The sequence below is a fragment of the Mesocricetus auratus genome, unplaced genomic scaffold (genome assembly GCF_017639785.1).
Source record: "Mesocricetus auratus isolate SY011 unplaced genomic scaffold, BCM_Maur_2.0 Super-Scaffold_100676, whole genome shotgun sequence".
Taxonomy (NCBI): Eukaryota; Metazoa; Chordata; class Mammalia; order Rodentia; family Cricetidae; genus Mesocricetus; species Mesocricetus auratus.
In genome coordinates this window covers 186300748-186575139 of record NW_024429266.1, presented here as the reverse complement: position 1 = coordinate 186575139, position 274392 = coordinate 186300748, and the positions used below count along the sequence as shown (strand labels likewise).

Sequence of the window (274392 nt, the reverse complement as noted above, 5' to 3'; positions counted from 1 at the left end):
CTGGGAATTAGAAATGTGTCACCATATTCTCATTCTGTCTTTCCCCTTCAGTAATATTGTTTTGAGACAGGATCTCACATAACTCAGGTTGGCTTCAAACTCACCAGTTAGCTGAAATGACCTTTAACTTTAGACCCTTTGGAAGACTGGGGTTATGGATATGTGCTCCCACATTTGCCTTCAGTGATGTCTTGCTGACTTGTATTCCTTTCTTGAAATCCTGACACCGACGGCTGACGCTGAGGTCTGTGCACACCAGCTCTTAGTGAGGGTGCACATAGACCAAGTGTCCGGGCTTCAAGCTGCTCACCCGGGTTCTCAGGTTCTCACTGCCCTTGCAGCTGGCCATGTTTCTCCTACTCCCATGTACTGTCTTCCCAGGTTCTGCTCTGAGAATCAAGGGACCCCAGAAAAGTCCATCCTGTCTAGCTCTCTATGGTCCCTATAACCTTAATTAGTCCACCCAACCTGTGCTGTAGGCACATTATAGCAAGCCTTAAATGCCTGCTCCCAGTTGGCCTGGTTCCCTCCCAGCTGGGGTCTGCCCACTTGCTTTTTCTCTTCATCTAGTCTGGGATTCCTGGCTGTGCTCCCTGGCTTTAATATTTGCTTCTGCACTCTCTGGTTTGGCAACTCACCACATTCCCCTTGTGGCTTTTGGGACCCCTGGATTTTGTTGGTGAGGCTTCCAAGTAGCTTTTACAATACCTCTATCATTTGGTACTTCCTGTAAGGTTAGTGGATAATTAAGGTTGCTTTCCCTAAGACCTTAGACTGTTCCTCTTTAACTTTATAATTCAATGCTGAACTTGGTTCTCCATTAAATTTCTCAGTCTGGGTTTGAATATCTCTATGATCTGCTTTAATAAGTTTTTCTAAGGCCTGAATCTTAGCACTCATATCAAACCAACTTTTTTGAGATGAAACAAGAATTACCAAGATGACAACAAAGATTATCAAAATAATAGCTAACAGTATGTCAATCCCGGTTAAGCTGGTTGTCACTTCATTTACTTTTTCCATCTATGTTCAATATTATAAAGCTGTGTGTAACAGTAGTTTAAGGAGTGGTAACATTTAACCTATGTAAAAACTGTCACAGACTTGGATTTTCAATGATTCAAGTACTATGGTCTCAATAACGGTTTGGTCAATGTTAAGATAGATTCCCACATTTTTTTTTTTTGAGACAGGGTTTCTCTGTATTGTTTTGGAGGCTGTCCTGGAACTCACTCTGTAGACCAGGCTGGCCTCGAACTCACAGCGATCCACCTACCTCTCCCTCCCAAGTGCTGGGATTAAAGGCGTGCGCCACCAACGCCCGGCTTGTACCCACAATTCTTTAATCACCGCTTTCCATCAATTCACGGCAGGATAGCTGGCCACAGTAGCAAGTCCACAGTGGTTGTTCCTGTCTTTGGCTATGTGAAGAAGCTTCCCATACCCCATGCAGGGATTGAGCTGACAGCAATTCCAGACCTTGTTACCTGGTAGGAAAGAGCCAGTATGCACCCAGGAGGTCACTGATGACGGACAGCTGTTGTTGGGGATTTTTGGTGAAGGATGGCCACTTCTGGGTGGGACTTGGTCCTGCGTGACCTGGAACTCCTTAGAAGTACCAGGTCTTGCTGCCTTCCCCAGTCCTTAGAACTTTACACCTGCAGGTGACTCCTCAGCATCACTGGGTTGGACTTCTCACCAAGTAGAGAAAGCTCCACCCCGAGGCTGTAGAGAGTATCTGGTGATTTCTTGTAGATAAAGCAGGGGGTTGGGGTGGAATACGAGGGCCTTCTGTCCCTGAGAAAGGTCTGTAGGTGAACAGCAGAGTCACTGCTGCAAAATTACTTTGCTCTTTACAGAAAGAGATAACGGGGTGGAGAGATGGCTCAATGGCCAACAGCAATTGCTGCCTGTGGTAATATTTTATTTATGATTTAACTAATAAAGCTTGCCTGAAGATCAGAGCGCAAAGCTAGCCACACTAGTTAGCCATAGAGGCCAGGCAGTGGTGGTACACACCTTAAATGCCAGCAGCCACACTAGTTAGTTATAGAGGCTTGGTAGTGGTGGTGGTACACACCTCTAATCTCGGTACTTGGGAGACAGATCTGTTATTTCAAGGCTACCCTGAGCTACATGAAATTGAGAAACAGAGCTCACACAAGTGTGATCCCAGTATTTTGAGTGCCATGCCTTTAATCCCAGCACTAGAGAGGAATATAAGGTGGGAGGAGACAGGGGCTGAGGGAATTGTGAGGTTTAGTGGAGTCTGAGGAGCAGTGCAGTCTGGAGATACAGTCTAGGACAGGATCGATCACCCTTTTGTTCTGGGCATTGGTAGAGCTGAGAACTCTCTAATGACTGGCCACTTCACTTTTCTGATCTTTAGCTTTAACCCCAATATCTGTCTCTGAGCTTTTATTATGAATACCGACTAGAATTTGGGATACAGCTGCTCTTGCAGAGAACCTGCACTCAGTTCCCAGCCCCTACATGGTGGCTCACAGCAATCTGTAACTCTAGCTTCAGGAGGTCAAGACACCCTCTATTAGCACCCATGGGCACTGCACGCAGGGACACACATATACACATAAGATAAAAATAGTAGAGACAATCTTTTAAAAGATAATAAAAATGGATGCAAGAAAATTAAATTCCAAGGAGCTATTATTCCAAGATTATATTGAATATAATCTTTTTTGTTTGTCGGTTCATTTATTTGAAATAGAATCTTGAAATATAGCCTACCTGGACTAATTCTCCTACCTGGATTCCAGTGTGCTAAGCACATAGTACCATGCTTTGCTACATGTAATCCTTTCAACTGTTCAAGTTTTAAAGAATAATATATGTGTATGTATTCTGCCTTCATGTATGACTATGCATCAAGTGCACGCAGTGTCCACAGAGGCCAGAAGGCATCAGATACCCTGGAATTGGAATTACAGATAGTTGTGAGCCACCATGTGGGTACTGAGAATCAAACCACATCATCTGGAAGAGCAGCCAGTGCTGTTAACCACTGAGTCATCTCTCCACCTTCCTTTGCTTTAAAAGAAAAAAAAGAAGCCGGGCGTTGGTGGCGCACGCCTTTAATCCCAGCACTCGGGAGGCAGAGGCAGGCGGATCTCTGTGAGTTCGAGGCCAGCCTGGTCTACAGCGCGAGTTCCAGGACAGTCTCCAAAGCTACAGAGAAACCCTGTCTCGAAAAAACCAAAAAAAAAAAAAAAAAGATTCTTACTCCATTGCCCATGCTGGTCTCATTCTCTTGAGTGCTAGAATTACAAAAAACAATCATCAGGCCAGGCTCAGCCTTATTGCTTTGTAACCTACAATTATAAACGGAGTTTTTAAATGTCTGAAGAGAAGTTTCATGCATGGAAAAGAAGCCTTCAAGAACTTTGTCTATTGACTTATTTTAAAGAACTTGTTTTGTTGGGCTCAACTTGCACATGTGTTACTTTCTGTATCAAGCTAGTGTTTTTATATTAAGTCTTCTTCACTCGCTCTTTCTTTTTTTTTTAAAGACTTATTATGTATCCAGCATTCTGTCTGCATCTATGCCTGCAGGCCAGAAGAGGGCACCAGATCTCATTACAGATGGTTGTGAGCCACGAGGTTGTTGCTGAGAATTGAATTCAGGACCTCTGGAAGAGCAGCCAGTGCTCTTAACCAATGAACCATCTCTCCAGCCCCCACTTGCTCTTTCATCAATGTTTAGTTATCTCACAAGTTCTCTCAGTATTTAATACCATGTACAAACTTAATTAAATTAGCTTAGACTATTAAAAATAATGAAGCAGCTGGGCATGGTGGGTCAGGTCTGTCTGCAAGTCCAGCACTTGGGAAGCTGATGAGTTCTGAGCCAGCCTGGACTACAATGTGAACTTCTATGTCAAAAATCAAAACCAGCAAAAATTTAAGAAAAGAAAGAAAAATAGCTGGACGGGAGTGGTGCACACCTTTAGTCACAGTACTCAGGAGGCAGAGTCAGGCGGATCTCTGTGAGTCCGAGACCAGCCTGGTCTACAAGAGCTAGTTCCAGGACAACCTCCAAAGCCACAGACAAACCCTGTCTCAAAAAACCAAAAAAAAAAAAATCAATTATACATATATATGTGTGTGTGTGTGTGTATATATATATATATATATCTGACTTTAAAATCTAACAAAATCTTAGACACTCTGCATTTAATACTAAATTTATTTAATACTAATCAATTTTTGAAATAATTTTATGAAAATGCTATTACTAAGTATGCCAATTAATTTGCAAATTTAGAGCAAATAGACAAATTTTTATATAATATAACCTACCAAAAGCAAAGAGAGGGAAAAGGAGCATTTATATAGCTTATGGAGAGTGAATAAGAAGTTACAGTGTCTACCCCAAAAGAAAGCACCAGAAACAAGTGATTTTTCTAGCGAGTTCTACCACGCATTCAAGAAACATATGAATCCATTGGGAGAATAGCTCATTGGTAAAGCACTCACCTAGCCTATGTGAGACTCTGAGTTCATTGCTAAGAACACACACATACATACACATACACACACACAGTGAGGAAGGGAAGAAACGTCAGACACATATTTATAATAATCCAAATTATTATAAATCCTTCAAGTAAACAAAAGGGAAGAACACCAGCAGACTTTACCAGGCTAGGAATCTCTGATACTGAAACAGAAAGGTGAAAACTAGGTGTTGGGATACATGATTACAATCTCAGCACTGAGCAGGCTGAGGAAGAGGAATCTTAAGGTCAAATCCCATCTGGGCAAAATAGCACAATTAAGGCCAGCACAGGCTACATAACAAGCCCCTGTCTGAAACAAAAAGGAGAAAAATGATAAAGTAGGGGAAAGCCAGCTGCTGTTGATGTGATTCAATAAAATATGCAGATGAAGAACCAAGTCCAACAATGAGTTAAGAAAAAAAAAGAATCACAACCTCATTCCAGCTCTTCCTAGGACACACAACTGATCTCATCTTGTTAAATTAAAAGGGGTAAATGTACCCGAGTGTTGCTGGTATATGTCTTTAATTCCAGCACTCCAGAGGCAGAGGCAGATGGATCTCTGAGTTCAGCTGGTCATCTCTGAGGCCAGTCTGGTCTGCAGAGTGAGTTTTAGGACAGCCAGGGGGTACACAGAAAAACCCTGTCTCAGAAAAAAAAGGGGGGAATGTTATAGTACTCTCAAGGGACACAGAAAAACTGAAAAAATGTAAACATCCACTAATGATTTAAACAAAACAAAAACAGAGGCCTCTCTAAGTACGATTACAAGGAAAGTTTGTTGACCTAATAAAACCTACTGTGGGTGGAGAAACATCCAGGATATCCTATAGAAAATCAGGAATAAGATATGAGGAATGTGATTTCCCGGTAGCTGAATGCCCTTCTAGAGGTGCGAGCCAGAACAGTCAGTCAAGGGAACCTAAGTCTAAGAACTAGAAAGAGAGAAACATTGTTTAGCAAGACTTGAACCATGAAAGTGCAAGAGTAATTATAGAAAAGGTTTTATGGATCTGTGGTTGTTCAGAGATTCACCATTCTGACTCAAGTCTTAGTTTTAGTAAATTAGAAACTTTTTTTCTTAAAAAAAGACTGGTCAGGACCAAACCAGAGAGAGTTCTGGTTAGATCAGGCCCTGGCTATTGTTAGCCAAAAGGCTATATAGACAAAACCGACAAAGTTATAATCTGGGGGTTATATTCTGTCTGGGTTTGGGCAAGGCTTGATTTTGTAATGTTCAGCGGGTACTCAGCCATCCGAGCAAGCAGGCCTTTCATACAAAAGCAGAATTTAGCAGTCAGCCTGTCTAATTTTTTAGACACTTTTTTTCCCAGACTGGGTTTCTCTGTATTGTTTTGGAGGCTGTCCTGGAACTCGCTCTGTAGACCAGGCTGACCTTGAACTCACAGAGATCTGACTGCCTCTGCCTCCTGAGTGCTGGGATTAAAGGTGTGTGCCACCATCAAGGAATAGCCCAACTGTTGAGGAACGTTTGTTTACACTGCATGAGGATGAATCAACTGTGATTGATTTAATAAAGAGGTGAGTGGCAAGTATCTAGGCAGGAGAAAGATGTGGGACTTCTGGGGAGGGAGAGGAAGAGGATGAGGAAGGATGGGTGGGGCTGCCAAGGAAAATAAACAGAAGGAGAAATCTTGGAGGAGAAAAGGAGAAGGGGCAAGAGAGAAAAAGGAGAGGAGGATGGCAGGGACCAGCCACCCTGCCACCCTGCTAGCTACGGAGTAAGAGTGAAAGTAACATATACAGAAGTAGAAAAAAGAAAAAGCCCAGAGGCAAAAGGTAATCTGGATAATTTAAGAAAAGCTGGCAAGAAACCAGCCAAGAAAAGGATGGGCATTAATAAGTAATAATAGGTCTCTCAGTGTGATTTATTTGGGAGCTGGATGGTGGATCCCCCAAAAGAGTAAAAAAGAAAAAAAAAGTAAAAAGCAACCAACTATACTTTTCCTTGTTACCAATTCAGAAAAGAAACGTACATAAGAGATGTAAAGTTTATAAGGTTGAGATATGTCAATGCTTAAGTTGTTTATCTAAAAAAAAGTTTTAAGGTATAAAAAGATATTTTTAGGATGGTAATACAAGTTATGATAGAAAATGGGTTAACTATAAAACTTTGGACTCACAAAGATAAGATAGATAGTACAGTACTTTCTCCAAATTTGCCAAATACAAATGGACTAAAAATTGTGAATGTAATTTCTTTCTTTTTTTTTTTTTCGAGACAGGGTTTCTCTGTATTGTTTTGGAGGCTGTCCTGGAACTAGCTTTGTAGACCAGGCTGGCCTCGAACTCACAGAGATCCGCCTGCTTCTGCCTCCCGAGTGCTGGGATTAAAGGCATGTGCCACCACCGCCCGGCTCATGAATGTAATTCTTATCTGATATATTTTTTCATTGTATATAGCTTTAAAACTTTTCCTTTTTATTTAGATAAAGAGGGGGAAATGTTGTGGGCTATTTGTACACTGTGTGAAGATGGATTGCTGTGATTGGTGTAATAAAGATCTGAATGGCCAATAGCTAGGCGGGAGAGGATAGGCAGGACTTCTGGAAGTGATATGATAAAGAAAGCTGAAGAAGTCAGACATATGGGACAAAGGAAAGGTAACTGATAGAATGTAGATTAATAGAAACAGGTTAATTAAGTTATAAGAACTAGTTAGGAAAAAAGCCCAAGCTAAGGCCAAGCTTTCATAATTAATAAAAGTCTCTGTGTTAAGGGCTGATGGTCCCAATAAGAAAGCTTACTACATCTGATTGCACCAGGATAAGACTCATCTTGGGCCAGCTGACAGGGTACATTCAAGGTAGGAACAACTTCCTCGTGGCTTACAAAAGCTAAAAACACCTGTTTTTACAAGCCTAGCACAGTAAATTTATTCTCTAAACATAATGTTCACCATCACAAAGGCAACACAGTCATTAGGTTATACAGGGATATAAAGATCAATGTGGGAATTTGAACTCTTTTTCTCTGTTTGAGAACAAATTCCTCTGAAGTGTAATCAGAAAGAAGAGAAAGAAGCCTGGTAAGAATAAAATGAAATAACAATCATAAGAAATTCAAACCCTTCACAGAAAAAAAAAGTCCCTGTTTTCCTCACAATAAAACACTGGTATCAATATACTTACACAGTTTGCTAAGTGTTTATTTTCAGTGGTAAACAAACAATATGTCATGACTCCTTTGCTCACAATTTTGTAAAAAAAAAAACTCTGTACTTTTGGAAGCAGAAGGAAGAGCTGCTCAAGGGGTCAGAGATAATCAGTAGTCTAAGTGCTTGTTGTGTAATCATGACAACTGGCATTCAGATCCAGCACCCACTGGGAATCCACACATCTGTAACTCCAGCACCAGCTTAATTCTTCCTACTGTTTTCTAGGGATGGTTCAGGGCTTGTGTAATTGCTAGGACTGTCAACAAGGTAGTGATGTATCTTTTTCTCAATGAATCCTGTTGATAATGCTGAATTTTTATTGACTCTCTTATGGCAACTTACTGATGGTTGGTGAGCTGGTACCTGTTGTGCAACAGTTTCCTCCGAGATTGAAACATTCCATCCTGATGGGAAGCTCCTTAAACTGAAGGCAGACAACTGGAAGAGCTCAAGTCCCTGAAACTGAGCAGATTCACTAGGCCCCTCCCACCAGAGTAAGCAACAAAAGCCAAGAGTCCCTCTCAGATGGAAGGAGGCTGAGCAGCCAGGAAGACTCAGAAGAGTGACCTCGGACCAGCTACCTGGAAGAAGCAGAAACCAGTTAGCTGCTTGGAATAGGTTTACATCAACTGAGTAGCTTGGAAAGGACCCTCTCCAGCCTCTTGAGATGCCTGCATGCTGTGCAATGTCTCTAGGTTCCCAGCTTTTGTGAGCTGTCACCTGTGCTGAGGGTGGGCTATGATGATGCACCTGACTTTGTTTGAGTCATTTCTGCTCCTTTAAGTAGCCCCTTCCCCACATTACTGTAAGTAACCCCTATAAAACCCATTAGTTCACCAAGTTGGGCTTCGGTGGTGTCTGTCCTGGATTCCCTATCTTTGGAGAGTAGACAGTGTGTTTTTCATTTTCTCATGAAAAGTTTTGTCACACAACAGTACCTACTCAGATTTTTTGTTTTTGTTTTTGTTTTGTTTTCTAGAGGGTTTCTCTGTGTAGCTTTGGAGCCTATCCTGGCATTCACTCTGTAGACCAGGCTGGCCTGGAACTTACAAGAGATCCACCTGCCTCTGCCTCCCGAGGGCTGGGATTAAAAGCGTGCGCCACCAACGCCCAGCTCTACTCGTTTTTTTTTTTTTCACATTCTTTTTTTTTTTTCCAGTTTAAATTTAGATAAGAAACAAGGTTGCTTCACAAGTCAGTTCCAGGTCCCTCTCTCTTTCCCTCCCCTCCTCCCGTGCCCTCCCCCCAGCCCCCCCCATTATCCCCTCATTCCCCCAGGGAGGGTGAGGCCCTCCATGGGGGTGTCCATAGTCTGTCATTTCATATAGGGCAGGGCCTAGACCCTTCCCCGAGAGTTCAGGGTGAGAGTGCACCTCACATTGTTCTATGGGAGTCCAAAGTCCGTGTGTATACTTGGGATGGGTACTGATCTGCTGCCCAAGGCTCAATAGATTCCCTAGGCCTCCTCACTGACACCCAGATTCAGGGGGTCTTGATCAGTCCCATGCTGGATTCCCAGGCTGATGCCTGGGATTCAAGAGTTAACCTTTGTCTGGTCAGCTGTTTCTGGGGGTTAAACCAGCCCAGTCTTAATCCCTTTGATCATCAGTCCTCCCTCTCTGTTACTGGCTTTCTTGAGTTCAGCTCAGTACTTAACCGAGGGAGTCTGCCTCTTCTTCGATCAGCCACTAAATGAAGTTTCTGTTTCCCAGACTCTCTGGCCATAGGATTGTAGGCTGGCACTCCCCAGATCTATGTCTAAAATCCACATATGAGAGAGTGCATGCCATGTTTCTCTTTTTGTGACTGGGTTACCTCACTCAGGATGGTTTCTTCTAGTGTCATCCATTTGCCTGCGAATCTCATGATTCCATTATTTTTTTCTGCTGAATAGTACTCCATTGTGTAGATGTACCACATTTTCTCTATCCACTCTTCGGTTGAGGGACATCTAGTTTGCTTCCAAGTTCTGGCTATTAGTTTTTTTTTTTTTTTTTTTTTTTGGTTTTTCGAGACAGGGTTTCTCTGTGGCTTTGGAGGCTGTCCTGGAACTCTGTAGAACCAGGCTGGCCTCGAACTCACAGAGATCCTCCTGCCTCTGCCTCCCGAGTGCTGGGATTAAAGGCGTGCGCCACCAACACCCGGCTGGCTATTAGTTTTATAACTGCAAATTTCTATTTATTCTTTGTAATAGTAAGCCATTTTGAAGGGTAATTATATTTTGTTTTTTATTTGACCATGATGGGCAATTTCCTAAAAGACAAATGTACTAATCAAGATGAGCTAGGTTATGCTGAGGCAATCTAGATAACCCTTTGCTCTGGAGAGTTGTGTGATTTGTTCACAACCCTTCAACCGTCTTCCAACTACAGGACCCACTTGAGGCTGAGCAGGGCCGCCACCCTCCAAAGAACGTTGACTTACGTTCTTTCAGGTTACATCACAACCAGCTATGGAACCTTGAAAACTGTGGCTAGGGCAACCTCCGACTCAGGTATCACTCGTGAGGCTTGCCTCCGCTGTGTTAGCTGCGTGGTTAAGGCCTGGTGTCTTAACGGTGATTAGGACAATCCGTCCGATTTAGAAATTCTGAATCTTTAGCTGGTTACTGTGCTGTGGCGGGACCCTTTTAAGGAAGAAGTCCTAGAACCCCACGGGGTTTCCCACAGTGGACCCTGGTGAACTGCCAACATTTGATTATTCACCAATCGGTTGCCGACGTTGCCAGCTCAATTGACTTTATACTCCGACTGACTTACCCTGACATCCAAAGTCAACTCTGTTTATAAAGAAAAGCAATTCTGAGCTCTTCATCCTGTGGCCTGATAGGTTTCCGATCTTGAACCAACTTGCGGATTATACACTTACTGAATAAGTGATTCTCCGGACATCAGAGTCGCATCCAGCAAAGACAATTCAAGCAGTGATTCCATGTGGAAACCTGAACGGTGTGGAATGGAGATGAAGCCTGAAGCTTCCGGACAAGGTCGGAAAAGGAAAAACCAGGATGAGTTGGGGAGGGAGATGGTGCCTGAAGCTTTGGAACAAGGCAAAAAACCGAGATACCAGGATGAAGGTGGAACGAATTTGGAGTTTGAAGAGCCCAGAAAGGCTCAGAAGAGGGTATCTCAGGAACAGCGAGATCTAGAGCTTCTGAGTGAACAACCAAGCAAAGAGCAGATACAGGAACGTGGGGAAGAGAGTTCAAGACAACTAAAGCCCCTAGAGTGGGCCAAAGGTCCACAGGAGCAGGTTGTAACTGGGAAAAAGTCTGCTGATGGTGGCAAGGGTCGCAAGCGGCCCTATTGCGTCATGGAAGAATATGATCAACCCCACCAAAGGAAAAAGTACCAAAAGTTACAGCAGGTCTTTCAACCCAGTGATCATGTGAACTCTGACCCACACAGCACTCACACAACCCATATGGATACCTTGAGGGTCAAAGGTTGTGTGGAAGGGCACAGTCGTGGATCCGGAACAACTCAGCGTGATCCAAAACAATCTACTGTTGCTGCTGCAACAGAATGTCTCTCACCAGACAAGAGAGAAAAGCCGTGTTCTGAGAAATCTTCTGAAACGCAGAAGAAAGATGAAGTAAACCTTGAAGGAAGAAAGGGGCACCACTTGGAGCCTGACTTACTAGGAGCACAGACTCCATTTTCCCTGCATAGTGGCGGCAGTAGGTTACTCCCCAACAAGATGCCAGAATTCACAGCAAAGAAAATGCATGTTGCAGACCAGGAAAAGGGCAGAGGAATGGAGGAAGTCCTTGATGTTACAGAGGACATGGAAAAAGAAATCAAGAACGCACTAGGTCCAGGGCCCCAAGAGGAAATCTTGAGTAGAGCATTCAAATTGCAAATTACTAGAGGAGATATCCAGACACTAGGGAATGGTCAATGGCTCAATGATGAGATTATCAATTTTTATATGAATCTTCTGGTTAAGAGAAATGAAAATCAAGGCTACCCAGCTCTTCACGTGTTTAGCACTTTTTTTTACCCCAAACTAAACCATGGCGGCTATAGTTCTGTTAAAAGATGGACTCGAGGAATGAATCTTTTTGAAAAAGAAATTGTTCTAGTGCCTATTCACCAGAAGGTACATTGGAGCCTGATAGTAATCGACCTAAGAAAGCAGAGTATCGTATACTTCGATTCAATGGGACAGACAGGGCAGAATATTTGTGAGACCATCTTCCAATATTTACAAAACGAAAGCAAAACTCGAAGGAACATAGAGCTAGACCCTTCTGAGTGGAAGCAATACAGTGTGACATCAGAAGAGATTCCTCAACAGCTGAATGGGAGTGACTGTGGAATGTTTACTTGTAAATATGCAGATTACATTTCTAAAGACCAGCCTGTAACCTTTTCTCAGCAACACATGCCCATCTTTAGGAAGAGGATGGTGTGGGAAATTCTGCATAGTCACTTACTGTAACAACATCCACCTGGTTGCTATGGCAACCCTGCGCTTTTTCCATCAATGTTTCTATATACCTCAAGCAAGATGGTTGAAAATATTTAAAACAGATACTGAGCTATCTGACATAGATAAAGCTCACTCTTCAATGTAGTCCTAACTTGGGGAGTCCTGCCCAATGCCATCTATAGGATGCAAGTAACTACTACAAGCTTAGAAACTGCTGTTCAACCCACACAAGAACACATCTTCAAAAATATTGTTTTAATGCTAGATTTAGTTTATGAATTTAGTTGTGAATCTTCTTGTCCCACCCCAATGACTGTTTATGTTTTCATTAACTTGTTTGCCAACCTTGGCAGTTGTGATTTTTCAATAATCTGTAATTATCAATTCTATTCCTTGTTTGAACTGTTTCTTCTTGAAAAGAATGCCTGTCACAGTGTCATTCCCTGCAGAAGACCAGGAGGGGCATCAGCAGGAAGAGGAAAGAAGTGTTGACAAGCATCTCTAACGCTGGAGTTGTATTTGTTTAATTGAAGCTGTGTGTGTGTGTGTGTGTGTGTGTGTGTGTGTGTGTATGTGTGTTATGTATTTCTAAAGCTTGAAAATAGTACAAGACAGGAAAGTGAATTACACGGACTGATGCTTTTATGACTCATCATACTCTATGGGACTTGCTGAGGATGTAGAACTGTGGCCAAGCTACTGATTACCTGTTGGGACTGTTAAGAAAAGCATCGTGGTTATTTAAAGACACATTCTTTCCCTGAATTAAGGAGACCTTTTTTTGTTTTGGAAGTTGATTAACTGTAATGGTCAATATCCATTTTTATCCCAGTCTCATTGAATCTAAACCTCAGCTTTGCTAGGGCTATACTGAATTATTTGAAAAGTTTTATTCAATTTAAAGTTAAATTTTTTTACTTAATTCATTAGAGTAATATTGCTATATCCCATTGTAGAAGTGGAGATTTCATATTTAGGATTGATATTGCTAATTATACAATAATCCAATTTACATGTGATAAACTTGTATTTACTTTTTATGTTCATTATCTTACAGTTGTGTTTATGCAATTTTTATTTAATAAAGTTTAAAGTTATTCAGAACACATTTTGCAAGATCTTGTGTTCCCCGTTCCTTTTATGGTGTAGTAATTAAACCTGACTGTATGATGAAACCTGGGAAGCAGGTGCCCAGGGAATGACCTACCAGCTTAAGTCATCTATACACTGTGCACATGAGTGACGGCTATTCTGTTCTAGGCCTCACAATGAAGCTAGAATATACCAGAGAGGATCTGCTTCCTTATCTTGGGTTGTAGAGGGAGCTTGGTTGAGTAGAGTCCAGCTTGAGCCCTGTAGAGTTGCAGGGATGGGCAAACTTAATGTAATATACATAGGGACATTTATCATTGAAGCCACTCTTCATTATTGTAAACGGAAACTCAGGTCCACTGCTCACCTCTCTACCAAAAACTAAGAGACTGACATTGGTAAAAAGGAAATGGTGTCTTTATAGTTTTGACCAGATTTACAGAGAGAATATTTCTCAGTTCTGTCCAGATCTACATCTACACATCTCACCCTTTCTATACAAGTAGCTTGATGATGTATAGAAAAGACAGCATGGAGTTTGGGAAACGGCTCAGTTGGCAAAGTACTTATCTTACAAGCCTGAGGCTCTGCATTTACACCAAGGGGCCAATTAGGATAAAGCATGATGTGTGACTATGAGACGTCAAAGCCCCGATCCTTTGTAGCAGAGTGGATTTTATCTTATGTCTTTCTCTCTGGGCAACTCCTTCCTCGGGAGTGTATCTTTTCCTAATCACCTCCTTCCTTGGGAGTGTATCTTTTCCTAAGCACCTCCTTCCTTGGGAGTGTATCTTTTCCTAATCAACTGTCCTTGCTTCTTCTGCAAGCATGTGTCTCTCCTCAATTCCTTGAGGACTGAGGATCCTGGAAATCCTTTAGAAGGTCTTTCTGAACTCTGAAACATTCAGTACCAGCACTGTCTATTTTCAGGTGCTTAATGTGAATGTTCTTCAAGAAAGCAATCCACTAGCTGGAGAGATGGCGGAAAAACTAAAGCTCAGGGGTAGATGGGAGAGCTTACACTCTTACTGTGTGTAAAGCCTTGTGTTCAATCTTCAGCACCTCGTCAAAAAAAAAATAAGAGCTTGAAAGGGAAACATATACATATTTGAAAGAAGCTTTTTCAATGCCCAACAGGTAGTTAATAAAAACTACAAACTAGCCGGGCGGTGGTAGCGCACGCCTTTAATCCCAGCACTCAGGAGGCAGAGGCAGGCGGATCTCTGTGAGTTCGAGGCTGGGCTGGTCCCACAGCCTCCAAAACAATACAGAGAAACCCTGTCTTGCAAAAACAAAACAAACAAAAAAACAAAACAAAAAAACCCCTACAAACTAAAATAATTAAGTCTAACACAAGGAAAAGTGCTGCAACACATCAACAAACAGACCATCTAATAATATATAAGCACTTAATAACAAAAAAGGGAAGGAAGGCTACAAATAAAAAGAGGACTGAATGCCAGGCGGTGGTGGCTCACACCTTTAATCCCAGCCCTTGAGAAGCAGAGTCAGATGTACCTCTGTGAGTTCAGTATGGCTGATTATGGTAAAATATTTAGAAACAGTCAGTTATTAAGAAAACATCAATATAAATATGTGTGTATATACCAAATACAGCATGCATTCCAGAGAGATTTGAGCTAAGTTTAAAACAATGAGGGCATTAAAAAGAGAAAGGCAAATTTCATGATACTCAGATAGAGAACAGCTTCTGATGCAAAAAATATACCAGGAAATTACAAAAAATGAGAATGATATGTTTGGTGCTATTTAGGAATTTAAAATTTATGTGCATCAAAAGACAAGCACTAAAAAGCAAACAATATCGAAATTTATAGCAATTGTAATACAAAAATCTCTATCAGGTAGTGAGGACATAGAGCCCATGCAAATCAATGAAATTCTAAGACCTCCCCCCAAGAAAATTAATAAAAATGTACAACTCACAAGTAATGTACAAATGCTCAATAAGCATGGGAAAAATGGAAATACACAAAACAAAGCAATGCTTTTCAACCTATACACAGGTAAAGGTTCTCAAACCAAAAAAGTCTGTAGATCTATTTTATTTTCTGTGTATTAATGTTTTGGCTGCATGTATGTTTGTGTACCACATGTGTGACGACTGCTCTCAGAAGTCAGAAGGCAGTATTGGATTCCTTGGAAGTGGAATTATGGTTAGCAGCTATCTGGTCCCCAGGTTCCGGGAACCAAACCTGCGTTCTGTTGCATGAGCCACAAGTGGTCTTAACTGCTGAGCCTACTAACTCTCTCCAACCACCCCTACCCCCAAGTAAACCAATTTTAGGGAATACTCTTGAAAATGTTCAGCTAAGGGCTGGGGATATAGCTCAGTGGTGGATGCTTGACTAGCACACCTGAAGTCCTGGGTTTGATCCTTAGCACACATAAATAAGCCAGGCAGGTTGTACATTCTTACATTTTCATCCCTGGGGAAGCAGAGGCAGGAAGGTCACAAAGTTCAAGGTCGTCCTCAGCCACACAGTAAGTTTGAGGCCAACCTGGGGTACATGTGTCTGCTCTTCTCTGAGTTTTCATCAGCAGCGACAAAACTTCTGTGGGGCCACAGATACGACATCAGAGGTGCCAGGAATCATGAAGGAAAGCATGGGGGATAGTTTATAGAAAGCACGAAGGGTACAACTGTGTTCTGACATCATAAAATGATTTGAGGAGGTTATTCCTCATAGCCTGTGTTGCTAAATGCCATTAACAGTCTATTAGAGACCTCATTTAATACCCTGGGTATACCCCATGCCAAATGGCAGAGAAAGAACAGCTGGATTGGTGGACTGAAGGACACTTGTTCATAACACACATGCTTCTGAGCCAAAGAGCTGTCAGTGTTTTCCAATAATCAAGAAACATCTGGAAACTCGCTGACGTCTCTAATTTCAGGATAAGTCCCAGAGAGCCCCCTCCATGAAATCAAAGATCGCAATGTTATTAATAGTGAGGTCTGTGCAAAACAGCACTGAGCTCTGACAGCTAAAGAAACCCACAGATGGGTACCATTGTTGGGTCACAAAGCTGTAGCTTAGAAATGCTGGTGGATGTGGGAACGGGTAGCAAATGACCAGATTCAGTCAGAAGACAAAGCTTCCAAGCTGTTGCACTGCAGATGGCTCGGTTCCTTCACACCACATCTCTTCATGTTCCCTGAGTGTGCCGTGTGACATAGCTTGCCTACAGTAAAGGTAATGGAGTCTTTATAAGAGCAGAATGGGCCTGCCAGGGTAGCTGTGATGTTACAGTTATGACTTACATGTTTCAGGAGACTTGGCAGGAGCCTCCCACTAAAGACCCTCTGCAATGGAATCAGTTCTACATCCTTCCAGAATATCCCACCATGGATTTTATAAGGGCCATCTAGTGATCTGGGCAGTGATCATTACTGGGTCTGGAAAACCAGCAGAATACTGGCCATCATCAGGCTAAAGGCTTCCTATGCAACCGTGAGGACTTGAGTTTGGATCCTTAGCATTTACGTGAGAAGCCAGGTGTGGCAGCAATGCTTGTGATCCCAGGACTGGGAGGCAGAGACAAGAGGACCTTGGGGACTTGGTAGTCAGTCATCCTAGCCAGTCAGGTTCAATGAGAGACCTTGTCTCAAAAAATAAGAGAGTCCTTAATCCCAGCACTCAGAAGGCAGAAGCAGGCAGATCTCTGTAAGGCCCAGAGCAAACTGGTCTATATAGTGAGCTCCAGGCCAGCTAGGGCAACACAGAGAGGCCCTATCCCCAGTCTCAGAAAAAGAAAAAGTTGGGGGTGGGGTCTGGCCGCAGAGTCTTAGAACAACAAATGAAGGTTAGTGGTTCTGTTGATGTAATGACAAGCTTAAACACTATAAAATATAAAGGGAAGAGTGTTAAAAGAGGCCTGACACTTACGTCTGACCTTCCTTTACACATGTGTGCATGTGTGTGTGCGCGCACGTGCACACACATGTACATGTATGTATATATGCATGCACAAAGACATAGACTCTAGTACTTTGTGCCCTGTGAAGTATGCCAAAGCAACACAAAATTATATTCAGTGTACACTCTCCACTCCTGTCTACGATCAAGACACAGCAGGGAATCCTAGACTGTACAAATTGAACGACAGTATGATATCTAAAGTATAAAGCAAAGTAAGGCAGGGCCTGGAGAGATGGCTCGGATTGTTGCAGAGGATCGAGGTTCAGTTCCTAGCACCCACATGGCTCTCGCTACTGTCTAACTCTAGTTCCAGAAGATCTGCCGCCACCTCTGCATGCCTATTGTATGCAAACATACTCAGGCCTATGCACATGAAACAAAATTAAATGAATCTTTCAAAAACAAAAAGCAAGATGAAAGCTCCAAAGGGATGCAATTATGTCTCCTAGAAGAGCTGGTTTAAAGCAGGACGTGGTGGCCTCTGCCTCTAATCCAGCATTCAGGAGACCCAGACAGAAGGAGCACATGTCCTAGATCATCTGCTGCTACACACTGAGTTTGTGTCTGTGAGACCCTGTCTCAAAAACAAACAAGCAAACCAGGGCTGGAGAGGTGATCTACCAGTTAAGAGCACTGGCTGCTCTTCCAGAGGACCCAGGTTCCATTCCCAGCACCCGCACGGCGGCTCACAACTGTCCTAACTCCTATCCCAGAGGCTCTGATGTCTGCTTCTGAACTCCATATGCACAAACACACACAGGGGAAATACTCATAAATGTTAAAAATACAAATAAAAAATCTTCAAAAGAAAGAAATGGGTTGGAAAGAAGGCTCAGCAATATTCCCTCTTAACTGCATATTTTTGTGCAGTTTTGCTGTTTATAATTAAATTGTAGATATCTATTACTTTGCAAATGAGGAACAAATCTTACAAAAATGACTTCATAAATGACTATGTATTTCTACCTTGTGGTTGGAGAAACAACTTGGCTAAAATACAATGTCTCCCTAAAGAAGACACAAATATGCTTTGAGATAAAGTAAAGTGAATACAATCTTCTTCTTGCGTATACAGAGGAATGAATTCTCTTTGCAGAGCTCCATTGAGGACAAGCCATGCACACTCTATAGATTCCTTGGGAATAAACTGAGGTCTGCAGCCGACACTGGTTACAGAGACATGCCTTAAATGCTATGTTTACTATAGCTCGCACACTAACTGGAGGATCCTGCCAAAACTATTGTGTGACAGGTTTCCTTGAGATTTGTCCTGCTTTAAAACCTGCCTGTTCTTCTCCCACTCAACAGCAAAGTCATTACTGGATTCACAGTTCGCATGTGCTGATACTCGAGCAGCAGCAACCGGAAACCAATACACGTGGAGCACTGGGAATGGCTTTTAAAGGCCCTACAAAGACAACAGAATCTGCACACTCAGCTCCGCCTCAGTGAGAGTTTACGTCACTGTGTGACATTTGGAACGGCACTGCTGTAGGATCTTTGAAACCAAAATGTCAAACTGACATGAGACGGGAAAGACAAGGGACGAACTGTGCGATGACCTGGGCTGATGTAGTTAGTGTATTTTAGAGTTTGACCACTCGGACCTGCAAGGCTGACTGAGATGACTGCTTAACCTTTTCTGCTTTACTCAGATTGCATGTGCATATCCTTTCCCTTGTACGATTTGCAATTCCCATCATGCATTTGACACCATGGCACATCAGCATCCCCAGCCCCTATCAGTGCAGAAAGGAACGAAACTCTAATTTTGGAAAATCCTAACCCATTCCTGGATTTTCCCACCTCTTTCTTCACTTCAACTCAAATAATGCACTCCCCGCCACAGCCACCTTTGATTAAAGTTTTTCTATAAGATGATCTAGCCCAAATTCCAAGATGTAGCTCATTGGAGAAACTTGAATCACCTCTGGAGTGAATACCTTTGTCCTGTAACAACCTTTCTCCTTACTTTGTCTTGTCTCTGAATTCTTTCTTTTGTGGAAACAGGACATACTGGGAAGAGGTCTCTAGCCCGTCTCTATCTGTGAGGTCTTCCCAGCCTACCCCACACACAAGACTACCACTTATGGCAATTCCTTGAAAGTACAAGAGCTAAAATGAAACAGTGAAAATGGCAAATTACAAAGGATGCACCTAGCCTGTTTGGCTCTGAAATGTGTATTTTTAGTAATGGATTAGTGGTAAACAGATGACTGTCTTCATATCAAAGCTGTGTTGGTTCATAAGTGATTTTCCCTAGGCAAATGGAGTTGAAACAGAGTTAGTCTTCAGCAAGAAAGGGAAATCCCTCAGTTTGGTTGCTTCGACAATGGGTATACATACGCACTTTCATCCCTACCTAAGGAAATAAACAAATGCTTACCTACTCCCAGGGACACTTCTTCAGAGAGTACCCCCTACCTCTTTAGGGCTCCCCACTCAGTTTGTGTCTAAGACGCTCAGAGCACATCACCTTCTCTGTCTTAGTGTTGCAAGCAGGCCCTGTTTCTAACCAATTATTCTTGTGTGATTTTACTATCTGGTGACGCTGCCATCAGGACATACTCCTGGGGCTATCCAAGCAATCTCCCGAGTACCACTTAGTTTTTGTTTGCATTCTGGTTACAAAGTTATATATCCTGAGTAAGTGGGCTCCTGCCAACTCTAAACTTTCTAATTACAGCATGTTATTCAATTTGATGGTTCTTCGCTAATAGAAAAAACCCCAATTATAACACTAGAGACTTTTCAAACCAACTTTTCTTGTTTGCTTTGGAACACAGCCTACCTATGTATCTGTCTGACTTGCTGTGTAGTTGGGATTAGCTTTGAACCTGCTGTGATCCTCCTGCCTCTGCTTCCAGGGTGCCAACATTACAGGACTTACACCATTATGCTGCTTTTGAAGAAAACTTGTTGTTAAACTAATTTGGTGGTTGAGAGCCACTTTTTCCCTCCAGTATAATAGGGAAAAATTTAAAACAATAAATATACCTTCCATAAAGAAAGACCAGTGTCCAGGTGGTGGTGGCAGCACACAACTTTGACCCTAGCATTCAGGGAGCAGAGGCAGGGTTCCAGGACAGACTTGCAAGACAACCTTGTCTTGAAAGAGAAAGAAAAGAAGGGGGGGAGGGAAGGAGGGGGGAGGGAAGGAGGGAGTGAGGAAGGAAGGGAGGCAAGTGTTATATGATGAAATGCATTGCTTGTTTTGTTTTACTGAGATAAGGTCTCTCTACAGCCCTGGCTGGGCTGGGACTTGCTATGCAACCTACAATTCACAGAGTTCTGTCTGCTTGATTCTCCTCCTGATGCTGGCACTAAGGCACATGCCATCAGGCCCAGCATAAAACATCCTGATTTTTATTTGGGTGATAATCCAAATGGTTTATGTCAAATTCAAATATATTATTAAAATAATTGAAAATACAAGACTTGTTAAGTGGTTTAAAAATAAAATATTAATATTAGTTACTAAAATGTTATAGAAGTTTTTTGAAAAAGATCTATTTATTTATTTTTATTATATATACGTGTATGCCTGTAGGCCAGAAGAGGGCACCAGGTCTCATTAGGGATGGTTGTGAGCTGCCATGTGGTTGGTGGGAATTGAACTCAGGACCTCTGGAAGAACAGCCAGTGCTGTTAACTGTTTAGCCATCTCTCCAGCCCTGGAAATTTTTAATACAAATGACTACCAGTTTTTAGATTAAAAAAAAACCACTATTGAAGGAAGCAATGCTTTAGTCATATAATTTTCTTTTGTCTCTCTCTCTCTCTCTCTCTCTCTCTCTCTCTCTTTCTCTCAACAGGGTCTCTTAATATAGTCCTGGCTGTCCTGGAACCTGCTATGTAGACCAGGTTGGCCTCAAACTCACAGAGATCCCTTTGCCTATGTCTCCCAAGTTCTTGAGTTAAAGGTGTGTACTACTATGACTGGCTATGAAATGTTTTTAATGGACCAGTCAGGACTGAAACACCAATATTGGACACTATGAAAAAAGGAGCATTGTTCTAGTTAGTATTAACTGTCAACTTGGCATAGCCTGGAATGACCTCAAAAGAGAAAGAGAAAGAGAGAGAGAGAGAGAGAGAGAGAGAGAGAGAGAGAGAGAGAGAGAGAGAGAGAGAGATTGTGACCTAGACATATACGCCAAATAAGCCCTTTTTTTTTTCCAGAAACTGAGTTTGCTCAGAGTGCTTTATCACGACAGAAAGGAAAGTAGAACAAGTATTTGTAAGAAGATGAATGAGGCAAAAGGGAACTAGGCTATTAAGTTTCTTTCCAAGGTTCCTTTTTTAAAGAATAGAAACTATTTACCTTTTATTTGTAGTTAGTCTTCCATTTAAATTACTTTATATAGCATATATTTAAACACATTTAATAAACAGTATCAAAGTTCAAAAACAAGTTTGCAAATACATCTGTTTTTCTTCATCTGGGACTGGATCCAGGACCTCACATATGCAGAGCAAGCAACTCTACCAACCCACAAAACAGCCACCCACCAGTAAGAACTAAAAACCCTTTCAGTCACAAGAATGGAAAGATAAAAATAAAACATTTACTCTAATGGAATACAAAGCACGCATTTCAAAACAGTACACGTTTGTGACCAGCTGCTTTTAACTGCTAATTTCCTTTCTTCTCTTTTTTGATAACACAATTCTTTATTGATTCTTTAGGAATTTCACATCATGCTCCCCAATCCCACTCACCTCCCTGTCTTCCAAATTTGCCCCTCACCACTGCAGTTTCCATCTACCAAAAAAGGAAGCCCCCCCAAATTAATTAGAAAAAAAACAAAGCAAGCAAACTGATCCTTCCTCTCACCAACACCTCGTCATTCATCCTAGTGGTATTGGGAGCTGTGGCGTGTCATACATTATACCCCTAGTCCAGTCAACCCTACACACAAATGTTCATTGCAATGAGTTCAAGGCCTCTGGCACACCATCATTGCTGGTCCCTGAAACTCCTCTTGGATATTCTGCTGTTGCCTCAGTCGTGGAGATCCTGCGGATGGTTTCAAAGGACCTGTCCCTTCATTCATGCAGCAGGTCATAGAAGGGATAGATGTTAGGCTGGGAAACTCAAGGCCAGGATATGGTCCTGGGTGGTTTAGCTAGTAATTTTCAAAGTAAAAAATTTTGCTCAACAAATTTAACTGTATAACCTGAACCCTGCTAACCTCTCATAGCCAGGGCATAGAGCACCCCTTACTTGATTGAATTCCAAAAGCCCACTCTAACACCATCTGTGGTGGAAACTTTAGGGGATTTTACAACTCATCTATGTAGTTCTTTCGTTTTTGTACCTATGCTTGTCTTCCTATGCCCCAAATAGAATCAATTCTGCAAAACCTTCAGTAAATAGTAAAGTGTGAACAAGCGGCAGTCACAATCATTACAGCCGACATCTGTATTTATTAGCAGCTATCCAGAAACCCCAAAGTACAATGTATTGAGGTGTAACTAAAACAACATAAAGTTAACTTCCCTGGGGGAGGCATCCTTCATTCTATAGCCCAAGCTGACCTTGAACTTGGACTTCACCACAGGCCACAGTGAACCGATCCTGAGGGTGTGCATAGTAGGGGAGCTGACCACCCCCTCAGCTAAGGCTACCATTGAGGCTGCATCGAGGTCAACTGTGGTTGACCCACCACAGTAGCATCTACTCCATCTGGGGCTCACTGGAGCAGGTGAAGGGACTGGTCCTGTGGAACGATACCTACAAGATCTCCAAGACTCATGGCAGCCACAGGATAGCCCAGAGGAGTTCCAGTGAGGATCCAGAAACCAGAGGCCTTGAACCAGACTAGTGACTCACTGCAATAGATGTGTGCAGTAAAACTGATGGGACAAAGAGGTATCCTATGTCACTTACTGAAGCCTCCATTGCCACCAGGATGAATGAAGAGCTGTTGGAAGGGCAAGAAAGAAAGAGAAGTGAAGATTTTTGTTGCGGTGGTTTTGCTTTTCTTTTTCTTTTATTTGTTTTCTTGCTTACTTTGTTTTGTTTCTTTGGGGGAGGCTTGGCAGAGATGAAGGAGGGCTATAGGGAGACTGGGAGGTGAGTAGAATTGGGGTACATGATGTGAATAAAGAGGTTAAAAAATAAAATAAATGTATTATGAAGGCCAGGCATAGTGGCTCGTGTCTTTAGTTTCAGCATTCAAGAGGCAGAGGCAGGTGGATCCCTGTAAGGTCAAGGCCAGCCTGGTCTACATAACAAGTTCCAGGACAACTAGGGCTACATATAGACCTTGTCTAAAAATAACTAATTAATTAATTAATTAATAAAAATTAGCTAAGTAATTTACTTGATGAATCTTTTTTCTTTTCTTTTTTTTTTTTTCTTTTTCTTTTTTTTTTTTTTTTTTGGTGTTTTTCGAGACAGGGTTTCTCTGTATTGTTTTGGAGGCTGTCCTGGAACTCACTTGGTAGACCAGGCTGGCCTCAAACTCACAGAGATCCGCCTGCCTCTGCCTCCCAAGTGCTGGGATTAAAGGCATGTGCCACCAACGCTTAGCTGACTTGATGAATCTTGATGAATGTAATTATTATTTAAGTAAGTTATCATTAGTGTCATAGGTAGAAATTGTTTTTGATGTAAAATATCGACTCACTATTTGGGCTCCCAAGGCAATAAAAATTCAGCATATCTACCTTCATTTGTGTCTGTCTCCCTTACTCTCTAGATATGTCATCACATGTATTACAACTCAGCATTAGCTATGCTAATTACTGAAGAAGTGTCTGTTTAAAAACCAAGGCTAGCTAACCTATCTCCAACAGTTCAGAGAGAAGAGAGACTGAGGCAGCTTATCACAGCTTTCATGATGTCCTATTCTGGATCCCCAAAGGATACCTAAATGTCTCCAGACATTGTTTCAAATCTGTGGCTATCTTGGATTCCAGGAATAACAGCATCTCAAAGAGAAACTGTCCCCTCAGCAGTGGGGACAGCAATGTGGGAGCAGAGCTCAGATATGGTCAGTCAGACCACAGAGATAAGGGCCAAGCAGATCACACACTGACCAAAACTGCTCCCTTAACACTTCCTCTGTATAAATCTGAAGTTCATTTCCATGCCCGAGGATGGACTTGTGGTCGCTGAACCCCTTTATCTGTACCTCCCAACACACCCACATTCCTTAACCCTTCCCTGCCTGTCATCACTACATGTCTCTGTAATTAGTGCGGTGTGGCAGACAGCTGAGCCTAGTCTGTTGGGATTCTCAGAGCTCTTGCCCTAAAACTCCAGTGACATCACCATAGTGGTTTTGATTGAATTCCTCTAGCAACTAATAATGCTGAGCTTGTCTTTTTTGTGCTTATTCGCATCACCTCTGAAGAACCCTTGCTTTGTATGTGAAGAAATCCATTGTGAGTTCTGCCTCCTCACTGTGACACGGAAAACTCAAATGCCCACTCTCTTGTAGCTAGAACAGTCTCTTGTAAGTGTGTCTCCCAGACTCTGCCAATCAGACAGATGAATGTGGTTGTTTCTAGCAGAAGCTGCTTAGTGTTGCAATGGCAGAAAGGTCAAATCTTGGCTCACAATTCCAGTGTTCGGGGATGCAACAGCAGATTCCTTTTTCCTTTCTTCTTTCTTTCTTTCTTTCCTTCCGTCCTTCCTTCTTTCTTTCTTTTTCTTTTTAAACAGGATTTCTCTGTGCATCCCTGGCTGTCCTGGAAATTGCTCTGTCGACCAGGCTGTCCTCCAACTAAGAGATCCATCAGTCTTTGCTACTCGAGTCCTGCGATTAAAAGTGTGGGTCACCACACCCGGATAACAGTAGTTTCTTAATGAAAATAGTATAAAGTCATACAGAACCAGCCTCAAGCCAAATTATACAGCACTATCCATAATAATTATTATTGTCAGGGCCTCCATCTGTCTCCTAAGGGCTGGGATTAAAGGCTTGTATCATCATTCCTGGCAGCAATTCTTTAGGCTGCTCAGTATCTACTTAATAAGATCCTTTTGTGTGCTGTCATTATTTTGAAAGAAAGGATAGGTTTATTCTGTCTAGCTCAAGACTGAAATTCTAGAATATATGTCAAGTGCTTTAGAATAATACTTAATGGGAAAGTGAGAATTGCAGAGGACCCATATCAGGTAGCTCAATCCCACCTCCTGAGTGCTGAGATTAAGCATGTGTGCCACCACCACCTGGTCTCAGTTGGTTTGTATTTTGTGACAGGGTTCTTATGTATAACAGGCTGGCCTCAAAATGGCATTGATAAGTGTTGTAAAACTATCTAAAACTTGTTATAAAATAGTATTCCAATACTTCTGGTGCTGGAGTGAGTGAACAGCTAGTTAACCAATTAAAATTTAATGATAACATTATGAAACCTGTCAATAATACTGCTTTTCTTTCTGAACATCATTCTAACTTCAAAACACCAGACTGACAACCTATCACAATTCATGCTTCAACACTGGTCAATATTTTCTCAACAATTACAGAAACAACCTTGTCAGTTTAAACACAATAACCAATAGGTAATGTTTGTTGCCAATGATAGCATGAGCTTTCAGAAAATTTATTTTGAAAACATTTTTGTTAGCTATGAGATGAGTCTGACATCTTACCAAGTAACACTTAATAGGTGGCAGAGTCAATGAATGGAATTTAAAATTTTTATTGAATGAAACATGGCAGAGTACGGAAGGCCTGCACAACTATCATATCTACAACTCCAGTTCCAAGGGACCCAATGCCCTCTTCTGATATTCCAGGAATTACATATACACGGTGCATAAATATGCATGAAGACAAAACACCTATAAGAATAATACACACACAAAGTTTTTAAAAGACCAATACGAATTTGAGAATGTTAAAATTGTATATACCCTCTAGAATGTAAAAAAGCCATTCATGCGCAAAATCAACTAATGCACCATAGCCCAACACAGCCTGAAAGCTTGCTGATAGGGTTTTCTAATTGACTTTAAGAAACTATCACTCTCAAATAAAAATGCTCTAAAACTGAATTTCCCTCTTGATGTTTTTTAAAGTTTTGTTTTATTATTTTAAATTATATATGTGTAACAGAGGTCAGGGGTATTGGGACGCCTCAAGAGCTGGGGTGAGTGTTGGGAGCTACCAGACACAGGGACTGGGCATTTATCTCCAGTTCTCCTTCATTGCTGAAGTTTGTTTTTGGTTTTGTTTTGTTTTTTTTGTTTTTTTTTTTTTTTTGAGGCAGCGATGAGACATCTCTGTGTAGCCCAGACTTTCCTGGAACTCACCCTGGAGACCAGGCTTGCCTGGAACACCAAGATCTGCTTTCCTCTGCCTCCTGAATGCTGGGATTAAGCATGTGTGCCACCACAACCTGGTCTCGGTTTGTATTTTGTGACAGGGTTCTTTTGTATATCAGGCTGTCCTCAAAATGGCATTGATAAGTGTTCTAAAACTTGTTATAAAATAGTATTAGTTAAATGTCAGATTATAATTTCCTGTTTTAATGACTTATTTTATTTTTTGTGCATTGGTGTTTTGCCAGCATGTAGATCTGTGTGAGGTGTCAGAAGCCCTTGAACTGGAGTCACAGACAGTTGTGAGCTGCCATGTGGGTATTGGGAATTTAATGAGTCCCGATCCTTTGAAAGAACAGTCATTACTCCAGTCCCAATTTATAATTTCTTATACTAACGCAATTTAAAATCGCTAAAAGTCTTATTATCGCACAGACTTGGTGGTAGGACAAGAAGTAGTGATTGCCTTCAGGAAAGTGAGAGGGACAGACGATATTTTTTCCTTTTTAAATTCAAAACAGCTTTAAAACTTAGTCTTAATTATTTTGTGTGCCTTTCATGTATGTGTACATGACTCTCCGGTGGAGGTAGATGACAGCTTGTTGGAGTCAGTCCTTTATTTCCACCATGTGCATTCCAAGATCAAACTTGAAAGAGGCTTGTTGCAAGCACCTTTACCCGACTGTCTCGCCAGACACACTTTTCCCTTTTTTACTTTCTGAGGTATATTGCCGACGAAGGAAAAGAACCAAATCCCCGTGAGATCTGGTGCCGTAGATTCTCTAGATGTCTTGAGGGCATCATCCACAGCCCAATGCTCTTTTGAAATACGACCCTTCCATCATCTATCACACCGCTTTAAAAATAAGGTAAAGGAAGATCATTTTCAACTTTTCCCGTCAGAGTCACCCTTGCCTCCCCACAAGCTTCAGGGCTCCCATGTTTCTCCGCTTCCTCACTACCTCACTGCAACATCGAATCACGCCTTTCATTCTCTCCCATCCTAGGGTCTGCACCTTCCACCTCCCATGGAAGGACCTCAACAGTGAACACCTGAGCTTCTGCGAGATTCTGGTGGTCGGCTCCGCCTCCCGCTCTAGTTTAAGTTCCTCCCTCACGCTATGGCTCCACCCCTGGCCCCGCCTCCCTCCGTCAATCCCCGCCCCTTTGCTTTATGCACAGGCTCCACACTTGGGCTCCTCCTTCGGCGCTCCTAAGCTCCGCCCTCAGCCTAATTACTCCAGACCTGGGCTCCGCCTTCTGCGCGCCTAAGGCCTCGCCCTCATCCAGTAGCCCCACACCCGGGCTCCACCTCCCGCGCGCCAAGCCCCGCCCTCATCCAGTAGCCCCACACCCGGGCTCCACCTCCCGCGCGCCAAGCCCCGCCCTCAGCCTGTTGTTCCACACCCAGGCTCCGCTTCCTTCGTTTGTGCGCAAGCTCCTCCCCTCGCGCTCACGGGTCACACCATCGCAGGCGACCGGTGGGGTGCTTCACAGGCGGGGTACCACAGGGTAGAGGCGGGAAGCCGGTGGCTCCGGGCGACGGCGATAACCCGGCACAAAGACAGAGTCGCATTTCGGAGCGTCCACACGCAACGCGGCTCCTCTCACACGGAGCCGGGAGCCCTTGGGAGGGGAGGCTTTGGAGAGGCCGTGGGCGCGAGCGGACCGGCGACGGAGCCCCCCGCAGCCTCGGGAAGGGACTCGGAGACGCCCAGACTTTAGAGTCGCCCCTCCCCCTCCGGGGACCGTTACCCGTCACCGCCTGAGGCGGCTCTGGGACTGTCGCTCGAGTGGCGCTGGGCATGGTTTGCCGAGGGCTCGTCGGCTGGTGGCCGTGACAGGTAGTGCTCTGGGCCGTCGGGTTGTCTGTGGGCCACACAGTACGTCACTCTTCAGGAGCGACTGTGCCAGGGCCGTGGGCGGGAACTAAGGTCCACAGGCGGTGCCAGCAACGTGCCAAAAGCACCAGGCATCAAGGCGAAGCCACCAGGCTGCAGCTGCCTTGTTTCAGGCAACCCAGTTTTGTTCTAAACCGCAATGGGCTTTCTTTTTGTCGGGGCCACGCAAAGAGCATAAAGGCAGCCATCCGCTCAAGGATGTAGGTAAAAGTAGCTCTCAAATGCTAAGGGTGGTGTGAATTATACTTAGTCCCCGTCTCCACAGGTTCGTGAAGGTAAAATAAAATGCCTTGGAGGTGACAAGAGTTAAGCAAGACTTTTTACTCAGCGTTGCCTCCCACGTTATAACTGTACGTGCCCGTACAATCCTGTTAACACTTTACTGTCTGCATTCTTTTTCATTCGTTCACCAATTTCATTTCATCCTGCCCAGGTTCTCTGCTCACTTCCCAGCGTTGCAGTTGGATCATTGTAGCTCCGGGATCTGCTGTAGATGCCACTCTCTCCAGTTCTCAATAGGTGACTACTAATCCTTAGAGGGTGTGCTGCCCGAAGCCTGTCAGGCAAGCATACTAAAAGATACATTTCTTGGGTATCTAGGTAACTTAGCCAGGAAAACTCATTCTCTATTTTTCAAGACACTCCCACCTGAGCCTTAAAGTCTAATGGAATTGTAACTTATAAATATATCTTAAAGGGCACCGCCCCCTGGAAAAAAAGCTCCATTGCATATGGAAATCAATAGCCTAAAGGTAATTAAAATAAATTTAGTAATTTTATGCAAAAAGGTTCTAGTGTGTGTGTGTGTGTGTGTGAGTGTGTGTGAGTGTGAGTGTGTATGTGCCAGTGTGTGTGTGTGTGCAGGTTTTCATCATTGCTCAAGGAGTTTTTGAGCATTTCAGATTTTCTAATTTTTGTTTTCTTTTGAGGTCTGGGGGTGTCTTAATGTATTGCCAAACTCAAAGGCACAAATAATTCTCCTGCCTCAAGTATCCCATATGCTGGAATTAGACGATTGTGGAGTCATGTCATCTACCTATATTTTGATGAGACTTTATATTTAGAGTTTGACACTGACATGGGATAAGAATATATGTGAGGACATGAATTTAGAAGTCTGGAGAGTGGAGTGTTATGGATTGAATTAGGTTCCTTTCAAACTCATGTTAGCCTGCTATGGTGGCATATATCTGTAATCCCAGCACTTGGGTGGTAGAGGTAGGAAAATCATAAATTCAAGTTCAATCTTGGTTACACACACACACACACACTATATATATATATATATACATATATATGAGATATTTCTTTAATGATATACAAATAGCAGTAAGATCATGGAAAGTTGATCACATAGTCATTAAGAAAATGCAAGTCAAAATTTTAATATGATACCACATCAACCTTACAAGGATGACCGAAAGAGAAAAGTTTTGGCAAGGGTGGGGTTGGTTCCCTCATACACTGCTGTTAGAAATGCAAAATGATTTTACAAGTGGTTTTACATAGCCCCTTTGTAAAAGTCTGGTGGTGGTGGTGGTGGTGGTGGTGGTGGTGGTGGTGGTGGTGGTGGTGCACACCTTTAATCCCACCACTGGGGAGGCAGAGGCAGGTGGGGATCTCTGTGAGTTCTAGGCCAGCATGGTCTACAAAAGGAGTTCCCAGAAAGGCTCTAAAGCAACACAGAGAAACCCTGTCGCAAAAAACCAAAAACCAAACCAAACCAAAAATCCAACAACAAACAAAAAAACCCCACAAACAAACAAACAAACAAAAAGCCCCTTCATAATACTATGGAATAGCCCTTTGAAAATTCAGTTCTCACATGACACAGAAATTCTACTTCTAGGTATATAGGATAAAAACATATGTCCACTCCAAATTTGGTACATGAGTTATTCTAGGGAAATATGTCAGTGGTAGAGCATTTTCCCAGCACAGATGAGTCCATGGGTTCAAGTTCCAGCACCAGAAAGAAAAAGATTAAAACAAATTGTATGAGCCAGGCAGAGGTGGGCACACTCCTTTAGTTCCAGAATTTGGAAGTCGAGGCAGGTAGATCTCTGTGAAGTTCGAGGCCAGCCTGGTCTACAGAGGTAGTTCTAGGACAGCCAGAGAAACCCTATCTGGAAAAAAAATACGAGCAAGCAAGCAAACAAAGAAACCAAAGTGATATGGGCTAGAGAGATGACTAAGTGTTTAAGAGTAATCACTTCTCTTCCAAAGGTCCTGAGTTCAGTGCCCAGCACCCACAGGGCAGCTCACAACTGTTTGATGCCCTCTTCTGGTGTGCAGATAAATGAGATAAATGTACACACAGACAAAACAACCATATACATAAATAAATCTTTAAAAAACAAATTTATACATAAATATTGTAATAGAATTATTCATTCTTGATAAAGAGAAATTTCGAGCAAAAAAACCCCCTAGAGTTTAGTTCCTACAAATTGCCCTTATGAATTCAGTGGTGTATGGACAGCTTTTTTTGTTTGCTTGCTTGCTTATTTCTTCTCACTAATTAAAAACTTGGAGCTAGCAGGAATGGAGATGTGGCTATTTTGGCTGTATTCCAGATACAAGTCAAATTTAAATCAGTTCTATATATCTCCTATTCAAAGACCCAGAATAAAAGAGCAATTATCACTAGGTTTTGATTTCCTCATAGTAGAAAGCAAACACACAGGGACCAAGTCACAAAAACTCAGGTGGTCTCTCCACTCTGTGCCAGGACCCAAGCCAAGGACCCTATGCTTGCTAAACAAGCAGTCTGCCACTGAGCTGTTTTTCCAACCCCCAGAAATTCATGGGAGGCCTCTGGCTAAGTGTGCTATATATCCTAGATACTTACATTCCATTAACTAAAGGACGTCGTGTGATCAAGAAGATTATGTGGATGTTCTATGGAGTAGAGAGACTACAAAGGAAAGGATAAAGGCATGCTCTGTACCTTTCACAAAACTTCCTAAAATTTACTCACACTTCTGATGCATATGTATTGTGGTAAAAACTTAGTATGTGGGCCAGCAAGGTAGCCTAGCCCATAAAGGTCCTTGTCACCAAGCCTAATGATCTGAGTTTGATTCTCAGAACCCACGATGGAAGCAGAGAATGAATTTCTTCAAGTTGTTTTCTGACCTCCACATACACACTTTGGTGCATATGTACACACACACACACATACACACAATTGTAAAACTTTAATATGTGGTCACTTCCTGCCTGAAGACAAATTGGAAATACAGCTTTTATTCTAGGTAGCCAGTTATTCAGTTAAAATGAAGAAAGTCTAGCTCTGTGTGGTGGCATGTGTCTTGTTTTTTCTGTTGTTATGAAACACCTGTCATGGCCTGGAGATATAGCTCAGTTGTAGAGTGTTTGCATAGCATGCTCAAAGTCCTAGATTTCATGCTCAGCATAGCAATAAAATAAACAAATAAATGAAAGATCACATATACCAGTTCACATATATAGTTCTAGCAATTGGGAGGCAGATAAAGAAAAATTTGCCAGGAGTTTGATTCCAGCCTGAGCTACACAGTAAATTTAGGCCAGCCTGGTCTGTAGGAGGATGGCCTCAAAGTTTAGATTCTCCTGTTGCTGGCCTCTCATGTACCATGATTACAAATGTACATATGTGGCTAGTATCACCTCATTTTAACTAATTATGTCAGTAATAACACTACAGATGCTCCTCCATTTATAATGGGATAAACAACTCCATAGGCCCATTTAAATTGAAAGTACCCCAGGCAGGCAAAAGTGTAGATGGAGCACATGCAGACCCATGCAGTCAAACACTCACACATAAAAAATTAAAATCCAAAAAGAAAAAAAAAAAGAAAATGGGGGGCGGGTGCTGGAGAGATAGATGGCTTAGTGGTTAAGGAAAATGTCACCAGTCATGGCAGTAGGAAAAAAAAAAGCTTGTCTGCTGACAAAAGAAGTCATGTAATGCAAGTTCAAATCACTGGGTATAACTGGAGGTATCCAAATATAGCTCCATCAAAGGCCCATTTCTGGGTCCATACTTAGAGGATATGGGGATACCACTGGGAGAACTAGGAGCTACCACTGAACTGGCCTCTGGCTTGAACTTAGTGAAAACCTTCCCCTGGCTTCCTTGATAAGCCTTTCTTTTGAGGTCCTGATGAGTAATATTCTTCTCTCCGATTTTTTTTTTTTTTTTGGTTTTTATGAGACAGGGTTTCTCTGTATTGTTTTGGAGGCTGTCGGTCAAGCCTGGCCTGGAACTCACAGAGATCCACCTGCCTCTGCCTCCCGAGTGCTGGGATTAAAGGCGTGCACCACCACTGCCCGGCCCTCTCTCAGATTTTAATACCCCCAAATCCCTAACATGACATACTCATACCCATAGCCATGCCACCCAGACATCACCCATAAATCATTGTTTCTGCCATGTCCACGCAGCCGTCTTTTTCTTGGCATTAGGAAAGCTTATGCTATGTAGAGGCCACTTTCAGAATAGGAAAGGCATTTCCAGAACTTGTTCTTAGCACAGACACCTTTGGGAAGAGCATAGAAAACATTCCTCCTTTCTCCTTACAGCTGTTTCCTGAAGCCTTTACAAATCAATTCAGCACGAAGGGAAAACAAGTTAACCAAGGAAGCTGCTTTAAAAATGTGACATCAAGCCTGGTTCAGTGGTTCTTGCCTGTAATACCAGCACTTGGGAAGCTGAGGCAGGAGGACGGCTGTGAGTCTGAGACCAGCTTGAGCTACAAGTGAGACTGTTTCAAAAAACAAAAAAAATGAAGACAAAAACAAAAAAAAAGAAAGAAAAGGAATAACTGTGATGTCATGGTGTCAGTGGCTCTTGAATCACTCTCGTTTCCTCAACAAACTTAATTCCTTAGAATAACCATGTGGCGATGTGACTAGCAGATGCCACAGAAATTGCCACTGTCTGGCATCCAGGGAGAGGGTTTGGCATGATTTCCTTCATGACTGTACATGCTTTTCTTCTTACTATCTTGGCCTTGCCTACGCACTGAAAGTGTTCAATGGCAGGCAGATACGCTCTCTGCGCTTCTATTCTCACCCTGTCCAATCCCTCATTTAATGTCACTGTCTTCTCCATACATTAATAAAGTCAGAGTGCTGACATAGGCAAGCTTCATCTATAGAGTATGCTTTCTTTAGCCTAAGGAAAAGCCTCCCAGATGGTAAAGGATAGAAGTTTTAGCCTGAATATTGTCAAATAATCTCAGTAACATTGATATTTCTTCTGCTGCCTATTGCAGCTCTCTTATAAAGGTGGTCACAACAATTATTTTCTTTGTTATTATTAGCTCAGTTCTGTTCTTGTAGACAACAGATTTGTATTGTGCTTAAATGTCTTTTGGTAAATGCCTGTCTACATGATCACTGGCCATTGTAAGCTCTGTATCGGGCCTGGCCACCTCATCCACAGTCACAGTGCCGGCTGAGGCTCTTCTTTAAGGAAGGACATTAGGAAGACATATCCTCTGCTTTCTTCTCCCTTGTGGAACTTCATGAAAGGCTTGGATCTTCTTTCTACTTGGCTGAATAAAGAGCTGGAGGGTTTCTCTGAGTCCTAATAGGATGAGATCGGTGTCCTTGGGCCGTCACACGGCTCCAGGTCCTTTGGCTGCTTTTAGAGATGTGTCTGTACCTTTCTTGCCCTGAGTTGGCTTCTGAAACCCCAAAAACACTGGAAGGTGAAGGACCTTTTAGGGAACCCATTCTTCTCTTCTGGTCTGGCTGCTTTTGTTCTTTCTCTCTCTCCTATCTCTTTTACATAGCAGCAGAGGCTGTCTTTGGATGCTTCACCTGTTGCTGCTGCTTCCTGAGTGACAGAATTACAGGTGGACACCACCATGCCTGGTTTCTATGGATCAAACCCAGGGTTTTGTTCATGCTCAACAAGCATTCTACCAACTGAGCTATATCCCAACCTCCATTTTGCTTTCTTTTTGAGGGTCCAGTTTTTCAAACTGGCCAAACTACATGCTTGAGTGAAGACAGAACACATTGGTAAATGTCACTGTACAATTTCTTCTTTCTTCCTATCTTTCTTTTTTCCTTTCTTTTTCCTTTCTTTCTTTCTTTCTTTCTTTCTTCTCTCTCTCTTCCTTCCTTTCTTCCTTCCTTCCTTTCTTTTTATTTTCTTTTTTGTATAATACGAATGACTGTTTGCTTGCTTTGGTGAGAGATCAAGTAGTCCAGAAAGGAGGCTGGGACTTTTGAAGTTGGTGGGATACTCTTCTTGGTTTTTAGTCCAAGAAGTGCAATCTATTGGAAGTTTCAACTGCCCAGTGTTCAGAAATATAAGAAAAAGTACTTCCTTAGGTTCTGGCTGGTAACCCAGATGGGCAAATATCTGGGAAAGATGAGTTGGAAGAGCTAGGCTAGCCCTCTGGCTGAGGGTAAAGACTGCCAGTGTTTGGGTTTGGGGCAATGCTCTCGCCCACCTCAAACCCCATGATTGATTGTACTAAGCTTTTGCTTTTTCCATTTGAGATAATCTTCCACTCCTTGCCAAGACAAAAACAAAAAGCAGATTCATAGCTAGATGTATGTTGTTTCTTTGAATAAATCTTGAAACAGGACCATTGGGTAGAGTTCTGATCATTTATGTTGGGACCTGAACAGCACCCATGGGTACTTGAACACTGAAGGGCATCTTCTCTCTGCGCATTCAGGAGTAGCTGCATCAAGGTTTGGTACATGGAATGATTCTGGGAGGACAAATGACTGTTAAGACACCACTGAAATGACCATTGGCTTGGACTAAGTGAAAAGTATCATTTGATTTCCTTATCAGTAGAGAGACCTTTCCCGTTACTGCTTCATTAGTGACATTTTTCTTGCTGGTGTCAGTGCCTGGGAGAGAGCTCTAATGGTAACATGTGTTCCCTCCTTTCCTGGGGGACCAGTTCTGTCTCAGATAGTCTTCATAATTTCTGAAATCACTGCATTGCTTTTGTAAGCCTTTTCTGGTAAAATGCCCAGAGGTGGGAAAGCTTTGCATCTGCCCAGCTGATGCTGGGCTCCAAGCAGCATTGTTATTGCTACAGCTGGGGACAGATATGCACTTGGTATGTGTCTCCATTGAATCCTCTTTGTATGTTACAGTAATATTCACTGGCTTGGACTCAGGAGGCTGTTTCATTTGAATGTCTGCATCTTTAGGATGATTGGAGTCAGTATTGCTCAGGGCTAAAAAGCCTTCCATGTGCGCTGATAGACATTATAGTCCATTAGGGTTAAGATAGAGCCCATGCTTCTCCCACCCTGGCCATGTTTCTTTACCTACCCAATGCATGGGTTGTCAAAATCCACATTTATCTTATTTCCCAACCTATCAGAGGGGAGTCATTCATTTGGAAGTAAGACGTATGTGAGGCATTCTTTCTAGGGTCACATCTAACTGAACCCTTTCCCACAAATGAAGTTATTTATTCTATAAATATCCTACAGTGCCTTTTGGTTAGAAACTATGCAAGCAGCAAAAATATATTTTGCGAATGCATTTTCTAGTTCTGAGTTGGAGGAAGTAGGAGGCCAAAGAATGCTTGGAGGTACATACTGCTAAGTTAGACACAGCCATCCGATGGGATGAGGAGTGTCATTCGATCTTGTGTAATGCTCTAGACAGGTATCTCAGGAAAGTAACATTGGTCTTTGGAAGCTGGTCTAATGTTCTTTGGGTTGCAGTAATTTTCTCTTAATCATATATACTCACATATCACAGACTTGATGAAAATATTCTTTCTATAATAGTTTTCAGGTTTATAGTCTAGGTGTACTTGGATCTTAGATTTTAGTTTCTCCTTTAGCTCTCTGCAGGAACTCAAATTGGTCAGCAACCTGAAGAGTTCTGTTGTGAGGCGACATGTTTTTTTCTTTTTAAAATTCAGACAGCAGAACATATCCACAATAAGTTTGGACAGCTGTCATTCTCACAAATATCTGGTAGGGAAAGTACAAAGAGCTGTCTCAACATAGAGGAAGGCAGTGTGGGTAAGTTGTGCAGGGGAGTTCTGGGAGACCAGCAACAGGCCCATTCACAGCAGGCCTCTTAAGTGTCTTCTGACCTGAATTTCTCCGTTGCTGGACTGTCATTGGGTGGCTGGGCTTCAGGATGAACTGGCACTGCATCTCTTGGGCGGCTCTTTCATGAAGAAAGACTTGTAGGAGTTGGAAAGGGTTTCAAAGTCCTTTGATTACCCACCCCCACCCCAAGACAGGGCTTCTCTGCATAGCCTTGGCTATACTGGAACTCACTCTGTAGACCAGGCTGGCCTCAAACTCACAGAGATCCTCCTGCCTCTGCCTCCTGAGTTCTGGAATTTAAGGTGTGCACCACCACTGCCAGGCTGAGTCCTTTAATTCTTGTGGCAGGAATTCAGTGTCTTGAAATGATTTGTTTAGATTCCATAGGATCGTTGTTCCCCATAAGTGGGTATGGTGCTGCAATTTCCAGAATTGATCCATAACTGGTTGTCTTCTTCAGAACTAGTCAGCCTTCAGAGTGCTAAGTGTTAGGATGGTGGAGCAATCCAAGCCCAGACTCAAGTTCGGCTTCCCTAGCATTGACAAGGGCATGATGCTAACTTCATTTCCTGTGTCTGAATTCATTACTGTTATAGTTTTGTAATTAACCCACTTATGAGATGGTTGGTGAATATTTTGAGGTGAATGCACTTTCGGTTGTTCTTCTCTGTCTGGATAGGTTAAGACTGTAGATACCACAAACTAAAATTATTAGGGATTTCCTGGGGGCAGCAGAACTGTGGTTGAGAAACAAGGAAGGCTAAGAAAGCCATTTGTCCTCTTATTCTGGAGAGCTAAAAGTGGCTTAAAGTTTACAGTGCCACCCTACACCTCCAAGCCAAGGATGTCATGACATTGGTGTAGCCTTTTCCCACTTTATCCATATAGCTTGCTGCCTAACTGTCAGCCATTTTTTTCTTAAAGGTGTTGTGGTATTTGACTTTGGCCACAACAAACAGGTCACTGAATGGGAAAGATACCATCCCTGCCTTTTACAGGCCACTGATGAGTTCTACATAGCTATCCTACTAGAACACAGAAAATAGCCAGCCAACTCTGATAGAACTTTCTTTGGTTTTTCCTACTTGTCTGTTTTTGCAGGATTTTTCTAGATTAGAGGGCATTCCTCCTGTTTTCAGCAAAGATTTTCATTTTCTTCCTCAGTTGCTAGTGACCACATCAGACCAGTATACCTGTCCCTGATAACTTTGGTGCTGACTCTACCAACACCATCTTGGGGGGCCTACAGGGATGGGGAAAGGTGATTCTTAATCCATGTCTTCACTTGGGACTGAGGAACCTGACTAGGGTTCCAGTGGCAGTTGGAAATGACAGGGAGGCTCAGGGATCACTCCTAAACAGATTAAGATGTAGATACCACAAACTACAGTTATTAAGAGTTATCTGGGCTGAGGAGAGCATGTGTGGTAGAAAGCCCTGTGTGGTTCCCATGCTCAATGACTGCTGAAGGTTCACGGCAACCAGCACGTGTGGAGAAAGGGTGCACATTGGCCTGTGACTAGGGTGGTGGGAGGCATGAGTTACCCAATCTGTGCCCACTTTATGGGCACCGGTACCTCTCAGGATCCAAAACATTGCTTCCATGAAGAAAATCTTGCATTAAAGGTTGAGGTTATGTGGCTAAGCCCACAGACCAGTAGCTAGAAGCCCAACATTTCAGAACATATTTGGACAACATTGATATCCTTGATTTGTTTTTGATATCCTTGATTCTTATCTTTGTTGCACCTGCAGAGACATGAAGGAGACCTTGCAATGCATTGCATACACCCATGGACACACTCAGTGAACCAGCTCTGACCTTCTCTCCAGAGGCTCCCTCTGCCCCTTCCACGCTGCAGTCCAGGCTAGGCTTTCAACCTTCCTGGGAGAGTGACCAGCTGTGACATTCCGGTTGCGGCCTCTCAGGCTTTCCTGCTACACCTAGTGTCTGATCACCTCTTCTTTTACCCACAAAGGGAGCATCACTGAGCGGGGCCCAGTCCTCACGTCCGTCATCTTTTCTGTTCTCTTCCCTCTGTCCATGCTGATGCGATCTGTACTCAGATCCTCCTAGTTTTTGCCTCCATCCCTGGGTGGCTTCTTAACTGGCTGCCCGAGATTCTCAAAGCATCCCTCCCATCATGCGATTTCCAGGCTTAAATGCTTCCTGGCCCCGTGGTGCCTTCTTGACGAGATCTGAGCTCTGCAGTAGATCTGCAGGACTTCTGAGACTCAGTGACTGTGTTCCCTGATCCTGTCCACTGTGCTCCCTGCTCTGCCTCTGAGCTGTGGCTAGACTGCTCCTCCTGGGCCATGGTTCCTTGTACCTGTCCCAGCCAGGTTAGATGGCCACTGTTTGCCCACCCAGGGCTCTGCAGACCTCTGTCTATCCGGGGTGTTCTTCCTGCTTGTGTCTGCGTGTGCCTCTGAAGCTGGTATCTGTATATCCTTGTGGGTGTTCTGTGCTGTGTGCAGAGCAGTTCTTAGGTGCACTGGGGCTGCAGGAAGGAAGGAAGATTCGGTGGCTGCAGTAAGCATGGGCTGGTGTGTTCAGCATGGTTGGCCACTCTCCTGGCCACTGTTCTTGGTCTCCGCTTTTTTTTTTTAAACCCTGTGCCTGAGTTTATTGTTTCTGCTCAAGGTACAAGTGGCCCCCAGACTTCCAGAAGGAAAATCTGAGTGATCTACAGTTCTGCCTTATAGGCTGCCACCACCAACTATTGATGTTTTCTTCTTATTATGCCTTTTCCTTTCTTCTTTACTTCATGGTCCAGTTTCACCTTGGAAAATTTCCAAGTCTGGCCTTGTGATATGATGTAGGCCACACTGAAGTAGGACTGTGCAAAAATGCAAAGCTAGGCTGGGTATGGCCCAGTGATAGGAGGCTTGACTGAAGTGCTTGTCAAGGCCTTGGGTTCTATTCCTGATATCACAAGTTGATAACAGCAGCAACAAAAAAGCAGTTCTGATCATTTCCCAGCCCTGCTTCAACTCTTCAATTTAAGGATAGAATCCATCTTGTTAGACTTGCACCCTTGGCTGGCTGTTTACGCTTGTGGCCTGCCACCAGCCTGAATTTGACCTCCTCTGGCCTTAAGACTCACATAGCTTGGCCCCAGGCACTGACCCCTGCTAGTTTCAGGCTCGGGCTAGCTTTTCTTTCCCTGTCTTCACCCAGGGCTTGTACTTGAACTTCATGGCTGCTTTCAAGCCTTACCTTCCTGACCAGCTCCAGGAGCACTGAAAGCTCCTCTGTGGTACTGAATTCACTTATCCAGCCCTGTGTGGCAAGTGGCATTTCTGTGGGTTTGAGGCAACAGTGAGCCCTACAGGAAACTTCCTGCTCCCAGAGCTTCTAGGAGCTCTTTCTTCCTTTTTTGATGAGATGGGCCTCAAGGGTAAGAGTCCCTCAGTGCCTGCGCTGGTTGCCTTCTCAGTTGACCTGAGAACCTCCAGAACACACCTGGTTTAAGTTTGGGCCTGTGTAGAGGCCTGGACCTATCCAATGATGATGTGAGCCCTTCAACACTGAAGGCTGCTCCCAATGCCCCAGCCTGTGCTTGGGCAGGGCTAGCAGGCAGGGCTCTTGCTGGCATGGCTGAGTCCTCACAGAAGGCATTACAGATTCCAAGTGCTTCTCTCACCCTGTGCTGGGTATGAGTCTGCTGCTGAACCTCTCTGCACCCCTGACACCCCAGTGGCAGGGCAACAGTGTGACCAACTCCAAGCTCTGGATCCTGGAGTTTTCTGCTTCCTGGATTGCCAGTGAGTCCTGGACAGGGTAGGTCCCCAATCCCAGAAACACTGCCTTTTACCCTCTCCTCTAGTTTTTTTTTAAACCTGTTCCTCTTTAGGGTTTAATTTAGCTTCATTGGTCCCTTCTAGCCTCCCCTTGCCTGTCCTGCTTTCTTTCTACCTCAAGTTTCCTTTTTGTGTGTCTCTGAGATCTCAGGCTCTTCCATGTCCCTTATTTCCTGCCTCTCATCCTGGTGGCCTGTCTTCCCAGCCCTGTTCCTCCTTTCCTGCCCTCCACCCTCTAGTTTTGGGGGTGACCACAGAAAGCTAAGGGGCCTCTGATGTCTGACCCACACTTTCTGGGACACTAGCAGGCTGGCCCTGCTCTGTCCTCTTCAGTGGCTGGTATCCTGAGTAATCAGAACCATCTGTAAAGACCAGAGAAGCCTGTGAAGGAGGCAGGCATGCCCAAAGAATGCTCTGATGTTCTTTAGTGTAATCATTAAACTGAAGACTTTATTAACCAAATATATGCTTCCTCAGAAAGCTCTGTGTGAAAGCAAACCTTTATTGTCTTCCTTTCTACAGTAGGGAAGGGTAAACAAAAGTGAAGTAGTTTGTCCCAGGTAGTAAATGGGGTGAGCACTAGGGCTGTCTCTCTACTCTACCCTTTGGGCAATTACTCTCAGACCATATACTCTTCAATCCACAGTAAAACAAGCACCTGTCGTGCACATTGGCCAGTCAAGCCCAGCTGCCAGTCAAGCCCAGCTGCCAGTCAAGCCCAGCTGCACTGGCCCTTATGTCGAAGTCCTGGACATCTACCAGATCTGACAAATTCCCGTAGAAGAAGTATGGCTTCAAGGGACCATTTGAACAGAGATTCCCTAATATATTTTGGTCTTCATCAAAGGTAGGCCCTGAGCCTTTTCTTCCTGCCTTCACTCAGTGCCCTGGGATGGTGGAAAGACGGGGCCTGGTGTCCTAGCTGTGGAGGAGGCAAGCAGAGGGAGATAGGGGCACACACAAGAGTCCTGCGGGTGGGAACCAAGCCCTGGAATGAGGCCAAGGCTGGAGAGCTAGGTGATAGAAGGAGGTCCTTTGCTCTTGGTCATTTCCTTCCACTCTCCCTCATATGCTGTCCTCTCCCTTCTCTCCACACTGGGGAAGAAGCTAGCACCTTCTCTATATGCTAGGCTAGGCTCTTGCAGAGAGCCACACCCCTAGCTGAGAAGCTCTGGTGGGGCCTGCGGCATCCAGGCCCGAGCAAGACCTGGGATGAAGGAGTGCTGGGATCAGCAAGAGAAGTGGCACAGAGTATGTCACCTGAGCCTTGGGTTTCTGGCACAGAGTGTGTCACCTGAGCCTTGGGTTTCTGGCCAGGTGCTAGTCCTCAGTTGGCCCTCCAGGGTCTATCTTGAAGTGTTGAGCCCAATAGACCCTAGAGAAGAAGAGTGTAGCAGTGGGTGGTGTCTGTCACTGCTGCCAGGCAGACCACCTAAAAGAGAATGCCCATGTCCATCTTAAACAATCCCACCCATGAACTTGGCCTGCTCTGCTCTCCTCACCTCACTCCTGGGGAGGTGTTGGGTAGCTAGAGCTGGCCCACAGGTTGCCCTTCTCAGAGACCATGAGACAAAGAACTGCCTCACATCTTCCTTCCAGGGCCTAGAACACACAGAAGGAGTACAGAGGGGAGGCCAGGCCAACAGGCAATAAGGGCAGGAAGTCTTTCAGGCATGTGACTGAACTTAACCAAGGAACATTGGCCATGTCTGACACCAGGCTTGGGAGCCCATGTGGACCCCTCCTCCTACTCCTTTTCACTTCTGCTGACCCAGGAACCACTTTTTGTCTTAAGCACTTACTTATTTTTTAGTGCTACACCTGGCTCTATTCATTTTTTTTGTCTGTTCTTATGTGCTTGTTCATTTTACAGTACTGGGAATGGGACCCATGGCCTCCTCCATGCTCCTGACACTCCCACTACTCAGCTGCAGCCTTCTGCCTCCCACTCACAAGTTGTCACCCTCATCTGCTCCCAGGCCACTCAGGGATGTAAAACCTTATTGTCCCAGCATGGGCATGTTCACACAAGCCTTATGGAGCAATCCTGAAAACTGTAGGCCACGGTGGAATGCCCAGCCCTGGTCTCACCTACAACTTGGTCCAGGGGCTGGCTCTCCCAAGAGGCTAGTGCTGGGATAGAGACCTGGGGGCCAACCCGAGATGCTTTAGTTCACCCTCTGCCTATACGCAGAACAGCAGTGAGGCCTGACTGTGGAAGTGGGCAGGGTCTGTTAGGCAGAGAAAAGAAAGGTCATCTCCTGTGTGAATAGGGAAGGCAGAAGGGAGCAGGGAAGTTATGGGGAAAGGTGAGTGGAAGGGAACAATTGCAAGCATAACTTGAGGTGAGCTGGATCTTCAGAGGTCATGGTCTATAAAATTAGAGTTTAACCAGCATGGGGATGGGAGATAGGAACCTTTTCTTGGTGTGTGTGTGTGTGTGTGTGTGGTATGCATGCTGGGCCTTGCACATGCTAACACATACTACTCTTGAGCTGTACACAGCCTATTGATCTTTCTATCATGGTTGTTATTATAATGAAAAGCACCAACTTTCCCTAACCACAAGCCATAAGCTCCTAGAGCAGTGAGTTTCAGCTGCCTGTTCTGAGCTCTGCCTTCTGGATGCTAAGGGCCAGGCTTCTTTGAGCACCATTGCCTTAGGGATTGAGCTGAAATCAGAGGATGGAATATCAGAGGTCAGGGCACCCTAGTAGCCATCCCCTGGTCTGCCCTCATGTGGGAGGGGCTCAAAGGCAGAGAAATGGAGTGAGGAACATTTGCTAACAGCGAGAGTCTGTGTTAGTCATGGGCAGTCCCCTGCCCCCTTGGCCTGCTCCCCCCCCCACTATCTGCTGTGAGCTTGGCCACACACACAGGGAGGAAACCTGTCCAGGCAAGAAACTGTGCTAGTTGGCCCTCCAGGGTCTATCTTGAAGTGTTGAGCCCAATAGACCCTAGAGGAGAAGAGTGTAGCAGTGGGTGGTGTCTGGGGTGAAGAGTCCTGAACATTAGAAGATCCACAGCTTCAGAAATACCGCTCCCCCTGCTGAGCTGGCCCATCTAGCACTTGCCTCCACCTGCTGGGTTGAGGTAGCATTAGACTTGGAGCCCTCAGACGTGGTCAGGACACAGGAAGCAGAAAGGGTAAGTTCCTGAGGAGCTCAATTGAACTGGGGAAGTAAGTAAGAACATCTTGTCTGGAGCTTAGTAATGAGCCCTGGAGAGGACTGGGGAGAAGCAGGGTCCACCAGCAAGGCTGGAGGCTCAGACCATGCCTGGTAGCCAAGTGGCTCTGTGGCTGGTTTGGACTAGAGTTGTACAGTCAGACCTGTGCTTTGAAGATGATGCTCAGAGTAGTTAGGATGAAGCCGAGGAAGGGAAGATGGTGCTGAGGAAATGGAGCAACTGACTGAGTCAGAGATTTGAAAAGAGCAATGGTGTCTTAACCCAGTATTGCCGAGAGAGGCCCACCTAAGAGCCATTTCTGGAGGAGCATCAGCAGAGATCAGCCACACGCTGTCTAGAGGACGGGACATGGAGGACTTCCCAGCATGCTGTCTGCCAGTCCTCTAGTCTGCTTTCTGTCCTTATGCTTCTGATAAATTTATTAAGATGGAAACTACTAATACAGGTGTACATGCCTACAGATCAACAAGAACAAAGCCTTAGGTTATGAAATTCTATGTCTTAGAGACAAAAATTGAAGATCACATTGCTAGGGGAGTTAGCATCTATTATGGTTTGAATCTTCACTTTTTTTCCCTGCAGGCTCATGTTTTGAATGCCTGGTCCCCAACTTGTGGCAGTACTTCTTTTTTTTTTTTTCTTCGAGACAGTGTTTCTCTGTATTGTTTTGGAGGTTGTCCTGGAACTTGTTCTGTAGACCAGGCGTGGCAGTACTTTAAAGACTGTGCAGACTAAGCAGTGGCACCTGGCTGGCAGAAATAGAGCACTAGCAGTTGGCCTTTGAAGGTTATATGCACCCTGGCTCTAGCTTACACTGTCTGCTTTCTGATCAGCCAGGATGTGAACAAGTCTCTCCAGTGCCCCATGTCTTCTCACACTGAGAACTCTGAAGCCATGAGCCAACATAAGCTTTCCCTATCTTTAGTTATGTTGGATCACAATGATGCAAAATAGCTGGTACAAAAGCTTGGTACCAGTGAGGCCAGGCTGGTTCAGTGATAAGCCTGATTAGGTGGTTCATAGGCCTTTGGAACCCACTTGTGGAAGTAATGCTGCTAGAGAAGTCCCCGTGTGCTCTAAGTGGACTTTAATGGGTCTGGTAAGAGTGTAAACAGCCAGAATGCCTATGAAAGTGCAGACAGTGAACTGCTCATTGCTTTTAGATGGGGACCAAGTTGTACTGGGATTTGTGTGAGGCATTTGTGTTACATTCTGGAAAAGAATATCTATGGTCTACTGGCATTTGAGTGAATCTGAATTTTAAAAAGCAGTAGACAGATTTACTTGGCAGAGGAAATGCCAAGACAGTATAACATTAGGCTGTGGCATCATCATTTCTGCCTTTTAGCAAGGTTTATAGTGAGAACTAAAAACAAAGAGTGAGACAAAAATATTTGAAACGTGTATGGTCAAGGACAGGTGTGTGAATACAGCTGTAGTTGCAGACAAATGTAGCAAAAGGGCTATATTTTTTAATAATTTTTTGTCACACTGTGAGTCTGTTTTCAATTTTTTATTTTAAGACCTTTATTCTGTGTGCGTGCGTGTGTGCGTGCGTGCGTGTGTGTGTGTGTGTGTGTGTGCGTGCGTGCGTGTGTGTGTGTGTGTGTGTGTGTGTGTGTGTGTGTGTGTGATAGCTACCAAGGTTCAGGCACAGGGAAATGCCATCACTCATATCACTCAGGTCCCTGGGTCCCTCCTCCACCTCAGCTTCATGTTCAGCACCTGCCCCATGTCATCTATTACCACTACTTCCAAGTGTCTAAGCTGTTCTCCTCTGGAATAGTGTCTGCCTGTCCTGTCACTCTGAAGCCGAAGAGCCCGATTTAATGCCCACCAACTTCAAAGGATGGCTCTGCTCCCTGAGTCCCTAAACTCTTGCCATTTCCTCCTACTTGACAATGATGGCATTGTGGTATCTCCCACAAAGTCTGTTCTTGGGTTGCTGCAGACAAAGATGTTGTATGGCAGTCTCAGGCAAACTAATGTCCTACCTAGGAGTTTCTGTACTTCCTGGGGAAGGAACAAGAGAGGAACAGAACCCAGCAAGTCTGGAGAGAACCTACCAGGATTCCCTGGTTCATTTGAGAACCAGGAAGAGCTTTGGGTAGGTGGTCGTATCTTCAGTGCTAGTATCCAGTGCTCACTGAGAGTGGACACCACTCAAATTATGTCCATTGGTCACCTTCCCAAAAGCCTATGTTTTCCTCCATTCACAGCTGAAGCACCTGCTCCAGGAGTATAGTCTGATGAGAGCTTCATCTGGCAACCCTGTCCCTGGTTTTGATCATCACATTTTTGTCTCCCCTGTAGGAAATCATTAACAGAGGCTTGTAGGAAAGGTCTCTGCGTGTTGCACACATCTTTGAGGTGTTAACCAAGTGACTTGGAGGTCAACACCCTATCTGTTGACAGAAGGAGCTGATGACAGAAAGAAAGAGTCAGAGAAGAAACAAGTGTGGTTATCAGGGTCTTAGAACCCCTGCAGGGACAACCCCTGGAAGTACCCCAAATCCTGAGCAGAGTACTCATGACTTACCTCCAGGAGCAAACTGACTGATCTGCAATGTCAGACCCCCAGCAAACCCGGGTGTCTTGCATTTTTCAAAGGAACTGAAATGGCTGTCTGAGCTGGAAGAGCTGAGGAGAAGGAGGTACCCAAGAGCCCCAGTAGACTCAGCCAGGAACTTCACCAGACACTGGCAGTCAACACTGGAGGTCCCTGCGCTGCCACCCTAACCTTCACCTGGAGCTGCTGGTTATACTGGGGACTTAAAGACAAATGGCATGCAGGCCATCAACCCTGACTGCTGTGCATGATTGTGTGTGTATTGTCTAGCCAGGCCTACATGCATGGCCCTGAGATAGCTTCCAAGAAAGACCGCACCACTCTCACCAGATCTGGAATTTAGGTGTGGAGGTGACAGTTATTGAAAAGTAGCTTGCTTCTGCCTATGGTGATTATGGCTGGGACATGGTTTTAGATGAATACAGGAAGAGCAGAGGGTGACCATGCTGAAGCTGGGAAGTAACATTAAGAGAGGTTCTGGGTATCAGTAACCAGGTGTGTAGCAAAGGTCTTGCAAGTTAAATACTATGAAAGTCAAGTGATTTCTAAGTCCTGCCCAATGCTTGACTGTGTCTGTCCTGACTCAGTCTTAGCTGTTATAGGTGACTTTCTAGGAGCTAGTCCCAGACTGTCTCATATCTTCCCCATGGTTTGCTGTGCTCTCTGAGGTGAGCCATGGGTTCCCTGGTATTTGGAGGGAATTTGGGTTCAGCAGTTCTGGCTACAGTGCCAGGGTTTCTAGCTGCCTGAGCTTGACAAGCTCTGTCGCCCATGAAGCACAGCCCTTCAGCCATTTTCTCTACACAGCACCTGACTTCCAAAACCTATTGTTGTTTCAACAGGAGATGGAATCTATAAAATACTTGGTGCAAACTCCATCACTGTGATCTGATCTCCATCCCTCACTCCCCTCCCTCTGGAGCACCTGGGTCTGATTCTCTCTTGCTCCTTCATGGCTCTTCCACATAATGTAGTCAGTCTGGAGCAGAAATGGAAGATCCAGCTGGGGTGTTTGTGTGTGCCCAGCTCTCACAGAGCTGTCCTGGGAATGCAGAAATGAGCAGGGTGATGTTTCAGCCTGGAGATAAGGAGCAAGGGCTCTGGAGTCAGACCACACTATAACTCAGTGTGCAGTCTTAGGGCAAGTCACTTAATTGCACTGTATTTCAGTTTTCCTGTCTGTAAAATAGGTATAAAGTTAATCAACCTCATGGATGAACAATGCATTCCAGTGCTGAGCACAACCAGTTGAAATATGTGTTGGCACTAACTCTGACTCCAACTGAGGAGCCAGGCAGGAGCTGCGCAGTATGCTTGGGTAGTCCACACAACAATTGACGTCTCTCCCCAGATAGGAGACATCAGAGGGAGGAGGAAAGAATAGATAGCCATTGGGGGATGGGAAATATTTATTGATGTTATTTCTTTTATTTTTTGGCACTGGGGGTGGTTCCCAGGGCTTGGCACAGGCTGGACAAGTGTTCCTCCCATGAGCAACAGTTCCAGTAGTTTTTAGATGAACAGATGGGAGAAGTCTGACTTATTCTAGTTGGGGAAGACAAGCAAGCCTCCCCAATCCCTTTAATCCATATTCTTGACCACTCCAACTCTTGCTCCCACCGTCTGCATCAGAAAAAAATGTAATGAACTCCAGCTGAGCTTCATACTGGTGTATGACTTTAGTATGCATAGAGATCTGCTCCCAAGGAGAGTAGAGAAAACCAAGGTGCCTGCACTAAGTCTCCAAGACAGTGGTGTGGGCTTGCCTTTGAAGAGATGAGTCTGTGTTTGCTGTCCCCAAGCATCCCCAGCTTTCTACTCCCTTCCCTTCCTATTCTGATTGGGTTGGGGTTCCAGAAGTATTGTGGCCTGCCAGCCCTGGGCACCTCATACAGGCTACTGGAGGGTAGTGTGGAGGCAGCCTCTTAGCTGTGGGAAAATGGCAGACACAACAACCCTTTCCTATCAGCACAAGAGGTGAGTTGATAATGATGTTGGGTTACTAGACCTCAGAGGCCTACTATCCAAAGAGTTGCCATAGAAGAAAGCAGTTCTATCTGCTCTGCTGGTGCAGTGCTACCTGGGCCAGTGGGATGGGGAGCTGCTTCTGCTGTCCCACCTGCTTCTTCCCACAAACCTGACTCTAGCCTTCCTGACTCACCGATGCCCATAACCTCCTGCATTTGGCATTAGCACTCATGGTCCCATGATTAGTAATGTCCTTTCTATTTCCATTGGCCACCTATGGCTAATTTTCTAAGATATCACTAGTGGTTACCTCCTTCTGTGCCATGGTTTAGTCATGCCTGCCTTTGAACCCACGCCATGAGAGCTCACATTACACAGACCTGACTAGGACATCTCCATGGTCTTGACAGTGTCACTGATGGGGTCTCACTTTCTTGCCAGTGCTGATCTCAAACTTCTAGGCTCCTGTGAACCTGCCTCAACTTTCAAGAAATTAAGACTCCAGCAAACCTGGTGGTCCTTTTTAAAGATGAAGAAAGTGAAGCCTGGAGAGCTCAGCTAAATTGCTTTGATAATGTATTTTCTTTTTACTTACTTTGTGCATATTTAATTCTGAGGTGTGTTGGATACTTGATGGGGGAAGTCCTTCTGTGTATATGTTTGTCTTATTGGTTGATAAATAAAGCACTGTTGACCAATAGGGAAGCAAGATAGGTGGGACTAGGAGTTGAGGAGGATTCTGGGAAATGTAGTCAAGAGTAAAGAATTGCTGTGTGATCCTGGGAAGAGAGGATGAGTCAGCATGGCATCCTCAGAAAGATAAGTCCTTATAGAAAAAAATACATGTGTGTGTATGTGTGTGTAATCATTGGTTAATACTTAACTAGCCTATGAGAAGCCCTGGACATTGGCCGACAGCATTGTAACTAATAGAGTCTCTGTGTGTTATTTGGGGTTGACACAGCTCTGGGACCAGGCTGGCAGGAAGAATCTCATTACAGATACTAAAGACATGCCAGTGAGTAAGATGGACAATAATCCCTGGAGCTTCCATTGGACTGAGGAAGGAGGAAGAGGTGATCTGTCAGTTGTGGGAAGTGGGATAGAGATGGAAGATATCAAGGTTGCTCTGGAAGATGCTGCCAAGGCCCAGCATTGGTGCCAATAATGATCAGGCAGAATCATGCTGGAATGGTGAGGGGACAGCCCTTCATGTCGAGAACTGTGGGTCTTAGAGGCAAGAAGTGGATGGAGATGTCTTCAAAATAAAGAGGAGAGGCCGGGCAGTGGTGGCGCACGCCTTTAATCCCAGCACTCGGGAGGCAGAGGCAGGCGGATCTCTGTGAGTTCGAGGCCGCGCTGGACCGACAGCCTCCAAAACAATACAGAGAAACCCTGTCTCGTAAAACCAAAAAAAAAAAAAAAAAAAAAAAAAAGAGGAGGCCCTGAGTGAAAGAGGATGGTAGCCCCAAAGAAGCTTTGCAGTTTGGTTTTTGTTTACTTGCTAAGAACGGGGAGGGGCCTTCCTACACAGCTGGAGCCCAGGCGGTAGAAGTAACCCAAGCCCTGCTACCCCCTCCCCAAGGATGTCTGCTGTAACATTTACATTTTTGCTATGTGAGCCCATGTCATCTCACCAATTGTCAGTAAAGTCTTCTACAAACACAATGGCTTGTGTGTGTATGTCTTTGTACGGGAATGGCAGAATTGTGCACTTGTCAACAGATCACAGGCACCAGCAGCTGGCATGTGCTGGAGCAGGTACACAAAGGGACAAGTGCACACTAGATGGGGGCACATGAGTAAGGCCCACTGAACTGGGAGCAGCACCAGAAGTCCTGTGCAGACATGTTACAGTGTCACTGATTGGGTACAGTATACGGCCAGCATTCCTCAAACACTACAGAGTACCTGTCAGTTAAGGGGACTGCAAAGTTCCAGTTAGCATCACTGTGCTAGCCAAGAACAAGTACACTAGAAACTACCCAGGCTCTGCAAATCTTTTATCGTCTTTCCAGCAGGGGGCTCTTTGTTCATATTCTGTGAGTGCTGTGCTTTTAAAAGCACAGCCTGCTCACTTAATGGACAGAAATGGATTCAGGAATCATTGTATTTGAAGAGCGGTCTGAGGAAAGGGTAATGGATTCAGGCAGGGCCTGAGGCAGGGTGTGAACACTTGCTTAGTATCCCAGGAGCTTGAATTTAGCTTTTGGCACAAGAATAAAATGGCTTACTGATAAGCAAGCTGCCCAGGACCAGCTTATGAGTAGAAATCAGAATGGCATGGCTGATAACCCCTTTTGCCTACGGTCATGCCCAGCAGGAGTACTCCCTGGACACTAGAACACTGCTCTCTAGGACTTTCCATCCTGTGTAGGGGCCCTTCCTCCATGGGAAAGCACCAGTGCCTGCGGCTGGCATATATGTTAATAGAAGGAATTGGACAACATTAAAAGAGTGTGCTTCACGTCCTTTGTCAATATGGGGCTCCAGTTCTCCCATACAAGTATGAAGAAATCCAATTTCTGCACATTTATTAGCAGTAATCGCCTTTTAAAAATTATTTGACAATTTCACCCATGTATACAATAAATCTTGATCATAGCCCACCCAAACTCCCACTCCCAACTTCCCAAGAACTGTCCAATACTTCCCTTCTGCCCCTCCCATCTTCAATCCTTCTTTTTCTCCAGAGGTACCATTGCATCATGCTAAAGAGTCGGAGTACTCGTTAATTTTCCACAACACTGTCGAGCACCGAATTGCCATCAACCACTGTTCTGTGCTAAACTGAACTAGTTTGGGGTTCAGAGAGGGCTGCTGCGGAAGCCCCACTTGTACCTGCTGCACTCTCTCCCTTTGCTCCCCGTCCTGAGCAGGGAGGCAGGAGGCCTTGCCTGGATGACAGGGCCTGCCTTCCAGGGAGCACCATCCTCCCTGGTCCAGACTCAGGAAGGAGACCCAGATTCTCATTGGAGTCAGGAGTTGAGTCATTACTGAGAGGAGAGTTGAGGCTGAGAAGAGAAGCCGTGGCCAGCCCTGTGCTGAGACATGGTGCATTGACAGAGGAGGAGAGAAGCAGGAGTGTGGTGTGCTCTCAGTAGTAAAGGAAATGTTCTGGGGTTGGGGAGGCCAGCTACTACTCACCAGGAGATGAGGATGGAGAAGTGACCGCTTATGACAGAGACTCCTGCCCCTTTTTCAAATAACAGGAATAAGCTGTTGTAGAATATTATTTTTAACTGGGCAAAGGTGTGTTACATTTGTTTATGCTGCGTGTATCTATGCTAGGAGGTATATTATGTAAAGATGTGCTGCATTTTTTAAAAATCTTGCCTGACTAAGGCACCTGATTGGTCTAATAAAGAGCTGCATGGCCAATAGCTAAGCAGAGAAAGGTTGGTGGGGCTAGCAGCCAGAGTGAATAGGTAGGAAGAGAAATCCAGGCTCAAGAGGAGTAAAAGGAGAAGAAAGAGAGCCACATGCCTGAGGCAAGAAGCCAGGCAGCCGCCAGCCAGACACAAGAAGCAGTGAAAGTAGGGTATGTAGAAGGGATGAAAAGTAAAAAGCCCCAGGGCAAAATGTAGATAAAGAGGAACAGGTTAACTTAAAAGAGCTAGCCAGCACCGAGCCTAAGCTAGGCCCAGCATTTATTAACTGAGAAGAAGTTTCTGTGTCATGATTTGGGAGCTGGCTGGTGGCCTAAAAGAAAAGGCCTGTGACACTAGACTCCTCTGTTTTCATCTAGTCACTCGGTCACTTGGGATAAAAACACATTCCCCAGCTTTCATTGTAGCTGAATGCGGCTGTTGGGCCAGTAAAGGTGGCCGTAAAGGTGGCAGAAGCAGCCACAGAACATACAGGGGTGACTTGGAAGGGAGAGGGTGTGGTCTTCATTCTTTCTAAGGAGTTGACTGGGATGTTATGCAATGACTGGTTTTAATTTTTTATATTTATTTGTGTTTGTGCATAAATACACCCAGTCTATGGTATGTGTGGAAGCCAGAGAACTTTGTGGGAATGGGTTCTCTCCATCTATGTGGGTTCTGGGGATCAAAGTCAAGTCATCAGGCTCAGTGTCAGTCCTTACTCTCTGATCTCTTCAGTATGTGGCTGGATTTTGTGTAGCTATTTTGGACTAAGGCAAAGCTAGGAATGGAGGCTCCCCATGGTTAAAGCAAAAAGATAAAAAGATCTTGGATCCTTGATATCATGGACTCTTATCACAGCTCTGGCTGGAGTTCACATGAGAGAGAAATGAGTTATTTCAATCATTTATAGTTTAGGTTATTTTTTTATAATTAGAAACCGAACAGTTCTAATCTGGTAACAAATCTGAAGACACAAAAACTGTAATTAACAGTAATGCTTTGTCGTTGGGTGATGCAGGGTCTTGGGTAGCCCAGGGCAACCTCGTCCTTCCTCACCATCCTCCTGAGTGCTGGTATCAGGCACATGCTACCACGCTTGGTTCTTCTGACTTGGAGGCACTCTTCAGTTACAAAGCACTCCCAGGCCTACTTTCTGGCTTGATGTCCACAGCTGCATTAAGCACTGCAGGCATTCTTTTCATAGGTGAAGACACAGGGACTCCGAGAAGTCAGTAACTAACACCCGGTGAGCAAGCTGAAGTTCCCTCCTTGCGCTGACCTCACTCCACAGCCAGCGTTCGTGCGTGCAGGCGGGCAGGCAGGTCATGAAGGGTTAGGGTCTGCCTGCAGCTGGGTGTGAGAGTGGAGAGCTCGCCCCCAGAGAGCCCAGACGCAAGGGGTAGATCAGTGACAGACTGGCTAACATTCGACCCTGGGCTCCTACCCTAAGACTTGGAAAAATAACGAATAAAGGTTCTCTGTTACTTCTGTTTGTTTGGGTTTTTTTTGGTTTGTTTTGTGTGTGTGTGTGTGTTTGTCACAGCAGTCACTTTGTGGGTAAAGTAAGTCTGCTGTGGGCACAGGAGTCTGTGGAGAGTAAGGGAAGTGAACAGCGGACAATGATTGGAGGGAAATGTGTTTGCCAGCTGGCCGGCTCACAAGCCCATTTTAGAAGTAATCAGGAATCATCAGACGCTTAGCCTGAGTCTGCTGAGTGTCTTGTGACCCTGTAAATGTTTTCTTGGTATCAAAGGGATCTGCTTCTCTTTGCAGTCCTCCTTCCACAGAGGACAAGATGGGACCTTGGAAGTCTGGCTCGATCCTCTCTTTCCTCTTCAATGACTCCTTTGCTGACTTCTAACCAATTCCTTTCTCGAAATCCAGCCCGAATCCTGATAGGGTCCCCACAGCTGGTGTATGCCAGCTCTTAGGTGAAGGTGCAGAGACAGAGTCCTGCCTTCAAGCGGCTCACCCGGGGTCTCACTGTCCTAACAGCCAGCAGCGGTGAGATTTCAGTAAGTCAGAATGTGGAAGCCAGCCATGAGCCTCTGACTCCCACATGCTTTCTCCCCAGGTTCTGCTCTAAGAAACTGAAGAACTCCAGAAAACCCCATTCTGTCCCGTTCTCCATGGCCCCCTGACTTTGACTCTCCCACCCCAGCTTGGCTCTGGAGTCACATTAAAGCAAGCCTCGAATGCCTGTTCAAAGCCAGCCCGGGCCCCTCCCAGCTGGGATCTGCCCACTTGCTCTTTCTCTTCATCGCCCTGGTCTGGGATTCCTGGCTGTGCTCCCTGGCTTTGATATTCACGTCTGCACTCTCTGGTTTGGCAACTCACCACACTCCCCTTGTGGCTTTTGAGGCCTCTGGGTTTTGTTGGTGAGCCTTCTGCTGTGTCCCTCCTTTGGTTTTATGTCCTTCCTTGGCCTTGCATGAGGAACATTCCCTCTGGTTTGGGCTGGATCAGTTGGAAGTGGTTTTGAGGTACCTTGTGGTAAAGGAGCAAGGAAGATACCCCCCTCGCCGCTCCCCCCCAGCCAGTCCTGCCTGTGGCACAAGGCATGTCACTATTTGCAGCAGAATTCCAGCAGGGCAGCAGCCTAATGCTCAAAACACCAGGCTACTCGAATCCCACAAACCATTTCTGCCCACACAGGAAGTTTCTGATTCTGTTCCAGTTCCTAGGGACTTGGCCATGAAGAAAACCAAAGCCTGGTGCACGAGGAGCCTGCATTCTAGCGGAGGAGTCATGGAGAAGAGAAACAAAATCAAGACAGACCTCTCCTTGATTTCCCTTGCTGAGAGCATAGCCATCCCCCAACTAGTCTTGAGTCTGCCCCTAACCTTGAGAGCATGGCCGCATGCGCGGCCCCACCCCCATCAGTGGAAGTTTAAGACAACGCTGTTGTCCTAAGGCTTTCTTATAAAGGAGCCCTGCTGCTATATGGGAAGGGGTAGGGGCAGGTTGTTGGTAAGAGATATGTATGTACTGGAGGGAATTGGGGGAACACTGGCCTGGTTAAGGAAGCTTATTTAGGACTTGTTAACTAGAATGGTGGACAAGATCTCAGGCACAGGACTCACCCGTGAGGTGAAACGGGGTGGAAACTGATTAACAGTTTCCAGGGCTACAGAGCATGGATCCGGTCAGTTGATACACTGTTCAGGAACTTTCTGGGAATACAGAGTTGTTACTCTAAGTCTTTGGTCCAAACCTGTGGGTGATTCCTATGCATAATGAAGGTTGAGAAGCAACTGGGAAACAGGGCTGAACTGTTTGACTAAATGCAGGTGTTTTCTCATACTTTTTTTGAGACAGGTGTACCCCCAAACTAGCTTCAAATTATAAATCCTCCTGCTTCAGCCTTCTGAGTACTGGGATTATAGGTGTGTACAGTTGGCTATTCACACCAAGTCTAGGATGACTTTCCCTGCTGCAAGCAGACTCCCTGTCTAAGATCCTGAACACCTCTGGCTACCAGGCTGCACCCCTAGACTACTCAAGCCAGGACCTCAGGCTAGACCTGACCCCTCAAAGCATGTGAGCAGCCATTTCCCTCCTCTTCCCAATCCTGCCTTTCCCAGAGGAGCTCTAACAGCTAGGCTCTGCCCCTGAGAATCGATTCCTAACTCCCCCCACCCATCTCCCCTACCCTCAGCTAGGCAGGAGAGTAGCCCAGACTCCACCCTACAGGAAAAAGAAATCCCATTAAGCTTGCCCCAAGATCGGGCTAACCTCCAATCTCAGGCTACCCTGGAAAGCGCCACCCTTCTTCCCCAAGAAACTGTATATAAGCCCTGTCTTCTGTTGAGTTCTCTGCTGCTTCTAGCAGAGACAGCCACCCTTCTGGGTTTCCCCTCCCAATAAGTCTCTTGTATGAGGTTTGTTGTGCTGTGTGACTTTGTGGTATTCCTTGGCTCTCTGACTGATCAGAGAAATAAAAACCAGATTGATTAGAGAAACAGGGAAGAAGTGAGCAGTGACCTTCTCTATCTCGCCTCCTAGGATCCAAAAAGGACCCACAAATCTTTCTAAGCCCCCCCCCCCACTGATGGGAGACGTCATTCTGTAAATCTGTCTCTCTTATTGGTTGTTGAATAAAGCACTGTTGACCAATAGGAAAGCAAGATAGGTGGGACTAGGAGTCGAGGAGGATTCTGGGAAACAGAGGCGTGTGAGTCACAATGTCGGAAACAAGAGAAGCAACATGTGGACCCTACCTCCAGTAAGGGAAGACCACATGGAAGAACTGAGATTAGCAATTATGGGTTAAATACCTAAGTCAGAGCTAGCCAGTAAGAAACAAAGCAAATGGCCAACAGCTTATTTGGGGGCTCAGACAGCTCGGCAGGGCCCAGGCGACTGGCAGGAAGACTAAACGTTACGCTCCACTACTTCCTGTGTCTCTCTGTAAGTCCTGAGTCCTCCAAAACCTCTATGACTAATTCTGGCCTGCTCAGGAGTGTCAGAGTGCCATCAAAGTATCCCACAACAGATACCTTCCCATCCAAGCTGTAACATATGTGCCACTATGACTGACTACTTAGAGCATTTTTAACTGTTCCAACAAAGGGACATCATTCTATATTTTTTTCCTTCTTTTATTTGGTGTTGGGGAAGAAACCCAGGACCCAGCACAAGGTAAGTGCTCTACCACTGAATTACTTCCCCATCTCCAAGCTTCCATTTGTATTAGTTTACAAACTGCTGAATGTTTGTCAATTATTTTATTGTCTGGGGGGGACTTTTATGAAATAGAGAACACTAGAAGATATTTCTGCGTTGACTTATTCTTTTCGGTTTGTTTGAGTTAGGATCTGACAGTGCATGCTCCGTCTGACCTGGAAGTTGCTGTGTAGCAGAGCTGGCTGTGAGTTTGTGCTTCTCCCGCCTCAGCCTGTACCCAGGAAAAAGAGGTAAGTTTTCAGGAAAGCCCAGCTTTGAGATGTTCGGTGTCTGAGTCGTGTTTCTGTGCTCACTAGAGTTTTTATGCTCCTCCTTCATATGCTTTTTGATTAGTGCTGGGTTAGCACATGCCTTCCCCCAGCCTTTAATATCATTTACAAACTTGAGTAATTAAATTGACTTAGACAGCTTAAAATATAATTAAGCGTTTCAAACACTTGATGTTTCTAACACCCGCCTAAGGCAGACTTATAAATGTTACAAAAATTTTAGAACTAAGTGTTTAATGCTAAGAGTGTTAACTGGTGTCCACAAAACAGCTTCTGTCTATAGCTCTTAGCATACTCATCCATGCATTCTGACTATCACACCTGCTCTGTTTTAGTACTCAACACCACCATGCTTTTGTACTTTCCCAACACCTTAAAAGGCAGATTTTTGAATTCTACCCTTCAGCTGGGCAGTGGTGGCACACATCTTTAGTCCCGGCCCTTGGGAGGCAGAGACAGGCAGATCTCTGTGAGTTTGAGGCCAGCCTGGTCTACAGAGTGAGTTTCAGGACAGTCAGGGCTACACAGAAACCCTGTCTCAAAAAAAAATCTACCTTTCAAATTGGTTAATGGTGGGTGCAGGGGATCGGGGACAAGGCCAGAGACAGCATGAATACGGAAAGGAAGCTACCAGAGGTGGGGGACAATGGGGTGGGGAGATGGGAGGGATGGGAGAAGAAAAAGGCAAATTTTGTTTGCTCTTTCGAGACAGGCTATCCCTGACTGTACTGGAACCTACTATGGAGACCACAATGGCCTTGAACTCAGAGTCCCACTGGTGTCTGCCTCTTGAGTGCTGGAGTTAAAGGAAATATGTCACCACACTTTAACAAATTTTGTTTGAAAACTTCCCAATGAAACCTAATTCTTTGTAAACTAATAGCAAACAACTTAGTTTTTAAAATCTTGGATTAAGATGAAAATTAACTGCTTTAGAATTTACATGTTGTTCTGATTTTTCAGATTAAGCAGAAGCCAAGAGTTCTTTAAAAAAAAAAAAAGGGTGGATGGACTAGGAAGACAGCTCAGTTGGTCAAGTGTTTGCATTGCAAGCACAGGAACCTGAGCTCAGCGCCCCAAACCCACGTTAACAGCTGGGCATAGTAGCATGCATCTACAATCCTAGCTCTGAGAGGCCAGAGACAAGTTGATCCCTGGAACTCACTGGCCAGTCAGACTTGGTGAATCCATGAGGCCCAGGTTCAGTGAGACACCCTGTCTGAAAAGCTAAGGAGAAGAACCTCTGGGCTCCTCATGCACATATGAAAGCATGTACAAGTGCACACAAACACACATACACCTCTCTGTGTCTGTCTCTCTTACACACACACACACACACACACACACACACACACAATGGTTAGTATTAAAGCTTAAGTCAATTTCACCACCATTTTTCTTTTAAAGCAAAGAAAATTAAAACTGTCCTTTAGGTTGCGTTTTTTATAATCACACTGTCCTAAAGCCCATGACAAGAGTGGGGATAAAATTTAATGTCTAATCATCTTTATATGTTATGTAATGAATCAGCCTCACAGGTGGGCAATTATGACTAAATTGAAGGATTAAGTGCCCAGTGCTAGAGAACACACCTAACCCATATGAAGACCTGGGTGGGACTCTCAGCTCGCCGCCCACCCCCCAGAAAAAGTTGGGGCTTGAATACAGTTACAGATTAGAGCTGTGAGCCCCAGAGTTGGTGCTGTCTTGCTATGGCTAAGTGGGGAGGCGGGTTTGTTGGAGACGGGGCACCGAGTTGGAAGATTTGGGTTCTGGTGTAGATGCTCCTTTAATAGTCATTTCCCCCAGGCTGGCAGGTATCCACGAAGCTGGCTTTGCTCCCGACTTGTAATCAGGTACATCTTTCATCATCGCTGGATGTCCCTTAAACCTCACCATGCGATGCAAGTACAGCAAACGCTCAGTGTAACTATTAACCAAAACTTGGCTGCGGTGGTTGCTACGATTTGGCTTTGGAATGTCCTCCAAAGCCAGAATGTTAAAGGCTTAGTCCCCTGAGTGGTACTGCTGGGAGGGGGTGGAGACTTAAGGAGGGGGTGCCTACTAGGAGGTTTTTAGGGATTGTTTTTTTTTCTTTTCCTTTTTTAAAATTTAAGTTAGAAACAAGCTTCTTCACATGTCAATCCCAGCTCTTCCTCCCTCCCCTTCTCCAGTACCCCCCAGGCCTCCCAGTCCCCCATCCAATCTCCACTCTGATCCCTAGGGAGGGTGAGGCCCTCCATGAAGGATCTCCAGAGTCTGTCATTTTATCCAGGGCAGGGCCTAGGTCTTCCCCCAAGAGTCCAGGCTGAGAGAGCATCCCTCATTGTGGGATGGGCAGCCAAAGTCCATTTGTACGCCAGGGATAAATACTACCCAAGGCTCCATAGATTGCCTGGGCCTCCTCACTGACACTCACATTCAGGGGATCTGGATCAGTCTTAGGGATTATTAATTTTGTTGTTTTGTTTTGCTTCCTTGAGGCATGCCCAGTCACCATGACTGATGTGGTACTGGTCCAGGCTGGCCTTGAACCCAGGGCAATCCTCTTGCTTCAGTCTTCCAAATGCTGAGCTCCCAGGAGCTCACTGTTGCAACCAGCTTTTCAATGAGCACATTGTTTTTCCATTTTGACTTTTTCTTCCTTCTGCCTTTGCTGGGGATAGAACCCAGCCCACTACAGTATGCTTTTCACATGCCCAGATACTGGCCTCCAATAGCTTGACCACTTAGAGACATGGGGCTTCCTCAGAGAACAGTTGATTCAATATAGGAATATAAGAAAAATCAAAGTAAATCTGCTAGGTGAGGCCAGAAGCATGTTAGTCTCTAACAATGTTGACAGTAGCATCAAAAGAAAAACAGACTTGGAAAAAAACACACAAAACCGAGCTAAGCAAATAGCAAAAACAAAATAAAACAAAAAACAAAAAAATAAGCCAAGTTCTGACGATAACAGTTTCAAAAAGAAATCACAGATGAAAACCCTGAGTCTGTAATGACATGGATATGTTTTCTAGTAAAAGGGTGCATGTGTGTGTGTGTGTGTGTGTGTGTGTGTGTTCTCCAAGTGCTCATTATCCAAACACCAAACCCAGCTCTCCACTGGTATGAAAACACTTATTTGCATGCTAGGCAAACTGCCCAGTGGTTGAGCTTAAGGTTTGAAGTTGTTGTTGGTGTGCCCTTGAAGGGAATGGTGGGTTTCTGGACTCTTTCTGGTTTTATGTCCTAGCCATAAGGTGGCCAGGCTCTGCTCTGTGGTAAGAGCCATCAGAATGTACTGCATCCACCTGGGCCCTGAAGCAATGGACTGACACCCCCCCCAAAATGTGCATTCACGTAAACCTTTGTCTCTATGTCCTTATTTGTGCTTGTGTGTATGCGTGCGTGAGTGTGTGTGTGTGTGTGTGTGTGTGTGTGTGTGTGTGTAAAACAGCACCTGACCAACATGTGTTCATACATCATTTGAACAGTGAGCATTTGGGGGGAACTCACAGAGCATTTGGGGGGACTCAGACATGTGTGTATTGTTTGCTATAGCATATATACATTGTCATCACAGACTCTGCTTTTTCATAAGTGATGTCTTTTTGATATTCTGATGGTCAAAGCTTGCATTTTCCCCCTTGTATCTGTTTTTCTTTTAATACTACTGTCAAACTGGGCATGGTGGCTCATGCCTTTAATCTCAGCACTTGGGAGGCAGAGGCAGGCAGATCTTTGAGTTTGAAGCCAGCCCTACCTGCCAAGAAAGTTCCAGGACAGTCAGAGCTACACAGAGGAACCCTGTCTCAAAAAACAAAAAGCAAAACAAAAATACTACATTAACATCACTGGAGACTAACATGCTCTGGCCTCAGCTCCCACGTTTGCTTTGATTTTTCTTGCACTCTTGTATGGAGTCAGCTGCTCTCTGTGGAGGCTCTCAGTGGACCAGGCTGACAGAGACCAGCATCGTCAGTGCACTTGAAGAGCGAATCACATTATCCACTGAGACTTGAAGGCAGAGTGGCTGTTGTTTTTTTTTTTTTTTTTTTTTTTTTTTGGTTTTTTTCAAGACAGGGTTTCTCTGTATTGTTTTGGAGGCTGTCCTGGAACTGGCTGGGTAGACCAGGCTGGCCTCAAACTCACAGAGATCTGCCTGCCTCTGCCTCCCGAGTGCTGGGATTAAAGGCGTGCGCCACGAACGCCGGCAGCATGGCTGTTTATTGTCTCCCCTAGTGAGAACTAGAAAATGAGTTCACACTGATGTGTCCAATTGAATTCCAGCTCCACTAAGTCCGTCAAAAAATATCCTAGAGTAAGAGGTTTCCATTTAGCCCACCCTCTTCCTTTTGAGGGAAGCAATGGGAGTCATTCTCAGGGCCTTGAGCATGCTAGGCAAGCATCCTATCATTGAGTGATAGATACCCCCACTCCTCTCCACTTTGAACTCCCAATGTCTTCTACTTTTATTCCCTTCTTTGTTAAAATGCCAGATCTTCTTCCTCCCCGCCTTCCTTTTATCTTCCATAGTGTATATGCATAACTAGAGAACCACTTGAAATTTAACTCTACAGTAATAAACTACCTGGTAATTTTCTGTCATTTCATTTCTTGGTTCTTTGTGACAGAGTCTCATATAGTCCAGGTTGGCCTCAAACTTGCTATGTTTCCTCCTGCCTCTGCCTCCCAAGGTTGGCCTGGGCTACTTGTGTGAGAACTGGTCAAGGAAGGAAGAATGGATGGAAGAAAGGAAGGATTGATGGAAGGAAGGATGAAGGAAGAATGGAAGGATGAAAGAAGGAAGGATGGATGGAAGGAAGGATGAAGGGTAGGAAAAGGAAGGAAGGAAGGAAGGAAGGAAGGAGGGCAGGCCGAGGATATTTGTGTTTTCCTGTCCTAGGGCATCTGTGTGACTTAAAGTATAGGGAGATGTTTGCTGCTACTCTTTTAGCGGATGCCTGCTGCCGTTAGAACTGATGAGGAGGAACCAGAATCTCACACTAGGAAGTGATATATCAAGAATCCAGGGATCTAGGCATGACGTTCTAAAATAGAATAAGAAGTAACATATCAAATCTTAAACATGCAGAGAATCAAGGCCTGGGGGAGGTGACCCAGTGGATAAAGTGCTTGCTTGTAAACATAAGGACCAGAGTTCAGATCACCAGACCCACATCAAAACAGAATGAAAAACTGGGCATGGCACTGTGTGTCTGTAATCCCAGGAGCAGAAAGACTCAAGACATATGAATCCCTGGGGCTTGCAGGGCAGTTAGTCTAGCCAAATTAGCAAGCTTCATGTTCAGTATCTCGAAAAATAAATTGGGGGGGGGGCTTGTTGCCAAGTCTGAGTTCGATCCCTGAGATCTACATAACAGAAAGAGAGAGACCTGACTCCCACAAGGTGTCCTCTGACCTCCATAGGAGCACTATAATAGTCATGGGTAATACACCCATAGACAGACAGACACACACATTCACATACACACACACCACATACACACATGAATAGAATAAAGTTGAGAGAAATTGAGAAACATACCCTCTGGTCTCCACACACATGCACACACTCATGCACACTAACACGAATGTGGACACACAGAGACATACAAAAGATGCAAAAAATAAATCCATCCAGACTTAAGGGGAAATGTACCAAGTGGGAAGATTCCTCTCCACCTACTCGCTAGCATGACAGCAGAGGAAGTGACTAGGAATGAGCTAACGGAGGTGTGGGGAAAAGACCAAAGAAGCCATCTGTGGTGGCTAATCATCACTGTCAGTTTGACTGGGTTCAGGATCACCTAGGAAATGGTGAGGGGCGTCTTTCAGTGTGTCTAAGGAAATTCCAGAGAAGGTCACCTGAGAGGAGAAGACAGCTCAGAAGGTGGGTGGCATCCCTCTATAGACTGAGGGCTCCGAGGGAGGAAATGCAGACAAAGAGGCCAGCACTATCGGGCAAGCCGTGGCCTCCTTGAGAGACGTGTCTAGGACCACTCCATCGCTGTAGGGCATTAGCCTTTCCACCTGGACTTCAAACCGGGAACTCTGCAGGGAGTTTCTAGGCCTCCACTTGTGGTACTGGACCAACTGAGATGTCCAGATTCTTGAATGGAGCTGCTAGCTGGTTCTCAGTCTCTCCAGCATGCCGGCAGCCATCGTTGGATTACCCAGTCCCTATGGTATAAGCCATGGGTCCCCTTTTTTTGGTTTTTACGAGACAGGGTTTCTCTGTATTGTTTCAGAGGCTATCGGTCCAGCCCATGCTCGAACTCACAGAGATCCGCCTGCCTCTGCCTCCCGAGTGCTGGGATTAAAGGCGTGTGCCACCACCGCCCGGCTCATGGGTTCCCTTTTAATATATATTGTGTGTATATATGTGCTTATACACATATGTGCTGAGCCTCTAGAGAAGCCTAGCTGATAGCATCTGATGGCCAAAATGGGTAGATGCCAGACAGACTTGTTCAAGATAGGTCAATGTGAAGAGACACAAACCTGAGGTGCCGATGAACCGATGGCAATTGTTTCTGTAAGTGGAAATGGATGGAAGTTACATTGAGTTGGGAGAACTGGCAAAGGAGGAATTAGAATTCACTAAGGAGATGGGTTTTGTAATTAGTTTTAAAATTAGACTAAGTGTTGATCTTTTTTAGCAGCCGGATCTTTGAAGCAATTATGTCCTATGGTTTTTTTTTTTTGTTTTTTTTTGTTTTTTGTCTTAACATGCCTTTTTAAAGTGCCAACTGTAGTTTTAAATCGACAGGGAGACCACATAATAATTCTATGATATCTGCTTCAAAACCTTTTTCTCCTTTTTAAGGGATGAAGTTTATTGTTAAGCGAGGAGAAAGTGAAAGGAAAAGGAGCTGATGGCTCCCAGTTAGGTCCTGAGTTCTGAGTTCCTGCTGCTAAGTAAGGCGGTGTAGCCATAGGTTCTTGGGGCAGCAGTAGATGTGCGTAGTTTCCTGTTTGCAAGGTCTTGTTCTCTAGCCCAGGCTGGCCTTCGGCTCAAGATCCTCCTGTGTGAGCCTTCCAAGTGCTGGGATTGCAGGTAATGCCACCATTCCGTGCCATGATCAGCCACTATTTTTTGTTTTAGGTTTTTCTCCATTTTAAAGCGTATTTTAAGATTGGTCAATTTCATACATGTATATAATGTATTTTGATCATACATACCCACCATACCTCTCTAATCCCCTCTAACAAGGCCCCCTTTTTTTTCTTTTTGTGACCCACTAAGTTTCTCTATGGCCACTTGCATGAGCATGGACGAGGAAGTTTTTACTGGGGCATGGGCAACTTACCAGCAGCTACATCACAGAAGAAAAATGACATCCCAGATCCCCAGCAGACATTGACACCTCCAGCCCCTCAGTAAGTGGTGGGACCTCATGAATCTCTTCTCCATCCATGATGGAGTGCTTCAGGCCCACTGTTGTGCGGGTCTTGTGTAGGAAGCACAGCAGAGAGTACATACATGCCAAAGTCCTGTCTGAGAGCGCATACATGCAAAAGTCCTGTCTGAGAGCACATACATGCAAAAGTCCTGTCTGAGAGCGCATACATGCAGCGGCCCCGTCACATCCAGAAAACAAGGTCTGTCCCCAACTTCCAGCCCTTGCACTCCTCCTCGCCCCTTTCTTCAGTTTTAGAAGTTGGTATTAAATCTCTGTCAACTAAAATTTTGACAATTAATTACTTTACAGAGACAGGTTTCTGGAGACCCAGGCTGGCTTTGAACTTGCTAATAGCTACAGATGACCTTGAGCTCCTTATGCTCTTGCCTCCATCTCTCAAGTGCTAGAAGTTTTCATATATCTACAAATATGAAAGGAAAAGGTTAAATATAATTTTAGATTTTACCAAATATGGAATATATTCAAATAGTACTTGGTTAACTTATTGCAACTGTGCATAGTATTTGAACTAGTATGTAAATTTTATCTATTATATTTAGAAGCTTATAGAAATTACGTATTATTTTGCATTTGTGGCTAACTGATACCATTTTAAAATTTCTTATATATGCATGTTAGTTGTTCTTAATAGAGTTTACTTTTGGAAACATGAGTGCTGAAAACGTTTATTGACATTTAATTTGTTCAGTGTACAGTGAGCACATTATGAAATCAATGGCAGTACAATGAACAGTAAGCAGAGGTTTGTGTCTAACAATGTGCTAATTACCACAACTGTGTATGAAAAAATCAAAACCATAGCAGAACTTCCCGTTACAGGATTCTTAATCATCTGAGCTGTAGTCATTACTCACTACCAATTTACACGCAGCATCTGCTACGCCTGACATTTGATTGCCCGCCCCCAAGAAAGTATGAGTAGATAATGACATTTCCGAACAGACATTAATTTTCTTGTGGACAGAAAAAGAACACTGTATCTCCAATAGATTGATATTGATGGCTGGGTGTAGTTACACGTGCTTGTAATCCTAGCACACAAGAGGTAGAAGCTGAAGGATCTCAAGTTGAAGGTTGACCTGGGCTACATAATGAGACCCTGTTTCAAAAACCCAAACGGAAAGTGTGTACGTGTGAGAGCCCAGGTATGTCTCTGAAAACAGCATCCAAGCCGGACTCAACTGTTTACATGCCTGGGCCAGCCTCTCTGGCTCCATTTTCTTAGTCTTTCTCTTTTTTGAGTGGATATGTGTGTGCATGCATGTGTGTGTTATGAGCGTGTGTGGAGTCCGTGTGTGGAGTCCTGATGTTGACACTGGGTGTCTTTCTCAATTGCTGATAGGTATGTGTGTGTGTGTGCTGTGAGTGTGTGTGGACACCTGATATTGCTACTGGGTGTCTTTCTTAGTTGCTCTTCTCCTTGTTTGCAGGGGCAGTGTCTCTTGCTGAGCCTGGCGCTGAGATTCACTTAGTCTAGTTAGTCAGCGTGCTCTGGGGACTCCCTGTCTCTGACTCCTTAGTGCTGGGGTCACCGGCATTTGCCATGCCTGCCTGGTTTTTATGTGGGTTCTGGGGATCCATAGTCCAACCCTACACTTTCATGGCAAGTGCCTTATTCACTGAGCTACCTCTCCAGCCTCCTCCATTTTGGGTTTTGAGACAGAATCTCACTCTAGTTCTATGGGAAAATGTTGCCCAGATTGGCCTTGAGCTTCTGACAATCCCCCAGCCTCAGTACCTGAAGGACTGGAATTTCAGGTATAGTCACTACTTCTGGCTTATTCTACTTATTCATTCATGTTTGTAGCAATGGGAATTAAACCTTGGGCCTGGAACATGGGAAGCACACATTCTACCACCAGATTACACTCTTTGTGCTTCAGTTATAATATTAATGAACACTTCTCTTTCATAAATAGATTCGTGTATACTTAGAGCCCAGACTCCCGGCCAGGGCTCCACAGGTGCTGGTTGTCTGTTTTTCCTTCTGTGTGCCTTGTGAACCTCCATCTTCTGGTCATCTCACTGGCAGTCACACAATTTAATTTCGCCCAGCTCTATTCAGCGCACTTGGCTTTGATTCCCATTTGGAAGCATTGGCTTCGACTCTCATGATTCTCTAGGAGCTGGAGCCGCCTTTGCCTTCTGATGCTTCCCCGCGTTTTATGCTAGGCATGATGATGCCATTTTCCCTCTCTCCGTCATCTTTAGGACTCATCTCAAGCTGTCCCTGTGTGTGCATGTTAGCCACCTGGCCTTTAAAAAGGTTTCTGGAGGGAATATCACCAGTATACATCTGACACATTCTCCCATGGCACACTTATTTTTAGTACACGAGTCAATGGATTTCGTTTTCACACGGTAAGTACGGCGGGAAAAGCAAGTAACCCAGTTCTCACCAGCTTGCACCCCAAACTGAAGCACTTCTCTCTGTCCCTCATCATCTGTCCAGCCACCATCCTGAATGTTTTGCACGGCCCCGGCTCTCACCTTGCCTTCTCCCAACTGGGTCCCAGGCTGCCTCACCACAGACAGCAAATGGCTCTCCATCCCCCTTTTTCTTCCTAAGAGGACCCTTACAGACCCTGAGACTCTCAAGACCTCAGGTTCCCGGAGCTCACACTCCTGGCAATGCCCCTCCTCGTATGTGAGTACACGCTGCTTTCTTTCTGTTCTTAGTGAGGTGGAGCCTCACTACATTGTTCACACTGGCCTTAGCCTCACGGACTTATATTTACTGCCGTAGCCTCCCAGATGTTGGTGTATAGGTAGATGTGTGGGTGTGTTGGCTATTTTGTGGGAGTCATCTGAGAAGAAAGAACTTCAATGGAGAAAATATTCCTATCAGATTGGTCTGTAGGTGAGTCTGTGGGAACATTTTCATGATTAATGATTGATGTTGAGGACCTAGTCCATTGTGGGTCATGCCACCACTGGGCAGGTGGACTTGGACTGTATAAGAAAGCAAGGTGAGTTGGGTGGTGGTGACACACACTTTTAATCCCAGCACTCGGGAGGCAGAGGCAGGTGGATCTCTGTGAGTTCAAGACCAGCCTGGTCTACAAGAGCTATTTCCTGGACAGTCTCCAACCACAGAGAAACCCTGTCTCGAAAAAGAAAAAACAAACAAACAAAAAAGACCCTAAGTCAGTTACCATTGATTTTGAAGCCATGGACAAGCAATGACTTCAATGTGTGGCATCTCCAGGCTCTCTACATGGTAACTGCTTAAGAACTGGAAAACTGAAGAGTGGATAGAGAAAATGTGGTACATTTACACAATGGAGTACTATTCAGCGGAAAAAAAAACAATGGAATGTTGAAATTTGCAGGCAAATGGACAGCATTAGAAGAAACTATCCTGAGTGAGATAACCCAGTCACAAAAAGAGAAACATGGTATGTACTCACTCATATGTGGATTTTAGACATGGATCAAGGGAGTGCCAGCCTACAATTCCACTGCCAGAGAGTCTGGGAAACAGAACCTTCATCCAATGACTGATGGAAGTGGAGGCAGACATTCACAGCTAAACACTGAACTGAACTCCTGGAATCCAGTGATAGAGATGGAGGACTGATGAGCAAAGGGGTCAAGACTGGGCTGGTTTAACCCATAGAAACAGCTAACCTGATCAAGGGAGAGCTCTTGGACGCCAGACTGATGGTTGGGAGGACAGCATGGGACTGATTCAGACCCATGAATGTGGGTGTCAGTGAGGAGGCCTAGGCAATCTGTGGAGCCTTGGGTAGTATTTATCCCTGGCATACAAATGGACTTTGGGTGCCCATCACATAATGAGGATGCTCTCCCAGCCTGGACTCCTGTGGGAGGGCCTAGGCCCTGTCCCGGATGAAATGACAGACTCTGGAAACCCCCATGGAGGACCTCACCCTCCCTGGGGATCAGAGTGGGGATTGGGAGCGGGGCTGAAGGGCCTGGTGGTGGGGAAGAGGGAAGGGAAAGGGAGCTGGGATTGACATGTGAAGCAAGCTTGTTTCTAATTTAAATAAAATAAAACTGAAGAAAAAAAAAGAACTGGAAAGCAGGGTCACTGTCTCCTTTTCCTTCCATCCTCTTGACTATTTGTCCCTGAGCTTGCAGCCATGCCATCTTCTGCAGAAGCTCTTCAATTGCCTGACCTCTTGGTCCTTGTCTTCAAAGCCTCTACCCCAGCTGGATCCCTTTGCATCCTTTTCTGCCTTCATCATAAGCAGATTCAGTGTTTGGATGGATGAATTTCCAGCAGGCAGACACTTGGTTTCTTGGTTTTCCTCTTGAAGGCCATCTCTCCTACTCCACTCACTGGAAATAGATGGGTTCCTGAGTCGCTGAGTCTAAGCCATCCTCCCTGGAGTCCTGTTTTCCCTCCAGCTGCTCATTCAGCTCTTCTCACTGCAACTGTCCTCCCCACCATCTGCAGCCAGGGACTGGGGCCCTACTTACCTCCGAGGGTTAATTCTTTCACTGTCCTTTTCTTCCTATGACGTTTAGCATCCATGCCAATGATAATCTCAAGTACCTAACATTTTATCACACCAGCTTCACAAAAATCCAGACTATAGATGAATTCAACCATCCACTGTCACCATGCCTGTGACAGTCAAATGCAGGGCATATTGGTTTACATGAATGCTTTGGTAGACATCCATGTTCAGGCTGTCTACATAATAGCCCTGTTGAATGTGCATGATTGAGTCTCATTCTCAGTGATCATCTCTAACCTCTGTTATATCAAGTTTTTTGCTTTCCACACCTTCACCTCCTCTGTCTGTCTGTCTGTCTGTCTGTCTGTCTGTCTGTCTGTCTGTCTCTGTAAGGTAGGTTCTCATGCATCATTTCTTAGGCTGGCTTTAAACGTAACGTGTAGCTGATATTGGCCTTGAACTCTGGAATCTCTTATCTCACCTTCTTGGTTAGTGGGATTACAGGTGTGAGTCACCATACCTGGATCTTTCCTTTTTTTTTTTTTTTTCAAAAGGCAAATAGAAGTCATCAAATGACAATCGCTGTGCAGGAAATAAGAATCCACCTGTGCTGCCTCATCTCATCCCTCTTTTGCAATCCACTTGCCAGCAGGGTTCCTGCCAGAGCCAAATCTCTACCCTGACACGGAATTCACCCATTCCAGTCCTCTACGGAAACATTTACTGTTTGTGATCGTTTATCTTTATCCCATATGCTTAGTCTTTCCCTCTTGGCTGGTGTGTGTGTGTGTGTGTGTGTGTGTGTGTGTGTGTGTGTGTACATGTATACGATTTTTCCTCTATTGGTGTGGTTGTGTATGTCAGTAACCCCAGCACTCCAGGGGCTGAAGATGGTAAGTTCCTGTATAACCTGGCCTACATAGCAAGAACCTTGTCAATAAATAAGTAAATAAATAAATAAAGAGCTCCTTTTTCCTCCTGGAACTCCAAATACAGACATAATACCCACAGGCCTCTGGGACTCTGCTTTCTTTTTCTTTTCAATCTTCTCTCTCTCTGAGATGGATAACATAGTGATCTGCCTTTAAGTTCATCTTCTTTTCCCACTGAGATCTTCAGTGGAGACTCAGTAGGCTCACCTAGTTAAATATTTTTAGATAGGGTCTCACTATGTATCCCTGGCTGACCTTGAACTTGCAGAAATCCTCCTGTCTCCCCCTCCTAAGGACTGGGACTATAAGCATGTGTCACCACTCCCAGGTTGATTTTTTAAATCTTCGGTTAAATTTTCCGGTTTCTGCTTCCAGGCTGTGGTATCCTCTGTGTGTTCATTCTTTATAGATTCATTTCTTAGCACCTTGGAGCTATCACAGCTGTTTTAAATCCCTTTCTAATATTTCCAACCTGTGGCTATCTTGAGTTTGACTTCCGTGATTTGTCTTTCCCTTGAGAATGGTCACAGCTTTCTGTACGCTAAGAACTTTTGGATAGTACCCTGAATGTTTTGAAGGTTATGTGGGGGGGACTTTGGATGTCATTTCACCCCTCAGGAAACTTGCTGGTTTTTGTTTCAGTAGGTGACCAGTGTGGTTACACTGAAATCCCTCCTGTGTCTCTGGGAGGCTGAGCTGCCATCTCAGCTCCATCCTTTCTGTGTAGCTGGGCTGCTGGGACGTCCTGTGTGGGCCAGTCAGAGTCCCTCTTCTCTGTCCTCCTCCTTCCTAGGACTCACCTCTTGCTCCTCAGCAAAATTCTTGCTTAGGGCTCTGTCCTCTGGCTCCTCAAGCCAGAAAGATAAGGGCTTCTTTCTTCTTCCCTCTCTCCTTCTTTCCCCTCCCCCCATTCTTCTCTTTTTATTTTTGAGACTGGATCTCTCCATGTGGTCTGGCCTTCCTGGAATGCACTATGTGAACCAGGCTGGCCTTGAACTCAGAGAGATCTACTAGCCTCTGCTACCAGAGTGCTGGAAGTAAAAGTGTGTCTGCCATGTTGGCTCCTTTAAAAAAATAAATTATAGAGAGCCGGTGTTTGCGGTTATGGCCCTACAGTACTTCACAACGATCCAAGAGAAGGGCTAAGGCTGTGGCAGGCATGTTGGAAAACCACCAAGGTCAGAAGCCTATGTTCCCAGGGCCTGAAGGCAAAGGGTGGGCCAAAAGCAGGAATCAGCATTTAGACAATAAGGATGGACAGAAAACAGGAACTTGCTTACAGGCCTTACTGGGAGGAGGGGACGAGAAGTGTTTTGCTAGAAGCTCCTAGTCGCAAGCAGGTCAACAGACCCCCATGGGGGAAGGGTGCAAAAATAAATGTATTTTGTTGTTATTAATGTGTATATGTGTGCTACTATTGGTGTGATGAGACACCATGACCAAAAGCAAGTTGGGAGGGAAAGAGTTTATTTGGCTTAGGCTTCCATATCACTGTTCATCGATGAAGAAGTCAGGACAGGAACTCAAGTAGTGCAGGAACCTGGAAGCCGGAGCTGATGCAGAGGCCATGGAGGAGTTCTCCTTACTGGCTTGCTCAGCCTGCTGTCTTATAGAACCAAGGACCAGCAGTCCAGGGATGGCACCATCCGCTGTGGGCTGGGCCCTCCCCCATTGATCACTAATTAAGAAAATGCTCTGTAGGCTTGCATGCAGCCAGATATTGTGGCGGCATTATTGAGGTTCCCTCCTCTAAATGACTTTAACTTGTGTCAAGTTGTCATAAAAGTGCCCAGCACAGCGGCAATATGTGCGCTTGAGTGAGGTGCCTGAGAATGCCAGAAGAGGGCATGGGTCCTTGGAACTACAGGCAGCTGTGAGCTTCCTGACCGGGTCCTGGGAACTGAACTTGGGTCTACTCCAAGAGATATTTGCACTCCTAACTGCTGACACCTCTCCAGTCCCTCATTTTTCCTTTTTCTATTTTTTAGAGACAGTACAAAGTCTTACTACATTTCTCAGGCTGCTCTTAAATGTATAATCTTCTTGCTTCCATTTTCCTATTGCCTGTCTTAAAGGTCTGTGCTATCACACACGGCCAAGACAGTGGCTGTTCTGTGCTGCCCTGTGTGTCACAAACAGAAAAGCTACGAAACGTGAACCCCCTTCTTGCCAGTTGTTTCTTCCACGGTTTTGAATGCCCCTAAAGATTTCTACCTGCTCAGGAGAGCTCTCCAGAGCCCTCGGGTGGGTGTCTTGTGTGGTTGTTTTTGTTCAGAGTAGACAGCATGAGTATTGTCTGTGAGAGTCGACCGTTGGTCGGGTGGAAGACCCTGCACACCACAAGCAGCCCTGTCGTGGGCTGCTGTTTGGCTTTGCTTTCCACAGTGCTGGGTGTGGAACCCTGTGACTTTTTAAGAAGCGTATTAATTTCTACGGCATTTATTGTATTTGTTACATGTGTGTTTCCCCCACATGTGTGTGTGTGTACACTATGTGTTTGGCTGGTGCCAGAAAAAGGGCACCAGATCACCTAGAGATGGACTTACCGGCACTTGTTAGCCATCCATTCCAGAGCTGAGACCTGGCCTCAGCTCTTGGAAGAGCAATCTCCAACCCCTGCTTTTTTGTTTATTGTTTTGTCTTTTTTTTTTTTTTGAGAGGATCTCACTTTACTGCTCCAGTTGGTCTCAAATTCCCTCAAGAAGCTGGTACTACAGATCTGTACCACTGTACCCGTCTTAGGCAATTTTCTTCTTCTTCTTCTTCTTCTTCTTCTTCTTCTTCTTCTTCTTCTTCTTCTTCTTCTTCTTCTTCTTCTTCTTCTTCTTCTTCTTCTTCTCTCTGTCAGTCTTCATCATAAACATTTATTTATTTGAGTATTCTGTCTTCAGAAGGGGACATCAGATCCCTTTATAGATGGTTGTGAGCCACCATGTGGGTTCTGGGACTTGAACTCAGGTCCTCTAGAAGAACGACCAGTGCTCTTAACCACTGAGCCATCTCTCCAGCCCCAGCCATCCTCTTGAAGGAATTGTCTCACCATGCCCATTTTCTCAGCTCTCACTCCCTTCTCATTTTTCTCCAGCACTGCTTCTCCCGATCATACTGAAGAAGTGACTTGGTCAAAATTCCCACTGCCTTTCAGTTTATTTCTTGTCTTCATTCAACTCTCTACTGTCCAGTTAAAAATCTCAATTCCTGAGGGATGGGAAGATGGCTTAGAGGTTAAAAACACCGGGGACTCTTATAGAGGACCAGGGTTCAATTCCCAGCACCCACATGGCAGCTCAAGATTGTAACTGCAGTTCCAGGGTACCTGACACCCTCCTGCGGACATACATGCAGGCAAAACACCAATGCACGTAGAATAAAATATAGATAATAAAAAGAAATCTCACTTTCCAGCTCAGCAAATGACTCACCAGCTACCATCTAGACTAGCCTGAAACCTGAGCCCTGTCTTCATACCCCTCTTCCTGATTCACCGTGCTCCATGTGCTCCAGCCCCACCCCTGTAGCCCCATCTGCTGCAGCAGAGGCACAGACCTGTACCACCATGCCCAGCTCTTGACCTTCCCTTTCCCTAGTCTCCCTCCCATACCCTCTGTGGATCTGTGAAGTTCACTGCTGAGCCCTCTCGGGTCTGTCCGGGTGGCTCCTCCTCTTCCGCCTCTCACCGAAGCAAAGCTGAGGTTTAGCTTTCATGCTGAAGCCTCCTGGATCCATTTTTTTTTTAAACCTGTGTCCCCCTCTAATCCCTTCTCTATTATACCCAGAGTCATAGGTTCAAAATGCAAATCTGATCATGTCACTCTCTCTTTAATGTCACCCAGGATGGTCTGTAACTCGTGATCGGATTGCTTCGGCTTTAAAGGCTGGGATTCAGGCATGCACCACTCACTACGCACGGCTCATGTTGCTCTCCTGTTTGAAACACTTCAGTGATGATTTACCGAGTGAAGAGCATAACTACACATCAAAGTCCTTAACCTGCAGGCACACTCCTCTGCTTATGAGATTCTATGTCTTTATCTTGTACAATATCAACCCCACCCCCAACAATGGCTTTTTCAGTGCTATGGCAAGCTCATGTTTTAGTTTAGTGTTGTTTATTTACTTATTTATTTTAATTTTGAGACAGGGTCTCACTATATATGTCTGGTTGTCGTGGAACTCATTATGCAGACCAGGCTGGCCTTGGACTCAAAGAGATTCACCTGTCTCTGCCTCCCAAGTGCTGGGATTATGGGGTTGGTCTCTATATATTTTTTATATATTTAATTTATTTTATCTGTATAGGTGTTTTGCCTACAGGTATGTCTGTGTAACCTGTGTGTGCCTGATACTCTTCAGAGGGGGAAAGAGGGATCTTGACCTCTGAGTTGTCTCTCCAACTCCTATTTATTTATTTCGAGATAGAATATCACTAGGTAGTCCTGCCTGGCCTAGGACTCACTATTTTGACCAGGCTGGCCTATAATTCTAAGATCCACCTGCCTCTGCCTCCTATGCATTAGTTTATATGTATGAGTGTTTAGCCTGCATTTACAACTGTGCACCACGTGGACACAGCACCCCCAGTGGCCAGAAGAGGACATCAGATACTCTTGGATTGGAGTTACAGCATGTCTTGAGCTGCAGCGTGGGTGCTGGCAATCAAACCCAGGGCTCTCAAGTGCTGAGCCATCTGTCCAGCCCCATCACTGTATCACTGTTGTTTTAACTGGCCAGTCTTTTTATGCGTGCTCTATAGGTTAGAATCTGAAGAGTGATTTTTTTAAAAACTATGTAATTGTCCGCAATGACATTCTGTAATCAATGAGAAAATTGATATAAACATGGCTAATATGGTCATTACTGTTGTATTCATTGATTTTTTAAAACCAGTCATTTAAATGACACGATTGCCACTCACATGCTCTGCTGGTGCGTGTCCACATGCCGCCCCCCCGCACTTCCACCCCACTCACAGATGTGCTTCTGCCTATTCTGCAGCACACAGAGGAATGCCAGCAGCATTGCTTTCCCTGGAGGTCTTCTGTGGGCTGCTCTGCTTGGCGTCTGTGGTTCCCGTTGGGTTTGTTCTGTCTTTACATTGTCCATGCTGACCCACAGCAATCCCAGACACAGAATCTGCGTTTCTTCAGGCAGGTCTCATCAAGGCCTTATAAAACTCACTCTAAACTGCCTCTACTTGAGAGGTACTTTTTCTGTGGGCATGGGCACAATTCGGGTCACATACGTGCATATACATGCTGATAGGATCGCTGGTATTCGTTATGCTCAATGCTTAATTTTTTTCCCCTGCTTTTTACACTCTCTAATCCCACAATACATCTGAGGCTAGGCAGGAGTTTGCACATTCCAATATGAAAAAGGCAATAGTTGGAAAAGGAGTTGGCAGACTACAGGTCAGTGCCTGTTTTTGTTAATAAAGTTTTGTTGTTGTTGTTTTGAGAAAGTTTTTTTTTTTTTGTATAGTACTGGCTATACAAAACTAGAACTTATTCTGTAGACCAGGCTGGTCTTGAACTTACAGAGATTCACCTGCCTCTGCCCCCTGAGTGCTGGGATTAAAGGCCTGTGCCACCACCATCCAGTTTGTAAATAAAGTTTTATTAGAGCATAGTCATGTTCATTCATTTTTGTGCCATTATGGCTCCTGTTGTGCCCGAATAGCAGAGTTGTATAGTTGGAACAGAGAACATATAGCTCAAAGCCAGATGCATTTAGTCTCTGGCTCTTTACAAAGTCTGCCAGTCTTTGATTTAGTGCATGTGTTTTGTTCATTTGCTGTTGTTTGTAAAACAGGATGCTGCTATGCAGCCCTGGCTGCTTGCTAATTAATGTTTTGTAATTGTTTTTATCTACAATCAACAAAAAGGACAGACTTGCCAGATTTATCAATTAAAAATAAAGAGCAAAGGTATTTATGTACTTATTTATTTGTTTGTATAGGGATTGAATCAAAGGCCTTGGTGCACGCTAGGCATGTTCTACCTCCCGAGTCACATCTACCGCTAACACCGGTATTCCAATAACAAAGAGCTGTTACTCCATCGTACCTCCTCACCACCCTCCCCGTCCTGCCACAGCTACCTCAAGACACCCAAGGGAAAGGGATCCTGGGGGAGAACGCCCATTCTGTAGAGGAGGTTGCGTGGAATAGAATAAGAGAATAGTCTTGGGTCACTTTTGTCTGCTTCACCTTGATAACTGGAGATGTAGGTTTAGAGTTTGGTGCAAATGGCAGGCATCGGTGACTGGTAACTGCTCTACTAGTCTACTAACAGCACAAGTAAATGTCATGGAAGTGGGCGCCTTAGGAAGTGGCTGCTTCAGCCTTTGCTCTGGGAGGTACTTCTTTAAAATTGCAGCTGCAGGGCTGGGGATGTGGCTTCCTGGTAGAGCATTTGTTTAACATATTCAGGGCTCTGGGTCCTATCCCAGAACTACAAGGGAAGGTGGGGGAATGCCCATTAAACTCTAGGTGAGCTAGCTGTTAAGTGTGTAGGACAAACAGAGAAGCTGGGGTTATATCCCAGTCTAGTGTGCGTGTGTGTGAGTGCGTGAGTGCGTGTGTGTGTGTGTGTGTGTGTGTGTGTCTGTGTGTCTGTGTGTCTGTGTGTGTGTGTGTGCACGCACAAGGGAGAGAGGAGGGAGGGAGAGAGGGAGAGAGAGAGAGAGAGAGAGAGAGAGAGAGAGAGAGAGAGAGAGAGAGAGCATGAGCTGGACAGAGGTTAGTGCTGATGTCTTTCCCTAGTCTTCTCCATCTTATTTGTTGAGTTACGGTTTGGATCTTGCCTCACTGTCTAGGGAGGCCCCAGCACCCTCCTGTCACAGCCTCCTTTGTACTGGGGGATTACCAAGTTCCTCATGCTTTCACAGTCAGCATTCTGTCAATCAAGTCATTTCCCTAGCCTCCCAGCTTGGTCTTTGATGCCATTTGAATGGCTTGGGAGTGATTCCCTGGCCTTCTATCCTCTACCTCCTTTTCTATGGAGTGATGGGATGCTAGGAGGCTCTTGTGGAGTCCATGGTGGTGTGTAAGCACTTGGTAGATGTCAGCTGTCACAAGTGTACTGGAAACTCAGCTTCTGTGCAAGACCAATTCTTCCCATGAGGTGGCACCATCCAGCAGCCACTGCCCCTGAAGCTTGACTTGGGGTGGCTGGCTGGAAATTTCCTTTTTGCTTATTATCATTTTTGATTCGATATGGTAATTTTAAGGGGGATAAACTAACATACTCTCTTGTGAAACCCTGGGAGTTTCACAGAAAGAAAGGCCAGAGACATCGCTGGCATTCGGGACTGGAAGGAAGGAGCTGTTTCGAGTATTGCCTGTGGTCATAGTTAAAGTGGCATATAATTTATTGTGCAAATTAGGGCGTCCTGAGAGCAAAAGCGGCATGATTAATAACCATGCCAGGACAAGAGGAGTAAATGGGAGATGTCCTCCAAACTTGGAGAAACTTTATCTGTAGCTTTCAGTGTTTTTCTGGAGTGCAATGGGATTCTTCAGAAGCCTGCTACCTTGTGCTTTTTGGAGCTCTTTCTCCAAAAGCCTCTGGCCTCATCATGAGGTTTATTTGAGGTTTCCTACCGATGGACATGATCGGTGTGTTCGTCACTTAGATCATAAGTCACCTGGGTTCCTTTTGCTTGAATAACCCCTTCTCTCTAGCTTTTGCAACAGCCTTTTTCTGAAGTCGTGAGTCCTGCCGGCTCTCAGCCCCCCCCCCTGGGTGGGTGTGTCAAAGTAGGGTGGGCAGACTCTCCATAATTCCAAGATTTCAGATCTGCCCATATTCACTTAAAGTGAGAGGAGGGGAGGAAACTAGAACCCACCCGAATCCATCTTCCTTCTTCATTACCTTAGACACCTCTCATCTCGTACATAAGCGTGCTGGAGTGCTGTTGGTGGGACCTCTTTGTGAGGAATCTGTGACCTAGAGCTATCTCCACCCGGAAGAGGCAGGTGGGATCACACACATCTGCTTGGCTCTAAAACTGGGAGTTTGCTACCTCACCAGGCTGCTTTGTCCGATCCCACCAGTAGCTAACAGTACCAGGCCCCCTCTTCTCTGTACCTCCTCTTCTACACAGTAGACAGAACTGACCCTCTCAGTGGTCGTTGGAATATTGGTGGGTTCAGCTGGCAACCCTTTATGCCAGGGGTTGGGTTTGAATGAGTGTTTTTTTTTTTTTTTGAGGGGAAGTTGGAGGGATTGGTTTTTTGAGACAGGAGTTCTCTGTGTAACAGTCCTGGCTGTCCTGGAACTCATTTTGTACACCAGATTGGTCTCGGACTCACTGAGATCCACCTGCCTCTGCCTCCCAAGTGCTGGGATTAAAGGAGTGTGCCATCACCATCTGGCTTGAATGAGGTTTTGAAGGAAGAGAGGAGACTGTTTCTCAGGGTGGGAAATGAGAACCCCCTGGGGGCTGGATTATGGGTTGAATTTAGGGAAACAAACAAGACCATGGGAGGTAGCCCAGGAGTTTAGAGGAAACTGCCAGGTAGCTAGGGGAATGCTGGATGTGCTGGCCTGTGCCTGCAGTCCTACCATGTCTTCTGCTGAGCATGGTGGGATGTCTTTAATCCGTGCACCCAGGAGTTAGAGGCAGGAGGGTCTCTGAGTTGTAGATCAGTTGGGATGTCTTTAATCCGTGCACCCAGGAGATAGAGGCAGGAGGGTCTCTGAGTTGTAGATCAGTGTGGGTGGTCCGCACAGGGAAGTCCTGAACAGCCTGGTTCCAGGTTCACCGGAACTACACAGTAAGATCTGTCTCAAAAAATTTTTTTATCAAGCCGGGCATTGGTGGAGCTCCCAGCACTCGGGAGGCAGAGGCAGGCGGATATCTGTGAGTTCGAGGCCAGCCTGGTCTACAGAGCTAGTTCCAGGACAGCCTCCAAAACAATACCGAGAAACCCTGTCTCAAAAAACCAAAAAAAATTTTTTTTCTTCTGAGATTTCAGGGCACTAAGGAGGACAAAACACTTTCCCTATGACAATAAGGACAAAGAGCGGTGAAGGCTTTAGTGGTCACTTAGGGAACAAGTTGCATGAATCTGCCTGCAGCGAGGTACGCCAGAGATGTCAAACTAGTATCTCCTGCTTCAGCTTGGCCCCTCCCGGCCCCAGTGCCCTTTGCTAACACTTGGAGGCTCTAGCTCAGGAGGCAGCGGCTCCTCCAACAGAGTATCTCAGGGCAGTATCTAACTCACACCCGTGTTGTCAACACCTCGAATAGTTCTCCCGAAATACCAAGCAAGAATTTCTTAGGTGCGGGGTGGGGGTGATGAGACCAGACAGCCGGGCACGAGCTAGAAAACTGAGACCATTTCCCGCAGCCTTGGGGTAGCTTGTGTGGGCGCCCAGACCAGGAGCGCCACCTTTCAGGCCCTGCCCTCCCACCGCCCAACCCCGGGAGGGCGCGGCCAGGCCAGATCGTCGCAGGCAACAGGCACAGTAGTGCCACCTTGGGGGAACGGGCGAGCCGGGTGCACAGGGAGGCTTCTGGAACGCCGATGGGGAAGCGGCACAGTCCTCCCTCCAGCGCTCTCGTGGGGCACACGGCCGGAGTGGAGGGGGGCTCCCGTACAGCCCTCTGCCTCGCTCAGCCAGGCACTGCTTTGCCTCGGGCAGCAGAGTGCTCCCTTGGCGCGGACCGCGGGCCCTACTTCTCTCCGCCTCTCCCACCCTTCCCCTTCCTAGCCCCGCCCCCGTGCATTCAGATCCCGCCCCGCAGCCCGGTGAAGGTCCCGCCCCCTCCGCCTGCCGGCCCCGCCCCCCGTTTCCGCTGGCCGCGGTGGTGCGGGAGGGAGCGGAGCCGGGGCGCCACACCGAGTCCAAGCGCGGTGAGTGCGGCCGGGGCGTGCCCGCGACTCGGGGCTCCTGAGGGCGCGAAGTTGCGGGGGTTCGGCTCGGTGAGCGGCGCGCGGGGCAGGCCGGGCTGGGCCTCGATAGGGTTCCCAGTAGGGTGGGTGTCTGGGGGTGCCCAGGGAGGCGGAACTCTCGGGGGGCAGGGGAGCCGGGGGAGGGGCGGGGGCGGAGGAGGGGCTGGAAGGGGCCGGGGCGTGAGGGGCCTGTCACTGCGCTCCCTGGGCTCCGCTGCGGGTCAGCGAGGTCTCAGGAATGTGGGACTGCAGAAGCGTGGACCGCTGTCGCCTCACGCCCCAGCCCAGGGATGGGAGACCCGTAGGATGCCACAGGAAGGAAGACCCCCCCTTCTCGTCTCCCTCCCGAACCGTCAGGGATCCGGCAAACCGGCTGGAGAAGGTTCACCCAGGGCCGCAGATACCGTCTGGGCCTGCCTACAGACCCGCTGGAGCCCCCAGGCATTCCTTGGGCTACCGCTGGTCGAGCGGCACTCAGAGTGACAAGGCTTTGGCACACCCCTAGATCTGAGATGTAGCCCATCTGTGCGCGCAAGTTTGGGCCTTTAAAAAAACTTTCATGTGGTTGAAAAAAAAAGTTCAAACAAGCAACAGCTATGACAGCGGCGATTGCAGTTGTGCATCATTGATTAGATTTCTGGGTCGCTTCTGCCTGTGATGAAGGATAATGGTCTAAAGCATCGTTCTCCAGATGATTGTCAAGTGTGGAGACATTTGTATCTGGGTAGTGAGTGAGCGCTCCTCAGGACTAGGCTGATCTTGGCAGTCTCTATGTCTAGGTAAGAACTGAGCGGTTTGCCTTTCAGAGAACTTAATTTGCCTTTTTGACCTGCATCTGCCCCCTCCCCTGGGGTGACTCAGGCATTTCCTCCTCCAGGAAGCTTTCCTGGACTAGTGGAGAGCACAAAGAAACGCTTGCTTTGATTTCTACATACCTGTCTGCTCCCCCTCTACTCAGAACAGCCTCCAGAAAGCGTGTGTGTGTGTGTGTGTGTGTGTGTGTGTGTGTGTGTGTGTGTGTGTGTGTGTGTGTGTGTGTGTGCTCCTTGGAGAAATGCGGAGATAGGACAGGGATTGTGAAGCATCTCAAACAATAGACTGACTGGGCAAATCATTTATATTTAGCTGAGGAATGCAGGCAGGACTCAGACAATCACAACACTTCCTATAGCAGCCTGGTCCTGGTGCCTCATGTGGTTGAGTCCATGGCTGGGGTGAGAGAGGGAAGGATATTGGAGTATACAACTCCAGGTGTTACTCGGTTCTTCTGACTCATTGAAGACCTACTGTGCACAAGGCCCTCAACAACTGGAGTGCTTCCCAGTGAAGTGGTTTTGTTTGTTTGTTTGTTTGTTTTTGGTCTTCTTGGGGGGACACTTTAAATCCGTGAACAGAGACCAATAACTAGTGTTCCTATAGTTATAGTCAGCCATATATATGCATTTGCTGCACATAGGCTGCCTATACTTTTACTGACCTGCACATGTCTTGGGGTGTCACTTTTACCCACCTTATTGGTTAGGGGGCTGGCACTAGAATAAATTATCTTTGATGTTACAAAACTTGTTGAGAAAGAAGTAGAGTTTGATCTGGAAGCTTCTCTGCGCACCTGTTTGTCTCCATCTGTACTGAGTCCGTCTGCTGCCTCCCCTCAACCATGTGTGAAGCCTCGGGCAGGACAGGCTCCTGTCCTTCCTAGCTCTCTCTGTTTTGGAGGACCATTGGGTTGAAAGTCTCCAGGGGCTCTCCTCCAGCAGTACCTAAACTAATAGTGTTTATGTTCTCAGCACCCAGTCAATTTATACTTTAAAGTTTTTTGTTTCTTTTAAATTAGCATACACAGTCACAGGTTCCATTATGACATTTTCGTATGTAATTTGTTTTTGCTGATCTTCCCCCCCTCTTCCCCTTGAGTGTGTTATAAGTGTGTGTGTGTTTGCTCAGGTAGAGGCTAGGTCTACACCAGGTGTCTTCCTTAACTGCTCTTCACCTCTTATTTTAAATATGTATATTTTTTGAGACAGTCTCTCACTATGTAGCTCTTGCGCGCCTGAACTTACTCTGTAGACTAGGCTGGATTGAACTCACAGAGTGTAAGGGGGTGTGGCACCATCCCTCCACCATTCTGCTTTCTGTATGGTGTACTGCCTTAGTCTCTTAAGCTTACCTGAGGCTTACTTTGGGCTTCCCCACAGGCATTGTGGAGAAGCTGCCTGCTTTGTTGGTGCACAGCCTTCGGGCCTGGGCTGGCTGGCAGGGTGTCCTCCCTCATCCCTGGCTCTGTGACCCCCATGCACCTGGTCCTGGGGATTGAGGTAAGGCCTTGGGCAAGTGCCTTCACCTGTGTTGGCCTAGGCTTCCTGCTTACGCAGTGAGGATAACAATACCGCGTTTTCAGGGCTATAGGAAGGATCCCCGACATAATGCATGCGATGGTGCTCAGGGCCGCATGCGCAGCAGCAGGTGTGCAGGGAGTGGGGGCTGCTGTCTGTTATTTATAACCTAGCCGGGTGGCTGCACTAACATGCTGGGAACAGGACTTCTCTTCTTTTCCACTAAGGCCCCGGCCTGCTGAGGTGGTCACTTCTGCTCACTCAGAGGGAGTGGAAGGAATCCGGGTGCTGTCACCCGGCACTTGCCATCCTCCGTTTCCGCCCCAGGCTGCCTGTTCAGCCTCATCTACTACTATTGTTCTTCCAGAACCCACATGTCCAGGCAGACTGCTCTCCCAAACATGCTTCGGCCATTTCTTCTCTGCCGTGCCACCTTCCTGGGTGTCCTTCCTATTTCAGTCCTTCCTGCCCTCCAAGACCCGATCTATACAGGTACAGCTCTTCCCAGGGGTCCTCAGTGAACCTTTTGCTTTGGAACTCCTGTGGCGTTTTGTGTCTTTGCCTGTCTCTTGCTAGGTAGTTCTTTGAAGAATTTCGTCACCACCTCCACCATCAACATCGTTATTATTACTTTTTTTTTCTTTTTTGAGACAGGGTCTTGCTATATAGTCCAGGCTGGTCTTGAACTTGTGGTCTTTTACCTCTGCCTCCAGAGTTCTGGAGTAACAGGCATTTGCCACCATGTCTGGCTTCCTTATTGAATTTTTGTGCTAAGTTCTGGTGATGTAGAAATAAAAACGATAAAAGTTTCTAGGCATAGTGGAGTATGCCTGTAGTCTCTGTACTTTTGAGGCTGAGGCAAGAGGATCTGGGATTTAAGGTCATCTTTAGCTGCTTTCTGAGTTTGAGACCAGCCTGGACTGAGTGAGACAAGGTTAAAAAAAGCAAAAACAAAAACAAAAGGCTCTTGTCTTTTTTGGACATGTAATTCAGTCAGGAATTTAGGAAAGGTAGGCACTTCCCAAAAATCTCAGTTTGATGTATTAAGTGAAGTATGGTGGTGTGCACCACAATTCCAGCCATTTGGGAGGCTGAGGCAGGAGAATGGCTGGAGACCTAGAGTTTGAGTCCATCCCAGGACAGCATAGTTAGTAAGTGGCTTCTGGGGGCAGGGTGTTCAAAGTTGGAGCAGTAACCTGACAGAGGAGGGATATGCTAGACAGTAGGAGTTGAGAGACGCTAATCTCTAAAGGGAGTGGTTTTCAAAGGAGGAGGAGGGAACAGCCCCGAGGACAGATGTGTGACTAGCTCAGCAGGGCCAAGGTATGAGACTTGTGGAGACTGGCTAATGAAGAGATTGGGCAGGTAGATGAGCCATACTGTAGGTGGCTTCAGTTGCCCAGCTGGGGAATGAATTCCATACATCCATCTGTCCTGCCATGTGCAGGCGCTGAGTTAGTTGGTGAGCCTTTCGAGGTTCTGGGATGTTTGTGGTTTTGGCATCAGGGTCACAGAAGCAGGTCTGGGCTCAAGGAAGTTCATGGTGGATGGAAATCATGGTGAATGTCTGGGCACCTGCCCAGGAATGGTGAGGAGGAGAACACCCAGAGAAACTTAGAAACAGGATCAAGACCGTTTGTGGGGGCTGGGGTGTGGCTCAGTGGTAGAGCATATGCCTAGCCTGTGTGAGGCCCTAGGTTCTGTCCTTCCCATTGCAAAAAACCCACACCAAACCAAACCAAACTGGACTGAATTTGTCACTGGTGAGGAGGCATAGTTTCCTGATCTTTTAGGAACTTTGACTCAGGTCAAACCAGGGTTTGTGGCTTCAACACAGGAAAGAATTGCAGGACTAAGCAGTATGAAGCAGGATTGGAGATTTTACGTTAGGGATGTGGTTCTCAACCTTCCTAATTCTGTGGCCCTTTAATAGAGTTAGTTCCTCATGTGGTGACTCCCAGCCATAAAATGATTTCATTGCTACTTCATAACTGTAATAGCTGATATATGACCTCCCAAAGGGCTGCGGCCCACAGGTTGAGAACCGCTGGGTTCTTAGAAAGAAAGACACAATGTGAACATGCGTTCTTCAAAGGAGATTGTAGGTATGCACTCTTCAGGATGGTGTCACAGCTAGTTAGTGTGAGCCAGATGTACAGTTTTGATGGATGCCAACCTTGCCCCCAAAACCCCTCTTTTAAATTAGAAATATTTAAAACAAAACATTGATTTGTTTTGTCTGAGTGTTTGTGGGCATGTGCATGTCACTCTGAGTGTGAAGTCAGAGGGCAGCTAGTGGAGTCGGTTCCCTCCTCCTACCTTTGGGTTCCTGGGGATTGAACTCGGGCCATCATGAGCTTACCCCCTGAACCACCTCCCCAGCCCTTCTGTCTTTTGGTGTGAGGTTATAGAGTGGCTCTGGAGAGGCCATGGAGGGAATTATAATCTGATGAGGTAAAATCAAGAACCACCCACCAAAGTTTCGGGAGGAGTTTATTTAGTGAATGTCCTTTCCCTGCAAATAAGATTTCTGGTTAGGTTCCTAGACAGTTGCAGGATGAATCTGGGAAGGGAGAAGGGCTTCAAGCAGTTGTTAGTGGCTCTGGAACTTTTGCTTCTCTGCTGGTGAGAGGTTTTAACTAGATTTGTAGGTGAGGGGCTACTCCTCCTTTTGTTTTTTCTGTCTTTCTGTCTTGCCCACTATTGATTGGATGGGAGCCTGGAGAGATGGCTCCGCATCGAGTGCCCTTCCAGAGGCCCTTTCCAACACCAGTACCCACATGCAGTGGTTTACAGCTCCAGAGGATCCAGTGTCCTATGCTGGCCTATGCACGCACACTCACCTTCCCGTACAAAAACAAACGGCACACACACATACATAAACATATCCACAAACCTTAAAAGAATTGATTGGGGATTGGCACTAGATTGGGATATGATCCCTGTGCTGTCTTCTCTGGGTTTCATTTTTGTTTGTTTGTTTGTTTTCTGACCAGTTTCCAAGTATCTTTAGGATGTGGCTTCTAATGACCTCTGATGTCCCTGTTGTACTTTAGGCTCAGCGTAGCTCCCTGACATACACAAGAAATGAGCCTTGTATCTTCTGGAATCCCAACTTTGTACCGATAGCAGTATCTGTACACAGGCCCGGTCTTCTCTGGAGTCATGTTTCCGTGGGGAGTCAGATGTTTCCTGTGTCTCTCCTCACGTCCCAAGTTGACTGTCTCTAATGTTTGCTGCAGTTTCTCTGTCTCTTGTTGACTGTTTTCCACCGAGTTGTAACAGCCCCGCTAGGGCTACTATGGGTGTGAAAGATATGGAAAGAACACAGTTCTTTCCTGTCAGCCATATGGTATACATACCAAACTTACACCTCAACAAACTTAGACTGTTATATGTTGGTGAAAACTGTTAATACTAAATCTTTGGATTTAGTCTTCAGTCTAACAGTCTGTCCCAGGGGTGGCAAATATATGGCGTGGATATTGTCACCTACAGAACTGCAGAGAGCAGACATTACTAATCAATTACATCTGCCTTTCCTGCTGAGCTCACAGTGCTTTAGGCACCACCACCAGCTAAGTGGAATTGGCACCACAGCTGGAACCTGTTGGCCATTTCTGGCTTTGGCCAGTTGTCGAGTGAGTGGGTGGGACCCTGCTGCCCTGTGGAGTGGCCATGGCTTCACAGCAGAATGATGACTTAATTTTTCACGTTCGTGCTGGAGCACTCTAGGCCACATCCTGGGGCCAAGGTGCTTACAAGAAATAAAGGAAACCAGGTCAGTGTCAGTCTGGCTCCATTGTGTACTAAGACCTTTCTTGTCAACTTGTCTCAAGTTAGCTTTTTCATATTTATTGGTTTGTGTGTGTGTGTGTGTGTGTGTGTGTGTGTGTGTGCACGCACGCGCCAGCAGACATGCATGGTTATGGAGGTCAGAGGACACATTTTTGGAAGTCAGTTCTATCCTTGTTTGAGGCAAGGTCTCTCTTGTTTCAGCTGCTGTATTGCATAGGCAACCTCCAGCTGACTCTCCTGTCTTTCCTTTAGGAGTGCTGGGATGGCAGAAATTCCCATCTGTAGCGTTTTACTGGAGTTCTGGGGACTGAACTGAGGTTGTCAGGGCTTGCCTGGAAAGGACTTTTTACCTATGAGTCATCTCTCTAGACACCCCCCTCCGCACTCTCCCCATTTGTGTCTGTGTGTGTGACAGAGTTTTCCTGTATAACTGGGACTGGCCTAGAAATTGCTATGTAACTGAGGCCTTGGGTTCACAGTTTTCCTGCTTCAGCCTCCTACATGCTGAGATTACACTCTTCTTAACGGTGGGCTGGGGGCTAGATTAGGATTCTGACATTTTCTAGCCTTCTCTTGTGCTCTGGCTCTTGACTTTGAATTAGATTTTGGGGTCAGGAGAGGGTGGTTTGGAGGAAGCCTTGGGAAGCAGAGGAGCTGGTAGCTCCCTGTCTCCAATAGGCTGGGGAGCCTGGATGGAGGGGTTTCCCACAGGCTAGAAAGAAGCTATGGGAACTTCTGGCCTGCCCCTGGTGCCGCCATCCCAGCATCAAGGGTACCCAGCTCTGCTTCTCCAGAGCTGATGCAGGATCTGTTCCCAGCACTCTTCAGGCCCCTGCTGAGCTAGTCTGCCAGAAGCTGCAGGCAGCCTTGGCTTGGATGGTGCCGATCCAGGTTCCCTGTGGGAGCTGCTTACAGACCTGGGCCATTTTATGTTTTAATTTATGTGCATTTTATCCCGTGGCTTCTCCCTGCTGGGTGACTTGTAAATCTCTTACCTTCCGTGAACCCTGAAGTGCGGCTGGTGGAGGAAGGAGGAAGGCTTTGAAGGTGCATGTCTGGTTGCTTACTTTTGCCAAAAGATTCCTTGCCTGTGAGTTCTAAAAAAGACTGTTGGGTGGCTCGGGAGCCCCTTGTCCTGGTAGGTTTTGTGTATTGGACTTTGACTGTCTGTGTCTGTAACTTGTCAGCAGTTAGCCCCAGGTTTGGGCCCTTTACATGTGTCCACCATGCATTTACCGTGGGTCTGTTGAGCAGTGGCTTGCTTGCGTCTCATTCGTAACAGTCCCAAGAGGTAGGATGTTACTGGAGCAGTGCCTCAGATTCTGTTTCTTGTGAGAGGAGGGACCAGCCCATGTACTCTGTCTCAACTTCTGTAGACCTAGGCATCCCCTCAGGACTCTCCCAAGCCTATTTGCACCCAAAAACTTGAGCTCCAATTTTGGAGGTGGTTAGATTTTTTTTTTTTTTGAGACAGTAGCTCTCTACACTGCCCGGGCTGATCTAGAACTCACTGAGTACACCAGGCTGGCCTTGAACTCCCAGAGATCCACTTGCCTCTGCCTCCTGAGTGCTGGAACTAAACGCATATGCTCCCATTTTTAAGTCTTCTGTGATTTGGGGATGTTCCTATGGTTCTATTGTGTTGTAGGTAAGGACCCAGGGACAAGGGAGTGATTTTCCTGTGCACAGTGCCTTTTCCCTGTCCCTGATCCTGTTGGGCCTCACAGGCTGCATGTGGATGGGCCCTCCCCAAGAGGCCTGTGTCGCCGGCACCGTGGGCAGGCAGACAGCCCCTGACATCAAGCCTTTCCCAGCCAGGTGACTTGAGCACCCCCCCCCACATCTGTGTTGATGTGCTGAGTGAGAGGGACCCTGTGAAGGGCTTAGCAGACAGGAAGTTTGTCCTGACTGATGGCTGTAGCCTCTGGGGCTTTGGCTTTACCATTTCTTGTCATGCTTGTGAGCTTCTGGAATGATGTCCGACTTAGGGAGGGCTCAGATCCTGGCTCCTGTCTCTCATTGTAGGTGACCTTTGTAAAGTCATTGCTTTCTTCGGGCTGGGGGACTGGTTAATAAGGTTCCTTCTAGTTCTTGCCTAGGTGGTTTTCTAGGTGAACACTGTCTGGATTTAACTTCCAGACCCAGGCCTTCCTAATTCTTCCTCCCCTAAAGCTTTCTTTGCTTCTGAGCTACAGGAGGGTGGAGGAGGAAAGGCAGGAAGTTAATGAGTAACCCACTGCTCTGATTTCTGATGGAGGACAGGGATTGTTTACAGAGATGGCTGCCTGTATAGGGGGTGGCCTGTCTCTGCCTTCTTCTTTTTCTTCCCTTCTCATGGACCTTATATTTGAGCTCTGCTTGTACTGCTGATTTCTTTTTCTTTTTAACATTCTGTTCTGGGAATGAAACCCAGGGCCTCACACATGGTAGGAAAGCTAGCACCCTCCCCCCCACCCCCGAGCTTCTGATCAGCCACCTTCATTTGCCGTGTGGGACAGAGACACTATGGGCTAGTGCCTGCAGCCTTATAACTTCGGCTTCAGTTGCAGCCGATGAGGCAAGAATACCCAGTGTAGTTTGGCTTCTAAACCAACACAAACCGAAACCCAGGCAGAACTGGGGTGGGCTGTGAGAAACGTGCGCCACCAACGCCCAGCTTTTCTTTTTTTGTCTGTCCCTTGGTTAATACTGTATGTGTGTTTCAGTTTGTCACATCCTGCTTTCCTCGCTGACTGTGAGTGCCTGGGAATGACTTTTACTCTGATACTTTCTAAACCCTGTGACCGTCTATCTTGGCTCTCAGTGGCCAATATTTGCTAAATCATTTGATCTTGTGGGTGCAGCAGGTGGAACTTGAGAGAGTCAAGAAGCCTCTAGATGCTTCTAGGCTACCCTTGACTTGTTGGGGAGACATGGCTGTCCCTGCAGGAGTCCTGGAGGGCCCATGGTCTCTAGGCAGGATCCTGGTGAGGCGTTGACTCTGGTTTGGTAACTCCTAAAGCAACTTTGTGCATATTTGAAAGAAATGAAATTCCTAAGCTGGGTGTGGTGGCACACACCTTTAAATACTAGCATTTGAAGCAGAGGTAGGTGAATCTCTGTGAGTTCAAGGCCAGTCTAGTTCAAGGCAAGTTCTAGGTCAGAGCCGGGCGTTGGTGGCGCACGCCTTTAATCCCAGCACTCGGGAGGCAGAGGCAGGCGGATCTCTGTGAGTTCGAGGCCAGCCTGGTCTACAAAGTGAGTTCCAGGATAGCCTCCAAAGCCACAGAGAAACCCTGTCTCCAAAAACCAAAAAAAAAAAAAAAAAAAAAAAAAAAGTTCTAGGTCAGCCAAGGGTACATAAGGAGACCTTGTCTTAAAATAATCAAACAAAGAGACAGAAACCATAGAAAGAAAAATGGCAATTCCTTAGGTTAAAAAGAAAAACTGAGGCTGGGCAATGGTGGAGGCGCATGCCTTTAATCCCTGCACTAGGGCGGCAAAAACAGGTGTATCTGTGTGAGTTCAAGGCCAGCCTGGTCTACAAAGTGAGTTCCAGGACAGCCAGGAATGTTACACAGAGAAACCCTGTCTCAAACATACAAATCACCTGCAACCAACCAACCAGCCAAACAAACAAAAAACCCCAAAGCAAAAAACACAAAATCAAACAAACAAAAACAAAAAATCTGAAACACACACACACACACACACACACACACACACACACACACACACACACACACACTCACACTCTTCCTTCTGAAGCTCTGATGGGTAGTGGTCTGTGTTGTGAGTACACTGTTTCCTATCATGGGGTACATATACACATGTTGCTGGTAGCATATATAATGTATGTTCCTTCCCCTGCCTTTGATGGTAGTGGTTTTTGGTTCAAAGTCAAGGAGAAGGCCTCAAGAAGAGTGATCTTGGTCAGGGGTAAGCTCAGAGTGAGCTTGTAACAGGTATGACCATACACATGTGTGTTGTCAGTATGTACTGACAGGAATGCCATGTTGTTCTGGGATTCAACTGGGAGGCCCAGCTGTGGCCTCACAGTAGGCCAGCATGTACCTGTGCCCTCTTACGTAGCACAGTCCTGGCAGGCTGCCTACTCTCTCCGTTTTGACCAGCTGCCACAGAGTGGTGTCTGAGGTAAGGCCCACGCTCTTCAATTAGCGAAAGGGTGGAGGTACCAGGGACAGACGAACAGATCTCGTCTTTGTAAGGCCTGAGCCTCTGATGGGCCACAACTGGCGGTGGGGTGGGAGTGGGGAGGGAGTGCTCTGGCTGGGTTTCAGTGGAGTGCGTTTCCGGGTGTGTGCACGCATGCAGAGTGACATGTTTTGTTTTAGAGAAAATGAGGTAGAGGTCTGGGCTTGCAATTTTCCACTTGTCTTAATCCTGGGAGAATCTAAACAGCTTTGTTTAAAAATTGGACACGGAGATTGCAGGGACCAGAGTGAAGAAGAGCTGTTGGGTCCCCTAGGAAGGCAATTAGGTTTGCAGCCAGTGTGTGGATCTGTGTGGCCAGTATGTATGTATGTATGTATGTATGTATGTATGTATGTATGTATGTATGTATGTGTTTCTGTATGGATATATGCATGGATGCAGTGTGTGGACCTGGTTGGTGGCAAGGCAGAGTGCTGACAGCACAAACCGTGATGTCACTAATAAACAGTGGATCCTCACTGTTTCTCACTGGCTTCCTGCTGGGAATAGATGGGAACAGGAGAGGGAGCAGTGAGAGGCAGAGGTAAGCATGGTTGGGATTGCCCATCTTGGATCTGTTCTCCAGTGTTAGAGAAGCTGGGGGTGGTTATGGCTGGTCAGCCTGTATTTGACAAAACAGCCCATACCTCAGTTCAGGGAGACTAGCACAGGATAACCCATATCTCAGTTCAGGGAGACTAGCACAGGACAGTCCCATCAGGGAGAATAGAGCAGGACAGTCCATCAGGGAGGGTGGATGATGTTCTCTGAGAGGAAGATCTGTTGTGGGAGGCAGAGCCTGGCCTGGAGGGAAGGCTGGGCTTTGGGTAGATTCAGGAAAGGGGCTCTGTGTGCTTGCAGTGTGGGTGGTGAGCTTGGAGGTGGGTGGAGACAGGTGATGTCTGCATAGAATAGGACTGGATGACCAGGTAGGTGGGATCCTTACTCTGAGATGCCACAAATGCTCCCCAGAGCAGTTTGGGTTTGGGAGGATTTGTGCTGGGAAGCTGCAGATGGAGACTGGGAAAGGGATGTTTTAGGAAACACAAAACTTATAGAAGAAACCAAAATGAAATTAAAGAAAGCAACAGCTGCTCCTCATCCTCCTTCTACTGTTGTTGCAGAAATGAAACAAGTGTTTAAATATTACATAAACTATAGAAATGGAAAGGCTCCCCCAATTCTGTCCTTCAGAGACAATCAATGACCATTAGTACTTTGATTTGTGCTCTTTACAGATTAAAAGTTTTTTCCATGTTTATTTTGTGTATGTGTGTGTGTGCGTGTGTCTGTGTATGCTGTGTGTGTGTGGATACTCCTACCAAGGTACATGTGTGAGGGTCGGGACAACTTTGTGGGAGTCATTTTCTCCTTCTACCATTCAAGTTTTGGGGTCAAATTAGGTTGTCAGGCTGTACAACACTTTCCAGATATTTTCATGGTAAGCTGGTGTCAGGCCATTGCCCTGCTCATCTTCTCTGTCCACAGGTAGATGGGTTGATTTGCTCATTCTTCAGCCATCTTTCCACCCAAGAATGACCTCATTCTTCACAGTGGCTGTTTGCACACTTGCTGAATGGGTTTTGTGTCAGTTTTCTAAGCAACATAATAGGCAGCACCAAGACTCTGGGTTCATGTAACTACAGTCTGCTTGTTCTCTGTGCTTTGGCTTAGCCCTTTGTTCTGAGCTCAGCTGCTCATGCCGACTCTGGGTCCAGGAGAGCCTGCCTCGTGTGGAGTGGCTGACTGGCTCTCAGGTGATCTCTCCCCTGATAGGGTTCTCACTAGGAGGGAAGCGAGTGGTCTTTCCATTGAAACTAGAATCTGTAAGAGCCAGTGAGGTCTGAGCTGTGAATTCTCCCAACACAAAGTCCGTCTACTGCTAGTGAAGGCAAGACTCCATTCTAGGGACGGGGAGAGATTGTGCTTCTTGGTGACCGGGATTGGCAGGCCACATCCAGGGTGTGTGCCCAGGGACAGAATGCATAGTCCTTGCCTGCACTCAGGGTGAGGAGCATAGACCAGGGAGTAGACCCCACAGACCTTTGGAAAACAGCCAGCCCCCTTCTCTTCCAGGTCACTGTTGATAGGAGGGTCAGCTAGGGTCATTGGTGAGAAGTTCTCATCTTGCTCCCAGGCACTGTTTTGGGTATATTTAGTGTGCTGTGTGGGGTGGGGGTGAGCAGCTTGTTCAGCAGAGTACTCTGCCTGGTAATAGGTAGTGAGTATCTGCTGCCATCAGGCTCTTAGAGCTGCCCCCTCCCATCCCTTTTGCCCTTTGAAAGTAGCCAGAGGCTTGGCTACTAGATACCTGCTGCTGTTTTTTAATGTTTCTTTGAAAACTGTCCTTCTGGCGACAGCCCTTTAACAAAGCCAGATGGGCACTCCAGGACCAGGCCTGCTGGGGTTTCACTCCTTCCTTGTCCAACAAATCCATCAATGGACCCCAGGCTTCCTCCTCATCTCCTGGTAACCCCAGCTGTGGAAGAAGAGGACCCCATCTGTGTGACTTACACATTTCACTTTCCCAGAATTCTCAGGCAACTCACAGTGGGCTTGACATTTGACTTCCCTCAAGGTGTTCGCGTCTTATAGTTTTCTCTGTCCTTGCTTCGCTAGCTCTTCTCTCCCTGTGAAATGTCATCAGTGCCTGGAAGGCTGGAGGAAGCAGGGGAGAGTCAGCAGCTCTCGGGAGCTGTGGTGGCTCTGGGTGTTTATCAAAGTCACCTTTCCCGGGCCGCTGGCTGTTCCCTGGTGGAGCACACTCCCAGAGCACGACCGTCTTCTTTTGCCCATCATCCTTCTGGCCCATGTGCTTTCTTCAAAGAAGAACAATAGCAGAGTGGGCCTTTGCATGCGGGTTTATTTTCTCCCTGCTCCCTGGCAGCATCTTTTGGAAAAGAAATGTTTTGCAGCCAAGAGGTTCACTGCGAAAGCATTCTGCACCCCAGGCATAAACTCTTGGCAGCCTAATAGAGCTCATCAAGGGGACTTGGTGACGACTGTAATCCAGGAGGGAATGTGGCCTAGTGCACCTGGGTGAGTTAGGGACACAGCATCATGCTTCTCTGGTGGCATTGATGGCACCTGACCAGCTTACCAGCTCCACACTTAGCAGCGCTAAGTGGCGGTGGCTGTGTGTAAAGCTGACTATGCAGTCCTCTGAGCAAGCTGGCATTCTGGCCAAGGCCATAAACCTCAGGCACACTTTGGCCAGGCATTTGGAAAAGCTGGGTGGAGGTCCTCAGCCTGCTGTGTTGGGTGTTTGCTAGTTTGAAGCAAATGGGAGGTCAGCTTCCCATATGAAAATATCCAGGAGGCTCTCTCTGATGTCTGACTCTTCTTATTGCATCCTCACGCCCCCATTACTGGCTTCTCATGGCTGTGAGGAGGGATCAAGCAAGCTTCAGTATGCTCCAGGGTCACAGTATCCAGGAGGTAGCAGATAGTTATTGAATGCTTCAATCCCTCAAGGACTGAGAGACTCTTGTCTTAGGTGCTCGGAGCAAAAAGAGAGCTGTAGTTGGGCGTAGGATTAAGATTAGGTGAGTGGCAACTTTTTCCGCTTGTGGCTATCACCTATCTGTTTTATGTAGAACTCTAGTTTCCTGCCAGGATGGACCCATAGTGCCCTGCAGTACCCAGGAGTAGGCTGTGATGACAATTGGGTGTAATTGCTGCAGATGCAGCCAGAGCCCTCTCTATACAACTCAAAGGAGAGACCTATGATGGCAGAGCTGGAACTGTCTTACACTGAATTGGGCATGAAGAACAATGGTACCCAATTTCACCTTCCACCCCTCCTGCACCTGAGCCACAGCTGTTTATAAAACAGCTGGAAGAAGGAAGAAGGCTGGGAAAGTGAGTTTTTAGCTTGCCATGAAGACCTTGGAGCACCTTTAGAGAATTGGGGAGGGAGTCAGCTGCAGGAGGTGAACATGCCCCTGGGCTGTCTGACACCATCTGGTCTAGCTATTGGGAAGGACAGCATGACAGATCTCCATTGGAAGAGCCAGGCCCATGGAAGGCCTCATTAAATGTTCGTTGATGGAGATGGGAAGAGAGTAGTTTCAGGTACGGAAAGAAATACAACTGGGCCAGCCATGGTTGGAGGGGCTTGTAGAAGATCTGCTTGTTTCTAACCTGGCCAGCTGCCTTTGGAGTCTCCTTGGTGAGGCAGCCTGCATCCGTGGTGGCAGTGGTATAGCCGGGCATTTTGGAATGAGGTCTTCCCAGCCACACACTGGATTCTTCCCTGTCTGGTCTCCAAGGGAAGTAGTTTTCCAATCCATTCCTCTTGCAGATGTCAGAGACCAACTAAGAAATGTTCCCTGGGTTCCTGAGGCTGAAGTGCAGTTTTAAAGAACCCTCAGAAGATGCTGTTCTGTGGCAGTGGCTTTTAAACCAAGTGTCTTTAATACAGTCTTAATTCATGCTAGGAACCACAGCCTTGCCACTACCACATTCTAAACCCAGTGGGGTGGGCCTGGTCTGTGGCCTCTGGTCAGAGTTAACATTAGGCTCAGGGATAACACAGCCTCTACTGGCATTCTCTGCTGGTGCGCACACATACACACATACACACATACACACATACACACACAAACACACACATATACACATGGCAATAATAACTTGGTGTTAGAGGTCAAACCTACAGCTTTATGCATGCTAAGTGTGTACCCTACCACTGAGCCACACTCCCAGCCTCCTATATACTCATTTTAATAGATCATAATGATTTATAGGGTGCAGCATGATATCCCTAAATGCACATACCATGTGCAGTGATCAGATCAGGATAATACCTTAAACATTTATCATTTACTTATATGGAGAACAGTCAACATCTTCTCAGTTGTGAGGTGTGGTGGCATGTGTCTTTAATCTGAGCACTTGGGAGACAGAGGCAGGTGGATCTCTGAGTTCAAGGCCATCATGGTTTACAGCCAGGGCTGCTAGTGTCTCAAACAACAGCAGTAACAACAAGAAAACGTCCTCTCGGTTATCTCGAAACGCTTGCTTGTTTCTGCCACGGAGACCCTCCTGTGACCTGCAGCACCCCGGCTGCACCGGGCTCCTAGCCCCTCTTCCGCTTGTCCTCTGCATGCCCAAATTCTCCCAGGCTCTTGTGACCCAGGCCCTGTGACTCTCTGCACTTTAACTTTTAGCCTCTACAGATAAATGGATGTACAAGGGACATGTCTGCCGTGTCCTCAGATCACTCCCTGTGCACTCCGTCCCTGTCCTTTCAGGGAGCAGAGACTGGGGTTCTCAGCTGAGCGTTTCCTGTTTTTGTGTTACTTGGCACCTGGTGGACACTCACATGCTTTCCTTCTTTTGACGCTGGGGACAGAACCTGGCTCTCTCATGCCTAGCGCACACGCCACCACTGAGCTATAAACCCCCGGCTCGTTTATTTACTTTTTAAAATTGAATCACAGTTGACTTATAGTACAGGGCTGGTCTGAAATCATGATCTTTCTGCCTGGTTTCCTGAGTGCTGGGAATGCAGGCGTATGCTACCACAATCAACTTCCTCTTCTTGGTTTTGAATGAATGAATGCCGCAAGTGGAATCTAAAAAGAAATGCGCCCTTGGTCTCCTCGGTTGGCCCAGGACTGAGTGCTAGCTGCCTGGGTTTAAGCATCCATCCTCAGTTTCGTGCTTTAAACTGTTTCGACAGAGGCCTGTGTGAGCTCCTTCTGCAGGTCCTGGAAGCTGAGAGGCACACTGTCTTTCCTAAAGGCCCTGGAGAGGATGCTGAGGGAAAAGGGAAGTGCTGCTTGGTGGTCTCACTTTTGGGGACACTGAGGCTGGTTTTCCTGGGTCCTGGGCAGCTGGGCAGAGGAGCTGGGAGACAGACTTTCTTGATCCTTTCCCGTGTTTGGTCTCTTGTCCCCCACCCCATCCCAGACTATTCTCTTCATTTTCTTCCTCAGCCCTGCTCACTTACCCCCACCCCCACCCCGGCTCCTGGTGAGTAAGGTTTGCTGAGTGTGGTGACCTCTCTGGCCTGTGGGCAACATAGCAGAGCATGTTCCCAAATGACCAAGACCGAAAGGACTTGAGATAGGCATGTGTAGGGTTATTTTGGGGTTGGTGGGTCGGGCTGAGATCTCTCTGGCATGCCTGGCCTCTAGCCTCTCAGAATTTACCAGAATGGAAGGCTGATAAAAATCAAGGCTCCAGGAATAGCCGAGAATTTGCTTAACCTCTGGGAAGAGGTGCCACTGCCCTACCCAGAGCCCACAATGGGAGTGAGGCCGAGGGAGGGTGGGATGGGGAAAAAGTTCCAGAGGCTTCTGCTTCCCCTTCCTCCCTGAGCCGGCTTGGTCAAGGGGGTGGTGAGTACAGTGCAGGGCTCAAGGCCAATCTGATAAGGAGCAGGACTCTGGGACCTGAGGAATGTCGCTCCCTCCACTTCATCCCTCCCTGGGGAGTTGCTTTGTAATAGCTGATCAGGGAGCCAGAGGCTCAGACTCTGTCTCTGTGTCTCACCGCTTCTCTCCTTTTCAGGCAGAGGACTGACTTGCCAGAATAGCTCTGCCTTCAGATCTTCTTCATGCCTTCCCTAGAACCCGTGGGTGAGAATAGAGCACTCTCTCTGTGACGCTGGGTACTGTGCAGCCTCCCTGCCCCCATATTTGTGACCGAGATCTCACTATGTAACCCAGGTTGGCCCCTAGTTCATGATCCCTCTGTCTCAGCCCTTGAGGGCTGGATGACAGACTTGAACCTTTATATATACTTACCTGTCTGTTGGGAGCTGGAGTGGATAATCACATGTGTACACATGAGGTCAGCTAAAACAGTTCAGGATGCCAGAGCAGAGTCCCCCAGGATCCTCACTTGCTTCTCTGAGCCTTAGGGGAGCGCGCGCGTGTGTGTGTGTGTGTGTGTGTGTGTGTGTGTGTGTGTGTGTGTGTGTGTTCCTGGGGATCAAAGGCAGGCCTCTATTCCTGCTAGGCAAGCATTCTACCACGAAGCTGCATGCCTAGCCCTTATTTATTTATTTATTGTTTTTTTTCTTTTTTTTTAGAGATTACTTTTTTAAAAATTTTAAATAGCTTGTTTTACATGTCAATCCCAGTTCCCTCTCCCTCCCCTCCTCCCCCACCTCCCCACCATCCCCCCCAGGATAGCTCAGCCATTAAAGGCTAGGCTCACAACCAAAAATATAAGAGTTCGGTTCCTAGCCCTTATTTATTTTTAATTTTTATTTTTCAGTAGTTCTCACTATGTAGCTCATGATGGCCTTTAACTTGTAATCTCCCAGCCTCAGCTTCCAAAGTTTTAGACTACTGGCATGCACCACCACTCCTGGCTAGCCTTAGATTTCCTTCATCTATAAGGGGTTGTGATGCTTGGTTGCTCCAGGGGTGGCAAGAGGAAGGACCTTATATGGGTACAATGTTTGTGTCACTTCTGTGTTGCTCCATGGGTTCATCTCAACCAGCCTGACCCTATAGTGGCTCAGTAATTTGAGGGTTCAAAGGTCATATCAGCATTCCAAAATTCTCTCCTGTTTTCTGGGCTTGTTTGCTTGTGAGTATTGTTCTAGCAAGTTCAACAGTTGATTTTAGCTACTGTCCATCTCGACTTCTTTCTCATTTCTTCTAGAACTCCAATGACATGGCTGTTAGACTGTGACACTGTAGGTTGCTGATATCCAAGGACATGACTGTTAGGCTGTGACACTGTAGGTTGCTGATGTCCAAGGACATGACTGTTAGGCTGTGACACTGTAGGTTGCTGATGTCCAAGGACATGACTGTTAGGCTGTGACACTGTAGGTTGCTGAAGGGCAAACTCTCCTCAGTCCTTTCTGTGTGGGTCTTTGGGCAGTTTCTGTCATAGGTCTTGAAGCACACGGCTCTTCTTTTGCAATGTCTGATGTGACTGAATCCCCTCTGGCATATTTCTCATCTCAGACATCGTAGTTTCCACCTCCAGACATTCATATGAGTCTTTCATATCTTCTCTGTCTCCTCTGTCATATTTCCCTTCGGCGTGAACACACTGTAAAACCCTTGCCTACAAGGATCACTGTCTCTCATTTTGCTATGGATTGTTCCCATTGATCCTTCCACTTCTTTAGTGCTTGCTCAGTGTTGATTGGGTGCTGCTTAGCGTGAGTTTAATATTGACAGATGCTGGGTTTTGTTAGGCTTCTTTAAATAGTGTTGGCCTTATTCTGGCATGCATTTAAATGACTTGGGATCAGTTTCATACATTTAAGTTTGCTTTTAAGCATCTTAAAGGCTAGATCTAAAGCAGACTGTAGTCAAGGGCTAATTTAGCCTCGCCACTCAGGCAACACCCTTCCAAGGACTCTACCGAATGCCCAATGGATGAGGTCTCTCTGGATGTGTGCACACCACAGATGGTCTGGGTACTGCTGTGCAGTGGTTCTTTTTCCAGTATTTAGAATTTCACCCTGATAATGTAGGGATCAGCTGGACACTCCAGGGGGCTCCTCTGCAGGTTTCTGGATTCTCTCCCTTCAATCCGCCTTTCTCTGGTATTTTGCCCTAAATATCCTAGCTGTGTGAGTTTTAGTTTTTGTCTCCTCAGCTTGGCGAGGCAAGCACACTCCACTTAGAGTCCTCTTAAAGCATCCCTCTTGGAGGTGCTGCCAAGGCTGTCAGCTCATGGTCATAGGACCCATATCCTTTGTTTCCCTTCTCAGGAATCTCAGCCTCATGCTGTCCCTGGTCCAGTGTCAGAGGTGGTTTCATGCCTCTGTTTAGTTTCTTAGTTGTACTTCACCGTGACCGGAGCCCTGCATAGTTTTAGGAGTCCCCTCCTCAGCTGTCCCTGGAGCCACTTCCCCACTGTGCTGGGTCTCTTCAGTAAGAAACCTCACAAGACCCCATTAACAGCATGTTGGCCCTCTCCCCCACTTTTATCTGGTTTTGCTTTTATCTCTTCAAGTTGTCTGTCCCCCTTTACTACAAAGACGATAAATAAGGCAATTACAGTACTGAGCATATAGTGAATACGTAATGTTTGTTGAATGAACAACTGAGAATAAATGGAAGAAAATTCCAGCTACCAGTGGCATTTTGTAGCTAAGGAGATTTTTGGTGTTTGCTATTGCTTTGTTTTTGTTGGGTTGGAGCCCAGGGCCTTGTGTATACTTGCTGAATGCTGCACCGATGAACCACACCCCCAGCATTTTGTTAAGAACACCACTGGTCTGGGTGCCTGACTTACAAGAGTTGAGACTGCATCTAAACTTACTGGGTGTATTTTTTTCTTGTTTATTTTGAAGCAGTTTTGTTCAGTAGCTGAGGTTGGTCTAGAACTTACTATGTAGCTGAGATCGGCTTTGAACTCTTGAGTTTCTTGACTTAGTCTCCCAAATTCTGGGATTATAGCTGTGTACCACCATACATAGCTCAGCATTGGGTTTCTTAATTCTGCTTGGGACACTGGTGAATCTGAATTCATCTAGAGGAGGGTGACTAGGAGGGTGGAAATGACATGATATGGGAATTGGATGAGAGTCTTAGGAACACTCGTTTTGTCTGAAACTATTTTTATGAAATGTAATGGAGGAGGGCATGTAACTGATGGCCTTCATTGTGTGTAGGAATGAGAGCCCAACCTACAGATACAGGTTCGGGATTCCAGCGGACTGGGATTGGGGCCATGACAAGGACAAGCTTTCCCACACTTAATGCCACCTAGCGGAGGAAGGGACACCTTGGGAGGTGGCGAGTTATTAGGATTTAAGGAAAATCCCATGTCTGCTGGTGAGGTAAGTTTTGTTTGAGATGTGGCATTGTACGAAGTAATCTCTTAAATACCATGTACTCAACTCTAAATCTTACAACTTAATTAGGGCCCTGTGATTCCTATCTGCCTTCCAGTCTTCCCTCCCCCGCCCGTACACACACACGCACACGCACGCACGCACGCACGCACGCACCCCGAGTGTGCTCCTTCCCTCTGCATGTCAACTGTGAACATGCTACTTCCTTGCCTAAGTGGGTTTTCCCCCTCCGGGGCCTTCAGACTGGCAGCTCCCACCCCCAGCTGCCATCTGCTCTTGCCTTAGCATTCTGACTGCCCTCTTGTCAGCAGCTCGTCACGTTGTCTCCTTATTTGGACACACAGCATCTTTGAGGTGGAGATGACTGACTGGCTCATCTCTTTCCCACCGGGGCCCGGGAGCTCCACGAATCCTTCAGCCTGTCCAGCAGGCTCTCGTGGTTTGGTCTGAGGAGCCTCACTCAGGGTGGCTGCTGCTGTCCTTGATCTGCTCCTCTGGGTCTCCTGCATCTTCCTGGGGGGCCTCAAGGACTGGAAGCTGTCATAGAGTTGTCATTCACAGGTCTGGGACAGTGGTTTGAACACTGTGGGTTCTGTGACTGGTTGTCTAGCGGTATCCGAGAGGCCCTTCAAGCTCCCGCCCTTTCCCATTTGCTCAGATGACATGCAGGGAGGCCAGACCATATTCCACACCAGGAAGGGTGGCGGCTCTGTAGCTCCTGGCTGGAAAGAGAGGCCAGTTCTGAAGGAATCAGAAGCCAAAGAACCTTCTGGGTAGGGCCAGTGTGAGCTTCTTTCAATCCCTTGTCCAGCCTTCCTTCTCACTTTTGGAGAAACTCCTCACCTGTTGACTAGGAGAATACACGCACCTGCGTGGTTCTTGTCCTCCACTGATTGCCCAGTGGCTGATGGACCCTGGGCGAGTCTGTTGGGTGGGCTGTGGAGCAGGGTGGGCTGTGGGCTGTAGGAAGCAAGACTGAAGTGGGACAGTTGATCAGATGGCCGAGTGCCCTGGACTCTTGCCAGCCCCTCCGCTTGGCTTTCTGCTGCCCCTCCTGTCAGTTTTCCCAGCCAGGCATGGCGGACGAAGAGAAACACTCTTGACCTAGGGACTTAGCACTGTGTGATCCTCTTAGCCACAGCCACCAGACAAGTTTGCTGTGAGTAACATTGTAGTTTCTTTCTCTGCAAAATGGGGAGAAGGAAGGAGAGCTCTTTCCTAGGCCTTCGTGCAGTAACTCTGCAGGTTAACTTCCCAGAGAAGCTATGCTGTCCCGAAGACCAAGGACTTATTTCTTCACCAGCCAATTGCCAAACTCTCTACCCACCACTCTCCTCTTCCTCATGAAGAAGAAGGCCATGGTATTTGAGGGTTGGATGTTCCTAGGGGGCTAGAATGCATCTGGGCTCCAATTGTCAGGGCCCCCTTGGAAGGAGACTGGGGAGGAGGGGCATTGCTCTTCCCTGCTGTATGCCCTGTATCTGCAGGGGCCTGTGATGGAGGAGTCACTCAGCAGGTACTGTTGACTGGGTGAACAGAGTCCAGGGAAGATGGGCCCAGCATCAGCTGAGAACCACGGTGTTCTACTCCATCGGTCTGCTTTACGTACGAGGAAGGCCAGTTCGTCAGTGAAGCGGTGTGGCTGAGGCCAAATGCTGCTAGGGGGTGGGCCTACCTTAGAGCCTGAGCACTCTTTCAGATCCTGCTTCCAACTTGCTCCATCAAAGGATGTCAATCAAGACAGTGATACAAGTGACAGCGTCATCACAGTCAGTATTGACAGTGTATTCTGTCATAATCTCCAGGGCTTCGGCAGCAGTGGTTACTTCCTCCCTGTCTTCCTCCTCCTCTTCCTTCCTCCTCTTCCTTCCTTCCTTCTTCCCCTCCCTCCCTCCCTCCTCCCCCTCCCTCCCTCCCTCCTCCCCCTCCCTCCCTCCCTCCCTCCCTCCCTCCCTCCCTCCCTCCCCCTCCCTCCCTCCCTCCCTCCCTCCCTCCCTCCCTCCCTCCCTCCCTCCCTCCCTCCTTCCTTCCTTCCTTCCTTCCTTCCTTCCTTCCTTCCTTCCTTCTGTGGTACTGAGAATGGAACCTAGGGTCTCAAGTCTGCAAAGCAAGCACTTAGCAGAGCCACACCCCAGCTCCTTATCCTACTTCCCTTTGTTTGAGTTTCACTGTGTAACCCAGGCTGCCCTAGAGCCTGCAGTGGTCCTTCTCCCTCACCTCCAGTGGGGCTCTTGTATCTGCCTTCTCTTTAAAATGTGTTTTCTGAAAAGCCTTTTCCTGGACTTGTTTCTCATTCCCCTTGGCTGACTCCACCAGTTCCTTTGTATCTGATCCAGACCATGCTTGCCCCTGATGTGACAGTAATGAAAATACAGTTGCCTCTCTGGGTCTGTGGGGCTGGTTCCAGGGCTTCAAGTCTAAGGATGCTTAGGCTCCTGTGTAGACTGGTGGTATCTGCATACAATCTACATATTTTCCCTCATCCGTTCGGAATTGTCTCAAGGTTACTTGTGACTTGATCTCTTTCCCAACAAATGTCTGAACCCTTTGCAGACCAAAGTGCTTTTCTCCTAGGAGAAAGCTATGCTACTTGAGGCTGGATTATGGATTGTGTTATGACACTCAGCACAATGTAAGTAACTTATGCTGTATTGTAGAGTGAGTAACGACAAGGAAGAGGTATGAACATGCTCAATACAGGAACATTTTTATTCCCCAATATTTTTGGTCTCTAGTTGGTGTGGAATCTTAGAGGTAGAGGGAGGCCACTTATAATTTTGTCAGCTGTGTCTGAGGTAGCTGCTGTTTGCATGCTAGTGTTTTCTTCACATTTCTTATATCATCTAGCTGTCTTCTCTGCACCTTTATAGGTGCGAGATGTTCTCTAAACTCTCTTTTGACACTTAGTGTGTGCAGGCAGGAGGCTGAGGTCTCGGAAATTCAGGAGTGAATTGAATGGAATATTCTGGATTCCTGGAGGCAGGGCCTGTGTGGCTCTGGATCTCTCAGTGATTTCTTCCTCTTAGCACTCAGGGATCCCAGGTAGGGGCTGAGAGCTGTGGCCAGGGATGCTGCAGAGAAATCATTGCAGAGCCTTCCATTTCTGTAGGGTCCATCACAGTGCCAAGCCCCAAATTGTATTCCTGAACCTCGTCTTCGTCACTTTTTGATAAGTGACCTTGAGGTGTGTCTAGAATGAAGACTGTTGATGTTTTAGAACCGTGTGGAACCTCGTGACCACAACTTGTGTGTGACCCGTGGCTTAGGATGTGTTTTCTACCCTCGCCCTTGCTTGGCTCATGCTAGGTGTCCTAGGTTGCATTCATTCCAAAGGACAGAGGACCTCTGCTGGGCTCCGGGGACACAAGAGTGCAGCAAAGTCCTGCCTGCACCAGCTTATGTTTTGGTGGAGAAGATAGACTGTAAAAGTGGAAATTCACAGTTCATGGGATGGTGACAAATGCCACAGAGAAAGGGAACATGGGGAAGGGGAGTGAGGATGGGTGCAGGCAGGGACCACAGAAGCCTCACTGGAGAGGGCCATTTAATGAAGGATGGGAGAATGTGGATAATGGGGCCAGGTTTATACCTCAGGGCAGAGGAAGCCTGGAGGTGTAAAGGCCCTGGGATACCAGCTCTGGAGACTGTTAAGGGTTCATCCACCCTGGACGAACATGAGCCCAGGGAAGGCCACTGGGCTGGGATCATAGGGCCTTGAATGCCGTTCTAAAAGCTATAGCTTTTTGTTGTTTGAGACAGGGTCTCACTGTATAGCACTGGCTAGCTCTCTGCCTGCCTTTGTCTCCTTGAGTGCTGGGATTAGAGGCATATACCACCACACCCAGCCAGAAGGCTGTAGCTTTTATGGTGGGAGAGAGGGGAGCCACTGGGAGAATTTGGACACAGGAGTGACAGCTGCCTTAAGTTTGTGGCTGTGATGCAATAGTGACTGCTCTTTCTCAGGTGCTGAGAGTGCCCGGCCCACTTACTCCTCACCCCTTGGTCTCCATGTTGCTGAGGAGGAGGCTGAGATAGCTCAGGACCCAAAGGTGCAGGCCAGTTTGAGTTTGTGCTCTGGGACAAAGGGAGTGCTTGTTGAGGACAACAGGTCAGACTGACTCTGTGCCTGCCCCTGGGCTACTCTAGCTCTCTGAAGAGGGGCAGCTCCTCCTCTTGCTCTGGTTTGGTGAAAGGAGGGGCAGATGGGTTCCAGATGGGGGAGGCTGCTTGGGAAGGGGAACTTGTGCCCATCTGCAGACAGATCCCTCCCTCCCTCCCCCTTAAGTCTTTGTGTTTGACTCCACCTACTTGCCCTGCTGTTTAGAGACCCGGGCTTTCTGCTACTGATTTAGGGTGGCCTTGAGCTCATATGCTCAGGCAGAATGGAGATCACTGCCTTGCCTTCCCCAGGGAAGGGACCTCCCTCTGTTCCAAGTGAAGTTGGTCCCCAAACAGTCCACATTTTATCATCCTTTTGTTTTTGAGGCATTCAGATAACAGAATTTTTCTCTGTAATCCTTGAATTTATTACTCCCCGAGGAAGTAAGAATTCCCCTTGTTTTAAAGAAAGTGATCCAGGGTGGAAAAATGGAGGCCAGAGAGTGAGGTTGAGGGAGGAGCCAGAGAGGGAACTTAGCCTAGTGAGTGCCTGAGTGAGGCATTGGGGGGAGAGCTCGGGTAGGGTGGAGTGGGGTTAGGTTTTAGATATGGGGTTTATTACCTTTATATTGACCATACACATTGGAGTCTGATTTAGCTGTTTTGGGGAGGGGGCGGGAGTCGACAACCAGACCTGTTTTGTGTTTTACACTTATTTGCAGGTTTACATGTGCACTCAAACGTGCCCTCACTAGCCTCTATCCAGACTTCATGTACACACTCATGCACGGCACATCACTCACTTTTACAGTGTATGTGTCTTGTCTGTGTACACAACATCCTGGGCCCAAAGAGAGGTGCTTGGGTGCACATTTACAGTTGGCACTAGCGGCTGCCCATTGGCTCATTAGAGTTTCTGACCGTGGTAGGGTCTCCACTATCCTGGACTTCACTCTGTGACTTAGTTTACCTATTTTTGTGTACAAAGAAGAGAGAACCTGGGGAGATGGAGTACATAGTAGGTATGTACTGCTTACACTACAGAAGTCGAATGGCAGTCATGTCCTTATTGGGAACAACGAAGGGACCTGGTGGTGGCAAGGGAGAACATCCTGTCCTGGCCCTGCCACACAGGCCGAGTCTGGCGTCTGCAGCTGGAGCAAGAGTGCCCTGAGTATGTACTGTCAACAGAACCCTTGGCCCCTGGGCCTGAGGGCTTGGTGTTACTTTGCAAGGTAGAAATGACAGTTATCACTGAGGGAAAGACTTGTTCCCTGGCTGCCCAAGTCCCTCGGGTTCCCAGCCACAGAGCAAAGGGACCATGTCCTCCTTTGCTTCTCGTTCAGAAACCGGTCTGACAAGATGGCTCTGCAGGTAAAAGCCATCAAGCCCTGGGACCCACATAATGGAAGAAGGGAAACGGCGCCAGCAAATGTTGTCTTCTGTCTTTGACACACACACACTAAAATATGAAAACAAAAATCCCAGCAACCTCACCGGCACCACTGAGAGACAATCATCTCAGATCATCACGCAGCTGCCGCGATCCAATTAGACTTGTAACTACACAGTGGCTGTGGGGAGGGGGGAGGCAGATGCTGTCTGCCGAGCTGCCACCGTAAATTTGAGTGGAGACCGGTGCAGGGCCAGGCTGTTACTCATCCTTGACTACGTCTCCTGATTGAGAAATCCAGCAAGTAAAACCCAAGGGTATCCAGGCAGGGCTGCAAGGGGTAGAGGTGGCCTGACACGCTTGTCATAGCTCAGCCTGTGTTTGTCATCCTTCTCAGTTTCTGCACTGGCCCCCTTCCAAGTCTTAAAGCTTTGTCGTAGGTTGGGGTGAGGGACCGAGTACAGGACCTTCTGCCCTGAACTGGGTGCCTGCCCCAGGCCTCTGTCTCCTGTGAGGTCCGCCTTACCCTTTCTGTTTAGGGCAATGGTTTCATGGTGGCCTATGTCCTGTGCTACTGCTGGGCTGCTCCAGGAATTGTCCGTCATACCCAGAGCCAGCTTCTGCCTCAGTGTCCCCATGTACCCTACTTAGAGGCTGCACCTTCCATTTTTTGGTTCTTTCAGACGGGGTCTCTCTCACACTGTAGCCCAGACTGGCTTTCAGGTAGTTCTCCTGCCTCAGCTTCCCAAGTACTGGGATGGCAGATGTGAGTCCCGATTCCTAAGTGGTTGTATTTCCTTCATCACGTTGTTCAAGAAAAGATCATTAAAGTGACCCCAAGTAGGAAGGTGGGGAGATGGCTCTGTTGCTGGAGTGCTTGTCACGTAAACTTGAAGACCCAAGTTTGATCCCTGGCACCCAGGTAAAGGCCAGTTGTGGCAGTGCACATCTGTAAGCCTCTTGCTGGGGAGGTGGAGATAGAAGGATCCCTTGACAGCTGGCTGGGCTGTGAGGCTGGTGAGTTTCGGGTTTAGAGAGAGACCTGTCTCAAAATAAGTAAATAAATAAATAAAGTGGAAAGTGACTGAGGAAGACACCTGATGGTGACCCCTGGCTTACACACACACACACACACACACACACACACACACACACACACACACACACACAGAGTGACCCCTCCCATCCAGTAACATATTGGTGTAATAGTACTATTTGAGCATGGCTTTGTTCATTCCTGCCTTTGGTTTCTGGTGTCGACCAGAACTCTTGTCTGTGGTCAGCAGACTGATGGATGGTGCTGAGATCCCCGCCCCTGAGCTTCTGCATCCATTCCCACTGCCCATGGCACTGCTGTGTGTCTCCATTACTTATCCTTGAAATGTTTTTATTCTTAACTGAATACCCCTGCATCTTCCTTTTACGGGTAGCCCTCAGTTCCTGTGCCCAGGTAGAACTACGTGGGCTGCCGATGGGGAGGGGAATAAGATATTGTCTCTGCTGTGGAGGTTGGCGACAGATAGTGATCTGCCATTCCTATCACTAGGGACAGATGTGCACAGGGTGATACAATATGTCACGTAGTAGATGCTCTTTGTTAATGGTGTGGGACATACAGATCTGAACTGGCTATTCTGTATGCATAATGTATTAATATTGACCTAGTGTATGCTGGAAGCTGGTGTGTGTGTGTGTGTGAGAGAGAGAGAGAGAGAGAGAGAGAGAGAAACAGACAGACAGACAGACAGAGAGACAGAGAGACAGAGAGAGCATACAAGTGTGCATGCATAAGCTGTGTGTGCAGAGTTCAGTCCTCTCCTGCTGCCTTGTTTTTTAATCAGCATATTTTTAAGTTTCAAGATATTTTATGTTTTCTGGATCTGCCTGTTATAGCCCCCTGTTTTGGGTTCATGGATACTTCTCTGTTTCACTTCTCTGAGGACATTAGTGATAGTTTAGCTTTTGGGAGAGATTATTTTTTGTATGCCCTATGACGCGCGTGCGTGCGTGTGTGCGTGCGTGCGTGCGTGTGTGTGTGTGTGTGTGTTCTGTCTTTCCTCTCTTCAGAGGCCTAGTGACCCCTCAAGCATGCTGGCTTTTGAGTGAGGCATTGACAAGGTGGCTGGATTCTCAGTTCTTCCCCTCCCCCAACCACAGAGTCCAGAGACACCAAGTGTGCATCTATCAGTGCAGGGAGGCTGGTGGGGTGGAGGAAAGGGACAGGGAGGGCATAGGGCAGGCAGTGGCATGGTGGTGGGGGGCATGTGGCGGGAGAAATCTCAGGGAAGGAGGAAGCAAGCCTGTGGCTACCTGGCACATTTGTCGGCTTTCCTTGCTGTGTGAAGACACCCCAGGTGAATACACTCCTGAGAGGAAACGTTTGTCTGTGGCTTGTGGTTTCCAAGGCTTTGGTCTGTGATCAGCCAGCTCTGTTTCATGTCTCTGACATGATAGCATGTTGTGGTAGGGAGCATGTTTCTCTCACGAGAACTGGGTAGCAGAGAGAGGACAGGCTGCCCTAGCATATGTCCAACAAGCCCCCCCCGCCACCCCCCCTCCCCACCACACGCACACAGTGACCTGCTGCCTTCCACTAGGTCTCTCCCGGTACAGCTTGTTTTGCCTCTACTGGCCCATGGCCTGGGGTCCAAGCCTCCCCAACACGTGGGCCTTGGGGGGGCATTGCAGGTCAAACCAAAGCATGGCAGAGGCTCTGTGCGGTCACTTGTAGGGGAAGGACCTGCTTTCCGGGATTGTGAGGTGCTGTGAGCACTTGGGTGTCACCTTTCTGCAGGTCATTTCTCCTTTAAGACAGAGGGACACTGTTTTCTTCTGTGTCCCGCATGATACCAGAAGGCAAGCAGCTGGCACTTGCTTGGTGATCAATACTTAGTGTCAGTTGCTCTATTCTCCCACATCGATTGTGCAGTCGCCTGGTGCCAGGGTCTGACACCACCAACTCTCAGACCTCTACCGCATTCCCCAGGGAGTTGAACCAGCAGAGGAGGGGTGAGGCTGTGACACCCCACGCCCTCCCCAGTACCTGGGCTTTTCTAGTAGCCTTTCCAAGAGCCAGAGCTCTCTCTCCTCAAAACCTTTGTGCATGTGACTTCTGGCTCCCCCATATTCACAGTCAAGCTCTTCTGTGGAGGAAGTCTTCCTTGACCCTGTGCAGGGTGGGTCCCCATGATCTGTGCACTTATGGGCTGTAGATGTCTTCTTGCATGGAAGCATGTATGGTTCTCAGACCCATATGGTCTTCACCGCACCTTGAATGTCCGAGAAGAGGGGGAGACCTGGACTACCCCCCCACTCCCTCCCGCCCAGCACAGGGGTGGGCAGCTTTGACTTATAGGACCTGCTTATAAATATCTTAGGCTTTGCAGACCATATTGTCCCTGTTGCAATTCTTCAGCTCTGCCCTTGTCACACAAAAGTGTCCACAGACAACACACCAGTGAATAAGCGTGGCTGTGTTCCCATTATATTTATTTATGGATACTGAAATGTAAATTTCATATAATTTCCACATGGCATGAAATACTATTCTGCTTTTGATTTTTTTCAATCTTATAAAATATAAAAACCATTCCTAGCCTGCAGGCTATACAGAAATTGGCAGTGGGTTAGATTGGGCCCACAGACTGCTGACCCCCAAGGTAGGGCAATGCATGGCTTATGTTTTCAATACGCATTGTTGAGTGAGTGACTGACATCTTGGACTCAGGCAAGAGGTAGTGAGTTGTTCCTTCCCTTAATGAACTCCATAATCTCTGTCCTTTATCACATTCCCCATAAAATACTGAAATTAAGAAAGAGAGCCAGCTGGTTTGCTTTATTCATATGTAATTCTCTTCCATAAAAACTTACCCGTCTTAAGTATATAATTCAGTGGTTTTTAGTGTGCTCTGTTTTGTGCCCATCATCACTCTCACTTTTAGGACATTTTCATTGCCTGGAAAGAAATCCCATTAGCAGTCTCTCCATCCTTTCCAGGCTTGTTTCCCAATCCCAGCCCTAGACAGCACGAGTGCACGTTCTGTCCCTCTACATCTGCCTCTCTGGTTATTTCTCCTACATGGAGTCGTATAGTATGTGATGTTTTGTGGCTGGCTCCTTTACCTTTGTGTTATGTTTTCAGTATCCAAGTCCTAGCATGTGTCAGAATTTTGTTTCCTCTCTTTTTGTGGGGGTTGACCGTGTCCCTGCCCCAACTGGCTGTCTGTTGTCTGCTCATCAGTTGACAGGCAGAGTTGAGTTGTCTTTTCACTCATCATGTTTCCACGAACACGGAAGTGCAGGGCTTGGTTTTATTGTTGTTTTGAGACAAGGGTCTTGCACTGTTACCCAGGCTATTCTCTAACGCCCAGTCTTGAGCAATCCTCCTGCCTCAGCTTCCTGAGTAGCTATAACTACAAAAATTTTTTTACATTTATTTTTATTTTGTGTACCTGATTACTTTTTTTGCCTGCCTGCATGTGTGTTTGTGTACCACATGTGTGCTTGGTGCTCTGAGTTCAGAAGAGGGCATTGGATCCACTGGAACAGGAGTTACAAATGATTGAGATGCCACGTGGACACTGGGAACAGAATCTTATCTTCTGCAAGAGGAATAAGTGCTATTAACTCCTGAGTCTTAACCCCTGAGTCATCTCCCTAGCCCACCATGAACTTCTTTTTAAGAAAATATTTTTTAAATTTTGCGAATGTGAGTGTGTGTGTGTGTGTGTGTGTGTGAGAGAGAGAGAGAGAGAGAGAGAGAGAGAGAGAGAGAGAGAGAGAGAGAGAGAGAGAGAGAGAGAGAGAGAGAGAGCACATGTGTATGTGGGTGCCAGAGGAAGACATTGAGTGTCTAAGAAAATTCAAGGGTCTTTCTAGCTCATCTTGTCTGTGTTCTCCACAATGGAGTACAATCAGATCTGGTGTTTCCATAGCTGGGGACTCCTTTTAGCTGCCGGGCAATTCTGGAGTTTGGCTTCTCTTTTTGGAACACTGTTCCTTTGGCCTTGCTCTGCTGCCAGGACCTGGGAGAGCAAGCTGGCTCTGTGGTCCGTGAAACAGCTCTGGGAATATTTGACAACCACTCCCCCTGGCCTGCTGCTCCTGGATAACTTCATCTCTCCTGCCTGTTCCCTTTGGACACACTCCAGTGTATAATGGGTTTGTTGCCTTCTGGTCTCCACTCGAGGTGGGCTGGAGGGGTGGGGCCATATCATCACTGCTGCTGTTTGCGCACCAGAATGAGTTGTAAACTTTTGGGATAAGGTATCTTTACCTGTACAAGAGGATGGTTTTATGGAAGACAATGCTCAGAGGTAAAGATAACTTCACTTTGAATCATGGTAAGAATAACATAGCAGACAGGACCTGCCAGAGCCCCACTCTATCAGCTCAGGCCAGGAGCCACGGGTCTCCTGATGGGTGTCACTTGGGCACTGTGCCCTGCTAGGAGGGTTGTGAGTTTACTTCACTGCGATCCCATCCTGATAAGGCTGAGCCTTTGGGCTGGTAGAGGGAGGTTGTGACAAGCAGCCTACTAATAAAAGCACCTCGGGGAAAAATGACAAGAGGAGTTGGAGTTATCATTTACCTGTCTAGTTTTCATCTCCCAGGGTGTCGCCCCACTTTCAGTGCCTGGAGCCCAGGAGGATCCAGCAGTCTCTCTCTTGCCGTTCATGGAGGAAAAACCTTGTAGTTTGGGGTCTGGGGAGATTGCCAAGTGGTTATGAGCATGGTATGCTCCTGTGAGGACCTAGGTTAGGTTCCCAGCACCCACTCGATAGCTGACCACTATCTGTAAACTCAGCCTCAGTATCCAACAGTCTTTCTGGCCTCTGAGGGTACTAAGGCATAGCGGTGCTACAGAGACGTAGATGTAGACGATACTCATACCCATGAAGTACATCTTCAAAAAACGAAATGAAAGCCTTGTAGTTTTGTAACCAGGAGGAACTGAGATGTCCACGCCAGGCCACACGGCCTGAAGCTCTCCATGGGAAGGAGCTGAGTGTGGGGCATTTCCCTCTCCCTCAGGCTGTTTTTTAACTCTGTTCCAGGCTGACTTTCATCCAGTTAGCCTTCTGTGGTTCGTTAGTCATTCAGAGATTCCCCTGTCCATCTGTTCTGGGATTCTGAGGCAGTGGGAACAGAACATCCTGTGGGATTTGGGCCTCTCTGCCTTCCTTTTGTCTCATCCCTGCCTGGAGGCTGAAGGCAGATGAGTTCCGGAACATTTGTTGGGTGGGCCTCCCCTAGCAGATCTGAGTTGTGCTGTCAGGCACCATGGGCTCAAAGTTTGCCTAGGGTCTTATGACTTGGTAGATCAGAGTGGCTGGGGGTGACAGGCTTCATGTGAGAGGCGTTGAAGGCTAGGGTAGCATGGTTACCATGGCTCCACCAGGCTAGGGTAGCATGGTTACCATGGCTCCACCAGGTCTAGGGTAGCATGGTTACCATGGCTCCATCAGTCCTGGTGATCCCCTTTGGAGGAATTCACACGAGACACATGGAGTAGAGTTATTATGGAGTAGTGGAGAGTACATTTAAAGGGAAAGTAGTGGCAGTGTCCAAAGGGACCACTGCAGAGCCGGGTACATTCTCAGGGGTGACATGGACAATGTCCAAAAGGATCGTTTTGCTGCTCTATATTTGAGGCACTGTTCATCCCCCTTTTCCAGTCTCTAGAACAGTGGTTTTCAACCTGTGGGTCACGACCCCTTTGGGGGGGGTCGTTGAAGGACCCTTTCACAGGGGTCCTAGATCCTGCATATCAGATAATTACATTTCGATTCATAACAGTAACAAAATTACAGTTATAAAGGAGTAACAAAATAATTTTATGGGGGCTGGAGAGATGGCTCAGAGGTTAAGAGCACTGACTGCTCTTTCAGAGGTCCTGAGTTCAATTCCCAGCAACCACATCGTGGTTCATAACCATCTACAATTCAATCTGGTGTCCTCTTCTGGCATGTAGGCAGAACACTGTATATGTAATAAATAAATAAATCTTAAAAACAATAACAAAAAACAAAATAATTTTATGGTGGGGGGTCACCACAACATGAGGAACTGGGTTAAAGGTCGCAGCATTGGGAAGGTTGAGAACTGCTACTCTAGAAAACACAGCTCTTCCTGAAGGGCTTTGGGCTGGTTTAGGTGAACCACAGACCTGTCTGAATTATTACAGGGGACTGATAGTGTGTAAAGCTCCTGCTAGACAGTAGTCCTCCAAGGTTTAGTCAGGGCCTCTAGAGCCAGGGTTAGATAGTTATCCGTTAGTGACCTGGGCAGTTGAGGGTGTCACATCTACCCAGGGCCAGCGATCTGACTTCCATCCCATTCCTTTGACCAGTAATAAATAAAAACCCAAACTCTTTAGTTGACTGTGAGGGAAGGGTCCAGTCCTCGTGGCCTCTTCCTGTTGTGTAAAGTGGGCTCCTGAAAGACCTGGTTCTCCCCACCTTCAGACACTGAGTTACTAGGCACAGCATCTGGGCCCTGCCTGGCGCGTGGGAAGCAGCGTGCAGGTGGCATGGCAATGCGGGGAGCTAGGAGGAGGGGAGGATGTGAGTCTTACATTACTTGGCCCCTCCCCCAAAACCTAGTCTATAGTGTCAAACATGGGAAAGCTGCACTCCAGACTCTACCCCTTTGCCTCGGCAGCCCTTAGCCTCCTTAGCATGCCCTCTCATTCACTCTGCTCAGCAAATCGTTCAGACATCAGTCACTATTCAGACACCATGAGAACCCGTCCCAGTCAGCCAGCTTTCTTCATCTGTGGCTCATGGAAAACATCTCCTTCCATTCTGGCCTTTATGGAGGCATGCGTGTGGTCAGGTGACATCAGCCGAGCTTGCAGGTAGGCTGTGGTGCCAAGCAGAGCATTGATGAGCGGCAGAGGGGAGCTGGGGTGAAGGGCTGGGGGTCAGGGGTCTGGCAGCCTTCTCCAGGAGCCTAGAGATTTCAGAGTGCCTTAGACACAGGGCTTAGCTAGATCCTGGGGTACTGTGGGCAGACACGGTGTGTTGGGTTAGCCCACCCACACCCCAGGGGAGCGTTTGTAAAGTGTTCACAAGGTCACACAAATGAAAGCTCCCTAAGTACAGTCTCTGACCCCGTGGTGGAGAGCGGCTATGCCCTTTGCGCTTAGGTGTTTAGAAAGTGCCATGATGTGAGTTAAATATCCGACAGCCTCGGTGACATGAATAACTAGCTATCTCTGCTGTTGCTTACATGCTCCCGACAGGTGCCTGGTATCTGTTTTAGAGGAGTAACACAAGGCCCAGAGGGGTTTGTTAACTCAGGGAAATAAACTCAAGCCTGGGGGACTCCCAGGGCTCCACTTTCCAGGTAAGGACTGGCTCTGAGCCCGAAGAGGCCTTTGTGTTTTAGGGGTCTGGTGATCACATGACTTATGGGGAGCTGTGGAAGTCCAGCGCTCCCCCCCCACCTCTGCCTGGGTAGTGTTTTAACCTGCGGTCCTTCCATCAGAATTTGCTCCTGCGTCCTCCCCAATCCTGCTGTCTCTCAACTTACCTCGTCTTGCAGATGTTAAGTTAGAAAAACCTGTGTCAAAATGCGTGGGCGACCTCGGACTTCCGTGCAAAGCACTGAATTTCCGAAGAGATGAGCGGCATGAGATAGTGTTCTCTGCTCTGGGAAGTGTTCCTGGGTGGAAAGAACCAGGCTGAAGTGCCTTGGCCAGAAAAGGCACTGCCCAGTGGGCACTGGTGGCATTTTGGTGCCAGTCTACCTTAACTGGCTGTGTGACCACAGGCCTACCACTGCTGTCTGTGGGCCTAGGCCTTATTGTCACCCCAGGGCTTCCAGACTTGAAGGCTCTTCCACTTGAATGGCCTTAGGAGAGACAGACAAGGCCGAGGCCCAGGCACGGCCTGTCTCCAGCAGAGGTTTGCTTTTCAGCCATTGTGAACTGGGAGGTTTTCCAGTATGCTTTAGCGAGCAGGGAGAATTCCAGATTCCTAATTCCTAGAGCCCTCAAGGGTGGCAAGTTTTTGAGAAAGAACAAGTTCAAACAGGGTCCCGGGGCGGGGCTCGGATACAGCCTTGGCTTCTCATTTGACCAGAAGCCCAACTCAGAGCTCTGGAACCCAGCTGGTTAAACCTGCAGGACCTGCCATGTGCTGGCTCATCAGAGCCCTTGTGTGGCAGAAGTCAGCAGCCGGGGGTCACTGGGCCTCCTCCAGCCCCATCTTTCCCCCTGAGCCCACCAGCTCCTGTGTCCCCCAGTCACCTTCAACTGTGTCCCCATGTGTGCCCCATGTGTCCCCATGTGTCCCCATGTGTGTGTCCCTATGTGTCCCCGTGTGTGTCCCCATGTGCTTTCTGGCCCACTTTTCTTTATTCTACCCTTCCGTGTCCTTTCTCTGTCCTTAATGCTGTCGCCACCGTATTTTCCTGTGCCCAGCCTTTATTCCCACCCAGTATAGGCTGGAATAGGCTAGGAGGCTGAACTAGGCATAGGGCACAGACCATGAATCACACTCAGGATAAGCTACAAGGCGGGGCAAAGAAAGTAGCCATGAATCAGCAAGGCTGAATACCCTGATTCATCACCTGCCTGGTGCCAGGCCATGTGCTACAGGTAGGATAAAGATGTGCGCACACTTCCCGTGGAAGGGACGTCCTGGCAGTTTGGAGACCGATGCTCATGAGGTACAGCTGCCCAGCATTGAGTGATAATACAAGTCACTGCCCAAGAGAGACTGGTTGGATCCAGGGGACCTCAGTGGGGCTGCAGAGCTGGGGCCAGCTCAGCCCTCGTCACTGATTCCCTTCTAGGTTATGGCTCAGTTCCAAGTTGTCAAGTGAGATTTCCTCTAGGGTAGATGAAAATTGGGGGTGGGCCTTCCTAAAGTCGCTTTCTGTTCTGCTGAGTTAGTTGTCACTTACCAAGGACCTTCTTGGAGAGGCCTCATGAAACTCTGGGTTGCCTTGACCCCATTACTTCCTCCCAACACTTGGTGGATTTTTTAACCTTAATCCACAGATGAGAAACCTGAGATTTTGTTTTGTTTTCAATTCAGTGTGCACAGATGACCTTGAACTCCTGATCTTCCTGTTTTCTGTCTCCCCGGTGCTGAGTTACAGGTGTGTGTGCCCCGTGCCCAGCCCCACAGGCTAAGGTTTAGAATTGGATGGGTCCCATATAGTCATGGATATATATTCAGGGCCCAGTGGTATTGTAATGTATGAGAACTCAGACCTCAATACAGGAGAGAGTTATACACACATGAGGACTGAGGCTGGTTAAGTTGGAATTTTGGTCACCCTGAGCTTGCTTGCTTGGGGTGGGAGTGGGGAACACCTGGTCAGACTTGAACCTCATCCCGGACGGATACTCAGTCCTGGTTTTCCTGATCACTTATTTACTTATTGTTTGTTAGTTTTGGAAACAAGACCTCATTATATAGCCCTGTCTGGCTGGGACTCACTAGCCTGGCCTTGAACTCAGAGTTTCACCTACCTCTGCCACTGGAGTGCTGGATCATTTGGTGTTCACAGTGTAGGAACATGCCTACACTGACCTCCCTAGTTGATGTTACCCACCTGTCTCCCACAGACACTTGCTATAGACCTTCATGGAAATATGTCACGTAGACACAGCTCTACGTGACATCTATGGAATCACAGAGCTGGAGTCACAGCTGGGAAGTGCTGGAGATGGGACACGAGTGGGAGCCGTCTCCAGTTTTCTTGAGCTGCTTCCGAATCCTGAGGGAAGGGGACCGTTACCTGAAGTAGTCTGTGTCAGTTTGTAGATGAGGGAGTTGGGAAGAACCTTCCTTTCCAGAGACAGGAGGGTCCGTGCTGTGGCATCGGTGTAGTACCTCCCGCTCAGGTGTTAGTCTAGGGAAAAGCTACCTTCACATAGGATGTCTTTTCTGAATGAATGCAATCTGGTTGTTCTGTCTATTGGCTGTTTTCATGTTCTTTTGCCCTTTTTACCAGATGGCGTCATCCAGGAGACACCACCTCTTGGCTTTTAGGAGAGTCTCTAAATTGCCGATTGTGTTTTACCTCAGAAACTTGGAGGCAGGAAATAAGGTTGTCTGTTCAGGATGGATGCCTGGGGCTGGTCAGGAGTCTCTAGGGGACAGCCAGGCAGGATACTGAGTGTCTAAACAGGGAGGGGTCCTGGGGAGCTTGAGGTTTCCTGCATTTGGTGTATTGGTCCGTCCAGCTGTTTCCTGCCGATAGAGTGGGTGGACAATGCCACAGTGACTCACCTCTGGTGTCCCTGCGAACAATGGCAGCTTTGCCCAGGGTCAGCAGGAGAGCCTTGTCATTCTAGTCACTTGCTTGTTCCTGCTGGGAAGCGCCAGCAGCTCCTTGAACTACTTTCTTGCTGGCTCATGGCACTCCAGAGCCGTGGCATGGCGGGTGGCTTCTTTCTGGTTTGCTGTGTCCTGTCCTCACCCTCGCATGCCCAGCTCACCTGGAGTTCCTGGCCTCCACACTGATCACTGCCTGATGGCCAGGCTGCCCTGCCTACTGTCCTCCCTTGCCCCGGGGCTGAAGTTCAGGGTTTGGCACAAGCACCGCGGTTTGAGTCCCTGCAGGCATTTGGGGCTGGATAAGTGTCAGAAGAGTGAGACAGCTGTATGAGTCTTTAATCTCCTCCAGTGGCGGAGGATTAGACAATTTTTTGGTGGTTTTGTTACGTATTATAATTTTTGAAACAACTATCATTTAATTTTCGTCTTCTAGCTTCTTATCGCAGTGACTGAGCGCGTGCATGCAATAGCTCACAAATCTTTCCAGTCACTCCAGAGGGAGGTGTCATGACTGTCACTTCACAGACGAGGACTCTGAAGTACGAGAGGGTGTGGAACCGGCCCAAGGTCCCAGATCCTTCTTGCCTCAGAGTCCTGGGACATGTGACTTCCTGGTAAGGGCAGGGATACTAAGAGTTTAAAAGTGGGTAGCGGCATAGCCCATGCTAGTTGGAAGGCTGAGGCAGGTGGATCTCTGCAAGCTCAAGGCCAGCCTGGTCTACAGAGTGAATTCCAGGACAGCTAGAGCTATGGAATGAGACTCTGTCTCACTCCCTCACTCCCCCCCAAAAAAAGAAGAGTTTAAAATCATGTATAGTGCCAGCTACTTGGGAGTCTGAGAGAGGGTTTCTTATGTCCAGGAATTTGTGGCCAGACAGTGCATCAGAAGAAAGAACACTTTGATCCCATCTGTTAAGAAGAAAAAAAATGGGGCTGGAGAGATGGCTAAGTTAAGCACTTTGTTGCTTTTATACGTGGCCTGGGTTCAGTTCCCAGCACCCAAATGGTGGCTCAAAACCATCTTTAACTCCAGTCCCAGGGGATCTGATGCCCTCTTTTGATCTTCACAGGCATCGGACATGCACATGATGCTCATAACATATATGCAGGCGAGAAACATTCATACAAATCAAATTAAAAACAACCAACCCAACAAAGAAACAGTTAAAAAGTTTGGGAACTGTTGGTGGAAGATGAAAGGCTGGGCTGCAAAGATACAGAAATGAGCAGGTCTAGCCTAGCCTCTGCCTGCATTCCCCATGTTCACAGCAAGGTGGACCAAACGGCCTGGCATTAGCGTTGCAGGAAGTGGCATGACCAGTGCTAGCTAGCATAAGAGCTCCCAGAGTAATTGCAAAGTGTATTTTCACCTGGCCATACTGAGAAATGCTTAGCAACTGGACTGGTCCAGATGTTAGTATGGTGTTAGCTGGGCCCATGGAGAAAATAATGCCATGTGTGTCTAGAGTTGCAAAAGTGTAACACTGCGTGGTATTGCTTGCAATTATTTGGCAGCTTGTGTCAGGAGTCTTAGAACCAACTGTCCATTCACAATTCTATTTGTTGGAATTATCCCAAAGAACTTATATGTATTCAGTAAGACATCATTTGTAGTAGCAAAAATTATAAACATACAAAGTGTCCAACAATAGAAAATGTATGCTTTTATACAGCAAGCCATAGTTAGAAATAAGAAGTTAGGTATAAGTGTACACACACACACACACACATACACAAAATGAATAAGTGAATGTAATTAAAATAAAGACATTCTGGTGAGCTGCCCATGGATAATAATGTGCTATGTATTTCAAAAAGCTACAAGAGAGAATCTTGAGTCTTTTCAACATGAAGAGATGAAAAATGATTGAGAAGATGAAAACATTTAGCTGGTATGAGCATTGTGCAACACACACATCTACTGAAATGTCACACGGTAGCTCATGAATAGGTACAGTCTTTATCTATCAGTTAAGAAATAATGTGGACTTGGTGTAGTATCCCAGGCCTATAATGCCAGCACCCAGCAGGAGGAGTTGGAGTTCAATGCCAACCTAGGCTACATAGTGAGTTCCAGACTAGCATAGGCTAAACTATCTTAAAAACAAAGAGGAAATGTAGGTGTTGGGATGCCTTCATATGAGGGCCTATTGTACAGTCTTTTAAAGAAGCCATGTCTTCAAACATAACATAGCTGGGTGTAGTGATATTTGTCCATTATTTCAGCACTATTAAGGCTGAGGCAGGAGGATAGTGAGCACCAAGCTAACCTGTGCTATATAGCAAGACCCTGTTTCAAAGACTTGAAAAATGCTTCTAAAAATCAAATGAATACTAGAAGATTTAAAACTGTGCTGTAAATACTGTTTCTTAGATTTGTTTATTTAAAACTTTCGTAAATTTAAAAGTGTAAATAATACATTTCTTCTCTGTGTATCACGTCCCCACTGCGGTTTCCACCCCTCCCATTCCTTCCTCCCTCCTCCCCTTTGCCCAGCTCAACTACTCCTCTGTTTCCCTTTAAAAAAAAAGAGCAGGGCTTCCAGGGATGCCCACTGGATGAGCACGGCCTAACAACATGAAGCAGCTCGCATGTTCAACCGTGACTTACTTATTTTTATGAATATGAATGTTTTGTCTCCAAGTATGTTTGTTCAGCACTTGCATGCATTCCCTATGGAGGCCAGAAGAGGGCATCCGATTGCCTTGGAACTGGAGTTACAGACAGTTGTCAGCCACCATGGGGTTCTAGGAACTGAACCCGGGTCCTCTGCAAGAACAGCCAGTGAGTGCTCTTAGCCTCTGAGCCATCTTTCTAGCCCCAAATACTATTTTTTTTTTGTAAGCGAAGGACAGTGCCAGTGATGGACAGTGAGTCTTGGTGGTTTTCCTTTCTCTTTTATGTCTGAAGTTTCCCTGGTGGATTTTAGCAGCAGCTGCAGGAGCCGCACTGGGCCTGAGAGGGCTGCATCCTTGCCTTAAATGTAGAGCTGCCCTGTGAAGCTAGGCCAAGCGCTCTGAGGGGTGCCAGGCAAGTTCAGGGCGAGGCCTCCCCTGCCTTTCGGCTCCTTCCTTTCCCTCACACATTCTTCTCCCTGCCTTTCTCCCTTAATTGGATGTAAATGTAAGACTGAAGGATGATTTTTTAAAAATATGTATTGTTTTTACTGGCTGCGTTTCCTAACACTGTGACAAGAGAATCACATTAGATTTCTCACTCTGAAGAAACCCTAATTTAAACTCCTCTCTGCTCATGTGACCACGATTGATTTTTCTCTCAGTAGTTCAGATGGTTTTCGTCAGGGAGAAGACTTTCCTACTCCTGCCTTAAATGGCCTCTGAAAGCCCAATTTGAAGTGATGGCTGGTTGCCAGGTCCTGTTGGGCAGGACTGTCTGGCTCTCCCAGGAGATGGGGAAGTGGGTGAGGGGAGCTTGGAGTTTTGCAGCTTTGTGGCTGCAAGTCAGTTTGAAGGTGACTCCCCAGTGAGCTTAGAACAATTGTGACCCTTACCCAGAATGGCCTTGCTGGGGTTGGAGAGTGTGGATCAGGACTGAGAATGCCATAGGGTCTTCATTAATGGCCTGGCCTTTGGCCTCTGGGTAATGCTGACTTCAGTTCATTCCTGATGCTGCGGGTGACCCGAAGGCCTTGGGTATGCTAGGCAAGCCTGAGCTATACTCAGTGTGCAAAGAAGGTGGCAACTGCCTGAAGGCTCACCGATTTGACTGATCTTAAAAGACAATCTTGCGAGCTGCTCAGCCTGGCCTCAGACTTCTGGGCTCACGTGATCCCCCTGAGTTAGGTTAACCACCCTACAGGAGTTCAGACAGTAGGTTTGGGATCAGAGACCCAGAGTCCCTGACCGTTAGTGAGTTGTTCTCTTAGCTTCTTGGAGCTACACTCTCCTTCTCTGAAACAGGAAGAGTGCTGAAATAAAACCCAGTAGGGATAATGTACGGATTAAATGTACAAGTGCTAATGAGTGCTCACTAAGTGAGCAGTGTGTATCTTACAGTGTTAAATGCTAATACTGATTGCAGAGGAGTGGTCCTCCCCACTTGCTCTGAGCCATGAATGTGGCTGAAACCAAAGTCTCAGGGAATCTGCAACCCTGACCACATTCTCTGCCCCAGTTCAGCCTTTAGGCTCTCTGCCCTCATTTTCGATGAAGGTTGGGCTCACCTAGTTTCTTAGACATTTGAACTCAGTGGGGAATAGCCTTTCAAAACCCACACAGCCTGTTTTCCCTTTGCTTTTAAGTTGGCCTTGAGCTCAACCCCAACCCCGCATTGTCTCAAGAAGCGTGTCCCAGACGCCTAAAGGACTCCCCATCCCTGCTGGGGCAGCAGTTTGCTCCACAGAGCATGAAGCAGATGTAGCACTAAAAGTCCATCAGTCCACCAGCACACATGTGTTTGCTTTTCGTTGTTATTGTGATAAAATGCACGTGACATAAAATGTATCATTCAAATAAATTGCAAGTTTTCAGTTGAGTGGGACTGACTCATTCACACTGTTGAGTCACTGTCATCAGTCTCAGGGCTATTTTTGTCTTCTCTGTGCCCATTGAACAAAAACTTGTCCCTGCCCTTTCCCTGGTCCCTGGTAACCATTTTACTACACACTCTCTCCAAAGTTTGACTATTCTAGATACATTATATAAACTGTCTGACCTTTTGTGGGTAGATTTTTTTTTCCATTTAGTGTTATGCCTTCAAAGTCCATCCAAGTTGTAGCTTGTATCAGAATGCATTTTTTTCTTTGCCAATGAGTAATATTTCATGAGTAATATTTCATGGTGCCTCTACCACATCTTTTACCTGTCACCCATAGAGGGTCATTTGGATTGGTTTTCATTTGTTGTCCATTGTGGCCCCCATATTTTAAAATTAAATAACTGCTGTTCTGATTCCATGTTACCCCAGGGGCCCTCCAGTGCACGTGTGTAGTCGCTGTGCAACGGAAATGATGGGCTCACATCCGGAGAACATGGCTGTTCGCCTGTGTGTTCCTGAGTACTGCAGCCATGTATCTATTTCCATTACTGGGCTGGAAAGCGTCTGTTTTAGAAAGTGGTAAAGGGTCTTGGCTGATCCCACCACATATTAGCTTGCCATTGCATCCGTCACTAAACTCCTGGATGTTAGTTGCCATGGTGGGATTAGGGCAACTACCTAGAAGTTTGAAGGCGATGATCTGTGTGTCAGAGCCAGCATAGCATGTGATGCATTCTGAACCCTTAAACATTACTTCAAACCAAAATTAAGGTTTTTATTTGTTTGGTTTTGAGATAGAATTTCATTGTGTAGCCCAGGCCTCATGGAACTTACTGTGTAGTCTGGGATGGCTTTGAACTCATGATGTTTCTGCTTCAGCCTTTAAAAAGTTAGTATTTATTCACAGTGTGTGTGTGTGTGCACATGTGCTTGCCTTAGGATGCATGTAGAAGTGGGCAGACAAATTTGTGGAATTGATTTTGTCCTTCTACTATGTAGATCTCATGGCTAGAACTCAGGTTTTCAGTTGTAGTGACAAATGCCTTAGTCACGGAGCCATTGCCTGGCCCTGCTTCACCCTGCTGATTGCTGGGGTCCAGGTGTAGCCTCCATTCGAGGGCCAGACTTCTGCATCTCACTTGAGTTTGGCTCTTTTATCCTCATGGTTTCCTGGGGAGATGAAGGGGCCTGTTCCTGGACTGGCATTTCCAGGAGACAGAAAAGAGCAACCCTGGGAACTAGGCAGAAGCCCTGCTCATGGTGGTCTCCCAGTGCCTTCCTCTCTCTGTTAGGACATCCTGATAGGGCCTGCCTTGAGTTTGCGCTTCTCAGATGCCTTCTGGGCTGGTCCTTTCTTGTCAGAGCCCTGTGTAGTAGGATGATCTTAGCATTCAGGGAGGCATTGGGAAGCCATCTGCAGTTCCCCCAGGGCCGTGTTGTTGTGCCAAGAGGGTGACTTCCCTGTTGCTTCTGCTTCCCGAGGTCACTCACCATACACCACCACCATGTACCCAGTGACCAGTCTGGCTTCGGCGTGGGCCTGAGTCCTCTGCCCGGCAGAGTGGGCATATCCAGCCAAGTGTACGGCAATATGGGAAGCAGACGGTGATTTCCCACCAAAGCTGGTAGAGCTGGTGAGAACAGAAGCTTCTCTGTTTTAGTCTCTATTTGACTAAAATTTCCCAAATATTTATCATCTCCTCTCATCCCTCCTTGCTGGCATTAGCTTGTAGCTCCAGCTTCCTGACTGCATCGAGGCCCGGGGCTGTCTCTGTTGCTCAAGCCTGGTGAGTTGTTGCGGGAGGCTCTCCAGGCGTGGCTGAAGCTGAGGGGAGGAGCCAGGAGGAGTGGGGGGGGGCGGAATATGCATGGGGGAACCTTTGAGCAGGGCTCTCAGGGCCAGCCTGTGCACAGTGGCAAAGCAGACACTCAGTGTGTGACCTTGAGCAGGCTTCTCACCCACTGTGGCCACACCCTCGTTTGGTAGGATGGGGTTAATAATAACTTGCCCTGAGGAGATGTGAGGAGGCACTGAAGGAATCTGTAAAGTGCTTAGTGTAGCGTCTGGCACACTGAGGATGCGCTAAAAATGCAGGCTCCTTCTATTTTTATTGGCGAGTTTTATTTCTGCTGTTCCCAGCTTTCCTTCCTACACCTTCCTTCTCTCTCCTGGTGACCCTGATGCCGTTAGCGTCCTGGTGCCCTTGAACGTCACCCTCTGTCCTTCACTAACCCCACTCCTGGCACAGGGTCTCATACGGTAGCCGTGCCAGTTTCAAGGGTCAGACTTCAAGGTCATTGAGACAGCTTCTCTGATATTGGTGCTTTCTGTGCGGCACCTCCCCTTGGCCTTCCTCGCTTGCTCTGCGCCCATGCCGTACACCTGCCCAGGTTCTCCATCCAGTCTTGGTGATGGTTCTCTACCTTGGGGGAGGAGGGGAACTGAAGGTTTACAGAGCCTCCTCATGTGCCCGCTTCTGGCCACATGCGATATTTCATTTATCACCCCCATGGACCTTCAAGGCCATAGTGTCACTTACGTTTTTGCAGGGGAAGAAGTGGCACTCCAATACCAACTAAAGAGCCAAGGTCACATGCAGATTGTAATGCAGGATTTGGTTAGACCTATGCTTCCCCCGCCTCCCAGTGCTGGGCGTTGGTAATGGCAAAGAGGAGAGAGGGGTCTGCTTAGTGTGCAAACCAGTGGCTCAGCTGCCCCGTGTCCAGGATGTTGGGGTCAGGGCAGGTGTCTTTGCTTTGTTATCTGCAGCTGCACAGGCTAATTGCACCTCCCTCCTGGGGCTGTTGTGCATATTCCAGGAGGAAACACTCTGAAATTGGTAAGCTTTGGCAAAGCACATATGGGTGTGGCAAATGTGTGTGAATGGCAGCCATGCTGGATGTTGTGCTGGGAAGTTTGGCTTCTCTGGCTCTGGGGGAGGGGACAGCTCGGTCTCATCCTCTGAGGAGTGCTGGCTAGGTCTGCCATTGCTTGATAGCAGGGGTCTCTGCCCAGAGTCTCCGAGATTTTAGATGTTTGTTAATTTTTAATGTGGCAAAAGGTATATGATGTAGACTACCAGTGTGATCATTTCAGATTTTTTGCTGTTGTTCATTTAGTTTTTGAAACAGGGTGTCAAATAGCCCAGGATGGCACCCAACCTTCTGGGTAGCCAAAGATGACCTGTTGCCTACCAAATGTTGGGAGTACACTCCGCGTCAACACGCTCTGCTCCCACTATGAGCCTTTTCAAGGGTGCAGTTCGGCCCTTGAACATGTTCATTGGGTTTTAAATGATCCCTGCGACCTTGTTCAGCTCCTTCATCGCCTGCATCTTAGCTGTCGTCTGCCAGTTCCCCCTCCCCTGAACTGCTGGCAACCACGGATCACACGGGTCAGCTTTTCACTGGTGGTTCTGTCCATTCTGGACACGAGTCAGCAGCGGGATACAGTGTGTGGTCCCTTGTGTCTGGTTTGCTTCATTTAGATGCCTTCTAGGTTTGTCCTGCTAGAAGGGTGTAGGCTTGCTCTGTTCTCTTATGGCTGAGTAATATTCCACCATCTGTAAATGCAGCACTGTGTTGATAGCGTCATCTGTGGACCGACATGTGGCTTGTTTCCTCCCTGTGACTTGTGTAAGGAGAGCTGCTGTGAACATTCCCGCACAAGTGTTTGTGTGGGCTCCTGATTTTGATTCTGTGGGGGTATGTACCAAGGAGGGGAATAGCCAGATCATATGGAAATGCAGTGTTCTGCACAGCGAGAGGTAACCAGACTATTTCCACAGTGGCCGTATCATCCTGGATCCCACCAGCAGCGTGGGAGGGGCCCAGTTGTTCCCCGTCCTTGCCAGCACTTGCTACTCCCTGTCCCCTGAGGTGGTCCCCAGTGTGAGGCAGTATGCTACGGTGGCTGTCTCTGTTTCCCTGACGACTAATAACTGGGAGCGGTCCTCCTCTGGTTTTAGTATTCTTGCCTTCTCTTGACCTAGTTCCGTGTCTCTTCCCCCGTCCACTCACACCTCTCCAAACTGGCTCCCGGCTCCTGGGTGGGTCTCCAGCCAGCCTGGGCAGGCAGCCCGGGACGGGTATCCCACTTTTGGCTGCTGGGATGCTACTTTGTCCTGTTCAGGCTCTTTTGCCTGGGCCGGGCCCTCAACTGGCACCTCGGTGGCTCTTCAGATTCCCAGTCTTCATCCCACCGGCTGCGGGCTCTTCGCCTTGTCCTGCTGTCTGCTTGGCGGCTGCTCCTCCCACAGAGGGTGTGGTGAAGACCCTGCATGCTGGCCCAGAGTGCCTTCTCCTCACCTTTAGGGCAGGGTTAGATCTACCAAGTTGTTGGTGGGCTCCAGCCTGAATGTCCTTGTCGCTCTGTAGGATTGTCCTGAGAGGCCCAGGAAGAGCCTGGCTTCCCAGCCTCGTTTCCTCAGAGTGTGACTTTAAACCACCTTGTCCTTCTCCCCCCCATCATTCTATATGTAACGTTGTGTCCCCAACCCGATAGGTTTATGGTTTCAGGCCTATTTCTGACCACAGAATCCAAGCTGTCCCTCGATGAAGGAACCCTAGGCATGAATAAGCAGGTGGAAGAAATATTGGGGGCCTGGGGGTTTATCCAGAAGCCCCTTCACCATCTGCTTATGACTGTGACTCCACCCACCATGATCTCTTCCTTCGAGACCTGTCCTTACCCCACCCCACAGACCTAGCTGTCCCAACAGGCACCTTTCACCAGGGTGGGATGAAGACAGTGACACCAAGTACTCAATATACTTAAACAGTGACTTGGCTGTTATATGAAAACTTCTCTGCTATGAAAGATACTACAGTGTCTGGGAAAATGTGAGAGCCTCCACTCCCCATGGAGCCCCCAACAGGGGTGTGCCTTTCTGTGGGAAGTCTGACATAAAAATTGGTGTGGCGTGAGGATCAGTCCAGAGCTTCCATTCTAGTGTGGTCCATCCCTAATCTCAACTCCAAAAAACCCATTTGAGAGTATCAAAGAGAAGCAGGTTGAGAGGGAGGGAAGGAGGAGGGAGGGAGAGAGAGAGAGAGAGAGAGAGAGAGAGAGAGAGAGAGAGAGAGAGAGAGAGAGAGAGAGAGAGAGAGAGAGAGAGAGAGAGAGTACGTGTGTGTGCATGGGTGGGGCTTGCATGAAAATAGGTTACTGGAGAGGAGTTTGCTGTTGGCCGCCTGCTGAGTATCTACCATGATGGAAGAGTGGAACCCTGGTCAGGTCCTAGCAAGGCACTCACTGGCTCTGTAGTTTGGGGGAAGTGGGTTATAGAACCACCTTGGGTCTTAGTTCCTCAGCTACCAATGGCCTTAACTCTGCCATTGTGAGAGGAGATCTTTGGAGTAGCTCCCAGAAGGTGTCACATGAAGGTGGCTGTCCTGACTTGTGGGGGCTCAAGCTCCAGGCAAGTGCTTTCCTTCTTGTGTGAGCCAGTATTGACCTTGACTCTCCATCCCCCAGGCTGTGGCAAAAACAGAGCTAAACAAGTCACAACGTTAAAAATAGCCTCACCCCTCACTTACATGGTCAGCGTGCTGCTTCTGCTGAGTGAATGGGTGAGACAGTGAGACTTTCTTCCTGGCTACCCAGTTAGCTGCTACCAGTTACTGACATCTTAGTATAAGTAAATATTGTAGATATTTTGGCCTCAAAATGTCATTATCCATGTAGCAATCCTTCATTGTACAAACAGGGGCATTTTAAGGTGTGGGAGAGGAAGGAACTTGCCAAGCCTTTGACACAGACTTTTAGCATGAGCTCAGGTCAGACTATATGTGCCGTGCCCATTTGATGGGCAGGGCAGCCTAAGGTCTCTGAGGGCTTGCAGTCTCTCTCAGGACAGCTGCTTTAGAGTGAGTGCTCAGGTCTCAAGGCCACAGGCAAGCTGGCAGACAGATGGCCTTCTACAAGAAAAGAGGGAAAGGAGCCCTGGGACGATGTCAGCTCACTCTTTTGAGCTCCCAAGGTAGGGAGTAAGGAAGCATATAGACCTCTGAGGCCTAGGCTGGATTATGAGGCAGCTTCCAAGGTAGGGAGTAAGGAAGCATATAGACCTCTGAGGCCTAGGCTGGACTATGAGGCAGCTCCCCAAAAGTAAGGAGGCCGCTGGTGGAGATGACAGTGGAAAAGATGCATGGTTGAACCAGTGATTGGGGCCCAGGGGGAAGAATGTGGGGGAGGGGGACCCCGATGTGGAAGAGACGGCCATGCTGGCACAGGCAGAGGGAGGGGCAGCATGAAGACAAGTGTGGCAGCCTGGGGGCCGCCTGGCTGTGGTGAGTGACAGGAAGAACAGCTAGGCCCCGGGGGAGAGGAGGAGGAAAGGCCACCCAGGGCCGTAGCCGTGGTCAGGACCGGCATCTTGCTTTGCCATTGCAGTAGCTACCTGCCCTTTCTCCTAAGCCTTGGAACAGCCAGCACACCAGTTTTGTGCCAGTGTTTGCTTTCTTATCTTGTAACTTCGACTCCTGCCTGGGTTCTACTTCACCAGGTGGTCACCTAGTCCTAGTCCAGGCTTACTGGGGCAGTGGGTATGGTCACAGACTCCTTGGTGGCCTCAGTGTGGTGCCTGCTCTTCCAGGTGCTGGCCACTAGGTGGTAGCAGGGAACCTGTTGGTTTCCCCAGCAGGTTGCTCAGCCTCATTGGCTTGTCACTTGAACGGCTTGGGACTCAAATTTCATGTCATGGGTTCATGGATGATTCTGAGGCAAGGCTAAGTGAGATGAAGCCACAGCAGCCCACTTTTGAGAAGTGACTGTCTCAGTGCATTGTCCCAGGTTTGGAGGTGGCCTTTCAGCACCCTGCACGTGACCAAGCCCTTTGAAGGGAGCTCCTGCTGTCCAGTGCATCCTAGCTGTGTTTCCAGGGCTGTACAGGGTTTCTGAAGTCTCGCTGTTTCCCAGGGACGGCAGCCTGTGTGGATGGTGCTGGTCATGGGGTCGGGTGGGGGCTCGTGGGGCTAGCCTGTGAAGAGCAGTGGCGTAAGGCCAGGGCATGATCTCCAGCAGCAGACACACAGCAGTAACAGGCTCCCAGGAAGCCCAGCTGGAGTCCAGAAGTGGGCGGGCTCTGCTGCTTTCATCATGTTTTCTGTTCCCAACAGCTCCTGGGTGCAGCACTCCAGCCCATTGTCCACAGCTGGTCATGGCCACATGTGGCCTTAGATCTTTGCAGACTGGCCACACTGCCAAGCCACACACTGTTTCAGGTTCAGCCTTAAGTACTCTGTGGTTCCTATGTCTGCAGGTTTTTTTTTTTCCTGGCTTCTGGGGGCTCATTGTGTTTTTCCTGCAGTTTGTGTCAAGGTCTGGGTTGTCCTTTGGAGGCCCGTGGGGTACTGGAGACCCAGAGAGGTCAAGGGCATGTTCAACATTTCAAAGATAAAATGCTGAACTGACTATTGATTCTGAGGCTGGGACATTTTTTATTCCTCTTGTAATGATCAGGTTTGCACATGGAAGGGTTGGTGGGTGAAAGAGAGAAATCCTCACTAGGATGTCAGAAATGGGGACACAATCTGTTGGTACCCCCCACCTACTCCTCCAAGTACCCTTCTTGTCTGTACCCCACCCTGGAGGCAGGGGTGGGACCCTAGCTCCTATCAGGTGGCCCCGGCTGCTAGAACTTTCCATTGGTCAGTGGTGCTACAGGAGTGTCTGGCAGGGGAGGGTAGTATGTGGTGGGGTCCTCCTGGGGTTCAGACTGGCCTTTTGAGCTAGTGTTGCTACTCCAGGCCTACCCGTGGCTCTGGCTGGGACCCCTTTTCAGATGGCCATTCCATGTGACTCTGTCCATGGGGCAATGGTGGCATGACTTTGGCTCTTCCTGTTACCGCCCTCTGCAAGCTGGGTGTTTTTGAGGTCCCAGGCTGGGGTCCTAGGTCCTTCTGCAGGCACGCCCACTTTATCAGAGGTCCTCCAGCTGTGGGAAGGGGTCAGCAGGAAGCTGCCTTCAACACCCCCATTCTTAATCACCACTGTATGCACTCAGAGCCCAAGTCGTGTCCCCAGGACCTTCTGATGTGCCAGGTCCCAGCCCCCCCCCCCCCTTTCTGCCTCTTGGCTTTGCCTGCAGCCGCCGTTGTCATAGACACCCTCTGCTGCTTCCACAGGGTTTGCACTGGGGCCTGTGTCCACCCCAGGCCTGCCTGCACGTGGGGCTCAGGGGAGCACCCTCCGTGTGTGCTGCCATTTCAAAGGCTGCTGCTTCCCTCCCAGCCAGGCAGCCGGCTTGGCTGCATTCGGCCTCCTTCCAAGGCTCCAACATCCTGCTTGGCTTGTGTCCCCCCAACCCCAGCTGTAGCTTCCCTGTTGTGTTTCTGGCAGAAGGCATGCTGAGATGGGGAGGGGGCTCCTTCCCCCTTGGCCTCTCTTCTCCCTATTACATCAGCTTACAGCCAAATACCCCTGGGGTCTGGTAAGGGAGGGGTTTTCATTAATTTTTTTTCCAATGGAAATAATTCCACCACTTGTCAGAGGGATTTCTGCATGCATCTCTTTGGAGAGGGGGTTGACTTCCTCCCTCCTTTCTTTCCCAGCCTCTTAGATTCTTATGAGATGAGCATCTTTGTTTCCTTAGCTGCACTGTGCTGACCTGGGCTGCTGAGGAGGATAGTATGGGTCACTGGGCTCAGAGTTAGGTATCTGTCCTGTTCATTGGCTCTGTGACTTCTAGGATGGCCCTTGGCCTCTCTGGGCCTCTTGGTCCTTCATCCGTCATATGTTGGTGGTGAGGGTTAGTGCTTGGTGGTTCCCTAACTTCTGGCTTGATATTGTGGTTGTACAGGATTGGTCCCAGTGCTGGGGTCAAGTATGGCAAGAGGCCTTGGAGGCGGATCCACCTGTGATGCCGGCGGGTCCGCCCGTGATGCAGGCGGGTCCACCCGTGAGGCTGCAGAGACTAAAGCCCTCTGTGCTCAGGAGGCAGTGAAGTGAGTGAGCTGGCCGAGAATGAGCAGGTCTCTGGCTGGTTTCTGCTGGCCATGTCGGGACCTCTGAGTGGGAAGAGCCTCTTAACTTCTGCTGTAGCGGAACACACCTCCTCCTGGCCTCTCTCCTCTCTTGTCCCTCCCTTTGCCCCCGGTCTCCCTACCCTGCTCCTCATGCCCTGCCCCATTGATGGCCTTGAGCAGATGGGGAGGTCCTGGTCCCTTCCCTGCCTCCTGCTCCTCTCCTGTCACCCTGCTTTCAGCTCAGATCTAGGCCTGGAAGCTGGTGACCTGAGGAGGGAGCCCCTCTCGGTACTTAGGCGCAGAGTTTAGCCCACCCCCTCCTGCCCAGGGCCCACATCTGGCCAAGGGCTCAGTTTTCCCAGCTGTAAATTGCCTCCCGCTGCCCCTTGGCATCTTCTCAGGTTTCAGTTTCATGGTTCTTTCTCTTTTTGCAGGGGTGGGGGAGTGTCTAGGGAGGGATCAGCACGTAGTTCCCTCCCTCCACATGTCTGAGGCTGAGGAGAGAGTTTTTGCCCAGGTGTTGGGTGAACTGAGGTTTTTTTTTTCAGGTAGCCCAGCAGCAACTGTTTGAGTTAGAGTCCCCTTGTCCGAGCATTCCCCAAGAGGCCAGGGCCTTACTATGTGATGTTCCTCTACTGTGGCGGGGGTGGGGGGGTGGGGGATCCTGTTCTCTCTGCAGCCTGGCTCTTGGCTTAGGGTGACTTACAGATGGTGGCATGGTCTCCACCCCTTTCCTCCCTGCTGCTCCTCCCTGGCTTGTCTCTTAACCTGATTTTAGCTGTAGGGGTCTTCCCGACTCCCTGCACCTCTCAGGTGGGGTTTCTCTCCTGTCATGACTGATGGATCTCTGGCTCCTGCAGGCCACTGTGGGACTTATGTCACACCCTGTCCCTAGAGATGTGGGCTGGTTGGCTGGGCTGGGCCCTTGCTGCAGAATCTGCATTGGCATGGCTCTTGGCTCTTTCTGCGTGGGGAATTCTGTTTATTTGGGCCGCAGAAGGGCGGGCATCTCAAGGCATCCCAGCAGCACTGGCTGGGGATGGGCGTCACTGCGGCTGGAGCTACTCAAAGTGCGGTTCCTAGACTAAGGCTGCGTGACCAGGCGCATTCAGAGATGGGAAGTGACCATGCTGTGCCTGGCAGGGGTGATGGATGTGGACTTTGCAGGTTTGTGTTTTCTAGGGCACCTCTGGGTTAGCTTTGGTTTTAGGTGTCTTACACCAAGGGAACTCTCTGGGGATGCTGTTGAAAGTGAGGACTTGTCTGGTGGAGCAGGACACAGGACAGTGAGTGTGTTGTGAAAACCTCCAGAGTCACAAGTTTTCAAGAAGTGTGTCATCCTCAGCTTCTGGGCTGTGGGTCAATCCAGAGAAAAAGGCCCGTCTCTTGCCTAGATGGACTGAGAAAGTGCTGTGTTTACCATCACAGAAAACGTCCCTGAACATGAGCAGGGCTTCTGAGGAGATGATGCTAGGGTTTAGGTCTAGTATAGGACCTTGAGGACATTGGGGAGCTTCACAGGGAAGGCCCAGGATCAGGTTTGGACTGCTTGCGTGGATGGGTGGAGTCTGAATGAAGAAGACTTTTAACTAGCCTGCAAATGAAAAGGGTATTCTGGAGTTTATGTCGAGATAACCCATGGACATTTTGGGGCAAGGCATAGGAGGACCCAGAGCAAGTCTGTATGTCAAGCTAGTCAATGAAGTTTTGGGGTTCCATATGTAAGGGCACAAGGACTTACTGGATCCCAGGCAAAGGACAAAGGGAAGAATGACAAGGTATTGTGGACCAATAGGAGCATGGAACTTACAGGAGGAGGTTAACTAGAAGTCTCCTCTGGATTGAGTCCCTCATCTGCAGCTCCAGCCTGGCTCCCTGTGGCCTGGGACCTTTATTCCAAAGCCGTCGCCTTGAGCAGGCAGCTGCCTAAGGCTGACACAGAGGGGGTCGCCCTGTTCAGAAGGGAACCTGTGACAACCACTAGGAGAACTCATGGTTTCTCTCCTGGGATTTGAAGAGCTCTTTGTTTGCTGTCTTTGCCTTTCCTTACCTGGCTAGCAGGTGAATAGCAGGGTTCGGTGCTCCAGACGTTCCTGTGGGGTGCTCCCAGGGTTCCCTCTGGCATGCATGTCTTGTAATTGAGACAACGCCACAGACATCACAGATGTGTGGCTTTTCCAGTCTCGTTTACCAGAGCCTGTTGCTGGGTTGGTGCAGCCCTGCCTGCGGGGGCCCAGCCGTGGCTGCCTCTGCACCCCCTTTTCACAGGTTCACCTTTACGCCACAGCACACTGCACCGCGGCTTCCCTCCTGGTTGGCCCTCTAGTGGGGTTCAGGCTGCTCCCCGCTGTGTGAAGCACTCCTGCTTTCTTCACCCACCCTTTCCTGAGAGGGCACGAAGCTGTTCCCAGGCTGGTCCTCGCTGTAGGACGAGGGCTGTGGGATGAAAGGTGATATATAAACGTGAGGTGATGATTATTTATTTGACAGGGACAGCTGCCTGTGGTGAAGGATGTAATCTAGTAATCCTTGTGTGAAAATCGGATCCCTGGCTCAGCAAGCTGCCTGAAACAGCAAAAAGACCATTTTCCCTCTCCTGACTTCCTTACCCTCACCCCATCCCCACCAACCATGCTCCCTTCCAAAGTTCCCATGCTCCTGTAGCATGTCTCCAGATGCATACATGCATAGGCCTTCTGTGTAAGGATGTCTTTAGATACAAGTAGCATGCATTCTGCAACCTGCTGCATGAGAATGGCACATGTGACAGACACTCCACATCTTGCTTTTTTTTTTTTTTTTTTGAGACGAGTTTCTCTGTGTAACAGCCCTGACTGGCTGTCCTAACTGTCTTTGTAGACCAGGCTGGCCTTGAACTCACAGAGATCCACCTGCCTCTGCCTCCTGAGTGTTGGAGCTAAAGGCGTGCACCACCAATGCCCAGCTGCATCTTGCTTTTTTTGGTTATAGTTAACACTGTCTGTTAAGGCCTTTTAACCTTTCCTGCTTGTAATTCTCTTTACCAGAGAGATTTTTACATGATCCTGGGCATATAGTATGTAAATCAAGCATTTAGTGACAATGAATGATAAAGAAATTTGTTTAAAGGTGATTTTTCCATATATACATTTTATCATTTATTAAAGGCAATAGCAAATTTACATACTAACGAGGTAAATGAGCTTGTATGTTTTTACATACAGAATTACATCTTGGTGGAATATTTCTTTTCTTTTTTAGTTTTACAAGACAGGGTTTCCCTGTGGCTTTGGAGGCTGTCCTGGAACTCACTATGGAGACCAGGCTGGCCTCGAACCCATGGAGATCCGCCTGCCTCTGCCTCCCGGGAGCTGGGATTAAAGGCGTGTGCCACCAGCTCCCGGCTTGGTGGAATATTTGATGCTGCGAGACACAGAGTGTCTTCGCTGTTTTTTAGCATTTATCGATATTTTGATTTAATGATTGTCAATGCTGAGATTGCTGCTTCACATACTACACAGCACAAAAAACAGCAGAAGTCTGCTGAGGTCTATTTTAGAAGTTATTGGAAATTCTAAACCAAAATCCACTTCACAATTTTTTTATGACATTCAAGTCAGCAACTCTAAGAGTAATTTTTAAAAAGCAAACATTTTTAATATAACACAATCCAAAGATATGCTAATTTGATATTTAGGCACCGAGGAGTGACAGTAGGAAAACATGAAAAGTCTTTGTTTTCCATAATTAAAACATTTTGTTTCTGTAAGAGCACACAGTGTTATATGTACATGAGAACGCTGCAGCTCGTAGCATGCAGTGGTCTCAGATCGTAGCTGAGATGCTGCAGGTGGTGTTCATTGGTGGTGTGTGGTGTGGCAGGGCGAGCAGGTCACATTGCGTGTCTTGTGTTCAGAACCATGACTGCAGGGAAGTCACGTGCTGCACCACGAGGCGCCACCAGACTCACCTCAGGCTCACTACAGGTTTCATTATGAATTAGGTTTTGGTCATTGTGCATTTAGGAATCTTTTTCATCCCCCACTACGTCCATTTACATGTGGGGTTCAGTCACAGCCCGTGGTTTAAGAAGCCTGGCTTCCTATGACTTTGAAAGCTCTGTAGACCAGGCTGGCCTCAAACTCACAGAGATCCGCCTGCCTCTGCCTCCCGATTGCTGGGATTAAAGGCGTGCGCCACCAACGCCTGGCTATGTGTGTGTGTTATTTATTACTGGTGATGTCACCCTTGATCACAAGGAGAAGGCAATGTCATCCATGCCTACACTATAGAGCTGTAATTTCTTCTTTGAAATTAGTGAGTGTTTGGAGGAGGGGATACTTCTGAGGCTAGACAAATATCCAGTTGTTTCTCAGACTTTCACCCAGTAATTTTAGCTAATCCGTTATCCGTGTTGCTCGCTACAGTGGTGTTTGTATACATGTAATTTTCTGTTTACTTCATTGTTCCGCATTTATTAATTGTAATTCTGGAAGGAGCCATTGCCTCCCACTTATTTATTTATTCACTTAGTTATTCTTATCATTACAGACTCATAAACATATAACACAATAAAAGCACGGGCAAATGATACATAATAAATACGATGTTTGTGCTGTGGATTCTGGCTGAATAGTTGCTTATTTTGTTCCAAGTGCTCTTGCTGTAATCATTGAGACATCTTTCATTTGGCGCCTGTGACCGTTTGAACCCACATGGCTCCTCTCTTTTTATTTTCAAAGCATTGCTTATGTTCAAGTGTTACAGAAAATTCTAGATTCATGCCCCATCCCTGGAACCAGTCAGTCACTGCTGTAAGAATCCCTGGTTCTGCTGGAAACTGGGGTTTGGAAACCTGGACTCGGTCATTGCTCTACAGAGCCCCGGCTCCTGTTGGAGACTAGCACTTAGAAATCAGGATGCAGGCCCTGAGTGTGTTACTGCTGACAGGCTTTCACTGCTTCCAGGACTTCCTAGTGAATAGATCCAGGAGACACATGGCTGCCAACAAGGCCATGTATGTATCTGTATTTCTATTTATATTGTTAGAATTGTGAGTTAGTGCTGATTTTTAATTGCTTTTAATTTGGCAGCTTTGCAGCTGGAGAGAACTTGGGAAACCAAATCCAAGCTGTCCCCTCACCGAGTACAGTGACTGAAAGGACTGGGGATCCAGCGCGGGTGACCAGGCAGGCAGCCTGAGGTAGGTTTGGGGCTGGAACGTGGGTTTCTGGAAATCTGATGCATTCTTTATTTTTCTACTGCTATGATAAAATACCCCAGCCAAGGCAACTCACAGAAGGAAGGGTTTGTTTGGCTTACGGTTCCAGAGGGATGAGAGTCCATCACCGTCATGGCTCAGTAGTGCGGTAACAGGCAGGCATGATGGCAGAAAGAGCTGAGAGCTCACATCTCAGATTGTAAGCAAAGAGAGCAGATTGAAACGGTGCGAGGATTTTAAATTCTCAAAACCCGTCCCCAGTGTCATACTTCCTCTGTGCCTTCCCAAATGGCCACCAACTGGGGGTCAGGCATTCAAATGCCCAAAGATATGGGGGAACACATTACACCATCACACCTGACGTCTTTTGACAGGAAGTGAGTACAGTTCATTGAATAGTGCCCCGCCTCTGCACTGAGATCTACTTGGAGCCTGCATGGTCTTCTCATTGGAATAAGGGTCTTGGCAGCCATAATCAGGCTAAGATTAGATCCTGTAGGGTTGGTCACATGGGCTTAGCTGGTGACTGGTATTCATCTAAGAGAGAAATTTAGACGAATGCCGTTTGGTGACAGAGCAGAAAGGAGTGATTTGTCTGCTAAGGACTGCCGTCTTACATCCACATCTGAGAGAACAGTGAGGAGGCTCTCCCAGCAGTTTCAGAGACTCTCTGGACATCTTGGCTGTCTGGCTTCTAGAACTTGGCTGTCTGGCATGAATTCTGTTGTTTAAGGTATTAGGTGGTGAGGGAGCTCACATGGTGGAGCGTCTGATGGTTATTGCTGCCCATCCTCTGCGGACAGGAATATTCACTTCCTGTCAAAAGGTGTCGGGTGTGGCGGTTTGAATAGCAAGTCCCCCATATTCTTGGGCATTTGGATGCTTGTTCTCCTGGGCTGGGTTCCCAGTCTTCTCAGTCACTGTCCTCTGAAGTTCCTCCCCCTGGGTGCCCTGCCCTGTGCTCTGAAGGCAAGACGTCATGACTGTGTGATTCTGTTCCCAGGGCACCCCTTCAGTGAAGTTTGCCCTGGGACCACATGAGGATGCAGAGGGCCTTTATTTTGAACAATGCCTTCTGACGGTCTCATCCCCTCCCTTTCCCCAAACCTTGGTGCCACGAGCTGCTCTGCACCTGTGTCTTTGCCTTGCACGGCTCGAGGGCACCTTCCAGCAAGTCTCCTTGCTTCACATGTCTGGTGCGTTCCTAAGAGTCGCCCTGTGCTCTTTTCATGAGTACAGGCAGCCTGGGGCATCCTTTGGTGTGCGGTGTGTGGTTCCCTTGGTGCTCAGGACCCCTGGTCACTCTCTCTTGCCTCCAGGCTGAGCATGGCTCCAGGCCCTCCGTCCATGGCGTTTCCTCAGCATTGCTCACCTGGCAGCTCTCTCATTTGGGAAGTGGCCTTTTTTATGTCAGCTTGGTTTGACTCACGGATTTGCTCACACACTTCTGCAGGACAGGGGCCATGGCGTACCTCAAAGATGTTCTACTTGAGTTGATATATGTTGTCTTTACACTGGGGAGGAAGGAGGCAGAGGAATACCCATGTCAGCGTATCTTGTTGCCTTTAGGGTAGAAGAGTCTAAGCTATGTAAGGGGATACCGAGGCCTTAAAAAAGAAAGAAAAAGGCTGCTGCCGTCTTACCACCCTGCATGCTAATAGCACGGTCGCAGCAAGGGCAGGCAGGGTTGGGACCAGGTGTCTGTGGCGTCCCAGCAGGCCTCTGCCAAGATCATCCTGTCCTGCTCTTTGCTCATTTCTCTGTCCAGATGGCTGGGGGAAGGCATGGCTGGCATCAGCTATGGTGATGTATGACCAACTGGGGCCAGAGCAGAAAGGGTCCAGACTATTAGGGGTGTCAGGCTGGGAAATCGGAAATGAAAGGCTGGAGCCATGGCCAGCAGAACCTCCCCCTGGTGCAGTACTTGGAGATCACCTGCGGTGGGCTTCATTACCAAGGGTCCATGGGAGGGAAGGCCTGTTGGCAGGCCTTGGAGACAGATGGCTGCGGGCTCCGGCCCAGCCTAGCAATGAACCTTTGGGTTCTCAAGTCCTTCAGGCATAAGCACAAGGAACTTTTCTCCATAAGCCATATGCCCCCGGCAAGCCAGGGCCTCTCTTGGATCTCAGTCTTGTCATCTGTAAAACAAGAATTGTGGACGAGAAGCTCTTTCCGTGAGCCCACCCTTGCCATAGCCTAGATTCTGATCTACAGTCATTCAGGGTTGTGGCTGATAGTCAAGGGGCCAAGTGATAGGTTGGAGCCCATTGGAAAAGGACAGTCTCTCTGTGGTGTCTCCTCCCCTTAGGGAGCAAAGGTCAGGGAGGCCTCATAGAGATGGGGGTCTCTGAGAAGGCAGAGGAAAGGGTCTTTTCTTTGGCTCTTGTCCTTGGCATTGTTTGTCATTCCATCCACCATCTGTCTACCACCCTCCATCTTCTTTTTTTTTTTTTTTTTTTTTTTTTTTTTTTTTGGTTTTACGAGACAGGGTTTCTCTGTTTTGGAGGCTGTCGGTCCAGCCTGGCCTCGAACTCACAGAGATCCGCCTGCCTCTGCCTCCCGAGTGCTGGGATTAAAGGCGTGTGCCACCAACGCCCGGCTCACCCTCCATCTTCTTACAGGTGCTTATTAAGCGCCTACTGTGTTAGGAGCACAGCTTCAAGGGAGCAATTAATAGCAACCAGACTCAAGGGTCAAGTGCCTCTGCCCTGCTGCCTAGCTCTTCGCTTCCCTCTTCTGCCCTCATTCTTTGTGTGGATTTTCTGTACCTCTTCAAGGCTGGGATTCTGGACTGTTGTTGGCCGGAAAGGTGAATTGTGCTAGCCTCTGATGCCTCCCTGTGGAGGGACCACTGCGGGGAGGGTGCCTGCCTGCTTTGTCAGAGGCTGCGTGGCTTCCAGGGCATGATGTCTTGTTGCCTTTGGGGCTAGACATTTCTTTGTTTTTTGTTATATTTCAAGACAGGGTTTCTCTGTGTAGCACTGGCCATCTTGGAACTCGCTGTAGACAAGGCTAGCCTTGAACTCACAGAGATCCTCCTGCCTCTGCCTCCTGAGCGCTGGGATTGAAGGAGTGTACCCACTGCCCAGCTAGACATTTCTCAGGTCTTGCACAGGTCACCCTCCTTCTTTGAGCCTTAGTTTCTGTGTCTGGACAAAGGGCTTAATCACATTTGTCCTGGTTTTAGACCATCTGATGGGAAAAGGTAAATGAGGGGACCTTGATGATACCGTGAATACGGTTAAGTGCTGGGTTGAAGCTGGCTTTCTGACCCTTTTCTTTCTTACCCTTCTGGTGGTTGTGGATCTAGGCTGGAGATCAGGAGGCAAAAAACCTGCTGTTCCCACTGCAGCCTGAAGCCAGGCAGCAGAGTGTTGCTGGCAGCAGGAGGCGGCCCCCTGGACAGGATGCCGACCTTGAGCTAGGAAAGGCCAGGAGTCTGTCAGGGGCTAGAGAGAATGTCAGGCATCCCATGCATTCCAAAAACGAAGTGTGACGTGACAGCTGCCTGCTGGGTGTGGGAGCCAGAGAGACCCTCAGAGAGGAGGGTGGTTGGTGGGCCTGCAGGACTCTGAACCTCAGAGATTTCTCATTCCTTCAGAGCTGCCACCGCCCCCTTCTCTCCCTGTCCTCTTCAGGTTCAGTGTGAGTTACCTTGGACTTTCCTGACCCTGCCCCGCCCCCCCAACGTCTTGTGGCCCATTGCCACACCTGTAGCGTCATTCCTCTGGTCTGTATGTCTGGGGCTGTGGTCTCTGACTTCATGTTGGGAACACTTAAGGTGCATTTCGTGTGTCTGGGGAGCTGAACTTTTTATTTCATTTACTTTTGGTTAATTAAGGGTAAATATTATTGGCCACCTGCTCCAGTGGATGCCATCCTAGAATGCAGTGCCACCACACACTGGCCCCCCTGTGGTGTGAGCTGCCTTCTGAGACGTGTGATTGTATACTGTTGTACCTATATGGGCTGATAAAGGATGCCCTCAGTCTTATTAGACACACTTGGAGGCTGAGGGGCATAGTGCCTTGCATGTGTAGGAGGCACTGCTGAGCCAGACAGGCCCTTGCCATGGGGACTCCTTAGAAGAAAGGCCTTCAGGGCACTTGCCTCTGTGGTTGAATTGATAGCATCAGAGGAAATGAACCCAAGTCTCGACCACTCACTCAACAAATGTGGAAACTGAGGCTCACTATACTGTGGGTAGCATACCTTCCCTCTGATTTCAAGAGCTACTCTGTGGCAGTTTTTTTTTTTTTTTTTTGGCACACAAGGGGACTGGAAACTGAAGCCATAGAGGAAATGAGTGATACTTGGTTTTAAGCCAGTACAGATTCCCAGGTTTGTTTTGTAAAGGGGTGCGTCTCCTAAGCCTCAGCCACCATCCACTCGCGCTGCAAGGCTGCAGTATTGCTGTACTTTATTTTCTTATGGATTTTTCGAGACAGGGTTTCTCTGTGTAGTTTTGTAGGCTTCAAACTCACAGAGATCCACCTGCTTCTGTCTCCCAAGTTCTGGGATTAAAGGTGTGTGCCACCACTGCGGGCTCTTGTCATACTCCCTTGTCTGGGGGCAAGGGTCCTGGTTTTGTTCTCCATGGCCTGGGGTTAGCTGGTGAGTGGGAGGGCTACAGGGTTGCAGGATGTGTGAGAGGGCCTTGAACATGTAGCCTTACTCCTGCATGGCCTTGCTCTCTGTGGAATCCACAGATACCTGCCTGCCTGCCTCTGAAGGACCAGGAGGGATTGGGGAGCAGGGTCAAAATGGAGCTGAGGGCTCGTATTCTGTCCTTAAGGAGAACTGTGCAGAGGAGACCCGTGTCTCTCATTCCCCAGTGCTGGCTGGGACTCTGCCCGGCTGGGGGAAGGGCTCTCCCTCCGTCCAGCTGTTGTGCACCCCAGCCCCTCCTCCCCTGCTGCAGCTGTCCTGGCTCCATCAATCTCAGCCAAGACTGGGGGGGAGGATGGGGACAAGGAGAAGAGGGGCCTCCTGCATGTGTCTGGCTGAGGTAACTGGCTCCTGCGTCTAGGGGAAGTGTCTCCAGAGGAGGAGGCTTCAGGGGTTTCTGCCCCTAGCTCTTGGGTAAATCATGGCATGTGGGTGGCTCAGCTTTCAGTCTCATGGCATTTGTTTTTCTGGAAGGTCAACTCTCTTCTTGAAAAAAACAATGTGACTAGCTAAGGGTCTTGGCACTCTGAGTGTTGCTGTAGTTTCCAAGACCATATGAATGAAGGGGTTGTTGAGGAAAGGGCTGGAACCTTTGCTTCTAGTAGCCTAACCAGGTGAGGCTGTGTGTGATGTCACACTGAGGTGTGTGGCCTTCAGTACAGGTACATTTTGTCCCAGCCTGCATGGGGTCAGAGAGATGTCTGACGGGATACCAGCATCATCTGTGTGTTTGGCCCTGTTTTGTTTCCTGAAACATAGTCTTTGAAGATTCTAAGGACCTTGCATTCTCCCTGAACTCAAGAGCAAGATGAAAAGAGAAGGGGGAATAAGTCTTTCCTGGCCAGACCTCATTGTGTCCACCCACAGCGTGGGGAAATGTGGCCATCTGCCCCACTCCGACAGGTAGCAGCATCACAGCATCAGGGTTTGACCCAAGGCCTCTGGAAGGAAGGCTGTGTGAGAGAATCCTTTCTTTTGTTTCTCTTTCTTCATTTCACCCAGTCCAAGTGCAGGACAAAACAACTGTTAGTCAAGTAGTAGACATCAGTGATTCCAAGCCTGGCTGTGAGTTAGAGACATCTGGGAAGCTTGTCAATAATTCAGATTCCTGGGCCTCTGTCCCAGAGCCTCTGAGTCTGCAACCTGCATCTTGAAGAACTTTGCCAATGGTTTCCATGCATTTAGATTTGGGTTAGAGCAGCTCTCCCATCTTCCAGGAGGAACCTCCTGGGAAGTAGCTTTCGTGAGTGTGTTCACTGAAATGTGCTACTTTTGGAGACTCAGTTCCCTGAGCTGTGGTTCATGCACTCTGGACTTCGTGAGTGTTGGTGGTATTCTGAACACAGCTCAGGCCAGAGGGCACACAGTGTGAGTGGAATACATAGCCTAGTTGTGATTCAGACAAGAGAATCCGCAGTTAAAATACAATGAGAAACATGGGCTGCGGTACCCTCGCTGGGTTGTTGCGTTCACCTGGTTCTTATATAAGGGACAAGAGATACCCAGGGAGACAGACTTGACTAAAGCCACCACAGAGTTTGTTGTTTTTGTTTATTTGCTGTTTTGCTTTTTAAGGGGAGCTAGGAAGTGTACACTTTAGGAAAAGTGGTCACAGCACTCCAGATAGAGGTGGAGGTGGCAGGTAGACCTGGTCTTGGTTTCTACCATGTGATGCTCAGTGAATTTCTTGAGTTCCAGATGTTGCCAGCAGCATGAGGCTTCTAAACTGCTGAACCATGCTAACTGCTCAGTGAACACTAGTTTTTCTTCTCCCTTATTTTACTAGGTCTTTTTGTGGGGACAGTATGTATTTGGATTTCTCAGACTTGCTGGGCTTTCTTAGCTGGGGGTTGCCTCGTTTGCTAATTCCCACATAAGGGTAAGCTTCCATGTGCCAAGTTCTGGGCACTGCAGGAGAGAAAGGGTGGGCACTACGCCTTCGCTACCCCAGGCTTGTTCAGGCCTTTGGGGACCCAGCCCTCTTCTGTGCCTTTTAACTCGCTATTCCCTGCATAGCTCCAGACACATTGCTGGAGCTTACAGCACGCCCGCGTTTCTCAGGAAGCTGCCTTCACCCAAGCCTTCGTCCACCGCTTGACATTAAACTCTGTCCACATTTTTTCCCCATGAAGTTCTTCCTCCTCCTGCACAGTCCCCAGTCTCCAGCCAGCTTCTCAAGCCAGGGACATGATTGGATTGCAGTTGCTAGCACTTCCTGGAGATAGGTCCCCAAAGAGCCATAAAAATCCAGGAGTGTTTTCTGGCCACCTTTCCATGTAGATTGTAGCGCAGTGTCACACATCAGCAGAACACGTGTGAAGTTTTGTGTGTATACCTATGTGTGCACATGCACGAGGGTGCGCGCCCACTCCTGTGGACTCAGCTTTGGGGGGCCTTTCATGCTGTGTTACCTATGTAGTGTGTTTCTGGCTGCCACTCTGGATTTCTTAAGCAGATTTTTTGACTCCAGACTGTGGAGGCCAGCTCTCCCCCTCCCCCCATATGTCATCGTCATCGGAGTGGGCATTGAGCCCATGGCAGGGTGGATTTGGGTCTTGGTCGCACTGCATTCCTGACATTCTTTTCTCACAGGAAAGGGCCTGGAAATAACCCCGGGTTGGGATTGCCTGCCTACAGGAGGGGCTGTGGCTGCCACCCCGCCTTCACATTTGGTCCCTCTTGGCCCCTTCAGGCCCTTCCCTCCTGCCCCCTCTTATGGCAGATGTGACCAGCTGGGTGGCCCATAGGGCTGCGCATGTCCATCAATAGTTTCATGACCTGACCAGCCTCACTGCCCTCTTCCCAGCTTTGGTGGCTGCCACCCAGGTGCCCATTCCCAGGACCTGTTCTACACCCCAGCTGGGGTGGGATGAATGACATCACTCTCTCTTCCTCAATTACCTCCCTCTTCTTTACTTATTTAAAAAAAATACCTTGAGCCAGCCAGCCTGTGGAATTGAATAGCGAACACCGGCAATCAGGTGTAAATGAATCTCCTTGCAAATGGAGAGTCGCACTGGATTGAGGTTTGATTGGGCCTCTTGGCTCAGAGCTCTCAAGGAGGTTTCATTCTCCTTCTGCTTTCATCTCTAGGGACTTCATAGTGGGAAATCTCTCCCTGGGGAGTCTGATCTCATTGGAAACGGGAGGCAAGGAAGTTTCTTTCTGTTTCCCAAGGTGCCAGCTCTTTGTCACAGTGCATAGAAAGGCACTTGCCACTTCATAGCCCCTCAGTGCCCAGTCACCCAGGAAGCCATTGCAGGATCAGTTCTTCTGGTTGTTCAAATGGCCCCAACACCCAGCTCCTCTCTTGCCAAAGAATTGGCTTGGTGCCGTGATGGGCTGGGTTTTGGCATCTGCCTGACCCTGTGGTAGTCCTCCTGTTTTTCTGCCTCCATCTGTGTTCAGAGCCCCCAGCAGCAGATGAGACAGAATGTGTCTTGAAAAGGATGAATGAAGGACAGTTGTGGGAACCCATAGAGGCACAGGTCACGATATCACTGTGGATCCATGGGTGAGATCTCTGCTGTTCTGGGCTATCTTAGCCTGGAAGCCATAGTCAGAGTCACTTTCTTTTCTTATAAGGTATCAGAAGGTGCTCTTGGAAACCATCGTGTAAATCACAGAGCCATAGAGGGTCTTATGCATGTGGTAGGTGGGGACCCCAGGGTGGCATGAAGTCTATGCTCCGTGTGGAATGCTGTGTCTCCTTGGGTAGAGCATGGGTGGAGGGACATGCCTCCTTTGAAGCTCCCGACTGATTGATGACACTTGCTTTGTTCCTGACCCTGTCGCACTCCCACAGGCCCAAATGCAGCAAAGATTTCCCACCTACCTCACTGCAGTCTGTTTTGGGCTTGTGCTAGTTTATTTCAGGGTCAGAAGCAGCTGGGCATTAAAAAAAAAGTATTATTGTCTAAACCACGCTTTGTTGTAAGAATGCAAATCAAAGAGATAGGAGAAAAGCCCTCGAAAACTATCGTCATGACGGATCAACTCTCCATTGGTTCATGGTGCCTTCAGCTCATGTTTGCTTGCAAACATGTTTCTGTAGTCATAATGTAGATAGGATTTTTGCATTGTTTGCTTTATTTAATATTCTACCATAATCACCACAATTGGACTTTTAAATGACTGCATAAAATCACAGAGTGTTTTCCCAGGAGTTTGCTTAGTTTTGACTCATCTAGACAACAGTGCAGGAAGATGCGTTAGTGTATGTTGCTGTGTGTACATGAGTGTGCATGTACATGCATGTGTATATGTGTGTGTACCCATGTGTGTGTGTGTGTACACACACGTCTCTTTACTTCCTGTCTCCATTCTCCTTTGTGCTGCTTCCCTAGGACAAATCAAGAGGCCTGACCTTCTTTCATTCTTTCCTAGAGTAACGGAAGAGCTTACTATGGGCTGTTAAATACCAGCCGGAAGTCAGGTGCCTGAGAGCAGCCCCAGATTTAGCTCAGATCACAGCCTGATCAGTGTCTGTCCTCACAGACTGCCCTTGGGAAGTCAGTCTGGCAGCAGAGACCCCATTTTAGAGGCTGGCAACCGCATTTTTGTTGTGGCTCTGGCTTTGAAGTCTTCTGGCCTTGGTATCTAGATTGAGAGTGTTGGGTGGCCCACTCAGGAATTCTTTTTCATTTATTTGTTTGCTTGAGACAGGTCTCCTGAAGCCTAGGCTGGTCGCAAACTTGCTGTGTAGCTGAGGACAGACTTGAGTTCCTGATCCTTCTGCCTTCATCTCCTGTGTATTAGGATCAGGACCTGGAGGTCAGCTTCAGTCATTCAGGAATTCTTCCATGCACTTTCCTGTCTGATGCCATTGACGACTGTTGGAGAGATTGTGCTAGTTTCTACCCACAGGGGCATGAAGTCTCAAATGGCTATGTGGGCTATGTGCTCAGTCCTTTCATCCCTAGCGAGCTTGATGCAGGGCTGAGAACTCACCTGAGGCATACAGAGTGGCATGGCGGGGCCTGGGACAAACTGAAGACGTTGCACACGCCTGCCCTGAGCATCCTGCTCTTCAGGTCCAGCTGGTTGTTTACTTCAGAATTCCAGGCTGCCATTGCCAGAACTTACATTGCTCCTTCTCCCTCTGTGTGTCTTGGTCTTCCTCTTCTGTAGCAGAATGCCCAGCCCTCTAGAACACAATTGCAAATATTTGGCTATGTAAAGAAGCTAGTGCTTAAAGTCCAAATGGGAAACATGAATCTTTTGTTTTAAATAAATACTTAAGCAGAACTCAGTTCCGGCAAGCATCTGGGCTCCAGATCTGTGTAGCAGAAGTTGCTGCCACTGTGGACCTTCAGCGAAAGCTCTCGTTCTCCTTTCTTTATCAGGAATCAGTACCTGGTGTGGGTGCCAGTGGTCAGACATGATCACAGTGAAGTCCCTTTGTAGAGGACTTTGTAGCAGAGCCTTCCCCAGCCTCTGTCGACATGGGCAGACAAACACAGCTGGAATTCTCCAGGGTCTTTGGTTCCTGGGATCTTTTGTTTTTTCAAGGGAAGTTCAAACTCCTGATTTGCAGGTAAAATCCTCTGGTCTGATTCTAAACAACTTGCATTTAAACAAACAAACAAACAAACCAATCAGTCAATCAATCAATCAATCAATCAATCAAACAAACAAAAAAACCCATGATGCATACTGGATCAAATTTGTATGCCAGATCTGATGTGGGGGTGTCGGTCTGTGACCTCTGCTTAGTCTTTTTGGTAAGTTGATAGGCAGAACATGAAGCAAAAAAATTAATAGAGAGTCATGGGAGGTGGAGGGAGACAACGTCCTCATAGCAAGTGAGAGGCAGCGAGGCTGTTGTGGAGAAGCCGTGGGGGCAGCACGAGTACTCGAGATGTTCTGTGGATCGTCAGGAGTGGTGCGTGTGCAGCTGTGGAGCTAATGTGTCATGAGGTAGTGGTCCCTCAGCGCCTGTTTAGTGGTGATAAGATGAGTGTGTCTGTGGGTGTCTGTATATCTGTGTGATACCACATCTCTCTTTTCTCGTCCCATTGAGTAAAGCTAGGCACTGCTGGAGCAGCCTTGCGAGGCCAGGAGTTGGATCTGGGAAGACCAGATGGGGCAAGTGTCCTGGAATTTCCCTCTGCTCTGCTCTCCATCTTGCTGTGAGGGAATTGTCCCCATTGGGCAGTTAGTGAGTATTTACTGCAGGCACTCAGAGGCAATCGTCAGCTCCTCCTCCCAGCACCCCTCTGAGATCTGCAAGAAAGATAAAGGGGTGTCTGTCTGAGGTGCTTTGAGCTCCTCAGGAAGCAGAAAGGACTTGAAGACAGTGCATTACTCTACAGTCTCCCCAGATGACAGCCATGACATATGAGCCTAGAGATACTTAAGAAATATGGCTTGCGAGGGATGTAAACACTGTGTTATTTATTATTTATTAAAAAAACAAAGCTTTTCCCAGCTGGGAGGTTTCAGATCACTGACAGTGTCAAGTCCAATCTCCCTCCATTAACAACAGGTTGCATTCCCCTGCCGTGTCTGTGCCCAAGATGACTCTGGTGTGCCTCGGCCATTTCAGGACTTCTGGGGAGGAAGCGGTGGCTTATTGGGGGCTGGAACGTGGAGCAGTACCGATCCAGTTCTTAGTGCTGGGGCCACAGTGCAGCGTCACTCCGGGCTAAGGGGCAAGGTTAGCAGTGGGAGCCACTGCTCACATGTCGATGAAGCAGAGTCAAGGTGAGACTTGATCCTGGCTTCCAGGAGTCACTGGAGTCCAAGGATTCGGCGATAGCATGGGGAGAGTAATGCTGGGTAAATGAGAAAGTGGGACACCGAGGAGAGGGGCCTGGCCCAGGGCCGGTTAAGTCTGGCCAGTCCAAGGGCCAGCTTTGCCTTGAGCAACGCCGTACTGGTACTGTAAGACTGGTACCCTGGTGTGGGATCTCTCCCAGGAGCTTGTTGGCAAGCTGGTAAGGGGGAGGGAGAGAGTTTTATTGTTTCCTCTAATTCAGGTAAGTGTGCCATAGGCTAGGGCTTTAGGTTTTGAAGCTAAATAGATCTGTTTCAGTCTTCACTTCATGGCCTTGAATGATCTCTTTAACCTCTGAGCTCCAGGTACTCCACCTGTAAAGTGGAGACTGATACTTACTTCCTAGCGTGGTTCCCAGACACATAATAGGCGCTCAGCGGCTGGGAGCAGTAGCTGCTATTGTCAGGGGCAGCCACAAGCATGGCTCTCTAGGTGTCTTGAGCTTGACCCAAGCTCCTCCACTCTCCGGCCTCGTTTTCGCATTCTCTGGGTGAGATCCGTACTGGCAGACACCGGCAGGAGGACCCGCTGCCCAGGACGCATTCATGCCTGCATTGTAAGTCACTGGCTGCACCCCTGCCTGTGATGTGATTTCAGTGTACCAAGGGAGCTGCACCCCCCTGGGAGAAAACAAAACAAACGAGGCACCAGAAGGAACCAGAACTTTTGTTCTCTGAGCTGTTCTATTCTGTGTCTCTCACCTCCCCCACCCCTCCCCTCTATCTGAAAAAAAATTACGTGAAAAAGAAGAAAAGAAATGGAAGAGATGAAGGGCTGTCAGCACCAGATCACAACACGGGCTCCAGGAGTTGGCGGCTTTTCAGTGCCTGCATAGAATTCCCTTTTCTTGCTTTCCTCAGCTCAGCCTAATTAAGATAAATTGGAGTGCACCCCTAAAAACAGAGTTTCCTGCGTCCCTGCCACCCACCGGAGCCCTCCCTCCAGTGCTCTGTTGACACCCTCCCTGTCCCTTAAAAGAGAATCACCAAAGTGTCCACCCCATGGTCCCCTGCTGTGGCCGGGGTCACCTTTCCTCAGCACCCTAGGGTCAAGCCCCTCTCCCGCCCTGGAACTTCAGCGGGTGGGTCCCTGCTCTTCTTTCTCTTCAGGCCGTGCTCCTCAGTGTAGCATGAGGCTCTGCAGAATTTGACCTTGGCCTGCCTTTGCCTGGCTGTCCCCCACTGTGCCTTGTAGACAGCATATGCTTCCATGGAGCGGCCAACTCTCTGTTTCCTGCATGGGTCTGGAAATTACCTGCCTTTGTGCCTCTGGTCACATGGCCCATTGCTTGGAAAGCCTTCATCCTGGTGGGATTAGGGCCATTCTTCAGGGATTAGTTGGAGTGCCAACTCCTCCAAAACCTGCATCTTGCCCAGGAGCGCGCTCTTGCCTCTCCTGGCACACAGTGGGTTTAGAATTCATGTTGAATTTGCTCACGGAGCCTCCACTGTCGCTGAGGCCCTCTTCCAGGGTCTCTTCCAGGGCCTCCTCAGAGCCCTGCTGTCTGTGTCCCCCAAGCCGTGGAGCACATCTATACTTTAATTACCCATGATCTAAGGTCCTCGGTATTTCTATCTTTAAGTCGCAAGTTTTGCTGCTTTCATCCGTGTTCTGTCTGTGAGCCGCACAGCAAGGGCAGTGAGAGGTGTAGCAGAGCCTCTGCTCCCAGCTCCTCCCTGACCAGCTCCGCCCTGACCAGCTCCACCCTGACCAGCTCCGCCTTGGGGGCTTGCGAGTCATCTTCTCAGTTCCCCCCTGTGACTCTAGGGCTAGTGGGTGGGATATTATGAAGACACAATTTGTATATCACATAGTTCTTACGCTCCAGATTCATAGGTTCAAGGCCTAAGTCCCTGTCCTAAAGAATGTGGCTGGATCTGTAGAAGGGGGTCTTCAAAGACTATAAAGACTATAAAGTCACAAGAAGGACCATGGAAAGACAAGGGGGGAGTGACTGCTGTGGAGGAGGGAGGAGAAGCAGGTGAAACAGGCCCCTGGACTTTGAGCTTGGAGTCCATCTCCAGAACCATGGAGAGAAACATCTCTGTTGCTGAAGCCCTCTTTGGTGCCTTGTTACAGCAGCCCTGACAAAATGATGTGTCTGTGTAATGTCCACCTCAGTAGCTTGGTGTGCTTAGTTATATAGGTGTCCTCATTTCTGTCGTTCCCCAAAGAAACCTTGTGTCTGCAGCGATTATTCTCTGTTTCCTCCAGTCCTTACCCCACCACCATCTCCAGACAATGTCAAGTCCATGTTCTGTCCCTGTGGAATTGTCCATTCTGGGTTTTTGTCCTGTTGTCATGGATGATTTGTATTGTTGCATATATCAGACCTCCATTCCTTTTCTCTGCTGAGTAATATTTCATTCTATGGACTTGCCTGGTTTTATTAACTGTTTACCACTCCTTGTACTTTTAGGTTATTTCAAGTTTTTTTCTTTTATGAATGAGGCTGCCTTGAACATTCATGTGCAGGTTTTTGTGTGGTAAGCATATTATCACTTTTCTTGGGTCTATACCTAGAAGTAAAATTGCCTGCTAGCTCTATGCTAGCTTTTTGAAGAACTCCAAACTTCTTTCTAAAATGGTTGCTGTGTTTTACATTCCTGCCAATGGTGTATGGAACACTCTATTCCAGTATATCCACTCTGGTCACTGTCTGACTTTTGGGACCGTCTTAGTAGGGATAAAATGATACTTCACTGAAGATAAGTCTTTACCTGAGCTACACTGTCAGCCCCTGGGTATGTTTCCAATTTGCATCTCTATGATGAGTGGTATTGAGCATCCATTTATAGACCTACCTACCACTTGCTGTTTGGAATCCCTTTCAAAATTGGCTGCTTGTCTTGTTACTATTTGATTACAAGAGCTCTTTATATGTTCTGGTTATGGACTCCTACACAAGTATGCAATTTGCAAATATTTTCTCATGTTCTGTGGGTGTCACTTTCTTGATGACCCTACTTACCCTGGAACCCTTTAACTTACTGTCTGAGGAGAAGGGGCATGACACATGGCAGCTTCTGCAAGCTCTCCAGCCCCTGCACAGCACACTTCGGTGATAAGATTTTTTTTTGTAATTCTATGTTTGTTTAACTTGTTCTTCACAACTCCCAGAGTGGTGCTGTGTGCAGCTGGATGCTGAATAATTGATTCGGGGGACAGTGAAGGTCAGAATGAGGCGCTTCCATCGCAGCTGAGGTGTTGCTGTCTCAAGAGACCTGCTAGGACCAACAGCTGACAGGTTGCCAGCTCTCCTTTAGCTTGGAGAGCGGTTTAGGGTCCCAGAGTCCAGTAGACGGCCCTTTGTAGGTGCCAGTGGGGCTGCAGTAGTGGTGACAGCGCAGACCAGAGGTAATGAATGTTCAGGAGAAAAGAAAGGGGATTTTCAGCTTTTTGGCTCCTTAAATCCAACCCTGCTTTCGGGCCGGAGAAGGACCATTTCCCTCCCCTCAGCGCTTTCTTGGCGGAGCTGATGGGTCCCCTGGGTGGATTTAAGGGAAGTTAGTGAGTCAAGTTATGGTTACTCCAGACTCTATGCTACAGGCTGCCCTTCTCTCCCTAGACCTCTTCTGAGGAAGCTGGGAGCTCAGCCTCCCCACCCAGGTGATGTTGGGAGATTGAGCAGCCTGTTGGCTAACCTAGCAGTGCAGACAATGGAGGACAAAGGAGCTCCCTCTGTGACTGCCTGCGGGAGGGGAGGGCCCTTCTCTAGGTGTTGGTGGCTGGCTCCAGTCATATAAAGGTCCTAGTGTTTCCTGTGAACTTCTTCTCCATGGCCTCTGGTCCATCAAGGCAAAACATTTTCATGCTCCTTCCTGCTGCCCCCTGCTGCATCCTCAGCACCCAGAGACTGCCTGGTGCTGTTAGTTGATGCAGGAATGAATGCCTCTGTCAAGCTGTTCCTCTCGTACCATTCCCGGTTGCCCCTGGGTGTTATCCATGCACTCACTCATACTTGGCGACTTTTCCCATTTGCTCTCTCTTGCTTCTGCCTGTCTTGCCACTATCTCACTCTGGTAGAATGTCTGGACCCTCATCTTCATCTCAGGACTGAGGCACCATGCACAGGGCAGGGTCTATGTGCTGTGTTTTACTCCACTTCTTTCTTCTCCACTCTGTACCTGCCTGTTGCGAACATTTGCCACCCATGAAGCTTGCTCCCTCCAGCACCACCAGGACAGTGGTCTGCCCACAGTCCTATGCTGCCCAGAGTGCTTTCCTGGAGTGGGAAGTGTCTGGGAGAGATGGATGTCAGTGTACAGTGTTCTCCATCCATCGTGAAGGATTTGCATATCTCTGTGCAGCTAGCATCAACACGACGGTGTTCAGAAGGTATTACATCTGACTCTTGGCAGGAGAATGGGAGCTGATAACACGTGGTGGTAATTCCTTGTTCTGCCCTGGAGGATGCAGAAAACCTCTGGTGTGAGCTGCTGCCTTGGGGACACTAGAGGCTCGCCTGCTCTCCCTGATGTCCTGATGTGTTTCTCCCTCCTGCTGAGGAGGCAGCTCTGTTCTCTCGGCAGCCCTGGCCAGCCCTCTGCCACAGGTTCCAGGCCATAGTGTGGTGCGGAGCTGGAATGGGGGCCGTGGGACAGGTACTGAGATGACCAGCTGTAGTGTCCTTGGATGAAGGTACCTGAGTTTGGGGCTGCAGTGCTCATCCACACAAAGCCCCCCAGGAGCAAAGGGAGGAAGGAAGCCATGGAGGTGCTGTACACTGAACGGAGCCGAGCAGTCTCCATCATATGTTCTATTGTGAGAATGGCTGCCTCTGGTTCTCACTATTGGGAGGCCAGCTTATGTGTGTTTTTGGACCCAGAGTCTGTGAAGCAGAAAGGAAGGTGGAGTTTTGCTGAAGTCAGCAGTGGAGGCAGGAGGGCACTCGCTTTTCCACATGTGGCACATAGCATGGTCAGCTGTGCACATGCTGGGCATTTGGCGTGTGCTTTTCCAGTAAGTGAGGCACAGATAGTCTGTGAGTATCAGCAGATTTGGAAGAGACATAGAAGCTCTGGCTTCTAGATCTCCCTGCTCTTCTTTACTCTTGGACTCTTCTTCTGCAAAGGTAGCTATTCTCCCTGGCTCTACACTTGTTTCAGGATGGTAAGGGGACAGTGACACCAGTGAAGGATGCCAGTGAGGGACAGTGGCATTTCTGGATTAGGGTGCTGGGTAGGAATGCCTCCTGAGAGTTGTGTGGCGGCACCGGGTGGCAGACACTTGGTTGCACAGCCCAGTCCTCCGCTGGAGGTAGAAGTTGCTGATAGCTTTCTGCCCTCTGTGTCCAGGCTCAGCCAGCACAGCCTACAGCCGCAGTGGCATTTAGGACCAAGGAGGCTTCTTGGGTACAGAGAACAGCATTATTGTGGCAGATCATAGGACAGAGCTGAGCCCGTCTTTCCATTTCTGCTGTGCGACCTTGGGATAATCCCTGGACATTTTGGAGCCTGGAACTTCCTGGCATCTCAGACCCCTGAGGGCCCTGAAATTCTAGGATTCTGCGGTTCACTCATGGAGGGTGTCTTCAGCTTGTGGCCTGGCTATGGAGCGGTGGGATTAACCTCCAGGGTCATTGAGCTTGCAGAGTGCAGGAAATGCCTGTGTGTGATCCGTTTTTGGTCCGAGACAGGTGGTGGAGCTGGAGGAGGGGAAGCCCTCTCACAGCCCGATCTGGGGGAGGGGAGGCTGAACTCAGCCACTCCTTTTTCCTGCTGGGTTGGAGGTCTTCAGGCCCCAGTGCACAGGCATAGAGTGAGGGGTTCTTAGCAGAGATGCTTTGCCAAGCCAAGTCCCTCTGAGGTCAGGAGAGGGAGTGGTGTCGTACTCCTGCTGGGAACTGGTGTTCGCTCACTCATTTTTCAGCAAACTGTGTAAAATGCCAATCCCTTGGGCAGGGGCTGCTCTTTGTACTCTGGTGCGACCTCCAGAAAATCACTCCCTTTGAGCCACTGTTCTCCACGCTTTTTTGTGTTAGGTAGGGGAGCCCAGGGGGACCTAAAGCCTCAGCAGATCAGCCTTTTTGTCACCACTGCAATGCTGGGGGACCATCAGGTCTTTTCTCCCCATTTCAAAGAGGAGACACTGAGGCCCAACAGGAGATCCTGGCAGAGCTGATCTAGGAACTCCCCAGGCTGCACATGAGCCCTACTTGGTCTGTTGGAGCGTTTGGGAGGCGCCTGTGAGATTAGCTACCGAGCAGAGGTTTTATTTATGACGATGCCTAGAATTCTCATCTTGCTGCCTGCTGGAGTCAGCTCCCATCGTCGGTGGTGCTAGACTCCCAGGGGTGTCATAAGTCTCTCCAGCAGTCTGTATGTGGGTCCTGTTTGAGGGCAGCATTCTGTGGAGGATGGCTTTCAGGGAGGACCTGTGCTAGGGAGGATGTCAGCTTTGTCAGTCCATAGGCAGGGGAGGAAGTGGCCAGAGTATGGCAGTGACAGACAGCCCAGTCAGAGTGACCCTCAAAATACTCTTATTTGGTCACTTTGTCATGCAGCAGATACATTTGCCATTCAGGACTCCTGGTGCTGAAAATAAGGACCTAACACGGGAAGGATAGGGCACTCATAACATCCAAGCAACGGCAGCTGGAAGTATGCTGTCATTTTCTTTTTTCTTTTCAATAATTGTAATTTAGTGGACATCTAGATTTTAATTTTAATGTGTTCAGCTATTGAAAGCTGCACTACTGCCTTTCTTTAAACAAATGTTCCATATTTTGTACTTTTCACTAATTTGGGAAGGATTTCTTATTACTGATTAATGAGATTTTGCTAAGAATAGGATCAAAGCATTACACTGTGGAGCTTGAGTCCGTTCCGTAGAGATGAAAAACACCAGTTGTTGCACACGGATATGATCCGTGACCAGCCTCGTGTGAGTTTCTGGGTCTCTCTTATGAAAGGGCTACAGGGGTGAGCAGATGGACTGAAGGTGGGAAGCTGTCTTGCTTTTCAGTCTCCACAGCTCAGCACTGGCGACGTGAACACATCCACAGGTCCCCGACTAAGGGGCAGGTTCAGCACCTTCGCGTTCACCGCGTCATTCACCACGTGCTCCTCTACCATTCTAGGTCACCGATAACATCGTGCGGACAGTGAATCGCATAGATTTGCCTTTGAACTCTATAGCTAGATTACTGCACGCTCTCTTTTATATCTAGCTTTAAAGAATAGTTTTAAACCAAGAATATTGGTCTGTGCAGCGAGTGTCTGGAACGTCTTTCACTGCTGTATATCCTAGTGCCGTGGGTCTGGATCACAGTTGATGGAGTTTTGTTTTTTCTCTTGCTGAACATTTTGGTAGTTTTCCAGATTTGGGTTATTTTGAAGAAATGCTTCTGTGAAGTTTCTGACATATCGTATTCATCAGAACCCCTTTCTGTTGGTGGACTGCAGAGGGCAGGTTCTGAGAAATAGACTATGGGTCTACGCTATTCCACTTTTGTAGATATTGCCGGCTTTCCAAGGTGGTTATACCAACCCATACCTGTGACAGCAGTGATTGACAGATGTGGAAGGCCCCTGTTTATCACAGCTCTTGGCAGTTCCTCTTGCTTCTGGGTTAGCCGTTCTGGGGGTTCTGCTGTGCCATCTCGCCATTGCTTCTGCTAATTTCACTGAAGACCAGCGAGGTGAGAACTAGGACTCTTTCCCTGGAGGTGGTGACTTTGCCAGATAGATGAAAACAGGAGGTGAATTTTGGAGGTAGCATACAATTCATGTCTGGGAAGGGAGGCATGCTTATGATGCTCTCTTGTGCCTGCCTTCCTGCTTCATGGCCATGGTGGTGCTGGGCACATAGAAAATCCGTATGGAGTAGTGGTGGGATGCACCCATGGTTTGGCTTGAGAGGAATGATGGAGTTGTGCTGGGGTGGATGTGGGCTCAAAGCCTGGGTTAGTATTAAGGCATGCATCACTCCCGAAGTGTGCTCCATAAGTGTAGTGAATGTGACTTCCTTTGGCCTCCTGAATAAACTTAGGATCACAGGGAGCCATTGGGATTGGTATGGCCATTTACTGGACTTTGGGGACCAAGGTAGATGGAGTTTCCTCCAGGAGCCTTGACTGGTCCTCCCTGGTGGGAATAAATTGGCATTGCATCCATTTGCACCGATGACTCTTCTGGTGCTTGTAGTTCTCTGGGTCACAGGCATTTTCTCCAGGAGTCTGAAGTCAGCAGGACTCTGTGGATGAAGACAGAGCCTGGGGTTCAGGGAAGAGCAGCATTGGGAGGAAGCCCTTCTGCACACAACCTGCATGGAAAGATGCCTTAGAAACCCAGGCTGGGGCTGCAGAGGTAGCTCTGTGGTTGCGAGCAGAGGCCCTAAGTTCAGTCCCCAGCACCCACACTGGGCAGCTTGCAACCACCTGCAGCCCCAGCTCCATGAAGATCCAACACCTCTGGTCTCTGCAGGCACCTGTACTCATGGGCACACTCTGCCCCCCACATAATTAAAAACAATAGAAATAAACCTTACAAAAAGAAGCTCAGTCATGGGCCCTCCACGACACCAGCTCAGCTCCTTGCAGAGCTAGGGTAGCATCAGCCACCCTTGGCAGAGAACCCTTTCCTCATCGCTTTATCGCTGGGAAAATCTTCGCCCTCTCTGTGGCACTAACTCTTTCCAGATGTGTCAAGTCTTTAGTTGATAAGGCCTTCACCAGAATCACTCCTCTGGCCTCTTGTGTATGCCTCTTTCAATTCAATAGCAAAAGAGGAGCCAGCCCGGGCACGTTCCCAAGTGTGCCTGATGCCCAGGGACTCTGGAGGGAAGAGACCAGGATGTGGGAGCATGTGCTCCGTGTCCAGCATGAGCAGAGATGGGAACTCAGGTAACAGTCAAGAACTAGGGGGTGGAAAAGGATGTCACGTATGGGAAGCTGGCAGGGCTAGGGTGTGCATACCTTCTTCTCCCTCTTCTCCTTCCCACGCATCCCTCTCCTGTCTGCTAATCATTAGTACTTGCTCGTGAGGTGCTGTATCCAATCTCTTTACTGATGGCTATCTCCAGACAGATTCTAGGGTTGGGGGTGACTTGGACTCTGGCTGGGCAGGGTTTGGTCAGTCTCAGTTCTCTTTCTCCCCTAGGCCCTGAGAAGCCAAGATGTCACCCTGCTCCCTCCATTCTCCATGCACCTCTGTCAGTAAGCTGAGTAAATGAGTAAGATACGGTCCATCGACAGCCCCACCTCCCCTCCCGGCTCGTGTGGGCGTGCAGATGGATGAGCTCAGATTTGGACATGGCTCAGGAGGAAGGTAGGGGAGAGACATCACGTGGTGATTTCATGTGGCATTAAGTGGAGCAGGAGCGTGAGGTGTACGCACACTCATCTTGTCACTCCTTTCCGTAATCCAGACCGTCTGGCAGCAGGCTTCCTGGATGGGCCTCTCTGTGGAGTGCAGTCAGAAGAGAAATCTGGCTCTGCTTCCACTCACATGGGTCTTCTCACTGCCTCCTGCTGCTTCATCGCATGAGGGCAAAGGCCCTAACACACGGGCTGCCTCCCCTCTCAGTAAAATGCTCTCTATAGACGAAAGTGTCTGTCCCTCCCGGTCCCTCAGCTTTTTAGTCCCAAATAAACACACGGAGGCTTATATTAATTATAAGCTGTTTGACCAATGACTCAGGCTTCTTATTGGCTAGCCCTCTCTTAATTATTAACCCATTTCTATTAATCTGTGCATCTCCACATGGTTTTGACTTACTGGTGATACCTGAGACTTTTGCTTTCTTGGCAGCTGTATGACATCTCCCTGACTCTGCCTACTACCTGTCTCTATCCCTGCTTGGGTTTGACAAAATCCTGTCTGTCCACTGACTGAAACAGTTTTATTTATTTATTTATTAACCAATAAGAGAAACATACATTCACAGCATGCAGAAGGACATCTCCCATCAGCTCTCTCTTCTCCCTTAGCGTGCAAAAGCTACCTATATCATTTCAAGTGGTTGGGGAAAGTTTGATTGACTTTGGTGCCCTCTGAGAGGAGACGTCAAAGACCCTGTTCTGGGAAGCTCTGGGCAGAGAGGGAGGGAGAAAATAATGGTTTAAGCAAAAGCTCTCAGGCCTAAACTGAAGAGCTGTGAATTCTCGTTCTGGTTCAGAGTCAGATGAGTCTGCTGTCCATGTAGATCCCTTCATCCTCCTACCTTCGTCTGTTTGTGATGCTGTGTCATTGTACCTGAGCTAATCAACTTATTGAGGGAAAGGCTTTATTTTGGCTGTTTCCGTCTATAGTTGGTTGGCCTGTTGCTTTTGGGGTCTTGGCAAGGCAGAATACCATGGTGGGAACACTTTACATATCTTCCTGAGGAGACATGAACAGATGTCTATTAGCCTCACATAGGCAACCAATGACAGGACAAAAATACCTACTCCATCCAAGTCCAGCTTGGTGAGCCACTGAGATTATGAGTTTACTCATAGGCGCATGGGTGACAACCTCTCAGAAGATGTATGACTGGAGTGCTCCTGCCTCCCAGGCAGCTTTCCACCTCCAGTATATTCTCAAATTGTGAGAGAGCAAGAGCAGCTGGACCTGAGTGGTCGGATTCTCAGGTGTGGGTCTGATGCCCGCCTCCTGGGGAAATGCTAATAGACACGTGGTGACAGTCTCATGCAGGTCACTACCGCTTCTCTGCTTGGTTGGGGGCTCCCTCTGCCTTCTTATTAGGGGTTTTCATGTTGCTCGGTCAGATACCTGGCAAGAAGCAGCTGGGTGTTATTTGTCCGCAGTCTGAGGGTGTAACTGAGGTGCGTCATGGAGGCATAGGGAAAGGCCGCTTTGTGCAGCAGCAGTGCAGCTGGGATGGGGCTGCCTCCTGTCTTGGCTGAAGAGGAAGCACAGAGCAGGCTGTTCAACCCCAGTGGCTACTTCTTCCAGAGAATGACAGGGGGTCAAGCTTTCGAACACCTGAGGCTGCAGGGACATAGCACATCCAAACCACAGCACTCCTTATGCTCCAAAGCCAACGTGGCAGTGGACAGAGGTTTTTTTTTTTCCCCTGTTTTTTTCCAGACAGGGTTTCTCTGTGTAACAGCCCTGGTTGTCCTGGAGCTGACTCTGTAGACCATGCTGGCCTTGAACTCACAGAGAACATCTGCCTCTGCCTCCTGAGTGCTGGGATTAAAGGTGTGCTCTAACTTAGGACTCTGCATCTTGAGCTAGGGCGGGGTAGGGCATTGTGAGCCCATCTCCTCCTGTTCTGGCTGCTTGACCTTGACAAGTCCTTTTCCTCCTCAGCTTCCACATCCTTCATTGGGAATAGTGATGTCTGTCTCATAGAGCTGCTGTGAGAATTGAGTGAGGCAGAAGAACAGCTGGGAAATGGAAGGTACTCAAAAAATGTCACTTAGATCTGGATTTCTTTCCCATCTATCTCATTTATGGTGTTTGCAAGGAATATTCCAGAGCATTTTGACACATCCTCACTGGTCCATGCCAAAGCTGAATATTTTTCTTCTTTTATTCATGGAGACAAACTTTTCAGGCTTCCCAGCTTTCTGCCTCCTCCTAGCATCCTTATATTGAGCCGTCTGTCTGAACATATATTCACAGGGATCCCCCAAAACAGTTTTTATGAGAGGACTTTGAAGCAGGTATTTCTCCCCTTGTTAGTAAAGTCACACCGCTGAGAACAAAATCTGATTTGGTGGATTGTGGGTCATAGGGGAGAGGCCACCAGCTAAGCTCCATGGCAAGGTGGGCGTGGCCTTGGGCATGTCATATGGCTTCTGTAGTGTTGAGAAACCGTATAGATGAGCATCTTAGGGGTGTTGAGTGTGATGCTACAAACCTCTATGTGGGACAGAGGGCAGTGACACCTGCTAAGAAACAGCCAGGCAAAGCTTTGAGCTTCTCTGTCACACATGATCTTCTGGAAGGAGCCCCTCTCTCAGCAGTCCCTAAGGCCTCTTCAGTAACAAAGTTCTTTGGCATGTAAAATCACAGGCTCACGTTCCCATCACCGGGACAACTGATACCTGTCTCAGTGTGTTGACAAACGTACATGTGCTCCCCCAACCCAATCAATTCATGTCATTCTCTTCTTTCTGCTTCTGTAGCTGTGCTCCAGTCCTGGCCACCGCCTTCAGCTCCTGTGTGAACCAGTGCAGGGCCTTCCCTAGTGTACATGACACCATGGCACCTTCCCACACCTCCCTGCCCCCGCAGATCCCCCTCTCCTTGATAAAATGTCACAACTTTTCTTAAACCTTACTTGCTGTCTCTGTGTCCTCAATTCAGAATATAAGCTGCATGAGGATGAGGACCTGTCTGGTTTCATTCTGCTTTTGTGTGTCGCTGTAAGCCCAGTAACTAGGTCATGTACGGAATTCGTAACCATAGTAGAATTGGTTTGATTTCAGTCTGGGAACGACGGTCCACTCACTCCTTTGTCACCTTTATTTAATGTCAGCACCAGCCCTGAGGACCCTCGGACCCTGCGTGTGTGTTTTGATAGCTCTGGGCTTGCCCCGTCTTTCCTGTTAGTTATCTGTCCCTGTGTGTCCCTGCAATAGATCTAGTAGACAAGATAGTTGGAGACTTAGCTTTGCCCTGGTAACCCCCCTTTGCCCAGCACAGATGCAAGCTACAAAGCCATCCTTGATATCCACAAGAGGGTTGATTCTAGGACCACTCCCTTTTAGATGCCAAAATCCATAGACTTTCAAGTCTCTTCTGTAAAACGGCATAGTTAGTATTTGCATATAACTGCGCATATCTTCCTGCACACCTCTCTGGGTTACTTAGGGAGGCAATGCAATGCAAATGCTATGCAAATAATCGTTATGCTATATTGTCCAGGGAATAATGACAAGAGCAAAAGCCTGTACATGTCAGAACAGATGTCTTTTTTTTTTTTTAAACTTTTCAAATAGTTTTGATCTGAGCTTGGTTGAATGCATGGATGTAGAAGCCATGGGCTCAGAGGACTGAGTGCCTGTGGTAGAAGATATTCAGTAAGTTCGGTATTCGCTGATTTGCTGGCAAACATTTTAATGACTTGTCACTGACAAATTCAGCCTTTAAAGTGCTCCGGGCCTTTGGAAAGTGTGTCTTCTGGGCCACAGGATGCTCTCTGCAGTGGTAGGGAACATGCAGGTGTGACTGCTGTGGGGTTAGACTCTGGGAGTGACAGCTTCCCGAGTGGTCATTGTCCCCAGGATATAAGGAGAACACCCACTTCTTTAAATTTCCACAGAGGGTCAAAGCAGCTCCTTGAGATTTTAAAATACGCCTCACGGTCCTGATGTTGTCAGGTAGCTAGTTTATGGGTCCCGTCCTGGTTGTGATAACTCAGGCTAAGCTGGATAATAAACGAAAGTGGGACAGAGCTGCAGGGTAAATATTGCTACAGGGCATCTCCAGCGGCACAAATCATGGGGAAAATATCTCCCAGGCTTTTCATTTCTCCTCTTCCTCCCTGGCCCTCTGGTAGCAGCCTGCAAAGCAGGATCCATCCGTCACAGAGCCCCCGCCCCCAGCCCAGCCTCTGCTCTCAGCATATTGCTGCAGAAGGCAGGATGCAGCTAGCTCCTGATGCAGGCTGTGCCCTGCCTTTCCACGCAGCTCCAGAGCTAGCCTGCAGAGCCAGGTGGTGTGGGGAGCCAGCCTCCCCTCTGTGGCCTTTTCTAGCTGTGGATGTCGCCTGGCTTTGCAGAGTGCTTTCTTCTTTAAAACCAGAGGGTATAATAGTCAGTGGTGCTTGATCTGTTGCAAATGTTCTGGTCCCCTGGAGACAGAAGTGGCATGCTGAGACCACACTAGCATGCAGAATCTGTGCCATGGGAGTCTGGCCCTGGGGGTCTTCACTTGCTTTGCCTGGGTCCTGCCCTTGCGGCCTTCTGATACTCCTGCTGACAACCACAGTCTGCAGGGGCAGAAGACTGAGGTGGGCTGTGGGTTAGGTGGGGAGGCAGGCAGATTCCTGTGGACCACTCTTGTAACAGATCCCTCGGCACTATCACTTAGGAAGGCGTTGCTCAGCTTCGGGAGCGTGCTGGCTTTGCAATCAGTGTCAGCTCGGGTATTGATGGAGCCCGTGGGGAATTCAAAGCTGTCTCGGCCTTGTAGCATGGAAAGGTAACTAACCGCAAGAGGCAGGCAGGTCCATTAACCAAGAGGACGCGAGGCTCTCATCCTGCTGTGCGTGCTGCATCAGAAATCCAGTAGGCATCCCCACCCCTGCTGACCCCGTGCCTATGTTGTCTCTGTAACCCACTGCTCAGTTCAGGTGCTCCAGTCTCTTCCCTCAACATCCCAGATGCCTCCTAACCAGCCCTGGCCATCTGACACCGAGACTGTACCCACTGACCTGGTTCTCTGACTACTAGTCCCTGCTGTCCTTCAGAGAAACTGTGCTCACTGACCTGGTTATTCTGACTAGTCCTTTGTCGTTCTACAGAGCAGCCATTCTCACTGACCTGGTTATCCCAACTAGTCCTTTGCCATCTGATAGCATGGCTGTCCCTGCTGACTTGGTTACCCATGGGGATTAGCTGTGTGCCTTGTGGAGGGTGCTCCCGGGGGAATTGACTTCAGCAGTTCCCTCCCCGTGACCCTCAGCAGTTGCCTTTGCCAGCCAAGTCACCCTTCTTGTGCTTTTGTGGATCTGGTGCCAGCGCGGGTGTCTGCTTTACTCTCTGGAAGGCACTTTGCTCTCTGTGCCAGAGAGGTACCTGCTCACTCTTGTGACATGTAGTCTTCCCTCTAGCCGCCTGGGTCCGGCTGCTGTCTCAGCCCCCAAATAAACACACGAGACACTATACTAATTATGATGCTGGCTGTTTGATTTCTTATTGGCTAACTCTGACTTAATTATTAACCCATAACTGCTAATCTAAGTATTTCCACGTGATCATCTCTTACCAGAGAAAGGGTTCGGACCTTTTAACTCCTCTGGTGTCCTACATTGTGACTGACTGTGCCTCTGTTTCCCAGAATCCTCCTCGACTTCTAGTCCCACCTATCTTGATTCCCTATTGGCCAACAGTGCTTTATTCATTCACCAAAGAGAGACACACACAGAAGGACTTCCCCCATCATACCCTGGGCTAGAGCAATGACCTCCCAGGTAGAAGCCATGTGCTCATTAGGCCCTTATCGATACTGAATCATTTATTATCTTATTGTGCTATTTAAAATTTTCACTTTTTAAAGCCAGGTTGGGTGGCACACACCTTTAATCCCAGCACACAGGAGGCAGAGGCAGGCAGATCTCAATGAGCTTGAGGCCAGCCTGGTCTACATCTTAAGTTCTATGCTTAAGATGTCAGGGCTATGTAGAAAGACCCTATCTCAAAAACAAAACTTCATTTTGTTAACTTTTCTGTTCATTTAAAGTCCTTCCTCCAGGGCTGGAGAGATGGCTCAGTGGTGGAGAGCACTTACTGCTCTTACTTACAGAGGACCTGAGTTCAGTTCCCAGCATCCAAATGGAGGCTTACAGCTGTCTGCTAACTCCAGTTCTAGAGAACCTGATGCTCCCCTCTTTTGGCTCTATGGGAAGCAGGCGCCCATGTGATGCGCACATACACATGTAGACAAAACATTCATATGCTCAAAATAAAAATAAATACATCTTAAAAATAAAGCTTCTACTTAAACTTTAAGCTGTTTGAAAACAGGGACTAGTTATGCCTTAAATGGAGCCCATATGCCAAGTTCAAGGCTCATCAGACCTTAATGCCTATTGAATGAACAGAGCATTATGGGACATATATGGATTAGGGAGGCAGTAGGTGTGTGCGCGTGCATGTGTATGTGCCTGTGTGTGAGAGAGTGAATGTGTGTGTGTGTGTGTGTGTGCGCGCGCGCGCGCGTGTGCGCGCGCGCACGTGTCCATGTCCCTGGAGAGTGTCTCCTCCCTCACGGCACTTCATTTCTCCCTCATTTTCTTCAGAGGGGTTGGTGCCTGAGTGATTCCATTGCCTTCAGTTTCTGACATCTGCACTTTTGTGCAGCAAGGAAATGACTATTGTCCTGAGCTTATGTGTCCTCCTGTTCTTGGACACAGGGTGTCCCTGCCACAGGCCCAGCACACCCTTCTAGTTGCTCACCTGTGGTTTTCATCCCCAGGCAGTGACTCTTGTTTTAGTAGTATGAGAAGGTTGCCCCCTTCATCTGTAACCCCTTGTTTTCTGTGTAAGTGGCCAGGAGGACTCGAAAGGCTTTTGCCACCAGCTCTGTCCCTTGTGATGTGATGTGTTGGGACAAGCCTCTGACTTACCCCATATTCTGTGAATATGGCCCTTGAGAGGCAAAGCTGGTGTGCTACTTGTGATATGTAGGTTCTGAGGGCAGAAGCAGAGATGGCAACAGTTGGTGTTGGTAGGGCATGGAGGGGTCAGTCTTTCTTGGTCATGATCATGGAGGCATCGAGGTATCTGGATCTTTGGTCACATATGGGTGAGACAGAGACAGAAGGAACTAGGGTGTTGGCATCCAGGCCACGTGCTGCTGGAGAATATATGGGACCAGGCTCCACTGCTGCCAGGAAGGGAGCCTGGGCTTGGGAAGCCAGATTTCTTGTGCTCCCTGTTGGTCTGGGGCCCTTTTACTTAACATTTATCAGTACAGCGAAAGCCTTAGACTGTCTGTCCGGCTGTGCTTGTGGGAGCCAAGGGAGAGCTAGAGTTTCGAACCTTCCAGAAGGCAAGGAGCCTGGTTTTGGGGTAACCAGTGTCCCTCTCTATAGAGCAGAAGCACTCAGCGTTTCCAGGGGCTTGTTTTGCAGCCTCAGTTTCTCCTTCTGTCCCACCTGTGGCAGAGTGTGGAACTGGCATTACAGTACTGCAATAATAGTTGCTATATAAATAGAAGGATACTTAATACCAGTCCATGACTGAGCAGGGACGGTGACTCTTGCAACGGTGGCATGAAAATGAGCATTGATTTTTATCCTTTTGCAATTTGTGTTAAGCAGAACCAAGCTAGTGCTCAGGCTGAACCGTGCTGCATTCTTTTTTGGGAAATACGCACTGAGCCAGTGAGGCCTGAAGAGCCGTGGGTATGGGGTTCATCCCAACTTTTGCCTCCAGGGGCGTGTCCAGTCTTGAGTAGTTTTCACACGCTCTGTCAGTCTTTTTCATTCATTACTGTCATTTTGTGAGCCAGGCGCTGGGATCCAGAGATGAGTAAGGATAACTCCATCCCTGATTTCTCCAGTGTTAGGATGGGAACCCACAGCAGTGTGCAGAACAAGAGCCTCAATTTTGGGGTGATCAGAAGTGGCGTGATCAGAAGTGGAGGAGGATATGTCCTGGGCACCTGAGATGAAGAAGAAAACGGTCCCACAGGGAGCAGTGTGTGCAAAGGCTGAGGAAGCACGCCCTTCTTGTCCCGAAGACACAGCTGGCATGTACCAGGGACTCCTATGTTACCTGGGTTTTAGTGGATGCCAGGGCATTCTAATGTGCCTTGCCTGCCCTCTCCTGTAACGCCTATGACCTTAGAAAACACCTGACAGTGCTCGCTGATTAGTTCAAGCACGATGGAAAGGTTAGTTAAAAGAAGGTGAATGACTTCAGTAGTTGAACGACTTCCCTGACGCCAAGATGCCTGCCCCCACTGTTTAGTGTCTTGGGTTCCATTCTGTGACCTAGGTATAGACAAGAAGACACCAGCCTGGTGGAGAGAAAACCTCGAGAAAAGCTTGTACTGGATCTGCCGTCTGTACCGCGTTCTGCACCAGCCCCGCTCTGCCATCACGCGGCTGAGCTTTGGATATCTGTTAGGCTCTCCTAGCCTGCACAGTCTTGTTTGACACAATGCACACTGGAGCCGCTGAGATCCCCTGGAGGGTGGGGAGCATTGGAAAAGTGCCCACCGTTTGGGTGGAGCTCCCTGGATAGGAGGGGTGGCACAGGAGATGTGAGAGGCCCCTTGGGAACTGGTGAGCGAATGTAGGAGGTGGTAGCATCGTGTGGTGGGAGCCCAGGTTCTTAATAGTACCAGGAACCTTGCTTAAATTAAGATAGACATGAAGGCTTGAGGTGGTGCTTCTAGTGTCCATAGCTTCCATTGTCCCCCAGTTTTTGCTAGTAAGGAAGAAAGTGGCGCTAGGGGTGGGGCTAGGGATGTGTCTTAGGGCAGAGCACTTGCCTGGAACATCTTCAGCTCTAATTGTGACATCACACCACCACAGGATCCAAAAACAACCAAGAAAAGGACACAATTAAGAAAAGCAAGTTGTACAAACTGTCTTCATGTGCCTATAGCACAAAGAGAGATGCTCTCTCAGCCTGGACTCTTAGGGGAGTGCTTTGACCCTACCAAGAGTAAAATGACAGACTCTAGACATCCCCTATGTGGAAGGATTTGGCAATAGGGTGGGAGGGAGGGGGGGAAGGGGAGTGCGGGAAGAGGGGAGGGAGAGGGAACTGGGATTGACATGTAAAACAAGCTATTTAAAATTAAAATAAAAAATGAAAAAAAAAGAAAAGCAAGTTGTGAAATTTCTTGTCACAGAAATGTAGACCCAATTTGTCTTTTAGGGTACAGTGGTCAAGAAGGCTGGGCAGGCTGTAGTTGTGCGCCTGAACGTGGCTCAAGAAAGAAAAACTGTGCAAAGAAGTCAACTTGCATCTTTTGTTCTCCAGAGTCACCTCACATGTTCTAGAATTTAACTACATGGATTTATTCTGACACCTTCCCAACACGCCCACCCTGCTTTTGGTGCTGGCTTCTGTACTCAGCCTCTGGGGGATTCATCAATACTGTTGTATGTATCAGTTGTATTCATCAGTACTGTTGTATGCATCAGTTTCTCATTACTTCTTATTGTGAGGCAGTTAATGTCTTCATTTTCAATTTAGTTTTAAACTGGTACATAAACATGAACGTATATTAATTGAAAATAAAATTGTATGACTACCCCTTAATGGCTAAGAGCGCGCGCGCATGCGCGCGCGCGCACACACACACACACACACACACACACACACACACACACACACACACACACACACACACACACACACACACACACGAAGGTGGCCATTTGCGTTTCTGCCCCTAGAAGGCTTGGTGTCTGCCAGGGTCCCTGTGCACATTGTCTCCTTTTGACTCCTCTGTCTGGGGTCTTGTGCTTAACTTGGCTTCCCTTCTGCAGGCAGGTCAGTGCTGGGCGTTGAGTGTGTGTTATCACATAGTGGCAATGGGCAGACTGGCCTCCCCCAACCCCCTGTATTCCTCTTTCCTTTGTTTCTTGCTGATCTTTTGTTCCTTCCCTATCCCTTTCTTCTGCTCCCTACATGTTTGGTGTGGCTTCCTTTCCATCTGCATTTCTGTCTTCAGCATGACCTGTGAGCCTTAGAGATAGAGGTCTCTGACTTGTGTGCCTGACACTTATGAGACTCATAGGAGTCACTAGCTCATTCCTGAAAATTTAGGTGCAGTTCTGGCATAGTTGGAGACACTTAGAAAGTGACAGAAGGAGCTGTGTCCAGGCGGGGAGGGTACAGGTAAGACTCTGCCCCACCCCATCTGTTTGCGACACTGTGTGGAGGTTGGACTTAGCTTGTGGCTCAGGGCAAGTGATCTTTCTGGGCCCATTGCAGGGGATCTGAACGGCAGTCATAGAGATGCTCTGCTGCTCCCGCCTACTTTTTCCTTGGTCCCCATCACACAGAGAGATCTGGTTGCTCGCTCTCTGATGTGGTTTGTCCTGGGAGGATGGAAGAATGAGAGTCATTCCATAGCTTTTTGTGCAGAGGAATGTGTGATTTGAACAATGCTGAGCTTGGAATGCCCTGGATTCCTCTGATGACGCTGGCATTACATAGGACCCATCAGGCTCTGGAAATAGGCTGTGGGGGCCTGGGGGATCCAATTGTTTGTGGCAACCCCAAAGCCATCATCCTGCCTCATCCTGGAACCAGGGATGCCACAGACAGGAAGGCACCTTCCAAAGTCATGTAGGAAGGAAGGGACTGGAAGCAGCCATGCAGAGTAAATTATATGCCCTGACACTTGGCTGTGTGTGCCCCAGGTGGGGCAGGCTCAACTGGCCTAGGGTTGCAGCTAACACCTGCTTGGGTCATCTGTTCCTGTCCTTAACAGTGCCGCTTTGCAGGCTTCCTGTTGTGTTTGAAGCCTATCCCTCTATTCTGCCCTGAATAAAACAAGAGGCGAGGCCATCATCCTCCAGTGTGGAGCCTTGGGACTCAAGAGGGTATGATGTTTCCCTTCTGTTTTGGAGACCCAGTGGGAGGTTGTGTCTGCTACTCACAGATGAGGCAGGCAGCTGAATGGAATTTGTAACGGATAAAATATCGGCTCAATTTGGAATTGGTTTTCTGTAATCTAATAGATCACAAAGGTGTAGTTCTGTGCCGAGCTCACGTCATAGTTTTTAAAAGCCAACTTTGATTTGTTTCAGCAATCAAGCAATGGATCCATGAATGGAGAGTCTGGGTTATATATTGTGCATTGGAGATCTGGGGCCCTGCTCTCTCATGTGCAGAACAGCACCCTGAGTGCAGATTCTAGCCAGAGTCTGCAGCTGCCACTAGGCTGGGTGGCCCAGGGACACCTTTCCATAGCTACGATCCCCTTTCTTCTCATGGTGTGCCTAATTTTTTGACATCCCTTAAACTCATTGCCATCTTGGAGAGTGTATCCCCAGGTATTTCCTGCAGCTGGGTCAACCTTCCTGGCCAGGTGTAGCCCTGCAGGAGGCATCCAGCTTGACTTTAATGTCTGCAAAGTGCATGCTCCAGTGGGCCATCAGCCTAAGTGCACTGAGACTCTTGCTGGTGATCCGTGTCTCCAAGAGGCTCAGGGGCCACTTCTGTGATTTGTCACATCCACATACATGCGCACATATGACTCTGGTGGAAAAGTGTCTCATGAAGTAATTATTTAATTTGTTCACTTATTATTATTTGAGTGTGTGTATGTGTGTGAGCACGTGCACGCCTGAGTGCTCGCCAGAGCACATGTGTGGAGGTCAGAGACGAGGACAACTTTGTGGACACAGTTCTCCCTGTTAACCTTAAATAAGTTTTGGAGATTAAATTCAGGTCACCAGGCTTGTTTAGCAAAGTGCCTTTACCCACCAAGCCATCTCACTGGCCCCTCATGGAATCATTTTTATCCTTATTATGTGACTATGGTCTCTTCCCTTCTGCTTCAATGCCAGAGGATCCAGTGTATTCAGATGCCAGGATCCAGGTCCGTGCTTTTGTTCTGTTTTTCTAAAACTTCTCTGCTGACCTACTCATCTCATTTTGTAGCCCCTTGAATGGGTCACAACCTGTGGTTTGAAAATCACTGATCTGGGGTTGCTACAGGTTAGAGCAAATGGAGACAATTAACATGTGAATCCATTTGGGTTACAACACTGACTCAGTCCCTGTAACTCAGCTCTTTAATTCTTGAAATTAGATTTCCCATCTTCATTGTCATTGGTGCTTTCAGAGTGAGTGCCTGTCACCCTTGTGTCTTCTAGCAAGGACCCTCTCATCAGTGTCTTCACACTGTCTCTCCAAAAGAAACTGGGTCTTAAGCTAAACATGGCTCTTTCCTTAGGTTAATTGAGGATTATCATTTATAAAATTATAATCAGAGCCCTGATTTGTGATTTCACAAATTCAAGAGTTTTTAGGGTCTAGCAAATCGGTGCATTGAATACATCAGCACATTCATGCTTGGGAGTTAGAGGCTCACAGCAACCACCGTGCCCTGCCCTTGAGGAGCTTGACTTGGAGGGGGGCATAAGGCACACAGAGGCCATGCCCATTACAGAGACACTGGCTAGCCTGGAAGGGACTCAGAAAGGGAGGAATCAAGCAAGGAGAAGGTGAGGTTGAGTTGGGTCTTGAAGCTCACATAGAGTTTCAGTGGAAGAACCTGCTAGGCTATGGGAATGTTCCCAGGGTTCCTTGAGTTTGGAATAAAAACAATGATTTTTAAATTGAAACAACTGGGGACCAAATTTATCTCAGAAAGACAATTGCAAGGGCTTTTGTAGAAGGCAGTGAGGAAGTGGGGGGAACCTGGGGGGGAGCAGACAGGGTGTTTGTTCGCCTCCAGATGAATTATGGGACGGGAACAGGGAAGGATGGTCAGGGAGAAGGTAGAGGTGGATTCTAGATGCTGAAGGCTTCCTCAGATGTGCAGGCAGAGGAATAAGGGAGCAGAGTCTGAGGTGTCTCTGGGTTTCCAGTTGAGTGACCATGTTGATGCTGGTGCTATTTTTACCAGAGGGAAGAGAAGTGAACTTGGTGTTGAGACCCACAGGAGGGTTTCTGTGGAACATAAGGCTGGTCATCTCCCTGTGCTCAGTGGCCTGGGGCAGGGCTTCTGGGCATAAGGGGCAGGTTGGCATCCTAACTGGCCATGCGCTCATGGGCTGTGTGGCTCCCCATGGTTTCTCTTCTCTGCTGAATGGGGACACGGCACTTATTGTATAGGCTGCTCTGTAGGGTTTGGAGAGGATGGATACTTACAGCCTGGTGTTTCAGGCAATTACTGTCAGGGGTCTGGCCTGAGAAGAAAGACCCAGGTTTCAAATCTCTATTTTGCCACAGAATTGCATGGTACCTTGGCTATGCTACTTAAGTGCTTGGGGTTCAGTTTCCTCACTCAGCTATGTAGGACACTGGATTGGGTGATATCTGACATAGCTTGAGTGCAAAGTTTCTCTAAGTTCTTCTACAACTGCGAGAAGGAAGTGTATGATAGAACTTAATTAACCAGACAAAGGGTGATGGGAACAGATGTTTGCAGCTGACTCTTCCCTGTGTCCTCTACCTCAGGAGACATTATTGAGGGGAGAACTCTGGCATGTGGCATCCTGGTTGTTTAGACTGTGTGTCTACAGGTGCTATAGTGCTTGCTGAAGTCAGTGAATGTCAGGCTACAGGGACCGAACACAGCACCCAGACCCTGAGACCTTATAGACTACAGCCTTCTGAAATTGTAGACTCTAGAATTGAATACTCTGTGGACCTATTGTGTGCTAGGTACTTCATTGGTTATTAGAGGTGCTGCAGTGATCAGATGTGGGAGTTTGGGGCAAGCATCAGCAGAGGAGAGGTGACAAGGACAGTGCCAGGGTGGCCCAGGGTCTTTGGCTGCGTGGGCATAACCTCCGAGGGAAGCATGAATGTTTGCTAGAGAAGGAGTGGCCTCCCAGCCTATGACATCATCTCTTTCCAATGAGAGCCTGGCACCTGAAGGGGAATTAGGCTGTAGAGGAATGTTCCATTAGACAGACTGGCAATGGTTAGAATGAAAGGAAACGACTCTTCTCTATTTATTAACTATATAGCTTGGGCCATGTACTGAATCAGGTGCCATCTGCATTTAGATACCAACTGCGTGCTATTAGGAACTAGTGTGAATTCAGACGAGGAAACTGGGCGATTCTAAGAACAGAGCTGGGACTTGAACATAGATATGTACATCAGACACCCTTCCTACATGGAAAGCAGAGGCAGGCAGGTGGAGCTCAGTGAGAAAGAGCTTTGTGGCATGGGAGCTCAGGAGCGACATAGCAACTCTAGCAGAGTTGAACATATTATGATCGCTGCCTCTGGATGTTCTCTAGGATTTCTGGAGAGGACAGGAGAGGGTAAATAAATATACCATGAGCCCATTGCATCCTGGGACAGCTCAGCAGGGGGCAGGATTGATAGCCAACCTTGTCTATGGCAGGGTCGGGGGGGGGTGACGGAAGCCCATGGGGGTGAAGTGACTTGTTCACAGGAAGAACCTAGACTCACACTGGAGTCTTCTGGCCCCGCCCGCCTCCTGTGCCCTTCCCTCTGCCCTCCGTTGCCTCTCCAGAACATCCATAATTCTATGTATGATTTGCCTTGCTCCCCCCACCCCCATTCTGTCCACCCATTCCCTTGGCTGAATCTATCAGGCTCCCCATGATGGCTATGGGTGACTGGGTTTAAAAAAAGCCACAGCTAGAATCTAAGTTGACTGAATGGTCCCTGCCACAGTTGGTATGGCTGCCTGGTGTGCATGTGTGTGCGCTTGTGTGTTGGAAACCTGTATGTTTAGAGGGTCACAGTGGGGCTTTGAAGACTCTGTGGGAATAAGGAGTGGGCTGGGGTTCTGGTGACCCAGAACTGGTGGAGAAGCTGTGGGATCTAGAGCCTTGGCCTCTCAAATGCCAGCCCCTCCTGCTCAGAGAAAGGGGGTGCAGATGTGGGAAGTTAATTACTCAATTAATTCCAACAGCTCAGGCAGGCTTCTGCTCAGGAGATGATTTGCTGATGGGATGCGGAAACTGCTCATTTGCTAATTCTAGTAACTTACAGAAGACTGAAACTTAGGGGGTTGGGAGACACGAATGCAGTTAGTGCACCCCAGGGTCCTTGGACATGACACATGACACACTTTTTACCATTTCCTTCCTTCCTTCCTTCCTTCCTTCCTTCCTTCCTTCCTTCCTTCCTTCCTTCCTTCCTTCCCTCCCTCCCTCCCTCCCTCCCTCCCTCCCTCCCTCCCTCCTTCCTTCCTTTTCTTCCCTTCTCTTCCCTTCCCATCCCTTCATTTCTTTTTTTCTCCTCCCTTGGCTTTTTTTTTTTTTTTTTGCTTTTTGAGACAGGGTTTCTCTGTGTGTAGCCTTGGCTATCTTAGAACTGGCTCTGTAGACCTCAACTCTCAGAGATCCACCTTCCTCTGCCTCTCAAGTGCTGGTATTAAAGGTATGTGTCACTATTGCCCGGCTGACCATGGCACTCTTAAGTGTGAACCTTGTTGTTGGCCTTAAGTGAAGGAGTTGTTTACCACTTCTGCTTTGTTCTTGTGATTTCCTGCTTGTTAGCATTTGCATTACAACAGTTGGTTCCATCCATCCGTCCGTCCGTCCATCCATCCATCCATCCATCCTTACTGAATAGCGGTACATGATGAGGGTAGATGCTGAAGGAGACTTGCTTAGTGCCCTGTTCCCTGCAGCTGACATGCTACCTGCAGTCATTTTGTCCTCCTGGGCTGTCTAGGCAATCAGTTAGTTACCTAGAGGTAGTGCAGGAGGAGCCATGTGTTGTGGCCACAAGGAAGATAGTTAATTAGGTCATCAGCCTGAGGAACCTCCATGCCAAGGGACAGTGGGCTGATTGAAGCTGAGAATTGGGGCTGGTTGATAGAAGCTTAGTGAAACTATTTGATCATCTCTGAGACCAGAATGGCCAGTATGGAGCTGGATAAGAGGTAGAGCGAGGAGAATCAGAGCAGTGTGGCTATAGTAGTTGATATAGGATCAGGTTGAAAGCTGTCTGGGGCTTTTGGTGGGTACCGTGTTCATCTTCTTTGCCAAACATTGCTAGGGGTTAGAGTGTATGTAAAAAAAGGGAGATCAAGACAGGACCTTGGTCCCCTGGTGAGTTGGATGGGAATGGAGGGACAGCACATTGTCCAGGGACTGATATGTCCCTTTTCAAATGGAGAAGTTATTATTTTTAGGTATTTTTTTCATCGTGGTGATACAGTACCTGAAACAACATAAGAAAGTTCACCATGTCAGAGAAAGTGTGGCGGTGGTGGTTTAGGGCTGGGGCAGAGGGAATGTCAAGTGACTGGTTACATAATACCCTGTCAGGAATAGAGGTGAGGCTGGAGTCAGAAATGGCCCCCATGTCTCCTGGCTAGGCTCCATCTCCCAAAGGGTCCACAGTCTTCTCCCAGAACAGTACCACCAGCTGAGGATCAATTGTTTAAACCCATGAACCCTTGGAGGACTTTTCCTACCCAAGCCATGTGGGGTGTAGCTTTAGAGGCTGACAGAAATGTCTTGAGGTTGCTCTGGTCCTTATGTGCAAACCCCTTGAGAAGAGGGGTTGAGAGGTAGCAGTGAGGAATCCTTGCCCAAGCATCTGTAGCTGGAGGAGGTTCTCAGGAGGTGGGGGTTCATAGCTCCTGCATGTGGGTGGGGAGAGGACGAGCCAGTTAGACCCCGCCGGCAGCCTTCTAAGCAGCAACCCTCATGTGGTAGCGCATTTTAGAATCCTGGGAAGTGGGAAGTTTACTAATGGAATGGCTGTGCCAGGGTTCAGCCTCTAGGTATTCCAACTTAGTGGGAGCAGCGTGTGTCAGGAATTGGCAGGCTACCTATGGCTCTGAGGGTCTAAAAGAGGTGGCTTGGGAACCACACTTAGAGAAACTGCTTAGGAAGCACTCGGCATTGTGGAGAGTGCTGGCCGGGACTCTGAGGAGGAGGATGCTGGCTAGTGGGTGATATGTCTCAGGTTCAAGTCCTCGACTGGGACTGATGGTGTCGGCTGCAGTTACCCTGTGCTCTGTGAGAGTCATGCCAGTGAACTCCCTCTGAGCAGCATACTTTTTCCTATACACATAGCTGTTGTGATTGCTTGTAAAATGTTAGCAGATATGTTTAGAAGACTATCTGGATAGGTTGAAGCCAAGGCAGGGAGAATACAAGGACTGTTTCCTCATCCCAGAGAGTGAATCTATTCCTTTAAGGTGTGGGTGGCTGCTTCTGGCTTGAGGTAGCCGGTGACAGGGAGCCAAGTCCCAGAGCTCCCTAATTACAGCACCTGCTGGCTATCTCTTCCCCTCTCGATGGTGCTGATGCTGCTTAACTGGGCGATTAGAATTGTAGGATGCTGCTGGTGGCCCCAGGCCTGTGTGACCTATTCTGCCCTGGGTGATTTTGCTGATGTCCTGCAGCTTGAGGTTGGAGTGGGGATAGTGTGTGTCCAGAATGCCTGCTTTCTCCATCCTTTCTCAAGCCAGCTTCCAATCACTTGGATGTCTTTTGGTGGTGTGCAGCTTGAAATATGGTATCCGTGTTGCACAGAAGGATGATATTATTAGAGTGGTACTGAGTTCCATGAAGGGCAGGCTTTTGTTGCTAAGTTCCACTGGTTCCTCTGCTCTGTGATCTTTACTCTTAATCTTGATGTCCAGTGAAGTCCGAGGAGATGTCTCTAGAAATGATAATGATAAAGCATTACTCTAGACTTTGACCTTTGGCCTTAGGATGCATTTAGACATAATCAACACATCTTGGTTGCGTGTGCCAGTGTGTGACTAGCAGGTGCACGGTACTGGGAGGGATTCCATGGTGGGGAGGGAGAGGGGGGAGTCATTCTCAGATAGCACAGAATTCATCTCTTGGGTGTGGTTTTATCTCACTCCCACATTCAGGACAAGGGAAATGGGTGCTGTGCTAGCTCTCTCTTTGTCAGAATTTCTGGGGATTTGTGGGGTGGAGCTAGGAGTCCTTTTGCTGTGGAGACTGGGGTCACATTCAGAAATGGAATCTGGGTGTGCCTAAGGCAGCCCCTGACTCATGTTCCTGTGTCCTTAGGTTGGGAGGTGTGGCCTGGGGGGTTTCTGGGCTCTCTGCTGAGGACTGGTGTAAGGGGATGACCAGTCCCTCTGTAACTCCCAAGTCAGCTTCTCTATCTCCTACCCGGGCTGGCCGCCTGCTGTGGCTACGTGCTACAGCTGGGCCTGCAGAACTTAAAATAGCAGTATGAGCTGTCCGCCTTGCATGTGGGGAGCCTGCCCGAGGCATGATGGGGCAGCCGCTTGGCCCTCACTACTGGGGTAGAGAACATTTTTGGGGTTTCTTGTCTCAGGGTAGGGAATGGGGGACCAAAATGCTGGAGGCATGTAAATGGTGCCCACGGGGTGCAAAGGGCTTGTCTTCCCTAGGCCCTTTAAGGGAACACCTCAACCCTGACTTCAGATCTTCCACTGCAACTCAGAGGCCCTTCGACTTGGCACCCTGATTGGTCTTCTCCCTGGCCCTTGCTTATGCTCATGGTTCACCATGTTGGGCCCCATTACAACCCAAATGAAGAGAATAAGTGAAGTACTGAATTGGGACAGGGGATACCCGTGCCAGGTTCCAGTGGCAGTGCCAGGGCATCTGGGGTCTCTGCTGGGCAGGCGGTACCCTGGAGGCTTCCTCACCCAAGCTGTCTCCTCTTAAGAAAAATCAAGATGGGATTTCACTCATCCCTGCCATCGTTCACTCATGCAGAAGAATGTACGGAACACCCCTCCCCCACATGATAAGCTCTGATCCTGGCTGTGGAAATGTAGCAATGAATGAGTCAGACACAATACCCTGCCCTTCTTAAGGTCGTTTCTAGTGGGTGACAGCATCATAAACAATCTACCAAGTAAAACATGTAAGCTCCATTGTGTTTGGGGAGTACGCGGAGTGGGGCGCAGAACAGGGTGAGAGGCCCTGGGGGCCCTGGAGAAGGAGATGTCTGCATGAGAGCTGAGGAAAGTGCTCAGGTGGAGTGAGCACCTCGGGTGAAGGTGCTGAGAGGACAGAATGGGTGGTGTGGCCAGGGTGAGGGCGGGGCCGGGGGAGAGGAAGGGAGGGAGAGAGAGTGATTGATCTTTGTAAGAAGATCGTTTTCTCAGGGAGCGGTGGGAAGCATTAGGGTCTTGCACAGAGCAGTGATTTGGTGCGCCTCATGGGACACGATCACTGCCGTCATCTTTGTGGGGTTGGTAGGTCTCGATGAGGAGGCCCGGAGGACCCTGAAAGCTCCCGCCTGCTCTCCCTGTGCCTTGTTCACAGGGACTTTCACTCTGGGATGAGGCCCTGCGTGGGGCTGGGTTTCTTCTAGAGGCAAGAGAGTAGGCTTGTTACAGTGCTGTGCTGGAGCCTGCTTAGACTGCCAGTTGAGAGCTTCATAGTTAAGTAATCAGAGAATTTGCCGGCCGGTGTTTAATGGGGTGTTGTTTGCAGCTGGTCATGGCGCCATTGGTAAGCATTGTGGATCAGGCTTTCCCCATGGCTGGTTGATAAACACTTAGCAGTCTGTTTTATTATCTCTGCTCTGTTGGATCATGGGTTTGGAGGGCAGGGCCTGTCTTTGCTTTCATTCGGCCAAGTGTCTGTGTGTGTGAAAGGGCACAGGGTGTGTTGGATGAAGCTGGCATGCGGGACAAGCAGCGGTGTGTTGTGTTTCCCGGGATAGACAGGCCATGAGGTTGCAGTGGATATGGAAATCCCATGATTGTCCTGGATGATAATCCTGGTGGAGGATTGCTTTTCCTTACCCCTGCTGCCTTCCTTTCCTTCATTCCTCTGTGTGTGCAGGGCCGATTTGAAGTATGCATCAGTCCAGGCCAGCCACGTGCGTAAGAGCAGAGCCTAGCACGGTCTCAGACAGAGCTGCTGGGCCTGTTAGAAGTCAGGAGACGTAGGTTCCACCAGCTCTGTGAACTGGCTTCTCATTTAGAACTGGAATCACATTTCCTGTTTATCTGGGGTCTGGTGTGAGGATCAGATATGATCAGAAGTATAAAAAAATCCTTTAAAACCCAGAACTAGTTCCAAGAAACGTTGCTGCTGCTTAGGCCACCTCTGCAGTGGAGGCCCCCTCCTGTCTTCCTCCTGCTAGGATATCAGGCAAGCCCCACTCAGACCACTTTTCTTCATGAAGATTCCACCTCCGAGCAGGTCACAGTTTGTACATCCGCTGTCCACCCATTTTGTTCTTCCCAAGGCACAGACAGAGCAGGGACATTCCCTGGTGACACCTGTAGTGGCAAACCCAGGATGGGCATTGTGTGGGTGCCGATTAGCTCATGTGGGTCTTGCTTGTTTTTATCAAACTCCTATGAGGTGTGGTGGCTGGCTGGAGTGTATGCGTGAATGGAAGGTTCTAAAGGATAGTGTTTCCTACTAGATAAAGGGATTTCCCAGATCATCTGTCCTTCGTGATCACACGCAGCTCCATTTCATGAGTGAGAAAATACAGTATGCTCATTCATTCATTCATTCATTCATCTATTCATTCATTATGTGCTCTGTGCTCAGAGAACTACATGTCTCCTGCCTGGGTAGCCTGGACTGGCACCAGGCCCCTGATTCTTCTGTCTGGCCCTCGGTCTCGGTGTGCTTGCTTCAGGTGGGGTGGGGCAGGGTAGACCATGTCAAGGCTTTTTAGTCCTGTGCAGACCTAGGCAGTAGGAAGAGGAAGGAGAGAGGTTGGTGCTCAGTGCCTGTCATTGCTGGGTCCAGCCAGCCATGGGTGTGGCTGGCATCTCCTCTGGCAACCGTAGGGAAGGGGAGGAGCCAGTGTGTACGGGCACCTGGTGTGGCTAGGATATTGGAAGCATCTCTTGAGGCGGGGGCTTGAGAGATGAGTAACACATGGCCACCTGGACATCTGAGGCTCAGGGAGTCTGGGATGGGCATTTGAGCTCTGGTGTAGTTTCTGGCTGAATCTGGAGGGTGACTGTAGGTGGGTGGCCTTCAGAGGGGAGGACAGACGGTGGAAATTCATTGAGGTAAAGACACACCAGCCAGGCAGTGGACAGCATTGTGGGTGTCTCAAGCACGTATGATGGCTGAGGGGCAAGGCTTTGGGTTCTATGCACTGTGAGAGAGTCAGTTTCCTTTCATGTTTAAGTATGTACCATGGATCAAGCTGGGTCAGTGAGCTATTCTTGTATAGCGTTTCTTTGGGTCTTGTGTGTGAAAAAGAAGTGATTTATACAAATAGCCATGGTACAGGGCACAATAAAACCAGCGCCTAAAGGAGAGATTCAGAGGCAGAAGCGCCCTCAATGTTGGGGGATCCTTCATTGATAGGACATTTGAAACAGTCGCCAAAAGCAGAGGTGGGTGGACACATGCCACGGGGCAGGCAGTGTGAGCCAAGTGTAGAACCCCAGAGTTGGGGGTGAAAAACAAGAAGCATGGACAGTCAGAGTGTAGGACATAGGCGGGGCTTGTAGGACATAGGCGGGGCTTGTAGGACATAGGCGGGGCTTGTAGGGGTAAAGCTGACAGTACAGCATAGATCTCCAATGGCAGCTCAAGCATTTGGGAACCGATGGAGACTGTGAGTTGGTGCAGCTCTGAGCTCCACCCTGGGGCAGTAATGACCAGTATGGCAGGGTGAATAAGGAAGAGATCTGGGAGCAGGAAGCCCAGGCAGAAGCCTGGCCGTGGAGGGCAGTAACAGGGGGGGAGTGTGTGGCAGGGGATGCATGTGTGCCCCTGCCTTCAGGGTGATGTGTGTACAGAACTTTGCATTCTGGGCATGTGTTGAGGAAGTGTAGTGGCTCATGGTTGGGCATATGACCGGTTTAATTGATGGCAATAGGGATGAATTTCTGTTGGCTCAGTCTAAAACTTTGGAAATTCTTTCTAGAACTGCTGGTGGTTTGGTAGCCCATGTGGCTGAGGAAAGGGTGTGGTTTGTGACCGATTTCACTAGTACCTTGACATGAAGAAAAATGCTTGGAGGTTTTGGGGGGGAGATGACTGGGTACTTCCAGCTGGAGGCTCCTTCGGTGACTTGGACCGGCCTGAAGAGGGGGGAGAGAAAACCCAGGGGCCAGCTCCTGCTTACTGTTGTTTGTTACAGTGCCCTGGAGGCTCTGAGGGCACCAAGGGACTGGTGCACTGTGAAACTGGTGAGTCGTCAGACTCCGGACACCGTCAGTGGGTGTGGATTACCCATGCTTCCCTCTGAGGGTTCTGAGCAGGGTGGACATCTGGCTGTGTTTCTGCCTTCTTAACTACAGAGCGTGGCCAAGTGCTTCTTCTGCTCTGTCTCCCCTGGGCGACTCTAGGCTTTATGGAGGAAGACAGGGAAGAGGGACAGGAGAGCGTAGCTCCTGGAGTCAGCAGGAGGGTCATGCTGTAAGGCCAGCTTGCCAGCGGGCTGGTTGCTAGGTCAGAGAGCACCACCCAGCCGGCAGGTCTGTGCCCTCCATGGAGCGGTTTAGGAATATTGGATTTGCTGGGTCAGTAAATTTCTGCTGGTGCATGGCAATAAACCTCAGGCTTCATCACACTTGCCTGTGTTGGGCAGTCTGCCTTATCTCATCCTTCCGAAGCCACCTGCCCTCCTCGATAAGTACGAATAACAAATGCTGGCTTTCTTTTTCCTCTGCTTCCTGGGACTGAATGGCCCAGCGTGGCCATGTGTGGGGCTGCAGGCCCATCTGCCTGTCCAGTACAATGTCCCATACATCAGGCCTTTCTACAGGATCTAATAGGGAGGTGATTGGCCTGGGAATGAAAGATGGGCCTGGCTGGGGACTCTCCTGGAAAAATGTCCTAGGGGCTGAATGCTTGTGGGGACAAAGAGGATGCTTGCTCTCAGCAGGTCACAGATTAGGAGGGATAGGTCAAAGACCAGGAACCATTGTAGCGTCTTAACTCTGAAGTCTCTCTGGGATGGCCAAGACACATGACCGTGGCCAGGTTATGGGGTGCCAAGGAAATGAAGTTTCAGGTAAGAGACCAGCCAGGAGGAGAGGAAGAGTGATTGGTTGGGACTGTAGCCCAGGAAAAGTGTGGAATAGAGCTGAGGGCAGAAGGGGAGGGGATGCGGATTCCTGCTGCCCTGCTGCCCTCCTGTGCTCCAAGCTCAGCATCCTTTCAGCTTGATTCTTCTTCCTTTCAGTCTCAGCCAGCATTTGGTGTGTGCCCTCGCTCTGCTCCATGCCTGCTCTGCCCAGAACTTCCCTTCCCAGGATGCTCTTCTGCCTGTCTATCTCCTGACTACTTCCAAAATGTGAGGCATACACCTGGCATCAGAGCTCAAAGATCTGTAGAGAATCCACCAGTCTATGGTTTGTAGTTGAGGAACTGGGGGTCACACAGCTAACCAGCATCTGGAGGCTTTCAGCACCGAGAAGCACAAGGCTCCCACAAGCCCTTCCCTGGGCATGCTGTCCTTTGTACTTTTGTGAATTCGTTTCATCAGTTACTTTCTAGGCTGGCCTGTGGGTCAGCTATAGTCCTGGGTGATGGGTGTGCAACAGTGAGAAAGATCAGTCTCTGGTGCTCTGGGCCGTGTGAGCTAATGGGAGAGAATGAGTCAGGAGATTGTCACTTGGAGAAACACACACTTATAAACTGTGATGAATGCTGTGGGAGAAACAGGCAAATTGTGCTCTGAGAATATAATGGTGGGGTGAGCCTAGCATGGCAGGTAGGGGACCCAGGAAACCAGAAAAAGACCTATGTAGAAGATTCCAGAGTCTAACTGAAGAGGGGATTGTGAAGGGCAATCAGGCAGAGGGAACAGCATGGGCAGAAGCTCAGAGAGGGGAGAGCAGAGCTTAGTGTTTGCCGGAGCCTGAGGAGAGGCAGGCAGGGTCTGTTGGGCTGCACCTTTAAGGCTTTTTAAAAAACTTGAAACAAGGTCTCATGCATCCCAGACAGCCTCAAATTCCACTTGTAGACAAGGCTGGCCTTGAACTCCTGATTCTGTGTCTCTGTCTCCTGGGATCTCCAATCCTGCTGAGATTACAAGTGTGTGAAGGTGCAGGTGTAATGGTTTCACTAGACCCAAGGTAAATGATGAATGGGTGTTCTAATGGGGAGCAGTTACACAGAATAAAGAACCGCTGCAGCCATCTCTGCCCTTCTGATTTGATGACCAAACGGTGCTTTATTCATCAACCAATAAGAGAAACATATATACAGAAGGACACCCCCATCAAGTGTGTACCACCTTGCCTGGCTCTTAAAGTTTGTTTTAAGAGTTTGGATTATCAGAGAAAAGGAGAATGGCAAACACATTCACATGTATGTGTCCGCACACATGAGCACATGATTGCCCCATTGCAGGGGTTAAAGCAGAGAGGCTTTAATAAGATGATGTGTCTGGAGTTGGGGTGTGAGGGAGTCTCCTGGGGGTTGTGAAGGCCCCTGGTGAGCAATGTGGTAAGCGTGGACTGGGTAGTGTCTGTAGCATCATAGGAGGGAGACAGGCACTGTGGTAGGACTTAGAATTGGTAGGGAGCAGGTGATGTGTGGAGCTGGACGAGGGTGGGGGCGAGGGTGGGGACGAGGGTGGGGTTTCTGGATTAGACAATGTGATAGACATCCAGGCTATTTACCACGAAGGGAAGGGTTGGGCAAGTCAGTCTCTGTGGGGAATGTGAAATCCAAGATGCCTGTGACAGCCACATGGGGAGGATGGGTAGGAGGAGTCTTGTGTATGCGTTTGCCACTCAGAAGACGGGTAGGGCCAAGTGAGCACCCAGGTGTCACCAGCTGTCGGGGGAGAAACTGACGTTTTCCATCTGAGAAACAGGGGCACAGGACATGTAGTGGGGTTCCTGTTTTTCTCTGTTCAAGCCCACCCTAACTAGACAGGCACGGGGACTCTGTTTACTGTAATAGTTACCGTTGATTGTAATCATGGTACCCTAGTATACTGGACATTTTCCTGTGGTCCAGATTCTGTGCTGTATGTGTTACAATTACATTCATTACCTTGGACCTATGATTTTACCTGAAGCTTAGAAAGTGTCATTGTCATCTCATTTTACAGATGGGGAAGTTGAGACACAGGGTGGCTGAGTGCTTATTCTAGGTTATCCAGATCTACCAATGCCCAAAGCCCAAGGTGGCTTCAGATGGCTGTTCCACTAGACATGTTCCCTGGCCTAGGGATGGAGAAAGTGGATGGAAACAACCAGACTTTCTCCATTCTAGTTCACAGACCCTGTCCCAGATGACTCAGTCCCTAAAGACGTTTGGTGTGAGCTGGTTTCAGGGAGTAAAGTTGGCTTTCTGACAATCCCTGCAACTGTGTGATGTTGCATGGTCAGAAACCATATTACAGTACTCCTGGCTAGGTCAGGAGTGGGCTGGTCCATAGCTGTGGTCCTATTTCTCAGGAATGAAGCTGACTGAGCTGTCCAGAGGTACCAAAACTTGCCTTAACCTCTATGCTTCCCTTTGTGGGGTGCTTATGTACAGCCAAGGATCTCGGAATCATTATACTTCCCCAGGCTTCTGACACAGCTTGACCCCAGCCAAAAGTGGTTTTGTTCTTGAGTTTTGAATCTGGCATGTAACGCTATGACATTCACATGAGTTCCTAGGACCAAGTTGCAGGCAGAGGTGTGTGTTGATTGATACACCGTTTATGAGCTAATAAAGTCACTGGAAATCAAAATGCAAAGTGAGCCAGGCAATGGTGGCACACACCCTTAATCCCAGGACTTGGGAGACAGGCAGATGGATCTCTGTTAGTTCAAGGCCACACTGAGATACACACAAAACAGCTCACATGAAGGTGACCTCAGCACTTGGGATCACACATCTTTACTCCCAGCACCAGGGAGGCGAGACAGGAGTGTTATGGCTGGGCGGAGAGAGGAATATAAGGCAGGAGGGGACAGGAACTCGGAGGATGGCAGTCTGACACTTGTTGGAGAGCAGTGCAGTCAGCATTTGCCTCTGAGGATTCGTGGAGAGCATTGTCTCTGAGGATTTGTGGAGATAGGGTCACTATTTCAGCTTTGTAGAGGTAAGAGCTAGTGGCTGGCTACTTTGATCTTCAGCTTTGAACCCCAATATCTTTCTCTGGGTTTTTATTATTCATGTTACAGAAGTGTTTTTGTCTGCCCTGATCTGTATACCTAGCACAGGCAAGGTGCCAGGGGCAGCCTTGTCCTGTCTTGCTTCTTTTAATTTTCCCACCCTCCTGTTTCTAGACTCATCTTCCAGAATGGCTCTGTGAACCCATAAGTTAAGCTTGTTGTCTGCTTATCCATCCATTCAAGGACATGGCATGTATTGGGGGGATTGCTATGAGCACATCAGTTAACATCATGGCATTTACAACATTACTTGCTGGGTGTTTCCTGGGCTGCCTCATCAGAGTCTGATGTCCTCAGGTGGCTTCCCTTCCAGGAACAATCCCATAGATTTTGGCTTGGGTCCCATTCTTTGGTGAGTGAACTTGGAGCTCAACTGTCCAGCTCGAGCATTAAAGCCATCCTTTATTCTAGGTAGCTACCATGTGGTAGTCACTGTGACCGCCCCTGGAGGGGTGCGTGCGTGCGTGCGTGCGTGCGTGTGTGTGTGTGTGTGTGTGTGTGTGTGTGTGTGTGTGTGTGTGTGCTTGTGCATGTACACATGCTCGAGTGCAATGACCAGGATGTAAGTGCTGTTGTCTTTTAGAAACCCAGAGACCGGAGCAGAGGCAAGTGAGCCCTTATAGTGTGAACAAAGTGCTGACAGGGAACGAGGCCGTTCTTTAGGAGAGGCGGCCTGCCCTGATTTGTAACTTCCTAAGCAGTTAATTCATCCCTTCTTAGAACTATGAGCCCTCCCACTGAGACAAACCTCATTTGTTTTCTTCATTAGGAACCTCACACACAGAAATGCTGTCTCTGTCTCTCTCTGTCTCTGTCTCTCTGTCTCTCTGTCTCTCTCTCTCATCTCCCATCTCCATCCACTCTCCCTCCCCCTCATGTTGTGTATCCCAGGCTAGCCTGGAACTTGCAGTCTTGACCTAGCCTCCCAAGACCTGGGATATCTGGAGCAGTGTGTGCCAGCCTCATTTAGCTACCCACTTTACAGCCTCCTCACAGTCACTGTTATCCTCCATTCTGAATCCATATTCCAAGCTGTTTCCTTTCCTTAGCAAATAGGAGAGTGACCCCTGTCACTGTTTCCTGTCTAGTGACTCTTCATGCCGACATTTGAGAGGTGGGCCTCCTGCTAGGGACCACTCACTCATTCCTGAGGAGTTTGTTTAGCAATTAAAGCATCCCTTGTACAGCCAAAGGAGATCCCAGATTTGGAGTTTAGAAGCTAGGGTGAAGAGCTTCCTTCTCCAGTGGCTGTCCAGCCTGCTCATTCCTATTCTCAGCAAGCAGTGCTTTGGTCTCCCCTAAATTCAGGTTTCATGGTTAAGGATTAGGGGTGTGAGATGCTGTGATACAGTCACATATAAGAGTAACCAGCTTGGGCCAGAGGTGTCTGGGATGGTGAGGAAGACACCAACGATTGAGCCCTGCCTCACCTAACCCTGGGAAATTCTGGAGAGGCACAAAGCACTTGGCATTTACTGGGAAGCCCTTTCTTGTCTCCTGGCTGCCAGTCGGAAGAGATGTGGAATGCCGGTTTCTCACATTTACTTTTCTTGCTGTTCTTTGAGAATTCTGTACTTGCTCTTTCTCTTCTATTCTTTTCTTTTTCCATAAAAAGTAGTCATGGGGGAGAAGTAGAGCAGGTCTGCATTGTTTGCACGCAGAGAGCCCCTCAAAGGCAGCCAGTGCCTTCAGGCTCTCCTGGACCCGACAGGGTGTGGAGAATTGAGAGGGGCCTGGGAGTCAGCGTCTCCCATCACCTGGTTGCTCCTTCTGCATCCTAAATCAAAGGAACTGTGGCACCCTCAGCTGCTAGCCTTTCCTTCTCTTTCTTTTATCCCCTGCTGCCAGGCTCAGTTTCCTGGGTCCCATGGTGGCCATAGACCTGGCTGCCTGGGAAGTTGCAGAACATAGATCCAACTTTGACATGCCCTGTGTGTAGCATGCAGAGTAGCCCCTGCTCACACCCTGGCTTGTCCCCTCATTGCGTCCTGAGTGGACAACACTCAAGCCCTTCTTCCCCTACCCACTTCAAAGAGACCTGGTCTAAAGTAGAGCCAGAGGGTAGCTCCCCACTTAGCCTGCCGTGGGGTTCTACATTGTTCTGTTGGAATGAATGCCCTGGGTGCTGATGGAGTCAGGGTAGAAGGCTGGCTTCCACAGCTGGGTGGTGAGGTCCACAGATTCCTGGGTTGTCCCATTCATCCTGGAATTTATGCTCAAGGATCTGCTCCTAGTGACCCATCTGTCTCTAGTGGACAGTTTCCTCAAGGGGGCAGAGGGCAGGAATGGATTATTCTGGCTCCATCTGCCCTGGTCCTAAGATAGGGCGCATCCCCCGACTTCCTCACTGCATTCCTCTGCACTTCCCTCTCTCCATTCTTAGTGACAGCCCTCAGGGCTTTGCTGATTATCTGTCCAGAGCATCACCTCAGCCATCTTCTTCCCTGGTCCCTATAATTCAGTATCCTTCTTCCTAATGACCCCCTAGCCATCAGGACATGCCACCTCAGGCTCCCTGTTGTGCTCTAAGACTCTGTTAGACTGGAAGACTGCCAAGAGCAGCAAGTGCTTAAAATCCAAGAGAGGATGGCACACAGGCCTGGAAAGCACACCCAAGCCGCCATTCCTTCTCTGTAAAATGGGACGGTCACCACACTTACGTGGTAGGGTCAGCCTGGGGATGGAAGGGATGGTGGATTGTATTCGATCTTCTTAGTCTGATAGTGACTCAGCTGGGTGTCATGGTGAGACTTCATTGTAGCTTTGACACGTGTGGCCAGGGGGAGCAGGGCTGTGGCACTGGGCAGTCTTCTCTTGTCTGCCTATGCCACTTGGCTTTCAGCTCCCAAGCCCCAGAGGTATACATTCATTTCTAATCACACGATGACGGGGCAGCCAGGGACCAGGGAGACTGGTATGACTGGTGCAGGTATGAGCCCGGAGAAGGGATGGGAGAAGATAACAGGGCGGGGCCAGCACTGGGGGGATCCTTGGTGACACCTCACCCTTTCCCCATCCACTCTGGCTGGCCTCACCTGTTGGTTCACATCACACACAACACATCCCGAACTCCACACTGACAGGAGGAATGGTAGCCAGGCCGGTGCGAGCTGCCAGGGAAGAGCAGGTCTTCTGGCTCTGACCCAGCTGGTGGATGCCCCCATCAGCACTAATGTTATAAGAAAGAAGAGGCGACCGTGCATGCTCCCTTGAGCAGTCAAGTGAGGCTGCAGGGGACAGAAGGCCTTAGCCATTCTGCTCAGGGTGCTTGGTGCTCACACAGGAACCTGACAGCCAGACGTCTGCCCCCCTGTCTGCAGACGGCATCCCATTGGCCCAACAGGGGAGAGGCTTGCTGCTGGTGGCTGTTCACGCAGAGCTCTGCTGCTGGGCTCCCCTTGGCTTCAGAAGGTGCCCAGAAGGGTGAGAACCATACAGTTTCTGTAAAGGAGCCACTCCAGATATCAGAATTATCACCTCTAGGGTGGGGGCAAGTGAAGATGAAGTCCCCCTAGGTGGAATTACTGTCTCCCTCGCTGCACAGCCATGGCCAGCTGTGTCCATCTGTGCCTCCTCGGTAATGAATAACTGTCCTACCTGATTTTTTACTGCCCGGAGGGCAGGCAGTGGCACTCCTCTGCTTCCTCAAGGGCTCCCCCTTGGGGCTTAGGATAGAGGGTTGAGGGTTCCAGGTTAGGCACCTCTGCCTCCTGGAAGGGCATGGATTCATCCATTTAGCCATCCCTATAGAGTGCCTTCCAAAAGCCGAGCCCTTTGTTAGATGCTGGGGTTCAGAACCTGGTAAAACTTAGCTTCCCACAAGGGAGTCAGCGACACAAAGGAGAGACTTAGTCTCTGTCTCTCCCCCCACCCCTCCCAGTTTTCTATTTCTCATCATTTGCAAACCGTGGTGGCCCCAGGTCAGCAATGCAGACTTCTGCACAAGCCCAGGGGAGGCTGTCCTTATTGCAGCGCTTTTTAAGAGAGTCAAGGGCTGGTGGGCTGCTCCCCTGGCAGGCACATTCCTCCTGTCTTTACTGGGACCTCGGGCTCCAAGAGGTCCCAGAAAAGCTGTGACCAAGAGCACTACTACCTTGTTCTACTGCCGGTATAAGTAGTGCCCCCCTCGAACCACCTGCCCCTTGCAGCCCTGGCGTCCCACTCAGGAACGCAAAGGCGGGGGCTCGCGCAGCTGCAGGAATCTCTCGGAGCCGCGCTTGCGTGTGCGCGTAGAGGGGGCGGGGAGGGTGGCGCGCCCCGCGGAGGCCTGGGGGCGCTTCCCTACACCTTGCGTATGTTCTGCGGTCCCTTTACCGGTGTGCTGTAGGCATTCTCACGTGTGCAAAAGCGTGGTGTGTGTGTGTGTGTGTGTGTGTGTGTGTGTGTGTGTGTGTGTGTGTGTGTGTGTGTGTGTGTAGGCAGGCGTGTGTAATACAGGTACTGCTTGAGACCGACCATGTGCCCCAGGCTGGACAGACCCGATGTTCATAGGATGCGGCGGCCAACCTGATAGTGGCCACGTTTCTTTCCCTTCCAGCCTTTCTCCCCAGACCTCTCCTCTGGCTTTTTTGGATCCTTGATAACTCCAGCTGTCCCCCATTTCTCGCTGCCCTTGCTGGGGCAAAAAAAGCCAGTGCTTTCCCATGGAGGTGCTGCTTCGTTCCCAGCCTCTGAGCCCTTGACATTTAAAGGCACACTGGTTTAGGCACACAGCAGACCGCTAATCCTATAAAAGATATTGTGTCATTGGGGAGGGGGGTAGCTCCCCCACAGGAGCCAGACAGGCCTTGAGCCCATTGGTCGGATGCAAAGCAGGGGGCGGGGCCCAGAGCCCGGGGAAGGGGCTCTAGGCGATTTCAGTGTGGAGAGTCAGGGCTGGGATTTCGCCGGGCAAGCCCAGCCGTTGCAGCTGCGGCGGATCCCGAGGCTCTGCCCCTGGTGCGCCCGGGCAGCGCAGGGCCGGCAGCGGCTCCGCAAAGTCGCGGAGCAAGGGAGGCCGAAAGCCCGCAAAGTGGTGGGGCTTCAGGCTGGGTCTGGACTGGAAGAGGCGTGCCTGCGGAGCCTGGATCCCGGCCTCGAGTGTAGCCGCCTGGGAAAGAGCAGTCAAATTGCAGCCTCCCCAAAGAAGCCTAGTTAACGCAGGCGATCCGGCGGCTCCCCGAAGCGTGTTTCGAGCGGTGCCGCAGAGCCCTCCAAGGCCAGCAAGCTAAGGCTGGGAGCCGGGTGCCGTCCCAGAGGCAGCGGTTCCCCGGCAGCGGGCTGCTCCGCGAGTGCTCTCCGGTGCAGAGAGGGGGCGTGCAAAGCTCCTAGGGTCCTCCCGCTAAGAACCTGTGCCCGATCGGGGTGCCCCCTCTGTCCCACTCTGGGAGCAATGCCCCCCGTCCCTCGTGACCCCCGGGAAAGACATGAGCATGGAGAAGTCGAGTAGTGAGGATTCTTCGCTCCACCGGAGTCCATCTTTGGACAGCAAGGACTCGGACTTTGCCAAACCGTCCACCTCTGGCCGCCCGTTCGGCCGCGGCTTCACGGCTGGCGCCTTCTACGGCACCGCGGGTTCTCGGGGTCAGAGCCACACGGAGGCCGGCGTTAAGACTGACAAGTACAATGCTCCCAAAGGCAGCAAGTACGTGGTGTTTTACCTGGACCTGTCCTTTGTGTTCCTCCTAGAATTTAAGAAGTGCAACATGGCCCGGGGCTGCCTCTGCTGCTTGAAGTACATGATGTTCCTCTTCAATTTGATATTCTGGGTAAGTCCTTAAGGTTGAGTTGCTCCCTCTCCTTGCTTTCCACACTGCGAATACCCTTTTCCACCTCCTAGCTGCATCGTTCCCTTTTCTACTCGAAGGTAAGTGCTTAAAAAATTACATGCCTCTTTTTGCATTTTTCTCTTCTTTTCTCCCCTCTCATCCATGGCTGAATGGAGGCTCCAACTTGTCGGGCTTCCAGGAGAGACATGGTCTGCTCCTAGGAGGCCGGCAAAGTTTGCCACTGTCTCGTTCCCCACCTAAGAGAAGCCACGCTGAAGTACCTGCATCAGTGGGTGTGGGTCAGACTTGGAGCAGCTGTGGGGCTGCCTTGGTGGGAGACACCGTGAGGATGTGAGGATGGTATCTGAGTTTCTTCTGTTGTTCCTAAATGCAGGAGAGCCGCCAGTCTGCAGCATTGAGGGAGTGGGATGGAGGGTGGAGGTCAGTCTCCGGTTCATTTCCGTGGTTCCCAGGAGAAGGAGGAGGCAACCATACGGGGTAGGGTTTGGAAGGATTGCCGAGGACTGGGCAGCCAGCAGTCTGGCCACACTTTCCCAGGCTCCAGGAGACTCCAGGACAAGAAGGGACAAAGGAAGATGCCTAGGCAGTGGTGCCCCTGTCCTTGATGAGAGATGACTTTTTTTTTTTCCTGGAGAATGTGTCTTTTAGATGGGCTGGCTTGGAAATACGCCATCTGATGAATATCCCCCCCCCCGTGATTGTGCATACACTAACTGGATGAAAACTTCTCAAATTCATATCGATTCTTTCATTCTTACTACTGCCTCTGCCTTTCCTCACCAGAGCTCAGAACACTCAGCACAGATGTTTGGCTCATCCCCAGGTTCTGTCCCGGCCACTGGCTGGAGGCTGTCAGCTGCCATGCATGGTCTAGGAGCAGCCTGAGAACAGGGGAAAGATATCCCCAGTGAGGTGGAGCAGTGTGCAGCTTCTGTGGACTGACCTACTTTTAAGAAGAACTTTTGTGTGTCTGTGTGTATGTGTGCATGCACTCGAGTACACGCGTGCCCATGCGTGTAGAGGGCAACTTTTCTGGGGAAGGGGAAGTTCTAGACTGTGAAGGAAGAAGAATCATTGAGTCTTGTCTGGTTTCCATTCTTTGTTAGATTCTTTCTTGTGTGACCTTGAGTGACTCAGTGTCCCTTATGGTTGGGACTCCTTCTCCAGTCCAGGCTGTTAGGAGGGTCTCCTTCACGTCCTTACTGTGTGGTATCCTGGGGGGGGGGCTCACCAGGGTGGTCACCGAGGGTATCTGTTTCTTTTCCTGAGAGCCTGGTCTGAGATGAGGCGGCTTCTGCTAGATCTTTCCATAGTCTTGCTGGGGGGGGCTTTCTATAGTCTTGGAGGGGGGCGCAGACTGTGATTAGTGTCACCTGTCACGTGGTTGGAGTTTTAGGAAAGCTGGGGGCAGATATTCCCATTCTCTTTCTGGTGATGAGAACCATCGGAATGTTAAGAATGACTCTGTCACTGTTTTGTGGGCCAGTGCCTTCTGCTCTCTCTGTTCCTTTGCCAGGATCTGTGTCAGCCCAGTACTTGTGTTTTCTTGGTGTCCTGGTCCACACGAATGCTGCAACCTTCTCTTTCCTGTCTCATAACTTCAGCCACCTTTCTGGTTCGCCCCACTGCACATGTATTAATTATATATGAAGACTCTGTGGGCGGGAATGCATAGTGCCTTTTGGCCAGTGAGTGACTCCCACTCTACAGCTCCTGGCCACCTTCACCTCGCCGCCTGCTGGCCGCAGTTGGTATAACTGCTTGTGATGCCTTCAGAATGAATCTAGCTTGGTTTTTGCAGACTAGGATCTGTGTCATGAACACAGCAGGGACCTGCAATACTTCTGTAAGCAACCCAATGGAGTGAGTCTCAGGAGTGAGTCTCAGGAGTGGATCACAGCGTGGTGTTACGTGGTTGGAATCCCCAAGTCCCAAGTAATTGGGGAAGAGAAGTTAGGTATCAAAACTGCACTTTAAGCTGTTGTGTGAGGAGTGAGTCTGTCTTTTCTGTAAGTGTGGCAGCAGTTCCTCTGCAAGCCAGTCTGTTGATGTGCCTGCCCTTTCTAGTGTAGTCAGAACTAGAGTTCTTACTGCCTGGCCCCAATTAGAGCTCTTCCCTGGTGGAAGAGCTGCACGGTCCCACCCCTTGACTTTGTAATTGCTTAGTATTTTCAGAATTCCTGTGACAAACCACAAGCAAGAGTGAGTTGAGTTTCAGGGACGTGTTGTTTTTTTAATGCCACCACCACATGCGGCGCTGAGATGGAACGTGGACTTAGGAAAGGTGGGAGCACAGCAGAACCGCAGTGTGTTTTCCAGTGGTTTCTGGGGGGGGCTCTGGGGCTCTGGGGATGGTGGTCACCATGCTGTACTCAGGTGAGACTTCCTCCAGGCATGTGCTTCTCAGCTCCCTGTAGGGGTGGAGCAGAAGAAAGGGGTGGCTGAAGGGAGACGCATGGTTGTGGATGCAGCGGGTTCCCTGGAGGCCTTTGCTGCTGCTGCTGCCATACTGAGTGGGGGCGCAGCAGGAAGTGGAGACAGTGGAGTGAGGAAGGCTCGCCCACTAGACCAGGAAGTAGAGTTACTCAGCCATCACTTTCTTTAGTGGCTCAAGAGCTCTAGAGAGGCTCCCCCCCTAAATCAATAAGAATTTCTCATGCATCCAGACACAGTGCCACACCCCCTATGGTGGAGCCTCTGGAGGAGTCCTGGCTCAGTGTGGTTCTGGTGGACTTACACTGCAGCCCCCATTGACTGAGGAGTCCTCACCATTGGGTGGAGCTTTGAGGGCGGTGGGTGGTGTTGGTGATGGTCCTGTGATGTCCCTAGGGGTAGGATGGAGGCAGGGTTGTGCTGTTCATGCTTAGTCTTTCTTACTAAGAAAAGGGCAGGTGCCTCCCGGGCTGCTGGGCGCCTGCCTGCTGGTGGGGGTCCAGGTCTGTTCCTGGCATGCTGGCTTCAGCCAGACAGTTCTAGCCTGGTAGGCGGCCCAGTGCACCATGGGAGCCTGGGGCACCCAGGAGGGCTGCTTGTCTGGGGAAACTGACATAGGTGGAGAGAATAAAGGAGGGGCATATGTGGTCACCCCCTCCTCTTGGTCCTTTCCACACACATCCCCATCCTGATTCTCAGGGCCACAGAGAAATCTGGCTTCTTGATGGACAGGAATGGGAGGGCTGTAGTCTACAAAAGTTTCCTTTACCCCATACACCTCCGGGTCCTGTGAAGGGAGAGAGACAGAGACACACACACACACACACACACACACACACACACACACACACACACACACACACACACAGAGAGAGAGAGAGAGAGAGAGAGAGAGAGAGAGAGAGAGAGAGAGAGAGAGAGAGAGAGAGAGAGAGAGAGAGAGAGAGAGAGAGAGAGAACACAGATACTAGAGTGGGCAAGCGGGATCTCTGCATGCTGTGGCTAGCAAATCCAGACCCCAGCCCAGTCCCCTGACCTGAATCCTGTTGCTGTCTGAGAGGGAGGGACTGCAGCTGATGGGTACCCTAACTGCCACTCAGGATGAGTCCCTTTTCTTGCTTGCCAGCAGAGGTGTTCTATCACTTTAATCCTGGCTGGCAGTGCAGTGACACCCCTGTCCCTTTGGAAGCCTGCTCCTTGTGGATTGCTCCTTTTATGAAGGCCAATTAGTAGCAGGGGAGACAATGTGGGGTGTGCCAGCTAGAGCAAGGGAAAAGTAGACGTGGAGCTGCCACAGGAGAGTGCCAGGCGGGGCTCCCACTAACCGCCCTGACAGCCAGGCCCCTGCTGTCTGCAGTCTTGGGGTGCTGTTGTCCAGGGCAGTCCTCTCTGCTGCGTTAGCTGCATACATTCCACACCAGCATGGCCTCTGTGGGCTCGAGACTAAGTTCTGTGCAGAGAATGTAAGGAAACCTACAGTGCCAGAGAGAATTAATTAGTGGGGTACCCTCTGGTGTGAGGGAACTTAGAAGTTCAGGTTAGGACTTGGCCTCACCTGCTCTCTCAGGCAGCACAGGGAGAGACATTTAGGGATTTCCCATAGTGCTTGAGAGTGAGGGATGTTCCCCTGGGAGGCTGCTACAAGCAGACCTTTCAGAAGTGGGGTGGGGCCAGGTCTGTCTGCTGGGGTCAAGAAGCAAGATGAAGAAGGTTCTGGTGGAAACCCCGAGGGACCCTTGGAACGTGGCCGTGAGAGAATGCCAACTCTGTGTTCATTTCCAAAGCATTAAAAATTAAACTTCCTGGTCTTAATATCTATTTTTAAACCATGTCAGAGCCAGCAACTGCTGTCAATCAAGAGGAACTGGGATGGAGGAGGAGGAAGGGATAGAAAAGTCCCAGATGAGATGGGACGGACCTTTGGGACCTGCAGCCTTACCCAGCTCAGCCAGGCCGGCCCTACCCCGAGTAACACTCCGGCTGCTTTTACCTCGTGTGCTTGGCTGCCCTTGGCTGAACTTGGCAGCAGGCTTTCCATGGCTTAGTAGGGTATTGGGTCCCAGTTGAGTCCATTCACTCACTCCACAACTATTTGCTGAATGCCCGTTCCATGCACAGGAGCCTCCAGTTGGTAAGGACAGGGCAGATCAGTTTTCTCGGGCCAGGAAGTCATGGAATGAAGAGGTCATCTGCCCTGTCCAGTGTGCAGCACTTGAACCCAGGGCTGCCAAGGGTGGCATCTGTGTAGGTGGGGGCTGCCTGTTTCCCCAACATTTTAGGGTGGGCAGCTGCAGGCCTGGACCCAGCATCCTGGCTTGACTTGGCCTTTCCACTCCCTGCCGCACACAGCTAGACTCTAATTGCCCTTCTCCGAAATGTTTCTTATATCAGAAAGAAAGAGAATTTAAAAAGAACTTCGGACGTCCCTCCTTTCCCTTAGTTTGTAAAATACAACCAGTGAATCATGTGGTTTTCTGCTTTCGTCTATTGAAAGGACAGATAGGTGCCCTGTGCACACATTTATTGAGCACTTGTTGTAAGCCACGCTGTTGAGCTGCTCAGAGTTCCGTGGAGTCAGACACGCATATGAAGATGGCCGGCACTCAGTAGAGTTAGTGGAGCAATATTGCTTAGTGGAGACCAGCTACAAAGATACCAACGCTGAGCAAGTTGTACTTGGAATTTGAAGGATGGATAGGAGGTTGCTGATCAAGTGAGACTGGGATCCAGGCAAAGGAGAAGGTAGGGAGAGAAAGAGTATGTTGATAGACTCTTCAACGTTTCTCTTGGTTTTCTGATGGTGACCACCATACTGCGTCTTTCTGTGTCACTTGGCTACAGGCTGTAGTGGTGTAATCTGGCTTTACAGCATGCTTTGTTTTCCCCTCCCTGAGCTGCTCCCCTACCCCACCCCCACCCACTTCGTGCCTGCTTGTTTGGTTCCAGTGAGGAAGCTTTGAAGCCAGGCTAAACCCATCGAGCAGAGCTAAGTCTTCTGAGCCAGCTTTGTCCCTGCTCACATTTGAAAGCTAATCTGCCTGCAGGAGTGGTGGGGGCTTGGTGGGGGGCACTGCTGGCAGGAACATTAAAAATGGCATGCCAACCCAGCTGGTGAGATCTGTAGCTAGAGAAAAACCCAGGTTGAGATCTGTGTTTTAGGCTCTGCTCTTTGTCTGGAGAGCTCTAGACTCCAGAGGAGATCCAGACTCTTGGTTCTGTGGGTCTCTTCTCCCTTCAGCTGACTTTGTAGCCTGTCAGGGGAACTGCAGAGGCCCTGGGGGTGCAATGGGTTAGGGTGGTGTGTGTCATGCTTCAGGCTAGCTCTCCAGCACCTGGGGCTTTTGCATTAGGGCCTTCCAGGGGAGCACTGTTTTGGTGGCTTGGGTTGATGGACGTCTATCCAAGGAGAAGACAGTCAGGGTTTCTGTCCTCAGTGATTTTTCATCTGATCTAGGGATCCTCGCTAAAGTATCTTCAGATTGACCAGGCAGCTTTCCATCCCCCCTTCCCTGTGCTCCCATAACCATCTCTAGGACCTAGGCTTTTGTTGGAAAGGGTGTGTGTGTGTGTGTGTGTGTGTGCATATGCTCGTGTACACCCACTGTCCTTATCTGTCAGCCTATTGACTACCCATCCCATGGTGTGCATGTGTGGCCTGGCAGGACACCTGGCCAATGAGATCCCATGATGGGTAGCCGTGGTCACTTTCCTGCACACCCACAGCAAGCCCATTTGAACGTAGATGCTAGGACTGGAGCATTCACCCTTGGGTGGCAGTGCAGGTTCCTGGAAGGAACTCCAGGTATCTCTCTAGTTGGGGTTACTAGGAACATCTTTGGCTTTAGGGCGTGTGGGGCAAGGGAAGGGAAGCAGAAATTCCCAGAGGGGGGGTGGAAGACACTGTGGGGGGGCAGTACGTGACGTCATGGCTGGTGGAAGACATTGTGGGGGCAGTACGTGACGTAATGGCTGGTGGAAGACACTGTGTGTGTGTGGGGGCAGTATGTGACGTCATGGCGGTGGAAGACACTGGGGGGGCAGTACGTGACGTCATGGCTGGTGGAAGACATTGTGGGGGGCAGTACGTGACGTCATGGTGGTGGAAGACACTGTGGGGGGCAGTACGTGACGTCATGGCTGGTGGAAGACACTGTGTGTGTGTGGGGGGCAGTACGTGACGTCATGGCTGGTGGAAGACATTGTGGGGGCAGTACGTGACGTCATGGTGGTGGAAGACACTGTGGGGGGGCAGTACGTGACGTCATGGCTGGTGGAAGACATTGTGGGGGGCAGTACGTGACGTCATGGCTGGTGGAAGACATTGTGGGGGGCAGTACGTGACGTCATGGCTGGCAGCTGTAAATGGCAATTCTTCATGAATCTGTGTTCTTCGCAGCGACAGTTACTTACCTACAGACCATCTCATCATACTCCCCTGGTTCTTTGTGGATTGAGTGGAGTCTGAACCAGGTTGTCTAGCTAGTGGTCATGTTACTGGGTTTCTGTGAACCCATTTGGTATCCCTGGTGCATGCCAGATTGGTGGGCTGCTTGGCCTGTGATCTGGCCTGACCACAGACAGGGTATATAGATGCTAGGTGTCAATTGCTGCACCATACAGCATGGCCAATTGCATGTGCCACACTTACAAAAAAAGACATTATACATGGGTGCAGCTTCTGCATGGCTCTCCCCGAGTCTCCCCCATCCTGCATTTCCCTAGAGACAACCTTTATCCTTTACTTCTGTGTGCCATGTATTCCATATGGCACCCTCGCCCATCATTTGTTTGGCTTATTTTAGAACTTTATGCATGGACCAGGCTTGGGGAGGCAGATGCAGAGGCAGGTGTCTCTGTGAGTTCAAGGCCAGCTATGGCCACATAGTGAAACTCTGTCTCAAAATACAAAAACAAACATGAAAAACTCTTTATGCTTGTGTATGTGGTATATGAGTATGTACACGTGTGTGTATGTGGTGTATGAGTGTGTGTGTGTGTGTGTCTGTCTGTCTGTCTGTCTGTCTGTGCTTGGCATTGGGTAACCCTGAAGTAGCAGGGGCAGTTTGCACACATGCGGTATGATTCAGTTGACAGTCTGTGCTCTCCTCCCAGCCCCAGCTCTAAGAAGTGGGTTAGACAACAGCCACCTGTGATCTTTAGAGGCTTTTCTGGTTTAGTAAGCATCAGTTGTATGCACTATAAACTTCCCGGGACACTTCCCGCTTTTTATGACAACATTCAAGACCAAACAGTACCGCTTTTCTGCCTTCCAACAGCACAAGCGTGTCGCTCCTGTTGCCTCATCACGGCAGGATTTACTCTTAGAACCATGCAGTTTTTGCTTTTGTATTTTTACCTCTTACCTCCTCTGCTAGCATCTACCTTCTTGCCTTTTCCAGAAAAACAGATTTGTCTTACACCTTTGTCTTGCTGGCTCATTGCATGTGCTCAGTAATATATGCTTGCTCACAGCATGTGCTCAGTACATATATGCTGCCTCATAGTATGTGCTCAGTACATATATGCTGCCTCATAGCATGTGCTCAGTACATATAGGCTTGCTCATGGCATGTGCTCCATACATATATGCTTGCTCATAGCATGTGCTCAGTACATATACTCATAGCATGTGCTCAGTATATATATGCTTGCTCATAGCTGGACAGTGAGCTGCATAGTGTTAGGCAAGGGACAGGGCCTGCTGTGGGTTGCAACTTTTAAACAGCTATGCAGACTCATCAGAGGAGAGATTCCGGCTGTGGGTGGGACTCCTCTAGTCTCAAACTGGAATGACCCTTTAGCCACCAGGGTCCCTGCTGACGTTCGTACTCCTCCAGGGATATGTATATGTAGGTTTAATCCAGCCAACTACAGCGTTCCCTTTGGGTTCTGGAAAGTACTGCAGCCTCCACCTGCTTCATTTCCAGAGTCTGGTGGGCTGGTCTCGGGGATGACTATCTTGCCTTGAAATCTGGCTTTGAGGGCCTTTGATGCAGGTCCTGAGCCTCTCATTCCATGATTATTGCCGAGGACAGGGAGCAGCCTGCTTGCTATTCCCCGCCCCAGCTTTCTTGTTTGTGGGGGTTAAAATTAAGTACAATGGCCCGATGGTGATTCTGGTCAGGGTAAGAGTTGGGAAAAACTTTCAAAAAGGGGAAGCAAGATTAGACTTGCCTTTACACAGACAGGCACCGGGCTCTGAGTTCTGTGTCTCTGTGGGTCAGATTCTGTGTGTGGGGTATACCCCTAGGTCAGCAAAGACCTGTTGGTCAGATGCCAGCGTGGCTCCTTGTACCCAACCTGTCTCATGGTGGCCTGAGCTTAAGTGGGCCTGGGTAGGTAGTGTGTTCTCCAGCCTACCGCTCACTTTCCTTGGTAGGAGCCCTGTAATCTCAGAGTAGATTATATATTTGCAGACAAAGCCACTGAAAGTCTAAAGACAGGGCACCAGCAGCGTGGGGTTCTAAGAGCTCTCACCCACATTTCAGGTTACTGTTTTCGCACCCTTTTCTCTGTGGGGATGGGAGCCTTTTTTAGAATAAGGCCACTAATCCTATTCCTGAGGGCTCCATCCTAGTCACTCCCTAAAGGAACTGCCTCCTAATACTATCATGTTGGGGTTATGATTTCAACCCATGCATTTTGGGTTCAATCTAAAACCTCGTCTATGTATAAATATGTGTTTGTATATACATATATGTTGTATATATACTTGGGTGTAAAACAGTTGACACTTTCACTGTATGTGTATGCATATATATGTAAATCTCTCTATATGAGTTTCATGTTTCTTGTGATTTACTCCATGAGTGTGTGGCTCTTGGGCATAAGCTGCCATTTTCTAAGTATCTGCTTCTGTAGATGAACTCTAAATGAGTCTAGGACTCTTAGATTGCAAACACCATACGCTCTCCTTAGAACACTCTTGATTTGACATGTCTAAGAGCAAATCCCCGTAGTGCTGTTCAGCATCCAGGGTGGGGTGCAGAACATTTGGCAGATCTCTTTGGTTTTTCCGGCCAACCTCTTTTCTTTTGGGATCAGCATCCCATTTTCCTCTCTAGGGATTTTCTTCAGTCTGTAAAGGGATGTAGTAGTTCGCAGGCCATGGTGGGCAGGGGCCAAGGCTGCCTTGGGAATCTGGGAACATGGTACTGACGTGTTCTCCCCTCAACACTCTTGGATGGGTGTAGGATATCAGGGTGCCAATGTGTTTACTCCTTGACACTATTGGATGGATATGTTCCTACTGTTTTGTGTTTCATTGCCAAGGGTCAGCTTCCCAGGAGAGGGTCTAGTATAGCCATGTGCTCGACCTTGGCATGCTTGAACAGAGTGCCTTGATTGGTTGGATGATACCTTACCCCCTATGGGGGAGGTGAATTCCCTAAAGGAGATTGATGGTGTGGACATCAGGAAAGGGGAGAGGAAAGCTGGCCAGTCAAGCAACAGATGCCAGCTGTATGAACACCCTGCATGCCATGTTACACTGGGCTGCCAGGACCTGTGTGTCCCTGAGATCCGACTTTTCCAGCTCCTCTCTGAGTATCCAGGAGTGGAGAGGGAGCCTGAGACCCTGAGATCCGACTTTTCCAGCTCCTCTCTGAGTATCCAGGAGTGGAGAGGGAGCCTGAGATGCTGAGATCCGACTTTTCCAGCTCCTCTCTGAGTATCCAGGAGTGGAGAGGGAGCCTGAGACCCAGGAGGGAGCGCGGTAGCTACTTTACAGTCTGGGTCTCCCCATCTGTCTCTGAGTGGGAGATGGCTCTAGTATTTGCTCCCACTGTTTGTTGCCCTGCTGGGATGTGCATGTTGTCTGGGTCCCACAGAGGAAGGCGTTTCTAGGGCCTCTCAAACTAGGACCTTTTGAGGGGCGATTCCTTATAAACCACAGTTACAGATCCTAGTGTCTTCACAGCCATTCCTGGTATCTGCTCACTGGAAGGACTAACTGGGGTCCTGTTCAGGGCACTGCTGCCATTCAGACCTGCCCCAGGGTCCCTCAACATGCTTCACATGCTTCTGCAGTCCCAGGAGTGTGTGCTCAGTGATGAAATGTGAGTCCTGATGGGTGCTGTGGCCTGGGGACTGCAGGGGACATGAGGCCTCAGTTTGCTGCCAGATCTCCTAGAGCTTGTACTCCACTTGGGAGGACGCACCCATCTTTACCTGGTAGCCAGGAAGCCAGCGTGGCCTACCATACGAAGCTGCTGCCTGTAGTCTAAGGTGAGGCTGCACCTCCTCCATAGATCCAGAACTTTCAGCAGGGCATGGGTGACCTGAGTCTTGTCTAAGTTCCCACGGGCTGCTTGCACACATAGAAGGTACTCATCACTCTGCATCTTACTGCACAGCCCAGGCGAATCCTTTTGCTTGCTCTGGACTCCAAGAGGCTCAGTAGTTATGTTTTTTGGATAGGATCACCTTGCCTTCATTTTCTTGTCATGATGACCCTTTGTATCTGGGTCTCTAAAAGTCGTTTTTGGAAGTGAAGGCAAACCTACCACAGGCTGGTGGCAGGACAGCAGGAAAGCCGACATGTGAGTGCCACAGAGGAATAGCAGTGTCTTGGTGTGGGGCCAGATGGTCTGAGCTTGGCAGAGTTATGGGATTTAGCCCTGTGGAGGCAAGAAGAGGCAGCCTTCTGGGCATAGTGGGGAGGGAAGTCTGAAATCAGCAGGGTGAGGCCAAACGCCCTGTGTGTGACTTCCCTCTTACTGCTGTCACGAACGAGAGACCTGATGCTTAAGGGACTGCTCAGAGGTGAGAGCAGGGGAGCAGGGCATGCATATGTGATGAGCACCCTGCACCGTTGCTCTATTCTTGCTTCTTGTGGGGGTCAGAGTGCAGGCCCGAGGACCAGCTGCTGCCCCTGCCCTCTGGCAGGCACAGGCTTTGTGTAGGAGGTCTGCTCAGCAGATGTCCAAGGGCAGAGAGGGAGGGTCCTGGGGTCTGAAGGAGTGGAAAGTAGCAGAAGGGAAACAGGTGAGGGGACTGTGAATGGGCAGGAACATTGGGATCGTGGAGGCGTGGCGGGCAGAAAAGCCAGGCCCGCAAGGAAGCCAGAGAAGGGTGAACGCAAGGGTGCGAGGATGCTTGGGGTGATTGTTTGGAGAAGACCCTCGCAGGCGACAGTGGCACTTGGAAATCCTACGGCAGTGGCTTCATTGCCGTGGAGGCTGGTGTGTGTGTGTGTGTGCGCGCGTGCGCGTGCGCGTGTGCATGCGTGAGTGCGTGTGCGTGCGTGCGTGTGTGTGTGTGTGTGTGTGTGTGTGTGTGTGTGTGTGTGTGTGTGTGTGAGCCAGGAGGGCATGGTGGCTGGTTAGGTGCTGGACTGGTGAGCCTGCTGCAGGGGCTCCTTAGGAAAGCACAGTGGTGTGAGGCTCTTGTGCCTTTGGCTTGCCGTAGGAGGCAAAGTACATCCTGAGGCCTGGCTCTGCCCACTCCTGCTCAGGGAAGTAGTTCATGCTTGTGGCAGAAACCCATCGGACCCAAATCAGAGCGACAGCTTGTCAGACTGCTGAGCCCGAGCACCACAGCATCTCTGTGATGTCCAAGCCATTTAGGACACCCTGCTTGACTGGTCCCTGTTGCCTGGAGGGAGGCCTGGCTGGGAAACTGGGGGCCTTGAGGAGCTGGGAGGTGGGGGAGGAAGGTGGATGCCACCAAGGGGGGATAGCTACAAGGTGCTTCATTTGTTACCATTTAAGGCAGGCGTAGAGAGACAGCCGCCCTCCTTTCCCTCCCTTTCCCCTCCTCAGCCTACCCCGCTGAGGGCCCCCTGTCTCAGCCTCCTGCTGGGAGGAGGGGGGGTCTATGTGAAAAGTGCACGCTTCCCAGAAGGTGGTGGAGGGTCTGAATCAGAGCCGTGGGAGGAATACTGACAAGCTTCTCAGCCTTGCTGCTTCCTTTTCTCCAATCCGAAATGGCATTAGCTCTCAACCTGTTGGGGTGGGTGGGGCCGGGTGGGGCTGGGCAGCTGCCCAGCAGCCTGGGAGGTTCTGGTCCCCAGCCACTAATCAGCTGTTCTCGCCTCACTGTCAGAAGAGCTCTCTGTGACACCAGATGCAGCGAGGTAGCTTGTGGGGTGGAGTGAGAGATTAATTAGTGCGCATACTTGCTTTCTTCTCCCAAGTGTGTCGCTTGCTGGTTGTGTGACCCACAGTGAGGCCTCAGTTGGCTCATTCGGAAAGTGCTAGATTTGGACATTCAGGGGTAGGGTCTGACGGTCTGTACTTTTTGCACACGTTGTCCTTCTCATCTCACAGGAGCCTTAGCTGGGTCATGGACCAGGGTGCTACTTCATCTCTCCCATGTGGTAAAGCTGGAGCCCAGGGCAAGGGGACAGGCTGTTAGACAGGCCCGTGACGTGACGTGGCGGCTGCATAGGTTAACCCACTGCCTGAGAGTCGGGAAGCTGACCCAGATTCTTGCTATGTCAGGAGCTCCCAGTGCAGGGGGAGCAGCTGCTCTGATGCTGGCCTGGGTCAGAAACGGGAGCTCCCAGGCTCCAGTGCAACATTGTCCCCGTGGGCTTAGCAGAGAGAGAATTGTCCCTCTACCCCAGTTCCCACTGCAGAGTAGGAAGGAAAGGAAGTTTGTCTGTAAGAGATGGGGACTCCGCCCCGCCTCCGTGGTGAGTGGGTTTCACCCTGCCCCCATGCCTGGGAGGGCTGTCACACCAGTGGAGCAGGTAATGAGGGGGCGGGCTGTTTTATTAAGCACCCTTACTAGGAGAGACTCTCTTGTTTGACACAGGAACTGTGGCAGCTCCCTTCCTATTGTTAGAAGCTGTAATTGCAATTGTTCTAATTCCTCCCTCTAGCAGTCATCATTAGGAAGGGCTTTCTCTTCCTCCCAGCTTTCCTCAGAGCCCTAAATGATAAGCAGCTCCTTTTGTCCCATGCACTGCCTGGCCTCCACCGGCTCTGCCTCTTCAGACTGCCCATGGCCTCTAGGGTAGCCTGATCCACAGCCTCTCTTTCCTCCTCTTCTAGAATGAAATGGCTCTGGCTCGTGATTCGAGCTGCTACCCAGTTTCCCCAACAAACAAAAACCCCATCAAACACTTGGCTCAAAGCCAGGGCTCTTCCATTTGTGTGTGGCAGGCACAGCATGCATGTGGCCAGCAGAGAACAACTTCAGGAGTGTCCCCTCCCCTTTATGTGGGTCCTGGGAATTGAACCCAGGACCTCAGCCTTGGCAGGAATTGACTTTACCCGCTGACTGATCTTTGCAGGTCCACACATTGCTTCTTAACTGTGAATTTGAGAGTCTGTTGTTATCTCTCAGTGTAAGGAGATGCTATCCTCACAACAGCTCGTCCTCATTGCTGGCCAGATCTCCCTCTCTCCCTGAAAGCCCTGCCTCTGTCCTTTTTACTTTATCATAAAGAACATGGGTGTGGGGAGAAAGCCTTAAGCTGGGGTGGGAATGCAGGCTTCCCCTCCAGCTCTGCCTTTGCTTCCCTGGGAGGAGCTGTGACAATGGAACTCAAATCTTACTCCTTGCCTCCCCAACCTGGCAGATCTGTGAGGAGGTTACAATGGGATAATGTTCATGAAGTTTCCCTGAACTCCACAAAAGATTTTGCTACTTAAGTCAGAAGCGTGGTTTGTTTTCTAATTTCATGTGCTGTGTCTGCTATCAACTTTCTTCCTTGCCATTTCTGAGGTGGGCGCAGAGTCTGGTCCATGGGACATTTCTCCACCTGTCCACCAATGAGATCTGTGAGTGACTGAGTTATGATTGTGACTCCTGCTGTTACTGGATTCAGGGCTTGGCTGCTTGTCACTCAAAGGCCAATATCTGAGAATTGATTGGTAGGAAGGCGTTCAACTTTGCTTCCGTTACTGTGATAAGACCAACCAAAAGCATCTTGGAGAGGACAGGGTTTATTTGACTTATATTTCCAGGTCACTGTCCATCCTTGAAGGAAGCCAGGTCAGGAAGTGAAGCTGAGGCCACAGAGAAATGTTGCTTACTGGCTTGTCATCAGCCAGCTCTCTTACACAGCCCAGCCTACCTCTGTAGGGATGGTGTCACCCACAGTGGCCCTTCCACATCAATCACCAATCAACCAATCAAGACAACCTCCCTCCCCCCCTTCCTCCCTTCCTCCCTTCCTCCCTCCCCCCTTCCTCCCTTCCTCCCTTCCTCCCTCCCTCCCTCCCTCCCTCCCTCCCTCCCTCTCTCTCTCTCTCACGCACGCACGCACGCACGCGTGCTGTCACAGACAAATCTGATCCTGGTAATTCCTCGCTTGAGGTTCCCAGGTGACTCTAGATTGTGCCAAGTTGACAGCAAGAACCAACCAGCACAAAAGGAGTCTGGTTTATTTACAGACTGATATCTTGGGATGGAGGGGCCGTTAATCCATCTTTGGGGGTCTCAAGGTACCGAGGAGTTTTACAGTGACTGAAAGAGGAACAGGACAGGACGCTGCATGAAGAGCAAGGTGTCAGTCATCCAGGGACCTCTTAGCTCCGTTCTTATGTTTTCTGAAAACAGATATATTACTTTTCTGCAAATTTGAGCCTCACAGCCATTTCCATGCTTTGCCTTGGTTGATAAACAGAACTGCAGACTAAGGGGAGAGCGAGCCTTACAAAGGGCACCAAATGTTCTGGGCTGTGTAAATCTAAAGGACGATTGTTTAGCAGTTAGCATCCTAATCAGGTGAGAATTCACTTTAGAATTTCAAAAGCAAATCGAAAGGGAGGCAAGCGAAAGTGACCCCTCCCGGTCATCCCCTTCAAGAGTCAGCCACTGTTTTGTGGGACCCATAATGTTTGATACCTCTGGGGGTCTCTTTCCCTCCCGCTGCCCTAAGCCGTTTCTTCCATCAGAGGATGCTACTGCGACTCCTCAGTCTGGTTGATGTGTTCAGGCTCATTCCTCCTGACTGAGGCTTTACTAGATGGTCATAGGAAACCCTGTGTCCCAGAGCCATGCAGAGGAAGCTGTGTTTCCAGGGGCTGGTCTCCATTCCTTCCTAGACAGGGAACTGACTTCAGTCAGAGGCTGGGGCCCTTCCCACCCCAACTGCAGCTCTAGGCTGATCACCCAGCCCTGATGTCTGGTACTTTGATTGACAGGCACTGGAGCAAATTTGCTAGCTTGGGTTTATCTGCCCTGAGGGGACACGGGAGCCAGGTGGATCATCCGTGGCTGGTTTCTGCTTTGCCCATCTGCTGTGGCTGGAGGTTCTGTGAGCCAGAATCCACTCCTGTCACTATGATCCACATCTCTTTCCCTTCCCTCAAAGACTGTCCACCCTGAGTCAGAGTACTCACCAGTCAGATTGATGATAGGAGGTCAATCTGGAATCAGCGCTGTCTGGAAGGGGTAGGAGAGCCTTTCCTACTTCAGTCCTCCTCTCCTTATGGGTTTCAGGGTTGCCAGCTCTCCCTGGGGAGTTTCCTTGGAATAAGCAATTTTACTGGCTTTTAGGGAAACTGAGTTACAGAAAGGGAAAGGGACATGTCATTGTCCAGATCACAATACAACAGCATCCACTTGGCCTAGGTGGATGCCACCGGGCCCAGGGTCACTCTGGTGGTCACAGAAAGCTCATTAAGGTGTGTGTGGAGAGTTCTGGCCTCCAAGGGTTTAGCCACCACCCCTCCTTTTTTTTTTTTTTTTTTTTTAACCAAGGAAGATTTAGATGTTGGTTTTATACTTTGGAGTGCTCTCAAGGGTCCCACAAATGGGAATCTGTCCCCAGGCTTTGATCTTAATTAGTCATAAGTTCCCTTTGTGGAGGACCAGGCCAGGACGATGTCCTGCAGAAAGTGAGCTCTCTGAGTGGCCTCTGCTCTGTTGGGGAAGGGCTGGCAGGGGCGGGCCCTGGACTGCAAGGTGGAGAACTTTTCAGAATAGCTTGGCTGTTTTGTTATTTGTGTGTATTCTCTCTCCCACTTGTTCTTTAGATTTTACCATTATCATGTGTACTAGTTAGTTTCTTTTACTGAGATCAAACCCCATGATCAAGGCAACTTATAGAAGGAAGTGTTTGTGCTTGTAGTTGCAGAGAGTTGGAGTCCATGATGGGGGAACACAGGCATGGTGGCAGGGGCAGGAAGCTGAGGGCTCAAATCTTGACTCATAAGCCTGAGAGCTAGGGGATGGGAGGAGAAGAAAGAGGGATGAGGGAGGGAGGGAGAGAAGAGGGAGGGAAGGGGGAGGGATTACAGATACAGTAGAGTCTTCAAACTCTCAAATTCCACCCCCCAGTGACACACTCCCTCCAGCTAGGACATATCTCCTAAAGTTACCCAAACAGCTTCACCTACTGAGGGACCAAGTATTCAAATGCCCAAGACCCTGGGGGGCATCTGTCATTCATACCACCACACTATGTATGTATGATGAATGCTTGTGTGAGTATAGGCGCCCGTGTGTGTGTGTGTGTGTGTGTGTGTGTGTGTGAGAGAGAGAGTATAGGCGTGTGTGTGAGTGTGTGTGTGTGTGTGTGTGTGTGTGTGTGTATGTGTGTGTGTGTGTGTGGCCTGCAAGTCAAGGTGTGGAACCCTCAGCTCCTTCTCTAGCACCATGTCTCCCCGCAGGCCACCATGGACAAAACCTCTGGAAATGTAAGCCACCCAAATTAAATGTTTCTTTATAAGAGTTGCTGTGGTCATGGTGTCTCTTCACAGCAATAGAAACCCTACGACAATGAAATGGTTTGTTACAGTAATGGAAGAGGGACTAATGGGGTTCTTAATTTTTTATTTTTAAAGACTTATTTTTAATTATGAATGTGTGTCTGCATGTGGGTTTGTACACATGAGTATAGGTGGAGGCCACAGGCATCAGATCCCCCTGGAGCTGGAGTTACACACAATTTTAAGCTGCCAGTGTGAGTACTGGGAACCAAATTCAGGTCCTTTGCAAGAGCGGGAGGTACCTTTAACCACTGACCCATTTTTCTGACTTAACGCTTAAAAGTCTTGACTTTCTCATTTGAAAAACTGGATGCTATGGAGTGACACCGCCTCCCCAGGGGTTGTGGTCCACAGGTTGAGAATCACTGTCTTAGCATGCTTCCTGGGCTGCATGTTTAAACCAGATTGGGAATTTCTTCTGAGATCCTTCTAAAGGAGTACCAACATTAGCCACACTTTCAGGGGCCTGGGCAGGATGAGTGAAGTCTGGAGGGCCCCAGCTTCCCTCCCTGGCCCTTCCTTTTAAGACCATCCCGTGGAATGACTGACAGATTCCTGGCCTTGTCAAGATGGAGCGGGAGGCAAAGACAAGACCTGGGGGCAGAAAGGAGGGGGTGCGGTGTAGGAAGAGGGCAAAGGCAGGAAGGAGTGGAAGGGACAAGGCCACAGGATGAGCTCCTGGGATGGCCCTTGCCTCAGGTAGGTAGCAGTGGTGCCTGAGCCTGCCAGGTTGGTGCCTCGGCCCTCTCTCCTTCCTGCCTGTGGTGATGAAGACATCACCAGCTGCTGTGTTCATGGCTCTGCTGCCAGTAACAGATGCATCTGGCTAGAACTGGGTCATTAAAAAAATACCCTGATATTTATTTCTTTTCCTCCTTCACCTCCCCCCTCCCAAATCCAGACCCTGACCCAGAGCTGGAGTCCCCAGAAGAGGGCTTCAGGAGGTGGAGGGGGCCTGGTGGGCCTGTTGGCTGTCAGGGCCACTCAGCCAGCCAGATTGCTGTTCTTGCTGGATGTCTGATTGTTGTTGTGTCTGCGGCGTTGTGCAGCGAAGGCCTTAATGAAGAGTGATGTGCCAAGGCTCTTCCGTCCTGTCATGGCCGGGGGAGGCTGGACAGTGTAGCATCTGAGACAGCGTCTGTGAGTATGGGCAGGTGTGTAACTGAATCTCCAGAGATGCTGTTTCCTCCTGCAAGCAGTGGTGATGGTGTGCAGCTTTTCCGTGGGCTGTGAGCGGCCATGCAGGAGATGTTCCAGCATGGCACGTCACAGTGGGTAACTGTGTCATTTGTCAGTGTGACGAGTGTGTCCCTGTTGAATAGACCTTGGAAGGGAGCTGTTTACAATTGGCCACCATGCTATCTCCTCTCAGCGACTGTATTCTTGTGGGTTTTGCTTATCTGAGACCAGACATGGGGACAGAGGGTGCCATTTGGGGGAAAGAGATCAAGCCAAGGCGGCAACTCTCTATACCGTGACCCTTGGAAGGCTCTGGAGATCTTGTTGAACGTCTTCCTCTGGGTCTTGGGGATGAGCAGGGAGGAGGGGAAGGAAGATGGATGGGGCGATGAAGAAGGGAATAGATGAGTAAGAACATGCGAAGGGACTCATAGCAGCTACCACTTAAGAAGCTTGCCTGTGCGGGACCCTGCTCTAAGTGGGTTAACCATGCCGTCAGCCTTCAAGCCTCTCACTACTGTATTCTCCCCCCACCCCTTTTTCATCAACCTGAGAACCAGCCAGGTCATAAAGAACTCTGTAGCAGTTGGCAAGACCCTGACCTCAACCTCTCTATCATCCACTGGGGGTAGGATACCTGAATGGTAGACTATATATCCCATAGATGGAGTCCTATGGCAGGGAGTACATCATCGTTACCCAGGGAAGTTGAGAAAGGGTTGGCTTTGGGGTTTGTGTGGAGCATGAACAGGAGGTGCCCTTGTGGGTCCAGTGGGACCTGGGCTATTTGTTGGAGAGTGAGGTAGGGCTGGGGGAGGTCTGCAGAAGGGTTAGTGATGTCTTTTCCTGGGGCTGCCAGGACTCAAGCCTAGAGACTTAGTTCTGCTGTTTCTGCCCACTGCCTGGGGGCCATACAAATGCCATGTGAGAACTGCTTCCAGCCCCCTAGGGAGTGGCAGGCACTACACTGTCTAACAGAGAGGCACAGATGGAAAGGCAGTGTGTGTTAGTTACTTTTCTGTTGCTGTGATAACACACCGTCATCAAGGCAACTTACAGAAGAAGGGTTTATCTGGGCTCAGGGGTCCAGGGGTTTAAGTGGCGGGCCTGGAGACTGGAGCAGGAAGCTCATGTCTTGAACTGCAAGCATGAAATAGAGAGTGAACTGGAAATGGCATTGAGTCTTTAAACTCCCAGAACCAGCCTCCAGGGACATGCTTCCTCCAATAAGTCATACCTCCTAAACCTCCTAAACAGTGCTATCAACTGAGGACCACATGTCCAAATGCCCAAATATGTGGGGGACACTGGTAATCTAAACTACTACACAATGCCCAAAATGGCTGTTATCTCTAGATTCCCCCATACAAGACCCAGGGACCTGTCCATTACAGGCTCTGGTTGAAGAATGTATTTTTGCCCGAGAGACCAGTCTGACTCTGGAGCCATCCTTCAGCCATTGCTTTTCCTGAAGACATGGAGACAACTTTCAAATCACCTTTTGTGGCCTGGTGACATGACATCCCTGGAGACTCAGCATCAGCCTGACCTTTTGTGAGTCTGCTGGCTCTTGGGGATACAGAAGGGAAAAAGAACAGTTCTCCCCACTATGAGAACACAGCTGAGAGTCCCAGGCTCCTGGATGGTGGTTGGTTGGTAGTACTGTCTTCCAGCTGGTGTTACTCTCTAAGCTTTGCGTCCCACTGTTACTTGTTTTTCCCCCAATCATCCACCCACCCACCCACCTATCCATCCATCCATCCATCCATCCATCCACATCTATCTATCTATCTATCTATCTATCTATCTATCTATCTATCTATCTATCTATCTATCTATCCATCCATCCATCCATCCAATCACCCATTCACTCAATCCATCCAATCACCCATTCACTCATTCACTCCAGTCATTCCTTATATATTAGGTAAGAAAAGATGAAACAAGTCTACAGCAGTCCTTGACCTGTTGTGGCTGTTCTGCCTTCACATACATAGACTGTTTTATGTTGAAGGTACTATTACAGACATCTGAACACTAATCAAAACTTTCCTCTTGATGTCATAAGATTTGCTGTTCAAGGGTAATTGAGCTAGTATATATTGGAAAGGTGGTGATGACTGCCTGGGGTGTTAGGCTATAATCACATTACTTCCAAGCCAGGCAGAGTTCTATGCTGTCTTTTCCTGAAAACTCTCCAAATAAACATTAGTTGAACTTTGAATGTACTCTTGGGCAGTGCTGAGCTTAGCCTTGCTAGGACACAGCAGGGAGGCACACAACACAGCAGCCTGGGAGGGGTGAATGACTGGTGGTTTTCACTTCATATACACAGGGCTCTGTTCCATCTTAGTGAGGTTTGGTGGACCCTGGTGTGTCCTGGGATAGAACTTGGATGTCCAGAGTTGGGAACAGCCACTGGTAGATTGTCAGGTTGGATCCCGGGTGCTTCCAGGGCATTTACCAATGCAAAACCAAGCCCTGGGCCTTCCCAGTGTCAGGCTAGTTGGCCATCCTGGCTTCAGGGAAATGCATCTAGGTAAATGCACAGGGATCCTGGCCCTGAACCTCAGTTCCTAAAGTGGATAACCTCTCTGGAGCTTGTGGCTACTGAGAGATGCTGATGTGATTGTGGTGGAGGGCAATGGGCATCATCTCCTGCTGTGTCCTGGCTCTTCCCCTGACTGTGTCTGATGCAAGGTCCATTTTCCAGGGGGTCCTTAGTAAGTATGAACCAGAGTCTGGGGCAGAAGCTGACCTGGCTATGCGTCAGGGGTGCATGGGGTCTCAGTCACAGCTCTGGCTATGTAGATGTCCATGGTACCCAGGCAGAGGGGTAGAATGTGGGCAGGTTACAACCTGCAGAGGCCCAGTGCCCTAGGTGCCCTCTCCTGTCTATTAACTGTCCATTAACATGCAGCAGTTGTGTTGCTGCTAACAGTTTGATTTATGTCACTGAGGTTTTGCTTACAAATTAGAAGCTGCTATTGTGCTAAGTCGGCTTTCAAATCGATGCGGAGTAATTGCAGTACACGGGTAGCTGGGCGACATTAACATGAGCAGTGTGTTATCATCGTCATCCTTGGGACAAACATGACCAATTACAGTGAAACTCCACCCCCTTTCAAGCTAATCTGAACACAGCCTACCACTGAGGATGCCAGCCCTGGATAGAGACTCTCAAAGATGCACTTGTCAGGAGCAGAGTGGGGAGCTATCGTGTTGTAGTTGTGTGCAGATGCAGAGCAGAGCAGAGCCCTGTTGTGGGGTCTGCTCCATCCCTGGCTCCTGAGCAGTGTGGTTTCCATGCAGCTCGTGGCTTTGGTCCCAGAGTGACAGCTGCAAGAGCCACCTGTGGTAGCCAGGCAGACCTGCGTGTCTGCATGCCCTCTGTACCAGTTACAGTACCTAGCAAGAGGCCATCTGTAAGTGGTTTAACACCAGAGCAGGGATCCAACAGGGCAGTGACAGCATCAGCAGCTTGTTAGAATGAGTAGCCTAGGGGCTGGCGGTCACCAGACTTCCTGATGGCTCTCAGTCTTCCCCACACATTGGAGTCACTTGGTAGATTTTAGACAAGATCTGAATGCTGGGCTCAGTCTTTAGATCTTATGGTTTAATTGGCGTGTGTGTGAGCCAGCCTGGAATGTGGACGCTCCCTGGGGACTTGCCTCTAGCCAGATTATAGTTACCTGGCCTGCTTGTCCGTGTTCAGGTGGACTTGTGCTAATGATCTCAGAAAAAAAGAACAGTATTTTCCCCAAATAATAGGCAGCAAGTTCTTTCTTTTGTCTAACCATCATCTCTAACTTTATTTTTTTAAACTTTCGTTAGCTAAGAAGTAGGTAGCCAGCCTCTATATCTTCGTGTGTGGTCATTAGGTAGCAAGGTCCTGGTCAGGATAGCTGTTTCCCTTGGGGGCTCCCACTGACTTTCTGAGGGGCTGTGAGGCTTTCTGTTGGGCACAGACCCATCAACACTGTGCTCTGGGCACCCTGCTAAGCATCTTTATCAGCTGGTGACTGAGGCTGGGGCTTTTACAACCTGGGGAAGGTCAGGGGCTGATGCAGCAGAGGCCAAGGGATGTGTCCCTGTTTCTTTATGTGTGAGGGAGCTGGGATCTGGAGGTTGGGAGAGATTCGATGGAGAAATGACAGCAGGGCTGCTATAACTGGGGCCCACTCCGTATTCAGGGATGAGGAGAAGCTAAGTCCGAGGAGGCTCCAGGCAGAGGCCTCCTGAAACTGCCAGCGCACACACACACACCCTTAGATGCATTGCCACGCCAGGATGACTATGTGATGGGCTGGGGGTGACAGCTGTCGGGTCTGCTTTGACGTCAGCGCAGGCCTCTGACAGATTTCCCAGTTCTGTCAGCATCGCTTCAGTGGCATGTTTCCTGCCTGGGAATGCAGGCCTGCCTTCTACAGACCAGCCCACCGCTGTGAGGAGGTTCCCAGGTGTGGTGCTCATCCCCGTGGTGGCCCAAGCTCCCGTGTTCTTTAATTATATATCAGTGCATTTACTGCCAGGCTCAGGAGAACTCAGAGGGGCATAGCCCCTGTGCCAGAGAGCTTCTGTCCTTGTCATCATCACGGGGTGTAACTAGAGCTGTGCTGGAACTGGACGAAGAAGCCGAAGAGCACCCAGGAGAGCGCCCCGTCTCAAGTTGGGACCTCTGGGCTGCTTTTCTCCACAGAATGGGTGGAGGTGAGGGCTTAATCCAGGGCTTTGTTTTCTCTGCCCCCTCAGCATCTCAGCATCTCCCAGGCCCACCAGGAAGCTTGGTGGTCTGGATGGGGGTAGTTTTCCGGTAGCTGCCAAGTGAGGCTAGACCTGTGGGATGTTCGAGGGCATGTGTGTGTGTGTGTGCGTGTGCAGGTGTGTGTTTGTACGCATGTGGCGGTCTGGATGGGGTAGTTTTCTAGTAGCTGCCAAGTGAGGCTAGTCCTATGGGGTGTGGACTCCTGGCTGCATCCTCAAGGGAAGATGATCAGCACATCCCATGTGTGTGCCTGACTCATGCATGCTTGTTCCGGAGTTCAGAAGAAGTGCCAAATGGGCCCTCATTGCTCTCCGGCTCACTGTCCCTGGGAGCTAAGAGCTCAAACACCTGCAGTCACCTCAAGTCTAAGGGAAGCAGAAGAGAGTTTTTTCTTCTGTATAAATAGCTAAGACTATCTTGTAAGAGTTTGTGACCAGAACCAGTCTTTAGCTCAGGGCCACCAGGCTAAATTCTCAGAACAAGTGCACAGATGTCTCTCAGCTGGAAGCAGGATCAGAGTTCTCTCCTCATTCTGCTCCAGGCTGTGGTGTGCTGTACTGGGGCCTCTGTAGTGGATAGTAAGTACCACAGTGGGCCGATCTGAGTGATTGTTTAGTACTGAAAAATTAAATGAGGGAACCGAAGCCAACAGCAGTTTCCACCAACACAGGGAGACTCAGAGCCACAGAACAGCTTTACAAGTCATCTGCCACACACGCGTCCCTGACTGAATGTGTCCCTCAAGGCAGTGCAGCCTAAACCAAGTCATGCTAGAATTGGGGAGCTGCCTGGGCCCCCTGAAGAGGGCCAGCTCTAAGAGCTTGGGATAGCCTATCTGGAGCCTGAACCTGTATGGTTTGTCCATCGGGGCTTCAGCTCTAAAGTCACTTGTGCGAAGGGACAGCTGTGTGAGCAGGAAGCTCTCAGGTTAGGGTAACATTTTCATGCAGTGCCTGGGAACCAGGGAGTTAATGCCCTCAGTGGTGCCAAGGAACACAGGGCCCCTGTGCAGAGCCGAACTGGGGTTCACACAGCAGCCTGGCGTGTGCACACCTTCTGCCAGCCCTCACTCCCTGTCATTTCACACCCCTCTCCCCTCACCCCTTGCTACAATTGGGCCACATCTAATCTGTGTAGGACAGCGGACTTGGGAGTTCACTTGCAGCTGGGGCCAGGCACCCTTGGGAAGCCAGGATGAAGCACTCTGGAAGCTCCTTGGGGAGTGGTAGTGAAAAGATTATCTTTGGAGCTTATAATAAAGCAATAGCAACCAGCATTCGTGGTAGCACTTCCTGGTTTAGCAAACACCTTCCTTGACATGCCCCATTTGACCCCTTAAGAACATCGCAAAGACAGCTAATATTTATTGAGGAATCACTGTGAGCCGTCATATAGCCCACCCTACAGGGTGTCTGTCATCCGTAAGTGCTGTAGCACAGTGATCGGTGGGTGATGGGGCTGCGAAATTGCCTCAAACTTCCTGACTGCCTTGGCCCTTGAGCCCGGGCTCTGAACTGCTTCACTGGTGGTGGTGGGGGGCAGCCTCCTCCTGGGAACAGAGAACTCACCCATTGAGTTCTTCTGCTTTTGTTTTGGCTTTTCAGTTAGCTTTCCTGGCAAGTCTCCTGGGTGCCCTTTGCTTCTCTCCTCTGATGGTCAGGCTCTTTCCCCTCCCCCTGGCTGCATGATCCGGGTGTTCCTGGCTAGTGGCTTTCCCTAGGCCCTGCTTGTACAGTCCAGGACTTTCCAGGGGAGCTGGCATGGGGTGCTTGTTGAGATTGCCAGGGGTGGCACTCTGAGCTATGCGTCTGTCAGGTGAAGCTGGGCTCGGACTAGAGAGTCAGGAAGCAGGCCTGCAGGGGTCCCATGTGCCTCTGGGTGCAGGTGAGACCCCTCCCGGCCTCAGCCCACCCAGCAGGTACCTCTGGTCACCAGTGCTGCTGCATCTACTCCCGTGCCATCCCCAGGCCTGCCACTGTGTGGCCAGAGGCAAAGCCAGGTGTCCTGGGCTGGGTGAGTCTGCCTCTTGTGTCTGAGGAAGAGCCAGGGTTTGGTCCTTGAGCTGGAGGCAAGGGCAGAGCAGCGATCTTCCTCTTTCTTGGAACCCTTGTCCCCTCTACCCTGTCATCTGGAACTTCTCCTCATGGGGCTTCATGCCTCGCCTTACAGAAGAGTCCCCACCACCTGTTGCTCCGTGTGCCTGTTCATCATGGCTTGACTGCATGGGAAGCTAGGCACAGGTCGTGGACATCACACTTATATAGGGGGATAAGTGTTTTTTCTGAGGTCAGACTTTGCTGGGAAAGCAGCCAGAAAACTACCTGTTCCCGAGGCTTGCTTGCTTCTGGTGACCAGCATTTTTCCTCCTTGTGGCCCACCTCCTGTGTCCTGCTCTAACCTGCTCTCTGTCCCCAACCCTCGTCCTCTCTTCTCCTCACTGCCAGCAGGCCCCATCCCTTCAGGGAGATCCCCAGGAGACCATGAAGTCATTATCCCGGCAATCGAGGGTGCCTGCAGGTCTGGTCTTCTGGCAGGCAGAGTGGCATGCAGGTTCCTCATGCCTCCTCCCCAAGGGACTCCTAGGAATGGGTGGGTAAGTGTCCTTCCCACCCCATCCCAACTCTGTTCTTTGCCCCGGTCCTCAGTTTCCCTCAAGACAGCTCCTGTTTCTTGGTGAGCTCACCCATTCCTTGACTGCTGTGGAATTGCTCAAGGACTCACCAGGCTCCCATGATCCCCTTCTGGAGGCCCTCCCCCTTTTCTAAACATTCCTCCTGCCTAGAGGAGCAGGGAGGAGCCAAGGAACTCGGATGTGGGGGCTTGTGGATATGAAGGGCCCAGCATGACCTACATAAGCCTCCTGCCAGGGAAGAGAAGGATGCTTCTAATTGGGAACATGGCTTAGTCAAGACTGCGTGCCTGGGTGTGTACAGAGTGTGAGTTTTTTAAAAATAATTTTAATTTCTCATCAGAGAGTACCGTGCCTTCCTTCCTGCTTTTCCCAGTGGAGTCTCTTACCCCGTCAGACAGCAGCGGAGCAGCAGGTGGGGCTGAGCAGAGCAGAGAAGTGGAGCAGCTGGATTTGGGCGGGGTGACCTTGGGCCAAGCACAGCTACTCTTTGGGTCTTACGATTTCCATCTATGCCTCTGACCCTAAAAATTCTTCCAGGCTGAAGATTCTGGGTCCACTGTCCACATCTAATTCCAAATATGTTCCAAAACGAGTAAGGCTGTCAGTAAGGATGCCCTTCCCAGGCTGGACCTGGTGCTGGCCTTGGCCCAGACAGTCCTGGCCTCAGTTCATGTCACCAGAGAGACATGCTACAGGCTGTTGCCACCGTGAGTAGCTTATTAGCCAAACACACACACACACACACACACACACACACACACACACACACACACACACACACACACACCACAGCTTCTTGCCTGTGTCCTGTGCCTACCCACCCTAAGGACTAAGGAAATCATCCTTTTTGGGTCAGGGGCCTGAGCTAGTAAGGGCGGAGTCATGGGAATTCATGTCGAATTGGCCAGCTTGAGTGCCAGGGTGACAGATACTCTCTTGAGTCTCGGTGGGGTTCGCTCCAGGGCGTGGCAGGCGGCTCCTTTAGATGATCTCTCAGCTCAGGTTTCTTGTTGGCACTTGCAGTCTTTTGCTTCAGGGCTGTCTGGTTTCCAAGATTCCTCCCACCACTGCCTTTTCATCTGCAGTCGAGTGGGTGTCCGGCCAGTGAAGCTGGCCGCTCTGCCTGTTTCCACACCCCCTGCGCCCTGTGTCCCGACGTACGCTGCCTGTGTGGACTTTTCTTTTTGGTGTGATTCTGCCGGGATGAGCATGGCAAACTCCTCCCCATGGCTTTGCTCTCTCGTTGACTGGGGCCACAGCTAGGACCTGTCTGCTCGGGGTTACCGTTCCCAGCTTCTCAGGACGCTCCTTGTTGTCAGTCTCAGGATCTTGTGCCTTCTTTAGAAGTGCGGTTTCCCCAGCTGTCAGCTTCCAGGATGACATTTTCATTTTTACCATCAGGTTTATTTATTTCAAAAATCCTACTAACAACTCCAGGATATGAAGCCAGCTTCTTTTATTTAATTATTTTTTTAACCAAAAGACAAGACAGAGGAAATGAAGTGCTATTTGTGTATGTGTGTGAATTCACATCTAGGCCCCAGACCCTAGGATCAGTCCAAGTCACGTCTGCCCTGAGCCCACCACCTGTTGGTCTTTGGAGTCTCTTTAAGCAACGCTCCATCCCCTTCCCCCAGCAGATCTTCACCCAGCCCTCCAGCCGCCATGATCACCTTAAGTCAGCAGGGACAGTGAGTTGTCAAGGGCTGTTTGATAAACACAAAAGAATATAGTTAAATTAGAATCGATGCTAGAAGAAACGCCATGGAATTCACCACCCACCATAAGGGCTAATTACCATCTGCCACCTGAGTCTGCTTCATCCCCAGCTCATCCCCTGGCCTTTCCCTGCAGAGGGACCTCTCCCTCCCTCTCTCTCTCTCTCTCTCTCTCTCTCTCTCTCTCTCTCTCTCTCTCTCTCTGGCATTTTTGCCTTTTTTTGGTAATGTAACCACTCATGCGTATCCATGAACAATACATCCTACAGTTTGACTTGTTTCTGAGATGAACAAAATGCTGTGAAGCCATAAATGGCCTTTTGTAGCTTTGTTTCTTTTTCTTGTCACTGTGACAAAATACCTGATGGGAGCAACTTGAGCGAGGGGTTTATCCTGGCTCACAGTCCACCATGGCATAGGGTGGCAGGAGCAGGACGCAGCTGCTTGCTGGCATCTCAGTGAGCCAGGAAGCAGAGAGAGGATAGGAAGTGGCCTGGGCTATAATCCCCAGTGTCCACCCAACGGCAAACAATTTCTTCTATGTCTCAGCTTCTGAAGGGTCCCCTCCCTCCTCAACAGCACCACCAGTTGGGATCAGGTGCTCAAATGTTCCAATCCGTAATAGCTGTTCTTGGTTTTCAACTTGTTTACATCTGGAATTAACTACAACCCAAGCAGCTGGGTACTTCCACAAGGTACTTTTTCTTAATCAAATAATTTGAAGTAGGAAGATCCATTTTTAATCCAGATCTTTTGAGATGAGAGGATCCACACCTTCTGTTGGCAGCCTACATAAAGGACATGGGAGAAGGAAGCTTGGTCTCTTTGTCTTCTTGCTCTGGCTCTCATTGCAAGTCCGTTCCTTCACTGGCATCAGAGCCTCCTTCATTGGGATTGTGGTGTATTCTGAGGACCAGCTGAGTCATCCAGCCTTGTGGACTGTACAACCTCTAGATTCTTGAATCTTCCATTGGTAGACAGTCACTGTTCCTCATATATTTGTGTGTGTGTGTGTGTGTGTGTGAGTGTGTGTGTGTGTGAATGTGTGTGTGTGTGTGTGTTCTATCAGTTCTGGTCCTCTAGAGAACCCTGACTAATAATAAATAATACAACACCTTACATCTAAACTGTAGTACTAAGCATTGTGTTTCTAAGACTGGTCTGTGTAAGGTTTGTGTTTATAGTTGACTTTTTTTCCCTGCTGGGTAGCATTTCACTCTGTTGTTGCCAGTGTCTGTTCTCATGAGAAAAGTTGTGAGGATTCTTGGCTGTCTCCTTCTATGCACATGAATGAGAGCTACCTTACAACTTGAACCCAGGAGTAAAATCGTCAGGTCTTGGGTACAGAACAGTTTCATCCTTTGGAAAATATATCTCTTAAAGACAGGAAAGAGCTGTCTATGCCAGGCTGACTGAAGAATGTCTGGAGAGGTGGGTGCTGTCCTGGCTTGGGAGGTAGCCATGTCTGTGAAGGGCATGCACTAAGCTGAGTGGAGAGAGCTGTGTCTGGGTCTACAGCACTCCTAACAGCCGCAGGATGAATGCAGTGTTGTGAGCACATGTTGGGCTGGGGGCCTGCTTTCCAATCCTGGATTCATAGCTCACAGCCCGAGGACAGATGAAATATTTAGCTGAGATTGGGGAAAGAGGGGGCAGGCAGACTTTGAGTCAGCTGTGATGTTGAGAAAGGAGTTGGTGTAATTTCCTCCTCTGCCATCCCAGGTTTAAATCCTGGCCACCCTTCTGCAGCTAGCTCAAATCCCAGTTAGAACTAAATCCTTCCTGTGTCCTACCCACAGGCACCTTGTTGTCCTGGGAGTTTCTCAGATGTGCTAATGTCTGTATTGATGACTTGTCTGCTTCTTCCAGATGTGGGTCCCACCCCCCCAGCCAGACCACCAGCTTCTTGAGGTCTTTGCTTCCCACTCTGTTGTGGACTGCTCCGGCCCCCATCCCATAGTGCCTGGCACAGTGACAAGCACTCAGCAGATGCTATCATGAGTTGACTGAATACACCTGCTCACGGACTGGGTGAAGGCCGCTTTATCATGTCTCCCATCCCTCGCCTCATGCTGACTCCCAAGAGAACACTCGAAGACCCCTATTACCAGGAGGCTCAGCTGTCTTTCATAGACAAGCTTTTAGCTGGCTGTGCAGTGGAGGGGAGATTGGAGGGCGGGCTGTGGTCTGAGCAAAGCCTGGAGCACTTGTTGCCGTTCTCCATGTTCAGTCTGGGAAGGGCTGTCCCTACTTGCTGCGTTGTGCTGAACGGTGTAGAAGACTGAATCCCGGCAGCTTCGTGGGAAGAGAAAAATACCACTCAGCCTCCCAGGCTTTCTCGCACAGTAGAAGGGAGTGGCAGATACCCAGATCAGAGGGCCAGGGGCCGTCGGAGTGTAAAAGTGAGTGTGAGTGAAGCTGGCAGTTAACAAGAGCGTAGATGCGCAGCAGGCTGTGACAGAAAGGCCTGGAGCGAGGACCCAGGCCTGTGCAGGGGTCCCTTGTTGCCGATGCCCGGAGCCTTCTCAGTTTCCTCATCTGTGTAGTTGGGCGAAGCACATTCTTGCCATGGCAGTCCCAGAAGCCATAGACCTGCTTGTGCAGGGTCCTAATTCCTGGGGGTCCTGGTTCCTGGAGCCAGGGTCTCAGCTCAGCACAGGGTGGGGATTAGCGTGTTTTCTTTCTTTGTGTGGATTTGAGAGGTACCCACAGTTGGCCCTCACACACATTGATGGTGCTGGCTGCCCACAAATGGGGAGGGGGCGGCCCCAGGGTAGCAGTCCAGTGAGGCAGAACACACGAAGGCCGATGTACCCTCCTAGTTGTCCCTCACGGGGAGCAGACACTGGCTGTGAGCCCTGCTGGGGCCGTATGCTTGGCTGCTGCTCCTTTTTGCAAGCTTGTTGTGGGAAGAACAGCACACTTCAAGTCTGTAAGTTTTGCCCTTGAATCCCCGTCTCTGCCTGCCCCATGAGCAGCCGCTCTGCAACTCTGAAACAGCTGCTGAGCCTCGCACTGCTGGATGGTGGAGAGGAGACAGCACACACATCTTGAGGGATGACTGCCAGCTATAGTGCTAGTTACCATGTATGGAGATTTTCTGAGCGAGCCAGACACTTTGTAAGCACTTCACACACTGATCCGGAGGTGAACCTGACAGGGGTGGCAGGCTTGCCATTTAACATAGGGGCAGTTAATGTCCAGGGTTGGTATGTGCCATGCCCCAGGCTGCATGGCTGGTGGGTGGCAGTGCCATCCATTCTTGTATCTGCTTCTGAGGTTTGAGCTTGTCCCTGCCACCATGTTTATTCCCCCAGCAAATACGATAATCTGCAGAGAGCATCTGGCCCGCCGTTGGCTGAGTCTGGAACTTTCACAGCCTGTGGTATTCACTGAGAGATTAGTTGGGGCCTGCTGGGGCCTGGGAAAAAAATGGATGTGAAGGTAGAAAAGAGACATCCAGCCCCAATCGGTCTTCTCAGCTTTTGTAGGAAATCTTCTTGGGTCCAGCACTTTACATGTGTTTGGTGACAGGCTGATGGCCCTTTTTCAGGCTCTACAGCAGGCAGAAGGAGGAGACACACAGGGGCAGGATCATGACTCATGTTCTTGAGAACTTCCCATGCTTGACTCCTGCCCTGGAAGCCGTCATTGGGTGCTAGAGAGAACTCCTGAGAAATGCCATTTGGGTGTGACCCTGCTTATAGGAGCACTAGGTTGTCAGAGAGACATAGGCACGTGCATGGAATGTCAAGAAGGCAGCAGCTAAGGAAATGACAGTGCATTAAGAGGACTTCCTGAAGGGGGTGGAGCATGGTCACAAGAGGGAAGAGGTTGTGGTAGTAAGATACCACAAAAGAGGACTCATCTTGAATGTGGGCCAAGGCTCATTGATTAACATTGTCCACTTTGCCACGTCCTTAATGGATCCTGTGTGACTGCTCTGATGCAGGGTTAAAGATACAGGTAGCCCTGGGATTTTGCCTTCTGATCGCTTATAATCAAAGACAGATAGTTGGATGGCCACCTATGTAACTTCTAACTTACACAACACTGAGTACATGAAGGCCAGAGAAGGTTTTGGGATGTGCAGCTCCCTCGCCCAATCAAACCAGTGCTCCTCTGGCTGAAGAGACCACAGACATGGCTCTGCTAGTCTCTTCCCTTTTGCCTTCTCGAGGATACTTAGCCTGTCAAAGCCACCATAGCCTGGTCCCATGGGACAGGCTCCCCAGAAGGACCTCACACCTTATCCCTCTCTCTGCTGTGGACACTGCCTGTGTCCTGACAGGGCTGGAGTCTAGCATCTCATCTAGCTCTCAGGAGCAAGGGCAGGCTGACAGCATAGAGTTTCAGGTTTGGGGTGCCTCTCCTTATACATGGAGAAGGCAGGGCCCACATGTGCCCCTCCAAAGCCAGAGGTGGCTGTGTGCATGTGCACAGCTCCTCCTGCTGTCTCTGGGCATGGCCAGCTGCTGCTTGAAGCAGAAGGACCTCACAGCACCATCTGCAGCTCATTCCACTGGTATGAATTTTGCAAACAACCTTTTTAATCATGTTTATGAACTCAGCGTACATTTGTTGCAGGTTGGGTTTTCTGCAATGATGAAGAGGTTTGGCTGTGAAGCCAGCAGGTTGAGTTTTTCCATCTCAGCCTCCTGGTGTGGCCTTCCACTGACTGCTGTCTTCTTTCCCCCTTCCTCCTATGTTCACGAGGAGGACTAGCATGTTCCTTCATTTGTTTCTGCTGCCAAAGAGTTTACAAAGAGCTTTTGTGTCCCCCATAGAGCAGAGGGTCTTCGCTGTTCTACAGGTAAACAAAATGAAGGTTGAGGAAACAGTGAGCTGCCAAGGATGTGGTTAGAGGCAGCTAAACTGAGCCTTGATACCTGGTCCCCAACTGTGTCCTTTTTGTTCCCAGTCCTCAGTGCTCCCACAGTCACTCTGTCCCTCACTGTTCCTCCCACCCATTCCTAGGGACACATGCAAGCAGTCTGCAGCTGCTGGGGCCAGCCGGCCTGTGCTGAGTTGTGGTTTGTGGCTTTAGTCTGTTCCCACGGTACTCTTCTCAAATGTCATTGAGTCAGTGGGGCTGGCTATTCTCTATTGCCACCTAGGAATGACAAAGCCCTAGGGTATGCTCCCCAGGCTTGCCCACCCTCTGTGCCTCATTCAGAGTCCTGACTGTGGGTCAGGACCCCATGGCATTAAAAAATGGCATGGCCTAGAGTCAGAGGGTATCTAAGCTCATTATTATAAGTGTCAAAATAGGGGACAGAAATCAGGTATTGGCATTTTTTTCCATTTTCATCTGTGTATGGATTTTGAACATGAATGTGAATATAAAACATTAATGCAAGTCAGAATGCCTCAGTGAGCAAGGTTTCCAACAGTTCAGCTTCATAAAAATTATAAATAAACATTAAAATTTAGGAGGGGTGGCTTGAAGCAGGGCCTGGAGGCACATGCTGATCATCCTAGATACTTGGGAGGCTGAGGTAGTAGGATGCTAGTTCAAAACCAGCCCGGGCAACTTAATGAGATCCCATCTCAACAGTAAAAGCTAAAAAGGGGGTGAAAGATTCCGCTCAGTGGTCGAACACTTGCCTAGCATACGTGAAGAGCCAGGTTCAAGTCTTAGTGCTGTATAAAGAGAGAAAATGCGTGAAGAGGTGGCCATCAGATCCCAGGCTTTGCATGGGCTAGAGGAGAGAACTTGGGGAAAAGCTAGCAGAGGCCTTTGGACAGAGCACGGCACTATCAGTCTTAGCTGTGGTAAATTTGGTGGGAAGTCCTGGCTTATTGGAATTGTGGGTGACCTGCCCCCCCATCTATAGAGCCTTTACCCCAAAGTGTTGTATTGAATTTTTTTTCTGGTTCCCTAAGGCAGGTCAGAGGTCAGGGTTGACTCACACTCCTTAGTCTGGCAGAGTGTTACTGGAGTTGGACCAGAAAGCTGCCCATTCGCTCTCCGATCCTGCTTCTATCGTTGAGAGGAGCAAGCATACCCACCCCCCTTAGAAAAAGGGAGAAGGCTTGGTTCAGAGTGTGGGGATCTGGACAGGTGCACACAGGCTCTGATCAGTGTACGCCTGGAATGCTATCTCTGTGAGAGGACTGGTTTTAACTTTACTCCACATTAGCATGGACCTCACTAAAGGGGCATTCCCATCTCCTCAGGCCTCTGGGATGAGGACTGTGGCCCATAGCTGCCCTGTTTACCATTGTTCTCCTTCTGGCTAACATATCAATAGTTGGGCTAGGAGAATGGGCTCTCCTGTGAAACCCTGTTGCAGGCAGTTGCTGGGGGTCCGTTTGAGCTGTGTAGGTCAGCACAGATAACATGTGATGGTGTGGCCCAAACCTAGGAGTTTCAGGTCTCATCCTGAACATGGCCTTCTTGGAGGTACATGTGCGTTCTTGGAGGTACATGTGGGTGGTAAGGATTCGGAGTCACGCCAGAGCAGGACTGAAGAGCGGGAAGTAGGAAGGTCGCCTGGATCAGAGTTCCAGGGAAAGCAGAGCAGGTGAGCTCTGCCTGTCTCTCTGAAGAAATTTTAAATGTGACCCAAAGCAGAGAGAAGGGTGTTACAGAGGGTAAGGGTGTTACCATTTGGTCCATCCCTTGTGTTCTCTCCTCCTGGCCCTCTTTTCGCTCCTGATGGACTGTTAAAGAGGCTCCGTGCTGTCATTTCCCCTGTAGTGACTTTCAGGCCCAGAAGGGGCACATTTGGAGATAGGAGCCCCAGCTACAGACTCCTGTGGTCCCCGAGGAAGTCAGACCCGCAGGAATCACAGCGTAGAACTAGAATGCTCCCTCAGCAATGCACACACTAAGCGTGCCTGTGTGTGTCAGGAGTGGTCCATCTCACCCCAGTCCTCAGGGTGGTCCAGTGAGAACGGTTTTGGTCTTTTTCTCATGTATGGATATGTACAGTGAAGGTCAGAGACCTTAGGGAATGTGCATAAGCTCACACAGGAATAAGGAAACCAAAACTCCTGGTCCCAGCCCTGCCCCTTGCTCCCGCCCTCTTAGAGTTGCTCTGATAGACTGTGTGATAGAATTGTCTCACTTCCTGGCCATGTTGTAGCCTTTGGGTAAGCCTGGAGGTTTCAGCTGGGAGCAGCTCTTCAGGCTTGCTTTCTTAAAGTGTGTACTTACAGTCAGAATGACTTCTGATTTTCTCTTGTCCAGGTGGGGCAACTTTCCTCTCTTGCCAAAGCCATGGCCTCTCCTTCCTCTTGACATGGGGGTGGTGACATCTTTTCCTGCCTGCTAAAGTAACCAGGTGGACTTACTTCATACCTAAGGGCATTTGGGGTGGGACTTCCCCCCCCAGACTGAGTAGGATTGGAGGGGGAGGGTATTTGCTCTGAGGCTGCATAGGGGTAGGATTTCCTGTGGCTGTCCTGTCCATTGCCACCTGTTCTCCAGCCCCGCGCCCGCCCCCCCGTGACTGCCTGAGCTCTCCAGTCTCTCTCCGTCCTGCAGTAAGTAGTACTGGGCCCTCCATATGGCATGGGTACCTTCCCAGCAGGGGCAGGCTACACTGAGTCTTCCCTTATCCTGAAAGCTCTGATTGTGTGCAACTGCCTCCCTGCCCCCTCCCCAGGAAGCAGAGACAGAGTCATTGGTTCTAGTCCCCTGCTCTGCCATGGAGGACCCCCAAAGGAGAGCCCCTTCTTTGTGAAGAGGTCCTGGTGGGCAGGTCTGATGCCTTTGGAAAATGGGGATGTCTCTTAGCATCCTCACAGCAAAGCTCTGCATTGCTGCCCCTTGGCTCCTGCCTCACCTCTCAGGAAGGGAGATTTGCCAAGCACCTGCAGGTGTGTGGTCGTGTGCCAACACCTCATGGGTATTTCCATCCCGATTCCCATGGGGATCTAGGAGGTAGTTATCAGTGTCTGCCCATCTCACAGCCTCTGTAACAAATGATACCAGGGTAAAAGAGGGAAAATAACTCGCCCCAAGTCACGTTGCCAGTACATGCAGGGATAGATGTTTGAACTCAGGGCTGCCTGACTTTGGATCTCTTACTCTGGCTTGCCTCTGCTGCACCATGGTGTTACATACAAGCATGGCATCAATGCTCATGACTCTGTGTGTGTGTGTGTGTGTTGTATGTTATGTTTCTGTCATTAGCATAGCTTGGGTGTGTGAGAGCTGGGCTTCTGTGGCTGCTATTGTCTTTGGATATGTGTAAGATGTGCTAGTAACCAAGCATGGGAGAGAATGCTAAGTACCACGAGCCATGAGAGAGGCAAATTACAAGACTATGCTATTTTCTTGCCTTTCCAAAAGGGAGAAGCTAGAGGCTTTGTTGTTGTTTTGGTATGGGGAATGGAACTCGAGGCCTTTAAAAAAATGTAATAATAATCCCAAACATAGTACAGCTCAGCTCTGCATTGCAGTTGGCAGTGTAGGCATTGATACCTCTGCAGAAAATAACATTGCATAGAGCACCAGGAGCCTTAAGAGCCATCCTCATTGACCAGGCTACACACATCGGTCTTCCTCCTAAGGAAGCAATCAGAATTGCTGGCACATGCACTGTGCATTGGGATTCTTACTGAAGAGCAATTTATAAAGGAGCATTGAAAATGATTCAGTGGCCCTGGAATTAGGGAAGAGAAAATGTAATATATGTGCAGATGTGTGGGTTAGGAAAGTTATGGAGCGCCCATGCAAAGTGTCTCCTCGTGGTTTATCTCACACACTGCGAAGTTCTCTTTTGGGATACGGTCTCCCGAGTTTCGGAAGATACATACACCCGCAGCTTTGCCTTCTATGCCGTCAGCTGCGCCTTTACTTTTAGTGCAGCTGTGATAAAATACAAGGCAGCTTAAGGGAGGAAGAAGTCTCTATAGCTGACACTTTGAGGATGGGGAAATCTTGGTGGTAAGAGGTTGAGGCAGCCGGTCACATCGTGTGTGCAACCAGGAGACACATGTGGGTGGATGCTCGAGCTCAGCTCCTTTTATGCAGTCCAGGACCCTGTCTCTGGGTCTTAACCCAATCACAGTACCTGCCCACCTCCCCGAGACATACCCAGAAGCTAATCTAACCTAAGTAATACCTCACAGGTGTGCCGGGAGGCTTGTCTCCTAGGTGGTTGCAGATGCTCCACCCCACAAGCTGACATGATAGCCTACCCATAATGAACTGTGGTCCCGAAATAAATATAGCTATAGTACAACAAAAGGGGGAGGGAGGGAGAGAGGGAGGAAGAGAGAGAGAGACAGAGACAGACAGACTGAGACTCATTATGTTGCCTTGGTTGACTCCTTTGAACTTGATATGTATACCAGGCTGGCTGTGCATTCACAGCAATCTGCATGCCCCTGCTTCTCAAGGACTGTGATTAAAGGTCTATGCCACCACACTAGGCAAATGGAGATATTTTGAGAGTCAGAAATTGAGATGACATTTGCATAACTTTTATTAGTGTATTGTTATAATTGTTTTAGTATTAATATTGTTAATCTCTTGCTGTGTCCAGTTTATAAGTTAAACTTCATCATGGGTGTGTCTGTATGTAAGGAGGAGGCATGGAATATACAAGGTTTGGTCCTGTCTGTAGTCTCAGGCATCCGCAGGGACCCTTGGATTGTGCCCTCTGAAGACAAGGCCTGCCACGCAGACTTGTTACTGTGACTGTATGACTTTATGAGAGGAAAATGAGTCCATAGTTGGTTCTTTGAGAAATAAAAGCAAGGGTCTGGAGAGATGGCTCAGCAGTTAAGAACACTGCTTTTCTAGAGGACTCAGGTTCTGTCCCAGTACCCACATGGCAGCTCACAGTCACCTGTAACTCCAGTTCTGGGGAATCTGACACCCTCTCCTGGCCTCTGTGGGTACTGCGTGCGCACGCGTGCACGCACGCACGCACGCACGCGCACACACACACACACACACACACACAAACACACACACACAGTAAACACTCATACACATAAAATAAAAATAAATACAATCTTTAAAAAACCCACAGCAAAGAAACAAACTACCAGAAGTGATTATCTCACCTATCATTTATTTGCAACTTATTTTAAAATAGTGAAGTTAAAAATTTTTTTAATTTTTTTAAGGAGAAAGGAAGGAAAGATGGGTTAGAAATCAGACATGGTGCATTCCTATATTGTGAAGACATGGGTATCTACATATTTATAGATATATAATATATGGATATTATTTATATTTATATGCAGATAAATATAACAGTGTATGGGAAAATATCATTAAATTGGTTCAAACTAGGTGGTCCTACCTTAGTGATCTTTCTGTTTTAAACAAGTATATTCCCTCTGGTCCTGTTCCCTGCAGGTGGGAAGTTGTCCTCAGAGCCCCGTTCTCCCACATAGCCTCACACTTCATGCTCAGCATGGTGGGTGGCTTGTCTTTGTGATAGGCCCTGGCTTGGCTGGTGGTCTAGCCCGGCATATATACCCAGGGAGCTATGGGAGGGGGCAGGGTTCTGCCAACCCAGAGCTCTGCCTTGTGCCCTTGGGTTCAGTATAGAGCGGGGTGCTGCAAGCTGGGCTGCATCTACGTCAGTGATGCATGGAGAGTAGAGTCCTCTCCCCAGTCCCTCACTATCGCTGCTCAGGCACAGGGTCTGCAGTGGGTGGGAGCCAGCCCTGAAGGGAGAGGATAAATCTCCAGTCTCTTGTAGTTCTTTCCTCCCATTCTGGATAGGATTATCATACTCAGAGAAGGTAATATTCTGCTCTCTGTCCTCCCCACTTCCGGTGTTGCCTCCTGCTACCTCCAGTGTTCCTGAAGCAGCTTCTAGGACTCTCTGGAGCGATGTTATTCATACATTGTGCTCAGCAGACAGTGCACAGATAGTAGGCTGAGCACCCAGGAGCTAGTCATGTAGGGCTGTGAACCAGGTGGGGCTGAGATGGCTACCTTGGGGCATGCTGTTCCTCTGCCCCGTAGAGTACGTGTCATTGGTCCCTCTCTACATGGGTCATGGGCATGCCTTCTGCTTGGTCCTCTCCCACCCCGCCTCTAGCAGATCTTAGCCTGAAGACAGGAAAGTCCCCAAGGGTGCTATGTCAGAGCGCAGGGGACAATCTGGGTTCCTATGGCAAGGTGCTTTTCCTCCTCTTTGCCTGGCAGCCTCCTGAGGGTAGAGACAGTCCTTACCCTTCTCTGTGTTCCCTAACAGATAGCATAGCACAAGGCCTTGTGCAGCTGATGTAATGGATAAACAAGGAGCTCCAGGGGTGGCTAGGCATGGCCTGTGCTCTGGGTAGAGTGACAGGTCACTGTGTTCAGTGCCCCAGCTCTCCCTTGGTGACATCTTTGACAAGTTATTTCCTCTCTGAGCCTCAGTGCTCATGATGTGTGATCTCCAAGGATATTTGTGGTGCCCTGACTGCTGGGTGTCATGTGTCCCTTATTCCACAGTGGTACATCTAGAGGAGTCCTGCAAATCAAGTCCCCAGGCTTCCTAGTACAGCCTCTGCACTAACCTAAGGAAGTTGGGTTGTTCAGTAATAAAGGAGCATGGACAATGTCATTGACCAGGCTTAAAGTTCAATATAGAGAAATAACCCTTGTAGGTTCATACCACATGGCAGGTTTCAGCAGGAGGACCCATTGAGTCCAGGAATTTGAGATCAGCTGGGACAGTGCACCAAGGCTGCTTTTCAAAAAGAAAAGACAAAAGAAGCTAATACCACAGCACAGTGACATCCCGTAATCCCATGTGGTATGCCATCTCCTAGGAGTTTTCCATCTTCTTGGATCCAAGGACCACAGGGTGGTTGACTAACCCATTGAGTTATGGTTGTATTTTCAGAGCCTCTTCTGTGGGTTGGGCCCAGGCATGGGACTGAATGCATACTCTCACCACCTCAGTGAGTTCCTAGAACTCTCTGGAAGGTGCAGCTGCCTTTGTCCTTCAATTCTCAGGGAAAGAGACCCGGAGAGGCTGAGAAACACACTCCATTTTTACAAGAGTTGGCTGCCACACGAGCTGTGTGACTCAGGGATGTGTTATTCCCCCAGAGTTACCCTAGGCCCTCATTCCCATATGGTTGAGCCTTGTCTGAGCAGTGGAGATAGTGTTGTTAGCTAAGCATCTTAGTGCTGGACTGAATCACAGCCAGAGAAGATTGGCTAGTGGGACCGGCCAACAGGAAACAGCCAGACACCAGGCCCCTGCCTGCTGCCTCCTTCCAGCACCCTCTCTATGTGCTTGCTTTGTTTAGGGAGGCTGTCTCATGGAAACAGGATGTCAGGCAGTAGCCCATAGACAAGGGGTGATGGAGCTCTAGGTTACATTCCATTCCAAGGCTCCTGTCTCCTGTGCCCTCTGTGTCTTCCCTCTAGAGATCCAAGGCTTCCAAATCCAGCCTTGACCCTCAGTCACAAGCTTCTTTAGTGGCCAGACTCTGGGGCAAGTCTTGCCTGCTGGGGACCTGTGGGTATCAGTTCCAGCAGTAGGTCCTGTTGGGAACAGTTGACCCCAAACAATGCCCTCTAAGGTAACAGCTGCTCATACAAGGCTGTTAAATGTCTCTGTGCTTCATCTTTTTGATCAAATCTCTCCTGCTTCCCCAAGAGGCTGTCAGTGACAAGGGCCCACATCTCCATTGGTGAGTAAACTGGCTTTCTCTTTCTTCCAGTCTCAACTCCGTCACCATTCAAAGTCTGTGGTGCCTCAGGAGCTAGGGTGCTGAATACCCCACCTTCTCCCTAGTTGTTTAACATGTAGTGGGCTAGGTCACAGCCCTGGTCTTGGGTTCTAGCCCTCCCCAGATGGCATGAGGTAGACACATCCCAGGAGAAGAGAGGCAGCTGGTGGCATGGCTGTCCCTTCCTAGGAGCCACCAGGCAGTGTCTGTCTTGGGGGGATTGCTGGCAAGTGCTCTCACCACCCCACCAGACCCTGTGCTACAGGCAGACGGTGAGCATCAGTGGCAATGGGTCCCTCCAGATGGTGAGCCCCCCAGCAACTCCCTGAAGGGGACCATGTGGCTGATAGCCTCTTTGGTCGTGGTTTGAAAGCCAAGTGATGAGAAAGGGCTATCAGGAGCCAGATCCTGTGGGCACCGGCAGGACAGAAGGGAAGCATGTGGTCTACTAGGTCTGTACCACCAGGACCTTCTTCCTACCAGAGTCAGGAGCCTTGAGGGCTTCCTCTCCAGGGCTCTGTGTCCCTCACTTCTTCTGAGGGTTGTGAGCCCAGCCTGGCCTCCCAGCATGAAGTTCAGTTCTGTTATAGCAGCACGCACCATTTCTACTCTATACCTTAGCTTCTCCACTCTGGGCATGCCCGTCTTTCCAGAGGCCACACTATTCCTTAGAAGAGGCTTTTAGGAACAGTGGATCTGCATGCTGTAGCCTGACTTTTCTATAGATGCTAAGCGCTCCAGGGATGATGAGATGAAGACACTGCCTGAGTCCCCGGGGACCGTCCCACTTCCCTCCATCCCCAGTAGGTTGTGTGCCATTGCTTCCTGCTGGCAGTGCCTGGTTCTGGAACTCTGATTGGACCATTCTTGGGCAGCCAGGCAAGCAAGCAGATGCCTGGACCAAAGCACGTTTCTTGCACCTGCCAGTTGGTACAGTGGTCTGGAAGATGCCAAGTTCATTTCTGGCTCTTAGGCTTTGGCCAAGGGAGGTGCAGGGGCCAGGAAGGATGTCCTCAGAGCAGTTCCTGGGCATCCACCCTTGAAGTGGAAAGTGGCTTGTGACTCCTACTGCAGGAGAGATGGTTTTTAATTATCTTTTTCTCAAAGCTCTTGTGTGTGCTGTAGGGGAGGAGCGCACGTTAGGTCACAGCCCAGGTGAGGTGGATTATGACTTGTCCTAGGCTTGCCATGCAAGATCGGATCACCTCCTTCGGCCCTGACAACCTGTAAACTGAGCAGGGCGTGTCCATTCTCCCTTGCTATCCTAGTTACGTTTTCAGCCTGTGACACCAGCATGACAAGACCCTTGCCTTAGGCCCTTGTGAAAGGCTAGCTTGCCTTTTATATGTCTTCAGATGGGGTTGGCTGGCTTCATGAGATACTTGAAGTTATATTTTGAGATCTGTTAGTCAGGGCCATGTTGTCCCTATCACTGCCCATGACCGTGCACACTTTGACCCTGTCTCCTATTAGTCTTGTTTTTCCATGGTGGGGTCACCGTTGTGCCTCACTTTTGCGCTTTCCTTGGGGGTGTCTGGTATGTTTCATGTATGTGATGATCTCCCGTGACTGTCAGAGCACCCAGAACCTAGTCTCTGTCCTTTTCCTCTGTGTCAGTTCAGGTGCTGTGCACCCCAAGACCATCCCCATTGGTTAGGGCAGCCAGGAGCCCTGTCTCATTTCTGCCTTGACACCCAGGTCAGCCTGCCCATGCTGAGGTCAGCTTGTTGGCACTGTCCTAGGATGGTGGCTCAGGGGCCATATCTGTGACTCGGAGCCCTTTCCTGGTGTCGTGACAGAGCCCTTGAGGTATGTGAAGCTTGGCTCTTAGCCTTCGGTGCTTGTTGTTACCTCCAAGTCCAGGGAACAGCTAGGTTGATGGTGATGGATGCTAAGCTGCCCTGGAGAAGGGGACCTGGGAGGATGTCTGGGGAGAAAGAGGGGTCCACCGTTCACACTCGAACTTCCCTCCTTTCTCTGCTTTCCTGCCCCTCATACCTCCAGGCTTTGGGGGTCATCTTAGGTCTAGGTACAGAACTAGAACACACCCATGCCTGGGGTAACTTCCAAAGCTCCTTGGGTAGAGATGAGAGAATGGCTGTGTGTGAGGATCTCGGGATGTCAGAAAGAGTAGGGGACAGGCTGGAGGGCTGAGTGACTGATCTTGACAGATGGACAGGCTCGAAAAGAAGATGTTGGCTCTTTCCTTCCCATGCCCCCCTCCTTCTTTTTTGAGACACAGCCCAAGCTGACCTGGAGTTCGAGACTCTTCTGCTCCAGTTTTGTAAGTGCGGGGGTCATAGGTGTGCACCGTCACCCCTGGCAAGAAGTTGGTGCTTTAAAAAGTGTTCACTTTTGATTATGAAACTAGAATGTAAATCACTAGGGAACACTGGGAAGAACTGAGAAATACAAATCAGTGTAAATTAAAATCACCCACAATGCTATTCTTCACAGAGAGCCACTGCTCACCTATTGGTGTTACTAGGGATGTGAGGGAGGTTCTTCAGTTGCAAAGGACATTAGCTTAACAGATGGAGACACAGGACAGTGCATTTGCTATACCCCTGGCGGACGGGCCACAGCCAGTCTCAGAGTGTGGAGGTTGAGCCTGGGAAATGGTGATAGAATACAGAAATGCAGACTGAGGAGCTCCTGTCATAGCACCTGCCCAGAAAGAAAGCCCTGGGCTTTTCTCTCAGGCTCCTAGTAGCATCAGCCAACACGGTGATTTGCCCTTGTCTCTTGGCAAGAGAAGTTAAGTCACTTTGCCCCATAGGCTTTATCACTCAGTCCCTGTTCTGTACTATGAGTTTCATGGAATGAGCCCAGCCTCTGTGAACTGTGGTCTCTTTCACACAGTGAAAACCCGCCTCAAGTCCAAGATGGGTCATTGAGTGTAGTGTTTGCCACACAAGCATGAGAACCCGAGCCTTAATCCCCAGCACGCATGTGCAAAGCTGAGTGAGGCACTTAGTGATTGTGAACCTAGTGCTGGGGTAGCTGAGACAGGAGGAGGTGCTTGCTGGCCAGCCAGCCTAGCTAAAGCGGCGAACTTCAGCTTCAGAGAGACCCTGCTTCAAAAAATAAAGTGGAGTGCAATCGAGGGAGATGTTCACGGTGGACCTCCGGCCTCCGTATGTCCTCAAGCATGTACACAAACCCTGCCTCATGTCCTTTGCTGCATCTCAGTGCTTTCAGACTCGCCACTCAGGTCCCCACCTGCTTCCTGTGGCCACTGCTATTCCTGTGCCCTCTAGGACTGGTGTGGCTGGGGAGGGCGGGCCTGCTGGCTAGGCTTCCATAGCAGGTGAGGCGTAAGTAGTACCGTGTTGGAGGGTGTGTGTGGCAGCAAGAGGGGGAAGCCCATTCCAGGCTGAGGAATGGCATGCATGCAGGAATGTTTATCCATGGCAGGTGCACCCTGTGAGCTCCTGCCGGGGCCAGGAGAAACCCCAGCCCCCTGGGCTCCCCCCAGTCCCATGCCCTTATATGGCTGTCCTTATATAGCTGCCCTGTACTCCCAGAGCCCAGCAGAGGGCCAGAGCCCCTCCTACTGTACACACTCAGGGCTCCAGCCAAACCCAGGATGGGCTTATCATCACAGCCGGAGTCAGCTGCTGCTTTGGGAAGCCTTCTCTAGCCCAGCATTTTGAGATGTGCAGCCAGAAATACAACCCTCCTGTTTGGCAAGAGTGTAGGATTTTGGCAGGCTGCCTTGTGGCCTATTTTAGACTGAAAGGAGCAGAGAGAGGGGGAGAGGTACTTCTCAGGCTAACGCCAGGACCCTCCCTGAGCTGAGTGGGCCGTTAGGGCCTTGTCATTTTCCCTCCAAGAGCCATTCTAGGAGGAGGGTCAGGGACGAGAGATGAGGCTATTTTAGTGGGATTGCAAAGAAGGGTTCCAGAATTTCATGGCAAGAACTGGAGTTTAGAGCACACAGCCTTCAGTGTGGCCAGGGGATGACTTCTACACCCCCTGTAGGTCTCAATGAATGTCTGTGCGGCCTTGTGTAATGGGGACACATAAGCATGTGCCTAGACTGTCTCTTAGATTCTCTTCATCTAGGAAACAGGCTCACTGACCCGCTCTGCCTTCCAGAGGTGTGCTGTGACCTCAAGGGATGGCTCATTTGCTAAAGGTCTACCCTGAGCAGACACACCAGTCTCCAAGAAAACCAGTCAAAAGAGGCTAGGGAGATGGGAACAAAGGGCATCGTGTTGCTGGCAGGTGCCAGCTGGGTCGGTGAACAGGGCAATGATGATGACTCACGAGGGACACAGAGTTGCCTGAAGCTTCATTTTAGACTCTGGACCTGAACTGATGAACCTCTCACTTGGACAGGCTCCTTCATCTGAGTAGAAGGGATGGTGTAGAAGTCATCCCTTGGCCACAGTGAAGGCTGTGTGCTCTATAGAGCATCTGCATGAGGTACCTGTTAGTGATGTCACAAATCAGAGAGGCCACCTGGAAGCCTGAAAGGGACCAGGGTGGGAAACCATACCCCTTTTTCAGTCCCTGTCACAACCTCCAGGACCTATTTTTGAAGATGGGATGCTAATAGAGGTGGCCATGGGTATTCATTCAGGAAGAAGAATGGAAAGGGGCCAGAACATGTTCTCAAGGGCAGCATGTTCTTGGGAGTGTTTCTAATGCTGAGCATCAGCTCGGTGGCGGGTCCTCTGGCTAGACTTCCTGGTACCTATGGGACTCTTGGAATCCCCAGCTGTGCGGGGGCAGCACTGGGGATTCTGACTTGCCCAGGGAAGTAAAGGGGTCAGAACAGGAGTCCAAAACTGCAGCCCTACTGGTTCACAGGGTGCCATGTGCCCTCCTGCTAAGACTGGTAATGTTACACAGTAGATGTTACCCAGTACAGATAGCTTCCTGTAAATCGAGGGGAGGGTTGTACTGGCCAGAAGCACTAGCCACTCTCTGTCCACCTCGGCCCTGTCCTGTCCTATTTCCTTCTGACCCCAGCTTCTCTCCCATGCTGTTCCCATCATTAACACGCCCACTTGCTTGCTGGCCTTCCTCCCATCCTCAAGACATTGGAGCCTAAGCAGAGATGCAGAGAAGGAAGGGAGCCTCTCTGCAAGTGGGCAAAGAACTGGACACTGGTGTCCAGCATCACTCACTCCCCAAGCTGGAGCCTTCCAAGCATCCCAAGCCCATAGGCTGCACAGCTCAATGTATTCCTCTACCAAAGGGACTCTGAGTTCTTGGTTTCCTCTTGTCACTTCTGATGATGATGACAATGACAGTGTCCAGCACATACATAACCATGCACCTGGCATCAGGCATGGTTTCAAGTGGTTCTCTTGTATCGACTTCTTAGAGCTTTGTGATGACATGAAGGGAATACTAGAGACACTACGGAAAAATAAAGGAAAAGTAGCATTGATCAACTGAGATCTACCTCTAAGCATGCCTTTCCTTCGTCATGTCCATTTGTGACCATGGGTGACAGACAGGCACCATATAGCTTCATGTGAAGCTTCTCTCTGCAGTCTGAACCCACTCACTGCATGGGGTGGATGTGTCCTGCATACACGTGTCACTGTTGAGCACGTTATCTATTGGTTTCCCAGGGATAGAGGGGAGAGGGTGGCCAGAGGAGAGCTGCTCTGAGAGCAACCTGCCTGACCTGTGGGGTTCTTCCTGCAGCCATCAGTTCCACTGTGTTCCCCAGAGGCCAGAATAGCAGTCTGCAGTCAGGAAAGATGACAAAAAGCAAGCTGTCTGACTGGGCTGGAGGGCTGCTGGTTCAGGGACAGTCAACCTTGGGGCCTCTGGCCTGGCTGTGTCTCACCAGCATGAGGCTTTTTATAGAGGCTATGTTAGTGAGCTGTGCATGGGCCTCGTCTGACCATGGCATATGGACCCTCTGCAGAGGTGGCCTAAGGAGACGTGGCACCCAGGGTGACCCGGGTTTGAGTCTCCCCACCAGCTGACCTGCCCTGCCTGCAGCCACATCGCGTAACAGGAGCAGCCGATCGGGGCAACTGAAAAAGGAAACGGGCTGTGCCCAACCCAGTGCTATTATTAAACTTTCTCTAGTGCCTGCTCCCCACTCAGGGTTTACCACCGTGGTTGTGAGATGTCCCTGGGTCACCCACAAACAATACGCCATCATGCGCTGATGCAGGAGGAACAGCTCTGGGGCCGTTGTTTGAGAGACCCACCAATGCGAGTCCCTTGCGTTGGTGGCAGGAGAGTGAAGAGTTTTCAGACCAAATGTCTTGGGGTGTCTGGAACAATAATTCTGAAAACCTCTTTTTAGGTCACCTAGAGCATCAATGGAGTATCTTTTACATGCCAGAAGTCTGGGCTGGCCAGTAAGTGCACCCAAAATTCACTTGTACAACTCAGTGTGAGGCTTTCTCACTGACCTCAAGGGAGACCAGAGTCTACAGAGGGAACCAATGGGTCTGGTGGGAGCTGAGGTAGATGACCCTGCGGGGTGTGCCCCAGGAAACTCCTGGGGGCATGCTCACTTCTCCTGTGAGCTGCAAGGTGGTCTGCCTCAGCCAATAGGCTAGACTTGTCCCCCTTTACCACGGTGTCCCCACACACCACCCTTTTCTTGCTGCTGCATTTCTCCTGATTTGGTTGTGAGAAGCTAGGGAAGCAATGGACATAGAGGAAGGGAGAGAAGGGGGAGAGGGTAGGGCACTCCATCTTAAGGCCCAGTGCAGAGTGGGTTAGGGCCTCCAAAGGGGCTGGATCTTATTCACTGGAGGTCTGCCCCAGGAAGGTGGCTGTGTCACATCTGTCCTGGGGAAGCCACATCTTGCAAGGCCTGAGTGGTAGAGTCCTTGAGGCCACGGCCACACAGTCCTGGTGCTGAGCAGGGCCCTGTGCTGTGATGGGTGGTGTCTGGTTCCCCCCAAAAAGGCGGGGGTGGGGATGGGGTAAGGGAGTATATAAATAGCAGATGACAGACTGCACAGTGAGAGCTGCCCCGAGCGTAACTGTCGAGTTTAGGAGTGCCCTGCTTGGAGTTGGAGGGGTGGTTGAAGGAGGTTAAATTCGGCCTTGTTGGCTGATTGGCATTTCATGGGCTGGGTGCTAATCCCTTCAGGAGGTCAGATAAGCTCCCGGCAGTGCTCCTCTTCTTGACTTTAGAGGTTAGGCTAACTCTTCAGGAGAACTGCAGAAAGACCCCCGAATCACGAGCTTGGCACGGCCTGAAATAGAGCAGAAGTCCACGTGAGGCTTCTGGCTCCTGGAAAACAGTGTGGCCGGCTGTCTTTCTGACAAGCGGGCAGTTCAAAGAGACCTGCTGGGAGAGCTTGAGAGTAGAAGAGGCCGACCAAGGCTTTCCCCAGAGAGACCAGGCTTTGGGAGGCCTCATGGAGGGTGGGAGTGAGTGCCTGTGAGGAAACTCTGAGAGCTGCCTCCTGAAGCTCTCCTGTCCACTCATGGTCAAGGAGTCAGGAGGCCCCTCTCCAGCAGGTCGCTGTGCCTCCAGGGTCCTTATGAAGCCTGGCAGGCTGGAGTAGACCGTACCACTCTACCCCTTTGGGCATCCCCGCCCATAGATGGCAGTGCCACCCTCTACCAACCTTCAGAGACTTGTGCACCCACCATGGGCCTCAGGCAGGGCCTCTGTTCCTTTCCAGTCTGTGTTCTGGGGGCTCCCCACCTCCTGCCCTCAGTGCCGGACCCCACTCCACTTCCTGTGGATTTATAGGCCACGCTTGTGGCTTTCTTGGAACTTGGTTCCTTTGGGGACTGTGGAGTGTCGCAGCCCCGATGGGCAGCCCTCCACTTTATGGCTGCATCTCCCTGCAGCACGCAATCCCCCGTTTACTGCATCCAAGAACAACAGCGCCTGCTCGTTCCATTATAAACTCAACTAGCTGAAACCCATGGAGACGCTGCGGGGATAAATTATGTCCAGCCAGCTCTCCTGTGCAAGCCAGCCCCGTCTGCTGCCCCTGTTGCCCTTCTCTTGGCGTCTCAGCGGGGCTCCGTAAGCCACCTGCCTGACATGGCTTCCTCCCAACTGCCTCTGGTGAGCACAGAAACCTTGAAGACTTGAGACTTCTACTGCACATCCCCAAGATGGGGCGACACAGTTCATCCCTTCTGTTCGCTTGTGCAAGAAGCTCCTGAAAGCCAAGCAACCTGCTGACCTTGCAGGATGGGAACTGCAGCGGCCTCTTTGTTCTGGGCAGAGTCTGGTGAGAACAGGGCAGAAGTTCTGGGAAGTGTGGGGATCCTTCCTCGCTCTTCTTCTTCTTCTTCTTCTTCTTCTTCTTCTTCTTCTTCTTCTTCTTCTTCTTCTTCCTCCTCCTCCTCCTCCTCCTCCTCCTCCTCCTCCTCCTCCTCCTCCTCCTCCTCCTCCTCCTCCTCCTCCTCCTCCTCCTCCTCCTCCTCCTCCTCCTCCTCCTCCTCCTCCTCCTCCTCCTCCTCCTCCTCCTCCTCCTCCTCCTCCTCCTCCTTCTTCTTGAGTAAGATGAGAACTTCGTGGGGTGGGCTGGGAGATGAAGCCATCGGCTCATGGAAAAGACTCCAGGACTCAGATTTCTCCTTTGCGATGGGAAAGGCTTGGCCACGGTGGAGAGCAGCTGTGAGAGCTAGGGGTCCTGTCTCCCTGCTCTGGCTTCCTTGACACCAGATGTCAGCGAGGACACTATTTTTCTTTTTTCATTTTCCTTCTCACAAAGGGATAGGCCCGTAACTGAAGCAGTGCTGAGGGATCCCATGACATGCCCTGCCTAGTGCCCAGGATCCTCTTCTCAGCCATGGCCATGCTGGGGCCATACTTCCCTTGATAGCTCCTCCTCAGACACCTGGGATGCGTGGACTGTGAGTTCACAGCCTCAGGTACCCCTGTTCCATCGCCACGTTCATTGCCTCTTGTCTTTCAGCTGAGACCTGACAGGACGTGGCCAGTACATAAGATGGGGACACAAAGGCAGCCAGGGTCACCTGTGTCCCCAGCAGCCTTGGGATAGAGGACTGTTATATGACTGATCACTCTGCGCCAGCCACACTGTTAGTCACCCTATTCATTTGGCTCTCTTGTCTCCATATAAATGAGGAATTAAATCACAGAGAGGCTAAGTCACTTTCCTGAGGTTACACAGCAAGACCAGGTGTTTCAGTTTACCTGAGCTGGTTGGTTTCTAGCCTGTGTTTCTTCTCAGTTTTATTAGCTCGAGCTCTTCAGGCCCTACAGTGTTCTTCCCACTGCCAGTCCCAAGACCTGGAAGGGGTTTAGAAGTTTGACCCACTAGCATTAAATGCTGCTTTAAAGGGATGTTCTCAAGAACAGAGGCTTCCAAGTCCTGGTTCCCCGGCCCCACCCTTTTCCTCCCTCCCTTCCAGATGTTTCTTGAGCCTCTATCATGTACTTTGGCCAGTGCAACACCCTGGATGTGTGAGGAACCAGCCGGGGGTCTCAGCTCCCTCAGGACTCACATTTTGTAGGGCAGACAGACAACCGTAAACAAACAGATGGGACAGATACAAGGGAAACACACAGAAGAGCGGTGAGACGGCCACATGACTGCCCAAGGAAGAATATTCTGGGCTAGAGAAACACCAAATGCAGAACGATGTCGTGTGCTTCAGACCTAACAGACCATCAAGAGGAGCAAAGACGGAGCCACGAGGAAGGCAGAGCCCAGGCTGCACAGGCCATGGGAAGATGCTTAAGATTTGTTCTGCATGAAAGGAACGAGCACTGGGAAATTCAAGCCAGGACCACCTGGCTGCTTCTCGGAGAATGGAGACTAGGTTTCAGAGGGAGAAGGGTGGCAGCTGGGAAAACAGGAAATGGTCAGAGGCTCAAGGACAGGCGGTGCCAGTGGTGGAGGTGGAGACAGTGAATGGGCTTCTGGGTGAGTCAGCTTCGCGTTGCTACAACAGAGTATGTGCGGTAATTACCTCACAGAGAGAAAAGATTTAATGGGTTCAAGACCAACCCTTAGCCGTAGATCTCTGGTGAGGGCGCCACATGGTAGTGACAGGCAAGATGCTGGGGTAGAGTGTTCACATCACAGGCCAGGCAGCAGAGACGGGGAGACCTGAGGGCCCACAGCCCCTTTCGAGGGGATACCCCATACGATCGAGCTCCCATTAGACTCCTACCTGTTGAAGGTCCTAAATGCCTTCCAGTGTTGTCCCTGCCACCCTGGGGACAGCACCTTTACAGGTGGGTCCTTAAGGGCACACGCATCAAAGCCATTGCATCTGGGGATGGGCGGTAAGAGTCTGAGTACCCAGGTCTTGCTGCTGCTGAGGTGGGTTACAGGTAAGAGTCACTGTGACTCCAGCATGACAGTTTCTACTGTGATCCCAGTCAGTGTAAGACGCCTGTGAGGTGTCCAGACAGACCAAAGAAGCCAGTAAATGTGCACGTCTGCAGCTTGGAGGCATGCTCAGAGCTCATCGGGCAGAGCAGTTTGGAGAACACTAAAGATTCTGTGAGGCCAGGGCCCTGTAGGACACAGTTCCCAGCATAGTTCATGCTTAACCAATGGCTGGAGAGAAAGCAAGATGATTCATGAGTGACAGGGCATTCATCGATAGACCCACTGTTACATGCTGCACGTGGGTCCATCAATGAGTGTGGATCCATGGGAACAAATTCTAATCCACAAGTTTCTTCTGGGGAACAGCAGAGTTTGGATGTCCTTAGGTTGTATTGAGGGGCCTGCTAGACCCTCAGGGTCCTTGGCAGTACAGAAGGTACCTTTTCCCCTGGACAGCAACTGCTACAATCCAGAACAAATTGCACCACACAGAGCCCGAAGCTCTGGGAGCTTTCTTCCTGTGAAAACATGGCTCAACCTGAAAAATAGCTCCTGGAACGGACTCAACACAGCGCTCTTGCAAGAGATTCAAGATAAGCAAGAACATGGGGTGCCTACGTGGCTGGCTTGGACAAATAATTCAGCAGACACACAGGGATCTGTAGGGTAAACCTGTTGGTCCCCAGAGGAGGAGTCAGGCGGGGATGCCCAAAGGGGTAGAGTGGTACGGTCTACTCCAGCCTGCCAGGCTTCATAAGGACCCTGGAGGCACAGCGACCTGCTCGAGAGGGGTCTCCTGAGTCCTTGACCATGAGTGGACAGGAATGCTTCAGGAGGCAGCTCTCAGAGTTTCCTCACAGGCACTCACTCCCTTCCCGGGAAGGGAGTAGAGGTCACTGTCCTATCATGGAAGTGGCAGGATGAGCAGGCTAGTGTGTGTGGGGATCCTAAGGAAAATGGGTCAGAGGACACGTGTGTTCCCGGAGAGATCAGTGCTCTGGACCCTCAGGCCTGGAGGTAGACTGAGACAGAAGAGATACCCCCTTTGAGGCTGTGAACAAACGCCATGGTAAGGGACTCAGGACACACCCCGTAGGCTGTGAGAGTCTCCAGGGCCATGAAGAGGGGGCATGACCTGAAAGACACAAAAGCATCAGGGTTGTGAATAAGGAAGCTGGGTGATGGACAGGGTTGCCTCGTGTTCAGTGGAAAGGATGAGACTGGGAGCCTGACACTGTCATGTGGAGGGAGAGGGTGAGGAGATTTGCAGGGAAGTGACCTGAGGATTGGGAATGAACAAGATGTGAAAGGGTCATGCTAACCCTTGTGGACATTTACTCTGTGCTCCTGTTTAAGAGGGATAGGCGTTTGCTCTTAATCTTCACAGACACCTCTGAAGAAGTAGCATTGAGTGCGTTTTGGAAGGAGAGCGTTATATCCTTCCAAAGTCTCAGGGTCTTGCAGATCAGCTCACAGAGTTCCGTCTCTTCAGGGTACAGCTAGGTTCAGAAGCCAGGAGAGCGTTATATCCTTCCAAAGTCTCAGGGTCTTGCAGATCAGCTCACAGAGTTCCGTCTCTTCAGGGTACAGCTAGGTTCAGAAGCCAAGTGTTGAGTCCACAGCTGCGCATTGACTGCTGGCCCTAGGCCCAGGTAGAAATACAGTAGATGCAGAGACAGTGGGAGAGAAGTGCATTTTCGTCTTTTTTGTTTTGTGAGACAGTATTTTTCTTTAATGCTTCATAGCCCAGGCTACTCTCAAACTTGTGGGCATCCTCCTGCCTCAGGCCCCGAGGGCTGGGATGGAAGGTACAACCCACCATGCCCGATGAGAAACATGGTTTTAGAAATGAGAGCAGTCCTGCCTGATTCAGAAGACCATAACCAGGGTGGGCATGATACACAGAGAAACGTTAGGTGCCATTTACAAACAATAGGTCCGGCCTTCCGGTTCCAAGGCAATGTGGCAGCCTTCTAGTGAAACTGGCTGCCTAGAGGTGGTCTCAGGTACACACACCTGGTTCAGGTGGCAAGTGTCCAGTGCCCACAGGACAGGGCGCAGACTGGTGACATGGAGCCTTACTTGACAGTTAGGACTCCCATCGTAGAAGTGGCCCTGCCCTGCTCTGGCTCCCAGTGGCTTTCTGACTCTTGATGGTGTGCTTTGCGGAGAGAGGACAGACTGTGGGATCACCTCAGCACTTGGCTTTTTTCCTTGGAATAAAGCCAGACTCCGACTCCCCAGAGCAGCTGGTGCCAGGAACCTTGACGGTTCTATCTCCAAGAAAAAGCTTGTTTTAAAAAAGCAATGTCTACTTGCAGAGATGCAAAGCTGCCAAGCGGATGGGAGTGGCATGTCTTCTCCCTGTTAGTTTGCAGGTGCCCTGCAGGCAGCACGGTGTATCCCTCCATCTCCAGTGTCGATGCCCTCGGCTCCTGTCTGCCTGGATCTCCACAAACACTCAGGGAAACTGAGCTGCAAATGCGAACGTCTGCATTCTGCCCTGTCCTCCCCTCCCAAGCGACTGCTCACTCACTCTCCCTTTTCTGTTGAATAAGCAAAACCCAGAGCAAATTTATTCCTTAGATCTCGTATGAAAATACGAGGTAATTGTTTCTTTTTGCTATTGTCAATATGTTTCGGTTCTGTTCTTTGAACTTTGTTCTTAGCTCCTCAGTTTAAGGTGTGGGTTACCCTTCCCCCACTCTCACCTTTTCTAGCAGGACACCGTTCCCCACTCCAGGCCCTGTGGGAGCTGATCATCCTTACTTGGAGCAGGAGCAGGAGCAGGAGCAGGAGAAGGGCTGCTGGGACCAGTTTTTAGATTGAAGTCCCTGCCTCTGCCTGTATTTGATCCAGGCTCCCATGTCACTGGGCTCTGTCCAAGTATAGGAAGCACCCTGAACTCAGCAGTAATCAATGTGATTAATATTCAGGTCGGGGTATAATTAGCTATCTTGATTTAATGTCACTGTGGCTTGGATCTTTGCGTGCGTGCGTGCGTGCGTGTGTGTGTGTGAGTGTGTGTGTGAGTGTGTGTGTGTGTGTGTGTGTGTGTGTTTCAGTGTCTGATGTTTGAGACAGAGCAGTAATTGGCCTTAGATATTGACCATGGGGTCTGAAGCTAGGCATATCTCTAGACTTGTATTTCCTTACTTAAGGGATCTTTGTCTCTATGTTGGCTCACAAGGGCATTGAGTAGATGCCACAGCCTCAACCTGGTTGAGTTTGCACCTGAGCTTATGTGCTTTCTTTACTACTCCCTTTCCTGAGAAAAGCAAGGTCATTCTTCTGCAGGCAGGGCAGCTTCTAGCCTCTGGACCCTGTAACCAGCCACTTAGCTTAGTGCCTCCACCGTTCACCCAGGCACTCTCTTTCTTGTCTCACACAGCTGAGAGAAGCGAAATCACAGGACCATAGGCTGGCAATGGGCGTTGCTCATATGAGTTCATTCACTCACCCTGGGTCACACAGTTGATGGCCGGCATGTAGTCAGAGCTTAGCACTTTCCTGGCATTACCTGCAGGCCCACCTGTCTTTTAAACCATAAACACATGAGAGACCTGCACCTCTCCCTATGTGAAGGTGGACAGGCAGATGGCCCTTCTCCTGCCATATGCTACAACTCAGTTGGGGCATTAGGAGCTGAAAGAGCTTGTATCCCAGGGCATCGATGAGGAGGTGCCCATGGCTGAGCAGCAAGCTCGTCTGCCTGTGCTATCCCCTCCCTCTCTCGCCTGCACTCAAGTTTGTCTGTTGTTAGGGGAGCCTCCCGGTGCTGGGGGTTGTGTTGTGTGTAGGGTGTTTCCTGGAGCAGATGGGGCGCCTACTGCATACCCATCCATAGGCAGAGCACACCAGCAGCAGAAGTCAGCCCTTACCTGGGACGACAAGTCCTGTGAGTGGTGCAATAGTAAGAACCACTGCTGTGTTGGGGAACAGGGAGTTGACAGGATTGGAGGAGGAATAAGGCATTTGGGTGGGGAGGCAGAGACATGGGAGGTGTGTTTTGGGGATCCCAGACTCATAGTGTAGAAGCCAGACTCTGCGGGAACATTTTTGTCTTGGGAGCACTCATTGTGTCAGTGACTTGACAAGAGCCTGGGTGGCTTAGGTTGTTCAGCACAGAGACTGGGTTGTGATATTGTCTCAGAGTCTTCACAACACCTGCCTTTGCCTGTCCCTCTGTCTGCAGGTGGAGCAAGGGAAGGTCACATGGTAGCTTCCCTAGCCTCTCCTTCTCCAAGAAGCCTGGTTAAATTGGGGTACATGGAACCCTGCAAGAGGGGAAAAAACCAGTGGAAAACTCTAGTTGGTCTAGGGATGTGCTTTAGCTCCTTCTGGGCCACAGAATGACTTCGAGTCCGCCTGCCCGCCCGCCCTAGCCCGCCTCCTCTTGAGCTGGCTTTCCGCTTATCTTAATTTATTGATGAAAACTTGTTTTACGGTCCAGAGCACAGACGGCAGCAGCTCCTTGCCAAAAGAAAGCACACTGCAAATCGGGAAAGCAAGCCGCCTCCTGGAGATGGGTGGCTGGGGACCCCAAGTCAGCAGTAAGAAAGCCCCTCTCAGTGATGCGTGCTGCATGGTCTACCCGCGGTGACAAGGCAGCCCTGGGAGGCCAGGTAGGGCAGCCATCAGGCCACCTGCTACCAGAGCAGAGCAACACAGGGTCCAGCAGACAGGACCTCTCTGCCTCCTACCCCCTGGTTCCCAGCTTCAGCTGCTCTGCCTGCCTCCATCACCTGGGTGAATGCCGACTGCAGACCATAAATACTAGTAATGGCTCCCGTTTATAGCTGTATACAAGGCACCGTGCTAGGAAGTTTATTTTCATGAATCTAATTTAATTCCGACGACAGCTCTGGGTGGTACGTAACGTTAATTCCCCATTTAAGATATGTGCACTAGAGAAGTCTGTAGCTAGCAAGTGAAGGACTTGTGAACCTGAACACAGCCAGAGTTGCTTTCTAACCCACTCTACTCGACTCTGGCTGATGGGACCTCCTGTGTTATGGTCTGGTCCTCAGGTCTAGCTGGCTCGGAGGTTCTCAGGGCTGGGTTTGGTTCATATGCCCATGGGCACCTGCGTGGGGCCTGTCTAGCTGAGGGAGCTGATGGGTAGGTAACTGGCCAGGTTTTGCTTTCTGGAAGTTACTCTTGTGCCTTCCACTGAAACGCCATGTCCTTATGTATAATCGCAGCATCCCTGTTCACCCCATCCATCACCCATGGTCACCATGTAGATAAAGGCTGGGTGCCAATGAGCTCCAGTGCCCTCATCTATAAAAGAGGATAGCAGCTCCGCAGCTGCCAAGATAGGGGGTGTGAAAGTGCTCTCTGCAAAACGAATGGCCCAGGGCCCTTGCTCTTGGCTCCTGTTGAAGCAGGAGAGGGCGAGGAAGAACCATGTACTGGCTTGTTTTGTCCCTTTCTGCCTTGTCTCACAGAGGGGCAGTTAGGACTCTGACACACAGTCAGCAAAGAGGAGAATCATCTGGGGTGTGGTACATGCCACCTCCACCCCAGCATGTCCACCTTGTCCATGCCTGCCTAGGCTGGGGCCCGTCACTTGTCTCCACCTTCCTGCACCCTTCCCCTGCCCCTAAAGCTGCCTAGGTCACAGCTGCTGGTGGGGATCACTGGCCTGGGAACCCTGCCACAGCACCCTGCTGCTTTTCCCACCCTGTGTGTTTCCTGGCTCTCCACACGTCCACCAAATTAGATTAAGTATGAAGTTTTTGAAAGAGCAGAATAAAACGAGATTTGAGATTTTTCCCTTAGGCCTATAGGAGGCACACTAAGGTCCGGTGGAGAGAGTGGGAGCATGGCAGGTTGCATTGTGCAAATAGAGATAGGCCACTCAGCTCCTCGGATTCTCAGATTTCGTGAGTTACAAAGTTGGGGAGATAATGGAAGCTATCTCTGATGGCTTCTGTGCTCCTAACTGGGCACAACGACTCAATAAATGCTGGCTTCATCATTTGGTATTATGCCTCCATTACTCTGTTGCCATGGTAACACCACCACCATTGTACCAGCTCTTCCTTCTTTACACTGCCACGGGATAGGAAACTTCTGTGCCGTGCCTGTAGTGCTGCATTGTACTAGGTTAGGTTAGGTTTCTTAGCCGAGTTGTCCCACAACACCATGAGACTAAGACAGGGTACCTCCAGGCCACAGGTCTTGCTAGTACAAGGCACTCTAACTAGCTTTCCTTCCTAAACTATGACTGTGTGCAAGGAACACTCCTCGATCCTTTGAGGAACCAGTGGAGAACTTAGATGTAAGGTGTGGTAGACAGCGGGCTGGCCACCTAGGTTCCCTTGCCATTTGGCCTCTCTGCCCTTGTCCTGTCATCCGTGCCCACCCCACTTGAGTTGGGAGGAGTGGGAGGGGTAGCAGAGACAGGGGGCTCAGATAGGGTTGGTGCTGTAGCCTCCTGAGTGCTTGGTTGTCATCTCCACTAGGATGAGTGGACGACTGCATGACGTAGATGATTATTCTGGGTGACACTGGAGACCAGAATCCTGCAGCAAGAGTGGCTGTATGCATCTTAGAAGGTAGAGATGACCCACAATTCTGTCTTGCAAGAGCATAGCAAGCTAGGCTCTTGGCACAAGTTGAGAGGGATCTTAGGTTGGCACTTAAAGTTGGTGCTGAGACCATCTCTGGCAGAGACCTGGGCTTAACTGACCATGTCCTCCACAAAGCATGTCAGAAATGCCACCCTTCTGGTGTGGGCGGGTACAGCTCTGCAGCTGGCAGTCCAGTTGGGCTGTGGGCCTCTGATCCCTCGAGAAGCCAGATCACAGGCTGACCATGCCAAAGGGCTAAAGCAGATCGCACATGGGTCTTGGACTAAGGACAGACCTCATTGTGATTGTCAGCCGGTGTCTTTGCTGGTTTCTCTGTGTGTACAGTATTGTTTCCTGGACTTGGGTCACCAAGATTCACCCTCATGTTGTTATGAAATGGCCTCCCCTGTGGCGAGGGACAGAGGTAGTAGAATGAAACCACTTACTGACAAAATAGTGTCACCGTGTGACTTTTCTCCACCTCTGAAGGTGGGGGGAACCTTCCCAAAGCAGAAGATCTGGTCCCTGTTCTGAGGGGTGAGTTGTAGTGCCACTGATAGGCTGAGCTTTGGCATACAATATAATGTGAATTCAAGGTTCCCTTGACCTGTCCCCAACCCCCACATTTTCCAAAAGTTGGAGCAATAGCTCAGTGCCTTGTGTGGTATTTGTATTCCGAGGATCACCAGGCTTGTAGCAGGCACTAGATTGCCTATCCTTGCAATGCCCCCAGTGCTGAGAGACACTTCCTTCTCTTTGCCCTGTGAGTAGAGAAACACCCGGAAGGGTCAAGTGTCCTGTCAGGGCACCCAGTACCTCACCACCCCCTTTGTTCCGCTTCCTCCCAAGGTGAAGTGGGTGACCATCAGCTATGATGTAAGCCTTCCACCCATCCTGCCTCCCTGACAGACCCAGCCATGACCGTATTGATATTGTCACAAGTACCTTTCCCCCATTGCGTAACATAAACAAGCATGGGGGAAAAGCAGAGCTGTCGGTGACTTTAGTACCCTTTCCTGGGCCTTGGAAGCTCAGACAAGGTCCGTGGTCCTCAGTGCCTCCCCCTTCACAGTGACCTTGGAATAGAGATGGCACTTTGATTTTCCCTGGACGCCTGTGGCAAAAGCATGGTTAGCCATGGCCCTGGGGTACAGAGGAGAGCTGTCGAGAGCTCCATGACTGTTTCCTGAGCCTGCCTCAGCATGGAGTACTAGCTCAGGGCCAGATCATGACCATGGGGCCACCTGAGGCACCACGGGTTATCAACATTCCCCTTGGGACTCTTTCCTGGGCCTGTCCTATCCGGGTTTAGCACACGATCTCCTGTGTATTCCAAAATACAGGGACAACCTGAGAAGCAATTGTGTGCCCGTGTATAGGGCCTGAAGCTGAACCTTTCAGTCTGGGGACCCAGCCCCTGACCCCTGCCGCCAAGAACCAGCTGAAACTGGTTGGGCTGGTGAAAGCCTGGGAACTGGAGTCCCAAGTGTGCCCTGGTGTTCCTTCTCCCCAGCACCTCCTGAGTCCCACCTTGTTTGCAGCCTGTGGGCCACCAGGCCAGGTGGAGTTCTCAGCCCAGAACGTGCCTGATCGGAATGAAAGTGCGCTTCTGCCCGAACTCGCCAGAGTGGGAAGGGCAGCAGCGGGAACCAATGTTTGTGGACTGTTGAGTGGTCACTCTTCCTATACAGGGCTGGCAGGTGCTCTGTGTCATCTGGGGTTCTTTGGCTTCCCAGCCACACGTCAGTTTGTGGTCCTTCTGGAGGCTGTTCCTCATGCTTCATGTCTTCTGGGCATGAGCACCCGAGGGGGCGTGGCACCCCCTCCCATCTTAGTGTCCAGCCATGCAGGACAGGATGGGCCATGTTAACAGGTGGAGAGACACTGTCTTCTGAGAAAGCTGAGGGCCTGGGAATGACACGTGATAGGACAGCCACTCTGCACGGGTGACCTTTCCTCCCAGGGGAATGAGCCTAACTTCTAGGGCTGTGTTGGGACAGCACAGGGTAGGCGGCAAGTGTCCTTGCCCCGGCTCTGTAGGACCAGCATCTTTCTGTACCTTTCAGCGGGCTTTGGAGCTCAGGACAGGCACAGATTCTCCTGTTCACACTGGATCATTCTTGAGTCCCGCCAACCCCATGGAAAGCGCAAGGTTCTGAGTGGAGTTGGTCCCATGTGCCAAAGCCTGACACCCTAAAGTCCCATCAGATGAGTCATACTCCAACAAAGCCAGCCGCGACCCTCCCAGAGACAAGAGGACAGCAAGTCCCTAGTGCTACCAGTGGGAGGTGGTGACTGGGTTTTGCGCCCCCCCAGGCCCTTAACCCACAGAGCAGTGACAGGTGCTGTCCTTGGGCCTTGTGGGATTGCCCTTGACAGGGCTGTTCCCATTCCCACATGTCTGTGTCAAGACACATGGATACTGAAACACAACTGGGCTCGCTCTGTACTCGGAGGGGATGTGGAGGGACTGGGGGAGGGGTGACATGGTGTCTGAAGAGACTTGACCCTCAGAGACGTGTAGCTCCCAAGTCCCACCCCAGCACAGCATTCTGCACATTTGTCTGTATGGAACCAGCCCTTGCTGGAGTCATCAAAATGTAACTGGGTTGTGGGTTTCAGGTACTTTATGCAGTGTTTATTTGGAGGAAAATTAGGCTTAGAAATATGGGTGTGATCTCCCTGCCACCTATGAGCCGGGGACTGTGAAGTAGAGCTGTGAAGAAATCCGAGGCTTGTGAGAAAAAACAGCATCCAATGAAGGATGCCCAAGAAACCATTCTGTGCAGCTTGAAATTCTGCACACACTCGACATGAGGTAGAGCTTCCGTGGCTACCAGGCAAACCAATGGGACTCAGGCTAGGTTGTGAGGAGTGTAGACTCTTGAGTGCTGCGGGGCGGGGCAGAGTGGGGAAGAGGTATCTTTGTCTCTGTGCTGGTTCCTCCTAGTTAGGGTGACTTTCCCTGTGAGACAGATGAGCATCTGAGGGTGACTCAGAGGTGAAAGATGTAAAAGCCTAGGCCAGGAGGAGACTTGGGAGAGAGCGTCGCTAAGTACACATGTTCAAATATTTAAAGGCCTGTCACACTTGTTCCTGGTGAGCTTCTTAGGAATGAGGACTGATGCACGTTAACCACAGGCAAGCGGGATCTGAAGTTAATAGACTCCTTCCCTGGAGTTGCGTGGAGGGCAGGAATGTGCACTGCAGGCGGACGCTCAGATCTGGGACCTTGCCCTCTGGTCCTACCCAGCCACCACAGTCAGCCGTCCTCCTGCCAGCTGGGTGACTTTGGCAGAAGTCTCTGACTTTGTCCTTTCTTTTCCCTGCGTATGGAATTGAGAGCGTGCTCCTCGGCTCCCTCCACACCAGCCACCAGCGGTCTGTCTCTCTTTATGGCTTTGAGAATGAACGGCTGCAGAGCCCTTGGCGGGAGGGAAGAGGCCGTTTGCAATACACAGCAGCAGCCCTTTCCACCCTGGTGATCTCTGTTCCCCACTGCAAAGTTCTTAGCAGGTTGGCATGTCTCAGGGCCAGGCAGGCTCCTAAGGAGCCAATGAGTCAGGCTGTGCAATTAAAACCACTTGGATTGTCTCTTATTTGCCACATATGCTAGTTTATTAAATGCCATCATGCCTTAGGTCTGGCCCCCGCTCATAGAAAGCTCTGGGGAAGCTGTCAGCCCTTGTGTTCTGATTCTTCTGTGGGGCCACTACTGGTATCTTCTCTAGAGCACGTGTCTGGGGCAGCTCTCTTCAGGGTTAGGAGGCACTGGGGCTTAAAAGGCCGGTGGTGTACGGGGCTGTGCTAGGCTGGGCAGATGAGCATACTATGACCAGGTTAGGAGTCACTGAGGGGCACTGGGGCTTCTAGGAGTGGAGAGGACAGGGTGTGGAGAGAGAGAGAGAGAGAGAGAGAGAGAGAGAGAGAGAGAGAGAGAGAGAGAGAGAGAATACGCACACTCCTATACTTCTATTATGGGCTGTGGCCTGCTTGGGTCTCCCACCTACCCATCTACCCACTCACTCACCTGCCCCTTCAGTTGCTGAGGAAACATTCAGTATTCCAAGCATTTTTCTGGACCCTGAAAAGAGCCGTGGTTTTGGTGACAGAAGCCTCGGTTGGGTGCTAGCATGCCCTTGGATTTGTTCAGGTTTAGTCCACCCTGAGAGGACTCACATCTTCCCTGTGAAAGGCTGATAGGTGGAGGGGATATGAATGGCGTCTGCCCCTGACTGGATGGGACAGAAGGCCCAGAGTGCAGTGAGTTTGCAGAAGCCATGGACCGGGAGAAATGGGATGCCTGTGTGAATATCCTGCCTGGGGCAGAAATGTGTATCAGCCTGATTGATCAGCACAAGCCCCACTGAATATGAGCTATGGCGTGGATATGTTAGGTCAGTTATTACTAACAGTGAGGGGGATTTGGTTGCAGGGTTATTTTGGTGTGATCACATGCTGCCTGGGCCTCAGTTTACCTCCCAGACAATGTGCTGGGTGAGCTCCTGGGAAATGAGAGTGCCCGAGACAGCCACGGACTCATGTCCCCTGTGCTATGGAGCCTGTGTCTTTCCTTCTGCAGCACTAGGACAAGGTCCAGGTAAAATGGCCCTGGAGAATGGTCCCAGTGCACGGTCAGGGATGGGGTGCTATTCTAGGCCGTGGAGCTATATCATGAACAAAACAGACCTAAGTCCCAGCCTCAATGGGTTGTGTGCAGACGCTAGGTTCGGGTTTTGTCTTATCAACTTCCTATGTACGTTTCTTTGCTGCCCTGAGTGAGACTTGTGAAAGGCTCTTGGTTGGGGGAGCTGCGTCCTTGCTTGGAAATAGGTTCCAACCAGTCCTGGACCACATGAGGGGGGGGCTGATGATCTCCCTTGGTTGGTGCTTGAATTGTCTGGGTCCTCAGGCCCCTGAGTCACTCTGCCTCGCCCCAGATTCTTCATCTTTGGGCTCTGTGGTAGCTCGGTCATCTCAGCTGAGACAACCCTCTGGTTTTAGAAGGGAATTTTCTCGAATGCCACTTACTAAGCTCTCTGGCACCCAGCTTTGGCTTGGTCACCAAGGTCTTACGCTTCCTGAAGGGTTCCTACCATGGGGATGGGGTGGCTCCCTGCCCTTCCACTGCCTCATCCTGGCCATGGCCCTGCTCTGACTTCAGAGCCGGTTTCCTGTCTTCATGTCCTCCTACCTACCCAGGGCCGGCATTGTTCTCTAACTCCACAGTAAGCCGCGTCTTCAGTCACCCCTCTCTCTTGCCCGCAGCCATCTGCTAGATCTGAGCTCTGACCTGCTTCTGCCCCAGCTTGAAGCCTCTCAGAGAGTATGCGCCATTTCCCCAGCCTTTTCCAGGTCAGGGTGGGGGAGGCAGGAGCTCTCTGTAGTGCAAGTGTTCTTAAGGAGTTAACTGGTGCCTGGCCTGGGGAGGGGGCTCAATTCCGGGTTTTCCAGCCTCTTTGGTGTCAGGGGCTAAATGTTCCTTGTGGTGGCCTGTCCTGAGCACTGTAGCTTGCCCAACAGTGTCCCTTGGCCTCTGTGCTCTACATGCTGGGAGCATTTCCTGTGTCCTCTCCCACTGAAGTGTCTAATGTCCCTAGCGAGCAGGACCTCTCCTACCTGAGATTCACAGGCCTGGTGGGTGAAGGCAGCACCCCGAAGCTGGGCTAGGCCTGGGCTAGAAGTGAGCAGACCCGCACAGTTAAAGGGAGTCTTGCCTCAGAGAGCTACAGAATCTTAAGGACACACAGACCCATGTGAGGAAAGAGGCGTTTGGAAAAGGGATCCAGGCAGCTTTCTATAGGGGGCCTAGACAGAGGGGTAGTATAGAGGGCCTAGACAGAGGCCTAGTACGGGTGGGCCTGAGGCAGGATGTCTTAGTGCTTGTTAACTCGGCAGTCAGGTCTCCTAGGGAGTAGCAGAAACAGAAAGAGCAGCCCTTGAATCCAGAGGATGGGGCCTGGTCCAATGTCTCTCCCGTCTCTCTCGGTGTCATTAGCTGTAAGACGAAAGTCCCGGCTTTGTTTTCTCCTTGCCTAGAGCCTCAGGTGGGGCTGGGTCCTCTGTAGTCACTAGTGGAATGTTCATGTCAGCAGGAGACCCCAGGGCTGTTCACACCCTGTGGCACAGCAGGTTGTCTGAGAACTGCTGGTGGGACCTGGTGAGAGGCGGGGAATGGGTATGGGTGGGGGGCGTTTGGGAGGAGGCAGGCTCAGGTTCTGATGTGCCGGGACTGCCTGGATCTCAGCCTGGTGGAGCTGGGGGGGAGTAAAACGAGTGCGAGTGTGGGATGCAGCTCTTATCCTCTGGCTAGAAGAAGGCCTGAGCTGACCTGTGTGACTTTATTAAAGTCTGAGGACCAGTCGTGAGAAACATGGTCCTGGGAGGTTCTGAACTGCTGAGGTTTCCTCGGAATATGCTCCCGGTCACCATAGGAGCTCCCCAAGAATAGAAGTGACCATAGCAGGCCTGCTCCCGATGAGCAGGATGGAGAGGGCTCTGCCTTGGGGATCCCAGGCCTGGGGCATAGGGACCATGGAGGCCTGCAGCAGCAGGGTGGCGGGGGCATCTTGCAATCCCAGGCGTCCCCAGGCCAGGCTCTTCCATCTGAAACAAATACCTGCCCTGGAGGGTTTTCTGTTACTCATTCCAGGGTCCTATTTCTAGAGCCATAAATCTTTGGTTCAAAATCATGAATTTTCCAGGGTATGACTAATGAAAGAAAAATTGAGATGGCAGCACAGAAAACTGACTCTGATTGAAGAAAGTCAGGGTGACAGGCTGGATGCAAGTTTAGGGCATCGCAGGCCAACCCAACAAGCTTCTGAACCAGACAGGAGCACCACCTAGTGGTCACAGGGGCATTGGCATGCACCCATTCTCTCTAAGGCTTTGAGGGTGATTCTGGGCCTGTGAAGACCAGAATCCTAGGATCCTTGACCTGGGCAACCCTTGAGGTTGCTCTGGTGCAAAAGCCATTATGTGACCTAGCTCTGGTCATCCACAGACCCTTGAGTCATCTATGATTTAGTAATAGCGTGTGTATGCACTTACGTGCACGTATGCATGCATGCGTGTGTGTGTGTGTGTGTGTGTGTGTGTGTGTGTGTGTGTGTGTGTGTGTGTGTGTGTGTGTGTGTATAGTCTGGGCCACCTTTCTGTTTTCCCACTTATCAGAATTCTTCTCAGTTCTTAAGCCCAGCTCACTTTCAACTCTGCCGGTCTCCCACTGGATTATGTCTCATTATCCTGCATGGTCACCTGACGTGTGGCCACCAGCTCTCCCCAAGTCATTGTAGTAGTCCTTGCATGTGCTAGCCATGTCTTGCCTTCAGTGGCCTCTTCTGGGAACAGCAGCTGTCATGGTTGCCCAAAACATCTGTTGGATCATGTCACGCTCAGCCCTTGGGCAGAACACCCATGTTTTCCTACCTTCCAGGTCCCGTTCTGTCTGTCCCCTGGCTGCATTGCCTCTTTTATGCTCTGCCACATGTCACTACTGTCATTCTGTGGCAGTAGCTAACCCCTCCTCGGCAGACAGGCTTGGTCCTAACTTGAGGCCTTTTAACTTGATGTATCCTTTTTTCTGAACATTTGTTGCATATTTATACGGCACACTCGTCTTTTTATTTTATCTGTGCTTGCATTGGTTGAGTGTGTGTGTGTGTGTGTGTGTGTGTGTGTGTGTGTGTGTGTGTGTGTGTGTGTGTACATGCCCATGAGAATCTCCTTTCCATCTAGGCAGGCTTTGGCCAGGACTCTTCACAGCTTTCTCCTTAGCCTGGCCTTTGACAACCATGTGCCTGGTTAGAGTCTGTGGGCTGTATGAACAAAAGAAATGCAGCTCCCAGCAGCCGATGCCCTTTCCCCTCACCTTGAGAGCCAGAGCATGGATTGCCTTGTCTGTGTGTGTCCGTTCTCCACAGTGAGAGCAGCTGGAGAGCGGGAGCTGCACTCACTTCAGAGAGGCAGACCTTCAGCATCGCTCCAGCACCCAGTAGCTGTTGTTGAAATGCCTTCCAACAAACGGTGCTCCGTGTTTGTTAGCTTTATTAGTCAGGGTTCTCTAGAGAAACAGAACTTACAGAACACACACACACACACACACACACACACACACACACACACACACACACACACACACACGAGGATTTATAGGCCATGGTCCAACTATTCCAACAATGACTTTCTCCCCCATGGAAAGTCTAAGAATGCAGCAGTTGAGGCTGGGTGTCTTTAGTATATGCGGGTGGTCTTCAGTATGCCCCAGAATCCGGAAGAAGCAGGCTGGAACATCACTAAAGAGTGGACCGGCCAGAAGTATGGCGGGCAAGCAGGCAAAGACCAAGTGCTCCCTGTCCCATGTCCTTCATATGGGTACACAGGCCGCCACCAGAAGGTGGGGCCCAGGTTTTAAGGTAGATCTTCCTGCCTCAAAAGATCCGGATTGAAAGAGTCTTCAAACTTCAAACAATTCAGTCAAGAGAGCCCCTCACAGGTGTACCCAGACTCTTGACTTTTAATTGTTGGTGCGGTCGAGTTGCTGCTGAGAATAGCTGCCGCATGAGTCCATGGGAAGGTGTCTCACCCCTGCGGTCTGGAAGGTCACAGGCCAGGGCATGCAGGGCTGAGTGGGACATTTGCACTGTGACCCTCAAGTCCTCACCACCCACCCTTTCACTGTGCACGGAGGATTCCTTCTTCACCTGCCTCCCATCCACGCAGCCTTTGGTGACTGCTCCCTCCAACGGGTGTCTCTGGCCAGGACAGTGATCGCCTCCTCCAAATGCCTGTAGCCATTAGTTGGCACCACTGTATACCAGTAGAAGCAGCATTCTTACAGCTCCCATTGAGCCAGAATGGAGGCCCCTGGAAGGCAGGTCTCTGGCCTGGCTGAAGCTTTTCTGGTTCAGGACACTGTGCTGTAGGGTACGCAGTACATAGAGGCTGACTGACGGATTGACTCCCCAGACTCAAAACACTTCCCCGAAGCTCGGAGGGAGCAGAGAGTGTCAGTTAAACGGAGCATAAAGCAGTGTGGGTGTGGAGATCTGCAGCTGTGAAAGGGTCGTCTTCCCACGGGAAGATGGCAATTTTAGTTGTAGCTCCAGGGGTGCTGGTGAAGAGGGTCAGTTTACAGGTCCGTCACGCACGCGGTTGGCTTAGTTCAGTGGATGGTGAGGCGTGTCATACCGCTTTGAGGAAATACCTGACAAAAGCCATTGCAGGGTTTTACTGTGGCTCACAGATTGAGGGGCAGCCCATCAAGGCGGAGGCGTGGCACTCAGAGCTTGGAGGCAGCTGATCACATTGTGCGCTATAGTCAGGGAACAGAGAGAGAAGGCCGTTGATGCCCTGCTCCTTTCTGTTTATTAACCTCAGACAGGGATGGTACCGTCCACATTCGGGGGAAAGGGGTCTTCCCACCTCAGTGAAGGCTTTCTGGAAATAATCTCACAGACATACCCAGAAGTGTGTTTCCACTGTGGCTCCCACAAAGATGACAATGACGATTCACCAACACAGGAAGCCAGCATGAATTCCCGTGGCCTGCCCCTTAGCCATGAAGTCACTTCCTAGACTTCGGATAAGAGTGGGTATGTGGCCCTACTGTTCAGGGCAGTGGGAATACCCCCTGAAGTCAGCTCTGAGAGCCAGTGCCCTGGGTTCTCTCCCACAGACCAGCCCTTCCTTCTCCAGTCATACCCTGCCCCCAGCCTCCATTCTGAGCATGGGGGTCTTCTCTGCCCAGCAGAACGACCTGAGTTGCACATTTGTGCATTTTTCTGTTTTTCCTTTGTCTCATTGAACTTGATCTTCAGAGAGACCTTGCGAGGTTCATGAAGCTGCCTCATCCCATTTGCAGGAGGGGAAACTGAGGCATGCAGTGGCAAAGTGGGCATGTCATAGGCTTTGGATCTGTGACAGTACCTGCTTTGTAATAATGGTTTTGTATTCAGTGTCAGGGGTGGGGTTTTGGGGCGTTCTACGAGATGAATGCAAGAGCTATGCTGGTCTAACTGATTTCTTCTCTCTCCAGCTCTGTGGCTGTGGACTGCTTGGAGTGGGCATCTGGCTCTCCGTGTCCCAAGGCAACTTTGCCACCTTCTCCCCCAGTTTCCCCTCGCTGTCTGCAGCCAACCTTGTCATCGCCATAGGCACCATTGTCATGGTGACAGGCTTCCTGGGCTGCCTTGGGGCCATCAAGGAAAACAAGTGTTTGCTCCTCAGTGTAAGTCGGACCCCATGTCCCTTCATTGCTTCCCAGGGCTCCCTAAAATTGCTTCTACAATGTCCTGTTGCTAGCCCTAGCTGTCCCTCTCACTCTGACTTGTGGTCTGTCTGGGTTGGCTTAGGAGTAGGTGAGCCCTCCCAGACCTGGAAGCCCTGCCCGTCCCTTGACTCCCCTCCACTCTGTTAGCGCCCACCCCGGCCATTGCCGCTATCCTGAAGCCGTGTTTGAACTTACTTTCAGTTCTTCATTGTGCTGCTGGCCATTCTGCTGGCGGAGCTGATCCTGCTCATCCTCTTCTTTGTCTACATGGACAAGGTAACCCTGCAGGGGATCAGCGTGGAAGGTCACGGCCTGGGGACGGAGCGGGCCAGGAGACACTGGCTAGCAGAATATGCACAGGGGCATGCAGGAGACTGACGTGGCTCCAGCCACTCCCGCTCCCCACCTAGACACTGTGCCACCAGCTGGCCTGGTACAGGCTAGGGAGGAAGGCCAGTGGCCTGGTCCCAGCCAACTTGTGGTGTCGCCCCTGCTCTGCTAGGTGAACGAGAACGCCAAGCAGGACCTCAAAGAAGGGCTGCTGCTGTACAACACGGAGAACAACGTGGGACTCAAGAACGCCTGGAATATCATCCAGGCCGAGGTGCAGTGCGGGCCCCTGCACGGCATGGGGCGGGACAAGCCACGGGCCACCCGGGCTGTCTGGGGGAACCGCTCCCCTAGGGCATGTGCCTAAACTCAGAGAGTCAGGCAGCACCATGGGATAGTACTGGGGAGGGGTGAGAGGTGAGCTCAGGAGGCAACAAGACCCGGATGCAGGAGTGGACGGCCTAGGGAACTGTAGCGAGTGGTTAAGCTTTGTGATGAGCGACAGGAATCACCAGGTCCTGTTGGCTCAGAGACAGACAGGCTCTGACACTCCCATAGGAACCCCACGTAGACCCTAGGAGGGAATGGCGGACGGGTGGGCTGGCGATCAGCTAGGGAGGGCAAGTACTGGGCTGGGCTCTCCTGCCCCACTTCCTGCCCAGCCCTGAGGGGCAGCAGCATTGCCCCCGTCCCCCACCCTGATGGTCTAGGAAAGAAGAGTCACTTACTACTTCTGGGGGCCTTGCTGCAGCTCAAAGAGGGGGACAAAAAGAAGCTCGTTTTCCTCGTCCCTGCTCTCGGGTGGCTGCTTTGGTGGGGTTGGCCTGAAAGAGGAAGGCCTGAGAGGATGGGGCCAGCATATCCAGCCTCCCTTTCTTCCTTCCCACAGATGCGGTGTTGTGGAGTCACTGACTACACAGACTGGTACCCAGTGCTGGGGGAGAACATAGTTCCTGACCGCTGCTGCATGGAGAACTCCCAGGGATGTGGGCGCAACACCACCACCCCCTTGTGGAAAACGGTGAGGTGGGGAGCAGTGCTTCGGGGCTCACCGATGCCAGGAGCCTGTGTACTGGATGTGCCTGGCTGCAGGAGTGACGGGAATTGCTTCACCGTGGGATGGGGAGAGGGCACACTGGAGGGAGGCCAGAGGCTGTGTGTGGACATGGACACGTGTGTGTGTGCTGGCCCCACAGTTGGGAGTCAGAAGGTGAGGGATTAGATGGGTTGAGGCTATGCATCTGGGCTTACAGGTGCAGCCTGGGGGTTGGAGGCTGATATTAGGGGTGGTGGGACCCAGGGCCTAAGGTACTGAAATTAAGAGTACAGACAGGGGCTAAGGTAAAAAAGATAGGGCGAGGCCACTGGGAGCTCAGCATTGTGCCAGGACCTTAACCCGTGGTTCACTCCCCAGGGATGCTATGAGAAGGTCAAGCTGTGGTTTGATGACAACAAGCATGTGCTGGGCACAGTGGGAATGTGCATCCTCATCATGCAGGTGAGGGGGCTCTGGGCACACCAGCCTCTGGGCGGGATGGGAGCCTGGGCAGAGGTGACCTGGTGTTTACACAGCCTAGTGTGTCCAGGCCCAGCAGTGAAGCCATCGCCACGCTGCAGAGTCTGAGTGAGGTCACAGGCCGTGAACAAGGTGGTACTCAGTGCTAAGTGGGGGCCCCGGACTAGTGGAAGGAAGCCAGTGTCACCCAACGTGCTCTCCATGAGAGCCAAAGTATGCAGTGTCCCCGGGTCACCAGCTTTATGTATAAGACATGCGGCACCTTGGGTGAAGCCACCAGGGCCTCTGCCTGCAGCTCTGTGTCCCCACAGAATGCTTCCAGGATTCTGGTTCAGGAGCATAAATGAGATTTAATGTTGTTCAAGACACTTAACGTCCCGAGAAGTCGCCTCATGTATTCTAGAGCCAAACAGGAAGTAGTGGCCTACGTTTTAATGACTCCTACACCCCGCTTCCTTCTTTGCTCCCCTATCTCAGCTCCTCACCACTGAGGAGGGTCAGGTCCTGTGTGCACTCTGCCTTCTCCCCCGGCCTCTGGCGTGCTAGCCCGTGCGCAGCCTGGGGATTGATGGCCTTCTGCACATGTGACTCACAGGGCTGAGGTACACCCCGTTTATGCGGTTCCAGGCTGGGTCTCCAGGCTGGCCTCCCGTACTCTCCTTTCTCTGTTTCCAGCGAACTGGGCTATGCACACTTTTACATGAGGTTCTCTAGAGCAGCCCCAAGCTTGCGAAACTGAGGTCAGACCCCAGGCCACAAGAGCGTCCCTTTAAAGTCCCTCTCCCTATCTTCCAGATCTTGGGAATGGCCTTTTCCATGACTCTGTTCCAGCACATCCACCGGACGGGTAAAAAGTATGATGCCTGAGCGTTTGGCCGCGCCTGGCCCCACCAGGACACTTGTATGTGCCAGGGGAGAGGACCTGAGTCTGTGCCTCCTGTCTGCCCTCTGACGGCCAGCCTGCCCCACGTGCCGGCCTGCCCTCCCCTGCCCACTTCCTTGGCCTTGGACCTTTTGGAGGGCAGAGGCCCAGGGAGGAGGCATCACACAGAGACCTCAGGGCTTGGGCGCCTGGATTCCTGCACCTGCATATTTGCCAAAGACGCCAGGGTGGGCGGGGTGTCAAGGAGGAAACCCCAGCATTGATGGGCTTCTGCCCCTGCCCTTCCTCACACTGACACTTGTCCCTGTGTGGGGTGGAGTGTCTGCCCCATCAAGGCCACTGCCACCCGTGGCTGCCCAGCCAGAGAGCCGGCCAGGGTGCGGTGCGGCACACCAGGTCAGGCCCCATGGAGAACCTGCCCGGGTTTTTATACTATAGTGTAACTTTTTTATTTTACTCTGATTATGGTTATTCAGGAATATTATCTCTCAGATAAGTTTAGGGTTAGCCTTCTGATTTATAACTTTTTACTGTGTTGATTTCCATAACAGTTTGAGTTTCCTTTTCCCATGGGTGGGGAGGGGTAGGGAGAAAGGACCCCCATCCACTTTCGAAGAGTACACACCACCGTGGGACACTCATGAGACCCTAGGGTGAGAAATGCCAGGCTTTCCCCCAGAACTCATCTCGAGAGAGAGGGCACAGCTGTGGTATGCGTCCCTGCCAAGCCTGGCGACCATGGATAGGGCCAGAAGAGGCAGGTGTGAGATAAATCATGGCGGGGCCTCCTACTCAGGGGTGATAGGGTGGTGCCCGAGATGGGGAGGCCACATCAGAAGGGGATGCTTAGGACCGGGGTAATGAAATGCTTTGCTGGGGGCGGCAGTCAGAACAGTTCGTGGCATTTCCTTCCTGCCGCTCAGTCCCCTGCGGGCTCCCCTCCTGACCTGCACACGTCTTGCATCCCAGCTGGCCACTGTCACACATTCCTGCTATGGATTCCTCTGGTTCAGATACCACTCTGCTGACCCTGCTCTGGGCAGGGGAAGCAGATTTGTTCAGCTGCCCACACAAGCAGTCTCAGGACTACCAGGAGGGAAGGCAGAGTTGGCATCTGTGGCCAATCCCAGACTCACTCAGTTGCTGACTGCCCTGCTGAGGGGAAGGGAGAGGGCTGTGTGGGTCTCAGGGCCCTCCCTCCTTAGGATCCATCGCTGTCCACATTGGGTGGCAGGCATCACAGCCCAGGTAACCCCAAAGAGATGAGATTCAGAAACTCTGAGAAGTCAGGCTCCTGTTCCCACAGCAGTACTGGGGAGAAGGCCCCCGTTCTGGATGCCCCGTGCCGGGCAGAGGAGAAGGAGGCAGACGATATTCCCACCTGTGGCAGCAGCCCTGCGCACCGATGCCTAGAGTGCCCTTCCGTGAGCAGAGTAAAGGCGAGGCTGTGCAAGGGAGTGACCCAGCAGCCACGGGGATTCAGAGTGCCACTCACTCTCCAGGCTTCATGTGCTAGCAGCTTTTCTCAGGCCGTTTCACTCCTTGCCACTATTTCCCACCAGGCCAGCTCTTCCCCACCTAGCTACACCATCCAGCGACCTATAACCTCTCTGACTATCTTGAATAAAAGACAAGGCAGGACCAGGGGCGTGGAACTTTCATTGTGTTCAAGATTCAAGTTTTGGGAATGAGAGAGGATCGTAGGGAGCTCTGAGCAAATTGGACAGAGAGGTTGCCAGTTCCAGGAGATGGAATTGTGGTGTCGTTAAGGGAATGACAGCCACCTCCCTGGGGGCCCCAAGATACAGAGTTCAGGTAGACCCATTAAACAATCAGAAAAAAAAATGTGACTCCTGCTGCATAATGAGTTTGTGTGGGTGGTGTGGGTGGGTGTGTTTAGACCTATCAACGGAATTTTTAACTTCCATTAATATCAACAGTATATCCCCCAGCACACCAGGAAACATTTAGCCTCCTGTCTCTAGAGTGCTTCAGGGTGGTGCTGGACCCCGAAGCCATAGCTGAATCCGCCACCCTCACCAGCCCACCTCAACTGTCTGTTCAGCAGAGCCAGATCACAAGTCCCAAAAGCCTTCTTACTTTTTAGCTGTGTGCGTGCGGCCGTGTAGTCATCTACAGAGTATGCATGGGCAGAGGCCTCCGAGCACTGGGTGGGTGTCCTGACCCCTTGATTGACTCGGGGATGGCCCCCATACACTAGATGACCACACCAAGCGAGGCCTTGGGAGGAGGCTCAGCTATCCTCTGACCCTCTTGGCTGTGAGCTTGCTGTGGACAATCCTGCCTTGAGACGTCCCTCACCTGCGCCTCCCTTGCCTAAGGCAGAGCTGTTCCCTCCAGGTCCCACACAAGCCATCTGTAGACCTGACTGGGAAAGTCCTCTTGGTTTGCACGTGACTTCAAGGAAATGCCTGACAGCTGTGGCATTTCTCCGCAGCTGACTGGAAGAGGGCTCGGTGGGCAGGGTCAGGAAACTACTCTCGGTTGACTGACAGGTGTCAGGGTGCAAGTCTCCTTGTGCCTCTACACTCTTTGAGCTGGAATAGTGTCACCCTGTCTCTCCGCCAGCCTGGGCCAGCTCCTCAGCTCTCCCCCTTGCACATGTTCTGGCCTGACTTAGAACTGAGTGGCTAAGCCTCCAGGCTCTTCAAGTGGATGGAATTGTTGTCCCCTCCTCTCTGACCCCCTGCCCACCCACTGGTGGAGGTGCTAACTAGCAGGGACATGGCACAGGGTGGGGAGCTGGGTGCCAGGTGCTTGGGTTCTGTTCTTTGCCCCTCGGCCCCTAGGTCTGATGTCCCCTCTCATGTTCCTGTTCTCTTTTCCCTTCCCTCCTCCATGAGGGTGGGGTCCTGGCCTCCTCTCCCTGAGTGGGTACTCTGCGGAGTCAGGCCTTCGGACCTCCACTTGCCTTGCTGTCCCTGGGTGGCCCGAGAGCCAGGAGTGCACGCTTATTGGTTTCGAATGCACTTTCTGCTTGCAATGCCTTGTCTGCATCTCCTCCATCCCAGGCCCTGCTTTAATGAACACCATGTTTTTAGCATGTTTTTGAATAAAAACTGATAATGTGTCAAAAGCACAAACAGGCTGTCACTTGGTGGTGTGTTTTCTTCCCTGAATCATGACCAGGACCTGTTTCATGTAGCTGTTGATGGAGGGACCCAGAGGAAGACCAGACAGTCCCCTGCTAGAGGACCTCATCTCTTTCTTGTGGTCTGGGTTTCAGATTTGCCAGAGTGGATGGATCCCTGTCTCCCCTGTGGAGGCCTGGAGAATCCTAACACATACACCTGTGTGGTGACTGCTGCAGGACTGATCAGGGGTTTCCAGTGACCCAAGCCTTCTGCATGAGTGGCTGTCATTCCGTCTCACTGGTTACCCATAAGGCTGGTCCTGTGGTCAGATAGGGGCAGAGGGAGAAACAGGTTGGTACTGTAGGGGGAGGCTATCAGGATAGGTACACCCTTGCCCCAGTCTCTCTTTTGTTCCTGAAGGTTCCTTTGGGCCTGGTGTCTTTTCCAGGAGTGTGGGGACCTTAGGGTGTCATTTGGCCCAGGCAAACATCCTTCCATGTAGCTCCAGACAGTCCCCAAGAAAGCCTGGAAACAAGGGTCTGTGAGGACAGTCATGGGGGGGAGCAGAAGCATAACTTGATTGGCAGGCATGTCAGCCAATCCTGTGAGCCTCAAAATGGTTCCCTGATGTGGGAGTCTCCTGCTGTCTCAGTTGGGTTCTGGCTCTGAGGCTTTCTTAGAAAGTGAGAAAATGCAGATGTGGGCAGCCCAGAGTTCTCTTTTCTCTGGGCCACTGAGTGCCATCGTCTTCAGTGAGGTGGCAGAGATGGGATGAGCAGATGCAGGAGTCTAGAGGCTGAGATGGAGGCGGGGCAGCTCCAAACCCCTGCAGATGTGTAACGGTGTCTCCCTCCCTCAAGGCAGTGGTCAGGTTGACACCAGATTGTCCCAAAGCATCGACCTGCATTGGCTTCCTTCCAACATGTCCAGTACTTTATCTCGAGTTTTGGATGAAGCCCAAAGGTCCAGCTAGAATGGCTTCCTGTGAACCTCCCAGACTTATGCAGAACAAGAGGTCAGGTAACCTCTCAACTGTTGAGAGTCGACTGGGTCATAGGAATTGGCAAGGAAGCCACTTCTCATCTATTTGTCCCATACCCACCCCCAGGATGTGGCCACATTTGCTGGTATCTGCCAGGTCAGTTCATAGGCAGTGGGCTTGGTAACCCCTTTGCTAATACTTTGGCCAAATGAGCCAAGGCAGAGTAGTCAGGGACCTTCAGGAGTCTTCTAATGACAGGTCTGGAATCAAGAGGATGGGTCCTAGCTCTTCTGTTCATGGGAGGGGATAACTTAGATCACTCTAGGGACCCCCATTAGCCTATGATGTGGGAGACCAGCCTCCCATCTGTACCCAGGGAAGGAAAAGAAAGCCAACTCAGGAGCAATAGCTAAACAGACCTGGTACCCATTGACAAGGCTATCAGACCTCAGAAGCCCGATCAGGGGCAGCACAGACAAAATGCCAAGTCACTCACAGACATGAAATCAAACTTAACCCCCAGCACCTACTACAAGGGGTATCATGTCACAGAGATGACAGTTGCCCACAGAGCCAGCCATCTAATGGGGCCACTTATGATGGCACTTCCATACTAGTAATGGTATTCTCAGGGTTCGGGATGACTATGGGGGTCAGGCAATGACTCTCAACTTGCCCAGTGGAAGCCCTTCTAGAGGAGATACTATTGAAGCTAATAAAGGAATGGTTAATCAGTTAAGAGTTAATAGTAATAGTTGACAGTAACTAGGAATTGCCAATAAGGGAGTGTCTGAGTTCAGTAGGGGGTTGTCTGGAGGGACAGACCCCTCTCTGTACAGCTTCACAAAGCAGCTTAAGAGCCCAAACTTCCATGCAGGAAGAATAGAGCTTCTGAGGTCTTAAGCCCAAATAGAGGTGTTTAGCCTCAGCCTCCGGTGAGATGTCTGGCTGCAGATGGAGCATGGTCAGAGGGCACAGAGTGGCTGAAGGGGTTTAGATGGGGGATGAGTCCCGGGGGCTAATTAGATCATCTGGGGAGAAGCATTCTCATTCACCCCTCATCACACTCAACCTGGACAGGCGGGGACTAATTCTTTGCACTGATAGATGTGTGCATTAGTTCCCTAGAGAAAGCACCTCAAGGAAGGAAGGGATCATTTGGGCTCACAGTTTGGGGGTGCAGTACATCGTGGCAGGCCAGGCATGGTGGTAAATGTGAGGGTGTGTTTGTAGTCAGGAATCATAGAGAATGAACGTTGGTGCTCAGCGTTCTCTTTTTAATTTGGTCCAGGATCCCAGCCCAGGTGCCATCCACATTCAGGTGGGTCTTCTCATTTACATCCTCACAGACATGTATGTTTTCATGGTGATCCTAAATCCAGCCAAGTTGACACTGAAGATGAGCTGTCACAACGAGAGACTGCATTGTCTGGCCCTGAGTGCAAGAGGTGGCAGAAGTTCTTGTGTTGTCAACATAGTTGGATCCCTCTGTGTGTTTGTATTAAACCTCATACTTGGAAAACACTCCCAAAACACTATTCAGGATCCTTCTGACCCCAAACATCTTCCTTGTCTTCATACCTAAGTTTCACCATTAGAGATGTATCATTGAGAGTGCCAGGGCCATAATGGGAATTAGAAGACCTGAAGTCACTTCCTACTCTGCCCCTGGTGTCCATGGGAGCCTCAGCCAGTCTCTGGATTTCTCTTGATTTTGCCATCTGATAACTGAGAATAATGCCCATCATGCAGATCTATGAAGATGACATAAAAAATTCGTGTTCCACCACACTTTAGCCAGCATAAAGAACAAAATCATGAGGTGGGTGGGATGGCAAGTAGTTAAGAGCACTTCTGCTCTTGCAGGGACCCGGGTTTGGTTCCCAGCGCTCACATGGAGGCTCACAACCATCTGTAATTTTAGTTCCAGGGGATCCGACACCCTCTTCTGATTTATGTAGGCACCAGGCACACATATGGTGCACATATTTCATGCAGGAAAAATGCTCATACACATAAAAATAAATCTTTAAAATGGTTGGCTCGTCATATTAAACAAGACAGGGTCATACAAATATCACACATTTTCTCTGGTATTTGGAATCTAGATTTTATTAAAAGACATAAGAGTATAAGGGGGACAATAGAAAGAGGAAAGGACCAGTGGAAGGGGAGAGGGTACGAGAGAGGGTAATAGAGGCGTGACCACAGTATGGTCTAACCTTTATTTTTAATATATACAATGAATGCACAGAATTAAAACTGAAGGGTCTGGAGAGATGGCTCAGCAGTTAAGAGCACTGCCTGCTCTTCCAGACTTCCCAGATTGGATTCCCAGCACCCACTTGGCAGCTCCCAGCCATCTATAACTCCAGGCGCAGGGAAACTAATGCCCTCTCTGGCTTCTGTGGGCACCAGGCATGCACATGCTAGCAAAACATCTATACATAATATAAAAATAATGGAAAGGTATAAAGGCATCCAACTTGTGCAAATACTGAGTCCCCAAACTAAGGCAGGATCTATGGAAAGGCATCACCCAGGTTGAAAGCCAGGGACACAGGAGGGTGATGTGGAGAGGGGAGTAGGTGGTTTTAGGGAGCTAGAGAAAGCTGCACAGAGCTCAACAGACAGACATCCTGGGCTTAGGCTCAGCCCTGGCTGGCCCAGCACCTCCACTCAACAATACAGAAGTCAGATTAAATAAATGTCATTTAAACACAAACATATCAGCACTGCACTTGTCCCTGCAAGCGTTCAGCAAGGTCAGGAGGGTATCTGGATTCCGCTGAGTCTAATGACAGTTGTGAGAGGGCCCATTGTCTCCTTAAGCCAAGAAAAAGACTAGCTAGCAATGCTCTGCAGGCCTGCAGGCCCAGCTCTCCCACCTGAAGATTACCACCAAAATATTCCCCTTTGTGCCCCAGAGGCCAACAGAGAGCTGAGAGCCCACTGGGGGTAACCCAGGATGTGGGCCGGTCCCTCCCTGCAGCCCTGGGCATAGGATAGAGAGATGAGTTGAACGAAGAAACTATATAGTGCTCCTGTCTGTGCTTAGCACCTGTTGCCCAGAATTTTTTTCTGGGTACAAAGTTTTGGAACTCAGTCTGGGCTGGTGTCCAGTACAGCCCTGCACCGTGTAGTTAGAGTGAGAAGCAGCTCATGGTTTGTAGCTTAATGGTATCAGGAAGCTCCCTGTCTTTTGTCTGATTCCTGTCCTGATTTTCTGTACTCAATTCCTAGAATTTGGATATATAGAAATATGATTCCCCAGCAAGGCCCACCCCACTTCCTGAAGGACTACCATCTGACAATCCAAGGCTGAATGTGGTATCTTGTCCTTAGCTTCGGGTTTCCTAAAGCAGTTAGGGATTTTGAAAGGCTGGGGATGTGGCTCAATGGTAAAGCTCCTTCCTGACATGTGGTGGCCTTGGGTTTCATCCCCTAACACCCAGAGACCGCTGGCAGTGGTTTCTCACTCGTGGTCGTGGGAATACTAAACCTCTTGGCTCTGGTTGGCTGCTCTAGTCTGACTCTGAAATTTCCTCCACGTGTTCATGTCTTGAATAATTGCTCTCCAGTTTGTGACTATTTTGAAGCCTGTGGAACCTCTAGCAGCTGGAGCCTGGCTAAGGGATGGGGTGTGTCTTTGAAAATCAGGCCTACCCACGCTGTAGGTCTGCCTTCCGTTCAGTAGCCATGTGAACAAGCTGCCGCCGCATGCTCCCGCTGCCACAGACTGATGCGTCTCTTATGTGATGGACTGAAATCCCTCAGAACTTGAGAGCTAAGCAAACCTCTTTTCTCTTAGATTATTTCCGCCAGGCATTTTGTCATAGTGGTGAGAAAAGTAATGCGTTAGCTCAGTTAGAGTCTTACTGCAGTGATAGCGTTTGCATCATCTGATGGACAGTATGGATTGCAACTCTTCCCGAGGCCTGATGCAAAGGCTCTGCCTGGGCCCACAGCTGTTGTCTCCTTCCTGATGAAGTCATTAGGGTTCCAACGAGAGGCAGAGGCAGGAAAATGCAGCAAGTGCTCCCTGTGTGTTTGTGGAGCTTTGACCTCTGTGTGCATCTTCCGTACACAGCCTCTTAGCCACTGAGAAGAGGCAGTGGGCACCGGGATCCCCAGGCAGAACAACCCAGGGCTGCCGTGAGTACTGGATCTGCTAGGCAGTGGTGGCATGTGACAGGCTGGTCTGAAGCCCCCGGGGAGATCTGGACATCGCTTTAGCAGCCTCATGCTGCCTGCCCTTCTTGTCTGTTGCCACAGCGATTTAGATGGTGGCTATGAAGCACTCGAGTGCTGCTTGTCTGCAGTGGGGAGAGCATGGAGTGCTCCTTACCTTTCCTTGGGTATGTCTGTGCATTTGTGTGTATATGTGCAACCTCATAATAATACTGAAGGGTGTAGAGATCTTACGCCAGTGGCGTAGAGGACAATAAATATGTTGTTGTGGTGGTTCAAAAGAAAATCGCCCCCAAAGGGAGTGGCACTATTAGGAGATGTGGCTTTGCTGGAGTGGGTATGGCCTTGTTGGAGATCGTATCACTGTGAAGGAAGGCTTTGAGGTCTCATGTATGCTCAAGCCAAACCCAGTGTCTCAGACTACTTCCTCTTGCCTGCAAGTCAAGATATAGTATACCCAGCTCCATCTCCAGCACCATGTCTGCCTGGACACCACCATGTCACACCATGATGGTGATGGACTAAACCTCTGAAAATGTAAGCCACTCCAATTAAATGCTTTTCCTGAATAAGAGTTGCTGTGGTCATGGTGCCTCTTCACAGCAATAGAAATCCTAATTAAGATATATGGCTTAAGCCAGGGCCACTCCCCCTAACTCTCAAATAACAAAGAGCTCTGCTGTGATTGCTTACTGTGGTTGGCCAGGCCCTGGAGCTCCTCAGGTGAGCCAATAAGATCTGCTCCCACAGCAAATGGCCACACCCCTTCCAGTGCTTACAGGATATTCCTAGGGGCCTCTCAGGTCTCACCCTCCACCCCCTAGAGTCCCTAAGTCTTAGGGTTCAATGGCCCTAGCTTATCCTCACCAAACCTCAGCAACTTCTAGAAAGAATAGTGAATTTAGGAGCTGGTAGTGTTTTATTTTATTTTGTTTTTATTTTGCTGGCTTTGGTCATACTATATTTTACCTCTGCACCAGGTGAATGGTGCCTAAGCAAACATTCAATTCTGGTTTTCTTTTGTGTTTTTGTTTTTTGTTTTTCAAATGATTACATTTGTGGGAGGGGACGCACACGCTGTGACTTACCTATGGAGAGTAGAGGACAACTTTTAAGAGTCAGTTCTCAAACTCATGGAAACTAAACGACTCTCTACTGAATAAAAACTGGGTCATGACAGAAGTAAAGAAATTAAAGACTTTTTAGAATTCAAGGACAATGAATGCACAACATACCCAAATTTATGGGGCACAATGGAAGGGTTGCTAAGAGGATAATTCACAGCACTGAGTGACTTCATAAAGAAATTGGAGATACCTCACACTAGCAACTTAACAGCTACCTGAAAGCTCTAGAACAAAAAGAAGTAAGTACACCCAAGAGGAGTAGATAGCAGGAAGTAATCAAACTGAGGGCTGAAATCAATAAAATAGAAACAAAGAATCACTGAAACCAAGAGTTGGTTCTTTGAGAAAATCAGCAAAATAGACAAACCCTTATCCAAACTAAAAGTCACAGAGAGAATATGCAAAATAGCAAAATCAGAAATGAAAAGGGGGACATAAGCAGACGCCAAAGAAATCCAAAGAATCACTAGGTCATACTTTAAAAACCTGTTCTCCACAAAATTGGAAGCTCTGAAATAAATGGACAGTTTTCTCAATAGATAGCACTCACCAAAGTTAAATCAGATAAGATAAACAACTTAAATAGACCTATAACCCTCAAGAAATACAAACATATTAAAAGACTCCCCCGCCCAAAGTCCAGGGCCAGATAGTTTTAGTGCAGAGTTCTACAAGACTTTAAAAGAAGAGCTGATGCCAATACTCCTCAAACTAAAAACAAAAAGGACATTGACAAATTCATTTTATGAGGGCACAGTCATCCTGGTACCCAAACCACACAAAGATTTGGCAAAGAAAAAGAATTATAGACCAATTTCTCTTATGAGAATAAATACAAAAATATTTAATAAATACTCACAAACTGAATCCAAGAACTTATTAAAAGAGGACATTGTCATGATCAAGTAGGCTTCATCCCTGAGATGCAGTGTTGGTTCAACATATGAAAACCTGACAATGTAATCCACCGTTTAAACAAACTGAAATAAACAAACAAAACCCCCAAAACTCATTATTGTCTCATTAGATGCTGAAAAGGTCTTTGACAAAATCCAGCACTCTTTCAGGAAAAAAGTCTTGGAGAGATTAAATGAAGAGAAACTCAAAGCAATCCCACTAAAATCAGGAAAAGACAAGGCTGTCCACTCTTTCCATATCTATTCAATATAGTACTTGAAATTCTAGCTAGTCAACTGAAGTAAGTCAAGGAGATACAAGTTAGTAAGGAAGAAGTCTAAGTATTGTTATTTGCAGGTGATATGAGAATATGCATAAATGACCCCAAAACTCTACCAGCCAACTCCCACAGTTGATAAACACCTTCAACCAAGTGGCTAGATACAAGATTAACAACAACAACAAAACCAAAAAAATCCCAGTAGCTCTCCTATATACAAATGACAAATAGAGTGAGAAAGAAATCAGGGAACCAACAGCCTTCTCAGTAGCCATGAACAATATAAAATATGTGGGTAACCAAGTGAGTGAGAGACTTATTTGACAAATACTTCAAGGATTTGAAGAAAGAAATTGAAAATGATACCAGAAGATGGAAAGACCCCATGCTCATGGATCAGTAGGCTTAACATAGTTAAAATAGCCATCTTAACAAAAGCAATCTACAAGTTCAACACAATCCCCATCAAAATCCTATCACAATTCTTTACAGACCTTGAAAGAACAATTCTCAACTTGATATGGAAAACCAGAAAACACAGGATAGTTAAACCAATCCTGAACCATAACAAAACTTCTGAAGTATCACCATCCCTGATTTCAAGTTATTATGGATCTACAATAATAATAACCACATGGTATTGGCATAAAAACAGACAGGTTGATCAGTGGAATCATATTGAAGACCCAGACGTAAATCCATACATCTTTGGACACCTGATTTTTGATAAAGAAATCAGAAATATATAATGGGAAAAAGCATCTTCAACAAATGGTGCTGGTCTAACTGGATGTTGGTATGTAGAAGAATGCAAATAGATCCATATCTATCATGCTGGACAAAACTGAAGTCCAAGTGGATCAAAGACTTCAACATAAAACCAGATACACTGACCCTGATAGAAGAGAAAGTGGGGAATAGCTTTGAATGCATTGGCACAGAAAACGACTTCCTGAACAGAGCACCAGTAGCATAGGCACTAAGATGGACAATTAGTGAATTGACCTCATGAAACTGAAAGGACACCATCAATATGATAAAATTGGAATAGGAAAAAATTTCATCAACTCCACATATGACTGAAGGTTAATATCCAAAATATATAAAAACTCAAAAACTAGACATCAACAAACCAAATAATCCAATTAAAAATGGGGTACAGATCAAAACAAAGTTCTCAGTAGAAGAATCTCAAATGGATGAGAAGCACTTAAAGAAATGTTAAACATTCTTAGTCATTGAGGAAATGAAAATAAAAATGACTTTGAGATTGCACCTTACACCTGTCAGAAGACACAGATACAAGCTCATGTTGGCAAGGATGTGGAGCAAAGAACACACTCCTCCATTGCTGGTGGGGGTACAAATTTGTATGGCCACTATGGAAACCAATATGATGGTTTCTCAGGAAATTGAGAGTTGATTTCATGGATGCCCTACCATACCACAAGGACACTTGTTCAACTATGTTCGTAGAAACTTTATTCACAGTAGCCAGAAACTGGAAACAACCTAAATGTCCCTCAACTGAAGAATGGATAAAGAAAATATGGTACATTACACACTGGAGTATTACTCGGTTGTTTAAAAAAATAACATCTTGAATTTTGCAGGCAAATGAGTGGAACTAGAAAAATCATCCTGAGTGATATAAGTCAGACAGATAACCCAGGAAGATAAACATGATATATTCTCACTTACAAGTGGATATTAGCTGTTAAGTAAATGATAATCGCACTACAATCCACAGATCCAGAGAGGCTAAGTAACAAGGAAGGCTCAAGGTGGTGGTGGAGACACACTGATCTCCCTGGCAAGGGGAAACAGATTCTGTGGATGAACTGGAGGTGGGTGGGTTGGGAACAGAAGGGATCAGGTAGCGGGAGGTGGATTAGGGTGCTGGGAGAGTATTTCAGGGGTGAGGAAGAAATCCAGTGCAATGGAAACTCCCTGGAATCTATGAAGGTGACCATAGTGAGGGCTCCTGATAATGGAGCATCCAAAGCCTGAGCCAGCCATCTTCTGTAACCAGGCAAGGCTTTCAGTGCTGGGACTGGGACACCAACCCAACCACAGGACCTTCAACCTACATATATCTTGCCTCAAGGTATGCTGGGACAATGGCACAGAAATTGTGGGGGTTGCTAACCAATGACTGGTCTAATTTGTGGCTCCCATCGTGAGAGGGAAACTATGTTTGACACTGTCTGGATGTGCAGGAACCAGAGGAAGGACATCCCAGAGATCTAGGGTAGAACCAAACACAACTGGCAAAAAAGAAATCAATGAAATGATTCCTAATGATGTTCTGTCATACTCATAGATTGGTGCCTAGTCCAGTCATCACCAGAGAGGATGCCTTTGGCAGCTGATGGGATCACATACAGAGACCCACAGCTAAACATCAGGTAGAGAGAGAGCCCTGGTTGGAAGTCGCCATCAGGTCCCTCCCCTCAAAACTCAGGGAGCCCCACTGAAGTTAGGGAAGAGGGAATTGTGGGGGCGTACCAGGAGAGCACAGGGCTCACAGAGACTGAGGCAGCAATCATGGAGCCTGCATGGGTCTGTGCTAGGTCCTCTGCATATATGTTATGGTTGTTGGCTTGGTTTTAGGAGTGAGGGTGTCTCTGGTTCTCTTGCTTGTTTTTGGAACCTTTTTCCTCCTATTGAATTGCCACACCCAGCCTTGATTTGAGGGTTTGTGTCTGGCCTAATTGTATCTGATGCGGTGTTTGATTGATATCCTTGGGAGGCCTGCTCTTTTCTGTGGGGGGGTGGGGGAAAGTGGACCTGGGGGCAGAGGGGATGTGGGGGGAACTTGCAGAAGCAGAGGGAGGGTAAGCTTCAGAATGAAAAAAAAAGTGGGTTCTTACTTTCTCCCATGTAAGTTCTAAGGACTGAACTAAGGCCATCAGGTGTAGTGGTATGTGCCTCTACCCACAGAGACATCTCACCAGCTCTTGACTGGTGAGATGAGAGAGAGAGAGAGAGAGAGAGAGAGAGAGAGAGACAGACAGACAGACAGACAGACAGACAGACAGACAGAGACAGAGAGACAGACAGAGACAGACACAGAGACAGAGACAGAGACAGAGAGACAGAGAGAGATCAGTAGGTACCCATGGTCCATGGTGTGTGTGAACAGGAAGCAGGCTTGGACTTGGGTTCTCTCCTTTCACAGTGGGTTCTAGGGTCCAATGCAGGTCGTCAGGTGCATGCAACAAGAGCCTTTACATCCGGAGTGATCGCACACATCTTGATTTTTTTTAACTTCTATGATATCATAAGCAAATGACAGGTTTAAGTCACCTTTTTCCTCTTCTTTTTTTTATTTATGTGTTAGAAACAATCTTGTTTCACATGTCAATCTCAGCTCCCTCTCCATCCCTTCCTCCCCCTCCCACCCCATCAGGTCCCCCAGCCCCCCACCCAATCTCCAGTCTGATCTGCGACACTAGTTCAGGGAGGCTTGGAACTCACTTCATAGCCAAACCTGGTCTCCTGTCTCAGCAGGTTCAGTGCCTGAAGGTGGCAGCGAAATACAACATGCTCACTGATTGAGGACAGGAAGCTGTAACCAAAACACACTCATTTCAGCTCAACCCTTGTTAGCGGCCCAAAGAGTCGGATTAATGGCACTCATGAACAGAAGAGATCCTTCCAGACAAATTGTGAGGTGATGAATGAGGAGGGCAAAAAGCTCCTGATGACTGTGGTCAGTGGGCACTCTAGGGAAACCATTACCAAGACAGAAGCTTCAGTGGGGGATTCAGTGCATTTGGTGAACAGAGGACCTAGGGTCTCTTTGCAACACCAGATCAGCAGAAGGCACTCTGGTGCAAGTTCACAGGTATACAAGCAGGAGGGGAAGGATGAGGGGGGCTTGATGTCCAGTTGGACATGCTAGAGTGACCGGGACACAGCAGAGCCACCCCAAGGCACACAGAAGAAAATAGGATCTGGGAGTGTAAGGGGCCCCCTTCCAGGAAGAAGGCCCAGGCATCTCTCTTATTGGCCAAAGTCACAGTCTCAGTAGGGGCAGGAGTGCCACACATGCTCTGTCAAGAGGCATGCACATGGCTGGTTGTAAACCAGTGAGTGGTTGGCTTCAATCCCCCAGTGGGAACAGTCTCAGGCAGCTTTATGTGTGACTCAAGCCAGATGGCTTGAATGGCTTTTGACCCTTGAGGGCTCTGACATCTTAAGGAAGGTGGCAGTGTCCTCGTGTGGTCCACACCGTGGTTTGGTGTGGTTGTCAGTCAGTGGCATCACCACCACCTGGGGACTTGGCAGGCATGCCAACTGTTGTCTCTGGCCTCTCTTAGAGCAACTACGGGAAGGCAGCGTCCTGCTCTGAAGGCTCCCTTGGAGGTGCTGAGGGGAGAGCCAGTGTAGGACGCATCTCACCAGCCATGGGGGGTGTAAGTGCCACCAGGCCGTCCCAAAGATGGCCGCTTGTCCTCTGAGCGGCTTTAGTGGCCCTCCCTCCTCTTGCCTCTTTGCCCCAGCTCAGTAGAGCCAATAGGCAGAGGGCATTTTCAAAGCCGGGAGGGTCTAACGGTCCACTCATTCCCTTGACTTCCTTGGATGCTGTCCAGAGTGGCAGGTTCTGAGCTCACAGTGGCCCATCACCCTGACCTGCTGCCAATCCTCCCTACAGCCAGTACCTGTCAGGTACGAACCTCTGTGACCATGCAAAGAGTGACAAGACAGAAGCCACCCTGTGTCCACTCTAGAGACCAGAAACAACAAATGTTTCATACAGGGGCTTGGGGTCGTTAAGAAGACAGAGGGCCTTGCCTGAGGGGGAGGCTCAGCATCACCAGCCAGGGCACCCCATGCCTGGGGTGACTCTAAGAGTGGATACCATCTGGGCTTCTCCCCTGACCTCCTTATGGGGCAGGGAGAGGCATTTCACGTCCTAGCCAATAATCTTCACAGGGTGTGGTTCCCATCCCTATGGAGGCTGAGCACTGAAGGCAGTGACTGCTCTCACTATAATGGCTGCAAAGGCCCCCACCCAGTGTGGCCTGGACCATTCTTAGGAACTCGGCCTCCTTAGCTTCCTCCATGGGGCCTCGTTGTCATTCTGAAGTAAGACAGGTGTCTGCTTCAACTGTGAATGCAAGAAGCTGCTGGCATTGGACATACTGGACAGTTCTGTTTAACCTGGGTCGTGCTGGCATTGGACATTCTGTTCAACGTGGGTCATGCTAAGGCTGTCCTTGTTTGGTCATACCACCTAGGACAATTTGTTCTTGAATGCCAACCTGACAACTAGGAGAGAGGGGCTTCCAATCCTGCTTTCTTTGGGCCCACCTGGCTGGTGCCATGACAGCCATCACCACTGATGTTCAACTTGACCAAGCTTTGGTTTCTTTATCTGCAGAATGGGGACTATAGCACATCCCACTGGTGTCAATGTGGATAGCATATTGAAGGAGACATACAGGTCCTCAGTGGACATTCCAGAGGTGCTATGGGAGGTGGGGGGGCACTGCTGATGAGGGAAAGGGACAAATGCATGTAGACACCACATCTCTGCATCATAGGCTAAGGTTCACCCTTGTTCCCTGAACACTGGCCCCTGGGGGATTTGGGGGCATGTTGTGTTTTTTAGGTGGCCACTCTGAGCTTAGGGAGAGAATATTCTTGCTCAGGGTGAGGAGGATATGCTGGCTTCAGCTATGCCAAGTTCAGGGCCTGGTGTGGGATCCCAGTATGTTTGTACTGACCCAGGACTGAGGATGACATTCTGTAGGTATGCCTTTTCCTCTCTCTAGGGAACTCAGAATGACAAACTCTGAATAGGGACCTGTCCCTGAGGATAAATAGGAAAAAATGTCCTGAGCATCGATCTGATGGGCACCTCACTACCGATTCCATCGTTGGCCCCAGCCTTGGCAGCCACTGGACCAAACTTGGCCTACTATGTGTTTCATGTCCTCTAATCCCATCCTGTCACCAAGGCTGTTGTGATCAAGGAAGTCACATTTGGGGTTGTCCATTCACTTTACAGCTCTGACTGGGGCCAGTGAGCCATGCTCTCCCGGACTACCTCTACACTGGGGCTGTACAAATGTTCCCCACTTGTCACCTCTGTCCTTAACTCCCTGAGGATTAAGGGAGCCTACAGAAGCAGATGCCCAGGGCCACAGTATCCCTTTATACATGATCACATCCCTCAGTGCCTCTTCAGGAAGAACATGGTTTGGGCCCTACACCCTTTCCTCCTCAACCCTCCCTCTGTATGAGTCTTGTAGAATCTATCTATAATCCTGGAGACCAAAGTCAGTCTTGGGATATTTGCAAGAATCTGGGAAGGTAGAGGGTAGCTAAGATTTTCTCTTGGTCCTAGCGTAGTCTGGGATTGTTGGGAGTGTCTTTTTATACTGAGTTTGTACAGACAACCTAGGGCCCTTCAGGCAGATAAACCAGCCTGGGCTCCACATAGCCCCTGGAGAATCCCAGAGTGGAGGAGGCTGACCCCGTGAGAGCCTGATGTTCCCTCTGTTGATGCAACTATGTCCTGGACTTAGAATGGAATTTCAGACCTATGCTGGTGACAGCCACCAGTGGCTCCTGGTCCCCCCAGGTATGACTAGGAGTTCATCTTCTCCCTACTGGCCCAGCTCCTCAGCAGGGTCTGGTGCACTGCAGTAAGAACTGGGTCAGGTAGAAAGCAAGTGGTGAGTGCTTTTGGTCAACACTGGTTCATGTGGGAGCTGAGGTTTGTTATTGTGGAGAGATGAGCAGGACTGTAGAGGAGCCAAAGAGAAGCAGAAGCTGGTTTGGAGTCCTGGTGTACAAAGCTGCCCAAAGCAAAAATCACTGGAGAGGGACCCTATGGTTGTCTCTGAGTTGATACCTACTCCCAACTTCTAATTTTTCTAGGGTTTTCTTTC

The 274392-nt window shown here is 49.1% G+C and overlaps 2 protein-coding genes and 1 long non-coding RNA gene across 9 annotated transcripts; all 3 read left to right on the top strand.

Moving 5' to 3' along the window:
* Nucleotides 1-10292: 10292 nt before the first annotated feature.
* Nucleotides 10293-13129, top strand: LOC101836932 (sentrin-specific protease 2-like). The gene has a single exon (XM_040738566.1). It carries the CDS (start codon nt 10627-10629, stop codon nt 12136-12138), a length of 1512 nt encoding a protein of 503 aa, XP_040594500.1. The 5' UTR covers nt 10293-10626; the 3' UTR covers nt 12139-13129.
* Nucleotides 13130-27891: 14762 nt separating this feature from the next.
* Nucleotides 27892-49587, top strand: LOC106022315. 3 transcript variants are annotated; one of them, XR_005873884.1, is made up of 6 exons: nt 27892-28292; nt 28615-28699; nt 28783-28868; nt 32919-40173; nt 40840-41040; nt 45696-49587. It is a non-coding gene; the product is annotated as an uncharacterized LOC106022315 (long non-coding RNA). The 3 variants fall into 3 exon arrangements; XR_005873883.1 differs by lacking the exon at nt 28615-28699 and having other exon boundaries at nt 32919-40157; XR_005873882.1 differs by lacking the exon at nt 28615-28699 and having other exon boundaries at nt 27893-28292.
* Nucleotides 49588-78779: 29192 nt separating this feature from the next.
* On the top strand, nt 78780-260019 carry Tspan9 (tetraspanin 9). 5 transcript variants are annotated; one of them, XM_040738930.1, is made up of 10 exons: nt 78780-78875; nt 134346-134455; nt 155021-155188; nt 186926-187005; nt 253953-254144; nt 254388-254462; nt 254689-254790; nt 255406-255537; nt 255931-256014; nt 256828-260019. In XM_040738930.1, the coding sequence occupies exons 3-10, from the start codon at nt 155155-155157 to the stop codon at nt 256897-256899; spliced, it is 771 nt and encodes a 256-aa protein (XP_040594864.1). In that variant the 5' UTR covers nt 78780-78875; nt 134346-134455; nt 155021-155154; the 3' UTR covers nt 256900-260019. The 5 variants fall into 5 exon arrangements, with proteins under 5 accessions (XP_040594864.1, XP_012979086.1, XP_040594866.1 ...); XM_013123632.3 differs by having other exon boundaries at nt 78843-78944; XM_040738931.1 differs by lacking the exon at nt 78780-78875 and adding an exon at nt 81117-81229.
* The last annotated feature ends 14373 nt before the right edge of the window (nt 260020-274392 follow it).

Excerpts from the sequence above, each read along its gene's own strand:
- LOC101836932 (XM_040738566.1), top strand. The coding sequence starts at position 10,627 with ATGTGGAAACCTGAACGGTGTGGAATGGAGATGAAGCCTGAAGCTTCC.
- Tspan9 (XM_005084074.4), top strand. The coding sequence starts at position 186,664 with ATGAGCATGGAGAAGTCGAGTAGTGAGGATTCTTCGCTCCACCGGAGT. Across the intron at positions 187,006-253,952 it reads TCTTCAATTTGATATTCTGG|CTCTGTGGCTGTGGACTGCT; the intron begins GTAAGTCCTTAA and ends TTCTCTCTCCAG. Across the intron at positions 256,015-256,827 it reads TGTGCATCCTCATCATGCAG|ATCTTGGGAATGGCCTTTTC; the intron begins GTGAGGGGGCTC and ends CCTATCTTCCAG.